At 29.0% G+C, this 288358-nt stretch overlaps 5 protein-coding genes across 8 annotated transcripts; 3 read left to right on the forward strand and 2 right to left on the reverse strand.

Moving 5' to 3' along the window:
• The first annotated feature begins 9647 nt into the window (after nt 1-9647).
• On the forward strand, nt 9648-150691 carry LOC129956468 (poly [ADP-ribose] polymerase tankyrase-like). Of its 4 annotated transcripts, XM_056068371.1 has the most exons (55): nt 9648-9992; nt 61130-61205; nt 77289-77457; nt 80822-81482; nt 88651-88770; nt 89038-89199; nt 90290-90472; nt 90898-90975; nt 91550-91673; nt 91791-91908; nt 93196-93350; nt 95176-95260; nt 97823-97963; nt 98583-98705; nt 98799-98879; nt 99596-99759; nt 99842-99954; nt 101883-102007; nt 102879-103035; nt 103138-103346; nt 106395-106500; nt 106589-106713; nt 111057-111107; nt 112322-112429; nt 116844-116963; nt 117821-117970; nt 118097-118210; nt 120402-120443; nt 120551-120611; nt 123263-123423; nt 123619-123692; nt 123799-123917; nt 124251-124473; nt 124619-124778; nt 126068-126144; nt 126291-126441; nt 126547-126645; nt 127846-127995; nt 128833-128950; nt 131538-131649; nt 132046-132313; nt 134442-134514; nt 134605-134876; nt 137214-137392; nt 137472-137577; nt 138701-138870; nt 139810-139951; nt 141795-141922; nt 142025-142100; nt 144521-144698; nt 145744-145851; nt 145971-146164; nt 147499-147588; nt 147871-147994; nt 149304-150691. In XM_056068371.1, the coding sequence occupies exons 3-55, from the start codon at nt 77377-77379 to the stop codon at nt 149465-149467; spliced, it is 7473 nt and encodes a 2490-aa protein (XP_055924346.1). In that variant the 5' UTR covers nt 9648-9992; nt 61130-61205; nt 77289-77376; the 3' UTR covers nt 149468-150691. The 4 variants fall into 4 exon arrangements, with proteins under 4 accessions (XP_055924346.1, XP_055924345.1, XP_055924343.1 ...); XM_056068370.1 differs by lacking the exon at nt 61130-61205; XM_056068368.1 differs by lacking the exons at nt 9648-9992; nt 61130-61205 and adding an exon at nt 74921-75331.
• A 9193-nt stretch (nt 150692-159884) lies between these two features.
• LOC129956490 (carboxypeptidase N subunit 2-like) lies at nt 159885-181281 on the reverse strand. The gene is made up of 6 exons (XM_056068410.1): nt 181075-181281; nt 175886-176052; nt 170040-170200; nt 165955-166069; nt 161441-161586; nt 159885-160024 (listed from the first exon to the last, which is right to left on the reverse strand). The coding sequence occupies exons 1-6, from the start codon at nt 181279-181281 to the stop codon at nt 159885-159887; spliced, it is 936 nt and encodes a 311-aa protein (XP_055924385.1).
• Nucleotides 181282-193390: 12109 nt separating this feature from the next.
• LOC129956427 (chondroadherin-like) lies at nt 193391-206945 on the forward strand. The gene is made up of 6 exons (XM_056068309.1): nt 193391-193603; nt 194621-194790; nt 198567-198727; nt 202723-202837; nt 205027-205175; nt 206777-206945. Exons 1-6 carry the CDS (start codon nt 193397-193399, stop codon nt 206926-206928), a joined length of 954 nt encoding a protein of 317 aa, XP_055924284.1. The 5' UTR covers nt 193391-193396; the 3' UTR covers nt 206929-206945.
• Nucleotides 206946-224545: 17600 nt separating this feature from the next.
• LOC129957272 (uncharacterized) lies at nt 224546-230426 on the reverse strand. Its single transcript, XM_056069528.1, has 2 exons — nt 230292-230426; nt 224546-225310 (listed from the first exon to the last, which is right to left on the reverse strand). Exon 2 carries the CDS (start codon nt 225047-225049, stop codon nt 224546-224548), a length of 504 nt encoding a protein of 167 aa, XP_055925503.1. The 5' UTR covers nt 225050-225310; nt 230292-230426.
• A 432-nt stretch (nt 230427-230858) lies between these two features.
• Nucleotides 230859-249099, forward strand: LOC129957500 (osteopetrosis-associated transmembrane protein 1-like). Its single transcript, XM_056069831.1, has 6 exons — nt 230859-231297; nt 234950-235055; nt 237356-237438; nt 238785-238919; nt 242198-242366; nt 246723-249099. The coding sequence occupies exons 1-6, from the start codon at nt 230998-231000 to the stop codon at nt 246770-246772; spliced, it is 843 nt and encodes a 280-aa protein (XP_055925806.1). The 5' UTR covers nt 230859-230997; the 3' UTR covers nt 246773-249099.
• The last annotated feature ends 39259 nt before the right edge of the window (nt 249100-288358 follow it).

Raw genomic sequence — 288358 nt, forward strand, 5'->3', positions numbered from 1 at the left:
AATTTTGCGATAGCTTTTATTTGTATGTGTGCAAGAAATGGGGTGATTAAAAAAAAGTAGATTAGGAGCAAATAAAATTGTTAATAATAGACACTTATTTTACAAAAAACTGATAATTTTATTGCAAATCAAGTATTCTTAAATTTTGCATGACACATATATAATTTTGTTACTGTTAATTACAATTTTACACATATAATCTTTTTTATTCTTAACAAACTTTACATTTTTTTCCCTTGAAAATAAAATTTATCTTCTATTTATGCTTTTCTTTTTTTAGTTAAAAAGAATTTGTGTTTTTGACAAAAGCAAAAATCGAACTTAGGTTTATTCCAGGAGCTCTAAGTATTTTTCAATCTAACTTTCAAAAAAAAAAAAAAATTGTTAAATATTTGATCGTAATGATAACTTTTTGTAGATTTTAAATTTCAAAAAAAAAAAAATCGCCATACACGGTATTAATTATACCTAACTATTAAAATAAATACCCAATCCATTTGAGAATTACCAATTAAAAGTGTATTTATAGAAAATGACTATATTTTTCAGAAATAATTTTGTCAAAAAAAATTTCATGAAAAATTGATAATTTTTTTATACAATAAAAGAAACTCTCACTCTCACTTGGTGAATTACAGAATCTTTATCTATCTTGTTTACTGTCTTGACAGCTGTTTAATAATTGTAATCTTGTTTCGACTGTAGTATGATCATCTTTAGATAGCAAAGCTGTCGCCATTTGAAAATTGCCGTTGAGATTGGAGCTGAATTTGGATTAATAAACTTAGTTGTAAAAAAATGTTGCGTTTGTACCCGAAATGTTAATCTATTATTTCTCAAATTAGTTTATTTAACCCTGTCTAGGGCCGTGGAAAGTACGCTTCCCACCAAATTTATCAATCTTTGTATGAAATTATGTAGGTTGGCATAAGTTCTGACAAATTTTTTTTAGAAAGACAGAAACTTAGATGCTTCAGTTCTTTATTTTACACAAAATGATGTGTCTTGATTTGATACTTAATTATTAATAAACCAAATTAATTAATTAATCAAATTAAATTTATCTAATAAGCTAAATGAATCCCTTTTCTTATTCTAATTTCAAGCCTAAAAATATTTTAACATAATATGACTAGAAAAAAATGGTCCTTTAAAAGGTTAACCTCAGGAGATCAAATGGTTCGCTGGAGATATTGGTTATATTTAATTTCAATTATATCTTTTAAATGTAACTTCATATCAATGATTCCGCCATTTTGTAAACATAAAAGTGTTATTTTAATTGTCTTACATATGTTCTGTCCGTTATGTACATGATGAATTATTATGGGACCGGTGACAGTCCCATAATAATCATCGTGCTATTAAAAACGTAAATATGAATTTTCCGAGTGTGATTGTGAGTTTTTCAAAAGACATATTATGGGCTTTCGTCTTACAATGTAGAGCAAAAAGGGAATAGATTTAATCAGCAGAAATGATCTTCTCTAAACGTTCTCCCATTAGAGGAGCTTCTCGTGCATAAAATTGTAAATCTTGAAATATCTAAAACTTCAAGCGCTCATATTTTTAATTTTCAGAGTTCCATACTTGAGTATTTTGTAAATAAATAAAAAAAAAAAGACAAATATAGATTTTTGATTTTTCCGCCATCGATTGTGCCAAATTTTGACACAGAATTCTAATTTTAACATCGCATACCAAATTTCATTCATCTAAATCTTTGCTTATCTCAATTATTGCATTTAAAAGCACACTAAAATACAGATGGACAAATAGTGAATCCTTTCAGAAGTTTTTAAAAATTGATTCAAATGTATTGAATCTAAGTCATCGCCATTGTGAGTCAATGTGTTTATATGCATATGAAAATACATACAAACATGCGATCTATTATTTAATGGATTTGGTTCAAAATTATATACGAATCTGTATTTTAGATGTTAAACTTGTGTACCAAATTTTATCTATTTAACTCTTTACGTTTTGCAAATATACCCAAACAGATTGCTCTTGAGTATATTTCGGGCCGCGGTGGCCTGGTAATAAGGTCTCGGCTTCGGAACCGGAGGGTTTCAGGTTCGTGACCCGATTTCACCGAAGAACCGTCGTGTAAGGGGGTCTGTTGCACGTTAAAACCGTCATGACCAAATGTCCTCCCGTTGGTGTGGTGTGGAGAGGGGGGGTGCCAGCTCAGGTGTCGTCCTCGTCATCTGACCGCGGTTCAAAATGACGAGGTCCGTCCCAAAATAGCCCTAGTGTTGCTTCAAACGGGACGTTAATATAACCAAACCAAATCAACTTGAGTATGTTTCATTCAAAACTTGATAGTTAGATATAAATTTGGTACATAGATTGATATACCAAATTTCGTCTTCCTACACTCAAAGCGTTTTTGTGCTATCCTATTCGTAGAAAGATAGACATGATTCCAATACTGTTTTCCCTGATTGAAAAACAGTATCTGAAATCCAGAGTTGCATCAAAAAATCTCAAATTCAGATTTTTCTTTTCGATGATTACAGTATTTCATCTTTATATCCTTCAAATATCAGAAAGTAAAAATACGATAGGATAAAAAGGTTAAAGAAAAACTCATTATATTATGTTTTAATTGTTATATCAAATATTTCCTTTCTTGGATATGAAGTACACAAAGATGCATAATTGTAATTTTTAAAAAAACATGAATGCGATTTTGACGAATCACCACGTTTATAACTTTCCGGAGCTCGAAAAATACCGTTTTGGCAATTATGTTTATCTGTCGCTCTGTGAATTAAATAATTCGAGATAACGCTTTGAGATAATCGGATGCAATTTGCTAAATGACCTTTACACCAAATTTGTAGATTTCTGTCAAATTTGAAAAGAAATCTGTCTGCCTACCTGTCAGATTACTAATGAATACGTAGTATATATATGTAACATTATTTGTTGTGAAGCATGATGCAGTTTGAAGACACTGAAGAGACTTTTTATCTTTTTAAATTCTTTTTAATCCATCAGGAAAGCAATATTTACAAGCAAAGACACGGACATTGTGCGTCCGCCACAGCGCAGTACAAAAGCCAGAAGTGGGGAAAAAGGGCCGAAATAAACTATCCCTCGCCTTATATAACCTTAGATTTTGATAGGGAAAATATTTCTTCATTGTGCTAATATATTAATAAGATTCTGATAGGGATTTCTGACGCATGTCAATCACATGTAAAAGAAACACAGGGATCTTTTAAGAAAGAATGTGCTTACTGGACATTTTTTACCCTTCACGCCGAGCGTGTGAAAGTATTGGCGTTTAGCCGATTCAGCAATTTTATAAAGCCTATCTTGAATTAATTAAGTAGAGAAAGTGGAATTGGATCACGAAATAAGAGAATATTTTTAGAATGAAGTTACTATGGGTTAAATTAAGATAAAATCTTGGAAATTAATTAAATTGAAATTAAAAGTTTAAAATATCATTACATATATATGTGTGTGTGTGTGTGTATTTAATTTTGAGATTTCAGTTGTAGCTTTGTGCCAAATTTTGCTTTCGATTCGATGGGACACTTTAGCGGTATGGGATGTGCCAAAGATAGAACCTGGGACCTTCTGGTTAGCAGTCCAGTAACTAAACAGTTATACCAAAACGATCGTTCAGATAGAAGAGTGGTTAACTGGCTTATATGCTATTCACCACAGTGCACTGTGGTGAATAGCATATAAGCCAGTTAACAACTCTTCTACCCGAACGATCGCACAGTGCACTGTGGTGAATAGCATATAAGCCAGTTAACAACTCTTCTACCCGAACGATCGCACAGTGTACTGTGGTGAATAGCATATAAGCCAGTTAACAACTCTTCTACCCGAACGATCGCACAGTGTACTGTGGTGAATAGCATATAAGCCAGTTAACAACTCTTCTACCTGAACGATCGTTTTGGTAAAATGGTATAGTTACTGGACTGCTAACCACAAGGTCCCAGGTTCTATCCTTCCGCTCCTCGCGTACCGCTTCAACATCAAAATACGCATTCGATTTTCTGGCACTTGTGTATTGACCTTATAACAGAGATTAATTGCCAAAAATCAAGTGCTAATGGTTTACTTCATAACTATTGCTCGCCAAGTGACATGCGCTTCATAATATACAAGTATGGGTTTTCTTTACTGTGTTAGAAACACACAGCTATTATGGATGAAAACAAAAATCTAAACACTCATGTCGTTCATGAGCTTGCAAAGTGTCTAAATTTTATACTTCTGTGTGGGGAGGGATAAACCTTTATTTGAGAGAATGCGGGAAAATTTCGGGAAGACCAGCCCCATTACTTTTCACTGAAATGTGATAAATATTTTATAAAGTAAAACATTTGTTAATTCACAATAAGTAAACGTTTTTAAAAATAAGAAATTATGTTTTCTTCGGCATCGTTCCGAAGCACAAATAATTTGACATGTTTCCTTTTGATAACATTTTCTCTTGACTTTCTTCAGCGTTATCTTGCCTTTTATGATTATATTTTTTTAGATAGTTAGTTTAGATTATTTGCTTTTACCCGATAGATTTCCAACAATTTCTTTATATGGTGCTTGACTCTCGTGAATTTTTCTCAGCTTCCTCGTGCGCGAGTTTAATATAGAAACCAGCAGGAATGGTTTCCCCGAAACTTTCTCGCATATCTCGAATAAATGTTTTTCGTACATGTAGTATAAGGAAAGTATAAACGTAGTACGTAGTAAATAATAGTATATATAAAAAAAGAATAGTAAAAAAATTCGAACTCGAGATTTTGACGAATCTCCATGTTTCAGATCTCTCTGAGTTCGAAAAACACATTTTTGAAAAATGTCTGTCTGTCTGTGGCAAAGAAAACTCAAAAATGCTTTGAGCAAGATGGTTGAAATTTGGTAAACGGTACGAAAACACATTAAAATTTTGTTTTTATTTTTTTAAATAAGCTCCTAATTAAAATTTTGGGAAGGTCCAAATGAGTTTTTAATATCAAAGAAGTTTTCGATTTGATTAAAGTCTGGACTTTCACAACTTTTTCACTAAAACTTTTTAACATACGAATACGTTAACCATTCCAGAAAAAAAATGTATTTAGAGTCAGTCGCATACGTTCCACAAGTTAGACTTGTTTGTACTAAATTATATATTGTTCCTTCAACATATCGGTTTTCAAAGGTTTATTTAAGTTATGCAACTATTTGAAAATTCCGATTCCCAATCGCATTGGCGGAAATAATATTTAATTTTCGTTTTCTAGATCATACTTTTCGCTTTTCAAAAATGCTGCTAATTTTTTTTGAGTGCTTTAGAAAAAGGTCATAACAATTATAATATATTTTTGTCAGAATGGGGTCAATTCATGTGACGTAAAAGTCACATGTCATGAGCTATTCGCGCATGGCATTTAAGTTTCATCCGCATCGCTTTCGTCGATTAGTCTGCCATTAACGTTCTCCGCCGAGTATGAAGCGGATTTTTTTGTTTACATTTGAAGTTATAATTTTTGAGTCATTTTCTTTCCTCTTATTATGTGTTAACAGAAGAAATACTGGTGTGCAGATGGATGCATGCTTCAATGCGAAACACAAGAGTGACTGTCATGATAAAATGTTTCCTTATTTTCCTTTAAACAATCCTGACTTGGGTTGATAGCTTTGGTATAGATTTTTTTAAGCCTTCGAAGTCGGTGATATGCTACGATCATTTTGAAGAATTCATTCAGTGTGTGTCCATTTATTAAATATAGCTGTTCCGGTAATTTGGTAGAAAAACTATTCGAAGAAAAAGAAATCGGTAAGCGATTTGCCATCAAAAACAATCAAACAAAAATATGAGTGCATTTCTAATTTACTTTATTCACATTTGATGAAATTTCTGATAATTTTGAATATGCTTAGAAGGTTTTAAAATGTTTACATGAATATTACATTGCATTTTTCTACAAAATTTTATCTAAATTTAATTAATGTAAGTAAACAAATTCCTGTTGCAAAAATAACAACTGCTATAATGCTAAACTTAGGTGGAAGTGAATAAATTTCTTAAAGATTTATTTAGTAAGTGAATCCTTTACTAACTACTAAAAATCCAATTTTCTTATTGACTGTTATAATATATATATATAATTGATGTATTTTATTAAAAGTGCTCTTAATTTGATAAATTGAATGCTATATATAAGAAATATATATATATATATTTAAGTTTTGTAAACAGATGTCATTTAGTTAAGTATATAAATGCAAGAGAATTGATTACTAAGCAAAATTATATGAATTCTGATTTCAGTGGAATGTACTCTGCTTCTTCCCAGACTATTACTTTTTCTGAAATAATCGACAGGATCAGCAATTTGCAAAATGAGCTACAAGAACTTCAGGATTCTGTAAGAAAGAAAGAAATTCATTCCAAAAAATATTGGACTCTTTTTTTTTTTTTTTTCTATTTCTTTAACATATCAATCTTGAATTATAAAATTCTGTAAAAGCATGAAAGTGTTTCTTTCAACTACTCTTTATATCCTATTTTAATTCTCTCTCTATATATATATATGTATTTATCATGACCTTATTCTTGTTTATTAAATTTACTGTATTATATGTTTTTGTTTTATTTTATGATATTCATTCAATGTAATTTTTATCAATGTAACTTTAGCATTAAAAAAATTCATAAATGTTCTGCTTTAAAAGTATATTGTTCAACATTATGTTTTTATTGGTGATAAAAAAAAAATGTTGTTTAGAATCTAGGATGTTTCTGTTGAATAAAACTGATTTCATCATTTACATTGACATTCTTGTAATACTGTGTTTATATTATTTCTAAGTGTCTAGAAAAATAGATGTTGATAAATAGTAAATAGTTTTTTTTGAATTAGTGAGTGCATTAAAACATCCATTTGATCCTATTTTTCCAAATAATTATCATATATATTTTATCTATATATTTTTTTTGTAATGTGTAAATAAAAATTATGAAAATTTGATTTAGTTTGTTTTCCCTTAATGATTTCTACAAATTAAAATGAAATAACTAATTCATTAAGTTGCATAGATTTAAAAAAAGGTATCTATGCCTTTTATATTTTATAATTTGAAATTGTAAACATAATTTATTCACTACATACTAATTTGAGTTTCAAGTTCTTTCCTCCGAGCAAACATAAAACATCAAAGTCTCAATATTAATAAAAATAATTACATAAAAAAAAATGTAATAATTTTATTAGTAAGCTTTAAAATATTAACTTATCTAAGAGTAATAATTATTTTTTAAAAGAACTATATTCATAAGATTCAACATTCAATAGTATTTAAATAATATATAAAAAAGAACATATGTAATTTTTCAAAAACACTGCCATAGTCGTTTGTCAAAATGTATCCTTTGGATAAAAAAGGAAAGGATATGGGAAAGAAAGGAAAGAATAAAGTGGCACCAAACGAATTAAAAAGCGATGGTAATTAATTATACAAAAACAATAATTCCATTGAAAATACTAATTAAAATTTTAATATAAAAATAAAATTATATAACTACGAAAATTTGGATTAAATAATTCAAAATAATATCTTTTTTAAAAAAATCAGAAGTTTTTCATAATTGATCGGCTAGCGTAATATTTACAAAACGATGGTTTCATCAACGTTATCGACAGACATCACGATATGCGCAGAACGATTGAAAATTGAACAGAAGCGGTTTGTTTGGTACATGACACGTGACCGTGAATTGACCCCATTAAAATCAAACCAGAAGCACCATTTCAAAACTGAAAGTTTTCTTAAAGTTGCAATATTCTGCTGCTTTTCTGCGTTTTTTATTTAATACATTAAAGGATTTTTATCTTGTAAATTTTGTTAAAAAAAAAATAGAATTTAGAAAGGAAATTGTTGAAAAGAAATTTAGAAAATTTTGTAAAGAAATCTTAGAAAAGAGAGAAAAAACAAACAAACATATACAAAAAGAGTAAGTGGAAAAAGGAAACTGACCTATCGCTGCATCGATAAATTTCAAGGCTACTACAGAATTACAATTATTAGCAACAATGTATGCAAAATGACATTTTTGTAATGCATTTTCAATGTTACCCTGTCAATGCCCGAAAGGTGCTGATGATAGTTGTTGCAAGTATCAGCGGGAAAATTTTAAACTTTCGTGACATGTTTGTCAATAAAAGAAAACTTTCAAGTGCAATTTTTACAAAACTTTGTTTTTCATGAAAATTCTTCATTGTTAATATGCTATCCCAAAACATAACAGAGATAAATACCAGAAAGTATAGGTTTCAAATAATATGGACACCTTTGCTGTTAGTGAAATATTTTTTTTATTTTTAATCGTCTATAAAAAATTCAATTGCAAGCTAATGTAATTAATTGATGCCTATTTATACACCTTTTCTTTCTTAATTTACTTGCATTACAAAATTTTTCTCAGATTTTAAATTATTTCGTTGATTATTACTCTATATAATTGAGTGCAAATGATTTTATAAGAGATTACAATTTGGAGTGTTATCCGTTTTTGACATATATCATTAGAATTTGCTACAAATTTCCTTGCTTCTCAAAAATATAATATTTATAAAAAAAAAACACCTTTTCGCCATTTTTGGATTTATGATTGGCAACGGATCTAAATGTAATAACATTTTTTTAAAGATCTTTATTCCGAACGTAGTCAAGTTCTTAAATATCACTGAAATAAAATTCATTCTTATTTCAACGGTATATATACTCATAATATTTTCATATTTTTGTTCAATACTTTTTAACAAAACTGTCTTTGTTCAGTTATTTAAAGAATGCGGCATGATAATACTCGCAGGGGGCGGAGAGTATAGATATTCTGGGCGCCAAATTTCGGGAACATCAAAAGAAAAAAAAGTCAATTTTGCTTCTATTTTCAGTTTTTAAAAATAATTTCATAAGTGACAGCTACATGGAAAGGGGTTGAAATTTAAATACTATACTCCGGCATCTTTTTATCCTTCTAATGCCACCAGTCAATAAAGAATGATGAGACTCTAGTTAGTCATAATTGCAACGCTTTACTGAAGAAGTTGCAACTGAAAAAAAAGCTGCTAATCTCTTGTAGATTAATATGCTTTTTGTAAATCTAAAGAAGTGATTTAATATGTTGAATTTCATTTTGAAAATATGAACTTTTGTTTTTTTTACCATAATTTATTTTCTTTTTCTAAAAGTGTAACTCTATAAAAAAATTTATACGCAAGAACTCAGTTTGTAATCGAGTTTCTATTTATTACCAAAGATGCAATTTTTTTCTGAGGTTTTTAGATCTAATTAAATTTATCGATGCTAGAAAGTTCGGCAGCATATCTTTCTTAAAATGTATAGCTTTATTTAAATATTTTAAATTTAAAATATAATTAACGATTTTGACATTCTTACTTTAAAATTAATGACATTGAATGTAATTAAAATGTATTAGGAGAGTAGAGTTACTAAGTAGTGTGGAATTTATTTGAATTTTACAGTTTATGATACTTTTTTTAAAAAATACCTTTCTCTTTTTATTTTGTTTCAAATTTGCAAGTACAAATAATGATCAACAGATGGCAGCCTTATTTAACGAGACAAAAGAAGTAATTTGACACTTTTGACAGCCAATCATATTCGTAGATTTAAAACGCGTTAGTGGGAGCGGCGTCATAGAAAATGGTGATGAATGTCATTCTCTAATTTATAGTGTCCATCCCCCGTTACGAATTCAAATTTTACAATTTCTTGACAAGTGTTATCTTTTTAATTGTTTTCAAGTGCAAGATGTTTATTTTTCGTCGGAAACAAATCGAGCCTCTCTGATACATCCAACGATCTCAACATGGCGTATTTGCCGCTTGTGGCGCGATCTTTCTGTGACAGGGGCATGTGTATATACAAATTGTTTACTTACATTTGAAATATTTTGTTATCGTTTGCAAACATTGTTGTCCACGGTCGTTGAATCTTGCATAAAGGTAAGTGTGAGTGATATTATTCATTAATAAAGAAAAACATTAATTATCATTGCCGGTGTTTCTACCCAACCGGTTAGCTTATTTATTTTCATAAAAAAAAAAAAGATAACAGTTGCGATGTACGGGATGTTGTTAATGATTTTAAAAAATTTTTTAGTGTAATATACTAATTCAATTAATTACAAGAATTGATGTTTAGTGTTTGTATTTGTTTATTCGCATTAATTTATGTAATATTTTCCTTGATTTATGTTTGCTATTTGAACTTAAGAATTCGATAAATTTATACTTGATAAATTTTAAATTTTTATAACAAATATGAAATTTTTATATTTTTATAATCACTTTTAATATTGTTACTATATATTTGTAGCTTCCTTTATATTTCTAAACATTCCGAATTATTATTAATTATTTATTTCAAATTATAAAATATTAAAAAAAATTATAGTATTCCTTTTCACTAAAAAGTTGTATAAGATTATTCCGTTAAATTGAATATCCATTGATGTTTAATTTTCGTTTGTGTGCAATTTAATATCTTCTAAGTTCTTTAATGATTAACAATGCTGAGTAGATTAAATATTTATGATTAGCCATTTTGTTAAATGTTTACTCAGTTAATTTTTATTTCTTTATAAATCCATTAATTGGGGGGAGATATTTTATTTAAAATTATTAATTGCAAAATTTTTGCAGTATTGATTTGTTTGATGCTGTTTATTAAATAACCAAAAAGAATGTAATGCTTATGTTTGACTTAATTGGTGTTGCATTATATGCTAATGATTCATTTCTTTAATCTTTATTAATGATTTTTCAGAAATTTCAAAGATTTTCTTTACTGATATAACAAATAATACTTTAATTTCAAGATTAAAAAGTTTGCAAAACTAAAGAATATGGTACAATTGCCAGATTGTAACTTTGTAAGATAAAACTAAAGAACATAGTATGTAATTTTTGTCAGATTGATGCAAATGGTAGAAAATTTTTCATATATTGATTACAGTCAGGTAAATGTCTGAAGATATTGATAAATAGGTGTTATTAATTCTGTGTGCTTTTTCAATTGGTTATGGATTTGTATAATAAACAATATAAATTATATTAATATTGAGGTGTAAGAAGATTCATTTCGCCTTGATTGTGTTACGGGTAAAAAGTAATTTATCTCTAATGAGGAGCTTTAAATATTAATTGAAAAAACAAATAGAGGTAAAAATTGTGAGAAGAAAGCCGTAGTTGTTTAATTATGTATTTTAATTGTAGAATCTAAATTCACAAGAAATTAATATTTCTGAAATAAGTTCATATTTTCTCTCCTTCTAATTTTCCTGCAGGAATTTTTATTTCAATTTTGGAATATGCTAAGAATTAAAAATTTGATATTGAAGATAAACTTTTTGATATTTAGAAAAATAGATCTTAAAGAATAATTCTGAGCTAACATTATTTATAAGAATTATTAAAATATAAAAGAAAGTTTTTGATGGTATTAAAAAAATTGCTTGGTACATACTCTCTTCAATTTTTTGAGAAATAATGGAAATAAACAATTTCTTCATATAAATGATATTTTTATTATAACTGAAAATGAAGTTGAAAACAATAAAATGCCTTAATGTATTAAAAGGTTTTGTATGATTTATGTATAGTAAATTTTTTTTCGAGAAGTGTATTGTCTTTAACTAATTTATCATTTTATTGAATGCATATTTTCATTTTCTTACCTATGGTTTATAAAGAATAGTCATCAACAATTAATTTCATATTTAATAGCTGGAACCTTGGTGGTTTTACAAGTAAGTTTTAGGGGGAGTTGTCACAATTATTATTAATAAAAGATATTACGTTCTTCTTTAACAACATTGAATATAAATTTATCTTTTATTGCTCAAATTTGTGTTCTTATGAAATAGAAGAAGTAATTTAAGAATTATAAGTTTTATTTTTTAATTTCATGGTTTTTATCAATTAAATTAAATAAAAGACTTATGAAATTCTGTTCACCAATAAATAATTTTTTACGTGCATTACACAATAATGATAAAGATTAAATTAATAAGTTATATGAGTTAATCCAAATTTCTAGTGAATATTTGTATTTTAATATGAACATGTTTAAGAAAGAGTAATATTTGAAATATAGAATCCAAAGATTGCCTAGATGGATGTGATATCCTTCTTAATATATTTGAAAATAGTTTATTATATGCAATAGAAATAATAAAATAGTTTTCTCTGTTTTAATATATTCATTATTTACAAAAATAATTTTCTGTTTGTAGGACTTCTTTTTAGAGCTGATTTTTTTAAAAAAATAATTTTAAAAAATTTACTTGGAGAAAACTTAATTTTTTTTCTTATGGATGAAACAGATAATCTATAGATATTTAATGCATGTTATGGGCTGTTACAGATACATTTATGATTTCATTCCTCTTGATATTTTACTGTTGAATCTGTAATCACTAATATATTGTACTGCCTCTTGCCCTTGAAAGGCTGAGTATTAATTGGGAAATAGAAGGATAAGTAATATCACTTTATCAAAAAACAAACAATGTTTTGTAATTTGGAAATGGTGAAGGCACTTTCTTTTTTCTTTATTAAAGTCCACTTTGAAAAGAGAAGTTTAATTGCTTAGATGTAATCTAAAAGTTATGACTATTAGATAAGGTCTGCTTCATTACCTGCTCCAAGATGGAGGGGGAGTTCAATAAATAGATTTTTAAAATTTTGGGGAACTGAAGCTCAATTATATACTAAGATTTCGTTTACCTCTTGCTATACTGTTAATTGCATGATAATAATGTTGCGTATAAATTAAAATTCTCTTAATTTTGAATTTATTTGACTTATTTACAATCTTTGCATTTAAATAAGAATTTAAAAGTTACATCTGGAAGGCTAATTAGTCTTCTTTCTTAAATTATAATAAATTACTTAAAATATATTTTGAGATGGTTGTTTTTACAAATTAGTATAAAAAAATGAATTCTCTCTTTTTTTAAAACTTATCATTATATAGTGTATTAATAGGCTAATGTGTAAAGGAATAGAATTAGTTCAAATTTACTTGATAATTTAATTCAAATAATACCTGCTTGCATATTGAATTCATAATACATCAAATGGCAGCTGATTTTTTTAATATATAAGTAAGCCCCGTTATGTTTGAATACTTAAAGAAATTCAGTTCAATATTTTTAAATATCAAGGAAAATAGCAAATATATTTGATAGTTAATTTAATGTAGATTTTAAAGATATGGTTGATTGGAAAAAAAAATCTTATCAGCTGTTGTTGGATGTTGATAAAAATAGTAATTTCTGGAAATAAAGTTTTCATTTGATATCGAGTCTTTTTAATTAAATCTGAAAGTATTATTAAGTCTCAGGCTATTAATTTAATAAATTCTGTTCATTTATTTTAATTGTGAAAAATTGAATTGGGATTTTAGAATTATTAAAGTATGCTTCTTCGATTTTTGAATAACTTTTTGGAGTAGATCTGTTTTTAGTAAATGTCAGTTATCTTATAAATTTCAAATATTCTATTTTATTAACTTCAGTTGTCTCAAATATGAATGATCTGTTAATGAAAATGAATCATGGACTTGTATGATTTAATAAAGTTTATTTTTTAATTGTTTTTTCATATACATTTATCTTTGAATAATTGCACATCTTAATACAGTAACAAAAGAAAGCACGTGAATGAATTAGAAAGAAAGAACCATATAAAAAAAAGTTTGTGAAAGCACTTATCAATAATGAAAAGAAAAATGAGATGCAAATAGTCTTTCATGTAAGAAAATTATAGTTTGAAACGATACCAAGGGAAGTATGATAAGGCTTTTTGTTGTGCTTTAGCTGTTAGCTTTTATACTTTTTATGTACCTAGATATGAATATTTCATGCTTGACTTGATGCACTCTAAAATTCTTCTTTACTAGTTTCTTTCTTTTGCTTAAAACATGGATTGGGGTTTGAAACTGATAAGAACTTCAGGGGAAGGGATGTTTTTAAATAATTTTCATGCTGTAATTGTATTTGAATTTGATATGTAGTATGACTATAAAATATATGTATTTAGTGATAGGTATTAAATTGATGGAAATAACTGTATATAGATAGTGTGTATAATAAAAATCCAAATTTTTTATAAAAGCAGATTTTTGATTTTCTCTATTATATGAATTAAATAAAATTATATAATTTTTTCATTATAATGACTCTTTTTATTATGTTTCAGTTATCAGTTGATTGCTCTCTGTCTGTTGTGTCAATACATCAACAATCAACTTCATTAGTTTTCAATTTAAAAACTAAAAAGTTAGAATTTTTCATAAGGACATATTCTTCAGAGTAAAATTATTTGTGTTCTTTCCTATGTAAATCTAAGAATTATGCTTAAATTCAAACTAATTTTGACATGGAGAAATAAAATTCTCAGTTGTATCAATGGATCTTAAATTTTTTTTTTTCTGTTGTCAAAGTATTTATTCAGTTTTACTTGCTTTTTATTGTAATTTTTGTATTCTTTTCATTATTTATTTGTTTATTCTTATGCAGGTGAAATGTTTAATAAATTGTTTCACAAGAACCATGATTTATAAAGAATGAAAAAAGATCTAAAACATTCAGGCCCTATTGAATAATAGATTAGAATGCTTATTTTGTCCATATCTTTTATCTTTGTGATTTGAATTGATTTGCAGATCTTAATTTATTGATTTTAAGAAACAGTAAGAATAATCCACTTTTTGTAAAATAATGAGTATACATTAAAATATTTAGTTAGTAATTAGATTTTAAGGTTGACTTTGTATATTTACCATACTTAGGTTTAGATTAAGAATTTTTAAACTATGTTGTCATAAAATAAAATGTTAGAAGTTTCTTGATTTCAGCCAGCTTCATTGTTTAGATGTTCAACATTTGTTATCTGAAATAGTGAGGAAAATCTTGTTAGGTTAGAATGTTTCATTGGAAATATAAAATTGCAATTTTTAATTGTCTTTTAGGTACTTTTTATCATAACCCTTAACTTTTCCTTGTGACATACAAGGTGGGGGGGGAATCTAGCAATTTTGAATGAAGGAATAACTAAAAAGTTTAAAACATAAGTTTAAGTAAAATAAATTAAAAAAAAACATTGCACTATTTTCCCCCCCTCCCATTTGCATCTAAAGAAAGTTTATTATATAAAATTTCAGAATTTTTAAGAATTTTTCTTGAATTTTTTTTATGGTATCTGATATTTGTAATTTCACCTTCCTCTTTATATTAATGGAAATTCTTATGCAATTAGGATAATGTATAAGATTACAAATAAAAAAAACTAATCTAAATTGTTTAATTGTTTTCATCTTTTGAAACCTCTTTTTAAAAAATAAGTTTCTATTTATTTTATGAAATTATTTTTTAGTACATCCTATTTGTTCATGAATATTTTATATTCATGAAAGAAAGTCATGAATATTTCATATTTATGAAAGAATAGTTAGTATAAAAAAGCAAAGAAACTCAATTGGTTAAGGGAAGTTCTTATTACTTATATTCAGGAGAGGAAAAAAAAAAAAAAAAAAAAAAAAAAAAAAAATGTGTGTCTGGGCTTTTAAATCACAATTCCATGCGACATCATATGAAACAATCCAGAATTCTAAAGTATTGTGGGCTCTTTTAAAATTTACAACTAAAATTAAAAAATATATTTTCCATAAAATTTGTTATATGAATACTGTAAATTAAATTAAATTTGATTCATTTCTTAATTTTTTTATTTTAAAGTTTATCTTTTAATATTTAGATTGTAATGGAATTATTTCTTATCCAGAAAATTATTAGAAATAGAAAAAGCTTAACCATTTGAATATTGAAGTTGTTTCTGTGTATCAAAAATACAGGATAGATTGTATATGTAAGGGAAGAAATTAATAAGAGTAGTAGTAAGTAAATAATGCTTAAAGTTAATAAGTAAAAAAATGTTTGAGTGCTCAGCACAATATTTCTTCTTAGTGCTCAAACATTTAAGAAGCCATAATGAAGTAAAAAAAAAAGTTTTAATCGAGCATAATTCACTACCTGCAGTGCTTTTTTAGGATAAAGATTTTCAGTGTATTTGCAGGAGGAAATTTTAAAGTAACTATAAAACTGGTAAAGAGAAAAAGCAAAATCAAAGTGATTATTTAACTATTTTAATATGTTTCAATTGAAAGTTTTTTACATTTCACAGTGGAGGAAATTTACTCTAAAAACTTTATTTTAAAAATAAGAAAAATATTCTGAATAATTATTTCTTTGAAATATTCTGTAACATATTTATTAGATGATATAAAATCACTATAATAACCAAAACTTTATTTCAGTTAGGTTAATGTTTATAATTAACTTAATATTTAAAGAATAATTTTTTTTTTAGATAAATTGTTAACTTGAAATGAAATGATCATAAAATTTTTGTTACAGAATTATTATGTTGTATTTGAAATAGAAAAATATACTACAGTTAACTTTCAGATAAAGGGTTTTGGAAAACTGAATATTCTCTAAATGTTAATATTGGAATAAAGCAAATTGCCTTTCTTTCTTTTCAAGTTGTTAGAAGATGAAGTCTTATATCGCAAACAGAAAGCAATAAAAAAATATGATAAATAAAATAGAAAGGAAACCATTATAGTTTTATTAATGAATATGTGAAATAAGTAGAATCTTCTCCTTAGTTTTCAGTATTGAAACAAAAATCCCAGATATAGTGCAGGAATATTTGAATTCATTAAATAATAATAACATTTTATAAAATATCTTAAAAATTTATTAAAGTTGGTGATAACTTTCTGTGGCAAATAAATTGGTAACATTGGGAAGGTAATTTTCTTGAATTTTATGATGGTGTAAAAATAATTTTTGTGCTATAATGTATTTAGGAATTATCCTATCAAGGCATCAAAATTTTGCTTAATTTTTTAATTAGAAGTTTAAAAATATCACTCTAAAGTGAACATTTCCACCCTTAAAATATTATAGTTTTCCAAAATTTGGTCAATCTAGATGCCATATTTTGTCTTGTAGATTTGCCTACAAGTGCTCACATACTCAGTTTTAATTATTAATTATAGATGTTTTTGAATATATTTATGCATTTTTTTTTTATACTTTTGTTAAAGAATGGAATATCCTTGCCATTAATATTCAATTGATCAAAAAAAAAAAAAAACTTATATACTTTCAAAGAAAATGTATCATTTAATATAGTTTTTTTTATGTCATATGAAATCTTCCAAATGAATACATTTTTACGTTTGAAAGTATGGCACTCTTGTGTATGTGTTAAAATATTGTTGATGAAAAACTTATGCATTTAGTTCTTTTTGTTAAAAATAATTAGAAGTTTTATTTAGCATTAAAGAATTACATAAATGTTTCTTAAGCATAAATAGAAAAAAATGTTCACTGATAGTTAGTGGAGGAATAAATTATTTTCAGAATTTTTATCTAAATATTTTCATAGAAATGTATAATTATGCACATTAATTTTTTATGTTAAAAGTATAATTTTTTAAAAAAAACTTTTAATACAATTTAAGATGAAAATGCCAATCTTTCTTATATTAAAACTGAAGATATTTTATAATTATCAATTGCATGTAGACAAAATACAGTGGATCTTTAGTTTCAACCTTTAGTTATATAAAAATGTCTAGTTGTATATTGGATACATTTGCATTAATTGTTTTTGCAATTATAAACTGTATAATGAAACTTTCTTATGATTAAGGAGAGAGAGAGAGAGAGAAAAAAAACTTTTTTTAAATTCATGTTTTATTAATAAACAAATGTCTCAAAAGTTTTTGATTGAGCATGACACTTTGAGAAGAATAATTATGAATAATTTTTAAAAAAACATTATTACATTTTTTTTAATTATAGGAACAAAGTTTACATCTAAAATCAGTGAATTACTTTTTCTAAAACTCCATTATTAAATCTAATTAGTTATACAGAACAAAAATTATACACTATATTATTACTATTTTTACATAAAATGTCATGTTTTAGTATTTGCATTTTGTAAAGAATTGATTTTAATCCTGTTAAAAGGGATTAAAAAATTTGTTTGTAGGTATTAATACTCTTTTTGTTGATAAACATTAAAATATTATCTACAAGAATTGAAATATGTTGAATAAACATGCTACTTTTTTTTGGATTTAGAAAAATTTAACTTCAAGTATTTTTTTAGACTAAAAATTTGTTTGAAATAGAATACTAAAAAAAAGGAGCCAATTCAAGAATGCTCTTAACAAAATATGTTTTATGTTAATATCTTAGGAAATATGCTTAAAGCAATGGAAACAAATGTCAAGAAAATTACATTATGCACCTTCACAAACAAATATGTGACATTTTAAACTGAAATATCATTCCAGTCTTACTTATTTGAGACATCATTCAAAAAATTTTACTTATTTATTTCTGAGTTTTGACAATGTTATTCTGTGCTATTCAGTATTTGAAGATACTCTTTCCATTCCATTTTCTTTGTATTTAAAATTTCTGCTTATTATTCTGAATAATGGGAGCAAAATTTATATGTGAATTATTTACCATTAGATAACTTGGACATAAGTTTTCTCGTATTTGTATGATTAATAATTACGAATTAAATCAAATAAGCAGTGAATAAGTTCAAGAAAGTAGTCATTTATCTACCAGAGAATAACCTACCAGTTTTATTATAACTGTCAAAACACGAAATTTCAGTTATTCTTCATTAAATTGAGCTACTTAAAAAAAAAAATTCAGCTAAAATTCTTTAAAATTTTTCTAATAAAATAAAAACTTTTATGAAATATCTAAAACAATAGCATAAAATAAGTTAAATGAATAAGAATAATTTTATTCATTTTTTAAAAATCTTTTGTAATCTTACCACTGATTGACATAACTTTCTGATTGCAATTTGATAATTTTACCTATGAGAAAGTTGTGCTAAATTTTTATGTCTTGAGCGATTTTCACTAAAATGTTATGCAGATATAAAATAACTGCTTTGTGAGCTTACATTTTAAACATTATGGATAAGTTTATATTGAGTTATTTCAATGTTTTAAGACTGGCTCCCTAAATGTAAAAGTTTATCTGAGTGTAGTTCATTTAATTAATTCAAAATAGAAATGGAAGTCAACTATTTTATATTTATGTGCATAATATTTCAGTGAAACGTCGTAAACAGAAAACTTGGCTATATTTTCTGGTGAATTGCCATCTTGATATATGAGCTTTTAACAGTTTTTTTTCACTTAACCAAGTTAATATTTGACTTTATTTTTTGCTGTCTGTAAAATTTATAAAATCGCCATTTTTAATTACATTAAACTTTAACTTACAACTTGAAGCAAACTATTCATATATGTATTGCAATAAACTATGTATTGGATAATACGATAACACAAGAGCTGGATTTCCTGAAACAGGATAAATATTTTAACATACATTAATTGAATCTGTTTACATTAATATACTGTTTTATGCAATATAGACGTGTTGTTGATCTGAATGGCAGACTCTCGCCCCTTTGCTCTGGCCTTGGCTTTTAGCTTTTCAGCATCAGAAGTTCAATCCTTAGAAGGGCAGCGTCATAATATGGTACGACGATCCTTATGAAACTGTTTTTTGTTGTCTTTGATTCTACAGTTGAAATAATGCAATTTTCATGAAATCCCCCCCCCCCCCCCCTTAATATTAAACATTTAACATGTTTGTTGACTAGCACTCATTCTGAAAATCGTGACGTACTTATTGAAAACAATCTTTCAAAACATTGCAAAATAAATAATTTAGAGTGATTTACTTTGCATTGCTTTATTGTTTTGAACGATCATTTTCAACATGTACCTCGCGGTTTATATCTAATATGGTTATAAAATTTGACACGTAGTTACATCTTAAATAAAAGCTTTTCAAAATTGTAATAATTAAAAAAAATTAAAGTAATTAAAATATTGCCATTTTTACTCAATATGTGCAGAATGTTATAGTTGCACAAAGAATAATTTTGCATCATTTAAAAGTAATAATAAAAACGCTTTTCGGCCATATCAGTTTATCGAGAAAATATTTTTATCAATAAAAAAAATGCTGCTAAGTTTTATGTTACTTTTTTTTTTGTATTAAACACTGACTTTATTCTGTGCAGTACAACGATATTATATTTCCTTCTTTGTTTGCAGGTTATCATAGGTATTAAGCAAGATAAATTTTAAAAACAAAGATAGATTAATCAGTTTTAAAACATCATTTTACGATGTTTCGTTTGTTGAGTCTTTAATCTCTTTATTATTATTTTTTGTTATTTTTTCACAAATGAATTGCTTCTTTTATTGAAAAACTTAAATTTTAACTTAATATTTTATTTGAAAAAATTCAGCTTCAACATATTTTTAAATGTTTCCATGTCTTTACAAGTGGAGTTGCTATCTACTGAGCACAAGGGTTATGGAATTACGGTTACGTTGTACGGAATAGTACGATTAAAATTTTTCAGTTTATTGATATTTTTATGATAGTTTCTGGATATTTAAACTGTTTGCTTGATGAACTTTAAATATTTAAATGCCATTCTTGTTAAAATATATTTGTAAAAATTGGATGTTTCTGTTGAGTAAAAAGTAATCCTAATAAATTTCAACCATCAGCCTTAATTGTTTTCAAGAAACATATTTCTTGATCGATCAGTATGTCTTAGTCACTGCAAGTAAAAATATTTAAGATACTTTCCTTTCATGTTCCTTGATATTGATCTTGAAGGGTTTTTATTGCTTTCCACCTGTTTCTACGTTTAAAAGAAAAATAATTGTAAATAAATAATAAAATAAAAAGCAGTCTAGAAAACCTGCTTGAGTTTTTCTCCAGTCAAAGGAGAGCACCTATCGTGATCTGAAGAGCGTAAAGCAATTTAATGGCAGAATGCCAAAAAGTGATTTTTGAGTTAATCGTCGCAGAACGATTGAATGACTTACAAGTTTTAGATGCAACATATATATATTTTAATGATATTTTTAAAAAATAAATTAATTTAGACTTGCATAAAGTTAGAACTTTTAACTGTTTATATAAAATTGCTTAAATGTTTTCAAAACATATTTTTATAAGTAAATTGCAAGAATAAAATGTTTGTTGATCTTCTGTGTTATTTGTATTATTATTGGATTCTTTATTCTGTAGTTCTTTTTATATATTCTTACAAATATAATTTATCATCTTTTCCATTTAGTCTAGGCAAAATCACATTGACTGATTTGAAAAATCCAAATAGGTTTGGTATGTAATTGCTCGTTTGATTTGTTATATTTTCGATTTTTGCTCTGTTTTATATATCTCCGTGCATTTTGGAATGAGTGGATTGGATAATTTTGTAATTAAATTCATTGTTTTAATTATTGCATTCTTTATTCTATATTTTTTTACTTATTACAAATATAATTTATCTTTTTCATTTGGTTTGGACGCGACCTTTGACATTTTTAGGCATTTAATGTAGGCAAAATCACATTGGCTGATTTGAAAAATCCAAATAGATTTGGTATGTAATTGTTGTCTTATTTGTTATGTCTTCGATTTTTGCTCTATTTTAATTGTTTCCATGCATTTTGGAATGAGTGGATCGAATAATTTTGTAATTGAATTCGTTCAGTGTCTTATTATCACATTCATTCTGCAGTTATTTCTCATATTTAATTTTATTTTTGTACAGGTTTTCGTAAAAAAGACCATTTTGTGTGATATAATGTTGAAATTTAAATTTCGTAATCCTTCAAAATTGAATTGAAGCAAATTTGTTAAAATAAAATATTGCAGATAAAAATAGAAAAAATGAACTTTTATTGATATTACTTATATGATTTTTCGATCATTTCAATGGTTAAGTAAATATTATTAAATTTTTTTTTTCACTTAGAAGACTGTCTTTTGCCGAGATTTCTTCTCTGTTAAGAGTGTATATACTTAAAAGATCTGGGAAACAAAATAAGATAATTTCATATCTATTTGATGCATTGATATTTTTAAAATGACCAATTAATATATCTTCTATCCCAAACTATTGGTTCAATTTCCCTTATTTTTTTTTTATAAGAAAGCTCACGATTCTTAAATATGTCAATGGCCGCCTGACCTCCATCCTCCTCCAGTTTTGAGAAAATTTCAAGTTTTATTTCAATCTACATTCGCTATGAGAGGGGGGGGGGACTTTTAGAATTCCTCACTCCAACCACTGTATTGATTTTGAAATTTTTATTTTATATTTAATTTTTTAGATTTTCATACGTGGTTGGTTACCTGCTCCCATCCTAAAGTTTTGATTGCAAAATATTGCAAAATTTGGCAAAGTCCCCAATTTTAATAATTGGATCAATGTCCCACTTTTTAGACATAGCTTATCAATCAAAATATTCTATGTTTAATGTGCAAATTGAATTTAAAATAATGCTTTCTCTTATTTAGAGAAGATGTAATTCATCAAAGTATTTGATAGAACTAAATTAAATCTGATAATTTGACTGGCGAACTGTTCTATGAAACTGTTCTAAGTCGATTAGTTTCTATGAAATCAGATGTTTTTTACTGATTTATCTTACTTGTTCTGAAGAATTTAGCAGAAGTATGTGCTGCTAGAATTTTCAAGTTTTTAGAATTCTCTAGCTCATAATAATTTTTATTCTTGAAGTTAATAGAATATATTTGTCTGCAGTTTTTAATTCTTATGAGAAGTTTTGCTGTTAATATATCTGATAATGCGAGGAAAAAATGATATTATGAAGTATTTGGTTGACGGCTTATTTTCGTGACAATGTTATCTTTATTGCCTTTACCGAAAATAGCCGATAATTAATAAGCCAATAATTAATAAAATTGACTATGTGAGTTGATTGTTTAATGCAACTTTCTAGACTAATCATAATAATAAAAAAAGTCCCTACCGATGAAGGACCAGGAAGTATATAAAATATGCACGTTTTTCATTATAATCACGTACTCGGGCATCTTTTTTCTGTTATTACTACAGTGTAGAAGTAACGATAATGAAAAGTTCATTCAATGAATCAGGTAGTGTACTTCGATGACGATTAAAGTATTTTTACTGATTTGAGAAATAAAACGTTTGCAACGATGATAAAATTGCAAACTGGTTTTATTAATTAGATGCAGTGATGGGAAAGAATGTAGGCTATTAGGGAAAGTATTCATGTATCTTCAGTTGAAATACCTTTAGCGATTGCTGTGCAGTGAAGCATTATCTTTTATACTACCTGAATTGCTAGTTCATAATTCTATTGCAATAATAAATATGCCAAATGAATTTTAAAATTTCATAGTTTATTGAAAAAATAAATCGATTTTCGAAAAACGTCGGAAGTTAATGTTTTGGCAATAAATTTAAATGAAAGATAAAGAAAGTTTAAAAAATTTTTAGTGCAACAAATGGCAAATATGCAATAAATGATTTAATATGACAATTCTATATCATTCTCATTCAAGAAGAATGCAATTCTTTAAGGGAAAGAAATGTTTTTTTTTTTCCCTTCTGGATCTGAAAATGTATTTTTTATTTAATAAAACATAATTTTAATTAATTGTGATAAATTTTTTGTGTGAACAAAATGTGAAGGAAATTTAATAGGTTGGATTTTTGTAGCTGGCAAACTACAATTCAAAATTTCTAATAGATTCAACTCTAATAATTCAAAATTTCTGATAGAAAAGGGAACTTGAAAATTTTCAGTCGAATATGATTAAATGCTTTAAGAAGCCTTGACATGTTTAATTTTTTATCTTACTTATAATAAAGATAAATGTGTGTGCATTGGTGTATTGATTGTTTGACTTAAAGCTATGAGACTTAGTCGATACATATTTTGAAGGACAGGAAACATCCGAGCGATTTATTTTGTAATGTTAATCAGAATATTAATTAAAAATCTAGAGAAATTAAATTTTTTTTTCAATAACTGATGAAAATATTACAGCACAACATTAATTTTTACATTTTCTACATTTTACAACGATGCCAATTTTTGCTGTATAATTTGTTTCTATTTTTAATTAATTAAAAAATATTTTTTAAGTATATAAAAATATTTATAATAATATATTTCATTGTCGAAATGAAACGTTGTTTTTATTGTTCTAATAATCTACTAATATTTCATTCGGGCTTTTTTTTTCTTTGTTAATGATCAAGATATAAATATTCAGCTTATTTTTACTTGTTGAATAGGTTTAAATATAAAACATGGTTTTAATAAAAGTTTTGAAATTTTATTGTACTTAAAATTAAGATTTAACTTCAGATTAAAGCATGAAATGAATTTCCCAATAATGTTTTGTCGAATTCTAATGATAATTTCGACAATCGTAGGGCTTTGAAAAATGATACTCCCGATGATAAATTAATGTTATGAATTACAACATCTTGGAAACCCGTATATATATTTCAGAAAAAATTTTCCTCTTACTAATCAAAAAAATTATTTCCTAAAATCACGAAAAAATTCACAAATAACATTTTTTTTTATTAATTAATATTTTCTTACGCATGAATATGAAAAAGAATGAATTGTAACAGAGTAAAATTTTTGGATGAGATCAAAGCTGATATTCTGAGATATTAGAATTCAACAATTTTGTACAAATCTCGCATTGTTTCTGCAACATTTTACAAAAATTGCAAAATTCCCCCAGTTGATGGATAACACTTACTTTTCAATCATTATATATTATAATAGTCAAATTATATGTATATTTATTTTTATGTATATTTTTACACTTTATTGGATATGAGCTTTAATGGCAATTATAATATTGCAATTGGTTAAATATAATATTTGTTTTCAGATCGAGCGATTTTAACTAATAAATTTTGCTCTCCCCCCCCCCTCAAAAAAAAAACACAAAAAAACAAGACCAACTTTACTCAGACGATATAAAGTTTGACTGTGGAACATATTGATTGTAAGAATGTTTAATCAATTTTTGCCCTTTACTAGCAGTTATCGTTTGCAAATAAATGAGATAGAAATCTAAAGAAATCCGAATAATTTCTTACGGTTCCGTAAGTTTACACTAAAATGAGATAATTAACACCCATTATTTAGATATTCAATGACTTAATGATGAGCATTCATTCATCAATTTCTTTGATTAGATGACAGATATTTTCAGAATAACCTTAAGCTTATTCAGAGTAATAAAGTACTTGCCTCGTTATATTTGCATTTGTGTATAAACGGGATTTTGAATCTGTAGTTCCAATGATCGTAGCATGATAATGTGCTAGACTGAATTCATTAGTGTTTGTTCATCTTGATTGCATCAACCATTGCGTAACAGAAAGAATGTCCATCACTTAGTCATTCTTTCAGCAGCTCTTTATAGATTGTTTTTTTTTGTTCTCCTTTTATAGATTTTATTTTTATTCTTTTGTTTCAATGAGTAGTTTTCGCATGACTCATCACACAATTTACAACCTGCATGCCAGCCTACGAAAATGAAAAAGTATTAAAAAAAAAAAGTCCTGAGGCATCCAACTAAGTTCAGAAAGCATTTTCCAAATATATATGATGTTTTTAAAAAAATTAATATAAGATTAAAATGATGAATAAATGTGAAAATATTTATATAAATATGTAGCTTTTCAAGTAAAAGCAGATTTTTATGTAAATTTTAGCATTTATTTACATATTCTAGGAATGTTCTAGAAAAAAAAAGTTTAACATTTTTGATGTTTCTTTGTAACATTACATGTGTAACATACCTTAGAGTGTAAATATTATCTAAGATTTATATTCAAAAATGAAATTTGTGTTTGTGTAATATTAAATTACCTATGAAATTTTGGATTTTTTCAACAATATTTACATTAAACGACCACAAATTTAATTCTAGAACATTCAACACCAAATCTAAAGTTCATTACATTCTGCGTAACATAATGAGCAGTAATTTATAAACGATAACTGCTAGTAAAGGGCAAAAATCGATTAAACATTCCTACAATCAATATGTTCCGCAGTCAAACTTTATATCGTCTGAGTAAAGTTGTTTTCGTTTTTTTTTAAGAAAGCAAAATTTATTAGTTAAAATCGTTTGATCTGAAAATAAATATATTTAACCAATTGCAACATTATAATTGCCATTAAATTAATTTAAATTTTTATTAAGATATTTTCATTATTTTTTTGAGATATGACGATAGCTGTACTGTAGAATTATGAAAAAACTCGTTTTTCTGGAAATGCATTTGAAGATTTTAAATGTCTGTAAATAAGCATTACTTTCATGTCAATAGTTTGCTATAATTTGTCTTCTAATTGACATAGAGACAAAATAAATTTATCGCAAAAAATAAATAAATAAATAAAACTTTAAAATGCGAATTTTTATCCAAATTCATGTTTTCAACTTAGTCGGATACCATAAAAGAATTATGTAGTCTATTACGAATTTTATTTTTCAGCCAACTATTTAATTCTAAACTCCACAATTTTCTGTAGGCTTGCTAAAGGTTTTTTTTAGAGAAAACAATCCAGTATTTCTTTTAAGCGTATTGATCAAATCCAGAATTCGTAGAGAACAATTTAGGTGCCGAAATTGCAAATTGAACTTTATGTTTCTAGAGTGATACATTTATACTAATCTAATGATTAATCCTTACAAAAGTGTCTTCATTTAAGTTATTTTTAATCATTTTAAGGATTTAGATAGACAAATAGAATTTTTTTGACTGATTTTGTCAAAAATTTGCTTCAAATTAATGATTTAGCTTTAAGGATCTCTCTACGAATTTCTTTAACTCATTCTTTAACTCATTCTAACTCATTCCATTTTTTTTTTGGAGCTAACTTACTCACAGACAGATTGGTGTAATTTCAAATATCCTTTTTTCTTGCTCAGCGTTTTCTTGAAATATGAAGATTATTTAAATTCTACTGGTAAATTTATTTGAAAATTACAGTTCTTAGCATGTTTTATTTGTGTACAAACAGATAAAGAATTTTTTCCAAATATTATAACACGATGAAAATTATTTTCATGTTACTCTTTAGCCAGGTAAGTTGAAATTAATACCGATAACTAACAATTACTTTCATAATGTTTTCTAATTTAAAATTTCATTCTTTACTGTAATTAGAAAAATCTTTAAAAATTAATTTTGGCTAAAACATGAAATATTTAATATATTGCTGAACTCTCTGTAAAAATAATATGTGTAATATTTTTATTATAATAAAATAATCCTACGAAACTTAATACATCTCCTATCCGAATAACAATCATTTCCACTTCAAATTAAATTTCCTAAAAATAAAACATCGATTATTTCATTGATTTAAATTGTTTTTACTATATTCTAATCTCACCAATAAAAAAAAATGTTAATCAATGAATTTCATTCGCCTAAAAAATTAAGTCGAATGTTAATTTCTAAGGGCAGAATCATATAGAGGTTAAATGATGAATTAATTTGAAAAATAATATAAATGTCTCAGTATTAAAAAAACACAATTTTAATTTGAAAAATCCCTCTCATATTAAGGATAAATTTGAATCACGTTGATCCGAAATCTCTACGAATAAAAACGAGCATCCATACCGGTCTTTTTGGTTTAGTCTGTCTAGAACAAGGTCTCGTTTTGCTACTAACAAGAGATTTATATATTACACAATTCCTAGTCGATTGGATTTCTTTGGACGGTATTTTCACCAGACAGAATTAATTATACTTCAAATATTATTAATTTTGGGAATTTTGGAACGAAATTTGAAACACATATATAAAAAGAAATGCTGTATCGAATTATTGAAAAATCTCAGTTTCTATGAAAGGTAGTAGTAATTAAGGTGGAAAAGGTAGTAGTAATTAATTTCGAGGTAGTAATAATTAAATATGTTAATTAATTTTATTAATCAGTTTGTCGATTAGATTAAACCTGTTCTCGTGTCATTCCCAACGCCATCAACTTACCAAGATGCGATAATAAATAGAGAAATGATCTATTATTGCATCCTCTAAAGAATGCGATAAATAGAGAGATATTCTTTCTTTTTTTAATTGTTGGCCGCTGTGCAAAAGTACAAACAGAAAAATCACGGAAATGTAAAGCGCAGTCAACATAATTGTACAAAGATTCTAAAATAGTGTAAGCTGTATGTCCATCAAAATTTAATGTTTAAGACTCTGTTTCTGAGTAGCCATTAAGATTAAATTACAAAAAAATATTTGATTGAAATTTTTAATAATTTAATTCAATGAATCATTTGGTTCCCAAACTCGATTAATAATAAAGAACAAAAAGGAAAAAAAAAATAATAACAATTTAAAACTCCCTATTTTAATCCGTGGACTAGCAATTTTACATTTATTTTCATTACTTTATAACATCTGAAATTTTGCATATCTAATCTATTTGTGAATCGATTGGTAGACCAGCATTTGTTTTCTTTCTCCCCCCCCCCGCACAGAAATACAGTAACTCTAATTCTTTATTTCAGTTTTTTTTTAAAGGAAAAAATTATGTATCGGAAAATTGAAAATAAATTGTAATGATTTATAAAAATGTAACCTATCTGTTTATGGTATATTTTGGTATAAACAATTATCACAAGATTATAATGAATTCCTGTCACATACGTGATATTGGTAGTGAAAGGCTTAAATTATGTTTTGCATCTTTTCTAAGGCTCTATCTTTACATTCAGATTCTTTATATGCAAAAGCATGTTGCAGAAAGGTTTAAACATGCTTCAGCGTTTTACTTGGAGAAAGTACTGTAGGCTACAGAAGTTTTCAAATTGATCTCCAGACGTTGCCTTGCTGTTAATATCCAAAATGTTACGTTTTAAAATTTTTTTCCCTTTTCTGCTACTAGATCAATTTGAAAGACAACTTACCCGTTTCCTTAAAATTGATTAAATTTTAAAGAAGCACAGAGGATTTTTATCACCTACTCTTACCATTCAAAAAAGTGAACGTAAAAACACTAAGCAATTCAACAATGGCGTTCCTAGGATCAGTTAGAGGACAGTTTGAAATTTGGTGTACTGATTTTGTCTTTTATAAATGACTTAACTAAAAAAAATTTTATTTGAAATTCGCACCACCAGGAAACAGAATATTTGATTTGTTGGTGTGTTTCATGTGAGGGGGGGAGGAAGAAAAAAAAAAAGGAAAAGATTCGTGTTATTTCAGTAATGATTTTTGTTCACCGTAAATAAGCATTCACCTGCGCAAAGAATGAACCAAATTAGAATATCTGTTCGTGGTACACAAATACAGGTACTGAATTTCTCGGAATGACTTAATTTTCTTTTTCCATTTTCGCATGCTGAAAAAGTGTATATCGCTGTACAGATGCGAATAAGTGGATTAAAAATGAAAGCCTTTGCAATTTATTATTTATTTTCAAAAATATTTTATTATAATTACTTGAAATAAAGCTAAGTGATGTGAATTCATATGACGTAATTGTCTCATAATAAATATAGCTGCGCATATCCTTAACAAATGCATTTACATCGTTTAGTCTGGACGTGTCTATCCTTAACAATTCAAATTTTCCTTACATTTTGAATGATCTTTATGAGCAGAAAAAATGTGTTATCTTTTCATATTTAAACTGGAATGATATGAAACAGAAAAACAATGTACAGAGACTTATAAAACAATGTACAGAGACTTATAAAACAATGTACAGAGACTTATAAAACAATGTATAGAATAGAAAGTTAGTTATAGACAATAGAAAGTTATGCACTTATAAATAAACACTTAAAATAAAATTAGGGCTTTTATGTTTTCGTGAAAATATTTTTGGTTTGATATAAAATTTGTGACCTGCATTCATACCTTTACCATTATAGGAATCTTGATATTTGAAGTATTTTTGATATTTAATGAGATATTCAAAATGTAGCATTTGAATTTTGAGCCTTCATCATCCATGTAACAGTAAAAGTTAACATAGAATAAAGGAAGGGTAGTTTGAAAATGCAAAGCTTAAAAGGAATGTCAGTTGACTTATTTTTAAATGTATGTTTTGTGAAAGCCTGTGCGATAAATATATAAACGGTACAATTGACTCATTTATGAGGAGGGGAAAAATCATATACGACGAGCTCTTACTTCCAAAGAAATGTTGAATGTTTTTCAGTATCTTTAAATAAAAACATTAAATAAAAAGCTTAAAATATAATTCAAATTCATTTTGTTTTCAACTTTCAAGTAAAACGATTAATAATCTTATAAATAGCAAAACAAAATTTAATCATTTTTTTTTCACAAACATGTTGCATACAAAATGAAATAAATATGAAATGAAATGATTTTTACATGGAGCTAAATATTATACATAGTATTGAAAACTCAAGTTAAAGAATTTGCATTAAAAGACATGATATGTCACAATGCGCGCATTAAAAAAAATTTAAATGTCCTTAAAATATGTGTTTAAGCCAAATGGCAAAAGAAATGGTTGTAATTTTAAAAGTAAATTATTGTGGGCATATGTTAAAATGTATTTATACAACGAAATATAATCGCAGAGAAAAAAAAAAAAGTGCGCGAACGACAACAAATCGGCTTAAACTTTGGCAAAGTGTTAGATACGATTGAATAGTGAAATAGGCATCGTTATTGGATAGGTATCACATTAAAGGAATTGTTACAGATTGCATTCAAATTAACGTTAAAAAATTGGTTTTAAATTAGAGAAATTATTGTACTGAAATGGTATTTGTGTTAGTAAAAAATTAATTTTTTTTTGAATTTTAAGATGATGCCAAAATAATTTTTGTGCAACTGTACTTTAAAACGTTGAAAATTATGTAACCTGAAGCGTTACATAATTGTTGTATACTGTATAGCATTCATTTATAGAAATTTCTTAATAGTATAACTGATTCTAAGAAACATGTTTGCCAAATTTCATTTGGATTCGTCAAAGGATGTTGAACTGTATAAGATACACATATCAAATTGAATATCTGTTTGTTTGTATCTAGATTATTTAATTAAATAAATGGTTAATCACAAATAAAGCAACTGAATAGATGATGCATTTTCATTTAAATCATAAAAATGAAAGACCAAACGATTAAATTTAATGAAAACTTATTGGCAATGTCGTTTGAAATTACTTAGACAACTAGGATTTGTGATCCCTTCTTCGCGAGAACAACGTTATTCTCCGGCTCGCAGGAGAAGGCGGTTGAGAACTAAGCATTATGAAATATTGGGCGAGTCTATTTCGATTAGATGGGAGACGTCGACGCAGTTGCTTATTACAACAATGTTCTTTCTCCACGATTTGCTCTCCCGTGTTGTATCTCTCCCCCCTTGCCTTTTAACATATGCACTCGTTTGTCAAGTCAAAGGTCAGCCGTTTCTTCAGAATGCAGGGAAATATTCGTAATCGATAAAAATTAAAGTCTGTAATTAAGTTGTAATTTTTCCAATAACGAAATTTTAATGTTATATATAGTTTAACAAGAAAACCCTCACTTTATTTCCCACCCCCTGGCCCGTTTGGCCCTTTTTTTTTTGTTTTGTCCTCAGAAAAAACACCTGTTCATTCGACATCTAAAGAGGTTGCACTCAGCAAAGAAAGTTTGTAAAATAAGATTTTGTTTATCAAAATAAATAGTTCACACTGCATTTGTTCATTAAAAATAAATAGGATGCAATAAGTTAAAAAAAAATTTCTTGACACCATTATAATCGACTCGTATACTTTATTTCCCCCAGAAACTGAAATAAATCCAAGCATTATAGAAATTAGTACTGCAAATGTAAATGAGGCGGACATAAAAAATGAAATGTATCAAAGTTAACGGATTTGTCCATTCATATCTTTGTGAGCACGTTGTGGCATAATTCACTGTCAGTTTTTGATGGGCATAAATATCGTCTTTTTTTCTTTTTTTTTGAATGAATGAATACCGTGTCAAAAAGTCGTTCATCTACATTTTGTTGCATCACATATCCGAATTTTTTTTTTCAACATTGATGTTTACATTGACTGCATCCTGTATATTTTTATTTCATGTTACGTGTATACATATTCTTACAGTCTAACATTTTGTTTTAGTTTTCAAACTCTTCATTAACATTATGATTTTTGAAGTGATTTCAATAATTAAATTCCTTTTATATCAAAAGTATGCATTAAATGTATAGGTTTTCGTTATATATATTTTAATCGCATTGATTGATTATTTCTTTCAATATAATTTCTTACGTTTCTTATTTGGCTTAGTTACACAAATTTAAATTTGGGTTGATCCTAGCATCTTGGATCCTCTTGGCGTCTTTTTGAATTCTCGCCAAACGAGTGGCGATAACGTCGCCAATGTGGCAACACAGATTTTTTTTATTTATTTTTATTTTACTTATTTTATTTTATTATTTATTTATTTATTTTATTATATTTATTATTATTTCTGGCCTTCAAGTATCGTTTTTTAATTGAAAAATAGTAATAATAACTAATATTCAATTAGTAGTCAACTTGGCGAGATTTCAAATAAGTCGCCAAGAGGTGGGCCCATCTACGATTTTACCTTAAATTTACTCCAAAAATGCACATTCAAATATAGATAATCATTTCTCTAAATATTTCTAATTGTGAATTTTCTTAATATAATTAATTGTATGAAAAAAAAAGGTTTGTTGTGCAGTAGAATATAATTCATATAATTTTATATAACAAACTATAACCATTTAGATACAGTGTGCTTTTGTAGATCCAAAAATCTCTAAAATGGTCGGCGGTTCCTGATTATATAACTACATAGAATTATATTTCCTAAATTATAAATGCAATCTTGTAAAATGTTAATGTATAAAAGTAACAAAGCGAAAAGTTTCGCTCAAAAACTGTTTTTGTTTTAAAAACATTCTGCATTTCCGTATTTGAAGAAATGTTTTGAGGTGGTAGCAGAATAAATGGTTTTAATGAGATTAATTAGAATATTTTTCTTTTCCAAACACTTAAAATCAGCAGGAATCGTCTTCTTGAAACTTTCTCGCATACTATCTGATAAAGAAGTGATTCTTTCATCTTCTTTCCTCGTAAAATTATGGACTTTTTCAGGATTGTACTTGCCACGAATGCTCAGATTATTTATTTATTTTATTTTCAAGAGTTTCTCTCAGGAGAATTTTGAGCTTCTTATTGTATCGTAATAAAGTAAACCGAAAAAATGTATTTTAGATTCCTTTTTTTTTTTTTTATCAACTAATTGAAACCAAGTTTAAAACAGAACTATTATATTAGTAACAAGATTTCACATCACATTTCATTTATCGAAGTCGTTGCTTTTTTTGAGTTGCCACTTTTACATGTATCGAAAATACGTACCCACAAGCCCTTTGACCGTGACCTCCAGAGGGGCGCGCTTTTATCGATTTGGTCCAGAATTTGATAAGTAATAATTCTTCAATTCAGTTGTAATAATTCAATTAAATATTAATTCAATTCATAATAATAATTCAATTAAATGCTAAATAATAATTAAATGCTAAATCAATGTTCCAGATTTATATCTGTATGTTACCGTTAAAGTATGAAATCCGTTATTTTATAGAATACCTAGTTATTCCGTGAAATAACTGATCGTGTCCGTTAAAGAGTAAAACTCTCTTGTATTTCATGGTTTATCTAGTTATTTCATAGAATAACAATCTGCAGCGCGTTACAGTGTAAAATAATCTATATCATATATCTCGCACGACAAATACATTTACCTTCCGCCCCTACTGCATTTATGTTTTTGTTTGTTTGTTTTAGAAATAAAAAATGTTTTTGTTTTAGAAATAATGTTCTTCATAAGTCCAAGTGTCATTTTAGTCATCCTTGTTGTAACAAATGATTTTATGGTACGTTTCCATAAATACCATTTGTACGCTGCATAAATGAGATAAATGGCTTCTTTTTCATTTTAATTGTCTATCATTAGTTTCATTTCATTTTAGATAAATGGTTTATTTTACACTTTAACTGTCTCTCATGAGTCAATTTATAGAATACCTAGTTATTTCATAGAATAACTAGTTAAAGTGTCAAATGAATAACATATTACGCACTTTAACGGACACGATCAGTTATTTCATGGAATAACTAGGTATTCTATGAAATAACTGCATTATATACTTTAACGGTAACATATATATTTTTTAAAGTTTTGTAGTTATTGTTGTACCTATATTGAAACAGTCTTTCTGTGAATGGATTTCCTTGAAAATGTGGGCGAAATCTACAGATTTAATGTAAAGATCACTTTCAAAATTTTATCTGTCTAGCTCAAAGTGTGTTTGAGTTATTTCATTCACAAAAATGTGCTTCTCGGACTCGGAGAATCTGTTACCTGGAGATTCTTCAAAAACTTGATTTCGAATTTTTGACGATACTTATATGAGAAAGGTTAGGGAAGTTCCAGGTAGCATAAGTGAATCTCATAATTCAATAGGACTGTAGGATTTTGATAAAATATTTTCAGCTAGTTTACACTATTTTCTTGCACGACTAGGAGATATATAAATTTCTAATATTATTTGATTTTGTTTTTAACAATTATGCCCGTCAAGTTATATAAAGAAAGTAAAAATTTCCTGTGTAGTCAAACACGGTTTTGATATTGCATTAAATATTGACTCAACATAGTAACTTGTATATTGATATTATGTGGACAATTGAAATATTTGCATATAATTTGGTTGTTAAAGTAATTTAAATTTTGTTTGATGAACTTAAATGTAATATATAAAATACCAAGTTGACAAATGTAACATGCTAAATTTATTGATCGTCATACTCAATCTATCTGTAATATCAAACATCTCTTAAGGTGTATGTACACACTTGGAACTTCGAAAATCGTTCAAAATATCGAATATTTTTTTATTGTTTAATAATGTTCTCTGATCCTTTAGCTTTCAAACGACACCAAGATGTTGGCAATATTCGAAATATTTCTCGAGTTATAATTATTTTTCTTGAGGTGCTTTCATTAAAAACTCTCGTTACGGTGTTTTTTAAACTCATTTTATGAAGAATGATATTTTTCCACTATGTTGCTTTATTCGAACAATCATAACTCAACAATAAATGAACCAAATACAGGTATTTATATATCAAAATAATCTGTATGAAATAGCGGATGTTTTGTGCCTCAATCAAAGTTATATTTATAGAAATAAATTTTTAATAGCTGTTTAAAAGTTAAAATGACAGAAAAAATCTCGCTTTTTCTATTCATCGTTGATGAAAAAATTGTTTAAAAAAACTATACATTTTTATAACTTGTTTGAGGCAGACAACATGAAGACTAATATTAGGCATCATTTCCAACTAGAATTGGGTGTCTGTAGAATTTAAGATATCATGTTTCAAAAAATAGGCTAATTAGCTCATTAAATATAATTTAATTAATTAATAATGAGTGTAATATGGTTTTATCTCACTGAAATGAGTTTAAACATATATTAATAACCTACTGTGAAAAAATTGGATTTTTAAAGTTAAAATTAAAAAAAAAAATCAAGTGTGTACGTACACCTTAAAAATTACAGAGCATAACATCACTTCCAGAGAATTTCTTAGATTACTTGCATGTAAATTAGAGGAATAATCCTTCGGAAAGAATCAAACAATTTTTTTTTAGATTGTTCAAGTATTATTGCTTATGTATGGAATTTTACTGTACAGGACTTACCATTCAGCGCTTATTGCCTTATTAAACCCAGTACTGTTGGATTTTGAGGGTTGGGCTCGAACATAGAGTGAGTGACCTGAAAAATGAAATCCTTAGTTTTTAATATGAGAAGTCATACACCATATCTTATCTAAATCGTAATGCTAAACTTAATTTTATCTTTCTTTTATATTTACATTAAATGATAGAAGGATCCCAAGTGGAATTAAATCACCATAGCAACTTTGTCATATCTAACCTCTGCAAGTTATGGTAGATAGATGAAAAAGGAGCCAAATCCGAAAAAAAAAAAAAAAAAAAAGTAATTTTTGAGAAAATTCCCGAATAAAACCACTTATTTAGAACGAACATAAAAATTTACAAAGTGACCCTACTTCCAGCAGGATATCTGAATTTAACAGTGAATTAGATGCACTGAAACTTTGGCGAAATGTTAAATCGTATTGTCGCCAAAATTTTTAATCATCCTAAACATTCTTGCAAATATAACCAATCAAATATATCAAAAACTTATCCATTCCATTAGCTTTTTAACGAGCTTGCTATGCGATGCTCTGGTTATGGAGAACTTTTAGCCTTTTGTTTGCAATGAATCACCAAAATAGACTTTTATTGGAAAAGAGGACACCTGGGCTATCATAGTCGACTCTAATTACAATTTCCTCTTTGTCTTCTGGCTGTAGTTCTGTCAGGAAACAAGAGCGAAAGTTTTAAACAAGAAAAGAGGTATTTCACAGAAGAATTTGGAAAATTCCACGTGACGCGTTCCTCGTGAACTCTTGTGCATTCTCTAGCACGTTTGGAACATGTGCTGTTATAATTGGTTGCTTACATATGCTCTTACAAACTTGTGAATTGAAATTCACTGTTTAACTGGTAGTTTATAGGCTAGTTGAGAATCCATAAACCTTCTATACAATGATTTTCATGAAAATGCGGGAATTTGAGTTTTCTTTTTTTCAAAGTGATTAGAAAATAAGTTCTGCCATTTCATTTGACTTCTTATATATTCATTTTTCTTTTGTTAATAATCATATACATGTTCACACGTCAAATGATTGATTTATAATACGGGTAGAGATAGATTAATTCAGCCAGGTGCAGGGGGTGGGGTGCAGTCTTAATTCATTTCAGGTACATCTTTTGCATCAGCCACGAACAAATTCAAGAAATGTTTCTGATAGAGCAGAGGTTCCCAAACTTTTTTTTCTCGTGGACCACTTTCAAAGTTTTACTATTTTCGGTAGGCTCCCTGCTGCTACATTTCTACTGTATTCCCAAAACTCCTAAAAAATATCACCCTAAATTGGGCTGTTAAGAAGAAAAAAAAAGTAGCACATTTTCTTGTGTCCTATTTATTAAAATAATACTTGTGGTTATGCAAAATTATAAACATTTATCATTACAAACAATCAACAATTGACAAAAAAAAAATCAACAATGAACTCTGAAATGTAAATCAACAATAAAAAATAGTCCTACTTTTAATGAGACAGATGTACTTGATGAATTGACAGCAAATTATCAATATTTGGCTTCAGTTTTGTAAGAAATAATCTCAAATCTCCCCGTTCTGTGATGTTCAATCTGCTCCTTTTTTTTTGTTAACAGGTTGGTAACGGCACTAAAACTTCTTTTGACAAGTTATGACGAGGGAAACGCTATCAAAAATTTTCTCGCAATTTCCCACTATTCCCCACTTGTACTATTATCTATTGTTCTATTCAATTCTGTGTTTCAACTGAGTCTCGAATATTTTTGAGTACCTACCTAGTGAATGATGCTACCTGCCTACGTCCAAATCCAAGCCAAATTTTTTGTTCTTTATTATGAAAACCAGAAAATTTTTCGTGGACCCTCACTTAAACGTGTGAACCCCTGTTTTCTTTTCACGTCTACGTGGACCCCCGTGTGGTCTCCTATGGACCCCTGGGGGTCCACCTGGACCACTTTGGGAACCTATGTGATGTAGAGCATCTGTACTATCCATAAGAAGGGGGGGGGGAGAGGGTAACTATAGTTTTATCAAGTTGCTTAAATCCTGCAAACTGGAAACTTTCGTACTTTAGATATCTAGTTTTAGACAATCAAAATACAGTAATTGCATCTATTAATCCTGCAAGTGATGTTACAGAAGCATCAAATAATTTCTTATTGTTTTAGAATGCATGTTCTTCTATACAGCTATAACTCTTCAAACTAAACGATTTTACTGAGGATATTAGGGAATTTGCGTATGTATTGTTTAAGTCTATCCCTTCATTTGTCGAATGTTAGACGAATATTTGCTTCGACAAACTTCGATTAAATGATGTGTTGCAAAGTAAGACACAGCTTTCTTCTCCATTTTGGTAAATTTGATGTAATCATTTGCAAAAAGCTTTGTGATGTTACTGTTTCAAGAATTTGGTGACTATTCGATTTTGCATTTTATTACTTAGAAATTCGCTATTAAATCCAGGTATCCTGATGGAGGTGGTGTCTTTCTTTTTCTTGTAGAAATTTTCCTGCGTTTTCCATATATGTTTTTTCCTCCATAAGTGTCTACAACTTTACATGTTTAAATTCCCCATTCCCCGAAATTATCTTTTTTTCTTTTTCTTTTTATTTATCTCTAAAATAAAAATTTAAAAAAAAACTACCGACAATAAAGTGTAGCAATGTTGTTTTTTGTTCCACTTGGGCTGCTCTAGCAATCTCTTTTGCTTAAATCAAAATCCCCCTGTGTTAATGGGGGCCGCGGTGGCCTGGTGGTAAGGTCTCGGCTCGTGAACCATAGGGTTTCAGGTTCAAGACCCGATTCCACCGAAGAACCGTCGTGTAAGGGGGTCTGTTGCACGATAAATCCGTCAAGGCCAAACGTCCTCCCACTGGTGTGGCGAGATGTGGAGAGGGGGGTGCCAGCTCAGGTGTCGTCCTCGTCATCTGACCGCGGTTCAAAATGACGAGGTCCGTCCCAAAATAGTCCTAGCGTTGCTTTAAAACGGGACGTTAATATAACTAACTAACTAACCCCCTGTATTAATTTCAGCAATTTAAAAAAAAAAAGATTTGGTGAATATTATTTCTTAATGAAGGAAAGGCAGGTTATCAGTGAATGAATCAATTCCTGATGGAGAAAATTAGTACAAATACTAAGCAAACAAAATCTCTTGTAAATTTGCTTTGTCCAACAAATAATCTTATCTTATTTTCGTATCTCGATAAAAAGCTGAAATTGTATTCCTTGCCTTTTACTGTTAAAATATTCCAATTCACAGTTTTCCATATGTAAATCTTTCGTTATATTAACTTACCTTTTTTACTTGCTCGTACTTGAAGTATAGAGAAAGTATTATAATCGACAAAAATAATATATATCTATACTTATATATAAAGCTCAATGCGTGTGTGTGTGTGTGTGTGTGTGTGTTGGCGCTCTACAGGCCAGACCATTTGACCTACAGCTACCAAATTGGGTACATGTATACCTTGGAGCTCGGGAATGTGCACCTGGGGTCCCTTTTTTTTAATGTTTAATTAGAATTTTAATTATTAATTAAAAACTAACTTTCTCGCCAAAAAAATCTTTTCATTTTCCCCACCGCCAAATGAGTAAGTGTTCAGTTTCTTTTCCCAACAGTAATGAGGCTAGGCTTAAGATTTTTCGGCTGATTATGGTTACATTATAAACAATATCCCAGAGGCACAAATTACATTATAACAATTCTGCAATTAAAATACAAGTCCCTTTTTACTAATATATTTTTTTTATGAAGGAAAAAAAAAATTCTGATTGTTATTTTTAATGGTAGGACTATTCATACAACTGCCATCCTGATATTTTTCTAAGTTTCTAGTTTAAATCTAATTCGACCTTGGCCGATTCTGTTTATTTTCTTAATGTTTGATGCATTTAAAATTAAACATTGTTAATTAATCGATCTTTCAGATTCATTCTGAAGTACTTTTGGCGTTGAAAATTCATATTACAAAAAAATACTTTGTTTCAGTAAAAAATATTATTATATTAATTGCAGATTAATCCTTTGCACTTTAATTTAAAGTATAAATTCTACGGGAGCTAACAGAAAATGAGAGAGATACATATTACGTTATGACTAAAGGCCTTTATAATATTCTGAGTGAATTGAAATTTGAAGTTTTAAAATATTTTGATGAAGAAGCTATTAAAGTAGGAATTGCGTAAAATAGATAATTATTAAAATTTTAACGAACATTAAGATTGCGAACCGGATGGTCGCCAAAGGCGGCTAGTATATAATATAACAAACTCGAGATTTTGACTATCTTCCCTTTTTAGGCATTCCTGAGTTCGAAAAACACATTTTTAGAAAATGTCTGTCTATGACAAAGATAACTTAAAAGCACTTCGAGCTAGACGGATGAGATTTGGTATACAGTCGTTACTCGAAATTTCTGAATTTCTGTCAAAATTTTGAGCAAAATTCATTCAGTCTTATCCGACTATTCGAATATAATTTAACACGATAACCACAAAACAAAAAGCGGTAGATGGATAATATTAGGATCACAAATTTGTCATTTGTTTATAGACCCTTATCAAGTTTTGAGTCAGATTTAACAAGGTGTAGACCGTCTGTCGGTCTGTTCTTTCAGAAGTATGTAAAAGCGATAATTCAAAAATGCAGTGACTTATATATATCAAATATTGACATGTGATGTTGTGATTACTATAGACGTTTTGTATAAAATTTTGTTTTCAGTTGGTTGGAAAAACTTGTCTAAAACACAAATTCAATTTTGGAATTATTTACCTTCCTAGGTGTGTTGACAAATCGATCATTTTAAATTCAAAATCTCGTTCTATCGAAGTTTTGTTGAACATTTTGTATGGTACATCCCTTGTAAATCTGATTCAGCATATAGTTAATCAATTAACAGTTTCTCCATCGGTATTTTTCTTTCTTTTTAAAACCGCTTTTTCCAGAGGTTGGGTTGAAAATAAATTGCCATGTTTAATTTCATATACTAAAAATTTATTATGTTTTTGCCAATTTTATATTACTTCATAGTAATCCTGGGGAATATGCAAGGAACCTGTTTCTGGATTGAATAGTTACTGGATAGTTCCACTCCAAAATCACGATCGTTCGGTAGAAATGAATGCCCTGACAATAAAAATTTGTGATTTTTGATATTTATTTCGTTGTCACTGGATTGAATAATCGGTGATGGAAGTAAACATTATTATCGACACACAAAATTAAGATATACTTTTTATTATTTATAAAATACTGTACAACCACCAATTTTCATTATCAAAAATAGATAAATAGAAACACCCTAGATTTCAGACATGATGCCAAACGGCCACATTTCCTTCACCACACAGCAACCGGAGCTAAATTTTGCAGTAATATATTCGATCAAATATAATTTCAATCCGAGATGTACTTGCACCACTTTCAAAATAAATAGATTTTCAATATTGTTAAGAGCTAAAACTACTAATTCTAAAATACTAGAATCTAAATATTTTTTTACTATAAATTTTTTTCTCATTAAAAGATCATAAGTTTTATCTATAACTGCCATTATCTCCATTTTTTTCAAAAATGGACTTGCTCCACTTTCGAAATAAACGGCTCATATATTCAGGCAAAACATTAAATTCTCTCTAAAGTTCACATTTCATATTTTCCGTACCTTGATAGACGTTCTCTGCCTCCCTAATGCCAGCACCTTTATTAGAGAGTATGCAAGTAAGTTTTGGGAGACTATTCCACCTGGTATCTTAGTTCAAGCAACAATAATTAATCATTTTTTATAATAATTTTTTGTGGGAGGATTTGGCTACATAAGCGAGACATGTGGCGAAATTTCATAACCTTTCAACAGTTTCTGTCGAAGCAAATATAAGATCGATCTTGTGTGCAAGTGGCCGCCGTTGCCTCGGGCAAACGCCGGGGTGATCGACCGGGATGCTACTGCTTAAGCAGCTTTAAAGAATTTTCTCTTTTTCTGTTGCAATTCTGACCATTTGGGCTTTGGATGATAACATAATGAATTCTATTTAAAAATTTATTTTATTATAATTGATTGGACTTTGCTTCAACAGTAAGTGATGTATTTTTTATAGCAATGTTAATCTCTTAATAAACAATATTTTCTTCCAATTTCCTATCTAACAAGTAATATATATATATATATAAAATTAAATCAATTCCTACTTAGGTCAACAACAATATATTAGTTACTTTTTATAAAATAATTGCAATATTAAGTGGCAAAAATTTATTTGAATTCCTACTTATTTTCTTATATTATTTATATATATGTTATATAATTTATGATCGGGTGTCGTGTCATAAATTATATAAGATAATTTAAACTTAGAGCTTGGCGACGGATTTGGCGACCAAATAGAAATTACTGGACAAATTAATTAATTAATTAATTAATTAATTAATATTTGAAAAAAACTATTAACATCAAGTGTCATCCACTACAAGTTTAAAAAAAATGTATTTGAACTTGAGTGGATGAATAAAAAGTATTTTATGAACGATTGAAAATTGAACAAGATATATAAATAAATATAAGAAGAGTGAGAACTAATAGTAGGATTTGTATACTGAATTTTGGGATCAAGACTTGGCAAAGAGAAAATATTCTTAATAATTACATTTTCGAATTGGAATGCTTAAGTTTGGTTTTGAATCTTGCCCCGGGTAATTTCGGACCAATTTTGAATTCTTTTTAACTTATTGATTTTTTTTTGTCTGATTGTAATCTCTGGTCGATTTTTTAAAAATTTCACTTGTTCGGAATTATATAGAAAATTGAATAATTCTTGTGAAATGGAAGATATTACAATACAGCTGTGAATATAACAAAATTGAGTCTATCATATCATATTTATAAATAATAGCAGCGTTTTAAGATTACCTTAAATTAGAAAATTATGGATATTAATAATTGTTGACAGATTGTGTAGTAATTTTCGAGTGTGAACTTTTGTAAAAGACCTGTTAAAATTGTCTTGTGTCCATACAATACCGCTTTTGTAGTCTTTTTCATAAATAGGAAACTAAGTGCCTTTTGTTGTCATTTCCTAATTGGAGTAATATACCGATTATACCATCAGCACATGCATTGGTGTGTACTTCGATTTTCATTTCAGGATTGTAGAGATCTGAAATTGATTAATTTGTTAATTAACCTTTTAAGGTTACGAAAGACTTGAAAACTTTCCCCATTAAAAAAATCCTTTTTCGTAAGTTGAATAAAAAAGAATGGAACCGAAATCGAAAATATCTTGCTTTAAATGCATAATTTGGAATAAACCTTTTAAAGCGTCAGATTAGATAAGCTTTCACTTTTTTTGGGGGGGGGGATCCCGGTTTTAATCTCTATTTGTTGACAATGAATCCTAAATATTCCACTTCCAATTTTCTTAATTTCTTTTGTACTTAATAATTACTATTGAATTCAATTATTTATAAAGCATTTCATTTGTTAATTAGGACGAAACAAAGTATTTAATAGATAATAAATACGCATTCGTAGCTTAATGTAACATGATTTCTGCGGTATTATGATTTTTGTTTCAAAAACTTTCATTCTCTCCCTAATAATAAATATAAAACAATTCCGTATTTGTCAGTTATCAATAAAATATGATTACGGATTTACAATAATTCGATAAATTTTTGTTTCCATGAAGCTTTTTTAAAATTTTGAAAATAACGTCACATATTTATATACTTCCATTTATATTAAATAAACTTACTGGTGCTTAAAAAAGACAATAGAAAATTCTATGTAGTAATTAGAATTCATTTTGGATAGATTTTAGTGATATTGTGTTCATGAAACTTTGTATCGGGTATATAAAACTTTTAAAAAGCATCTGATACTATGTATCATTTCTCAGACTCGATTGATACTGGCAGGTATCCTCAATTGACCTCGTTCGTTTTCGGTCGGCTAATGCCGTTTCTACCCGACGCAAGTATCGGATCGATATAGTATCATCCAACCCTAGTTTGCCGTTCTGTCTGGCGGCGTTATTAGAATGCTTTATGTATATATTTTTAATTATCTATCTAATTATGTTTTTATTATTACCTGCGATAAAAGTCTTTCCTTTCCTTAGTTGCTCGTTGCAATGTTTATTAAATTATAAGATAGATAAGTGTTTCTATAAATGTATTTAGCTTTAAAATTAAAAAAAAAAATTCAAATAAATATGTTGCATATAGTAGAATTATTATTAGTACAATCAATTGAACACAAATGTAAAACATAATTGAACTTCCAAAATCTAAAGATTTAAAAACTGCAATCTAATGTGTGTGCATTAAATACTAACTAAACTATGTTCTAAAAATTTTCTAATACCAATTTTCACTGTAACTTTAATTTATAAGTTGAGTGGTTTATTTGTTTTCCAACAGAATCAAAATGCTCGAGAGATTCCTTTCTAAAACTATACAAGTTCAGAATATTTTATCGCAGACCTTGCTTTCTGCTTCCTTATTCGGTTCGCTACATTTCTCCTGCCATGACTTTCGCAATGATATTATAATACAAACTGAAAATTAGATTATTTCTTTGAGGAAACGAAGATTATAATATTAAAATCTAAATATTTATATTGGATGAAACACTTTAAAATAAAGTAACTCTTGGGAACAGTCTTTTAAATTTATGAAGTCTGTATTTCTTTCATACCTTAACATTTAGAATACAAAAGTAAAATCAGTAATAAAAGTTATGGGTAAGGGATCGATTATCGGTTGTTCAAGTACAAAAATATCAGGCAAAAAGTATCAACTACAAGCAAATTTCAGTATCAATTTGTAACTGAAATGAAACTGGTTATCAATCCAACCCTAAATCTGTAGGGAGATAGTATATATTAAAATTCTGTTTTTAAAATTTAGTATGATAAACTGTTTTTAAAATTTTAAACCCTTTAGTGCATCTTGTAGTCATTTGGCTATGTTTTTATTTCCATTTATAAATTTCACATGACGTTCCAAATTATAACAATGAACATTTGGAAATATTTTTTGATGAAAATTTATTGAAAAGCCGATAGATTGTGATAGTGGTACTAGAATTAGATTTAAACTGGAAACTTAGAAAAAATACCAGGATGGCTGTTGTATGAATAGTTCTACTTAGTTCGACTAAAAATAAGTCGAGAATAGTTCGACTTAAAAAATAACAATCAGGATTTTTTTTTTGCTTCATAAAAAATATATTAGTGAAAAGGGACTTATATTCTTATTGCAGAATTGTTATAATGAAATTTGTACCTCTAGGATATTGTTTATAATGTAACCATTTGGCACATTTTAATTATAAAAAAATACTTAAAGGGATTTCAGGGGATTAAACTTTAAAAAATACAAAATTTAATTTTTTATTCGGACGTCTTACAAAAAAATTCCCAGTGAGTAAAATGTGCCCCATCCTCTAATAAGGTCATGTATAAAATTTCAGCAATTTATCCTAAAAAGTCTGAAAGATATGAAACTACATAAATGCTGATTAAAACCACTTTTCGATGCCTGGATATGAGTTCGCAAAGAGGAAAAATCATGTTGGATGTTCGTGTTTTAGGGGTCGTGCACAAATTAATAAAGAAAGTAATGATTGAATAAATAAATAATAATTTTGCTATTTAGTGGTTCAAAAAGTATTAAAAATTTGTAGAAATAATAACTTAAAGGGAAGATTACATAAGTTTTTTTACAAGTTCATTGACTGTGCTATTTTTAAGCTATATTCTGTAATTCATGATATAAAATTTTAAAATATTTTTCAGGAAGCATAGATTTTAAAATTTGTATTTAAATCTAAAGATATGAAGCATATTTTATTTTCTTATGGTGCATTCCTGCGTCGCGTCATCTGCACTGAAGCTGTAAACATTTGCATTTTAATTTGCGATTGACCCTTCACCAACTTTGTTTTAACATATCTTTGAGAATTTTCATGATAAAATTTTGTACATGACCTTATTAGAGGATGGGGCACATTTTACTCACTGGGAATTTTTTTGTACGGGGTCCGTATAAAAATTTAAATTTTGTAATTTTAAAAGTTTAATCCCTTGAAAATTTTAATCGATTTCATAACCTGTTGCACCTTTTTTTACGTAACTTTGTAATTTGCAGTATATGTCTGTGATCAATATTTAAGGAATAAAAGCCGCGGTCAAGGTTTTTGAAACATCCTGTATAATTTATGAAGTCTTTTCAAAAACTGTTTTTCCCAGATATGAAAATTATTTGTCTAAATTCTTGTTACTGTGATATTAAGAATTAAATAGACCTACTGCATGTAAAAAAAAAATTAACAGATTTGACAAAATGAATTGACAAAAATTCAAATCATAAAAATGTGATTAAATATGTAAATACATAAATTATCTTTTAGGAATCGATTCTATTTTCTATTACATTTGAGTTTCGGATTTCAAATTTTCCACGAAGGAAAATCGTTACAATTTATAAAACGTTTAGTTTTTTTTTTTCTTTTTTTCTTGCACGTACTTTTTCTTCATCCCGATTGAATTTCCTTAACAGAAAAGATTTCTCTTGATTCGTTTTATTTCCCTCTTTCAATTTAGTTCACATTCCAAAGCAAAATCTATATTATCGATTGAGAGATTAAAATAGATTCTGCTTTTTGACATTCGTGGAATTTTTACTTAGAAATTTTGTTCGTTTTCGAGAAGTTCCGTTTTCTTAACAGGAAAAGGTTCGTTTATTTTTCGTTATGTTATTATTACTAATATTGATATTTAATGTAAAAATTTCAGTTATTTTCAAGTATTTGGGTATTTTAAAAAAATTCTTAACCCAGTATCCTTTACAGTTCATTTAAAAGATTTTTTTTATGAATAAATTTGTTTCTCTTCGTTTTATATTATTTTTGGATATAGAATTGACAGAATAACTGCAATATCATTTGCAATATTATTTCAATAATCTGGGTTATTCAAAATTTTAATAAAATTTTTTGAAGATACATATTTATTTGATTAATTAAAATAAAATATGATTCTATTGTGCTTTTCAGTTATTTCAAATTTATAAACTATGCAAACTATTAACTATTCAAAACATGCATTTAATGAAATTTTTTTTTTTTTCACAGAATATTAACTGTTTTTGTATATCTATGTTGATTTTGTTCCATAGCTTAAATTGGGGAAGATTTTTAAGAATCGGAATGAAATGAATCCGATCCTGTGATATATGTTTTTAATTTTTTTTGTTTGGATTTTACACATTTGAAGTTGTACATTTTTCACATTTTGGAATTTTACATGGCTTGTATACTGCAGAAATCGAAAGATTTGATAACTTACAGATTTCAGTCACAAATACTATGAATTTTAAAGTAGGTATTAAAAAGATTCATGACAATTCGTTGAATAGTTAATTTTTTATTAATTAAATATGTTTCTATGTAAAGTGAATTTTTTTTTGGTGTTGCCATTCATTTTGAATGAAAATATTGTAAATACTTTATTATAAAATATATTTATTTACAAGTTGTGGCATGCATTGTTTGATTAATTGTTGCATTATTTTTTAACAGTTAATTTATATAAAAAATTTGTTTTTGATGTTTTAAAAAAAATTATTTATCTATCTAGTTTTGTTTAATGCAGATGGTAAGAGGATTTTTATTTATTTTAATAATTTTTTAAAGCTGTTTTTTTACATCAAAAACATTTCATTCCGATGAATGCCAGGTATGTCATCAACTAATAATTAATAATTGAAATCTTTAAAAAAAATTGTATACTTTCAAAAATATTTTTTTTATCAATATTGTTTACAAAAAAAAAAAAAAAAAAAAATGGAGGTAATTAATTTGAAGTAAGGAGCTTTCCAGTATCAAATTCCTATAAAGAAAGACGCCATATAAGATTTAAAAAATATATATATATTCCAGTCTTTTTTTTTTTTTCTCTTGTGCCTCCATCTTCAATAACTTTTATATGGATTTCTTTAAATCCAAAACTATTTTTCTTTTAAGCATTTATACTATTTTTATATTTGTTTTCATAAATGTTTTTCGAAATTATGATACGACGTTGCTTATGAAAATATAAAAAGCTTAATTATTTTTAATATTTAAAAGAAGCAGGGCTATTAAATTTCCATTTTTTAAACTTATTATGTAACTAAAGTTTAATTAAAAAAATCCATTAAGTTGAAGTTTAAATCAGCTTATATTAAATATTAATCTTTTTTTGTTACATACTTATATTTAATAATTTTTTCCGTTTGGGTAAAGATTTAGTGATGGATTTCTTTATGTACCAAAAATTTGTTATACTAATGCGATTTTTTGGTACAAATATCCATAATCATAACAGTTGATCCACCCGATAGCTAATTTCAGAAAATACTTCAAGACTGTATAGTATTTTTAAAAATGAATTATAGATTGAAGACTAAAAGGTAGAAAATAATTGCAATTTCTATTTTTAGCACAGTAATGAAAGTATATTTTTAGAAATTCTTCTTTATATTGTTATTCATAAGACATTTTAGTCAAATACATGGTATTAAAAATAGGAAATAAATCTATAATAAGCAGAAATAGCCCGATTTCTTAACCAGAAATGAATTCTTTTTGTGTATAAAATGAAAGTATTTTGTTATAAATGAAAGTAATTGCTGTGACTTGCATACGGGATTAGATCAAATATTTTAAAACAATTATCTTACAAAATAGTCTTTGTATTACTTTAAGATTTTAGGAGGGAACCCCCCCCCCCTTTTATTGATATCAGATTAATTTCTATACTTACCCACCCCTCACGATTTTAATATTTTTATTTCAATTTGATACACTATTTATAACAGTTTTTTTAAATGGAACTCAAACTCACCCATCAAAACACTCAAGCGCGTGTTTTTGCCAATCATTTCCACAGTTAAATTTTCACTTCCGTTTTTATTTCGTAATATATACATTTTTTTAATTTGCTGTGAACTGATTCAATTGAATTGATATTTCTCAGTTCCTATCAAATAACATGGTAATTTTTTTAAATGCATTCTATACTCATTGTTTAACTGCTTGAAAAGTCAATCTAGGTAAGCAAGCTGGTTGCCAAAGGCGGCTGGTTGGTTGATATTTCATTCAAACTTCATTAACAGCTTTTGCTGTTTCATTATATGAAACTAAAATGTTCTTTCTGTTTTATAGTAAACTTTTCCATTTTAGCAAACGTCATTTACTGTAAATAGCTATTCTATTTAAGATGTCTTCTTATCTTGAGTCCTAGGAACTATTAAACATTTATTAAGTAAATGGTATTATTATACAGTGCATTTCGATATTCGTTTTTTTAAAAATTACTTTTATTTCTTCTTTATTCGTTCTGCTTTAAATTACTCTAAAGCTTGCTTTTATTTAAAGAAAGGCACAGAAGTGTTATGAAAAGATGTACCGATTTTTTTTTTTTCAAATCACGTTAGAAAAAAATTAAGGCCTAATGAGAGGAAATTTCTTTGAAAGCTTGAAATGAGGGGGGGGGGAGAGAGAGATTTTTTTTATACAAACAAAAAAACTTTTCAGAAAGTTATGTAGTTTTTGTTCTGTTTCAGAATTCCCTGTTTATTTAAGAATTCTGATGACTAAAATATGTGGGATTTTAAGAGTTTAGATAAGTGGAATTTGTTTTAGAAACAAGAAGCATCACAATAAATTTTTATTAATGAAAATTGAATAAAATATGAAAGGCAGTGTTAAATCTTCCTAATTGATTGAAATGTTACTCTTTAACAAAAAGTGTGAAAGTGAAGTGTCTGTTACTATAAATATTTAAACAATACGAAATAACACATTTCAAATTATTTTTTTTACTGCATATATTAAAAGTAAAATAGAAAGTTGAAGAACTTGAAGGCTACAGGAACGTTTCATAATGAGCAGTATTTATATAGAAATCATTAATCCAAGTTGTGAATGTCTTATAAACCGTTCAATTAGCAATGATTTTAAATGCATATTCTTTTATGTTTGTATTTGTTTGTCTCGTTTATATCAAGTGGAAGCCAGGTACCTTCCCAACCTTTTGGATTTAAGAATTTATTGAACATTATAAACAAACTACGTAATTATAATAGTCCATGCCAGTTGATGAAACATTAAATCTTTCGAAGTTTTCCTCCAAGAGCGGAGGCAGTCTCTAACCGAAGCGGTACTCCATTAACTTGTTAACAGAACTGCGTAATTGAAATCTTACGCAAGGATGAAGTTTATTTTTAAATACTTATTCATATCATTTAAAAAAAACTCTTAACGCCTGATATCGTATTAAAACATTATTATCTATACTTATAAATAAAGCTTTCTCTTTCTCTCTCTCTGTGTGGCATTCTACAGGCCAGACAGACTGTGTGACCTACAGCTACCAGATTTAGCACATATATACTTTGGAAATTAGAAATGTGCACCTCGGAGCGATTTTTTGAAATTTTTAATTAGAGTTTTAATTACAAATTAAGCGAAATTTCAGCTTTTTTGCGCAATAATTTTCGAAAATATTATCGCACAAAAATTATATTTACAGAAAGTTAAAGTTAAAAAAATTATCTTTCTAATGATACCAAAGTTTTAACCCATAAATTAGGATCCTTTTTTAATGAATTAAAAAATACATTTTAAACATATATTTCACACAAAATAAAAATAAAATTTAATCTACACGAGCACGTTACGCGTTTATGGGAAAAATTAGCTTTAGTCAACGAGTTGCCATCACATTGACAAAAGCTCAAATTAAAAAAATAAATATTATTGTAAACCTAGGAAAGTGTGCTTTTCAGCACGTGTCTGTAATGAAATGAAATAAATAAGAAATGTGATATTTTCTAAAAAATAAATGTAAGACAAATTTTCTAGGATGTTTTACAATACCTACATTATCAATTCAATCAATCGGCGTTATTTAAGGCAAGCATGGTTTAATATATATTCTTTCAATTCAGGGCCCAGTGGCTAATTTTTAAGACTTTAATAATAGAAATGCAAACGCTAAAATGAAGTAAATAATTTTATTTTATGTAACTTGAGAATAAATGCTCTAATAAATTACGAATCTTTAGCTTTTATCTAGATTCTCTGTTCTACGAATTAAATTTTTAACCAAATATTCTTAAGACACTAATATTTAAATAAAGAGTTGCGTTCCAATCAACTAAATTAGTCATAAAAATTGACTGATTTATGAAAATTTGAATATCATCATTTAATAAAAACGTTGCAAAATATCTAACATTACTAGCCGCCTTTGGCGACCAGCCGGTTCGCCAATCTTAATGTTCGTTTAAATTTTAATAATTAAATAGGTTTAACCGGAGTTTAACCCCCTTCTTCGCCAAGTTGCGATAACGCACCAAAGCTGGCAATCTTTATTATGCACTATAATTGAACATCTGCTTCTTTGCTTTTGAACATTTCGCAAGGCCGTTGTTTGCGATTTTTAAAAATTTCGCCAAGCAGGGGATAAAACTTCGGTCGTACCATTAAACATTTTACGCAATTCCAACTTTAATAGATTCTTCAGCAAAATATTTTAAAACTTCAAATTTTGATAGTCATATAATTCACTCATAATATTATAAAGGCCTTCAGTTATTGCGTGATATATATCTCTCTAATTTTCTGTTACCCTTCGTAGAAATTATGCTTTAAATTACAGTGTAAATGATTAATCTGCAATTAATATAATATTTTTTACTGAAACAAAGCATTTTTTTTAATAATATGTTTACTGATAATAGAGTCACTGCGCGTTTAAACTTTATGGTCACTAAAGAATATCTTTCTTAATTTATGTAATATCTCAAGAATTTGTCAACAAAAATTTCTCAGATTCATCATGAACAGATCGATTCATTAACAATGTTTAATTTTAAATGCATCAAACACTAAGAAAATAAAATGAATCGTTTAAAATAATCGGTCGAAAACAGGTTTAAAAAAATCTACTTAAAAAACGATGTACTTAAAACTATAAGCATATACAAAAAATATATAACTAACATAAATACATTTTACTTACAAAAGCATGCAACTAACCTAAAAATAATTTAAATCGTCCGTTGGTTGTCATGCCAACAATCAGAACAATGCGCATGCGTGGATTTTCTTCGCCAGTTACGTCAACGCAAATGCGTAAATTTTTCTACGCCAGTTGGGGTAACGCTATGCAGATTAGACATTTTTAATTTCCTTTATTCTGTGTTATTTTAATTCAAAAGTACTTCAGAATGAATGTGAAACATGGATTAATTAACAATGTTTAATTTTAAATGCATAAAACATTAAGAAAATAAACAGAATCGTTTGAAATAATCCGTCGAAAAATGTTAACCCTAGCCTAATTACTGTTGGGAGAAAAAAACAACTGATGCCTTACTTATTTGGCGATGGGGAAAATGGAAGATTTTTTTGGCGGAAAAGTTGGCGTTGGGAAAAATGAAAGATTTTTTTGGCGGGAAAGTTAGTTTTTAATTAATAATGGACTACCCCTAACATTTAGGGGGATGAAAAATAGATGTTGGCCGATTCTCATAGATACCGGATAAGCACAAAAAATTTCATCAAAATCGGTCAAGCCGTTACGGAGGAGTATGGCAACGAAAACTGTGACACGAGAATTTTATATATTAGATATCAAATGAAAGTGCTTGAAGCTTTGAAAAACTAAACGAAACAATATGAAAAAGGAGCCAAGTTTTCAAAAGAGTGTCAAACAAAATGTCGTTTAAAGTATAATAAACTGGCAATCATTAAATTAATTATTAAGCTAGTGATCTTGATGCAACAATTTATTTATTTATTTTCTGTATATTCTTGATGACATTTATTTTTTCAATCTCTTCATAGAATAAGCGCATTAACTGACTAAAATCTTTGTAGAAATGCCGCAAATGGCGAATTTTCTTCAGCTACAAAAATTATTTCAAAATTCAAGGTTGGGGCGAATTTTTTTCTCCTTCCCTGTCTAAATCCAACTATTGTTCTTTTAAAAATTGCGGACAAATGCATTCATTTTTGTTGCTAAAGCTATATTTTAACATGCAAAGTCCTATTCCTGGAATTAAATATTTGGTTCTTTATCGAAATCTGGCTTTAAATAAAAATCTTGTTTTTCTTCAATTGTTTTTCTATTATTCGTAACTGAATAAATGTATGTATGAATTTGAATTTCTTAATCTTTAACGTATCTTTTTTTGCAGAACAGCAAATTAATAGTTTGTGAAGGGATATGTTACATTTAGGAATTTTTAGGCAAATGTTTTGGAAGTACAAAATCTTGAATTGGCAATAATTTTTTCGAGTTCATAAACTGATTTTACAGTTAGTGTATTCTCATTTTAGTAATATTTTTTATTACTTTTAAACTAGAGGTCCAGGAGTTTCCTATATTACGTAAAATTATATTAAAAATTATAGTATATATAATTTTATAGAAAATAATTATAAACATGACAATTTTACCGACAATGTGATTTAAAATTTTATTTATTGAAAATTTAGCAAATTTTTCTTTCTTTTTTTGTTGGTAATTCCGGAAATGTTACCGCACAAAAATAGTTTTTACATTTATTATTTATTTTCAAAATTAAAATAAATAAACATTAATATCAATTTATTATTATCAATTAATTATAATCATTTAATATTATCAATTAATATCAATCGCCCAATGTTTTCTGTGACATTAACAAATTCTTCAAAATATCTTTATACATATTTTACAATTCATTGTTGTAATGATTTTCAAATCGTTTTCATTGTTACTTCAGATATTCTATCTGGAATTTTTTTTCTATTTTTGGAAAGCGAGGAATTCAGAGTAAAAAAAATGATTGTAAGTTTTTTTTTCTCCTTTTTTAAATAGTGTTTGTTAAAATAAAAATGAATTTTCCTTTCTTTTGCTATTTCATTTTTGTTGCCATATCAAATAAGTAAATAAAGTTGTCTAACATATTAAGCACGTTAGGAAATACATCCGATCTGATAAAAGGATTAATTTTTTTTCAGCTTGTGTAAACAGCTAAGAAGTTATGTGACATAAAATGTGTCGCATCATTTTAATGTTGGGATTAATAGCATGTTCCTTATGAGAAATAAGAACGTGATGTTGACGACGACAGCAGATTTTTAGATTAGAAAAAATGCAGTCAGTTTCGTCGCTGACTTGACTCTTTTAACTTCGTTCAAATACTCTATGAAATGTGTAAACGCAAGACGACTGAAATAACACGGCTTAAATGTTTAAGTTTTAAAAAATACTTTGTTTATTGAATTATAAATATCAAATTTTACATTCCATTAAAATTAAATATAATCAATATTCCTGGCGAATAAGTTAGTTGCCAAAAGCTTTGTTATATAAATTTCATATAGATATGCATGAAATCCGAAGTTTTATTATTTGTTTTATCGTTATGGGGAAAAAAGAAATCACGGTAATTGGTACTGAAAGCAGTTTCAAAGACAATGAATTAAGAAAAAAAGACACAGAATTTTTTTTTATAACTTATAAAAACAACCTTTATCTAGAAATCCGGATTTTATCAGAAAAAATTGACCGAGAACTGCACCATTAGTAATCAAATACCTCTTCCTAATGTGATAGCAAAATGATAGTATATTTGATGTGGATTGATTCGTAAATCTAAGATAAATAAGATTTTATGCGATGATAAACTATCCTTTAAACTATATTATGTCTTTGATAATTATTTTATTTTCCGGTATTGAATTGCTATATTGATTATTTTAGTTAATATTAAGTCTGACATTTGAATAAGTTCACTAATACACTTGAATGCATACTGCCACTCAATAATCATTGTTGTTTTCGTTTAATCGAATACTGTTGTGAAAGATACTTTACAATTTTTTTTCTCTCGAAATTGTAAGATTTCATTCTGATATTTAACCGCTTAATTTACATTTCTTCACTTGCTTAATTTATAGAGTAGTACGCTGATAACAGAAGTTACTTTAGGTTCCTTTGATTGCTTTTTATCAGTCAAAATTTGTTCTGGGTTAAAATTTTTTAACAAAACATTGAATGCACCATTACTACTGTTAACCACTGTGTTGCATTAATTATGTTTTACATAGTTTATGATTTGGATATTCGGCTAAATGAATCCTGATAATGATTTATTTCGTGTTGTATTTCATATTTTTTATTATGTTTCAGTTTTTTCTTAACTGTGCAATTTTATTAGCATTCAATACAATAACTTATAAATTTAATTCCATTTATTAAATTTCAATTTATTAATTTTGGAAAAAAAAAGAAGAAAACATGGCAATATATTTAATATTAAAGCTTTATGTAGTTTTATTACAAATTTACATTTTTTTTTTTTTTTAAGCCTGCAGAATTGTTTTTTGAATTTTCAAAATTCCATGAATCATTAAAAATTAGAGAACCTGTTTATGTGCATTAACATAGAATCAACATAGGCATAGAATTTTAGAATGTAATTGACTATACTTTTCGAAAAAGAACTATAACTTATTCGTTTTTAAAGCTTTTTTTTTTTTTTTCTCCATTAAATGATTTTGAAAAATGTATTATGATATTCTGCGATTTTATTTTATTTAAATTAAAGCGAACAAAAAATGAAATCGATTAAAATGTTCCGAAGCAATTAAAGACCTAATTATTATCGAGTGATTTACATTTTTTTAGAATTTTTATAAATGAATTGGAGTTTTAATTTATGTCTTGTGTACTCCTAAATGTCAAAGTTCATTCTTTGTAGATAAATGTACTAATTAACATTTTACAGTTTTAAATTTAATGCTGTTTTTTTAAAGAGAAAAGAATAATTTAAATATGAAATCATTATTAGGCATTTTTTAAGAGCTGTGAAGTAAAAGCTAGTAAGACACTTTGAAGGTAAGTTCCCTAAAAAATTGACTTTGTAAAAATTGAAGCTATTGTGAAAAGTTGTACATTTAAATTTGTCTGGTTTGATCTCAATTTTTCTTAATGACTGCAAATAGAAATGCGGTTGAGATTATTATTAATTTTTTTTTCAGTATTTATCCTGAAAATTACTTGGCTGATTAAGATGATAATAGTACCTTTAAATGTTGAATTATACTATCGGGTATAAATAAAAAATAATTTTCTACAATTAATTTATCCGCGATCCCAATTTAGCAGTGTTGAACTAAGCGAATATGAAATTTCACAGTCTCTTAAATGAAATTCTTAATTTTTCGAAATTTACTTTTCAACAACGGAATTGTTATATTATTAATAATTAGTATTTGTCTTTTGTGTAGGTATTTAAAAAAATATGAATATTTTGAAACTTTTGAAAATCTACCATCAGCGAATGGTAGATTTCAAAACAAATTAGAATTAACATAATATTCAATTGCTGATAACATAATACCTTTGATTTATCATCAGAAGTTAGTGTCTAGAAAATCATCTGGCGCGGAAGATTTTTCTAGTTTGTAATAGTTTGATTTATTGATCAAAATTTGTTTGCATTATGTTAAGATTGATATATAACTTTCAGAAACTAGCTTTCAAATTTCCTCCTTTGTTAAATTACTGTCGCGAGCTGTTTTATGCTGGACAAAATCGTTCAGAAGCCAAATCATAAAAATATGTTTATTTGTTTCCATGTGTGTGGAATTATAAAGATGAATTTGTATAAAGTTTGATTTAATATCCATTAAACTCAACTTTGAACGGAGTCGATTCATGTCACGCCATGCTCAGATAGCAAGTGTAATTTCGCGTATATTTTAAAGTTGTATGGTGTTTGTTATGTTACAGTACCAAAACCAATTTGCTGTCTTCCATAAGAAGAAAAAATATTGTAATCTTTAAAAAAATGTGACACCGAGTTGATGGGTATCCACATTTCACTTTCTTTGAGTGTGTGAAACACATTTGCAGGATTATGCTTGTTGTTGTATTTGCTGTACCACCTCCATGAGTCCAAAAAAATAGCGGATCCCTTAAAATCTCAAAAATCGTAAAATTTCAACACTGAAGAATATGATTGGGAGAGGCTTGATCTGCCGGATTATGCTTGTAAGTGAACACAATAATTCAGAAATAAATTGCGCTAAACATATTTGATTATGAGGCATACCGAATTGAGCTGTGATTGTGATCTTTAATTTAAACTTGATTTTCGTCAAATAGTAGACAAAATCCATTTGCAAGTTGTCTGCTTGTTCGATGCACGTGAATTCTAAAGTACTTAGAGAGCTAGATAGATGAAATATACGGTACTTTTCAGTTAGCTGCGCGCAAGCGAAAAATCGCCAAATACTGTAGAATTCGGAAAAATTTCTTACGCCAAATTCGCGTTTGGTTCACAATTGGCGACATTTGCGCCCGGCTAACGGAAAAGTATCAAGTATACTAAACATTTCCAAGAACATAATTGTAGAAGAGTTTCAAATCTTTTAGCATGGTCCTTCAAAGGGTTGATCGTCTGTTACTATGTATATTCATATGTATGTAAAACGATAACTGCAAAAATGCAATATCCTAGATAAATGAAATTTGGCATCTGATCTGGTTAACTAAAACTGTATATTTGTATCAAATTCTGGTTGTCAACCATTGGAGAAAAGGCGCTCAAAAGGCATATATGTCCCTCCCCTACCAATTATACTATGAAGTTCCAAAATTTTATTTTATGTTACTACATGTAAAGTTCAAAGGGAAAAAAAAAAAAAAAGGACACTGACGCTTTACCGTTTTGCCCCATTATCTGATTCTGGGAATTGTGAAAGTTTGTATATTCATATAGTTTATCGGCCTATTCCAGGGTCATAATTTGTGATTGATCTAATAACACTTTTATTAAAGTATCCGACAAGATTCAGAGACAGCAAAATTTTCAATATTAAGAAATATAATAAAAAGAATAACTTAAGTTAAAAAAATAATCGAAATATTTAATTTTTATTTCACATATATAATTATCAATTTATCTAGGACGTAACAGATCTCGGGGTAAAAATTATTTTTATAAATAAATATTTTATGAACATTTAAAGTTGCCACGAACGATTTTTTAGTCAAAATTTTTCCGTTTGCTTTGAATGGAAATTGACCTTAATTAAAAACATGATACTAAATGATATTGTATTAAAATCTGCAATCTGTTACACACTCAAAATGTTTTTAAGTTATGCGTAGCAATTTGTATTGAATTTTGTGGAATTGTTTTTGAGACATGTTTTTCGTTAAGCAATCGTAGTGAAATATTCATTCTTCGGAAAGTGCATTACGGATATACATTTGCACGTTAGTTCATATAAATACGCTTGGAACAAATACTGTTTTCTTGCGTTTTTAACAAAATTGCTTGAAATATGCTGTATCATTCATTTCATATCATACATATCATTTGAAATATCATTATATCCTGTTCTATTTTTAGATCATAAAATAAAATTTGAATTTTTTAAAAGAAAGCTTCTTTGCAATCTTGTTGGATACTTTAAAAACACGAGATAGGTGAGACCCATTCTTGCTGCACAATGCTAATTATGTCTTGGGTCTTTAAATTTCACGAATTGTAAGTAGCAAATTATGATTTAAAAGACGGTTTTACAAAAGAATCGTAGGAGAGTTTAAGATTCTTTCAGATTGAAATCATTTTATGATTCTGTCTGTACAGTTGATATAATTATCATCTGCTGATGCAATTTTCGCAACTTCAACTGCGGATATAATTATCATATAATATGAAGCTTGATGATCAATATGATCAATAGACGGTCAAGATGTGAAATTGTGGGAAAAATATTCTATTTCACAATAAAATGCATTAGCAATTTTTATTTACTGTACGGGCCTAAACATAAAAATATGATGAATAAATGAACAGTTTCTGTTTTTAGAATTTGTTGATTCACTCTGTTACAAAATAATAACTTTCATATTAAAACACATTTTTTTTATTTGTTATTGAATTTTTTGATAATATTCTGGAATTAACAACGATGATAGATAATCTCGGTCACATTTAATGATATTATATAAAACATTCTTCGAGCTGCTTCTGAAAGCTTTTTTCGCATCTTTAACTAATCATACAAGCAATCAATGCGCAGTTTTGAATTAAAATAAAACAGTACGGTCATAAATGATGCGACACTCGCATAAATAAATGAAAAAAGTATCTAATGGGGCATAAATCAAGGTCAAAGAATGACGAAGAATCCCTGAATGAATCCCTGAAATCTTATTCCATCTCCATCTTATTCTTAAACTAGGTAAAATCGTCGAAAAATGGTAGTCGTGGGATATTGAAACGGAAAGTACTTTCTGTACTTAGTAAAAATTATTTCCTTCTAGAGAGATTTCCTAGATTTCTTTTCCTAAACTAATTGGCAATTGAAAAATCAAATTTGTGTTACAATTTAATGTAAGGGATCGGATGTGGCCAAGACTTATATTGAAGAGTAAGCGGGAAAATTTCGGGGAGACCACAATGACTGGTTTACTTTAACCCCCTCCCCAGACTATATTTTCAAAGTGCAGGATTTTTTTTAAATATTGCATCAAGTCACTATGAAATTTTCCAAGTTTGGTTATATACACACAATAAAAAAATCATGCAAAATCAAAAGATTATTTTGTATGGTATGTCTTCATTTTAGTTTGTGCTCTTGCCTATAAGTTTAAGAAAAAAGTATAATCATATCTTAACGACTTAAGAAAGTTATCTGGGTTTTTATCAGATTGTATTGAAGAAAGTTATCTGGATTTTTATCAGATTGTATTGAAGAAAGTTATCTGGATTTTTATCAGATTGTATTGAAGAAAGTTATCTGGATTTTTATCAGATTGTATTGAAGAAAGTTATCTGGATTTTTATCAGATTGTATTGTATTGAAACTGTGTTATCTGGGAGTAAATTTTTATAAAATTTATGCGTATAAAATATTTACTTTAAAATCTTACTCACAGGCGAAATCAATGTTCTACAACTTATACAGAATTGGTTTGCTTTATACAAATTGCAATATTAAAAATTATTGCTTCGATTTTAAACTTAATATTTTTAAATTATATTTCCAGAGCGCACGATTTTCAAAAAATGGTTCATCTAGTTATTATGAAATTTTCCAAGTATGGTTATACACATGCGATGTAAAAAATCATGCAAAATCAAAATTATGTTATACTAGCCGCCTTTGGCAACTAGCCGGTTCGCCAATCTTAATGATCGTTAAAATTTTCAATTAAATATTTTGTAACTTGTCTTTTAAGAGCAAAATATTTTAAAGCTTCAAATTTTGATAATCATATAATTTATTCATACTTTTATCAAGTCCTTAGACCATAATGTACTGTGTGTCTCTCTCTAATTTTCTTTCACCTCCCGTAAAATTTCAACTTTAAATTAAAGTGGAAATGATTAACATGCAATTAATATAAAAAAATATTTTCTGAAACCAAATATTTTTTTAAAAAATATGTGTACTGAAAACTGAGTCTTTTAGAATTGAGAATGTTTGCAGAATAATTTTCATGAATTACGTAAAATCACAAAAATTATTCTACAAAAGTTTCTCAGATTCATCATAAATTTCAGTTTTTAATTTTACTTTCAAAAGGATTTAAATAAGGTGAATAACAGTATTTTATTTTGTTTAGATCTTTTGCTATCAAATCTTAAAGATTTATGAATTTTGAATAAAATAATTTAGAACAACCAACATTTTCATAATCCTAGGCCAGTCAGTCTTGAGTAATCCGTGACGCTGATTGGGGTATCATCTCTGAGATGGTCGATGAAGTCATGCAAAATCAGCCGTTTTTATTGATAGTGATAGTCAGATTTTCATAAATCAGTCAGTTTTAGAGACTGATTTAGTTGATTGAAGTGCAACTTTTTTTTTTTATATAAAATATTAGTGTCTCAAGAATATTTTGTTAAATATGATCCACAGAGCAGATGATCTAGATAAAAGCTAAACATTCGTAATTTATTAGGGCTTTTATTGACTTAATTTACATAAAATATGAATATTTACTTCATTTAGACCATTTTAATACATGTATTTTTTTTTTATTAAAGGTTTAAAAATTAGCCTTTGACCTGAATTGAAAGAAATATATTAAGCTATGTTAGCCTTAAATAAAGCTGATTTATTGAATTAATAATGTAGATATTATAAAAGATAATAGAAAGCTTTGTCTTACATTTACTGCTTTGGAAAAAAAAAAAAAAAAATTCATATTTATGTAATTTCAGAAAGACACGTGCAAAAAACATTTTTATTTGTTTAATTTGCAATAACAGTTGATTATTTTTTTAGTTTGAGCCTTTTGTCAGTATGATGGCAACAAGTGTATAAAAGCAAATTTGTTCCTTTTGAAGCGTAACGTGCTCGTGTAAGTTAAATTTTATTTTCATTTTGTACGAAATAAGTTGCTGAAAATAATTATTATTATAATAATAAGTTGCTATAACTAAATTATTTTTTTAATTCATTAAAAATAGAGACGAAATTCGTTGATTAAAGCATTAATATCATTAAAAAGATATTTTTTTTTTTATTTTCAATATGACGTAAAAATCAATTTTGTACTCTAATATTTTTGGAAGTTATACTGGAAAAACGTCAAAATTTTGCTTGATTTTTAATTAATTAAAATTCTAATTAAAAATTTTAAATATCTCCGATGTGCACATTCCCGACCTCCAAGCTATACATATGCCAAATTTAGTAGCTGTAGATTAAATTGTCTGGCCTGTAGAGCGCCAACATACGCACACATTGAGCTTTATTATAAGTATAGATTATCTGTGTTCATTTCATTGTTTGCTGCCTTGCTTATAAGTTATTTTTTTAAAGCATTATCATATTTTCACGTCTTAAAGTTATCTAGATTTTTATCAGATTGTATTGTATTCAAACTGTGCTATCTGGGAGTAAATTTTTATAAAATTTATGCGCATTAAATATTTACTTTAAAATCTTATTTGCGAAATCCATGTTCCACAACTTATACAGAATTAGTCTACTTTATACATATTGCAATTCTGAAAATTATTGCATTGATTTTAAACTTACTATCTTTGATATGTTATGTTTCATATGGGGGGAAAAAATCTACTAAATTCCATAAATATTCATTGCATTAGAAAAAGTGGCACTTGGGAAAATCAAATCCTGGTTAGAGGTCATATAGTCCTTTAAATGAAATTAATAACTAGATTAAACATGCTTCACAGCAAACTCTACTGTTTTAATAGAAGATTGAAAACTCTGTCTCCTTGAAACATCGTCGTGATCGATTGTGTACTTCGATTTATTACCAAATCTTGGTTGGATCCATTGGATCGTTCATTTTCGAGTATCTCTTTGCTTCATGTGCGTCAAAAGCAGAAGTATTGATTTTTTGAAGTAATTAAATTTCGAACAGCCGAAATTTTCTGTTATTTTAGTCGTGTCTTTATTCGATGTTACAGTTGCAGTTTGTTTAAGGGAAAGAGATATTGATTTTGCTTTGCAGTATGCTTTCGTCTAAAATTCAAGTTGTGAAAATGAATCATTTCCATGATTTTTTCTTATATATAAAATCGAAATTTCTCTCTCTCTCTCATTATATATATATATATATATATATATAAATATAATTTAAAATTTTATTTTTAGGTGATAATAGTTTTTCTGTTGATACTTAATGTATAAATAACAAAAACCATCAATTTTAAGCTTTTTGCATCTTGGGATATATAAATGGCAATCGATTATTTTATATTATTTGGCGGCTTTTGCCAAATTTACCTAAATTACTATCTGTCTCGTTCGCAAAGGCATGTGAATTTAAATTTAAAAGATAAAAAAAATGGCCAATGATTTTGTATTGGAAAAAAAAAGTATAAAATCTATTTACTATTAAACTGTTTTACTATTAAAAATTATCATAAAGTTTCTCAAGGAGATACATTTCCTTATAGTTTGTCTGGTTTTATATAAATTCTAGTTGCCGTACCTGCAAATTGCCTGCATTTGTCTGTTCTGTGTGTTGTCAAAAGCAGAATGCATATACTTTTATATTCCACTTCCATATTCATCATTTAGAGCCTTCTGTTCGGATTTTCTGTAATGTTTAATCAAATATTCAAGATCCAGTACTTAGATTTTGGCCTTGATTATACGACAGCAATGGTTAACAAGGGGAAAAAAAAATTTATTTCTAGATAAGCTCAAAATTTGCAGTAAGAAAATAAAATCTTGAAACTTAATTTTCGTTGATACATTTGAAAAGGTATTAATTTAAATCTAGTGTACAAAATTTACAAACTTAGGAAATGAAATAAAATTTTATTCAATGATCTGAAACTTAAATAAGGGGACAAAATAAAAATAAAAAGACATTATACGCATTGTCGATTCTACACGTGCATATTAAAATTTTTCTTTTATTTTAAATAATAAAAATGAAAATGTCTGAAGAAAGTAACTTTGACATTTGTAAAAGCGCGCGAGTGATCGATGGCTATAAACAGAGGCCATTTGAAATTAGCTTTGAAAATTTATTAATAATCAAAGAAAAATGTATGTATTGGAATTAACATTACTGAAAAACCTAATTTTTTAAATGTTAAGATGGTATAAAAATCTTTTTTTTCTGGTGATAGATTTTGAAATTGTTGGGAAAACAAAATCTTTTTACCCTCTTTTCATACTCTTTAAAAAGGCATATAGTTGTTATATATATAATATAAGGAATATGTGTAACAAATTTCGTTTGGATCTGTCAAGTGGTGTGGAATGTATAAAATACAAACAAGTATTCATTTTTTAAATTTAAGAATTAACGAATCTTTGATTTATATTTATTTATTTTAGCCATTTTTCCCAGTCAACTAGCTGGTCGGTATTAGTGGCTGCTGAAATTTTCATTTTTTTTAATGCAATTTGCAGTTAATACTTTCATGTTTTGCTGTAAATTACATGTCTATTATTAAATATTGATATGTATTTCGTTTTCCATTTTAAATCTTTGCACAGTTCTATTTCTTGAGCGTTGCATGTTCCTTATTTTCTGTCATCTCACCTAAAATGTAAGCCTGATTAAATCAAGTAAATTAAAATCTGATTTAGTGATTAAATTTAAAAGAATGCAACAACTTCTTGCTGAGTTTTAAACATATTCATAACAAATGTGAAGATAAAACGTAGAGAATCGTTTGGCATTGCAGTTTTGTGTGTCTTGCAGGATATGTTTCTCAGTTTGCATTTTATCTCAGATTATTGTTCAATAAAATTTTCTCGGTTTAAAACAAATTCAATTTCTCTTTCAATATCCAATTAAAAAAAAAAACAAATTCGGTATGTTACAATATGGAATTAACCTTCAAGTTTTAAGAACGATTATTTAATTTTATAAATCCATTTTTATTACTGGAGAGATTAGTAGTATTTAAAAATGAATACATTTCAAATTTTTTCATTTTTGCTTAGTTCCGAGGTTAAACCTGAATTGTAGGTAAAGTTGATTTCCAGACATTTTATTAAAAACATACTTCTGACAGAAACCTACTCAATGTGGAAAAATAAATCATATCCTTGTCCTACTGTCGGAGAATACTGAAAGGAAAGTCCGCGGAGGAAATATTTATTAATAGAACAAAATAGTACTGAATTTCATTAGATCAATGAAATATAATAATGTAAAATAAACTTAAAAATACTTTTAAAAATTGATTTAAAAAAATATCGTACGGCCTTAAAACTTGCATCACTGGAAAGATATTGTTCCGATTTTTAAGATGGTGTAAAAAATCGTTTTGGGGTATAATATCTTTTACTATTATGATAGAAAGGACATTAAAATTTCATTTAATTTTTAATTAATTAAAATTTTTTAAAAATTACTTATTATCACCCTCCAAAGATATTTGTGGCAAATGTAATGGCTCTAAGTTGAACGGCCCGTCTTATAAAACGTCGACACACCTCACACGGAGAAACTCATTCATTTTTATGATTAACTAGTTAATATACCTGACAATGTACGGGATTAAGATCTTTGTACTATATTTTTAATAATATATTATAAATAACTATTATAGTATAAAAAATCGTTTTATCTAAAGCAATTTTTAATTAAAATGAGAATATCGATTGAATTGGAAAATTTTTAAAAACGAACAATAGCTGATTTTCTCCGTAAGTTAATAGTTTACAAAATTATTTCCGCAAATGCTAAAGTATAAGAATGGTATTTCAAAGTGTAAAAAAGGTCAGAATTTTTAATTTCTAATTAACTGTTTTTGCTTTTTGAAAAGTTGGCAATATTCCTTCTCATGACTTGGGTAATAAGTGTACAAAGTTTGGTCGAATTCAACCTAATCGTTTAAGGTGTATGTACACACTTAAAACTTCGAAAATCGTTCAAAATATCGAATTTTTTTTTTATTGCTTAATAATGTTCTCTGATCCCTTAGCTTTCAAACGATACCAAGATGTTATCAATATTCGAAATATTTCTCGAGTTATTATTATTTTTCTTGAGGTGTTTTCATTAGAAACTCTATTTGCTTATTTTTCAAAACTAATTTTATGAATAATGATATTTTTCCACTATGTTGCTTCATTCAAACAATCATAACTCAACAAGAAATGAACCAAATACAATTGTTTATATATCAAAATAATCTGTATGAAATGGCGGATGTTCTGTGCCTCAATCAAAGTTATATTTATAGAAATAAATTTTTAATAGCTATTTAAAAGTTAAAATTACGGAAAAAAGCTCGCATTTTCTATTCATCGTTGATGAAAAAATTGTTAAAAAAAACTATATATTTTTATAACTTGATTGAGGCAGACAACATGAAGACTAATAGTAGGCATCATTTCCAACTAGAATTGTGTTTCTGTACAAATTAGAATTTAAGATATCATGTTTCAAAAATATGCTAATTAGCTCATTAAATATTATTTAATTAATTAATAATGAGTGTAATATGGTTTTCTCTCACTGAAATGAGTTTAAACATATATTAATAATCTACTGTGAAAAAATTGGATTTTTAAACTTAAAAAAAAATCTTCTAGTGTGTACATACACCTTAAGAGGAGATGTAGAACATATGCATACATAACCAGAATGATTTTTTGTTCATATTAAAATAGAAACTGCGCAATTTCAAGGCTTTTCGAAGTTATGAAGAATTCCATTGAAGAAATACGCCTTTGTAAAAAACGGACTGTTAATTTTGAACAGTATTCTTGATTCAGAAATGGAAATGTTCTGTCCTTGATTTTCTCGCTTACTGAGTCAATACACTACGTTTTTTTTATGCAGCTTCGTATTAAAAAAAAATCGGCTATATATATTTTGATTCTCTTTAATGAATATAGAATTTCATGTTGATCTATCCCATGGCCCCATAACAAATGTCTTATGTTTCTGAATTATCATTTTTTTAGACACGCCGACATATTGGCAAACTGTTTATCCGTTGACAAATTCATCCGACTAAAATACTAAAATTTGTTCATCTGAATTTCGCGTTTTTTAGTAATCACAGACACATTTATGTAGAAACTCGGATTTTAGCATTTTCGATATCAAATTTTATCGATAGATCCATTAATTTTCTTTTAAGTTATAGTTTTTAAATATTTTTAATATGTGAAATATTTATTTGTATGAATTTATTAATTTTATTGTTCAGTTAGCGGCCTTTAGTTGGTTATCTTTAATTCCAATTCAGTTTTAGATCTGTGTCATATCTGCGAACATACAAGATTCGGCAAACGGTTGAGGTAGTTTTACTTATTTATTTTGATGGTCACGGTACTTACCCTTTTTAACTTGAATGCCCGAATGTAAAAGTGTTTGCAAAAGTATAGCTGCACCTTCATAGTAGTTTCTCGAGTGATATTGTTATGTGAAGATTTTTCATCTGAAGGTAGCCAAAGAGAGTGAATCTGTAGGGTGTCCACTTTAATCGTGGTTTAGTAAGAGTTTCTTAAACGTTGGAAATAAAATATTTTTTTCCATTTAGAAAATATGTAATTGACATAAAAAATTATGTTTTGTATTGTTTGAGCTACATGCACTGATGGGGGCAAAAATTATGATATTTAAAAATATATATATTCTTGACATGGATATTTAAAAAAAAAAAATCCATTTATCTATTACTAAAATCCACCGAGTTATGAAATTATGAATATGAGTATTTCAGATCGTTTAGTGACTGCTTTAAAGATTATAATTTTATCAACAAGCTTTTTAAAGGCGTTCCTTGAAATGGCTTGAAATAATAAAGTTCAAGGCTTCTCAATTCGATTAGCTTTAATCTCTGGAAAATGGAGCTTTTTTTTTTGTTTGCTTTCTAAGAATGAATGATTAAATGTGACTTATAAGACTTGGGACCACATGTGATAAGAATTCTTAAATTGTTCAGCATTCCATTTTTTAATCGGAATAATACAAAATATAAATATTTACATCATTTAAAACATTTTTCTAACTAGGCCTATATACCTGTTTTCAGCGGTTCCGAAATTAGCTATCGGGCCAGAATTAGAGTGGATATTCTTTATATAAGACGGATTTGACTTGGTTATTATTATTTTGAGATAGGAAAGTTCGATTTTAAGAGTAATTTCAGATGAAATATTTATTTTGATTATTTGGTCTTTTACACAATACTAGTCGCCTTTGACGACCACCTGGTTCGCCAGTATTGTTTGTGTATGCAATTGTCAATTAAATATTTTATTTAATTTGGTATTAATGGCTTCCTCCGTTAAATATTTTTAAACTTCAAATTTTTATTGTTATATAACTCATACTATTATAGAAGTCTGTATTACGCCATTCTGTTCATTGTAATATGTTTTTCTCTAATTTTTTATAACCTTTCTTAAAATTTGAACTTTAATTTTAAATGGAAATGATTAAACTTTCAATTGATACAGAAACTTTTTTTGCTAAAACCAAACATTAAAAAAAGAAAAGTATAGAGAATAGAATCGTTCTTCATTGAAACCTTATGTACACTAAAGAATATCTTATAATTTATGCAACGCCTCAGAGAATATATTTAACAAAATTTCGCTGATTTAACATAACATTCAGTTTGCTGCATAAGAATGAAATGTTCAGATAATAAGATCGATAATATTTGTTTATATATCCAGATTGTTCAAGAGTATTTACACATTTTTAAAATGATTTCTGGGCATTTTAATTAATGTTTAAGATGTAAAGACTATTTTTTTTAAAATTCGATCTAATAGACCTTTTCTAGACTTTTATGTCTGCATCGTGATTTCCATAATAAAAGGACATTTCCTGAGAAGGAAAATCAGGAGTATTAATTTCTTCTCTTTTAAATTCTGCAGAGTCCATCAATTATGATAAGTTTGCGCTTAGAAAAAGCTCTTTTCGAGAAACTTTAAACATACTTTCTAGAGATGTTTTATCTATAGGTAAAACATCAGGAGACTTTACAGAAATATTTGATGTATACAATGCCTGTTAATCAGTCCATTTTTTTCAAGGTTCTTATCGAAACATGACTTCTAATTTTGTCTTGATCAAGTTTCACTATTTGATAGTCAATGGAATAAAGAAACGATATTTTTATCGTAATTTTACTGGATATAAAACTTCCTTGACGTTCACTAAGTTTATTTTAAGACCCCCCCCCCTACCCCTTCTTATTTTTAATTTCCTAATGTAAAAAGGACCCAGTAAAAATCGTGAACCTTCCATTGAAACATTCTTTGCATTGATGGAATGAATTTTCTACATTTTCCCCTATTCATTTTCGATGGTAAATAGGCTTATTTTTGTTGCATCCATTTAGGTAAACTTACACTTCACTTTTATTTATTGTTCTTGCAAATTTATTTAACATATTTGCTTTTATTATCAGCGCTTTCACTATAGAAATATTTGGAACAGTGCATACCTTTCCTTGGAGTCTTCTTCCCATTTAGCAGAAATGATTGATTATTTTTCCTTTTCCGATTAAATAACGCTATTTATTTTGCAGGTAGAAATTTTAATAGCATCATTTCACAACGTATTCGAACTGTGGAGTCTTGAGTATTTTTTTTTTCGGTTGACTCCAAAGCATATCCTTTAATCCACAGCTTATTTGCATTCCGTATTTTAAAAATAAAAATAATTATAGAAGTATCAGACGATATTTCTCTTTCCAAACAACGAGCTATTTGTTGAAATTTTTATTCCAAAACATTTGCGCTTTTTAAAAACTTTATTATTAAGTTCATTCAAAAATATGTAAATGTATATTATAGAAAAAAGAAACAAACTTCGAAAATGAGCGCACTTAAATTTTTTTGTATTAAGAATGAATATCTTGTATATATAATCCATATTTGCCTTAAATGAAACATAATTACTTAATCAGTAACATAGATATTTAAAAAGGTCATAGAAAACTTTTTCTTGCATTTATTTTTTTAAAAAACACACAATCTTTCATGTTTATTTGATACAGGACATGGTAGTGAGAGTTTTATCTTTTAATTGGAGCTTTTGCCAACGTAATGGCAACACATGAAAGCTAATTTTTTTTTCTCCATGTGTGAATAGCGTGCTTATTGAAGCTAAATTTTATTTAATAGGAAATATATTATTAAAAAATATGCGTAAAGTATTTTGTTAAAAATTGAAAAGTAAATTATGGCAAATATGCGAAATAAAAAAATATGCATCCCTATTTTCCAAAATATTTCTGTCCCAATTTTTTGCTCTATGTCGGATGGTTTGATTTGTAGAGCACCAGCACTAACACACATATACAAAGAAAGACATACTCATACTCATTTCTATTAGTAATAGAGATTGATTGAAATAGAAGGTATAAGCAGATATTGTCTGAAAGTCTTTAGATTGTTCTACGTTTTTTTTTTTTTTTTTTTTTTTTTTGTGTGTGTGTGTGTGTGTGTGTGTGTGTGTTATATTAAAATGTTCTTAATACTTTTGATATATGCCAATTATTTATTTCTGAATTGTTGCTGTCTTTTTTTTTCCCGGAACATAAAATATTGGAAATAAAACTGAATGAATAAATAATTTAGTCTGAAGTTGAGATAGATTATCCGTTTAATAATTTCCCCACGTCATTTTTAAATATAATCATTGGAAGAGTTCTTATTTATTTCATTTTTCTGCCATTCCGATATTCATTATATTATACTTCGTAACCATTCGGTGTTTTGCTATTTTGTAATGGTCTTTTTTTATCCGGAAAGCAGACGATTTTTTATTCTGGGAATTTAAGAGAAATGAAAGGAAATGATTAAAAAAGAAAGAAAAAAAAATCCGTGCCGAATTTGATTAGCTGTATCTGAACATGAAAATCTTTTCACCGGTTGTATTAACTTGATGCGTAAATGGCGTTTTCTCACACAATAGTTTAAAAACTTGACTTGCATCCCGGCTTCTTTTTACCTTGCTGCTTACAAATTAATCAGCGAAAAATTGGTATTATGCCAACTAGTGTCAAGCGGAAAAGTTTGGAGACGAATACTGGTTTTTGTACACCAGACTGAAGGTTTTGTTTCAGCTTTTTGAACTTTTAAAGCAAAGCAAACAAAACAGTGTGAGAGGTAGTGGTGTTTCACACGCTATCATATTTAGCGTTACTAGGTATTAAGAAAATAATAATTATTGAAAAATTAAATAAGATACAAGAATAATTAAATATGATCCTTATATTATACAATATTAGTTTTAATGTGAGGGAGGCACATAATTTAAAATATTGTAGTTAATAAATTCCGAAATGCAATAGACGGCTTTTTCTCAAAGGTCAAATGGTGATAGTCTTGGTTATGCGTTCAACAGTGGATGCATATTTATTAGTTCTATTTATATCTGCAAAAATCAAACAGTATTTTTTTTTCTGTTGTAGTATTTATTGTGTGATGATTATTTTTTAAGCATTTCACAAATATTTAAGGAAATAGATTCATTTGCTTTCGGTTAAAATAGTACTTTTGATTTTTTTTTTTTTTTTTTTTTTTTTTTTTAGAAACTGGATTTTTTGATTGGGTGTTTGTATACAAATCAAAAATAATACTTTCACCTCTTCCTCCCTCGCTCTTTAGCAGACGATTTTTGATCTTCCAGAATATTTACAGTTTTAATCCTATAACTTTCTGGTTTTATACCAGGTTTACATTATATATTCTTTAAGTTGTAGATTGTGATTTGATACTGTTAGTAATTCTTTTCTTTTCAATATGAAACAGGAAATATCTACTACTTCGAACGGGAAAGGAAACAAGCTATTGCACATAAAGGTAGTTCAGGTGTTAGCCAGAATGGGGAAGGGATAGAATTTTGGGGGTCGAAGTGGGGGTGGTCTCATTCCGTGCCAGGTGCGGTTCGAAACTTTCCCCACTTCTATTCATTATGACAGAGGATCGTCATTCTATTTCAGGTACAAGTACGGTGCACGTGATCACGTATGGTAACTCAAACGGTCGCTTAGAGGGCGGGATATGGAACTCTCGCACCTTCAATGTGCTATACTTCGTCAGAAATGCCAGTTTCTTACAATTCAAGTACTTTCCTACATAAATTAGTGTTGAAGCTTTTCGAGACGATTCTACTCGGTACCACGTGGGAATAGATTCAGAATGACGCCATTTTAACTTTTCTATTTACTTGAAAGAATACCTTAGAATACTTGGAAGAATTTATGTTTCATGTTTTTTCATGCATAAAAAGCTATTTGGCAATTTTTTGTCTGAAAAGAATTGTGAAGAATTTTGGCTGTAAGTACTGTTATTTGATTTATAATTTTTGTTTGCTGAACAGAATAACACTTTCGTCTGCTCCTATCAAAGAAAAATACTCGACTTATGTATTATTAGAATGGTTATTATAATTGAAATTCTGCTCTTTTTTATTGATGTGAAACTCGGTTTGTTTATTAAATGAACTATTGCAAAATTCTCTATTTCGGATGTTATTCAAATAAGATATTTCTTGTCTGTTTATTTTGGTTTAGCAATATTAGTACCTCTAATAATTATCTGTTATAATTAGCATTCAGCGCATGTTCATGTAATAAATACCTGGCACCTTGATTTTGTTCCACTACACACCTGACCATCAGCAAAAGGGCATGCGCTCTTATGTTTGTCATGTGTCAGTGATGCCACTTGAATTGAATCCATCGCCTGTGTTGCCTTTGAAACTTTTTATTTTATTTCACTAGTCATACTTTGGCGACGAGCAGGTTCGCCCGGTATAATTGGATGTATTTAATTTCAGTTAAATTCTGTTGATATAACTTCATATCCAGGATCCCGCCAAATTTTAAGAATAGAAGCCATTTTATTTAATTGCCTTGTATATGTTCTATTAATTACATGATCTTTTTAATGGAGACCAGGCCCCATGGCGCTGTTAAAAATGTAACTCTCTCTCTCACTCTTTCTCTATTGTAAGCTACACAGATATCGAATAGAATCTTTTAGCTTTTAACAATGGAAGAAAATCATGCGATTAAATATTTGACGAAATAATGAAAACGATTTGCATTTCAAAGTAACAATATAACTTTGTTGGTGAAAAGTAGGCTTTTTTTTTTTTTTTTTTTTTTTTTTAGTAACCCAAATTTAGGTAAATTTTTCACGTCTATTATGTTGGTATTAAAGAGCCATTTTTAAAATTTTGAAATGCTGTAAAATTGAATTCTATAATTGGTAATATTTTCAGGATTTATCGTTAAAAGACGCCAATTCAACTTAATTTTTAAATAAAATTTTAAGAAAATCGCTCTGGGATGTACATTTCCTCTTTTCACTTTGTGTATGTGCCAAACTTGGTTCTGTAAATGTTGGTTTGGTTGCTATGGAACACACATATTTATTTTTTGTAGATATTAAGTTTTATATTTCAGATGTGGCATCATCAATGATATTAGAAATTGCAAAATCAGATTTTCGAGATTTATTTATTTTTGCGTGCATCATCATGCTTAGTAATATATAATGTTTATGTCGTCACTCCTTTTGTTATCTTTTGGATTTTCCCCTTAATATTAACTTATGGTTGGAATTTGAAAATCAGTAATAATAATAAAACTGAACGATATTTTACTCTGCAATTAACGTTCTGTTTGCTTGAGAGAAAATTAAATAATCGCAAAACTATTATAAAATATATTTAAAAGTATCATATCTTATTAATAAATGATTTTAATTATTATTCTACTCCAGAGAACGTAGTTAATAAATCAGTGTTGTTAACACTAATGATATGTAATAGAATTTATGTAAATTTTATCATTATTTCTGTGAAAACGGCATTTAAAATAAGAGATAGAAAATTGCATAATCAGTGTTGCACGTGTTTCAGTATTACGATATTCTGGTAAGAAGTGTCTGCATTAAAGTATTCTCTGAGATGCCATTAAAACTTTCGAGCAGGAATTTCGCTCCGATTCTTTGACCTTGAACCTTTACAGTGATTGCATAATCGCCGATCTTTTTCAAGTGGGAATTCAGATTTTTTTTAAAAAAATTACTTGCTTATATAGTGCTGTTTTGTTGTTTATTTTCATTTCTTTTTGTTGGTAGATAGCAGAAATATTATTCATAAAGATTCTCTTCCTGTCTCTTTTTAACAGTATTTTACTGTCTATTTAAATAATGATTCGTACTATAAATACATTAAAAAAAAAATTAGATCTCTATTTTCATATTATCGATAAATAATTTTAAAGTTGTTTGACAAAAGATCTTTAACAATGAACTACAACTGTATAGATTTATCAACTGATTTATAAATTTAATTTTTTTTAAATATCGTTTGCTGAATCTTTTAATTTTGGTATGCTTCTCTAGTACAGATTTTCCTGTAATTCTCATTTAATTGTTGTTTAATTCCATAATACGAATCAAACACCTAATTTCTTTTAATTACACACATTTCTATGAATTTTTAACGATTAAAATTGAAATTCCGATGGGGTATTTTTATATATTTAACAATTTTTTAAAGATGACGTTTTATTTTTATGCTAACAAGATACATTTTTAAAAATTTATCTCTGATGTGATAATTAACAGGACATTTTGAAAATAACGCTATTATGTAACAGAATAAAAAATTGTGAAAAATATATTCTTCTTTAATTAATTTCTGCTTTTAAGTTTCCATTTTTATTTTATTATAAAACGTTATGATTTGATTATTATTAATAATTAACTGAACCAATTTCCTTCGAAAATTTATCTTCAAATAAACAATAAGTCAGATATGTCAACATTTTAACTAGTATACTTACTCCTTGTGCTTCCTTATTTTTTCATCAAATTACAATTATTTTAAATGAAAGAAAAAAGTTAAAATCTCTTCGATAAAGAAAAATCATAGCTCGCTTGTTTTCTTTATTTGCTGCATATATAAACTAAAAGACAATTTTTTAAAAAAACCCCACTTTTTTCTCAATTGCAAAATATGCTTCGAGTACCACAAGTTTAATATACCATGTTATTATTATTTTAATATTTGCTGTAGCCTGAGTAATTATTGAGAAATTATGTTCGATCTTAATTTCTTTTAGTTTCTGATTATTTCAATTTATTTAATAGGAAACGTTTTTATCGTTTATAAATTTAAAACTTTAGTAAATAAAGCCAATTGGAGTTTTGCTGAAAAATAAGATGGGAGCTTTAAAACATAACTAACTCTTCTAATAAAGCATTGCTTTCATTTCGTTCGAAAAAAGGAAAATAGTAAACAATTCCGTTTTCTCCCGGTGAGTTCAACAGACTTGGCCTTTAATTCGGCGTGAAAAAACAATACTGCTCGTTATTGCTCTTGAGAGATGTCAACAAACCCGGCGTTCTACGCCGAGGCAAACCGGGCCCGCTGTTTTGGTGCTATTGGCAGGGGGTATTCCGAGCTTCTACCGAAGAATCCCCCTCCATGTGAACCTGCAAAGCGGGTAGCCGTGGAAACAGCACGTGCAGCCATACCCCGCTTTTCCCAATCAATGAGAAGAATCAGGAGAGCCACCAGCCAATAGAATCAGCCGTTGCTTCCTCTCCGTAATCCTCGGACGCCATGTTATCCACCCACCCGGAGCCGCCGTTACGTTACATTCGGAAGAAATTGGGGAAAAAAAATAAACGAACGGAGCCGATGTTTTTTTTCTTTCCACCGATTTTATTTTCGTTTTTAATTTCCACTGGACAAGTTAGCGAAGCGTAAAGATCTACTGTCAACTCTTTTCTGTCTGTTTCGGTAAACGCTGTTGTGAACGATTCCCGTTAAGTTGTGGATGTGTGTCTGCTGAGAAGTGGAATATTTCCCGTCTGAAATCGTGCTCGCGATTTTTGCCGGCTGTTCTGTGATAAATAGCGACGATCTTCCATATTGCGGTGGGGGATGTGATTATAACGCTGCTGCACACATTAAACAATCGTTGTGGTACAGAGTATTGTTTCAAAAGTATGAGAAATGCCATCTACTCGGAGAGTTGTTGTGTGAGTGGAATTTTGTATTGTGAATTCTGTATGTTCGGTTTTATTTTGATTTAGGGAGTTGTTGATTTATGTCGATAACGTTTAAAGAATTGTCTTTTCATCATGTGGCTTGTTATCCATTTCACGATAATGTAAATTTGTAATGGCGTCCGCTTTTTTCACCTGGTTTTATGGAAGAAATCGATCTTAATTTCTGTAGTTTTAGAATTTGTGTTCTTTTTATATAAAAAGACATTCCTTCCCTCTTCGTTTTCTTAAGATTGATTTACATTATTGATTGATTTTGAACTTTTCAACAACCAATTTAGATTCTCTGTTATTTTTCATTTTTTATATCGATCAATAACTAATTGATTCATGTAGAGTAATATCTCAAAGTTGTTTAGTATAGAGAAAATCGAAATTAGATAAATATTTTATATTAAAAAATCGATTAAATTTTGATAAATAATTTATTTTTGAAATTAAATATTTTATCTGATAATATTTTAAATTTTCATTTTTTAAAACGTTAAATATTTAATTAAAACGGTTTAGTATAAAATAATTTACTGAAAGCTCATTTTTAAATTGTAATTAGTTTTATAAAAAAAATGTATGATTTGATAAAAATGAACATTGTTTGATTTATTTTAATAATTGAAATATGCACTGAAAAAAAATCTTTCTGTTTCAGAGTGGAATTTTGGGCTTTTGTTTTGACATGCATTAAATAACTTATTAATAGTAATTAAAAATATTAAAAACTATGTAGAAATCTTTGAGATATAAAATAAAATTTCCATTTATATTATGTGAAATTTTAAGAAATTGAATCTTGTAAACAAATTTTACTAATATAATGTAAATATTCTACTAATTTTATATATATTAACTATTTTTAACTTAAATCCCTGACAAATTGAAAATTCTTTTAATAATTCATTATTTTGCTTACTAATTGATTAAAAACAACAGCCACAACATAAAGCTGCATTTTTTAGTACTTAAATATATTTTGTAGTTAAATAAAATTTGATTTTTTTTTGTGATTTATGATTCTAAATAGATAAGAGAAGGCCTTAAAATTAATTATTAATTTATTATTAACATATTGTAAACTTTTCTAAAAGGGAAATTTTACTTTTCTTTCAAATTTTTATTTTTTAAAAGTTGACTTATCTTTTTAATTTTCATACATCAAGTATTGTATTGGGAACATTAGTTACAATTGCAATATAAATAAAGGATTAAAACGCTTCATTTTTTTTTCACTTTTTTTTCTCTGGTTTTTATACATTTTCTGCTATTATTCTACATTTTTAATGCAGTTTTTTTGAGCAGAAAGAAAACTGTTTCATTTTTTAAACACAATTCTTCTCTCTTTTTATTGTTTTATGGCTTTATATTAAAAAAAATACATAACCCCCCCCTTCTCAGTTTTCCTTGTTTCAGATGAGTTGTATCACTTTGTGAAGAATGAAAAATAAGTGTATATTTCTTTAAGAGTCAAATAATTTCAGTGAAAAATTTGCTGTTGTGCTTATTATTATTATAACACAATTCTTAAAGCAAGTTTTCATCATTATTAATAATGAAATTTAATTTGTCTCTTTATTGTAGACTTTTTTAATAACTTTTGATTCAAACCATAATTTGGTTTTAACCATGTTTTTGTTTATGAAATTAAATTAAATCAAATAAAAGCAATAAAAGGTTAAAATTTTAATGAAATATATATGAAAATCAATATTTCTTGTTCAGTAATTATACTAGATTAATTATTGAATTATTTTAATTAAAATTAAAATATTCATTTATTTTGCTGCCAGGTTTTGAGAATTTGGGTGGATTTTCATTAACAATGCTTCTAAAAGATTTGAAATTTAATTAAAAATAATTAGAACTACCTTTTATATTACAATTACTCTTACAATACTAGATATAAGTACTAACTTCAACTTTTTCCTTTTAATAGCCGAGAAAATTGGAGAAAACGAGTGAGGCCCTCTCCTGTCCTGGAGCCAGAGCCTCAAGATTTAAGAGTAGTTACTGGACGTGTAGTCATGGATCAAAATGTTGAAACAAATGGATGTGATGATGGACCTATTTCCTTAGCTGTTTCTAATCACAATGATGTAGCTCCAGTAAGTTTTATTTTGAAATTTGACTTTCTTGGAAGTATGTTTTATTTATAGGCTATGATAAATTGTGGATATTAGAAATGTGAAATTATGTAGACAGACTCGTAAAAATAATTTGAAATTGCAAAAAATGTCAATGTTAATAACTTGAAATTAACTGATGGGTAACTCTAAAACAAATTGAAATTTATATCTAATCTGTCAGTCCTAAAATCTTTAGACTTAAATTTTTTTCTTATTGGCACTTGACAGATATTAAATGGATATATTTAGTTATTAAGGAGGATAGTCTTGTCTGTAGTGCATGCAATTATAATTTTTGTTTATATTGTCTTACTATTTGAAAGTTATCCTTTCATGTATTTAATTGTAACAGATTCAGTTATTTCCATATTCACTGTTAAATCATGGCACTGAATTAAATTGTTGAGCAAAGGCGTAGATTTAGATTTTTTTGGGGGGGGGATTTGAATTGAGTTATTGCAATTGCTTTAGTAAGCTCTTATTGATTCAGGACTTCAATTTTATCCACTCAAAGCTCCTTTTGGGAAAATTTCATTTCATAGTCTTATTTTTGTTGGAGCTTCAGATTGGAAAATGGAACTTTAAGTTTATAACTGAAAGATAAGAAAATTTTAATGAAATGCTCTTAAATTCATTTCTTTAGGTTTAGAAATGCTAGAATTTTAGAGAAAAATGCATTCTTAGAAATTTTGAATTCTTCTGTTGTGTGATTTATATGCAGAACTTGCTTAAGACACTTTTTATTGGGAAATAAATAAAAAGAATTGTTGGAAATGACGTAAAACAGTGACAACAGACTTGATCAAAACAGTTAACATGGTGTTTTATATTTTAATAAGACTTAAATAAAATAAATATTAAGAACAAGAATATATGAATGTATTAAAAGAAAATTAAGATAATCTACAGTGGAATTCCACTCTATTTGTTCTTATTTTTAAGTAGCTGCTCCCCCCCCCCCAATTACTTGATTTCCTGGAAATATTTGGCATGTATAACTTCATACTTTATTTAGTGCATAACTTATGTATAACTTTTAATGCATCAGTTTAATTATATACATAACTTTAACTTATAACTATAACTTTTGTATAGCTTTAATTTTGTTCACAATTCCAACTAGAGAGTATCTATACACGTCAGGTTATAATGGACATTAGACTATGTTATTTTAATGACATTGCACCTATATTATTGACTGTGTAAATTAAACTTTAATCGAGTATAAAATAATTTTGATTTATAATGCTTATTAAAAATGTAACTGTCTAATTTAATTTCTGTACATTCGGTCACTGTACTTTCTCTTTCTTATTCCTACTGATATTAAACACAATCTTTTTTCCTTTGCTTTTAACAATAGGAAAATGTACAATTAAAATATTTAACAAAACAGCGAAAATGATTTGAATTTCTTTGTAGAAGTGATATTCATTGTTAAAAAATTATGTAAAATTAAAAAAAAAATAGCCTTGCCAGTTTCTCTCCCTCCCCCACAAAAAAAAAAAAAAAAAAAATGCTTGACAAATAAGTTGGTGTCATTAAAAAGATAATTTTTTTAAATTGTGTAGTTTTTTTTTTTTTTTTTTTTTTTTTTTGCTATAGTATTTTTGAAAGTTGGATAAATGTCAAAATCTTGTTTAATTTTTATATAACAAAAAATTTTATGCAAATTATTCCAGGGTGCATATTTTTTTTCTTTTAAGTATATTTGTACCAAATTTAATAGATTGAGATAAAACAGTGTAACCTTTAATGCCAATATCCTAACACATGCACACATTCTTTTTTATTAATAATAAAGATATGAATAATTCCCAACTCTTTAGACAATAAGCTAGAAATGGAGGCAGCAATTTACTAAAATTTTTGTTAAAATGAAAAAAAAAAAAAAAAATGTTAATTTGCTTACTCTTTATATTAAAATAGGTGTTTTAAAATGAGATAATATTTATAATAAATATTTCATTTGGCAATTTTTTTAATGGGCATTATTTACTTTTTCTATCTTAAATTCTTTAAAATTATAAAGAAATATATACAACATTTAAAATGATGAAAGAAATATCTTCACATTTGTTTGATCTCAATTTAGAAGTGTTGTAACTGTATTATTTGTTCATTTACATTCATGTTAATAAATCACAAGTTTATTATCTGCCCCCCCCCCCCCCATTGTGTGTGAGGTAGTTAAACAGTATTTTGTTACTTATTGGTTCATTAGAGACTTCTCATCTTTTTTTTTTTCTCCCTTCTTTTCATTCATCACCTCCTTTATATAATGATTCATTCTTATATGACATTTATACATGACTAAAATCAAAATGCAATGAAGTTTTCTAGATTGAAGGGAAAGGAAGTTATTAAAGGGAGAAGGATTACTTTCGGTTTTCTTTTTCTTTACCTTTGAATGTGAAAAACTTGATTATTTGCAAGATTTTAATTTATTATTTTATATCATTTTTTTAAATTAACCGCTTTATTCAAAGATCATTAAAAAGCATTATTTTTATGTATTAAAGACTTGCTATTTATCTACTTCTTGCAACTGGATATTTAATAAGTGTGTTTGAAATTTAGAGTGACAAACTTCATGTTTTCATTTCTTATAATGATTATTGAGTAAAGGATGGTTTAAATAGATATTTAAGTTTTCATCAACAAATGAGATATTCTTCATTTTGAAAAACTTCTTATTTTAAAGTGGTTATATTTTTGTACAAAATGATAGCTAAATTTAATTTATTGAAGCAGATATTTCAATTTTAAATGTATTAATTTCATTTAAATCCTGGTTTATTCCAAACTGCCATCATTGGGTATTAAAAAATTTTCTGTGCCATCCAGTTTTTTTTTTTTTTTTTAAATAATTGATTAGAAAATTTCTCTTCTGGGATTTTGCTGTTTGCTTTAATGTGGATTAAATTCTGAAAGAGGAATGATTACTGTGTTGATATGTAAAGTTCCCTTAAAATGTAGAGTTCACATCTGAATATTATTATCAAAAATATGCTACATTTTCCTAGTAACGTTTTATTTTGATTTATGCTTTATAGAAAGAAGATAGTTTCCAGTCTCATTCTGATGTATTTATATGAGCATTAAGTATATAAGAGAATAGCTAATAAAATATTCCTTCCTTGAAAAACCATGTATATTTGTAAATTTGACGACTATTAATTATATATAATATACTTAGTATTTAATTTATGTTGATTGTGATTGAATTGAATAATAAACATTAATTTCATGTAGAATAATTTTTTCAACAATGTTTTGTCTTGCTTTTTTGCTGTAATAATTAGCAATGTATATTTTCATTAAAGAAAAATATTTTTTACAGTGTGCAACTAAAACAGACAAACAGATGGCCAAATCATTAACTCAAGAAGCAAAGAAATCTCGACAGTCTACCAGCAATGCTAAAGGAAACCGTGCTCGCAGAAATCCTCCTTCCAATCCCCCCAACTCCACCCCTGCAACCTCTCCGCCATCTGAGAGGCGGGCTACTCGCAATCTGCCTCCGCCCTCTCCCGCTAAACAGGTGACTAGGACTCCTACTGCGGCTGAGCGCAAAGCCATTAAGAACACTACTCCCATTCCTGCCGTAAACACACAGCCTAGTGGCAAGAAAGTTGCTGCAAATCCTCCCACTCTCAGTCCACAGGTGGCAGGAACTGCCCCTGTTTTATCTCAAGAAGTAGCAAGCACACCTCCTTCAAATTCAAGACATACGAAGAGCACTCATCAGTCTCAGTCACATTCATCACCCCCGTTATTGAAGTCTCAAAAGAGAAATCTTAAGAGACAGTCTGATGCCTCCGATCTCGATGGATCATCAGGCAGGGCAAGTAAGCGAGTGCGTCTTCAGCATCAGCCATTTCAATCGCCACCTCCTCCAAGCATCATCCCTGCCATTCTAAGGCAGCAAGTAGTCAAGACACCGGAGGACAAAATTGTTGTGTTCCATAAAGGAGAGTTTCTGGCTGTTCGAAATGAGAATGGTATGCAAGCTTCCTTTTAGTAGTCAAATTTTGTGAAATTAAAAAATATTTTAATGAACAAAATATCAGTGAAATGAATGAATGAATGAATGAATGAATGAAATAAAAATGATAATGTAAATAAAATGAATGAATGAATGATTGAATGAAATAAAAATGATAATGTAAATAAAAATGATAATGTAAATAAAATGAATGAATGATTGAATGAAATAAAAATGATAATGTAAATAAAATGAATGAATGATTGAATGAAATAAAAATGATAATGTAAATAAAATGAATGAATGATTGAATGAAATAAAAATGATAATGTAAATAAAATGAATGAATGATTGAATGAAATAAAAATGATAATGTAAATAAAATGAATGAATGATTGAATGAAATAAAAATGATAATGTAAATAAAATGAATGAATGATTGAATGAAATAAAAATGATAATAATGTAAATAAAATGAATGAATGATTGAATGAAATAAAAATGATAATAATGTAAATAAAATGAATGATTGAATGAAATAAAAATGATTTTATAAATAAAATTAAAGCAGTATTATGTACGAGACCAAAGGATGATATAAAATTTTACTTTTTAGTGATAATTGTAATTAAGAATCAGCTTCTGGAATAATATCTCAGAATGTTTTTTTGAGCCTTTAATTACAATTCATCCATATGCAACTTGTATAAATTATATATCTATCTACATGAATAGATTGGAAAAGAACGAGTATTTTCACTTACGATGAATACTATAATTTAAAGTATTAGCATTAAGGCAAGTTTTTGAGTGGGTTGAGCCAGTTTATGTGAAAAATTCTGCCTTCAGTAAGAATGATGGAAAAATAGCATAAAAAATAATTAATTATAGATATTTAAAAAATAGCATAAAAACTAATTATAGATATTTGATTTATCTAATTACAATGTTATTAAGGAAATTTTGTTTGTTTCATTTCCACTTTTCCAGCTTATCCATATCTATTTTTAAAATTCAGCTATTGCCATTAGAGATAAAAAGTGTGTGTGTATGTGTGTTTAAATTAAGCTCAGAGCAAAAGTTAAGCAACAACTTCAATTCATGAGAAAACTTTTAAGAGTGATTGTATTTAAAAAATTTTCGTTTGCAAAAATTAATAGAAATTCTAAAATTTTCTTAAATTTCAACTGTTTATGATTACTTTATGGTTGTTCAAATTAGAATTTTTGAGGCTACATGTGACAGTTGAGAAAATTTTTTCTAAAAGAATGAATGTTGAATTCTTTTCAAATGAATCCCCCCCCCCCAATTCAGAATGGCAGCCATTAGCAAATGATTCACAAGCTTGGAAATGAGAATATACTATAATCAAAAGTGTAATTGGAACAAATGTATGTGGAACATAGAACCTAATTTCAATGTTCTAAAGTTTATTTCTCTGTTAGTTTAATTTTGAGTTATGAAGAGTTGTCTAAAATCATTAAGAATTTTGAAAGGGAAAGTAAGTATTAAATTAATTCTCTAAGGAGATACAATGAGTGGACTGATTACTTGTAGAAGAGTTACTTTTAAAATTTAACTTATTAATAAAAAAATTAATAGAACAGATGTTTTGTCAGACATAATTTCAAATGATAAGTTTTTTAGTACAAGAAAGTAAAAGCTATAAAGTATAAATTTTCTTGTGTAGAAACTGAAAACACTGGCAATGATATTATTTACTTTTATATTGAAGAACTCAGGCTAAAAGCAGATGTCAAAATGAAATACAGAGAGTAAAGCGTCATGAAGAATGCTATACTCTTGTGTTTAGGCATCTATTATGTGGAGTGCTTAACCAGTTAAATGCAGAATTTATTTTTTAAAGGTCCTCAAATTTCTCTTTTTTTTAAAGTCAAGCTATAGTTTATATACACATCAAACACAGTACAAATGGTTGCATAGCAAATTTTGCAAAAAATTGTAATGAAGTTAATAAGATTTCATTTTTAGTAAATAAAAATTCACTGCGATTGCTCTAAAATGATTTGGTTTGATGTGCATATATGTCGAACACACTTAACTGATTAAATTTGAAAGCCATTTTAAGTACCTTAAAAGTGCTTAAATGGGGAATTGCTTAATTTTCTATTCAAATGCAAATAGAACATTTTTTTTAATTATTATTATCTTCTGGATATTGAATATGATAAATCAAAAGTATAGTCATAAAGCTTAGTTTAATGGATTACTAGAAAAAAAATCAACAAAAAGAAAGGTTCTAGAGTGATATTCAGAGAAAGGTTCTAGAGTGATAGTTCCAGGAATGTTGCATGTTAAGATAATGTTTCATGAGAACTCTCTCCTCCTTTCTTCAACAATTGGTACCACCATACATTGAAATACTGGAATAATTGTCCTGAAAGGCAAATATGATATACAAACTTTGCCAATTTGTTAAAGCGTTCGAGCTTCTATAATTTTTAATGTTCTAGCTAGTGAAGATTTTTTTTTATTGAGTATATATTTAGCCCTTTATATATTGTTGATGGTGTGGGATTAAGTTTCTCCTTACAGACAGACATGGTCTCACCCAGGGAAAGGGGACATGATCCACACAATGGGGAGATATAATGATGATCCTGTGAAGTTTTCACCTGACTTTTATTGATTTAACTTTTAGTCCTTTAACCCATTTTGTGGGTGGGGTATAAAAATATTATCAAAATCCATGGAAATTTTTTTTATATATAGCCTGTTATTTTGATTGTACTGATTTCGAAGGAAGTAATTACCTTTATCATTGTAAAAGTTAGTGACAAATCAAATAATTTTGTTTCCTTAATTTGGACCATTTTATACTTAACTGAACTCAAACAAGACACAAAAATATTACCCAGCAGTTTAATAATAAATATTAATCAATTGCAATAATAGGTGTTGTTTTTCTTAGCAACTTCTTTTAAGCAACATCTTAACATTTTTTTTAATACATTCATCTGTAAAGTTTTACATTTAAAAATATTAGAACATATGCTATATATTAAAACATAAAAAAAAAAGAAAAAAAAAGTTGATTGATTGGGGGGGAAAAATTGATATATAAAACAGATTCTAAACTAGTTTAGTAATAAAAATCTGTCATCATTATCTAGCATCAATAAAATTATATTTTTTGAATTAATACAGAATCGGTAATTGAATGATTGGTGTTTTTCGTATAATTTATATAGATATTTATGTCAGGGAACCATTCTCACTCTCTTGATCAATTAGTTTTTTACCTGATTTTATGAAAAATAGTTCAGTTTACTAATAATAAATCTTCAAAGTTTGCAATATTATATGTGGTTTCTGATTATTGTTTCATAAACCAAATTTTCAGAATTTTCAATTCTTGCACCACTTATTATCTCTAAGTAAAGTTATGACTGTTTTGAAATTGTACTATATTTTATTGGAATATTTCATGAAAATCTGAAGTATTTTTCCCTCCTCTCCCTATAAAAGATTTTTTTTTTCAATAATTGTTTCAAAAATTTTTTTGATTTAAATACATTAATATCCATATGCTATATTTATTTTTAAGATATTAATATTTTTATAATGGGAAAGCACAAATTATTTTAAAAACATAAAGTATTTTAAAGCATTTTTAACACAAAATAAAGCAGTAATTATTTAAGTATATCCTCTAATTTTAGATTCTGTTTTTTTGATATAAACATAATGAAACTTTTTTTTATTGCTGGATTATGTTTAATCCAGCTGATATATTATGTTTAATAAATTAATGTATGTTTAAATAGTGTATTCATCAAAATAAAATGATCATTTGTTGATTTGAGGAAATGTTGAAAAAGATCACAATTTTTTTTATTGTTAATCTTGAAAAAGTTGACTTAATTTTTTTTGGTAATGACAGTTTGCTTTATCTAAAACAATATGTTCTTTTTGGTGAAATTAATTAAAATGCTAAGTTATGTTTGGCCATCACACCAACAACATTCAAAATATGTTGGATTTTTGCTACATGTTATTTTCAAAATTAAGTCCCAGTTACCTTTGAATGTATATATCATTGTATATAATTTGCTAACTAAGCCCATTCTTGAAATTACACTTATAATAATTGTTTACCAAAACTCCCTCAGTTAACCAAGCTGTAAAAAAATTGAAATCTTATTGATATTATTTCAAATATTAAACAGTTGTATCCTCAAAAATATTGATCTCATAATGTATATTATATGTAAAATGCAGTCATTTTTAAATTCGAGATAAAATATTTATTGACCTTTTATAATTCAATTGCATAATTTTTAGAATTGAGGACTTTTGGGAAAAATATGAATAATCTGGATTGGAATATTCTAATTATGAAAATATTTGCAGCATTTTAAAATAAAATAAGATTTGAAGCAATATGTTTTATGTTCAAACTCTGTATATGTGAATCTGAAAAATCATTTAAAAGGATGTAAAAGAAATAAAGAAAATTTGTTTATTGATAATCATACTTTTTAATTTAAATATTTTAAAAAGATTATCAATGTAATCAGAGAAATAATCTCTCCCTTCCTCCCATTCTTTATTATTGAAAATATAAACTTCTTTAAAGATATTGGGAAAGAGATAAAATCAGATAAAGCATTCTTAATTAATGTGTTAGAGTTTGAACTGAGCTCATATGAAAAAAAAATGAATTCCAGTTATATGATTTTCAAGTATAATTTCTTTTTGTGGTTGAATTAAATAGAAGTACTGCATATTAAAATTTGCTTACTAAAACAGCTAAAATAAAAGTCTATATTCTGAGAGAAAAAGTGTCATGAATGTAATGTAATTTCTATTTAAAAAAAAATTTATCTGAGCATAAGAATTCTCCTCACAATTATGTTTATGAAACAGAAGATTAAATCAGTATTGTTCATTAATCAGAAAATTTATTGTTCTATGAATAGATTCATTACTGGAATATATAATTTCTTTAGCCAACAATTTTAAGTCTTGTCAATTTTTCTTCATGTTCGAGAAAAGTGGTGGTGGTGGATTTTAGCTTTATGGAAATAGTAATTTATACCATAAAATTTTTAGAATTACAGTCATGAATACTGTTTCATTATTGTAAAATCTTTTTAAAGAAATCTTTGAAATTGTAATGCTTATGACACACTGCATTGATGTTGGCTTAATAAAACAAAGTAAGGAAATAAGCATAGCTGAATTCTAAAAAGGATTTGCCAATAAAAATATTCAGTGATCGTAAATCAGAGATCTGAAAAATAAATATCCGTTTTTTTAAAAGTAAGTTGTGAGGAAGAAGGAATCTGTGCATTTCATAATTTTATTGTATATTTTACTCATAGTTGCTCATACAAGATTAGTTATTCTTCAAATTCCTGCTCATATAAAATTGTTTTTAATTTAATTTTAGAAAGCATAGAAGTAAATGATACATGACTCAGTTTAATATTTTATGTACTTTACTCATGTTAAAGTGTGTTAAAGTGCAAATTGAAAAAAAATTGCCCTCTTCTCAGTTATCTTTTATTATTTTGTATTCAAATAATTCGACTCTCCTTTTAGTTTCCATAATTGATTATTTGTGTATTTTTGAATTTTCATGACACCTTTTAGCCTTGTACTGTGTACTGATTTGTGTCATTACATTTTTGCAGTTAAATTTGAATGATTTATAAATTTACTAACTACATTTTTGACTTGAAAAAAGGAAGAATTTTTGAATTATGTACAAATTATGATATGAAAAAATATAATGGATTTTTTATGATTTAGTTTAATATGTTAGGTTGAATTTTTAGCTGGAATTCTATTCAGATTTAAAATAAAATCTAATTTCAGATTAATTAAAATAAATTATTATTTTATAAGTGAACAAATTTATCTTTATTAATTGATATGAAATATTTAGACTATCTATAGTGCTTCATTTTAATTTATTTGTATAATTTTAGTCATATAAAATATGTCTGTTTAAATAGTAATGTGTATTATTTTCTATTAAAAATCATCCCGATTCATATAACCCTCATGTACAATTTTAGTTTATTTCTGAAAGAAAATTACATGTGACATTGAACTCATAATGTCATTACCCACCATTTTAATTAAAATTCGACATTGTAATGCTTTTTGTGTGTGTGTGTGTTTTGAAAGTGTTTTAACATTGGGAAACAGATGTGTTTTTTTATTTTAAAGTTATTTTTCATTTTTTTTTTATTTTGAACAAATCTATCTTAAATGCTTTGTTTTAGTAATAAGAAGAATTTGCTTTTGTTAAATTTATTACTACTTTTTTTCTGCAATTTTTTAATTATCTTAATTCCAGCATTTTTTTCTTAATCCTTATAAAGGATTTGATAAGTTTAATTATAAAATGCATTTAGTATGAACTAATTATCTGCCAAGTGATTCAGCTTAGGAGTTTTCTTATTTGTGAAATCCCATAAGGGAAACTTTTAAAAGTGAATTTCAAGCACCATTTGTGAAAAACATCTTTTTCTTCAAAATGGCCAAATAAAACCTTGGAACTGTTAACTATTACAATTTTATCCTAAGAGAAGAGATTTGGAAGTGTGTGTGATGGAAATTTGCAAGGTTGGCAAAACTGTCAACCTCAGTTATTTTTTTAATTCATTTTATATGATTGCTTATGAAATTTTAAATTTTAAATATTAGCTGGATATAAATACAAAAGTGTATCTGCTCTAAAAATTATAGGTATTGAGTTTTCAGTACCATATACATTGTCTGCATTAAAGATAATTTATAGCTATTATAGCTCGAATTTGAGTAACTACTGTAAATATATAAATGTAAAAAAAAAAAAAAAAAAAAAAAAAGAATAATTATATATGATAATGTCACGGAAAATATACTAAAATATTTTTTTAATGAGAAATGGATTTATGTTGTAAATAAGCAAATAATGAATCTGCTTTTAAAAGACATTTACATGTATATTATTAATGGGTTTTAAAGAGCTATATAAAAAATGAACTAAAATGTATCTACACAATCTAAATCTATAAAGTTAAGTGTATCTAAAAAAATTATTAGTTATTTTTATCTGAAATCTTTGAAAATTACAATATTAAACCTGAAGATTTTATTGTTTCAGATTAATTTGTTTAAATATGTAACATTAAAAAATATTACTGATATTTATTTTGTATTTTCAGGGAGTTTTTTTGTTTGTAGAACAGCCCAAAATGTGTACAAAAGTAGTAAAAGATTTAAAATACAGTGGATGAGTGATAAAGAAGCTGACATATATATTCCCGATTTCTATGACCAAACAGGTAGGTATATATATATATATTTGTTAATTGCTATTCTTATTTTCCCTGTTATTATTTTTCTGTCCGCAACACTCAAAATCTTGCACTTTTAATTTCCGTTTTTCTAATTCATTCATATTGAATAATGTTTAGTGCCTTATATAGAATTTTTTAAATAATTTTTTCTCAAATTTTAAATCGGTTGATTATTGCTCTTGTCTTGCTGTTTAATCTAAGTACGTTTACCAAACTATTTATTTTTAAATTCATTACATTTTGTTTTTATAGACTTTGAATGTGTTCTGACAAATCTAAGGCTAAAACGTGTTGATAAAAATAAATATCAGCTACCACAGGAAGAGCGACAGAGAACTCTAAACATTCTTCAAAGAGCATTAAATGTTGAAAATGGAATGGACATATCTCCATTGCAAGTTACCACAGATGGAGGTGAGTTGCAGTTTTGTACTGCCCTTTTTATAATTAAAATTTTTCAGGCAATTCTGATTTCAAACTATATTTGAGTTTTTCTTGTATTTTGTATAACCAAGGAAATTCTAAAAAGATAAGACTTTCTGCTATTAGACCTTTCAGCTTATATATTTGAAGCACTTGCGACAGTAGATCAAATTTAATATGTTTAAGTTGAAAATTGTATGTTTACTGAAAATGAATATTTTTTTTGTGGGAAGATTGTGATTTTTCACAATTGAATTAACATCTTATTTTCTAAAACTGCATTCGAGTTAAAGCAACATTTCTTGATATTTTTTTCATGTGGAACATGGAGTTGAAAAATATTTCAAACTTATTTTCAACAATAATAATTTTAAAAAATCATCCTGAATTTGATAACTAAGAAAATAAGCAATTATTAATTTTCTTTGGTTATTATTAATTAAAAGTATTTTTTAAATTTCAATGTCCCTTGAGTTAAGATTTGTTTTTATTTTACTTTTTTTGGCAATGTTTTCAAGGGTTTATAAGGGCAAAAAAACTTATGAAATTTTATGACCTTCGTTTGTTTCTGTGTATGTCCTTTTTTTTAAGAAGCCTTAATGATATAGAAGAGAAAAATAGTAATCTTAGATTATAATAAGGATATCATGTCATCATGCAAAGCTGTTATTTCTTAGATTTTATAGAATTTTTGTGTTAATTGTTAGATTGAAGGAAGGCAGGTTTTCGTGATATCAACGAGGATATCAAGAATATCTTTTAAAGCCTCATATCACCATCATTATTATTTGAAATTTGAATGTTATTTGCTAAGTTAAATGTTATTTGATAAAAGTTGTTTTGTATTCAAATTTGAAAACATTTTTAAAGAATAAAATTAAATAAAATAATGAATGAGAATTGAAATTTTTACAAATTAATTTATGGGACCCTGTAATGAATAACATCTTCAAATGCTGATTCTTTTATTTATAAGCCAGGAATTTCATACTATATTTTATAACCCCCCCCTCTTTAATGATTTTGTCTGACATTTAATTTAGTTCTTAAAGAATTAATAAATTAAATTGTCCTACTTTAGTCGACGTTTCCATTGTTGGAAAAGAAGATGAAGAAATTTTACGGCTTCAACAAGAAAATTTGAAAAATGAACAGAAAACTAAAATTTCTCAATTGCGAAATCGGGCTGCGAATAGAGCTGTCAACAGGGGTCGACCAAAAAGGCCAGAACCAGCAGCAAAGGTTACTCGGGCCTCAACAACAGGTATTTCTTCCTTAAATAACTATTGTGAATCCTTATTTATCTATTTTTTTAATCTGGAAGTATAATTGTATACCTTACAAGTTGTAATAGTGGTTTATAGTCATTTATTATGTATTACAAAACAATAGAGTTTATGCAATTTTTATTATTATTATTTAAATTTTATTTTTTGTTGCTGTGGATTGTAATTTTAGTTATAGTAAGCTATTACTTTTCATTTGAATTTTAAATATTAACTGTTTCTTTTTTTGGTGAAAATAAAAGTACCTTCATGCATTATGTGTTGATAAGAAACAATGAAAATGGTTGTTTAAACACTAGAATTTACTGTTTCCTTTTTCTTTGCGCTCTTCTCTTTTTATTTTTGATGTAAATTGATAACTGGTTCAAGGTTATTTCTTCTTATTTTTTTAATAAAATTTCAGCTGCTGAAAGCAAAACACTAGCTGCAAAAGTGAAACTTCGGGCTCGGGAAACCGTTAAGGTGAAGCTGCGAAAAGAAGGTCAGAAATTTTTACAATAATTTGCAAAATTTCATTAATTTTTAAAAAAATAATTGTTTATAATTTGTGTATTTTAAAGCACCAGTTTTAAACATTAATTTTCTTTATATTTATTAATTTGATTTTATTAAAAAAATTTTGGGATTCCCCCCCCCCATACAAACAGCATAATTGAATCCAATGTTCATTGTTTGTTACTTCTTAACTATTTATTATGTTTTGCATATGAAAACTCAGAAGTGTTTTCTGCTGAAATTATTAATTTTCATGATTCGTATTTGTACCCTTGATATATTTGCATATTGTGGAACGTTAATAGCAAAGGATATTCTTACATCAAGTAGAATTTATGTAGGTTATGCTACTAAAACAGTTAAAATTACCTAAGTAGAATACATATTAAAAGTTAGTAAAATTATGTTTTCAAAGCTTGCAGAATTTTTTTTTTAATGTTTTGTAGCATATTGTAAACATTAAAGAAAAACTTTGAAACTTTATTTGAAATCAGTAATAGTAATATTTAGGAAATTGATGTAAGTGGCAAAGTATAGTCATTTGATTTTTATTATTTCAGGTGGTCGCATAATTGTACAAAATAAAGCTGGGAAACCAGTCACAAAGCTAAAGAAAATTGCTGAGAGGTTGCATCCAAACCCTAAGGTTACAGTGTTTGAAAAAGACCCCACTTTTGAAACTAAGTAAGAATGGATTTTAAAGTGCATTTTTCATCGGAATATTTTTTTTTGTTTTGTTTATATGTATTATTGCTCATTAAATATTTTTATCCTTTAATGGAATCCATTTTGCTTTTACAGCATTCAAATTCCATATGTATCATCTTCAGCTCATAGTAAGTTACTCATTCGTGCAATACTTTTGAAGGACATTAATATGTTACAGTCTTTAATAAAGGACACTACCCAGATATGCTCTGTAAGTATTTCAGTTCTGATTTCTGAGATTCTCTGCTGCTTTGTCTTGTATGATGCATGGAATAAAGAGGATGTCTACCTGTCTTAAAGTTTTTTCAATCTTAAAAAAATTCTCAAAGGTTCTATTAAATTCAATCCTTTTTTTCTGCTTCTCAGACAAAAATAATAATTTTCCATCCTTTTTGCTCTATTTTCCTTTCCTTAGATAAAATAACCATTCTTTAAAATAGATATGTATATTATGATAATGTATAATTTAATATATACTTGATACTTAGCTTTAATTTCTGAAATTAATTTTATGTTTTTAATTTGTAAGTTAATTGAGAATCTAAGTTGTAAAATATTTTTATAACTTGTAATACTTTGTTGTAAACTTTCTTTGATTTTGATAATTGATTTTTTTTATTAGTATTATTTTTAAAAGCAAAAACATCTTTGTCATTAAATCTTAAATACATTTCTTTTATGCAGGATGTTTTTTTTAAATTGATTTAATATGGCAATTGTAGGAAATGTTTATATTAAATTACTTTTTTAAAAAAATAATTGATTATGATTTTTATTATTTTTTATTTATTTTTATTATTTATGTTTAATTATTTTTGTTTCTTAATTATTTATTTTTATTAATTTTTTTATTTATGTTTATTTATTTTTTTATTTTTATTATTATTTTTGTTAGGAAAATATGGAAAGATGTGTTGTACCCTTAGCTTTTAGAAATTCTGTTGAAAAGTTCTGGAGAAACGGAATTAGGATGGTATTTGCTAGCAGCATATTTTTGTCAATTTTTTAAATATGAAATCTAGATATTTTAAATAAATATTAATGAATGATTGAAAATTTTTTTAAATTTTTTCACTAATAATTTCTAGGTTATTTAGTTTTGCAGCTCAAAAAGGGTGGAAAATATTGTTATAAAATTTTGTTGATGATGAATTGTATGATTGTGATGCGGTTTACCATTTTTATATTTTGGACTTGGTAGATACCCTGATTAATTGTATTTCTTCAATGCAGTATTTATTATTTTTTTGCTTTAAAATTTTTCTATTATTTCATTTGCTAATGCTAATAGTTTTCAACTTTTTTTAATGATTATTTTTCACATAGATGTTGTAAATGGTGTAATATTTGATAATTTTTGCTTACCTTTTGAACCAGAGCTAAAGCAGATTTTTTTTTTGTCATATTTAATGTGCTATTGTTTGACACCTAAGAGTTCTCAGTAATGTCAGTTTATTATTTTATCTGTTTTAAAATATAATTTTTTCCCTTATTTTAGCTTAATACTTATAGAAGTGTGGATGTTCAGCTTACACCCTTAATGTATGCTGTTTTAAAAGAAAATCACAGAGCCATTAAAGCTCTACTTACTGTAAATAAGAAAAAATATTGTAATCCTCCTGAGACACTTTTAGAATACCAAAGAAGTGGAAGGTAAACATTTTCCCCAGATTAATTACTTTTGATTAGTAAAGATATATAAATTAATTATTATATAGGGTTTTGTTTAGCATTATATATATATATTTGTAATGTACTTTTTGTTATGTGTTTGTTTTTGTTTGGGTTTCTTTTGCTTCTGTATAATTTTCCAAGATTTTTCAGTGTTAACATACTATTGTAAGACAAATGCATCAATACAGAATTTTGTATTATATAAATCAAGACAGAAAGCAATAAAAATATGAAAAATAAATTATGTTCTAAATTAGGTACGTGTGTCACTTTGTACTTTGAAAATATTGTATGTTTGGAAAACATCGTGGCATTCAAGAAAAAATGATAGTAGTATTTTGCATTCAAATTTAATGCCTGTCTTCTTTTACAATTTAATAAATATAAAAAAAGTAGTCATTTTAATTTTCATTTTGATCATATGTTCTTCAGATATTATTTCTGTGAGTTGTTTTTTTTTTTTTTTTTTTTTTTTTTTGACACAATCATATGCTTGAAATTGTTTGATTTTAGAAATCTTATTTTGTTTAGGATTAAAAAAAATATATAAATGGATAAAGATCTTAAAGTAGTATTGGTTAGGGTAAATGTGTTGATTATTAGTTTGGAATATGTTACTAAGACGAGTGAAGATAACATTTTATTTGCTCTAATAAATTTAAGAGGCATCCCTTATGCTCTTATCATTTAGGAATTTTTTATAGGTGTGAGTATTGAACTACGATACTTTTCCAATCCTATTGTTTTGATATCTGAATGTGGTGTCAAAGTAATTTCTAAGTAATCCATTTGACTGTTTTGTTGATCATTCAATGGATATAATTTTTTAAAAGCTGAATACCACTTATGTCATTGATTTAAACGTATATATAATTTTTTAAAGTTTGACCCAAATAAAAGTAGGACAGCAGATTTGGTTACAGAATTTCAAAAGGTCATTCTTAAAGCTTTTTTTTTTTTTTTTTTTTTTTTTTTTTTTTTGGTAAGTGGCTTTGGATATCTGGAGATACTATAAAAGGGTTTGCAATAATATTGTTTAATGCAATGGTAACAACAGAACAAATAATACTACACCATGTAATCCTTCATTAAAACAGTATGTACAGTAATGCATAGTTTTTTGATATCAGAAGATGTTAGTAGAATTTACAGTTGTTTTCAAATGAAAATATGTATGGAATTGAGTGTATTTTGCTGTAGAACTTCTGTGATATGCTATAGAAAGGAATATTGAAGAAAGCCTAGGACACTAGGGCATAGCTGATGAATCGCAAATCGGTCAATATTATTAATCCTGCACGATGAATTACAGTAAATGTCATTTCTACTTGCATTTTCTGTTGAAAAAAATCAGATTGTGCAAGTTGAACATGCTTTGGATAAATATGTGGCATGGTGTTTCTTATTTTGTTCTTGCTGTTTCATTCAATGGCACATAATTGCCAACCATTTCATTTTAGATTTCTAATAATATAACAATAATTTACCTGAGAAAGATCTATATAGAAAATGCCTAAAACCTGAGGCAGATTCCATTGGTTTTTCCATATTCTTTAATTAACTTTAATTTTTGTATTATTATTATTGTCTAATTAAATCTCAATATTAAGATCTTTTATTATTAATATGTCACATTACAGTTTACATCTTTTTTTTTATGTGTAGGAAAAAGTGAAAGCTTTTATTTCTAGATTTTGTCAAAGCTTCTTTAGTTTGATTTATTGAGCTTTTTGCTCTTAGAGATTTTATTTCTTGAAAACATTAGACATTTCTCGTGAAGCATTTTAATATCTTCTTTTATTAGATATAATATGGTAATGCTTGGCCATGCTACAAAAGCAATAAATCCTTGTCGTGGAGGCAGAGAAGGAAATAATGCATTTCTGAAGGTAAGTCTTTTATTTTTGCTATCGCATTTGATTATGTCATGTATTTTGAATTATAAATAATACAAATGTTCACTGTTTGTCCACATATAAGTTTTTAAAAATGGAGTAAACATTTTTTTTTAAATATAGTAAGTAGACACATGCTTCCAATTACAAAATTTCATTAATTTTATTAAATAATGTAGCGATTGTATGCAAAATACTTTGACTTTTAAAGAGTTGCAGAAATTAAACTTTTGTGAAATACCATTGTAAAAAATATCAGTTGGTAAAATGTAGCTCTTGCATTCATCTATCAGGCCACAACATTTAATGCTTTGATTCATAAAATTTGCAAAGGTATTAAGAAAAAATTTATTGACTTAAACCACTTTCTCATACTTTAACTAATGTTTGGATGAGATTTTATTACTTGTGAGTGATAATATGCATATCACAATAAGTTAACGAAAGGGCTGTATAAAAAATAATACTCCTTGGATTATTAAAAAATTGTCACTGAGGACGAATCTCTTATACTTAGAATAGACTCCAAAATGATTGTTTTGATAATTGATGTTTTCATCTAATTTAAAGTGACATGTCTGTCTAAACTGCATTTCTTGGGAAAGAAGAATTTGATTCTGTATGAAATCAGGCAATGCAAACTCATTGTCATGGTCTGATTATAGTTGTCCATGAATACTATATGGGTGCCAGTTATTACATTGAAGTCATTCTCTGCTCTGTCATTTTGTAATATTGGATACTGAAACAACTCTTTAATTTGATTTAAGTCTAAATTGACTTATTGGTCTAATTGACAGATCAGATGGCCTGAAGATAACTTTGGAAATAAGCCAAAGTGTCTATTTCTATAACACTTGTATGATATCCATTCTTCTTGGGAAGTAAAGATCGTGTAGCCTTGCATTATATATATTTCAGATTTCATGCCTTGTTTTTGAAATATATGTAATTCTTTTAAAAAAACTAATATTATACATATAGCTGTGAACAAAATTTTTTAGTTATTTGATATTCTACTAATTTTCTGTGATCTTCAATGTTTATTTTCTCAAATTTCAATTTCTTTTTTAAAAAGTTGCAATTGGTGACTTATAAAAATAAGTAATAGTATGCCTGATCAGCAAATTCCTTTCTTTTCATGATTATGGTAGGATGTATTGCTAGTAAAATATTGTATTGCTAGTAGTCTAAGAGTTCTTATAGTATATAAATTTGCTTTTCTGAAATAAAATGTTTTTAAATTTGTGATAAGTCCTATTAAATTTAAAAATAAAGACAATTCTGAAAATTTAACAGATAGAAGCAGGAAACTTCATATTGATATAGATGAATATCATAGGAATGTTATAGTGAAAATTTTGCACTTTAGAAGCCTGTTAATATTTAATTTTTTATACTGTAGCTTAAGCTATGTGTTTTCTGTACTGTAGCTTAAGCCATGTATACTGTTGTGTAAGCCGTGTGTGTGCAATGTAAAGCTTATGTGTTTTCTTAAAAGTTGCCCACCTTATTTATTGAACATTTTATTATTAGAACTGTTTGTCCAGTTGAAATCTTGAGGTGGCTATTATTTATAATAAATATTTGTTCTACTTTTTTGGGAGATGTTTGGGATACACTCCTATGTATATGTATGAAACAACTTCAAGTTATTTAAATTAAAAAAAATATATAGATTCTAATGTGAATTCAGGTTTCATGTTAATTTCTGAATTGCTCATATTTTTGCTTCCTCGTGGTCTTGTTCTTTTCTTTACATGCACATAAAATAATTATTAGTTCAGTTAAATGTAAGAAAATCTCCTTTTGAAGTTATATAAATAGCGAATGCATTTTCATGTCCTATTTTTTTTATTTCTTGTCGAAGCTTATCACTCTCTTATCATGGCTTTAGTGAAGAAACCTTAATTTCTTTTTGAAATTGAACTCGTTTCTTAATAGTCATGAAGAAGAACAGAAAATTTTGTTTAATAAGCTCATTATCACCTTTCTTTATTAAAAAAGATATATATGCCTGCACTAGACTACATTGTGAGCAGATTGTCATGTTATGGATTATCAATAAAAGTTAATCCCAAAATGTTGTATAAAAAACTTCAACCACACAACACACTAAAAAAAAAAAAAGTTTTTTTTTTTTTTTTTTTTAACATTAAGCACTTCTAACTTGAGAATAATTTTAAATACATATTGATAGAAAAAGGATTTCTGTAATTTATGATATTATTTGATAAATTTCTGCGCATTTTAACTATTTTAAAGTCGGAATTGATGGGGAACTCTTTCCCAACGCGGAGCGTCACATTTTCTACCTTTTACAATACTGCCAAGTTAGGGTGAAACAGAGTATAATTGTTTTAATCAGTTTATTTCTTTTAATATTTCTGTTTTCTATATAGTTTTTTAAGATTTACTATTGATAATCACGTATTGTGTTTTTCTTCAACAAACCTGAATTAATGTTTAAGTTTATATATTTGTGTATTAAATTTTAAAAAATTTGTCTTAATTAGATCAGTATTATTTACTAAACTAAAATTGTATTTTGAACAGGACGTAAATTTCTGCGATTCTACCTATCCTACTGTTGACCAAACTGTTATAAAAGAAGCTCTTAGAGCAGGTGTTTCTATGGAAACGATCAGTCTTTTACTTACTGAAAATCAAGAAGATAATTATGTACACTCTTGGAAGGTAACTTATTTCGAATTTATTTATAATTTATTTCATATTTTTGAAAAATTGGTGATTATCCTAGTTTCATTTCCTTTCTATTGCTGTAAGTTCTAAGTATATACAGTATATAGGAAGTGCAATTATATCTGGAGTAAGAAATGGGAAGGTAACTGATACTTACTTGTAAAAGAGGGGGGGGGGTAATTTATTTTTTATTTGTTTTTTAAATGCACCTCAGCATTTTATATTTTGTTTTAAATTTCTTCAATGTATTTGCTGTAAAATGTCTCGCTATCTATACTTTTAGTATGATGAACAAATATCAAATTTCATTCTTTTGCCTTGTATTACATTTTTTAAAAATTTTGATTATTACATTTAAAAAAAATTTTGATTCACATATAGTAGGGACCAGCAACCACCTGATTTACTCGAGAAAAATTTCTACATTTTGTTCCAATGCAAAACGTGTTCCTTCTAATTATACTTTTTTTTTTTAATAACATATATTCTCATTCAGGAAATTAGATTCTTTGCACATATTTCTTAACTGCATTTAAAGTATGTTTTGACTTAGGTGTAAAATAATATATTCGTAAGAAGAATTAATTTTTTTTTTTTTTTTTTCCCCTTGCAGAAAGACTTGGTTTTGAGGCAGATATATATTGCTATTAGAAATGGTCATCATAAACTTGCTGGCCATTTAGTTTGTCAAGCCATGGACAAGGGTGGATATGGATTTGGAAATCTTCATAGAGATGTTAGTTAGCAAATAATAAGTTTTGAATATATTTTTCTTAGGTTATCCTTTAATGTTTAATATGTTAAAAATAAAATTTTGGTTTGATTTCAGGTATTAGTTTATGATAGGCAACCCTTATCACCTCATTACAAAGCTGCATCAGTCACTAAAAAGACGCAGGGCAATGCAAGGGTATTTATACAGTCATAGTTTTTTGTTATTTAGTTAATTATATATTTTATATTGTCTTATAATCTGTTTAATATTTTATGATTAAGACCAATAGGATTTTTGCTATTGTTAACTCTGATAATAACGTTTAATTTTTATTCATTAGTTGAATATAATGGATATGAAATATTTTTTTTAAAAAAACAAATCAATTAATAATATATTTTATAAAAGTGCAAATTTTGAATTTTTGCTTCATTCAATGAGTAGTATTTTTAAATTGAAAAGTAAAATTCTTGGGCAGTGGTCTAAATTTATTTTATTTTCGGCCTCTGCAAAATTTTTGAATAACAAGAATTTGAACATTTTGATTTTTTTTCATTGTTATTAATGAATGATTATCTTTTCATAGATATTTCAAATATACTTAAATTGAATAGTTTACATTGTTAATAAAAATATAAATTTTTCTATATATTAATGATATTATGCTTTTAACTGTTGTGAATACTTTATTTCCTATAATTTCTCTGGAAATTTTAGAAAGCTTTGTGTTTTACATTAGCATTCTTTCTTTCTTTCTTTTTTTTTACATAATGTGTTATTAAGAATTTTTTTTATTTTCTCATGTAATTTTCTTAACGCTTCTTTTTTTATTATGTATATTGTTGATATTGTATCATTACTAATATTTTTACAGGATTTTATGCTGTTTTTAAAATATTTTATTTCTCTAGATCACACCTTTGCATTGTGCAGCTATCAATCCAAATCCTCAATATTTGACAGCTTTGTTAACATTAGCTCCAGAGTATAACATATCTGATGATAATGGTTGGAGGCCTATACATTATGCATCAGTTTGTAAAAGCACTGGTCCTTTAGAATTGTTAATTTCCAGGTTTGTTTTATGTCTGATCTCACCAAATTATCATGTGTAAACCTTTATTTTATGGTCTAATTTTTTGTGTTTTAATTTTTAGGAGTATTAATCTAGAAGAGCCAGAATCGGATGGCAATACTGCTTTACAAGTTGCTGCCCTTGCTGGTCGTGCTCATAATGTTGATTTAATCTTGAAACATTTAATAGCCTCAGGTTTGTTAAGATGTTTTCTTTGCAAAATATTTGTTTTTTAAAGCAGAAAAATTGCATAGTGCTTTATCTTTATTTTTTTTTACTTTGTCTTTAAAACTTTTATGCTGTTAGCAGTAGTATTATATGCTTTATTTTTTTATATGATGTTTTGTTCAAAAGTTTTTAAAGAACATGATTATGAGTTTAATCCTTCAGGTAACAGACACCTAAATTTTTGTTGCTTTTAAAAGTACAGTGGTGAATGTTTTTATTGAAATGATTTTTTTTTTCATTCTGCAGCTATTATAATAAAGCTTATATACCTAATCATAATTTAAATTAAAAATATGTATAAATGATACTGTTAAAAAATTACAAAGATTTTGTGTTTTGAGGCTGATTTGAAAACGGATACTACTTTTGTAGAATTATCTGGTTTTTGAAAGAAAGAAAAGGGGGGGGGGGCATAGTTTCAACATATTAATGAAGTGAATACTTTCAGTGATAAAAATAAATATGTTGTGAGCTCTCTAGTAATATATTCTTTAAAGGAGAGTTCTGTAATTTTGCAGTGAATGTGGTCTATCATTGCAAAACTAAAATTTTTTCAGCATCTAGATTAAGGAGAATGAGTGCAAGTGTTCTAAAAACAAAACATTAAAGCAACAACTTATAGAACAGTGAGAACATATTTCCATACTTGAATCTAGATACATTTCATATTTTAATACTGTTCTTGAGTTTCTTTATATAAGGGAACAGAATATTAATCAGAAGATAAGAGTGCTTTTTTGTCGGGATTTTTTGACCAAAAATTCAAAATGTCTATGATTTTACTAAACACTGCTTAATGGTGTGTTTGCAATAAAGATATTAATGGTCTAATTTGTCAATCTAAAGGTAGGATGCAGAGTGCCCTTGTTTCATTTGTTTGTAATAAAAGTGGTGCACACTAAAACGATTTGTAAGAAAAACAACAACACTTATTATAGAAAATATTGGCCCTTTTTTGTATATAAAACCAAAACAATTTTCTAGGGTACTCCGTAAAAATGGTGATTGTTTTCATTACATTTACAATTTGTTTCTTGTATTGAGCAATTTAAAACTATAAGCAGGGTTTTAAGATATTTCTCTTTATTCACTAATTAGTTTTCTGTTTAAAATTTTTAGCTTCTGTTGTTGAGATTGAGTTTTCTGCTTGATTATGCTTCCTCTTTAGCTGTTAACCCTTTGAAATATACTGTTCTTTGAAATCTAGGTCTCTGTGAACCTAAAACAACCGAAAATGTTGAGGAAAGAAGATAAACCTTTTTTCTTCCCACTTGTAAATAAAATGTTCATTTGTGTCTTGCATTGTCATGTTTGTAATATCCAGACTCTTGATGATTATATAATTGTCATTTGCAAACTATGATATTTTAAAATTACTTAAATGACTATGATTACTTAAAATTACTTAAAATCTTAAAATCTCATTCTTTACCTTTGTATGTCATAATACCTTATTGTTTAGTAAATGAACGTTTGACGAAAAATATAACTAAACATGACAAAAAACTTCTACATGGGTTATTCCTTAGGATTAAGTTGATTTATTGCATTGATTTAATTTTATTAGTATTTTATGTTTAAGATACTTTCAGTGCAATTATGCATGCTGCCTACATAATTAATGGAAAGTAAATTTTCACTTATCTTTAGAAGGAATCTTTGATTTAACCTAACGAGAAAAAAAGAAATGTCATGTTTGGATTCAATACCCAAAACTATCTGGAATATTACATAGTTATGCATTTTTGTAATAGTTTTTTTAGAACTTGATCATTTTAAATATTTATGTTTAACTAATTATGCCATTTATTGATCTTAAAATTTTAATATGTAGTATTTGAAAGCTTGTAACATATAGATTTTTATTTTTAATATTAATAAAATTTTTATTTTAGAACATACAAGAAAGGAAACGGCCATTACAGTTTCACTTCAAGATAAACAGTGTGTCAATGCAATTGACAAAGGAAACAAAAAATCTTTTACTGCTCTACATATAGCCTGTCAGCAAGGTCACACTGTAAGTCATCTTTTCTTTTCGAAATGTACATTAATTGTGTTTAGAGGATTTAAGTATTATATACTATATTTAATAGTAGCTTTATTTCTTTAATATAAAAAATAATCAGAATCCTGGGATTGTAGCCTTATTTGTGAATCTGTTGTATTTTGGTCTACCATTACCATCTGATATTGATGGAAGTTTAAAATATCTATTGCTTGTATCCTCTATCATTAATTTTAAGTATAAGGCCATTCCGAAAAAATAGCCATTTTGTAATTTCTAAAACTGGATGCTAAGCAATCAAATTTTACAGTTTTTATAATTTAGTTCCAAATTTGTTCAACTAGATTTTTTTAAATGACCAGATTATTTAAATAACTATTATTAAATTAATTAATATTTGTTTACTGAAGAAAAACTGTTAATTAAAAGTTAATGCTGATTCAAAGCATATAATCTAAACAAATGATCATAACATGAGAGCATGAATTTTATAGATACCTTCCAAGCATGTGTATTACTTTTTCAGTTCTTAATATTAAGAGCCAAATTGCATAATTAAAATTTATATGCATATTTTATTAAAAATTTGTATTTATATAAGTTCCAAAGATTCTTTTAAACGTAAAAAGACTCTCCATTTCTCTATATCTAAAATAATTTATTTTATTCATTGCAAGTAAACAATTTAAACAAATGAAGTATATCCCCCTTCACAGATTCACTGTAATTTTATAAATATTTTTTTCTGTTTAATTATAGGAGGTAATGTTTAGAAATTAGTCAATTGAAGTGTGGCTTCTTAAGTAAATTTGTTAGAATTAAACTGTTTGTTTGAGATATTGTTTGATTTTCAAAGTAATTAATTCTTTCCCCTTGATTTCAGGATGTTGTGAAAGTGCTGATTAAACATAAAGCTAATGTCGATAAAATGACTAATGCACAGCATGATAAGCTGACTCCACTTATGTTTGCTTCTCAGAAAGGTCATTTAGATGTTGTGAAACTTTTAATTGAACATGGTGCTCAAGTTGAGATGAAAGGTTCGTTAAGATTTCAGAAATTAATTCATATATAATAATGATATCATTTCAATTTTTAAAAAGAAATTAAGTTATTATTATTTCTTCTTTTTTAACTTACAGATAAGAAACAGAGGACAGCTCTAACTCATGCTGTTATAAATGGTCATGCCCACGTGACATCTTATCTTTTGCGACTTGGGGCAAATCCGAACTCCACTGACTCCTCGGGCAATACTTTAGTACATTACGCAGCTGCATATGGTTGGTACTTTTGTTTGAAACTACTTATTGAAGCTGGAGCAAGCTTAAATCTTCCCAATGATTGGAAGGTAAATAATTATTAGCCCTGCATTTTAGTTTAATATATCTTGTCATATAAAATGAATTATTTTTCGTTAAAAAGAAATATTGTCTGTGTTTGATTTAGCTAAGAAATAATGATCAAAGGTCAAATAAAAAAAAAATCCCAGATTAATCGACTATATGTCATATTTTAGAATTACATGATAATTAGTTTTGGAAATTGGCTACTTATATTTTTTCTCTTAATTAGTGCGTTCCCTGGATCAGTTACAGAATTTCCGTAGAAATTATGAATTATGGAACTGTAATCAAAAATTACATAAAGCTACACATACACACATTATGTATGTATGTATGTATGTATATATATATATATATATATATATATATATATATATATATATATATATATATATATATACATACAATATACACTACTAGCCAAAAGTATTGCAAGTTTGAGAAATTTCACAGTTTTTCATTAATAAGCCCCAAAAGTAATTTCCTCCCCCCCTCCATTTTAAAGGCTATTTTCTACTATAAAATGTGTTGAAGTTTCAAGATATTGTGTCATCCATTGTGAAGGAATCATCTGCTACGATTGTGTTATTCTGGTAGTTTATTATAAAATCATTCCGACTGTGATGGATTTCATTTCGTTTGTTGCATTGTTGAAGTGCGTTCTATGCGTATTGCTTTTCTATTTAAACTAATAATTTCCTTTTAAAATATGTTAATTAACTCGTGAAGCTTTTATTCTAATGCATCAAGAAAACATTTCAAATGTTAGGATTGCTCATCGGTATGACTGCAGTGAGTAGACTGTTTCATGCCTCATAAAGAGATTTGAAACCGCAGGAACCGTAGATAAAAAGCTTAGAAGTAGTCGTTTGTGATTATCTTCTAAATGTGCTGATGCTACATTGACACAATTATGCCTTAAAAATAGATTTGCAAGTTTTGCTACACTTTCAAGAGACTGGAATGAGTCTCTGATTGCTAGTCCCAGAACAATTCTCAGGAGGCTCTTTAAAGCTGGTTACAAGGCACAAGTACTTAGAAAAAAAACCCAGTACTGATAAAAGCAATGTGGGAAAAAACAATTGGAATGGGCCAAGGTGCACAAAAATTGGAGTATTTCGGAATGGAGACTAGTTATATTCAGCAATGAAAGTCACTTTTCTTTGATACCTGATAAGCCTGGTCATGTTTGCCATAAAGCAAAGGAGATCATGAGACCAGAAGGCCTGGTTCATACATCAAAACACCCAGAAGGCATAATGGTGGGAAGGGGGGACATGTCATATCAGTCAACTGGACTACTTCATTTAGTACAGGAAATTATGAATGATGACAAGTATGTTGATATGCTGAAGGATCAATTGTTTCGTAGTGTAGGTAACATATTCCAAGGCAAAAGTGGATATTTCAGCAAGATCTAGCACCCAGCCATACTTTGAAAAAAGTAAGAAACTTTACAATTAATTTTAAATTTCATTTCAGTTCAGCTGTTTTTCTATATCGAAACATTCATTATTTTATGATAGTCTGCATTTGCAAAACATGGTATTAATGTTCTTGCATAGCCAGGAAACTCGCCAGATTTAAACTCCAATGAGAACTTATGAAGTATAATGAGAAAGAAAATATCTGAGAATCATCCCAGAAGAAAACAAGAACTCCAGGAAACAATAATTAAAGTTTGGCACCATGAAATACCAAAAGAAGTGTTGCAAAACTTTGTGGATATCATGCCTAAGAGATTGGCTGGTGTGATCGAAACCAGAGGTGGCCCGACTAAATATTAAATGCTTCTCAGTTAACTTGGACTCTTTTATTATCTTTTCTGATCAAAAGAACTTGAAATTTTTTCTGTATTTCATTTTATTCTGGGGAACCAAAATAGATTCCAATACTGATAAATTGGTTTCTTTTATTTTTGAAATTAATTTTTTTGTTCAATAACTTAATTATATCTTACTTTTAGACTAATTTAACATATTGACATAAAAAAAAATGTTGCTTTAAATGAAATATATATATATAATATACACACTAGTCAAAAGTATTGAAAGTTTCAGAAATTTCACATTTTTTAAAAGAATATCCCCCCCCCCAAGTAACACACACACACACACGTGTGTGTGTGTGGAAATATGCTGAAAATACCCTTTTACTGAATTGAATCTTCACTCACAGCAATGCAGATAATAAAAATATTTTTAGCATAATTAGAAGGGGAGGGGACAGAATCCTGCAGGAATACAAAACACTGCAATCTTTCTAAATAAAAATGAATACGGGAGTTTGTTATGATGTTAAACTGAACAATGATGACTTAAGAAAAGCAAAAGTGCTTTTCTATTTAATGAAACAAAATTGTAAATGCTAATTGATATTAATTTATTTGATCAAAAATATCATGTATAATTTTAAAAAAAAGTTCCACTTATTCATTTTTAATCAATGATAAATGTTGGTTAAATAATTTTGAATAATGCTTGAAAATATTTGTTTTAACTAGTTAAAATGTTTTGGATGTATCTGTTCCTTGATAATTTGTTGATAACATGTTATGTGTAATATATCAGTAAGAAGTGTTACTGATAGCTAGGTAATCATTGTTGAAGGGTTTGTTACTGTTTTCGTTAAGCCTGATACTTGTAATATGTCAGATTAAAAGAAGCTATTAATTTAATTTAATTAGTGAAAAGTAAAAGTGTGCCAATTTATTATCACTCTACTTTTCTCTGTTTTCATATTATTTATTATTTTTTTATATGATGCATTTTATTTTCCATTTCAAGTGGAGAAACAAAATATAATTATTAATATTTTTTAAATATTTTTTTAATTTTGCCTTTTAAAATGCTTTCATATGTCTTAAAATATAATGTATAAAATATCCCCTATTCCATCATTGTTTCTATGTTTGTGTAAAAATTAAGCTTAGAAACACACTCTTTCAAATATTTTATTAAGTTTTTTAAATTAAAGATGTTGCCATATGTTGTTATTTTTGTTCATTATTGATCATTATGGTATTAATACTGTGTTTTAATTTAATTATTTAGATTACACCTCTAAGTTTGGCTTTCATGAAGGGCCACATGGGGCTTGTTGATTTCCTTGTAGAGCAACCTGGAATTGATATAAATGTGGATGTAAATAACGACAGTGGTAAGAAAATTTAATTTTCAAACTGTTTTATGTACTAAGCAGTGATATTTTAATGGTTTTTGATGATTTTTAAAATTCTTGTTTATAGGAATGACATTAGTCATGCAAGCGCTGAGATCAAAAATTAATAGCTCTATGTTAGAGAGGATTCACTTTTTGGTGGTCAAACAAAAATCTGATTGCTCTAAAGTTGATTTAATGGGAAACAATGCTGTAAGTATAATTTAGGATCATAAGTAAATGTTAAATTTTATGGTCATGTTTGCTTAAAAATAATATAATGGAATGGCAAACTTTCTGAGATTAGCATATTTGGTTCTAAATATTTCTTGATATGTTAGACATGTGACTATTTATAAAATTACACATACAGTAGACTCCCGATTATCCGCGCCGGCTGCACAAAGGTTTTTTGTACAAGCGTAAAGCAAAGAAAATAAAAATGTTCACAAAACTGAGCGAAATGTTAAATTTGCTAACATCGTGCTTATTTACGTGCAAAAATATCCCAGGCCTTCTCGGAATCTATTTGGAAGAACAAGACGACGCGGAGTTGGCCGAGAAACTTATGCTACGAAAAATGCAATCTCGGATCAAGAGAAAATGCTTCGAAAACAAGAAGCAAACACAAATGACTGATTTCTTCAAAAAGGTGCAGTTTTACAGTTATGCTTTTGTCATTACATAATACATTACAGTATTAAAACAGTACATATGTATTCATTTTTCTGTGTATCCTTGACGCCTCTCGTAAGTACAAAGCACTTTTCTGTTTTCATTCACAAAAGGCATTTTAGGTTCGTTTTGAGTGATATACTAAAATATTAAGCGTTAGTTAAACATTTCCTGCTGTTTATTTTACGTTTCATTGTACATAAAACGATTTTTCAAAGTTAGAATGACTGTTTTCTCTTTTGCTATACAAGTTTTTAGCTTTTTTCGGATTATCCGCGAATTTTGTTATCCGCGGCAGCCGCGCCACCCAATTCCGCGGATAATCGGGAGTGTACTGTATTTTGAATAATTTGAAATACCTACAGAAAAATATTAAGAATACCACAGTGTATAGCATCATAAAAAATATCTAAATTTGAAAACCATTTTAAATGCCTTAAAAGTTAAACTTTGAAAAAAAAAAAAAAAAAAAGAGAGAGAGAGAGAGGGAGGGGGCTTAACTAGTTCTTAATTGTTGGAATAAGTGCAAAGAAATCATTCTTCCTTTTTATGGTTCTCATATTGAGTATGATAAACACTCAATGTAAAATATTGTCAAAAGAAGCATAATTGAAGAAGCAAAAATATTAGACACAAAGTTTTGTTAGAGCTTGATTATTCTAAAATATTAAGGCTCAGAGAAAAATAAATACGTATATTGGGATAAAGGACTATAAGTTTCTTGATTACTAGTGGAGCTACTGAAACTGGAGGGGGAGAGGCATTTTAGGCAGAGTGTTTTATACCAGTGGTTCTTAACCTATGGGTCGCGAAGCATATTTCTTGGGTCACGCTGAGTCGAACCAAAAAATTTAGTAATACACCAAATAATAAGTAATACCAACACCTCAGTTTTACTGCTCTTCGCGAATGGCTTCCGGAGCAAAGCTTGCTAGGGCGTACAAGACAAGCGTGGCAAATATTTGACCTTGGAGACCGGATGGATGGGGAACTCTTTCCCAGTGCGGAGCGTCATATTTTCTGCCTTTTACAATACTGCCAAGTTGGGATGAAACAGAGTTAATCCTGAAATTAGTGAAATCCTGAAATAGATATAAGGTGCTCCTTGACAAGCATTTAACTTTCAATATGTATTCAAGCACAAGGTTCTCATTAAAACTGTATGACTTGCATTTAAAATTTAAAAGACTTAACATATGTATTGATATTTCTTTTTTTTTTTTAGGAATAAGTTAAAATGTCAATTATTTTCAAAAAGTTATAAATATATTTTAATTTGGTCAATAAAAATTATTAAAAACACTTGATTATTAATTAAATTTTCCTTGGATCGAAAAGTACTTTTGTTTATCTTTATTATTAAAAAAATAAATAAAAAATTTGTAAGTTAAAAAAAAATCATCATCGTAGGATTAAAGATTTTTTAAAAATACGATCTAAAATAAAGCAATGAAAAAATTTTGACTTTTTTTTTTGGGTTGCGACATGAACATATTTCTCAAATTTGGGTCGCGGCTTTAAAAGGTTAAGAACCACTGTTTTATACTTGTGAAAAATATTATAAAAGTGTTTGAATGCATATCCATATTTAATGAAGAACCTTACTTTTTCACCTCATTAAAATTATGGAGTGTTATTCCATCATAACTAGCACATGAATGCTGTTTGCACATTTCCTCTTTTATTGCATGTATGTGCAAGGAAAACACAAGGATTTTTTTTTCTCTCCAGATTTGAATGCCAACACTTTTACTCTTGTCACAAGTTTTTAATCACTGCAATTTCTTTTGTGGTGCATTTTTCCCGTTTTGAAAATTATTATTACAAGATTGCCAGATTGTAATTTCTGTTAAGAAAAAATATGCTAATTCTGGCTCTTAAAATTTAAAAGAAATAGAGGGAAAAGTTTTTTGAAACTCTTTTCTTTAAGTCTTGGATTCTATTGTTTATAACAGTGTTTCTCTCTCTCTTTAAAAGCATACACAATTTCTTTATAACGTTCACAATTTCTTGGTAACATGTCACTCTCTCTCTCTCATGTGTGTCTAATATATAATATAAAATATTTGTTTTGACAATTAATGCAGTGCTTTGCCTAAACTACGGAACCAGCACTAAAAAAAATTTTGTGAAATTTTTATTAGAAGTTTTATATATTCCAAATATTATATATTCTATGTAATAATTCTATATATTCTATGTAAATAATATATATATTTATATTTTATTAGGAGTTTTATATAAATATATAACTTAACATAAATGCAATTTTATTACAAAAGCATACAACTAGCCTAAAAATAATTTTAATCAAATCCGCATCCATTAATATTTGTCAACAATCAGAACACAATGTGCATGCATGAACTTTCAACGCAAATTATGGTAATGCAAATGCGTGAATTTTTCTATGGCAATTGGGGTAACACTATGCAGATTTATTCTGTTTTTTTTTTCCCCCAATTCAAAAGCACTTGAGAATGAATCTAAAAGATAGATTAATTAACAATGTTTAATTTTAAAGCATCAAACATTAAGAAAATAAACAGAATCGTTTGAAATAAGCGGTCAAAAATTGTTAAGCCTATCCTCATTAGCATGGAAGAAAAAACTGAAGTCTTATTCATTTGGTGGTGGAGGCAATGAAAATTTTTTTGCAGGAAAGTTAGTTTTTAATTAATAATTAAAAATCCAAAATAAAAGACTCCAGGTGCACATTCCCGACCTCCAAGGTATATATATGTACCAAATTTGGTAGCTGTAGGTCAAACAGTCTGGCCTGTAGAGGGCCAACACACACACACATTATTTTAAGTATAGATTTTATAAAAATTAATTTAAGTTTTAGTAGTGACATTTTATTGTATCAAATCTAAGAGACAATCATGTTAATAAAAAACATTGTGGAAATCCAGAAATTTTAAAAATTCTATGTTTATATATTATGTTCAATGTTTGTAATAATTTCTTGCTACCCTCCATAGATGGATACAAATCATATTTGCTGTTAATTGTTACATTGATTCATAAGTTATAATTTTGTTATTTATACTTATAACCAGTAAAACAGTTTTAGGATATTCCCAATAATATTTTGAAACACTTTTTTGGTGTAGCTGTTTTGATTTCCACTGACCGTTTTATATTGGAATTTAAAAAGATTGTGTTTATTTTCTGATAATCTGATTTAATAATTTAAAACTAAAAAATTTCAATAGTGTCTCTAGAAAAAGAGAAAAAACAAAATAGGATGCTTTTACAAGTAACAAGAAAACCATGATTTCTGAAAGAAATAGATCAGGATATTTGTGTATTTATTATTTGTTTTAATGAAAACTTTTAAAACATTGAAATTCCTGAATAGCATATTTTAATTTTGGCATTGTTTTGAAAAGCAGTTGGAATTAAAATTTAAATTGTTACTTAACCCTCTTGCTGCATAGGTTTTTTTTTACATTATTATTATTATTATCAAAATGGATTCAAAAATTGCAAAATGTTTCCATCCAGACATTTTTAATCTTTGAAAAAAGCGCCCCCCCCCCAAAAAAAAAAGCCTTGTATAATACACAGAACCATGGACAACTAACGCTCTCTGTTAACCCAGATCTGAATGAAATCAGAAAAGATGAAATGAGACTATGAACAGGGAAAGAGGGAGTTGCACAGCTAAATAAGCAGAAAAAATGCATCCACAGAAATCGGGTTGCAAAAATTTTCGTACCTCTTCGTTGCCCATAGAAATCGCGGGATGTGCAGTTGGAGGGTTAAAATTAAGGTTTTGAATCAGATTTTAAATTTATTTATTTACTTTTGTGCATTTTTTTAAACAAAATATTCTTACCATGGATTTTTTTTTTTTTTTTTTTTTTTAAATTTAGTTCCATCATTTGGTTATGTCTGAAGTTTCTGAAGTTGAATTAGAGACCAAGGTGGGTAAATACTTGCTAAATTAAAAAAAAAAAAAAAAAAAAAAAATTGCTTTGCTGTGGCTGTTTGTGCCTCTCTTACTTTCATGTCATCCTTTGTAGTTTTTAAAAAGTTTTGAAAGGTTCAGTAATTTTTATTTTACCTTTAAAGGTAAAATATCTTAAACTATAAAAACTTTTTAAAATGGAAAACAAGATGTAAAATTTTTTTAACTTTACTTAATTTTATATATTGTTAATGTTTTTGGAAGAAAAAATTTTAGATGCTTTACCTGTACCGTCTCCTTCTAGCAATCTACCCTTTTCCTTACTTTATTTATCTGCAAGTTGCATGACAGATGATTTTTGTTTATTTAAAAAATTTTATTAAATTTGTTGGTAAATTGTTCTTTCTTCAAAGTTGTAATCAATTTGACTTCTTTATATTTAATTTTAAATGTATATATTAAATTTTATTTAGTTTTTTCTTATTATCTTTATTTAAATTCTTGGATATTTTAATTTTTAAGAATATTATACAATTAATAACATACTTAAAGTATGCATTTCCCCCCCCTTTCAATCTACTACGGTCAGTTTTGTAATAGCAAATGTCTGCAGCTTGTAATTACTTAGCTTCTCTGTTAATTTATTAATCACATTTATGAATTATATATTTTTTTCTGTGCAATTCAATTGTGTTTATATTTGATTTTTGGAAGAATTTTTCACATCTATTTAAAGTGAATGAAAGAGTAGCATTTTTATTGTAATCAGATTTTTGTATTCGTAAATTTTATTTTTAAATGGAGTTTTTCTAATTTGTATTCATTTCTTCTATTTAAATGTCTTTTTTTATAAGCATATTAAAATTTTCACTTTTTATGTTATTATATTTGTATTAGAATATGTTGTATAAATATTAGATTTTTATGTAATTTTGGGAGAAAGCCACAGCAATTTGTTAAAAGTATTGTTAATTTTAATTATTTTCTATTCTATGTTCAGTAAAACATCTAAATGTTTTTATGAAATGTTAACCCTGTGTATCACTAATTGTTATTGTGATGTTTATCTGTGGAAACCTCTGTTTTACTGAACCTCTCAAAAGTATATATCATTAAAATCATGAATCATCGCACACTCATATTCATTGAAACATTTTCCCCCCACCCTCCTTCTCACTGCACTGCCTCTTCATCCATTTCCCTTTGCATCTCTCTTTGAATCCTACAAAGATGGAATCTTGTGAAGAAAGAAGTGAAAGTGACTCTGACAGTGATGATCCAGAAGCTCTCTCCAGATTTAAAGCAAAGTCTGAGGAAAAACAGTTATTTAAGGAAGAAGTAGGTGTTTCATTTCTCAAATGATATGTGTAATCCTCCTTCATTCATTATCATTTCATAGTTTTTTTTTTGTTTGTTTGTTTGATTTTCAGTTTGGTTTAAAACCCCTTGTGTGGTGCTGTGATGTGTGGTTGTTTGTATGTTGCTTTTGCCTTGCTTGTTTTGTATTAATTTTATAAATACTGAAAACCTTGTTACATTTCTATGCATGTTTTTATGACACTTTTGCATGTAAAGAGTGTATTTGAATTGTACAACCGATTGTTATACCTTTAATAGAATCGATATTTAGTCTTGAATTGTCTTTTATATGATATAGACCAGGCTTCAGTTAAAATTACACATACATTGTTTTGTAATTGACAACTTTTAACAGAGATTGATCTGTCGGAAAATATTTTATCGTTGATACGCTTTGATAGTATTTTAATTCATTTCCTAAAAATACTGCAAACTGCTTTTAATTTTATTAAATCAAAATTCTTATTTCTAAAATATTTTTTCAAATTAATTATTTGCAAGAATAGCATTTGCTTGAAGTTTTCATTTAACATGTTTCTATTCTATAATAAATTCAGTTATATAATGTCTGAAAAGTTGGTATTTTAGTTTTTTGGAAAGAAAGTGTGTTAATCAGATATATTGTAAATTAAGATTAATTCAGCCAGGAAAATTTTTTATCCACTTATTTGCAATGTGTTGCTTTAGTTTTGTGAAATTAGCAAATTTTGCTTTAAAAAACAATTTATCATTTCAGTAAATTGATGCTTTTGGAAATTATAGCAAATCTTCCCTTCGCTGGTTTTACAAAAAAGACTGATTTTACCTTTCATATATTTCCATAAAATATATATTTCATGTATGAACATGTATCTGTTATGTTTGCTTACAAAGTTTGAAGAGATATATTAAAGCATTTGGTTACTGTCCAGTTTTTTTAGATGTGTAAATTTTTAATCAAAGCTTGGATAATTCAATTAATAACCACCTTGCAATATTCCCAAATTATGATTTTATAAATTAGTTCAGTCCTGCATTCTTGTTGAAAAAATATATCTTTTGGACTTTTTAATTTTGCTTGATATATTATTCTTTTTACTGCCTTATTCATGTTAGTGAAACTGTGTGAAGTATTCAAATAAATTTTCTTTTTTATGTGTATTTGGGATGCTAGATGTAAATGTGTATTTTATTTGCATGCAGTATTGAATCAGATATATATGACTACTTCTCAGATCAGGAGAAAATTTGCACTTCACTTATGCATGCATTTTTTAATAATTATTTTGCCTTAACATATATGTGTTATGCACTGAGTAAAGCATTATTCTGTTCAGCACTGATTTTTTTTTTCTCTTCCTTTTATTTTATAGTGTTTAAAAAAAAAAAAAAAATTCTGGTTATGAATTTAACATTATTTTGCAAGATAGATTTGAATTCCTGAAGTTCAGAGAAAATTTAATTTTAATAGTAATTTGGCAATACTCATTGCTCTGAAACCATCTAAAATGATAATTAATAATTAATTAATGCCAAAAATCATCTTTTAAACCCAAAAAATAATCGTTGTAAAAATCGGAAGAGAAATCTGTGCAGAAATCACCAAAAATATGTCAAAAGTAAGTTAAAGAAAAAAATTCAAGGCAATTATAATGTATATAATGCTGAATTAAGCCCAATAAATTGGAAATTGAATAAAAAATTTCATTCATAAAAAAACACGTACGATTTCTAAACAAAAATTGTATGTGTTTTTCTATGGAAACTGGATTTTTCCCTAGCAAACTAAATTCTTAGAAAACTGGCGACAATTTTTGCCATTTATATGCAATGAAAGCCTCGTGTTGAAATAACCTGTTATCATAAGTGTGTTTTACCTGCTTTGATATCTTTGTTTCATTTTGTTTATATCTTGATGCAATTTTTTTCCTTGTTAAAATGATCTAGTTTGCCTGGAAATTTATGTAAAAGACAAGTTGGAAATGTGCCTTTTTGCTCATATTAGCATGCAATTTTTCAAATGAATCATTATTATTATTAATTGTTTTGTGATTACCCAAAAATTTCTTTAACAACTAAAATGAAACATGAAGAAGCAGAATATTTTGAATTTTTATAGACTTAACAAATTTTTGAGCAAAGAGAATTATGAAAAGGCCTTGCCTTCTGTTTTTTGTTGCTCATACATCATACAAATGTTTTGAAAACAATCGCAATCTTTATTGAATATCCTAAAGAATTGCTCCATTTGGTGAATTTTGTACACAAAATGATATAATAATCTTACTTCTATGAACTAATGGCTTTTTTTTTCTTTTAATATTTTTTCTATCTCCTGTCAGCATTTCTCTTGAAGGCAATTTAACATTTTACTAGTTATCTCTATCTGCCTTATTATCCCACTAGCATATAAAATGGGCATATTTTTTATATCTTTTTTCTTGTTCTTGTAAAAAATTGGCCTTCTTTAGATGAAAATAGGTAGACCATTAATATTTCTGATAACAGCTTTCGAACGACCATTTTGATATTCCTCCTTGAGTTTTATTGAATGAATAATTGGTAGGATGAAATAGTGATTGCCATTTTGCAATAGCATGAATTTCAAATTTTTGGTCAAACTCTTTATAAAAAGTTGAAGAATTTTATTGCAAAAGGAAGCTTTTTTATTTTGGTCTAAGCTTGGAAAAATATTCTAATCTATGTTTCCATAAACCATTAACATCATGTTTTTGGCAGTTTTCCCCCCCCCCCCCCTTTTAATCAAGATATTAAATGTTCTTATTTCTGCTTTGACAGTCCTTCTTACTTCAAACAATTGAATTTTGTTTTAGAGATATATGAAATTTACTTCATATTCAGTTCAACTATTAAATTCAAACTTCTGTGTATTATTGTCAAACTGGTATGAAAATATTCTCCATGTGTCATACAAGGCAAGCCTCTAATCTAAATTCATAGTATTTCCATTTAATTTCCTTTCAGCTATTAAAGCCATTCATCTTTTCATAAATGAGTATCATTGTAGTAAATGAGTATCATTGTAGTGATTGAGATGTATTATTGGCTTGCCCAAATCTTTCTCCTTGCCCTTTTATCCAATTACCGTAAATTATTTATTTGGTGACTCTACTGAAATGCTGCGGCTGCAGATTATTTCAAACAATAATACCAACTCAGGGCAAGAAACATCAGTTTTGAAAGTGGCAGTTTCAGTATTTCTTAAAATTGTTTAGAAATCTCTTTTTGACAATCGTTTTTTTAAACTTTATTATTAGAAATATATCATGGTGAGGTTGAAAAAGAATTTATTGTTAATAAATTTTGCTGCCTTTTTCTGGTGCTAAAATTTTATTTATAATATACATAACTGTTTTCACTGTTTGAGGAAATTATAAAATTTTAGAATTATTAAGGTTAAAATTATTTTTGCTTATGTTTCAAATTAGTTTATATAATGTATGCCAGATTTGAGTTACAAATATTAATAATAATTAAAATGATAAATGATATATAAATATTAACTATTATAATCTCACCAATTAACTTATATTTTTGAAAGTTATGGTTTATTTGTTTATAACAATCGAAACTGTTATGATAGTTTATATCTGTAGTGAAATATAAAAGAAAATTTTGCATACAAATAAAATTTTTGAGAAATATTATATTCTTGGAAAACAATTTTAAAACTTTCAAGAATTTGTATAATTGCTTAATGGAATGAAAAATGATATATAAATTCACATTTTAGAAGCATTAAAAATCATTAATTCTGATATGTATGTAAATTTTTAATAATTTTTCACTATATTGAATTTTTTTATTTTTTTATTATGCTTATAAATGATGCTCGAGTTTGGCACAGCTTGGCCAGTATTGGCCCTTGCGCCATAAAAAAACAATCAAATCAAATCAAATATAAATGATGCTGCTATTTAAAACATTTCTTATTTTCTTAAATATTTACTTATGGTTTAATTTTTTCTGATTGTAGAACAGTATCTAGAAAGAGCATAATTTTAAAATTCAAAGAGAAAAGATTTAATTTTGTTTGAAAACAGCTATTGTCTAGTCTGATATGAAATTTAATGTAAAACGTTCTTCTGATAAGAAATCATAACCATGAAGTTTTAATAACCATTCTAATTGAAATTTGAATCTTAACAAATTCTATACATATTCACTTAGACTTTTAGTTAATTTGCAATTTATTGGCAAAAAATAATGCCCATTTTATTGGCAAAATAAAAAATCCTAATAAATTGCATACTTGGAATTTATTGGGTGATTTATCACATGTGTAAAGTCCAACTTTATTAAACGCCCAACTTTATTAATGAGAAGGCCCAATTTTATTAATAATGATTGTATGAATCAAATGAATAGAAAAGAATCTTTCTTTTGCGTTTAGGCTCAGCAGGAACACGATGCTCTAATCCAGGAAATCACCAAGCTACTTTTAGACCATGGTTGTGACCCTATGGTGCGAAACAAGGAAGGAGAATCACCATTCAACCTTGCAGTAAAGGAGGTGAGAAACACGTGAAAGTGTATTATGCAATTTCTTTCTTTCTTTTACTTGAAAGCTCCCCCCCCCCCTCTTCTTCAACATTTTTGAATTTTGTCTTTTTCTGTCAAGGTATTTATTTCTTGCCTCAATTTGAAAGTGTTTCATCTAATGTATAATGAATATATTTGGTTATTATCCATGAAATTATCTACTACATTTTAATTCACAGTGCTCATTTTGAATAAAGAAATTAATTGGTATGAGAATTCATGATAATAAACTCATTATTCAAAAAGTATTTTACTTTTGATTTAAGCAATAAATGTGTGTATGTATATATATATCCGTCTCGGGAAAGCAATTTATTTACAAGCAGACGCATCGCGGCACAAAGGCAGAAGTAAGAAAGAAGCGGGAAACAAATGGTCACTAGTCTTATATAACATAGGATTTCCGGCCACACGCCAATTCAATACATGTGGTGACCTTTGACACCTTTTCAAGGGCACCAAAGGGATCACTTTCATTTGAGATGTAGTACTAATGCCGCATTAGTTTTACAGATGAATTAAGTAAACTGAAAGTGGAATTGGATGATGAAATAAGAGAATATTTTAGAATGAAGTTACTATGGACTAAATTAAGATAAAATCATGGAAATTAATTAAACTGAAATTAGAATTAAAATTTCATTACATATATATTGCTACTTAATAATGTACATGAATGATATGAATGTTTTTTCTACTTCTGGATATACTTCCAGAAATTAAGGTTTTTATCAAAAATATTTAAAACTATGTGATTAAATTTCATGCATTATTGTATATAGAAGCAAGTATTCTTTTAAATTCCTAAATTTTTACTGATTTTTATAGGGCTGTTTATTGTTGGTGAAAATGTTCCTTGATGCAGGCTGCGAGTTAAATTTAGATGTGAGCCATTCCGGTGACAATATTTTACATTATTTAGTTGCTCATGCTCGTAACAGAAAAGTGGAACCAATGCTTCAAGCAATATTGAATGCAGTAAGTAAATGCAAATTAGTTTTTATTTCATATGTAATTGTTTCATGTGTTTGTGTCCTGCTATATAAAATTTTCCAGTTTTATTTAAAATTTAAATTATTATTAATTTTTTAAATTTGAATCCAGAAATGTAGCAACCCTGAATCCACTCCTCATCAGTTACTTTGTCAGATGGCTAAAATGTATAACAAAAATGGGCACACACCTCTACTTCAAGCTTTGTCTGCTCTTAGTTCCTGTGTAAGTAAAATTCTATAATTTTTATTCTCCGAATGCCCATTTATTTTGATTTGATATTTCTGAACTTAAGTGAATAGGCATGTTTTTGATAAGTAATTAAAATTTACTTATCTAAAAAAAACTTTTTCCTCAAAATTAAAAAAAAAATTATAATATTATAATAAAGTTATTATATTTCAAATTCTGTAAATAATCTTAAGAAAAGGCCTCTAAGCTTTTAATGTACTTTTCTTTTAAACAAATGTTGTTGAAGGATAGTAATGATGTGAAAATGGATTTTTTGTTAGTAAGGCATCTGTCTCTGTAAAACAACCTTTTATAAATAAATGAAATAAAAGCCTGAACATTTGAGATAAACAGAAATGATTTTGCATCATAAAATTTAAAATTTTCGAAGACTAAGTAATGTCAAATGGAACACATACATACAGGGCGTCCCACAAGGTATGCAGCGTCTAATTTTTACAGATTCGGATAGAATTCGTCAAGTTGAGTATTTTGATGTATAATGTGGAGTCTCCGAATATAGCATCATAGTCTAATTAAGGTGTGGACCTTGTGTCCTGAAAACTTCAAGGAATGAGAACAAAACCAAGTGAAAATAATTGTTTAATTGGAACTTTCAATGCGATAGATTTCCGACATGTCGGTCATTCAAACAAATAAAACGGCAAAATTTGGAATTGAAGCTCTCAATGTTTTTCTACTAAACATCTGTTCTAATTTCCTTGACCTCAGTTTAAATTGCTGCTATCAAGTCATCCGGTGTTGAGGGCCATATGAGACTATGTCTTTCAAACGTGCGCATCAAAAAAATAAATGGCATGGATTAAGACCTTGGGAGAAAGGTGGCTATTCTCTATCATTATTTGTTTTTTAATGGAACCCAACTCAATCAGTCTGAAAATGTTCAGATAAGAGATTGAAGTTTCCAGTGTGCGGTGAGGTCTAGTACTATCTTGCATAATCCAGTAATCGCTTATCTTTTCTATGCTAAGCAAAAATAAGATGTCATTGTCATTCAAAAACTTTCACTTTCTGAACATTAGATTCTGTTCTTGCACTCATCTCTTTTTTCCCTTCACATTTTCGCTAGCTTATTGTCCAATACAGTGCCGGCTTCCTTTCACACATTCTTTTGATCGCCGTTTATGTTGCTATGAATATCGAATTTTTTCGCCGTGCTGTTATATGATTACAATTCATGATAAGCCAGCACCATGAAAACACATTCAATTTGGTAATTTCAGGACCGTAACAAATATGCACATTACAAAGAAATTTTTTAGTCTCATTCTCGTCAAACCTGTTTTCTAGCCTTATATGCCTCTGCAGGAATTTACATATTCACTTGCAGACATGCTTTTCCTCTCATTGTTTACCACAAATTTGCATAATCACCTTGAAAAGTTTTGATGCTGGGCAATCGTCGTATGTATCATAATTTGGAATACAAACTGTCGTATTCATAATTAACGTTTTTCGTGTAATTAGACTATGACGCTACATGTTTTATATCAAAATACTTTAGTCTTAACGTGCTCCATCCGAATCTGTAAAAATTAGACACTGCACACATTGTGGAACACCCTGTAGATTCGCATTTAAAGAATATGAATATTTCTTTGAATACTAATCTACTCCATTTAGCTTTGATATTATTTATGTTTTTGCAATCTCTGTGACATTGAACTACAAAACAAAATTTTATTGTAATAACCATATTTTTCATCTACTCAAAGTGTTTTTTTTATAATGTAATCTTTTTTTGAAATTAATAAATCAATAAAACTAATTTCTGGCAGTTTTAACATATTTATGGAAATCTGTTTGATTAACCTATTAAGGATTTTAATAATAACACCATTATAATTTTTTCTTTGAAATATTGATAGATAACTACTACTTTATAAAATATCATTATGGAAACAAAAAAAAGGGAGGGGGTGGGTGAGATTAGAAAACTATAATGCAATCGAATCAGGTAAATCAAAATTTTTGTGATGTGAATGAATAGATTCATTGCATTGAATTGTGTCAGTTTTTATCTATCTTTTATGTTCTTTGGTCTGCAGATTTTGTTAAATAAAGTTTCTTGTTTTTGTTTGTTGTTGTGCTTTTTCTTTTATTTTTTATTTTTTTATTATTATTTATTTTTTTTGTGATAAAATTCTGTTTAAATTTCTTCCAGCACGATGAAGAAAGTCAAAATCGTTTGCTGACATTTATCAAGGTAAATATGTTATGTTTTTTCTTCTGAGAAAAAAAAAATTCTTATTTTTTTTGTCGTGGCAATAATTTATTGTGGTTTTATTATTATTATTATTTTTTTTTTTACAGTTCTTATTAGATGAACTGGGTGCTGATGTCTCTGCTCCATGCAAAGATAAAGATGGGAAAGGTATGTAATAAAATCTTAGTGTTACCATTTAATTCTCAAATTGATTATGTTTCTGATTATTGTTGGTGATCAGCTTAATCTCTGGAAGTATTGATTGTGATTAATTTTAATCTAACCTGTAATGCATGACTTAATATACACAATCTTTCAATAACGTATTTTTAAGCTCCAAATAACAATAAACATTAAAGCCTTATTATTATTATTTTATACCTGAACTTTTTATCATGTACATGAACTATTCTAATAGAATCAAATATCATGACATTAAAATACTATTAAAAATGTGTCTGGGTAATGTATATTCAAATAGTGTAGGTTTATCTTCACTTTCTTGTTCATCTCTAGCCACTTTTGGAAACCAACTGGTTCAATTTAAATATGGGTGTGTTTAATTTCAATTAAATCTAATTCATAAGTTTAGCTACTAGAACTAATTAGTATTTAATAGCAACTGCATTTAATTACGGGTAATTTGATGTTCATGATTACCTCAAAAAATTAATGAAATTGTGATACACAATAGAGCTATGTTATTTTATTAATCTGACATTTATTTCATTTATTAGGTAAATAAAGCTGTCTGATGTTCAAGACCCTTCCCACCATAATACCATTAAAATTATTACTGTCTTTATTATAAATCTTCTAATTTATATTTTGTTTCAAATTTTTTAACCTGACTTTGACTTTATTTTTTTATTATTCATACAAAATGTACAGATAATAAACATAATCATGATTGCAACTGCTTTTTGAAAAACTGGGGAAATACATACAGCTAAAAAATCATCCACAAAACTGGAATTTTAAAGTTTTCCTCACAAACCAGAAAATTGGGAATTTTAAATTTTTTAGTTTTTTTTCATCTAAAAATACTGATCCATTTAAACATTGCAAGAATGAAAAATAATAGCCATTGCTTTAAAAACAAAAATACATCACTTACTATTGCTAAAGAGGGGAAGTTCTTCATTTTTCTACTTATCCCCCCCCCTTCCTGTATAGATCTTTTCAAAACTGTAGGGTGGGGAAACAAAATTAGAATAGTTACCACAAGCTGCTTAGTAGAACTACTATTACTAGTGGAGCTACTGAAACTGAAAAATTGCACATTTTAGCAGAGTGTTTTTTATTTAAAAAGACTATGAAAAAATATTTGAATGCCCTCAATATTTTGGAATGTAATCAAAATGTACATGACATCAAAAATTTTAATATTTTATAAGTTGCATCTTGTTTGAATCTGCATTTTTTGAAAAAGCAATGCAGTGTTTTATGAAAAGCGAATGGTTGATTTGCTACAACATCTTTATTCCAAACTGCAAATTTCCACTGCATGTTCAGAACATGCATTGATGTCATTTAAAATTTTCTTGGGAAAAAATGGATACAATGGACAACTTGATTAATTTAATAAGGAAATTCATTTAGATGATTTCTATTTTAATATTTTGAGATTGAAAGAATTTTCTGATTTTTATGAAGTTGTAAAAATAATTCTTGTATGTCACATAACAATGTAACTGTGGATAGATAATTTAGTATCAACTAGGATATACTTATTGAAAATCTGAAAGAAGATTCTTTTCTTAAACATTTATGAAAGTCTCTTAAGACATCTCAAAAGATTTGCTTCAATATGTAAAATTTGAATGTGTGAAGTATTATAAAAACTTTAGAAGACAAGCGGGGGGGGGGATTCTAACATTGCAAAGAAACTTTACAAATTCAATTGTTGTAAAACAGGGGGTGGGGGAAACTAATGATGGAATATTCTGCAGAGGTTGCAGAAATCGTTTCTTAAATATAGGAATTGATTTCTAAAAAATTAATAATAATTAAATAGTTTGTATCATGATAGGAAGAATTGTATTTACCCGATGACAAGGTGCAGTTTTACTGCACCCTAATCCTGAATTTTGCGTGACTTTAAACTAGAGAGCATGTGTTTAGTAATAATCCCCCTCCTCCTTAACATATGAATTTTGTCTTGCTAAAATCTAAGCAATTTTTTTCGGCATAAAAACTCATTTGATATACAAGGCAATGTTGAATTCTTGTGCACCTTGCCCTTGTTTTTCCCACTGATAAAAACTAGGGGTTATTGTTATTCTATTATAAGTAACACATGAGTGCTGCCTGCAAATTTTTTAAATTGCATATACATATAGGGAATTATTTTTCTGGATTTGACTGGCAGATTTAATGGAACAATGGAAATTATGAGAATTTCACTGCAACAAAGAAATATATTAATTATGCAAAAAAGTATTTTTTTAAAATTAATTACAATTCAGAGAAAAAATTGTAAGACCAGTAAATTAGTACCATTAAAAGAATAGTTTTTCAAAATTTGAAACAGTTTACAAATCTAAGAACTTTCAAACTCTTTTTACTCTAAGAACTTCCAAATTTTTGGAAATTCTTGAGCAAAATGCATAAGTCTCAGTTTTTAATTAATTAAAAAAAATTTTTTAATTGCCTGAGTTACTTATTGTTATCTTCCAATGTATATTTATACCAAATTTTGTTACACTTGGTTAAATGGTTTCCATTTTCCTGTATTATCAGTAAATACAGATTTTTTCTTTATTATCAGTAAAGGTAACTTTTTTTTTCGTAATAGCAATTTTTATTTCTATTTTCAGACACATCATATGCCTTGCATCTTGGTACCAAATGCAAAAGTGGCAGAGTTATTGAAGTACTTTTAGCACATAAACCACCACTTAATGTTTTTGATGAGGAAGGCCAATCACCATTGATACTTGCAATTAAAGGAGAAAATACAGAGGCTGTAGAAGCATTGGTAAGTGTTTTTTGATAGATGGGACAAGAAAGACCTTATTTGCTCTAAGAAGTATTAATATATATATATATATTAGTAAGAAATGGCATTTAAGATAGTAGTAAAATTGCTCCATTTTCTGTAATTAAATTTTTATTTAAAAAAAAAGACTTCATATTTATAGTTCCATTAATTTAGAGCTTTGTTTGATAACAGGTCAAGGCTGGTGCAAATGTGAATTTGAAATCCAATGATAAGAATAAAATATCACCACTTCTTTTAGCCGCTCAGTAAGTAAAGAATATTTTTTTCTCGAAATTATCAGTATTTTCTTCGTAAATCAGTATTACCCTTTGTACTAAACAGATTATAATAAGGTGTCTCTTTTCATACTAGAAATCCCAATCTTGGAAAAATAGTACAGCTTCTTGTTCACAATAAAGCAGATGTCAATGACATAGATAAAAAGAACAAAAATACAGCTCTACATTATGTTGTGAGTGTAAGAGCCCCAAGTAAGTTAAGTTTAAAATGTTATCAATGCTTCTCTGTTGCTATTCCATGAAATTATAACTTTTATTTTGCCATTATTATGATACTAATAATTATTTTTATGTTCAATGGTGGATTCATTTTGGAATATTTTCGGATTAAATCAGTGTTAGAAAGATTATATGAGAACAATCTATTCTTTTATAAAATTTGTAAATCTGTTAAAAATTAAAATTTTATTAGCTTTAATTCATATTTTTTCAAAGTTGGTTAATAATAATTGTTCATTTATAAGTTTATATATTTATATATAATCTCCTTATTCTTGTTAAGTATTTTTTTTTTTTTTCCTTCAGATGTTTTAGAAACTGGCAAAGTTCTGTTAACAGCTGGTGCTGATGTGAATGCAGTAAATGACAAACTAAGAACCCCACTTCATTTATCTGTTAATTCTTCAAAGAGTGATAGCGATTCCACATATGCCATCGAAGAATGCTTATTAGGATTTGGTGCAAGACTTGATGCTCTTGATTGTCGTCATAGAATCCCATTGCATTATGCTTTTGTAAAAATAGGAAGGTATGCTAATGGCTCAGCATTTGTTGCTAACATTAAAAGCTAATTTGCTCATATATATCTTCACATTTCATTTTTTAAATGCTATGGAATTCATATTTTTTTTTGTATGTGCTTTTTTAATAAAACATTTTTTATTTCTTTGTAGACCATTTGATACAGATCAAATAGATCCAATGGAACTTGTTGTTTTGTTAACTGGCTCAATGGCGAAAGAGACCATTGAGATTCCCGATGATTTTGGAAGAACTGTTTTGCACTATGCAGCTTACAGAGGAGCAACAATATGTGTCATGCACTTATCTAAGGTAAGAGGTGTCTCATTTTGCATAAAATTAAAAATAAATTGTTGTATCTTATCCATGTTCCTAAAATATTATTTCACAATAATATGCTGGCCCTTTTCAGATGTATCTGACCCCGACTCCAAATGGAATAACATGCTCTTTTAATCCTTTTTGCCTGGTGCTTTAAATAATTAATATTATGGGTGGCATTTAATATTTTAAATTGAAGCATGAAATGATTTCAAATTAAAATTATTGAACCAAAAAAGCATTACAGGAGGGAGGGAAATTTTAAAGATTTTTAGAAATAAAATCTCTATATTAAATTAAAATGTTTAAGAAGGAAAGCAGTGTGAAATTTTAAATGATTAAAAATAAATACAATTAATGTTATTTCTATAAAAATTAAACATTATTTCTATGAAATTTGTGAGGTCAAAATTGAATGGAAGAAGTGAAACTTGCAAGTTTAAGTTGTAAAGCCACATAATGGGAATAGCTATTTGACATAATGGAGCCCCTTCTCAGTTTTATTTGTAGATTTTTAATGTAACTGTACAGAAGGTTAAAATAAAAAAAAAATTTAACTGGTTGTATTGTTAAGTATCTAATTAGCCTTTAGAGAATTTTTTGTTCCAATCTGAAGAACATGAATGCGTTCTATAACTACAGATATACATATATACTGCCATTATACTTGGGGAAGAGCCTGCTGACACGTTAAATTTCACCTCTCCCCCCCCCCCAGAATTAAAAATATATATATATGATTGACTCTATATACCTCCTTTGAACCACATGCCTGTGCACCTTTGCTAACAAGGGAAAATAAAATATAATGATCTTGTGAGGGAGATGTATATTCATATTCTCATTAACTTCACCTTGTTATGAGTAGTGAATGATTAATTTTTTTCTCTAAAACTTACTCTATTTGTATACTCTACAAAAAATTTTTATAGTCAGTTTATTTATTTATTTATTTATTTTTCATTTTGAAATAGTGTGAAGATTTTTTATTAAACAATAATAATTTGAAAGTTATGAACAAAAAAAAAAAAAAAAAAAAAAAAAGCATGAAAACTTTTCTGAATTTCTAATTCAATATTCTTTTCCTTTGTGTTTAGATTAGATGATATAATCAATATATTATGAAAGAGTGAATAAATCATTTTAAAAACATATTGAGGATACATACTGTTCTTTTATAGAAATTTGAACAGAAGATGCAGATGTTTTGCTCATATAATGCACCTATGACATCACAATTCTTAACTTAAATAATTCACCATTATAATTTTTTTTTCCAGAGCTTCAGTAACTTAGATGCTAAAGATAAAGATGGGAATACAGCCTTTGGTCTTGCTGTGAAAAATGGTCATTTCAGGTAATTTTAAAGTCAGTTTCCTAAAATTTTCAATCATAATTTACCAAAAACTGCAATTGGGGTTTTAATCTGGTTTAAAAAATAAATTAAATTCTTGATTTATTATTTATTCTTCAAATAAAGTATTTCATTTTTTCTTATTACAGCTCGGCATTAATGCTACTTCAAACTGGAGCTAACTGTGTTGCAGATGTCATTACACCTTGTCAAACCATTAATAAAAAAGACTCAAAATCTTGGACATGGGCCCATGTAAAGAAACCACCAGAGCCCCCTGAAAAGCATACCATATTACAGGTATATGTGCCATTGTGAAAAATGTGTTGTTTGAATTTTAAAATTTTTTTTAATAAATGGATTTTATAGAAAGTTGTCTGATATATTTTTGACTTGTTTTTGCAGGAAACATTATTGAAGGACTGGCAGGGAATTTTGTATATGATGCTAGATCAACTTGATACAATGAAAAAAGAGCTGAAAGGAATAACTATTGCTGTTGAAGTAAATAATAACTTCTGTGGATTTTTCTTATTCTTTGTTATAGTAAAGTTATATATTACAATGCCATTGACATCTTTGGAAACCAGAGATCTTTAATTATGAGATTTCAGAGAGTAGAGTTCGTTATGAAAAAATGAACTTTTAAGTCTCAATAAAAAGCTCATAATTTTAACTCCTGCAAAACAGTTAAGAGATGATAGATACACTGCTGCTTAAATTATATTGAAATGTTTAGGTTATTCTTAATGTTTTCCAATCTCCAGTTTTTTTTTTTTTTTTTTTCTGCCATATACCCTTTTTAAAAAAATCTTAAATGTAAAAATATGCATTGATTGAACATGGTTAATAAGATTAAAGGATAACCTTCATGTCAGATCTTCTCATGTGTACTTTTTTACAATTGCCTTCTGAGATAGTTATCTTTTTGCTTCAGTAACAGATTTATAAGTCCATGCTTCATCATCTGCTGTAATATATTGTAGGAAGCTTTAATCTAGTATGAACTGTTTTACAGCTCCTGATTAATTACTATATGCCCCCCCCCCCACACACAAACCAGTTGAGAAATTGCTGCAAATTGTATTTATCTGCAAGCTACAAGTCAATATTGTGAGATGTTACCTTTTGCTAATACTTAGATCTTTAGCAGTTTTATAAAGAAGTTATTTAGAATTTGTTAATGGAAGTGCTGTCTTCCTTCTTACGAAAACTGTGTCACAACAAAAACCTGTTGTTGTCGGGTGGGAACCTACCTGAATTTTAAATACTTTATGGTGCTTGATTCCGAGTATCAACATTGTTTCTAGCTTGAGAACTGGCTAAATAGTACTGTGCAAAAGCGTATTGCAATATTCGGAGTATCTCGGATTTTATTTAAGCAAACTGAATGCAAAAAAAAAAAAAAAAAAATTGGTGCTCTCTTCAACATTAAATAGTATCATAATAATATAATTTTCTGTAGGAATGAGGGGAGGGGACACATGAACTGAAAGCCATGCAAGTTCATTACTGTTTGTTAGGTTGATGAACAACTTGCATTTAGTTCAAAGATCCATTTCTTTTGTGTATGACATCTTTTAAATGAAATTTATTTGTAATATTTTTTTTCTCTAGTATTTTAATGTTGCTGTTTTTCTTACTCTTTGTAATTAAGATATATAATATGATGATTATTATAAATGGCAATTATTCATATTGCAGGCATCCTTGCGAACATTCAAGTATAATGTTGCTCTGAAACTGATTGGCAGAATTAAGCACAGCTGGATGTTGTATACTGACAAACTGAGCATGTTGCATGTATTAGCCCGAGAAGCTCCTCCAGATTACTTGCCTGAACTTCAAGTCAAAGTATGTAGCATCATTTGCTTTACTTTTTTTTTTTTTTTTTTTTTTTAATTTGGCAAATATTCCTGCTGAGTTCTTATCCTATATAAATTGTATTATTTGTTTGTATAAGCAATACTTGTATTGTATAAAGCAAGGCAGTGCCTCGTTGCTTCTGAGTGAGGAGAGAAAGTATCAATCTATTATTATAATTTTTTTTCCTTCTGCGTTGAAGATTTTTTTTTTTTTATTTGCATAATCAGTGCAAGAATTTTTAGCATGATTAGAAAGGAAGAAAAAAATCTTATTCAAGCATGAATACAAAAATGCTGGAGTCACTCCTCATTACAAAAATATATATGCGAGTTTGTTAACTGTTAAACTGAACAATGATGATAAAAGAAAAAATGGGGGAGTCAAAATAACTTGTTATTTAATGGGGGGGATTGTAAATGGCTAACAAGTATTTTGTTTGATTAAAAAAATTGTGATATGTGATTTAAAAAAAAAAAATATTTCATTTATATATGTAGTCAATAAGAACAGTTAAATAATCAATAATAATGTTAGAAAATATTTATTTTTGCCAATTAAAATTCCTTGGAAATATTTATATTTTAGTAATTTATTAATACTATGTTAAATGTAATATATTTGTAAGAAGTGCTACTGGTGACTGGGTGTACAATGTTGGAGGGTGTGTAAAAGGCCGCTGGGTGAAGTTATGGATTACCAGAAAGCATAATGGGGAGGGCCAGTACTGAATAGAAGGGTTCTGGTTGAAACCAAGTTTAAAAATAAAGTATATTAAATATATATTTTAAGATTGATTAATCAGTGTTGACTTCTTTTTTTTTTTAGGTTGCCCAATTTTTGATTGAAAAAGGTGTCCCTCCCATGTCACAAGATGAACATGGAAGTTCTGTGCTAACATATGCAGCTATAAACAGAAACTATACTTTGTGTTCATTTTTTTCATGTAAGTACCTGTATTCTAGTAATTTAAAATAAAAATGTGGAATTTGAATTTTTATTCCGGATATCAAATATATATATATATATATATATATATATCTTTAGTCTTTTTTTTCTTTTTGTAACTATTTTTTAAATGTTATATTTATTACAGTAAAGTATTAATTATATACATTTAATGAAAAAATTCATTTTGCATGTAGAAAATACAAACTGTCTCACAAAGAAACTGTTCAGAGTATATTTAATTTTGTTTTAAATCTATTTAAGATGATTTTGAGCAATTAAGGCATGCATCTAAACATATATTATTTTTATTATTTGGAATTAGGTAGTATTTTAGATTAATTGTAAAATGTTTCTAAAATTTTAATTTAAAAAAATGTTTTGACTTTGTAAAAATCTTAAGGTGTATGTACACACTTGAAACTTCGAAAATCGTTCAAAATATCGAATATCTTTTTTTATTGCTTAATAATGTTCTCTCATCCTTTAGCTTTCAAACGATACCAAGATGTTATCAATATTCAAAATATTTCTCTCAAGTTATAATTATTTTGCTTGAGGGGCTTTCATTAAAAACTCTAGTCATGGCGTTTTTAAAACTCATTTTATGAAGAATGATATTTTTCCACTATATTGCTTCATTCAAACAATCATAACTCAACAAATTAACCAAATACAGTTATTTATATATCAAAATAATCTGTATGAAATAGTGGATGTTTTGTGCCTCAATCAAAGTTATATTTATAGAAATAAATTTTTAATAGCTATTTAAATGTAAAATTACAGAAAAAATCTCCTTTTTTCTATTCATTGTTGATGAAAAAATTGTTAAAAAAAAACTATATACTTTTATAACTTGATTGAGGCAGACAACATGAAGACTAATATAAATTAGAATTTAAGATATCATGTTTCAAAAAATAGGCTAATTAGCTCATTAAATATTATTTAATTAATTAATAATTAGTGTAATAGGGTTTTTTCTCACTGAAATGAATTTAAACATATATTAATGACCTACTGTGAAAAAACTGGATTTTTAAGGTTAAAATTTTTTTAAAAAAAATCTGGTGTGTACATACACCTTAAAAGTTTATATTAGGAATTTTTTAAAAATAATATACGTCTTAGAACTAATTTCATACATATTTGTACAAAACATGTATTTTAGAAAATTCATAAAAAATTTCCCATATTCATAAAAATTTCAATTGAAAAAAAAAACAACAACTTAGGTTTCAAAAAATAATATATAAACAAGAATGCAATATGGAGAAATTTTAATTCAAAGTTTTCATCCTTCTAATAGCATTTTATAAAAATTCTGGAATAACCTATAAATCTTACCAACTGTTGATACACCTATGTAACCACTACCATAAAAAATAGACATAAATTGTGAAATAAGCTATTATATATGCATAATGAATGTTAATAAAGAGAAGATTGAAATTTGCAAAATATTAAGCTTAATAATTTAATAAAAATGTATGTATATAAACCTCAAAGCTTATTTCATGCACATTTCTACTGCTATCTCAGCATACAACATGTTCAAAACTATTAATGCTTTTATTTCCATTATTTTAAAAGTCTTAGATTGAGCATGGTGAAATGTAAATAAAACAGTAATTTAAAACCCTTTCTTATAAAGAAGAATATTTCATACCTAAAACTAACAAAATTGAAGAATCCCCATCCCTTAAATTGGTTAAAATGGGAGACAAAAACCACAATTATCAATTTTTTTTAAATATATTTATTAGGTTCTTTTTTAAAAATGGATGTGGCAACATTCTGTACACTCCTATCGTGCATAAAAATTATGAAATACTAATTTAAAAAATACAGTTATAGCTATCGAATTAGAATGTGTGTTTAGAATCATTATAGCAAGTATTGCTACAGATTAACATTTGTATATTTGATATTAATCTAGTTTTATAGAATACTGAGCATTTATGATTAAAAACAAATTATGTTCCTTTATAATGCATTTAAATACAACTGGATTATATTTTGAATTATTATGCTAGATATTATAGCCATGTACCTTTCTTTTTACTATCAACTAAAATTATCATTAGTAACAATGATGAGTTTAAAATTCATTTTTATGTTTTCTGCTAAGTTTCGAGTAGAATCCTGTAAACATTTCTAATTATAGTTTCTGTCAGGTTTTTGTTTTCAGTGTTGATAAGCAAAAGTAATTAAAAGTGTCATTTAAATACAATGTGTATTTCATTAAACTGAAGTTATTTTTAATTTATCCCCTCCTTCCACCTAATTAATGCTTTGTTGTTGCATTTTATTTTCATTCTGATCTTATTTGGAAATCATCAAATTATTTTGACTACAAAAGCTTGATAGGTTTGTGACTAGATTGATCATTCTTAATGTATATTGTTTTTTTATCAAATCTATCTTGTTATGCTTCTTAAACTCCTAATAATGCAATTTCCAACTTTATTTATTGTAAAATGGAAAGTTTTTTTATATCTGTTTTCTTTTTAATGAATAAGTTTGCATTAATAATTTTGTGGTTTGTAAATTTATTCATTTTTTAAATGTTGTCTTTACAGCTAAAATTGGCCTCCCTGTTGCTGCTAAAGTTGACCCAGATAAATCTCTTCGAACTGCATTTTCTGCTCTGTTTTGGAAGCTTACAGCAGAAGATCTGTCAGAAGACATAAAGTATGTTAATTGTTGATGATTCATTGCTAATTCATTTGAAAATGAACAGTTTACCACTGTTCAGTTTCAAATTAAATGGCATGGATTCTTCTCCCCTCCCCCTCCCAATTAACATTTTATTGGTGTAAATTATATGCTATTTGCTTTTTGATTATTTTTTTTAAATTAATCTTGAGTACATTCTTCATTTTCTTAAAAAAAATCAACTCTTTCTCTGATTATAATTTCCATTAATTGAGCTTTTGATTGTTTTATTATATGCATTGATGATTTTTTTTTTTTTTTGTATGCATCATCAAAACATCTTATTTTATTGATTAAAAGTCTATTCTGTGATTGTTACATGTCCCTTAATCTTTTTTTTCCCCCTCTAAAAACAATTTATTTTATTTCCAGGAATTGGTGTTGTAGTTTAATCAAAGCTGGTGCCAATCCTAATATGTTGACCAAGTATCCTATTGTTATGAGTTCATTTCCAGGAGTTAGATGTGAAGTCTTAAATAAACTTCATATAGAAGATCCGAATGCCCCACAGTACACCCCACTTATGATGGCCATTTACAAAGGAAATTATGCAGTAGCAAAAATGCTGCTGAGTAAAGGAGCAGGTGTTAATTTTCCTGATGATAAGCAAAGGACACCATTGATGCATGCTGTTCGCTTGGTGAGAATTTTCTTTGATAGTTGATGATTAAGGTTTTTTTTTTTTTTAGATAGAATTATTTTGCAGAATTGTAATACAGTACATTCCCAATTATCTGCGGAATTGGGTGATGCGGCCGCCGCGGATAACAAAAATTGTGGATAATCCGAAAAAAGCTAAAAACGGGTATAGCAAAGGAGAAAACAGTCATTCCAACTTTGAAAAATTGTTTTATGTACAATGAAACGTAAAATAAACAGCAGGAAATGTTTCACTAACTCTTACTATTTTAGTATATCACTCAAAACGAACCTAAAGTGCATTTTGTTAATGAAAACAGAAAAGTGCTTTGTACTTGTGAGAGGCATCAAGGATACACAGAAAAATGAATACATATGTATTGTTTTAATACTGTAATGTATTATGTAATTACAAAAGCATAACTGTAAAACTACACCTTTTTGAAAAAATCAGTCATTTGTGTTTGCTTCTTGCTTTGAAAGCATTATCTCTTTGCTTGGAAGCAAAAAAAAACTTAGTGCTGCAGGCGCGGATAATCGGGAGTCTAATGTACTGAAATTTAGAAATGGTGTGTGTGTTTTGGTGGGATGGGATAACTAACTTAATCTTGAATTAATTATGAAAATGTGATCAATGAAACAAGCAGGTCTAATCTGGAATTCTCCATATGAAATAATTAGTTTTTAAATTGAATAGTTATATTCTTTTAATTCAAATTTAAAACAGTTAATTTAATAAAAAGAGGGAGGAGTATCTGAACTTTGTTCTTCTAATTCAATTATATTGATGATATTACTTTGGATTTTTACTAAGAAAATACGTTGGAGTAAGTATGATGCTTCTTTAAAAAAAAAATGTAATGTATATTGGATACTGTTGTATGATTTTTATTTTGTGAAGTCCCCCCCCCCCCCCAAGAATTAACAATTATATCCAGGAGGCATTTGACTGTGTTAATAGGAGGGATTTTGTGTTAGGTTTTTTAAATTTCTGAAATCTAGATTTTTATTTCGGGAATTTACTAAATTTCTCAATTTTTGCCTCTTTTATTGAAAATTATACCTTACCAATGTGTATAAGATTTTCTTCAATAACTTTTGTTAGCTAATCTGAAAATCAGATCTAGGATATTGTTATAAGGACAACTTATCTAGATGTGCATAGTTTCTGATAGACAAGAAGATAAATATATTCTCAAAGAGACATATATATATATATATATATATATATATATATATATATATATATATATATATATATATATATATATATATATATATATATATATATATAATGGGTTGATTATATGATGAAAATATTATTTCGAAAAGATGTCTTCCTCTAATTTGATGATTTTTATCCTACGCTACATACTGAAATACTTTTCATGTTTTAGATAAGATTAGGAGAATATTTACCAGGTATAATTCTAAATGATGGAAAGTTTATTAAATGCAGGCTTTTAAATAATTATGCATATGTCTTATACTGAATGTTGTCATTTGTCTGAGAGTTCTGGGTTGCATATTTTGGGGCTGAAATATTGATGCTAAAAGAAAATGAAATATATTGATTTATAAGCAACTGTTATTGTAGATTATGCGGTTGATAATTGATTTTCTCCTTTTACTATTACTTTTCCCATCAACAAATTTAGAGATTTATAATTTCTTAGAATTGAATAGGTAAATGTGGGAGAATTTTATTTTATTGTTAACGATATTTAAAGTAGAAATAGTTTTTTAATGCCATGATAAAACTTGCATCATCTTAAAAAAATCATACTTTGCCCATTCTTAGTTGTATATAAATTTATATTGTTTGTAGTTTAATCAAAATTTACCTTAATGTTTTGAACCTGAATAGTTTAAATTGTTTTAAATCTTATTATGTATGTAAATTATATTTCAAAAAGTTTTAATTTGTAAAGGTTTTGGTTATATTTTTTCGCCTGTCTGTAATCTACTTAAATATGAATTATGATAAAGTTGTTCAAGTAAAAAGAGTATTTCAAATTGTTATTTCTTAATAAACTTGAATATTCTACAAATGAAATAAGTAAAATTCATTTAAAAAAATTATCATTTCCTTTCATGGTGATTAAACTAAAGTTTCTTTATTTTTCTAGAATGATATAAAAATGGTTAAATTACTTCTGAATTTTAATTATGATCCATCCAAAGACAAAAACCCATATAATGGTAAGTAAAATATATGTTTCACAAATTCTTAACTATTGTAATTCCTTTTATACACAATAAAATATTTTAAATGGATTTTCTTTTTCTTAGATGTAGAACCAGGCAGCTTTCAGAAAACGAGTGCAGTTAATCTGGCTGCACAAGATGCTAATGGATGGACTGTTATTCATTATTTAGTGGATCCAATGCCTGACTATTGCTATGCCAATACTGCATTGTTAAACTTTTTAGCAGAATTAGGAGCACCATTAGAAACTGCAAATGCTGCTGGAGAAACTGCATTGCAGATGGCTGTTCGACTTCAACGAGAAATTCTGATAACAGCATTGCAGAAGTTACTTAACACACCTGAGGACCAAAAGGTTAGTTTATTTGAAAATTCTAATTAATTTTCATATAAAAGTCCATTCTAAAGTAGCACCAGCTATTTCTATTATTTTTACAGCTTCTTTTCAGATTGATCTTCTTAATTTTGAAAGTAAAGAATAGAACAAAAGAAATGTGTGTTAAATTCTCTGTTAAATGTGAATTGTGAAAATTAAGTGCAAAACTAGCATGAGTGTGGTGAACAATTGTGTTAGAAATTTAAAATCAGATACTTTTTCTAGAATTTTAACATTTTGAGAATTGAATTTTATCATTCTGGACATCAATGCAAATCTGCATTTAAACTTTTGCTAATATGTTAGGAGAGATGTACGTATAAACAGAAACTCTGCACTGTCTATAGATTATACATAAAGCTCTAATCTGAAAAGATTTATAATTTCTAGGTTGTTGCTTAATTAGCTGAAAGCTGTTCTGAGTCAAATACAGATAGGGGAGAGGTCAAAGTTCAGCATTGGGAGGAATGTGTGATAGTTCTGTTCTTTTATATCTTTCTTTGCCTTTTCTTCCTCCCAGTTAGGAAATATATGGGATGAAATGAAGCAGTTACTTACAGTTTTGGGTTTAATAATAAAAAAGATAATTATTTTTCCATTAGGGTAGCCATTTTATTTTTGCAATCTCTTTAATATTTTTTTTTTTTTTTTCGTTATTCCTAATTATTTCAGTTTCATTCATCCGGATTTCAAGTATTGTTTCTAATAATTCAAAATTGCTGGCATTAATAAGAAAATTGGATTGGAGAGAGGAACATAGCCTCATTAAAGAAAGAAAGTAATAAAAAAAAATTAAAGGTGAATAGCAGATTGAAGCATAAAAGAAAGTTTAAATTGTTAGCTCAATAATAGCAATAATGTGTAAATAAATAAAGTTTTTACATGACTATATTTAATTATTTATAATACATGTTTTGTTTAGTTTATCAATTTTTACCATACTTTTTATTTAAACAAAACTTTTTCAGTAATTCAATTTTCATTCACTAATTTCCTCTTAAGAGCTGCTGAATCTACAATATTTTCAGCAGCTCAAGTGCATTTTGTATTTTATTATTCAATTAATCAAACTTAATTTATTTCTCAGTGTTGATGTTTGGCATGATTCTAAATTTATGTAGTTTAGCCTTTTTTGTTTCAAATGTATGTAATGTCTATAAAATTAAATGTTTACCCGCAAGAACTTTACTCTTATAAAAATATGATTAATTTTAATTGCTATTCATTCTTACATGACTTTAAATATTAATAAAAAAATCAATAACTGTAAAATGAAATTATGCAAAATGACAAATACTAAATAATGATAGAGATTAACTTCTAGCAAAAGAAAAAAAAAATCTATATTTAAATTTTAATGAAATCGAAATTAAAACCCTTGAATGTATGTATGGGAGAGAAAGAAAGTGAGAGAACATAAAATATTTTATTAAATGTGTAGTTTCTTACTCTTTTTAATGTAAAATAAGTAACATTTCTTTTTCTGATTGTAGTTTAAGTAATTCGGATAATCTGAGGTATTTTTATGGCAAATATAAATGTTTAAAACTTTTAGGTGTACATACACACTAGAAGATTTTTTTTTTAATTTTAACTTTAAAAATCCAGTTTTTTCACAGTAGGTCATCAATATATGTATAAACTCATTTCAGTGAGAAAAAACCATATTACACTAATTATTAATTAAATAATATTTAATGAGATAATTAGCATATTTTTTTAAACATGATATCTTAAATTCTAATTTATACAGACATAATTCTAGTTGGAAATGATGCCTAATATTAGTCTTCATGTTGTCTGCCTCAATCAAGTTATAAAAATATATAGTTTTTTTTTGCCAATTTTTCATTAACGATGAATAGAAAAAGCGAGATTTTTTCTGTAATTTTAACTTTTAAATAGCTGTTAAAAAATTATTTCTATAAATATAACTTTAATTCAGGCACAAAGCATCCACTGTTTCATACAGATTATTTTGATATATAAATAATTGTATTTGGTTCATTTCTTGTTGAGTTATGATTGTTTGAATGAAGCAACATAGTGGGAAAATATCATTCTTCATAAAATGAGTTTTAAAAAAAACCGAAACTAGAGTTTTTAGTGAAAGTACCTCAAGAAAAATAATTATTACTCGAGAAATATTCCAAATATTGACAACATCTTGCTGTCTTTTGAAAAATAAAGGATTGGAGAACATTTTGAAGCAATAAAAAAATATTCAATATTTTGAACAATTTTTGAAGTTTCAAGTGTGTACCTACACCTTAATGAAATGAACACAACATACATTATTATTTCTATTCTTTTCAGACAAAAATAGAGCTTAGCCTACCAGTACCTCCATCTGATGATGTTCAGTGGGACCAACCTATTTCGTCATATATAGAAGATAGTAAGCAATATTTGGAGAAAATAGAAAAGGAAAGTATGGATGTAGATGATCAGTCTTCTTTAGAGCCTGATCCATTGTCTGGTTTTGAGAGTACTGGGTGAGTGGAATATTTATTACTTCATTTTTCTTTCTTTCTTAAAGCTTAAATTATGGTTAATTGTTGTTGTTTATTTTAGAGAAATTGTTATGGACACAGAGAAAAGTATACCATATGATATTGTTATGACTGTAGTTGATTTGAATTATGGAGCCTATGGTATTTACAACTTCTATAAAATGCAGGTATGAATGGATAAAAATTTTGTTAGTATATTTTTTCTAATTTCTTTTCTGATATTCTTCATCACTTTAAAATTGCCAAAACATTTCCTGCCATCCTCTGGGCAGTTTTGGAAATAGTACAGAGTGTATTAATTAAAGAGCTAAAATGGATTTGTATTATTAATTACTCTATGTTACGTAAACTGAAACTTAAAAAAAAAGCTCATTTTGCTCATTTATGTTTTTAGATATTGCAAAAATTTAATTCTAGCTAATGATATTCAAGAGAATTATTTTTGACATATGGATAGTATTTTATTTAAATACTTTTAAACTATTTTAATGAATTTGAATGGTTTGGAATGAAATTTGATATATGTCTTATTTGGAACTTTTATTTTATTAAATGATAACTCTCATTTCATCTGTTAACACAATTGCCTATCTCAGAATTATTTTTTAGATTTCTCTTCAAAACATTCTCATCAAAAACAAAAGGTCCATAAAAAGTCTTTTATAAATTATATGTCCCAATTTTTTTAAATAAAATTTGAATTATGGAAAAAGAAAAGTTATGTCGCTTAATATCACGTTTGTGGTTTTATCTGGGGAATAAAAATAAAATATCAGAAAAAAATCTGTAAAAATAATTTTTTATATTAAAAGAAATAAGGATTTGAAATTGTTTGTTATAGTTGGGTGAGCTAAATAATTATTGCCATAGAATGAGTTTGAAATAATAATAAAATAAATAACTGTTGAATTAAGAAAGATTTTTTTTTGAAAAGTAATAAACATTGATTGTTTTCATGATTTTTAAGAATTTTTATTTATTATAACATTAGCTATTAAAAATGTAGATTCTAAAGAGCAATAATTTCATTTTATCAAAAATCGATATGTAACTTCTGATTACATATTCTGTTAAAAGGAAATAAAGGACTAGACACAACTAGAAATTATTGATTGATTTTTTAAAAAAATATATTTTATTCTTAATAAATTAAACTCTTAAAAACTATTGGATCGCTCATTCCCCAACTCATCATATGTAATGTACATAAATTTTTTAACTAATGTTATATAATACAGGAACTTTGATATCTGTTATCTTTTCTCTTTTTTTTTTTTTTTTTTCTTGCAGATTATTAAACATAAAGGCAAAGATCTTTTCGTCTTATTTACATGCTGGGGTCGAGTTGGAGACACAGGGCAACATCAGAAAACACCTTTCAGTACACTAGCTGATGCTGTTAAGGAATTCAGTAGAATATTTCGTGCCAAATCTGGAAATAACTGGGATGATGTTAAAAAGTATGTTATGTTTATTTTCCCAAATTGTGTACCTGCTTTAAATTCAAACTAATCTCGGTAATCACAGTACTCTGAAAGGAAAGGGGTTAATTAATTGAAATGCTAAATTGCACTACATAATACATATGGAATAAATTTTTAGTGTTCGTCAAATGAAAAATCTCAGTTGTTTGATATCTGAAATTAAGATAATTGTTCAGTCTTTTAATTTGTAAATCTGCTTTAAATTTTTTAAAAAAAAAATTGGAACTCTAAAAAATTATTTTTATTGTTTTAATTTTTTAAAAGTTTGTACTCATTTTTTATAGAGTTGGGAAGTATATATTTATTACTTTAGTGTAAATTTACTCTTAACTTGTAAAGCAATATTAAAGGGAAGTGCTGTATCCCCCTCCCCCCTCCGTCTTTTGTATATCTTTAAATAAATGTGTTCACTAATAAGTCCGTGACTCATTACAGCTTGATAAATTTTTTAGACATCATATTTAATTTATGGCTGTGTTTTTTTTTTTTATAGAAAGAATTAATATTTTTTAATAGCTGTGCAATTGAAGGGGGGGGGCACTCAGATGTCATCCTCATCATCTGACTGCGATTCAAAATTACAAGATCCATCCAGAAATAGCCCTAGTGTTGCTTTAAAACGAGACATTAATATATAACTAAACTGAAACGAACAGTACTTCTTCTTATCTTGCAATCTGTCACTAGAGTGCAGGTCATGTGAAAGTGTGTATTTAATAAAACATAATTGTATATTTAGTTAATTGGTACATTAAGAGTTATTACTTTTTTTCCCAAAAAATTAAATGTTCTAACAACAATTATAAAATATCCTTCTCTTTCATTATGAAATTAATGATTGTAAAACTTTTTTTTTTTTTTTTTGAAAAATTGTGCATCTATAAGTATTCTCATTGTGACCATTTTTAATTTCAGCTTTCAACCTCAACCCAAAAAGTATCGCTTGGTCCAGTTGGAAAAGAAGAAATTTGGTCGTCGTCGAAATGTTAAATTGAACCTGAAATCTGACATTCCATCAAAACTCAGCACTGACAAGCAAAAGCTAATGGAAAGCTTAGTAAGTATTGAAATTAATTTTGTATTTGCTGTTATTGACATTTTAAATTATTTTTCCATTAGTCACTGAACATTAAATATATTAATGTTTAACAGATATGTATGTTTCCTTTACATATTCTCAATGATTATTAATACTGAAATCACAAAACTTAACAAACCATTTATATACAATGTCATCCCTCCAAGAAAATGCTTAAAATGTGTATGGTGTATTTATATTTACATGTTTCTTTTAAATAACTTTTTAAGTTGGGGAGGACCTCTCATTGTTAACTTTTACAACCCTTCATAATCTGGAACTTTGTTTGAGACATCCCCCTCCCCCACCTAAAACACATTGACTTAAAAAAAAAAGATGAGAGAGGAAAGAAGCAATTTGATTTTATAATAGCAACTCATTTAAAAGCGACCTTGATATCAACTTTTTAATCTGCTTCAGTTTGCTTTAAGAAAGGTTTTACTCAGGACCAAATGGTGTATCCTTGCATTGCAATAAAGTTTGATGAGTAAAGCTATTGATACACAAGTGCACCAGATTTTTGGACCAAAATGTTTTCTCTCAAATGATGTTATTAATCCATGGTTCTTCCAAAAGATTGGTTTCATACATTAGAATTTTTTCCCGCAAGGTCAGATTGGAATATTTCAAGCATTTGTAAATCATTGGAGTTTTATAAATATTAACAGAAACATGTTGTAATGAGTGTAAAGGAAAACATACACTTGTTTTGAAGTCGTTATTTGTAATTTCTCCTCTCATTTGGGATGGAAGATGCTCTTGCAAGAATTTACATCAATATTCTATAGTTAATTTAGGTTCTTTCAATGATAGTAAAATACACTAGATTTTTTTATATTTTTTAATGTTGTATAGTGAGAATATTAATTATTTTTAATTATAATTGAAAAAGATACTATTTAAATAATTCATTCATTTTTACTTAAAGGTTATTTTCAAAATTACTTTTAAAAGGCAAGGGTTTAAAGGTTACTTTTTATGCATTATTTTGTACATTGTAATGAAATCGAATGTTTTTTAGAATTAGCTGACTGTTTTTTTTTTTTTTTTTTTTAACTGTCCTTCTTTCCTAGCTTGTTTGTCCTAAGGGCATTAATTGACTTCAGTTTAAGCTGCCTAACTGTTCCGATAAGATCTTGTCAATTTAATTTTACTTGCAGTGTGAGCTTAGAAAAAAAAATGAATGAATGAAATCTTATATGTTAATATTCTGATATAAAAATATCTTCAGATTTTGTTTAGATGAATGATTAGTCTTTAATTGGAATATATGCAGCTAAGAATTTCAAAATTTTTGAACTGTATTGCTTTTAGAATTCAGTTATATGATTCTCTCATATGTTCATTATTACATTGTTTCATTACTTTTTAGAGTGAGTGATTTGATCTGAAAATTTTAAATCTTCAAAATTAGTTTTATATTTAAGTTGAAAAAACTATAAAAATTATTTGGTATTGAAACTTCTATAATAACAAAGTTAATTGTAAATATATTCATTGTAAATATTTTGGTTCCTTCAATTTTTTAAGTAGTTCATGTTTGCCAAAGTCACTATGTTGATATGAAGTTCACGATATTGTTATGTATATATGAGTTAAGTGGTGAAAATAAAAAATTTTTAAATAGGATCTCTCCAAAGCTTATGTATTAATTGAGTCATAGAAGCCAAGACAACATAATTTTACTCATTTTATAGAATTAAGGAAAATAAAAGTGATTTCATTAATTTCCAAACACCATTTTTAGCATGGCTGACTTTCACTTCTGTGAGTTCTAGAGAAATCTTTTCTCTATAGCTTATTGATAAATATTTAATTTCAGATGGATGTCCTTACAATCGAAGATACACTGCAAGATTTGGGAGTAGATTCTACATATGAAGTGTTACCTTTTGGAACTCTCTCTGTAGAAACACTCGCTGCTGCTGAAAAAGTTTTGAAAGATATAGGGTAAAAATTTCTCTATATAAGTGAAAAGTTGTTTACTTCATTTGCATATAGTTTGAATTTAATTTAGAAGACATTAAAATTTATTTGAATAATCTTTTTTAGGGATGTAATAGCAGAGAAAGATAATCTACGTCAAAATGCTAAATTCCAAGATAAGTGTGCTGAGTTGATGCATAAGGTAAGCCATGGCTTAAGTACTAAATGAAAATAGAGTTGAAATGTGGTCTTTAAGTATTATTTATTTATTATTATTATTATTGAGAATACAGTAATGATCAGAATTGTGGAAATTCGTATTTGATGACTCATGACAGCAATTATATTAGGATAAATCATAAAATTACTTTCATTTCTAAGATAATTTAATCAAGAATTTGTTAATGGATATTTGTATTAAAATGGCAATTTTGAAGAAAGAAAAGAAAACATCACTTACATAAAATTCTCACTTTTGGTAGTTAATACTTAGTTGGGTAACCTGAAGCACTAATCAAGGCCTTGCCTTCTCATGGAGTTCACTAATGATTTTAATTCTTCGATTGTTATTTTCTAATACTATGATTGAATTATTGCTTTAGTTAATTGGATTTTATTTCTGGGTTGCTTCTGTGTAACAGGTTTCTTAAGCTACTCCATAGCTTTTCGACAGAACTGAATTCTGACATTTTCAGTAGTGAAATAAAATCGTCTTGAAACCAGTTTTTACAGGCAGTGGCATTATGACATGGATGTATGGATCCTCTTGAAATATAAATTTTTCATTATGTGGGAAAAGATCACATGCATAAGGCAACTGTTAGGGAATGAGTATTTCATTTATCTGTTTTGGGGTATTTATATTCCTGTTGGTCACATAAATTCTGCCTTGTTGTGGCACATCCCAGATCATAACTCAACTGAATGAGTAAAGCAGTCTGGGTGGAAATCTACTATTCTTGTCCTTACATATTTTGTCATCTCTACTAAATAGTGAAATTTTTCTCATCATTCCATATCACGCTGTCCCATTGCTCTTTTTTTGCTGTAAATTTCAGTTTTTGCACAATTTAATCTTTTCAACTGTTGTTTTGAATTTTAAGATGCCCCCCCACACACACACCCTGGAATTCTAGCAGATTAAAGGCATCAAAAAAGAATCAAATTGTCTTTTCTCCCAATTTCACATTGCATTGTGCCATTTCTCTTTGTATATTCCTGGATGATTTTTTTTTCTGTCACATAGCCACAATTTTGTCTTACTTGGTATTGTGAAGCCTTTTCTTGCTTTTACCGGTTTTGTTTTCTATTGACTGAATTTTCTTACACTTTCTATTTACAAGAATTTAGAAATACTGCCTTTATTTAGATTTTCACCAATTTCCTTTCAAATTTAATTTTAACTAAAGCCTTTTTATGTAAAAGTAAAACTTTAAATCATTTGTATGTTGATAAGTCAGATCATTGTAGAATTTCATTTTTTTTTTTTTTTTTTTTTTTTTTTTTTTTTAATATTTTCTCAATTCTCAAAAAGGAATCCCCCCCCCACACACACACAAAAAAAAGAGAATAATTTGATTATAATCACAAAATGCATGGATGTGGGAACTCCTCTTAAATGAAGAAACGCTTTTATCAACTTAAAAAGAAATGCGCTTCTTTATTCTGGTCTGTTTAGTTATAATTTAAAAGAAAATGTTAAAATGATTCATTACAGTGCAGTCAAATCAACTTGAAAATTATATATAGCTTATGATAGATAGTTCATGGCATGTGTAAACTATCAAATATCCAAAATTCATTTTTTTTTTTTTTTCAAAGTGTTTCCCAATTTTGGCCATTACTGTAAAAGTTCCCATCCATTTAATTTTCAATTTTATGTTTGTTATATTTTCCTAAGAAATTTAAATTTAAACTACATTAAGTTAAGTATCTCTGTGACAAAGTAGAAAACATTTAAAAAAAAAAAAAAGATTTAAGAAATTCTCTTTAACATATCATAACTGCTAGTAATGAATTTCTTCATATGATATTCAAAAATAATTTTGTGTACATATGATGAATTTTTCCTATTTTAAAAATTCTTATTTTAAATTAAAGCATTTCTAAATTGCTTATATGCCCCTGAGCTTTTTAGGATTTAATTACTGTAACTGTTATTTGCCATATCACCTTTAAAATTATTTTTGAAGGTCTGAGCCAACTCTTTTTAAAAAGAAAATCCCATTTCAAATACATAAAATATCAGTGGTCTGGTCCCCCCCCCCTTCTTTCCTTTGTTTTGTATTATGTGGTGCATTCTTCACGAGCCAGAATTACTCAATATTTCTTCTAAAATATTGTCAAGATGAGAACCTCTGCTTTATCATTTGCAACTATTATTATATATGACAAATATTATTATTATATTTCTGTTTGTAATGTAACACTTTGAAGACATAAGGAATTTTTAAAAAAAAAGAAAGAAAGAAAGAAAACCTTAATGTGTTTTGAATTTAAAATAGTTCACAACTGTTGATTAAAGTTTAAAAATGAGAAAGATTGGAATGAATTTTCTTTTCTCATTTATGTATACTAAGCAATTTATAAAGTGACTCATATGTGAATTATTATCTATTTTAGATTGTTAACTTAAGTGAAGAATTTTATCAAATCCTTCCTGTATATGGTTACCAATATGAAAAGCTATGTCCTTTATTCAGCGAGCCAGATGTACACTCAAAGCTTAAACTCATTGACAATTTGTTGCACATTGGATTATCTTCTCAGTTATTTTTAGGAGCTAGTTTGAAAGCTGCTGGTAAGTTAAAAGTACTGATTAATTGCTAAAAACCTATTTATTATAATTTCAAACTATTCTCTGTGTTGCAAGATTGTTTAGGATGTTATGCAGATGAATTGGGTATTGTTTCTATTATAATTTAGAGAAGTAAAATTATTATTATTAGTTTTTTACTATACTCATATTTTATTATACCCTTTTTATAATACTACACTTGTTTTTCGCTAATATGATTTTCTTTTAAATTATTTAATTTCTAAGGAGTATTTTGTGGATAAAATGAATTTAACACTTTATTGGTGTTTAAAAGATTAGTGTTTCACAAATACATTTCTGTGTAAATACGAACTCAATATATTAATTTTGATTTTAATGAATACTAGAACTAATATCTTTTTTGCCATGAATGAAGTGGCAGAAAAGTTGGGAGAGGAAGGCTATTCACTTATTTGACCACTGTTTAAGAAATTTTATTACAGACTGAAACACAAAAAACATTAGTGGATGAAATGCTTTAATAAAAGTTAACAAACTTTTCAAATAAAAATGAAGGAAAACAAATTATCACTGAGTTTGTTGATCAAATATATCAATTATGTAGTTGACTTTAAAGAAATATGTATTTATTAAAAGACAGTGATTAATTTTAGAACTTTGAAATTGTTCTTAACAAAAAAAGGGGGGATACTTATTCTTATTGTCATAATGGCATTAGATATTCTTATTGTGCATATAATATAGTGCATCTAAAAAACCATCTTTTGAGCTTGCCATAGTGAAATTTATGTTAATTTTATATATGGAAATATGCATCAATTTTTAAGTTTCTTATATGCAATTTTTCAATTCAGAGTATATAAAATCAAATTTATTCTTTCTAATTGGTTTGAGAAATATACATTCCCAGTGAATTGCTGATTTGATTAAAATTTCTTTTCAAAGAAGAGTATTTATATCTCATTACATTTTAGTATATTTCATGGATACTAAGCCTTTGCTTTAAACTTTCTCATTAGTGTTCTTCAAAAAATGCAACATTTATATGTTCTGTCTTTTATTTCAGAAATCAACCCTAAGGATTATGTATATAGGTCGTTGAACTGTAATTTAACTCCTCTGAATCAAGAATCGCAAGAAGCTCAAATGATTTTACAGTACATTCACAATACTAGTAAGTATAGTGAATTATATCTTCATCATCTAATAAATTTGCTTATTTAAAATGATTTTTTTTCATAGTTTTTTCTTTGGAATTGCATGTGAATTAATTCTTTTTTTTATTCCATCAAGGCAAAAATGTGGAGGTTCAGTCTATTTATGCTGTCCATATACCAGAGCAGGTAGAGCAATTTAAAACTACAAAACTTTCCAATCACATGCTTTTGTGGCATGGAACACGCCTTTCAAACATGCTTTCCATTCTTGCCCGTGGATTGCAAGTTGCTCCTCTTGGGATACAAATGAACGGCCACCTTTTCGGAAAGGTTTGTTTGGTGTTTATGATAATATTTTAAGAAAATTTATATTCTTAATCATTTGCTTGGCATCATGGTCGTATTAAATCTAATACTGATTTCGTAATTTTAAAGTATTTCTGAGGAAATGTTTCTTCAATAATAACTCATTAATGAATAATTGTAGTAAATGAAATGAAATAAAAAATGAACACACATTATTCAGCCAGTTCAGTGTGTTTGATGTGGGTACAGGTTAGTCAAAATCTTCATTTAGGTGCGATATGGTGACAGTTAGGTGGTGTATAATTTTTAATCTAATAAAAGAGAAATCTTATTTGAGTTGTATGTTTTTTTTTTTGAAGAATTTACTATGCAGTCATTAGTATTGCATTCAGCTTGTACATGTGCCTTCACTCGACTTTAAAAGAGTGGGGGATTGGAGGGGCTTTAAAAAATATCTAGAATCAACTGGTTAAAAAGAATTCATCTGAACCAATCAAGGAAAAACGAGTATATTAATGCAAATTAAAACTTTCTGTATTATACAAATTTTTAGTTGCTACTGCTTTTGTGAAACATCATAGGAAAAATTAACATTTTATTTTTCCAAATTTGACTTGAAATTTATTAATTTTTGCACAACAAACTTGTGAAAAGTTTCGAAATTGTTATCCTCATCTTTTAAAATGGAGATTTATTCCTGATTGTATAATTTAATTTAATTAAGCATTATTTACATGCTTTTTTTAATACTATATTGTTAATTTTTACTCAATTTAGAATATCAAAATTCATCATAAAACTCAATAATATAATTTATTTACAATTACTCTATTATACAAATGTATTTTAAAGTTGAAAATCATTTTTGTTTAAAGAAATATTTGAAATGAATTTTCTATCTAATTTGATAAAAGTTTTAGTTAATGGTTTTACAAGATGTTTATTGAAATTTTGTGTTTATATTTAAAGATGGAAGGGGGAAAGTGATCTTTGATTCCAGGATTTAACTTCATTCAAATTAAAAAATTCAATTAAAAAGGTATTAATTTAAAAGTTAATCATTATTAACTACAGCCTAATTTTAAGAAAGTGTTGCGCATTTCATTATTAAGAGGTACCAGAACTGGGAAAAAAATGGAATTGATTAATTATAAATAATTTTTACAAGTGAAATTTTGAAAGCATTTTCTTTTAATTGCTTAACAGTCTTTACTTCATTTACTTTTTTTTTTATCTAATTAAAATGGTATGAGCATTACAATTATAATGAAAGTAGTTTTTACTTTTCCTTTTTAAAATTTTGCATTTATGATTTTATGCTTTACAGTGCTGCTTTTCATTCTTTTTCCTTGTTTCAGGGAATTTATTTTGCTGATATGTTCAAAAAGAGTCAAAAATATTGCTACCAACATGATTCTACAAAAGTGAAAACTATACTCCTTTGTGAGGTGAGTAATTTTTTTAAACACTTATTCTTGTTTTATTAGAACACTAGATGGATTCAATAAATATTTAAAAAATACTTCTGTAAATATGGGCTATTATCTAGATTTAATTAGTCACTGAGCAATAAATTATTCTCAGTTTCTTTTTGCAGAAACAAAAAGTTAATAACTTTTGTATATATTGAATATATGATTCTCTGTGCCATCTTTAGTAACCATTCATTTTTAAATTGAAATTTCTTATCATATGCATTCAATTGTTTTTTCCCACTTCTCTTCACTAAGGTTGCATTGGGTGATATTAAGGAAGTTGATTACAATGCAGTTTTTGATCCCAATGAAAAGTTTGACAGCATCAAAGCTGTTGGACATAAGCATCCTGATCCATCTATGAGTGCATTCTGGAAAGGTAAGAGATGTTTATTTCTTTTTTTAAGGAATAATAATTATGAATTTTATTGGTTACCTATTTAATATTATATTATTAATATTATATATAATTAATATTATATTAAAAATTATGTTTTGTTGATATAATTTTTTTTATTAAAAAAATGTTTGTCTTTTTTTTACAATGCTGAATCTTTTCCATGAATTTCCAGAATAATTCATGAAAGTAATATCCATATGCATAATAAATGCTGTTGAATATAATCAATTCATTCTACTGATTGCAATGAAACCCAAAACTTTGGACAAAAAGAGGCGATAACAATTGATATGGTGATAAGCTTTCTAACATTTGAAATTGCTGAACATTCAATACCAGATCTGAAACAGTATATAATGAATCTAAATTCCATTAATTTATTTATTGTATAACTCTATTTCTGATATTCTCCTAGGATATAATTCTTTGCACAAAAACAACCTTTCCAAACAACCAAATTGAGGTGCAAGCCAAATGGCATTTGCTAACATTTCTTGTATTATTAGCTTACTTTGTTAATTTTATGGATATTGTAACATAGATGATGAAAAAAAAAAATATTCAAAATGTGCCTAAAAAGACCTAGAATTGTCAAATATGGCAAGGGTTTTTCAAACTTTAAAGTTTTTTCATAATAACTTTTTTTTGCATTTATTGCATGGGAATAATTTTTGCATCACTTTTAATCCATTGCTGATGACTGTTCATCACCCAAATCATCATAAAACAACGATACTTGTAGAAGGAACGTCTTTCTATGTTCCACGAGGTTGAAGAATTAAAATTTAAAACTTAAACATTTCAATAATATCAATTTTTTTTCCATACTATTTTAGTCTCTAATTTTAATAAAATGTTAAAATATTGTTTGATTATTTTATTATTTTTTATTGGATTTATCCCCCATGTGCATTTTGTAACAATATTAAATAGATGTATGTGTGCTTGCATGCATGAATATTATTGTGGCTATATAATTAAGAGAAAATTTCAACATAGACTGAGGATCCAAGCTAAAAAAAAACGCTGATATTTAAGATTAAAGCAGAAAAAAAAAATTGAATGCTTGTGTTTAATTGGTTTTTTTTTTTTTTATGTTATCTGTAAGCTCCATCTGTTTGTATAATGCAAGCACTTTCTTCTTGCATTTGTTTTTTTCCCTGAATACATGGTAAATGAGTGCTTATATGTTTTTATAAATTTGCATTATTTAATGTATTGCTGTAAGTATGTGTATATATATATATGTCATTTTTGTGTTTAAAGCCAGCATTATTTTATATCTTAGGTATAACTGTTCCTCTTGGGACACCGGTCAATGCCCTGGAACAATGCACGTCCTCCTCGCACCACTATCTGAATTTCAACGAATATGTGGTTTATAATGCGTCTCAAGTGTGCGTTCGCTACTTGATACGGTTCACTGACTCCAGAAATGATATTTTTTTCTAAACTTTATTTTCGTCTCACATTCACAATTAAAAAGTGCATGGACACCTCCTGACTGTGCTTCACGCTCGAAAGACATTGAGCCAGCAGGCTGAATAAGACTTTTCACTTCTCTGGGCTTTTCTATCGCCTAAATGAAGTTATGTTACAGAAGTTATTACAGAAGCAAACTTTTTCCTTTTCTTTTTTAACATACCAAATGATTTGTCAGCAAAAAAAGTGATTTTTTTTTTGTTTTATTTTTTTTCCAGTGAACAAACAGTTTTTCTTTATTTTTAGGTATACATATAACTGAAGGATTAAAAAAAAAATAAGACTTGGCACCAAACTAGGCTTTTTATCTCTTTTAAAATTCCAGCACAATTCCTCTATTAAAAGAAGAATGGATTTAAAAATTTGAAATTTGATAGTATGTTATGAAATCTAATATCTAATATATATGTATATGCAAATATATATATATAATATATGAAATGAACTTTAAAATATTTTGCTTTTTTGATATTATTTTTATTTGTGTCACAATTTGTGTTGGGATTTAAAAGAAAAGAAAAATAATATTGAAAAAATAAATCACTTTATAGCCTCCTATGGAACGAAAGTCATTAAGAGGTCATTTTTACAATACCTGATTTTAGAAGCCCTTGTGACCTATTTTGGTAACAAGCGCAGTGTAGATATAACTCCATACAGTTGATTGACTGTATGCCTTTTAATTGCAGAAAGTGTTTTAAATGAAGTTATGAAATATTTAATTTTAAGATATCTTCATGTATCCCTAATTTTAAAGTCAATATTTGCTGTTTTGGTCATTCTATGGAAACTTTGACATGCCTGCATTTTCACTCATTGCAATGTTGTTAACCAGGTCAGTTAATTTACAGTATTTATGACCACCTCCTGGACTGATGGGAAAATTTTTGCACCAAATTTTTACCATTCATGAACCAATATTTTTTAGCATTCATCTTCTGATCGAGTATGGCATACTTAAATAAATCGAAATGTTACGAATCATGGAAGTCAATTATTTGTTTTTGTATTGAATTGGGTAATTGTATTGATGAATGAGAAATTGATTTTTCTGTTACTTTTTTTTAAATACAAATTTGTTGTATAAATCTATCATGAGTAGTGTTAAGTTGTGTGGCTGAAAACACTCATCTGCAATAAATGCAGCCGCCATCTGTAACAACTTGTTACCTGAAATAAAAATATTGCAATTCATGTGTTGTCTGTTTGTGTAATATAGAAAAGACTAGTGGTTTTATTCCTAAAGTCTTGCATTTCATATATTAAGGATTGCAGTGAAATGTGCATCTTTATTATTAATATATTGAGAGAAGTTTTGAAAATTTTCACTTCCTTTCATTGTGAACAAAAAAAAAAAAAAAAAAAAAAAAAATCTATAAGCCAAGCATGCCATACTCAAACTTTTACATGAGCCAAATAAGCAAAGCATAAGTTTGGGAAGGGGGGGGGGGCTTTAATTTCTATGAAACTTAAACTTATTTGGAAAATACAGGTTCAAAAAAATCATTTACAATACTTTACATCTCTTTTTCAGTGAAATCTTAATTGCAGTTGTTGTTATCAAAACTATATGCCAGTAATTCTGGATTTTTACAAGATTGTTTTTTAATTTGCATTGATTAACAGCAACTAAATATTTATAAACTGGGAAGAAATTTTCCATTATAATTTCTTAATATTTTCATATTTGGCTGGTAAATATATGAAACATCAATAAAAGTTATGCTTGATTGAATTTTGCAGTGCTAATCAAAATCTCGAATGAGTACTTATTCTTTAACTATTGCAGAATTGAATTCCAAAGATTTATAATACCCAAATTTTAAATTAAATCTCAGTTTTAAGGTGTAATATTTCCCTCCCCACATATTTTTGATTTGTTGTATCATCTAAATATAATTGAATTATATGTTGTTTGGAATTAAGAAAAATCAGTTTCAGATATGATATTTTTAAAACTTTTGGCTAAGCTGAAAAAATAATTTTTGTGGGTGGAGTATCATAAATGAACTTCTTATTTCTTTCTTTTGGACAAACTTTTTATAGATTTGTTCATGAAGTAAATTTATTTTATATTTGTGAATTTATTCATTTTCTTTAAATTTGAAAAAAGTGTAAATTTTTGTTGTAAAAATTAAAAATGTGTTTTCATATCTTAAATTTTAAGTTTATATATTCATTTAGAAAAGTATAAAGTTTATTTGAGGTTATAGATATATTGAAAGAGAGATAACTATATATATATATATATATATAATATATATAAAAAAATGTCTTCATGATGTTTAGTGGTATGGTTATTTTAATGTAATTTACTACTAATTACAGACAGTATCACTTATCAAAAATTGCAGTCTAGAATTGGAGTTTTAAATTTATAAATGATGTAAAAATGTATTTTGCTCAGTTTATTAAAAAATATATCCACCAATAAAAAACACACTATTGGTAAATATATTGTTTCCTCCTATCAGTGATCAGATTTTGTATCTCAATACTTAATTCAAAGTGGGCTTAAATTAAAGTTAAGATAAAAAAAAAACTTCATAGAATTTTTTTTTTCTTTCTTTTATGAAAATTTGCAGAGCTTTGTGGTTCATAGAGATATTCTCGCTTGTAGATTTGAAGAATCATTTGTCCTAGAACCAGTTCCACCAAACATATGTTGTGTTTATAGCTCCATAAACATTGTATCAATTATTGATCAAAAAAATTTTTACAATGATATATTTTGAATATTTAAAGAGTGGCATCTTATCATTGTCATCTAAAACATAATGCATGATTTTATAAATATGAAAGGATTAAAATTTAAAAAAAAATACTTGGATTTGAACAGCTGTGATTGCATTATTCTGCTGATATTTCAAATAAGTCATTCCTAAAATATTCATTTGTGTACCATTTTATTTTTTCGTATTCTAAAGAGATAATTGGAAAGTATTGTGATCATCATAAAATTTAACTTGAAATTATGATGAATCTCTTATCATTTTAATTTCCATGAACATTAAAAAAAAATAAATTTGGAATTATATTTGTCTGTGAGCATGATAACTAAAAAATGCAATGAGCTTTGGCAATCTTTACACAAAATTGTAAATTTTTGGTAACGTTTGTCTATACATTTATGTGAATAGGATACAGCAACAAACTAAATGAAGGAAATCTTGCCAGCAATTATTATTAAAATTACTGGATATTTCATTACTGTATGCCATATTTTGGACGAATTCTTACCTAACTGATTGACTTTCTGTCTGATTTATCTGTATGTTAATTTAATATCTCAAAAACATAAGTTAGATGCATAAATTTTAATGCATAATCTTTAAAACTAAAAGTGTCAAAGTGTTTGTAATTTTGGCTAAATTTCTTAACAGTTTGATTATTTAATTATCTTTGTTTATATGAATATGAACATGAAAATAGAGCAGGCAAGACGAATCAAATTGACCTTAATTTCAAAATTGTAGATTTATACCAATTGTTAGACAAAGGACAATTAACAAGGAAAGTTCAATTGCCTTCACTATATTGTAAAGCTAAACATATTATGGGACTATATATATAAAAAAAAAAGAAGTTGAAATTAGAACACTCTTGCTGTGTTTTTTTTTTTTTTTAAATTCATTTTGAGTTTAAAAAAAGATAAGTGCTGTTTGAAAAATTATTCCGGCAACTTATTCAAGTTTTTTTTTTTTTTTTTAGATGTTTTTGAAGCTCTTAATATATGGAAGGCTCAAAATATAAATATTCATTTTTACATTTTCAACAAAACATTAAGAAATTTACAGTTCACTTCTATAACTTTTTTTTTTAATACTGAATGAATTTCTATGTAGAATGTAAAGTAAAAGAATATATATTTATTGAATATAAAATATTATTGAAGAAACCATGTTAAATTTTTTAGCCTTTGTGTGTCATTTTCTGCAAATAATGGATTATACAAAAAATTTTAGTTAATATATGTTTTTCCTGTTTAGTGATGCATCAGGAGTCTTTTCATGAACTACATGAGAAATTGTGGTATCTCTATATGTGATGAAATGGAACTTAATTGAAATTATGATGGCTTATGGTGACTTCGGATAATTATATGATGATTTATAAAAAAAGAAATTATGATATTTCGATATGTAGTGAATTGGAACTTACTATGACTAGGATGGCTTATAGAAAGATAAATTATGGTATCTAATATGTAAAGAAATGGAACTTATTGTGACTGTGATGGCTTATGATGATTACGTATAATTATATGATGACTTATAAAAAGAGAGATTATAGTATCTTGATATGTAATGAAATTTAGGGTGAACATTTTGGTCTCGTGCTTTTATAAACAGTGAAATTTCAAAATATACAGCAGTGAATTTTAGCCTGCTATATTTGCTTGGATATTGTAACATTATAAATACATCTCTTAACCACTGCATGCAATAACCATTTGTTTCTTTTATGGTGCAAGAGCCAAGCTGTGCCAATGCAATAACCATACACTAGCTATGAAAAACAATGGTAATTTAATAATTATCTACTTTTTTCACTTTGGGAAACAGGAAATGGAGTATACATCTGAGTTTGATTAGTGGTTAGGGATCAAAATATTAATTTATATATAAAAATCAGTTGTAAATTTTTGATTAGGTGTTAATTTATAATAATTTAATGCCTAATAAATTTATAATTTTTTTAATTTATAAATTAAAGTATGATTAATTAGATATTTATTTATAATGTATTGAGATATTAATTATTCATTTAACTCATTATGTTATATTTGACTTGTCAGTCCTTATAAAAGAATTTTTAATGTTATTTTAATCATTTCTTAAAAATCTATCAGAATAATTAAATGCTTTTAATTGTGCATATGTAAATCATTAGCTAATAATTATGTCTCATTTTTTCAAGAATTTTATTACTTTTGCCAATATATATGCATTAAAAATAAATAGATAAAATATGTTTTCTAGTTAATGGAATAATGGACCTAGAATTACAAAACTTGGTAATTATATATATTTTAAAAGAAAGAAAATGTGCCTTTCAAAGCAATTTTTTTAAAAATTTTAATTAAAAAAAAATAAAATATTGCAATACAAAAATTATTTGTATATCATAGTAAAATTTAAAAAAAAAAATTTCAATACCAGTCTTTTGCTTTATAAATTTTTTTTCTGCATTTAATAAATTTTAAAGCATATTTTCCAAAAAGAGGAATAAGAATTTTGAACATATCATCTGCATACCTCAATACATCTGTATGCAAAATTTGAATAAAATAAGGCCTGTCATTTTTAGTCTTTAGAGGGCACACACAAACGACCATTGCCTTTTGTATACCATATTGATTAATGCCGGGTTTATACTCGACCAATTATAAGACGGCAAGTAGGCAGCGCATGCGTAGAAAGGGACAGATTTATGTTTGCCACAATTTCATAAGATAGATTCAAGCATTTCTTGCTTGGCTATAAATTGCTGCTTTGGCGTCCCTGAACTTTTCTTTTACATTGTTTATCGTATTAAAATGATGGATATGTACTCAAAGAAACATGGTAAAATAAAATAAAGGTCAACATACCTAAATTTGGAAAACTAGAAAAGAAATGGTGAAAAAAAAAAAAAAAAGAGAAATTAATCTATGATAACTGGTTAATTTTTTCACGCCAAAAAAAATACAAAAACTGCGATATTCTACAAATGCCTGAGCAGTAAGAAAAAAATACAATACAGTGGCATGTTGTCCCGTCAGAACAATTACTTGCCATTGATTGGACAGCAATTGCAGCCTCTTTTACGCATGCGCTGCCTACTGGCCGAGTGACATGATCAAAAGTTAGGCAAATGCAATAAATTGAATGGTGTAAGAATTCTGATATACTATGAGTTCTTATATACTATTTATCAAAATTTGAGTCTGAAAAATATTTTGCTGAAGAAGTCATTAAGATCAAGTTACAAAAACTATTTCATTTAACATTTTAGCGATTATTATTACCGACGAACTAGATGGTCGCCAAAGACGAACAGTGGAAGAATAGGTCGAGCTAAGATCGCTTTTCTCTTTACAAAGCGAGCTAAATTAAAAGCATTGAAAAGAAAAGTAGAATTGGGTTTCGAAGAAGAAAATAATAATAAATAATAAAAAAAAGATGTAAGCTTACTAAAATGATAATACATTAGAATCATAAAATTTAGCTGTGATATTTTCCAGAAATTTATTTGTTTGTATTCTAAGCTCTCTTTGCTCAGACTGCAATGAATATGAAACCGACTTCTTGTTTATGATATAGAAATTTCAGTTGCTTTTTATTTCCATATTGCTTCTGCAACTAAAAAAAAAATGTAAAAATTACATTTGGAATATTTTCAATTTCATTTATTATAAATTCAGATCAATTGACCAATTGTTTTATAATTACTTTATTTCCATTCCCTTCAAAGTAAAATTTGTTTAAAATAATTTACTTATTAACCTTTACTCATCATTTACAACCTGAGTAGCCGTCTTTGGCGACTAGTTTGTTCGCCCAGTTTATCAACTTTTTAAGTTGTTAAATGATTAATTTGTTCTGTGATATGACTGAAAAACATGAGTCCAATCAGTATACTGCAAATTAAAAAAATTATATATATTACGAAATGAAAGCGGGAGAAAAAATCCTACTACTGAGTTAATGACTAGTAAAAACAAGTGATTGAATGTTTTCATGTGCAATTTGAATTCCTTCATAGCATTTAAAAGCATTTTTTTTTTCTGATAATATATCAAAACGAATGAAAAGTATTATTTCTTTTAAAGAAGAAATTATGCAGAAATTAAATTATATTATTAAAAAGATAAGTTTTTGAGTCTTAAGGTCAAAAATCAATCTTATTTTTTTTTTTTTTTTTTTTTTTGTAAAATGATTGTTTAAAAAAATATGAATGTCAGTTTCCATATGGAAGTCTTAACCTCTTCAAACCTGACTTTTTTTTAAAAACTGATTAAAAAATTTGATTTCAAGATCCTTTACCTTTTTAATACATCTCAGTAGTTTATGGAGAAAACAAATATTTGTTGATCAAACAATTTTAAGGTACACATATGTGTACCTCAGGTCTTAAGCTAGTTAAAAATATCCTCGACAAAAAAAAAAAAAAAAAACATAATTTAATTTTCCTGATTACTTAATAGCTATACTTTTCCTATTTTAAGGCCTTGTAAATGAAAAAATACAAAATTTATTATAATAATAATCTATTAGATCTTATTATGAATAATGAAATTTCAATTTTTTTTTTAAAAAATATTACATAAGTAGAATGTAATATTAATATTGTATTTTGAGCACTTGACTTTTCTCCTAGATTTACATTCTGGATACCTGCATTTTGATGTATATTTATCGTCCATGTAGTGTTGCAGATGTGCTTGACATATCAAATCTATTTCTTTTAATGGGATAAGGACAATTTTTCTTGCTCTTTTAGGGATATTTTCACCAGAGGGTGGTGATGAAATCTCCAATGGTCTTTTAGTTGCATTTCCATCATTTGATGACCATTCTTCTATTAATTTGTTTTTACCCAAAGAAGAGTTTTTGCTTGTTCTTGGTTTCCTTTCTTGCTGATGTAGAGAATTCCCTCATATTTCAGCAGGGACCGAATTATATGCATTCGAAATTGCAATAAGGTCATAACATTTTCGGCTTCATTCCTACAGATCTTGTTGCTTTGCCACCACTTTTTAGTATATCCAGCTACTGACAACTACTGAATCTGCAAAATGCGTGAATACTCGTGTTGGCCATTTTTTATTCTTACTACACACCGGTAATATGCGAAATAATGGTCGATGCCTCCCATATGCATATTATATGTTTTTACGATAGCAGATTATTTTACATCAGCTTTTTGTTCAGTTATTTTGACCGTCTTCTGCCTGTTCCAGTTGTCTCATTACCTATACATGTAGATAATAGAGACCCGGATTTATTATCTTTCTACTTGACAAGGCACACTTTTCTATCGTCTGCGACCAATTCATTTTATTCTCCTCTTTCAATGCATTTCTCAGGTTTCATTATTTTCAATACATGAGAAATTCTATTGCTTCCTCTAAAATCACTTTGTTCAGAAAGTTCAATAATCTACTTTTGAGTTACAACCGCTTGAAGAGAGAAAAAAAAAATTATTATTAGCTAATAAAATTCCGTATGTTCTATGTATGATATCGGATTAAAATATCAATTACAGCACTACAAGACAATTATAAAATGAATTTTCTTACTAAAGTTAAAAAAATTAAATATTTTTAAATTTATATTTTATTACATTACAGACCATAAGAATTATTGGCCTAAGTGAAGATTAGTGTGCACCAGCTGTTTGTCGCCAATATTACAACCCATCGGATCCCTCTTATAGCAACCGTACTGCTGTTTTGTTTACTACTTTTTGCAATTGTTGAGTTGTATATAAACTGCAATTACATTATGAAAAATGTTAAATTAAAAATATTAAAAAAATATCGATTAAAAGATTTTAATTTTGTTCTTAATTATAATTAAAATTTATTAAATAAAGAAAGTTGAGCTTATAATTAAAAGTTATTTTCTTCTTTTTCTTTTTTAATGTGAATACGAACAGAAAATATTTATTCTTTTGCAATTTTTAATAGTCAGTATTCGTTTAAAAAAAATCGTCTGCATTCTCACTTTAAAAGACAGCTGCAATGGAATTCTTCGCAGTTCTCGTAATTCTTTTGGTGTTATAACGGTTGGTTCCCTTCATAATTTGTTATGTCGACAGTATTTCGAACCTGTAGAATGGATGAAGGGTGAGTTAAATATGCATATATATATATATATATATATATATATTACGAGTTGATGAAGTTAGGAAAGGATGCTTGTTTGAAATTTTGTATGGAGAATGTTCCGATTGTTTATTTCTCCGTTTTTTTTTTTTTTTTTTCTTTTGGTTATGTACTGTTTCTGTTATCCACACAGTCTTTATGTTCAGTGTGCTAGCGAATCTACTAGGTTCCCGCTCCCGCTGCTAGCGAAGCCATAGGATGTCTTTTTCAAGTTAAAAAATTCTGCCCGGTGCCTTCGGCATCTGTGGAAGACACAGGGCAGAATTCCCTCTGAAATCCGTTCGTACAACAACATCCTTCATTCTTTCTTTTCAATTGATTATGTACAGTTCATGTTATCCATTATCTTATGCATACTCATTAAATTATCTTATTATACTCGTTAAATTATATTATGCATATTCATTTTTTTTTTAAAAAAAGGAGAAATAATATATATAAATTCTTTAGAATATTCTTAAATTCGAATCTTATAGCTACTTTTAAATGAGGCATTTTTTAGATATTTCGTAATATTATTGCTAAAATAAAATTTTAAAAATCGGATTTGAATTTTAAGAAATACTATAAAGATAAAAATGCTTTATATGTAATTGAACCAATATTTTATAACAGCCAAACGATGTGTTTGCTATAGAGAAAGCATGGAGCTATAATACATCGCTTTCCCTGTCCGGCTGTTGAGATCGGCAGATTTCTTTGGATGACTCATTTCAGCCGTCTGGAGGCTTTGTACTTTAGGAGGTGTTGGATGGAGCGATTTCCTTTTTTCTGAGAAAGCAAACATGCATTTTATGTACGAGGCTGCGAATTGTAAAGGAAGAGAGGCTTGAAGGTTGTACCATAATGCATCTCAATAGGAGAAAACCAGATTACAATTTCTTTTTTTTATGTTTACACCCCCAGCTTTGCGAGAGTGGCTCATTTCATATCAAGAAGCCGGATGCGGGTAGGTCGGTCTTCTGTCGACACTTTTCATTTCTGATCCCATATTGCTATACAAAAAAATACTTCTTTATATGTATTTTACCTAGCCTTAAAGTTTGGCCCATGAATTCAGGGACACCATGTATAAATAATTAAATTCATGCGTTGATTTGTTGATGAATTTGAAAGGTTAAGTGCAAAATAGAATAAATTAATCATTAAAAAAAAAGTTTGGGATTACAGCAAATCGGCAGAACTTATGTACTAGTCGTTTATACAATGGCCATGGATGGTGTTAGACATGTACGGTATTACATAAAACCTTTACATAGACAATTTGATATCCCTATCCATTTTTTATTTATTTATTTTTTTCAAAATGAAAATTGGAGAAGAAAGTAAAGAAAACTTTTTTATTTCGTTTAATTTTCTCAAAATAATAATACCGAATTTATTTCAATTCTTTAAAATTTGTGGCTGATAAATACTAATGAAATTAAACACTTGACGATTTCAAATAACTAGATACAAAATTGAAGAAAATGAATATTTATTACACGTTAGAATTATTTTTGAAATAAGATAGGATTAGCACTCAAGGTCATCTTTATTGAGATGTTGCAGTTCTCTTCCTCTCAGGTTTTTCGGGGTTGCGCATTTCCCTTTGATGTTGAGAGGCTTCTTAACAGCGATCCACTTAAAGGCGCAGTCGCATTTCAGCGGGTTTTCTGTAACAGATAAATAAAAATAAACTTTTCGTTTCTAATTTCCTTATTAAAAATACAGAATAATTTCCTGTGCGTATAAAATATCGCGTGGCCATGCCCTTCTGATATCTGAAAAAAATCCGAGAGATACCTATCAGAAAGATGAGCAATATCTGTCACAGTATAAAGGATAGCAACTGATTTAAGGCATGTAAAATGTAACTCGGACTTATCGTTTCGAAATTAAAAATCATGTAGATTAACTCTTACTATAATTTGCACTTTTTCAAACATGACAAAATTCTTTTTCACTTTCTACTATTAGCTAAAACTCTCTCTATATATATCTTGTTCTAATTTTCAGTCGTTAATAAAATACTTTTTATTCATCCACTCAAGTTCAAATACATTTTTTTAAACTTGTAGTGGATGACACTTGATGTTAATACAGTTTTTTTTTTCAAATATTAATTTATTAATTAAATTTGTCCAGTAATTTCTATTTGGTCGCCAAAGTCGCCAAGCTCTATTTTGCAAATTAATATTATAATTCTGTCATATGCATATACATATTTATATTAATTGTAATTATTTAATAAAAAGTAACTAAAATAACTTTTTTTTGTTGACCTAAGTAGGAATTGAACTAAAAATTATATATATATATATATAACTTGTTTATACTGTAGAGGCCGATGATGGCTCTACAGTATAAACAATACTGTATAACAAATGATAATAAGAAAGGAGCTAATAATTGCGGTATAGCTATAAAATGCGGTTTAATCGACTATGAGAAAGAGCATGGACCAATGGTATAGCATCACGTTCAGAGTTCAAATCTAGTTCTGGCGAGCAGGGCCCGACTTAGCCTAATTGGGGCCTGGAGCAAAAACTTCTTTGGGGGGGGGGCTCTATCTTTTTTGTCTTTGAAAAGCAATTTTAACAAAAAAGTTCATTAAAGAAGGGGATTTATAATAAACTTTCTATTCGATTTGGGTTCCCCCTCTGATGTGGGGGCCCGGGGCAACTGCGCCGTATGCCCCAGCCTTAGTCAGGTTCTGCTGGAGGGTCATGATCCGCGCAGTTCCAAAAAAGAGAAACGCTAGAATGGGAGCTCCCCAATTTGGCGCGTTGGTAGCAAAGTACTTAACAGGTAGGAATCTATTTTGCTTATTTTAATTTGTTAATTGGGGCAGCAGCTTATTTGAATCCCAACTCGAAGAAAGCAAATACATAATTTAAACACCTGATTGTGACAAAATTCCTTTTCATTGGGACAGTAGTTGATGCATTTCCAAATAATATGTAACGTATTCTGAAGACTTACGTAACTAAGCCTTTACCCAAAATTTTCTTTGTCATCCGACAAATTTATGGCAAGTTTTTAAACACCTTTTAAAAATATTTAAGGCTTTAAGTGAGTGATATGCTTACCATAAAAGTCGATATGACTAATATTACTGGTGGTTTCAAAGGCTGGCTCGTTGAGGCTGGAAATGAGATTTTCATTCAGAAAAACGGTCTTCAACTTCGGCATATCTGTTAATAAGTCAACTGGTATCGAAGTCAGTTTATTGTACCTGAAAGAGAATTGTTTGTTGCGTATTTCATTTGTTAGAAGATAATTTCAATAATTGAGATGATCTTTATCATTTTCCAGTAGTCATTGTCGGCAGCCTACTTTTCATAGAGGCTAGACTAAGTGCTGTGTGATGAATTGTAGAGGTGTTTAACGGCTCTAAAGTAGGATTCACATGAGGCCAACTACTGCGCGCAATGGCAGGCCACTCCTACTTCAGGGAAATCACGTGACCCCAACCAGACAATGGCAAATGGTTGTCTCATCGGGACAACTATTTGCCATTATCCCATTACGATCACGTGATCTTCCTGAAGTAGGCGTCACCTTCTATGGCGCGCAGTAGTTGGCTTCATGTGAACTCTGCTTAAGAACTGCCAAAGGCTTGTGTTCAAGTACTCCGCGATCAATCTCTCAAATCGGGGGATAGGCTGATTTATTATTTATTGGCGCAAGAATAAAAATAGCCTAAGCTGCATCTTCATGGATTTCTCTTTTTTCTTTATTATTTACTTACATTATAAAAGAATATATACTAAACTTAAAGTATAATTAAGAAGTAATATTATATACCAAACCAGTAAGATTTTGTTAGTTTGCCGAGCCTGTAGACTATGATTCTGAGCGACGTGTGCGAAAATAATACGATACAAAAGTAATAAATATTCATTTATTATTGTTTTTGTGCTTAAAGCACTAAATAAAATAAATATTTTCCTTTGAAATAATAGGCGAAACATTCTTTTAAGCCTTGTCTCATTAACGTGGAAAGAAAGAAAAAACAAAAACAGCGCAGTTTTTAAAATTTTATGGGCGGGAAAAATAGTTTAACACATTGCGCATGCGCGAATATTTGACGCGATTTGGCTCATTGGCGTGAGAAAAGAATCGGCAGCTTTTCTCCATCGGCTTAGGAAAAGATATATAAAAATTCAAGACAAAGACATGAATTGTAAAAACGCGAAAAATAGTTTTTAATTAATTACAAAATAATCACCCTGTTAATTATCACGAAACGTTCTACGATACATCTGCATGCAAAATTCCAATAAAATTTGACCAGAAATTTTTTAGTCTATGGAGGATATACACAAAAGAACACTGCCTTTTATATACGTAGATTTCGGATTGCAGAGAAACAGTTTTAAAACAAGATGGTCTTTTCTTTCTTCCCAATCCGTGAATTTTGTCTGTTGAGACATATACGTTTTTTTTTTTTTCTGACAAATCTGATTTTCTTTTGACAAACAGAATTTTTCAAAAAGAAAAAAAAAAAAATGTTGGCATTGATTTGAAACTTTTATTCTTCTAAATTATAAAATTTCACAAATTTTTTTAAAAAATGAAAATATTTTTTTAAAATTAAGACTTTAAAAAAATTACTCCCGATTTAATTAAGTTATCATGACGTTCGATAACGCTTTTATAGGTAACTTTTAATTCTACTTTAAGTTTTATAGATTTTTATTTGAATAGGGAAAATCGATGTCTGAACTCTACCGCTATCACCTCAGAAAAAGAAATCCTGGTACAAACTTAGAGGCTTGTTTTGAACACCCAATTCAACAACGTAAATTAATAAAATTGCTAATATATATTATTTCACATTTTGATACCTTTAATGTTAATTTGACTACAGTAATCAAATTGATATATATACAGTAGGCAAAATGATTATTTGTACACCACTTTTTTTTAAAGTTTTAGAAACATATAAGCAGCTATTTTATTCATTGCGACGTGTGAGCGTGAGTTTGTTGTTTATTTCTAAGTAAACGAAAAAAATATTTTGAAATAATTGAAAATAAAATCTAAATCTTACAAACTTGAAAAATTTCTTGCAAAAAGTATATTTGTACACCTATATCTCTGGTAAGTATTACTATCATTTCATGTCATTTTTCACATTATAGTTAATTTTTTGGATAGTTTGTATTTTTTTAAATCCGAACATTGTATTTGTATTTTTTTAAATCCGATAGTTTGTATTTTTTTATCCGAAAAATCTGGCGAAAAAATAAAACAACCCTTGATAGTAAAAATGTACTTCAGATCCTGAAACATGGTGGTGGAAATGTGATGGTTTGGGGCTGTATAGCTCATTGCGGTGTCGGAAAATTACACTTTATTGACACAAAAATGACAGCTTTAGGTTACATTGATGTGTTGCGGCATAACTTATTAGACAGTGCTAGAAAATTGGGTATCGGTGACACTTTCTTATTCCAACAAGATAAAGATCCAAAACTCACTGCGATAGTTACTAAAACATGATTGCTTTATAATGCGCTAAGACGCCTTGAAACTCCACCACAATCCCGGGTTATAAATCTAATTGAAAATTTGTGGATGCTATTGGATGCTCAAGTCCGAAAAAAAAATATTACAAGTAAAAATAGTTTGAAAGAAGCACTCATGGAAGCTTGGGAAGAAATCGATCAAGAAACCACCAAAAAATTAATAGAATCAATGCCAAGACGTCTTGAAGCAATTGTAAAAGCCAATGGAATGCATAGAAAGTATTAAATTTCTATAAAATAATTATAATTATGCTTAAAATTTGTCACTAAGTAAGTGTACAAATACTCTTTTTGTATAGTTTTTATAAAGTTTTATTCATTAATCAACTAAAGTTTATGCGATTGTTTTTTTGTTGATATTTTATTATTATTTTACCTCACTAGAATATATTTCTGCAATTTTAACTTAGTTACCTTATTTTATTTTGCTATAATATTCCAAAATTGAAGTGTACAAATAAACATTTTGTCAACTGTAAGTATAAAATTATAGGGTTTTGATTTCTATTAAAATTTTAGGCTCAAAATGATTATTAACATCAATGATAAAAGATGGTCGGGATAGCCTGGTTGGTAGAGTGTCGGATTCGCGTCCCTTAGGTTGCGAGTTCGAACCCCGCCGGCCGAAGATTCCCCGCGTGCTGACGCGCGTTAAATCTGTCGTGGTCACAAAGTCCTCCATGTCGAGAGTAATACCACTGGGGGTACTGGATCAGGGGTGATCGTTCTCTTATTCAGGTCTAAATTACGATCTGTGTTTGAGTGAATGAAATTCGTCCCGTAAAAAGGTTTGTGACGTGTATGTAGCTAAGTCGTTCTCTTGGCCCTAGATGGCGCTACTATAGAAACAAGAGGTGCTCCCCCCCAGGCCTAAATCCGCTGTCTTCGAACAGTGGGCTTGCCTATGGCAAGTGCCATAAGAAACAACAACATGATAAAAGATTCAATTGAAACTAAACACAACTACTAGTCCCGGTGAACCAGCTGATAAAGGGTGTCCCAAAATGAATGCAAGATTTTAATTTGCCACTAATCGTGCACTAAAGTGTTGGCAACACTATTAAAAAAACTTTTGACAGCTGATAGTTAAAATGGAGAGTTACATGATAGATCAACATGTTAACGCAAGATTTGAATTAAATAAAAACACAGTTTTCCCCCCTTTAAATTTTTATATTTTTATGAATCCTGAAATATACAGGATATGGTTATGTATGGAATAAAACATAGGGCAAATGGTGTCTCACGGCTTTGCTGGCCCTTACACACTCTTCTATCGAAATTTTCCATGATAATTTTGCCTAAATGTGACCGAATTTCATTGGTGCAGCGTTAAATTACCTCCTTTAATGCACGCGTGCTTGTGAGCTTGTTTGCATAAACCTTTGACTTCAAATAACCCCATAAAAAGAAATCCAATGGTGTTAAATCAGACGATCTAGGGGGCCAATTTTCAAACTGATGCCTCCAGACTTTTAATATTTTTTTTAAATATTGCTCAACAAGGAAAACACGTTGTTCGATCGTGCAAAGCTCCTCTTTTACTAACCTTAAACTATCAGCAGTCTAATGGTGTTTTTAATAGGGTTGCAACACTTTACTGCGTGAATAGTGGAAAATTCAAATCTTGGGCTAATTTTGGGACATCCTTTAGTTAAAGACGGCTGCATGTTAACAAATATTTCATTGATTGAAAATTTTTCTTCCCTTTAACCCCGTTAAAGAATAAAGGATATCAGATCTTGTATATCAGACACAAATGAATTTGACGATTTCTTTATTCGGAGAGATACACTTCGAAAATAATAGCAAAAGCAATTGTGAATGACTGCAAAAGAAGTATAATATATCGAGTATAAAATATTTCAATCAATAGAATTTCAATATTACGAAATTATTTAAGGGTTTCATATGGTTGATGCATGTGATATAATAGTTATCTACTACTAATATAATTTTTTATTATAAATTAAAGACTTTTTTGAATTTTTATACAAACAGATATTTCTTCTTTACAATGCACTTCATAACAAAGAATTCTCTACTTAAAAAATGTTAATTTAACTTACGAAAGAAATAGGAGCTCAACTTGAAATGGCTTTGGAAAAGAATCTCGTACAATACGTTCCAGTTTATTATGAGTTATAGATAATGTTTGAAGTAGCCGGAATCCTTCGAAAGCACCTAAATAAGCATCATGAACAATGAGAAATATTGAAAAAAAAAGATATTTATTTATTTACAATTTATAGCAACAGTGATATTGTGACAATCAATGTTTCAATAAAATTAAGTAAAAATCAACAAAACGATTTTTTTAAATGCACAGGTCCACCTAAAGAATTTAAGAATTATGTTGCAGAAATTCCTCCACTAAGTCCGTACTGTTTGATTGTATGGGTGTCTGGTGTAACACAGTCAGCAGACCTCGATAGCAAATAACGACGATTATGAACAGGAAGACACGAATACACAAACGGCAAAACACAGCCGAGATGTACATACACAAACAGCACTTACAACAAATATATACCAACCCACAAATAGTAATCGGTAGTAAACAATCACAACAGCATACTAAGCGACCAGACAGAACTCAACAGGAAGAGAGAATCCAAATAGCTATTCGCTGAAGTCTCTCCAAACGTCTGCTTTTCTATACTATCTCTTCGCTTTAGCTGTATATAACAGCCGACTTACTACTATGCAACTAGCTACTTAACCCATGACTCTACTCTGTTTCAATACTTATCTCCAAGACTCGGTGAACGACTCAATTCTCAATCTACATATCGCTTGAGCTCCATTCAACGCTTGCGCTTTGCTGGCCACTACTAATTCGTCGCTAATTAATCATACGGACTCTCTTCGGCTTGGACTGCTGGCCTTTTATAGCCACCGAAGTTGGGCAGAGAAGGTTTACGAACAATCAAACATAACTCATCTGCTATTGGCCCTATCGCATAAATTTTTGAAGGTTCTAGTATCATTTGTTTTGTCACCAAACGGTCGCCAAGCCCGGGGGTCATTGATCCGGCATCCGATCAGAGCTGACTATGAAACTCTTTCATACGATGGAACTAACTGTGCTGGGAAGCAACATTACAGATTTGTAACAATAATACCAGTTTCCTAAAGTCCAATTTTTAAATCGATTTCTTGCCAAATGTAGTAACCCGGACTACTCTTGATGCTATGCTTTTGTTCATTTCAGGAACCCGAGAATAGCTCTTTTCGACAAGTATATTTCAGTAATAGATGGTTCGCTGAAAGTTGAGCTGTTATTTCGCCACCAAATTCCGCAATAAGCTGTGTTCGTCCTATTCACATCCTGTTTGCATCTTTCCTCTCATTCCTTTTTTGACGAAATAAATGCCTCCTGACGCATGAGCAAAAGCTCAGAAGGTTTTCGAATCCGAGAATGATCAGTAAAAACAGTTTATTATCATTTATTCTAAGCATCTAAGATCGTGAACTTCAGGAATTTTTGGTTGGTTGGCACAATTCTGTCGTGCTTGGCGGGGAAAGTCATAGTCTTACCCAGCTTTCTAAGATTGTTTGTCATAACAAAATATTTTATTTTTATTCATTTATAAATATTTTTGCCAAGGGCATATTTTAATGAATTTCTATTCTAATTAAATAAATACGTTATCCTTCCTTTAAATTTTATTTCTTAAGAACATTTTATTGAAAGTCAAAAATATCTGGGTTGCAATCTATTTTGATGTGTTTTTTGTATTTGTAGTAATTCAAAGAAGCAAACAATGTAATTTTTCTAGCATTCTTTTTGCTGCTTCGTCTATTAAACTAACTTTTCCTTTTTGAGTTATACACAGATTATACAAAATGTTGTGATGGTTGAAAATCAAAAGTAATTAGCATATAAATGTTGATGAAAGAATTAAATAAAATTGTACATTCAATTTCTTATAATTAAAGATATTTTGAATGTTAATAAAATATTTTAATGAACTACGGAAATATATTGTTCTTTCACAATTCTTAATGAATTAATTCATTTCAATTAAAATCCCTGTACCAAAAATAGGAAATAATTAGTAACTATTGAATTAAAAAAAATTGTTTAAAACATGTATCTAGTTTTTTGTAACTAAAAGTATTTTGATTAAAAATAATAATTAACATTTTAATGTTATTTTTAATGGAAATTCAAAAAGGTATTTTTTCTTATAATTCTTAATAAATTATTATTGACTAAAATTATCTGCAAAAATCAAGTATATATATATATATATATATATATATATATATATATATATATATATTTAATGAAATTTATTATCACGTCGTAGTAAGTATTTATTTTGCACTTGACGGTGCAATGATGACAATAAAGGAAAAGTAAAGATTTAAATAACACCAAATGAACGGGAAATGAGTTTAAAATAGTATTATTTGTTAATTCTACTTTTAAACACACTCTGTGGCAACACTAATGAATAGTTTTCAGATTTCTTTGCCTATTTCGTGTAAAGGAAATTTTTTATCTCTCGGCTGGCAATTATCTGAATGCCAAAGCGATACACCTATTAACCCTGCACTTTTTTAAAATAGTAATGGATCGTCCAGCAATATCAAATGAAGAAAAAATGCGAAGAAACGCTGAGCGTTAATTGCCAATTTGAAAGGAAAAGCTGAGCGCGAAGCTGCTACGTTGGCGACAAAACGTAGCAAAAAAAAAAAAAAAAAAAAAATCAAACATATCTAATAGGGAGAGAATCAAGGTCAAAGAATGTCGAAGAATTCCGGAAATGCGCTCATCCTTCCGAGTCTCGTTCTTTAGTGACATAGAATCGTCGAAAAGTGCTAGTCTCAGGATACTGAAACGAACAGCACAGTATCGGGCAACATCGGGGTTCGCGATGTTGCCCGATTTCAATGTTATTTATTACAAAATTTCAATGTTTATTTATAAATAAAAAAGGTTACACGCCAAACTTTAAAGATAAAGTCTCCAGCGTCTCTTGAAAATATTCATTATATTGAGAAATAAAATTCTGAAGATTATAGCGTTCGCGAGGCTTGGCGAGAAAAATTTGGCGGAAAATTGCCGAATGGTACCCGTCTCTAGAACTGTACCATGTCTTTTTTTTCAATTCCTACTATTAGCTCTCACTTTCTCTATATGTATATCTTGTTCAAATTTTCAATTGTTAACAAAATACTTTTTATTCATCCACTCAAATTCAAATACATTTTTTTAAACTTGTAGTGGATGACACTTGATGTTAATACAGTTTTTTTTTCAAATATTAATTAATGAAATTTGTCCAGTAATTTCTATTTGGTCGCCAAAGTCGCCAAATCCGTCGCAATGTCACCAAGTTTGTCGCCAAGCTGTATTTGCCACCTAATATTATAATTCTGTCATATGTATATACATATTTATATTAATTGTAATTATTTAATAAAAAGTAACTAAAATAAATTTTTTTTGTTGACCTAAATAGGAATTGACTTTAAATTTTTTTTATATATTACAGTACACTCCCGATTATCCGCGGAATTGGGTGGCGCGGCCGCCGCGTATAACAAAAATCGCGGATAATCCGAAAAAGGCTAAAAACGGGTATAGCAAAAGAGAAAACAGTTATTCCAACTTTGAAAAATCGTTTTATGTACAATGAAACGTAAAATAAACAGCAGGAAATGTTTCACTAACGCTTAATATTTTAGTATATCACTCAAAACGAACCTAAAATGCCTTTTGTGAATGAAAACAGAAAAGTGCTTTGTACTTACCTGAGGCGTCAAGGATACACAGAAAAATGAATACATATGTACTGTTTTAATACTGTAATGTATTATGTAATGACAAAAGCATAACTGTAAAACTACACCTTTTTGAAGAAATCAGTCATTTGTGTTTGCTTCTTGCTTTGGAAGCATTTTCTCTTTGCTTAGAAGCAAAAAAAAAGTGCGGCAGGCGCGGATAATCAGGAGTCTACTGTACTTGTTTTCCCTTTGTTGACGACTATAAGGCTTCAGATTTTATTAAAAAAATAATCCTTGTATAAAAAGACAGAAGTGATTACATTAATTAATGGCCGAATAACTAAAAACATATACCAATAAATAATGAAATCCTTTACAGATGCGTTGTAAGAATTAAAAAGAAAAATAGATTTACCTGTCGAGATTTCCTTTGTGTCAGTGTATCGCAAGTGCAGCGCTTCCAGATCGTGTGTTAAGTACGTAGTCATTTCTCTGGTGATGGCAGGAATTGGCACTTGATCAATAGTAAGAGATTTGAGACCTTTTGTATTATTGAAAACTTTCCAAGATAAATCCCTGTAGAACAAAAATAAGAGTTACTGATCTCAAAAGAGGTGATCTAGACGAATATCTCATTTACGTCACTCGTTCTGAAGTTAGGTAGATAGTATTGTTACGAAATTTCCGGGGTTCGTTTGGATAGTGGGAGTTATATGGTGTGGAGTACCGTTCAATCAGCAGGCGGAAGTAGAAAATAAAACAACGACGTTTATTTACACAAAGACACACAGGACAGCACAAAGACGACAACTATATACAGCACAAAAGACGATTATCTTCAGCCGAGACGTGCAGCAACAACAGCATCCACAGCAGCATACAACAGCAGCTCGAAGACGTCCCTGGAAGACGAGTTCTTCACCGTCGATTCCGACTACTCTTCAACTCCACTGGTCCACGACCCAATTCACCGTCCGGTTCACAACTCTGGATTCACGACGACGACTACTCTTTCGCTACCGACTATTCTCGCACTCCACTGGCTTGCGACTCAATTCACCACTGCTTCACAACTACGACTCCGATCTGGTTCACCACGACGACTACTCTTTCGCTTCCGACTACTCTCCGACTCCACTGGTTCGCAACCCAATTCACAACCAACCGGCAGCGGCAGGGTTGCTTCCTTTTATAGGCATCAGGAGGCGGGGCTAGAAGCCTCTCAACCAATCAGGAACGTTCGAGGCGTAACTCGGTTCCTACTGGACGGATCGGGAAAATTCTCGATGTTCCGGGTATAATCTATTTTGGCGCCAAAGTCGCCAAATGGTCGCCAAGTTTGAAGCCAAGCTCTGGGATCTCCCATGGAACCAACTATGCTGGAAAGCCGCATCGCAGATTCGTAACAGTATTATTTTCAAAAAATTAAGAATTTAAAAAAAATCGATTCAGATACTTTATGCATGTCAGTAGACCGGGATGGCCTGATTGGTAGGGCGTTGAATTCGCATCCCTTGGGTTGTGAGTTCGAACCCCGCCGGCCGAAGACTCTGCTTATGTATGGTGGCTGGTGCACGTATAAATCTGTCGTAGCCACAAAGTCATCCAAGACGAAACAGTACCAATGGAGATACTGAATCAGATGTGATTGGAGATGCATAATCCACGATTTTTTGAATAACAAATAATATTGCTATTGTTATTTTTAAATATGCGTTCCAAATATCTGTTATTTCAATCATATTATTAATTAAAAATTATTACTTAATATTAAATATAAAATTTATTAATTGTAATTAATACTTAATTTACTAATTTAAGTAACGTGTGATTGAATTCATTTATCTGTTTCAGTTTACTTCTTAAATTTTATTTTTTTCTCAAAACTATTTATTTAATTTATTTATTAGAGTGAACCATTTTCTGGAAAAGATGAGTTAAAAATATATGTCATTTCTTTAAAATGTTTACTTTAGTCCTATATTCTACCAATAGATGGCGCCAGCAGTAAACAGAGTACATGTAATCAAAGTCAATCATGTCACGAGCAATTAAAAATGATCTGTATGGAATAGTGCATCATCAAATACGAATATCGGTCACTCCCGTAAAGTGGAGCGGTGAATTCGCACTTTCCAGTGAAGCCTCGCACTTTCCGGTGAAATCACCGCTCTGATACATTTCAGTGATATACAATTCAATGTTACGATACGATAATTCCAATAACCGGCCCGTTCACTTTTCAATGCAATCACAGATTTCTTTCGAGAGCTTCCTTTGGACAGATCGTATCGATTGTTACATTCCAGTGAAGTCACCGCTCCGGCAAATTTCAGTGATATCGATTGTTACTTCCTATCGTGATCCAAAACCTGTAATCGAAATATCATCAGTAAGATCGTATCAAGGATTTGAATCGCACCCCTCTTTGAAAAGTATTGATCACTGGTATTTGACTTTTTGATATTGGTTACGTAATAACTGCTTTGAAAATATTCGTCATCCCTAGATGTGATCCTTCTCTGATTCAAGTCTAAACTACGATCTCTGGAGGGGGGGGGGGGTAATGAAGTCCATCCCATCAAAAGGGCAGTGGCGCATGAGTAGCTAAGACATACTCTTGGCCCTAGATGGTGCTACTAAAACAAGAGACGCTAAAATTCGGCTTAATAACATTGATATTTAATCAGCGGGCTTGTCTATGACAAGTGCCATAAGCAACAACGCAACAAAATGCATGCCAGTTTCTTTCATATACAGAATGTATAGCCTCATGCATAGTGGTGTGATGCCACTTAAATTACAAACTTTTAAATTAATGTTATTTCGGACAGAAACAAGTATTGTTTGCAAACGGATTCTAAGACCTTTTGCGCATGCGTTAGGACGAGTTTAATTGGGAAAAATAGAGGTGAGAGGAAAGATGGAGGGAGGAGATGTTTATATTTAACAATAAAATAAACTCGGATTATTCGTGGACTTATGAGGCGTAAGCATAGCAGATAATGTGCAATATTGTCGGTAAAGGATAACTAATTCACAATAAACTATTTGAAAGCAATATTTATTTATTGTAAAAGGCATAAGCATTAAATTATGATGAGTAAAGGAAATATTTCTGTTCTTAAGATTTGGTTACTTATTTTTTTTTTACAAAATAATAATAACTTTTTTATATTAAAATACTTCTTTTTTTTTTCATTTAAAAAGTTGCTGCAATTACGAAACGTCTTAAAAATATTTTAAATATTATTTTAAAAATGTATGATATTTTTAAATATTTAATTTAATATTTTAAAAAATATTATTAATAATTATTTTTTAATTAAAAATGCTATTATTTCAAATATATTACATGAAATAATTAGCAAAATTTGAGCAGTTCTTGGATTAGCCATCTAAATAATCAATACAGAAGTTTGAATTAATACAAAATAATGTGGTTAGAAGCGACATGCGAAAAAAAAATTGAATGAAAAAGTATCTAATAGGGCGAAAATTAAAGTCAAAGAGTGGCGAAGAATTCCAGAAATGTGCTCCGCATCTTACCCCTTAGTGACATAAAATCGTCGAAAAGTGGTAATCTCATAATAATGAAATACTATTATTAATTTACAATATCATATTTTTCGAATATTTGACAGAATGTGATATATCAAAGTAGAAAGAATAATCCGTAGTTGAAAAAGTACTGACGGACAGCCGATAAATTGATTTAGTTGCTATCAATATTTCACCAGTTGCTAGAGTCGCCTTGCCACAACCAATTTATGTACATATGATAAACTTAAAATGAGAAGACCATTTAAGGGGACAGTAAAATAAGCCAAAATGGAGAAAAGTTTGCGATTTTATTTTTATCGTTTCATTACCAAAATATATGTTTATATTCAACTAAAATAGTGTTATAAAATGTATTGTTTAATAAAATAAATATTTGAAGGGTTCAGAAAAAAAATCACATCTTATTGACTTTTCCCAAAATAATATTGTAATATGTTCCAGGTGTCTTAATTTTTGAAGAAATTAAATGAAATTGATAACAAAAATTTAGGTCAAACATTAAAAGAAAGTAGGGTATGAATTTTATGTTTTATAGGTATTAGTCAAGTAATAATTTAAAAGAAATTTTAATTAACTAATTTTATAAAATTTACATTTTTTTTAAATAAACATGGGTTTCTCACATGCAAGCAAGGGAACCGCACACAGAATGAAGAAAAATTCCGGAAAATACTCTGTTTCCGGTGTCAGGGTTGCCAGAATGTTCGCTTAAGGCAGAGATCTGTCATCCCATCCGGTGATGCATTACAGTTCTGGTGCTACAGTTTTGAAATTTTTTTTGGTAGTTGAAAGTCAATTTTAATTCATAAAAACATAATATTCCTATGAAAATTCAGCAAGTGAACATAAAAATGTTTCTAAAACATTATCATTCCATTGGAATTACAAAATCATATGTAGTTTAGTTCCAAATAAATTTATATTGGATAGTAAGAAAAAAACTAAAAATTAAGTCACCTGCAATATTTTGAAATTTTTAAAAATTATATATTTTTTAAATTATTTTAAAATAATATATTTCGTTTTAACATATTTTTTTAGAAATTTGACGTATTTATATTTTAATACGTATGCATAAAAAATTTCATAATCCTAAGTGAATAATTCGCAAAAGTGTCTAATAGAGTCTGCCCCCTTAAAAATTTGAATCTTCTAGTCATCGTTCATTTACTGCTCGTAATGGTCAAAACAATTCTTTTTGATATCTAAAATAAATATTCATAATTTCTTAAGGGGATCTGGGATACAAAAATCAAATTTTTTAAAATGTTTTTTTTTATTATTATTTAAAAAAAAAATTCTATTTCTTTCTGCTTAAAATGAGGTTTGAATTATGTTTCTATCATAATTAGAGCGAGAGATATAATTATTTTTGTGGAGTGTTGTTTTGAAAATCTAGCAATCAAATAATTTATGTCATGCTCCATGTATACTTCTTGTATACAGCCAACCACCCCGCCACCCCTGAACGAGGCAGTATCGTCAGGATTTACTCCACGTACGCTAGTGGACGATGAAAAGAAAAGGAGTGCAACTAATAATGGAAAGAAGTGCGAAATAGGGATGACGAATATTTTCAGAGCGGTTATTACGTAACCAATATCAAAAAGTCACAAATACAAGTGATCAATAATTTTCAAAGAGGGGTGTGATTCAAATCCTTGATACGATCTTACTGATGATATTTCGATTACAGGTTTTGGATCACGATAGAAAGTAACCATCAATACGATATCACTGAAATTTGCCGGAGTGGTGACTTCACTGGAAAGTAACAATCGATACGATCTGTCCAATGGAAGCTCTCGAAAGAAATCTGTGATTGGATTGAAAAGTGAGCGGACCGGTTATTGGAATTATCGTATCGTATCATTAAATTGCATATCACTGAAATGTATCGGAGCGGTGATTTCACCGGAAAGTGCGAAGTCACCGATCCACTTTACGGGAGTGACCGATATTCGTATTTGATTATGCACTATTCCATACAGATCATTTTTAATGGCACGTGACATCATTGACTTTGATTACATGTACTCTCTTTACTGCTGGCGCCATCTATTGGTAGAATATAGGACTAAAGTAAACATTTTAAAGAAATGACATATATTTTTAACTCATCTTTTCCAGAAAATGGTTCACTCTAATAAATAAATTAAATAGATAGTTTTGAGAAAAAAATAAAATTTAAGAAGTAAACTGAAACAGATAAATGAATTCAATCACACGTTACTTAAATTAGTAAATTAAGTATTAATTACAATTAATAAATTTTATATTTAATATTAAGTAATAATTTTTAATTAATAATATGATTGAAATAACAGATATTTGGAACGCATATTTAAAAATAACAATAGCAATATTATTTGTTATTCAAAAAATTGTGGATTATGCATCTATAGTGCGAAAGCATGAGTGATAAAACTATAAAAAAATTACTAGATATTACTGCAACTTCATACTTAGAAACAAAAAGAATGGTACAATATTCCTGTAAACACTATCCAACCCTTGCATGAATCTATTCCTTGGCGAATCCAAGCTGTATTACATGCCAAAAGCGGTCCTACACCATACTAATAAAAGATTTTTTATAAATCTAAGGTGTTTCCATTATTTTGATCACCACCTGTTGATATATCGTTAACTTAGCTTTTAAATCTTAGTTTGAAAGCGAGAAAAAAAATTACTTACTTCGAATCAATATTTTGCAACACCAAGTATTGCAATCTGTCAAGTGTCTTTGGAATGTCATCAATAAGCTTGTCTAGTGTCAGATTTCTTAAAGCCAGATATTTAGTTTGTATTTTTTCCAGCACAGCCTTAGGTATGTAAGGAAGGGTGGATTCTTCTATAATCACCTGGAATATAACTTAAATATAGAATAATTTTACATTGATCACCTTTATCAATTCATTCATTAAGTTAAGAAATTTTTAAAAGGTTTGACTTTTTGTGATAACAAAAGTAGTGTGTGCCATGTAATTGCAAAAATTCATCTCCGTAAGCTGGAAGGCAACGATAGATTCCTTTTCATCTAAGTTAATATTTCATGAATCTAATTTCAGCCGAAATTATGGTTTGAAATTCGAAGTTGTGTAGAAATTTTGATGTATTAGAAAAAATGTATTACCAATTGCGCGTTTTCTTAATCTTTTCATGGCCGGAATGAGTTCTTGCAATAATGGGGAAGAGTGCAATAATATTCTTGGGGGTTCGTTGCAATTATTTTCATTGTAAAGACCCTTCCAAAGTGTTCACATATAATGTACAGGGTGTTCATTAATTATTGTTGGGGTTTCCGTACCTCATAACTTTCGAATAAAAAATATTACGCAAAAACCGATTACGTATTCGTAAGTTACAACTCAAAGAATTTTATTAATGATATTAAAGTGTAAAGCTTGCACAATTTGCACTTTGTAGGCATTCAGTTGAAGGCGATTACGTATTCGTAAATTACAACTGAAGGAATTTTATTAATGATATTAAAGTGTAAAGTTTGCACTTTGTAGGCATTCAATTGAAGACGATTATGTATTCGTAAATTAAAACTCAAAGAATTATGAATACGTAAATTACAAATCAAAGAATTATATATTCGTAAATTAAAACTCAAAGAATTATGAATACGTAAATTACAACTCAAAGAATTATGTATTCGTAAATTACAACTCAAAGAATTATGTATTCGTAAAGTACAACTCAAAGAATCGCATTCAGCCGAATACCTACAAAGTGCAAATTGCGCAAGCTTTACACTTTAATATCATAAATAAAATTCTTTGAGTTGTAATTTACGAATACGTAATCGGTTTTTGCGTAATATTTTTTATTCGGAAGTTATGAGGTATGGAAACCCCGACAATAATTAATGAACACCCTGTATATTTCGATTTGTTCGTCATTATATTGTAAAATAGTATTTAAAATGCTTTTCAGCTAGATTTTCTCTTTATAACAACTATTAATATTGAACAAAGTTTAATTGGGGGCGAAAATAGACTTAATCATTTCAGATAGTTAATCGCTCTATGACTTACCAATGGAATTTGATGACCATATCTTAACAAAACTATTAATTAAAAAAATGGTCTGTATGCATTTTAAAACACAAATAAATTATCTTTTTAATGATATCAATTTTATTTCTATACAATGTTTCCTTTGTTTTTAATATTTTTTTTAATGTAATATACAGTTAGTAACAATTTTAATGAAACTCGAGTTCATCCATCAAAGTATTCAATCGCGTACTTTTAACAATATCAAGATTGGGGGGGGGTCGAAATAATTTGCTTTCATCCGTTGTAATCAATTCTCCAATATTTTAACATTTCACAATATAGTCACATTCAACACTTTAATAAATTATGTCTAATTTACTTATAATTATATCTCTACCGAAGCAACACTAAGGCTGTTTTGAACGGACACAGTAATTTTGAACCGTGGTGAGTTTCGCTTTGGCTTGGCTCTGTGGGGTTTGTGTGTTTGAAACATGTTTGCCAATAATGCGCAAAACAAAATAACCATGGTGAGATGACGGCGAAACCTCCTGAGCAGGTATTCCAACTCCAAAGCTCTGCGTCTCATTAGTTGAAGGACATTTAAACCCCAGGATTTTGCCTCATCGAACCTACTTACATGGGAGTTTTTCATTAGAATCTCATTTCGTACATGGTTTCTTCGGTTCCAAAACCAGCCCTGTATGGCCTTTAATAAGAAAATTTGATCTTAGAAATTAGCCAGTTGTTGGGCATATTAAATGTTCAATCTAAATTCAGTTTTTGGATTCATGAGTTTCTTATAAAAAAAACAAACCAAAGGGAACAAGACCACAGCTTTCTCGCATACTCTTTAACAAAGATATTATCCCAATGGTTGTAGCCCTGGTGCCAACTTTGTAGGGCATTGGCGCAAAACAGCAACGAAATATTAACCTTTGGGGGGGGATATTTAGCATTTTGATTCAATCTATAATGGCATTCTTGGCGAGTATTTTGGCGATTGAAGCCTGGTATACGGTCAAAAGTATTCGTAAATCGAATTTGTATTTCAGAAGCGTCCTTCCCAATCGAGTGAGGCAAAAATTTGACATAAATCTTCACTTTTAATCCCAAAATCATGTACTGAATTTCATGTATTTAAATCATTATGTTTTTCAGTTATCGCGTTTACATGTTTCTAAAAATGCAAACCGACAGACGGGCAACCCCATGTTGAATTTCGTTCAAATTTTGATAGGTGTCTGTAATATAGATATTAAATTTACGTACCGAATTTTATCCATCTAGCTCTCTCAGTTTTGCAGTTATTGTGTTAGCTTATATTCGAATAGCCGGATAGACAGACTTCTTCTGAATGGAGTTTGTTCAAAATTTGACAGAAATCTACAAATTTGGTTTGAGGCCAAATTTCATCCGTTTTGCTCAAAACGTTTTTGAGTCATCTTTGTCACAGACAGACAGACGTACATTTTCCAAAAATATGTTGTTGTTTTTTTAAATTCAAATTGTTCTAAAACGGGGAGATTCCTCAAGATCTCGAGTTCGAATTTTTTGACGATTATTATACTTTTTCTATAATTCATTTATGGAAAGATAATAAATTAACTCATATCATAACACAAACAACGTACCGTTCTACACTGCATTATATATGTAATGTCTTTTGATAGTCAACTACGGCATTATCTCAGTTAGCTCCATAGATAGTTTCGAATTGCTTAGTTCTATTGTTCTAGTGAAATATTCATTCTATTAATACTGAATTTTACATTTTAAATATAATGTTCACTCGGAAAGAAAAGCCCTTTTAAAGTAGCAAATTTAAATTAAACTTATTTATAACTGAAATTTAATGAAATTGTTAAAGAAAAGCAGTTGGCTCATTTGTAATAACACAGCGTGATTTCTAAAAGTCCGTTTTTTGTTTAGCTTCTATTCTATCTTTTATAGAGGGTGGTTATAATTAAAGCTCCACTTTGAAATGGTCATAAAAGGAAAACTACTGGACCAAATGTTATCGAACTTGTTAATACTTTAAGGTGTACGTACACACTAGAAAATTTTTAAAAAATTTTAACTTTAAAAATCCAGTTTTTTCACAATAGGTCATTAATATATGTTTAAACTCATTTCAGTGAGAAAAAACCCATATTACACTAATTGTTAATTAATTAAATAAAATTTAATGAGCTAATTAGCATATTTTTTGAAACATGATATCTGAAATTCTAATTTATACAGACACACAATTCTAGTTGGAAATGATGCCTAATATTAGTCTTCATGTTGTCTGCCTGAATCAAGTTATAAAAATATATAGTTTTTTTTAACAATTTTTTCATCAACGATGAATAGAAAAAGCGAGATTTTTTCTGTCATTTTAACTTTTAAATATCTGTTAAAAATTTATTTCTATAAATATAACTTTGATGGAGGCACAAAACATCCGCTATTTCATACAGATTATCTTGATATATAAATAGCTGGATTTGGTTCATTTCTTGTTGAGTTATGATTGTTTGAATGAAGCAACATAGTGGGAAAATATCATTCTTCATAAAATGAGTTTTAAAAAAAAACGAAACTAGAGTTTTTAGTGAAAGTACCTCAAAAAAAATAATTATAACTCGAGAAATATTCCAAATATTGACAACATCTTGCTGTCGTTTGAAAAATAAAGGATTGGAGAACATTTTGAAGCAATAAAAAAATATTCGATATTTTGAACAATTTTCGAAGTTTCAAGTGTGTACCTACACCTTAATGAAATGAACACAACATACATTATTATTTCTATTCTTTTCAGACAAAAATAGAGCTTAGCCTACCAGTACCTCCATCTGATGATGTTCAGTGGGACCAACCTATTTCGTCATATATAGAAGATAGTAAGCAATATTTGGAGAAAATAGAAAAGGAAAGTATGGATGTAGATGATCAGTCTTCTTTAGAGCCTGATCCATTGTCTGGTTTTGAGAGTACTGGGTGAGTGGAATATTTATTACTTCATTTTTCTTTCTTTCTTAAAGCATAAATTATGGCTAATTATTGTTGTTTATTTTAGAGAAATTGTTATGGACACAGAGAAAAGTATACCATATGATATAGTTATGACTGTAGTTGATTTGAATTATGGAGCCTATGGTATTTACAACTTCTATAAAATGCAGGTATGAATAGATAAAAATTTTGTTAGTATATTTTTTCTAATTTCTTTTCTGATATTCTTCATCACTTTAAAATTGCACAAAACATTTGAATATTGACAACATCTTGGTATCGTTTGAAAGCTAAAGAATCAAAGATCATTATTAAGCAATAAAAAAATATTCGATATTTTGAACGATTTTCGAAGTTTCAAGTGTGTACATATACCTTAAAGAAGGACATGAAAATTTCTTTTTCGCCCAAAAAAAGTTTAAAAACTCAACACCACGGGGGAAATGGTGCTCTATGCAATATTGTCAAACAAAGACAAAAATATATCAGTTTAAAATGTGTTAAATCGTTTTCTGAAACATTCTACAAAGCATGTTCAATGTGGCTTCTACCATTTTCCGAAAGCAAGTTACATCGCATTAAGGCATTCTCAACAGTAGCTCTTAGCATATCAGGGATGAATGTTATGCACATGTCGGTGTATCATGTCTTATTTTGTTTAACAATATTGCATACAGCGCCATCCCCCCCCCAATAATGAGTTTTTGATTTTATTTGGCGGAATTGAAATTCTCATGCCCTCCTTTAAACTATTACCAATTTTGATAACATTTGGTCCAATAGTTTACCTTTTATGACCATTCCAGAATGGAACTTTAATTATAACCACCCTGTCAAGGCATTTCAGATGTATATTCAAAGGTATCCACTCACCTTGTCATACCTGTAATGTTCTGAGTTCGTAGCCACTTTCACCAACACATCGGGTTTAGGTATGTCTGAGCAGATGAGAATGGCTTGTCCATTGTCTTTATGGCAATAGCAAGGCTGAATCTGTCCCGCATCCGGACATGCGGCTACTACAAAGCTCCCCACTACAGAAGCGAAAAGCAGTATAACCAAAAGTAGTTTTTCTTCCATCATTCCTAAACGTAGTGAATTGTTTTTTTAAAAAAACTAGATATAATTTCTATTTCGGTTTTCGTAATCTCTAAAATCTAGCTCATCATATTTTTTTTTTAATATTTTGAATCAAAGCATGTAATCTTAAGTGGTTATGAAAGCAGACGCAAAATCATCTAAATTTTCACTTCGCATAAAAAAATCTGATAAGAAAGGAAACTGAAGGATCATCAAATTTGACTTCCTTAAATATCAAATTTCTTAATCAACGTTTGCTATGAACAGAATGGAATCAATTCTCATTTCATTCCAATATCTTCTATAGTTAAACTAGCGCGAGTAGTCTCCTTAAAACATTCTTGTATATTCTCTCATAAAGGTGTTATAACAGAGAAGGTTTTTTCATGGCACTGGTGTACAATAGTTACGAAATATTTAACTTTGGCGTGAATTTAGCATTTTCACTGAATCTACTGTGTGATCCTTTTCGAGTTTTCTGGCGATTAATCCCTGGTAGGCTGGCCATAGCCTGGCGATTAATCCCTGGTCACATTACTGAGATTATATTGTATTAAAAAATACAGTAATAATAAAAGACAAACATTATGGCTTTAACTCTTGCATGGGTTCTTTTATCACCCTCATAATAGCGATTAATTGCCAAAAAAGATAGCCAAAGATATGTTTGATATGTTGACCATGTTCGCCAATACTATGCGGTTAAGCCTAAAGTTTGCAATTTCTTTCAGTTAATACACAAATGCTGAAGAATATATTTTTTTATTGTTTTCTCATTAAATTTCCTTTTGCTCCAATTAATAATTATAATTGAAATATTTAAATTCGCATAAGATGAGATTTAATATTAATTAGGGAAAGCAGACGATTTTTTCCTCTACTATGAATAAAAAATTAAATGATAATTCGTACTTTCTATAATTATTGTTTGTATTTAATTAAAAGAAGAACATCTGCAAACGATATTTAATTTCCTCAAATATAAAAATATGTTATATGTTAAATATGTATAAAAAATATGTTAAAAACTGCAAAAAATTTCAGTAATATAAACTTTGTAATATGCCTAGATTTGAATATTATTTTTATAATATTTGTACCTCGATATTATTTATTTTGCAATAAATGCGGAATTGTTCGACAGGAATAAAAGCATTACTTAACAATCCTTCAATATGTGATACACCATTTTTATTTTATCGTATATGAAGCATAGAGTAGGTATTGTAATTGTAAATAAATTCAGACTCGAGATTTTGATGCAACTCGTCGTTTAGGATGTCTCCAAATGTAAAAAAAAACAAAACCATATTTTTGGCATTATGGCTGCCTGTCAATCAGTCTGTCTGTGACAAATATAGCTAAAAAAATCTTTAAAATAGAAAATGAAATTTCACGCACGGTCTTTTCACTAAATTTGTAGATTTCTGTCAAATGAGGAGCAAAATCCGTCCAGAGGAAGTCTGTCTGTCCGGCTATTTGAGTACAAATAGACTCAATAATTAAAAAATACAAAGAGCCATATTAATAAGATTTGGTACACACGTTTATCCTCTAAAACAGAGATTTGTATCAAATTTTGAACCAGATCTGTCAAGCGGTCCGTACATTTTCAAGCATATAAATGCAATAATTCATAAACCCAATGACTGAAATCAATGAAATTCGTTATGTTATCTTGTGATTATATTTGTAGTTCCGTGCCAAATTTTGATGTAAATCGATCTGGGAAAATGCATCCAAAACACAAGCGGCTATATCTTTCGATTCCATATTTGCCATCTTGAACATGATTGGATGTTCTGGTCATGTGATTCACTGACGTTAAGCCATTGCAACGGAAAGATTATTTTGAATATATTTTCGATTAATTTTAAATATGATTGCTGTTTGGATTGAAAAAACTTTGATACGACCGGAGTTTAACCCCCTGCTTGCCGCAATTTTCAAAAATCGCCAACTCGCCAACAACGGTCTTGCGCCGTGTTTTGCGAAATGTTCAAAATCGAAGGAATAGATGCCCAATCATAGCGCATAATAAAGGCGAAAGATAATAGGTTTGCCAGTCTGGAAGTTACCAGCATTGGCGCGTTATCACAACTTGGCGAAGAAGGGGGATTAAACTCCGGTTTACCCAATAATTTGAATGTGCTTTCGATTATTTGTAAGCATGACGGAAATGTGAATGTACATGAATAATTTAAAAGCAAAAACGACCTGGTAGCATCGTTATTTGCGATTAATCTTAAATATGATTGTAATTTCTTTTTTTTGAAATATTTTGAATGGACTTTCGATTATTTTTAAGCATAACAGAAATGTGAAAGTATTTGATTAATTTAAAATGTGTGATTATTGTGTGTTCATATTCATATTTTATTAATGTATTAAATCCAGTAACAAAAGCCTTAATAATGTAATATTTTCAGTTATTTACAAATGCAATTATAGTGGGTCTGGAATCGAAGGATATAGCAGCCTGTTTTTTGGATTATCTTGGCGACCTGTCAACACTTGCGAAAAGGCGCCAAACATTTGGCGCCATCATAATGAAAAGTAATTTGCGGTTACTGGCGCAAATTCATACTGGACCATTACTGGCGATAATATCGGATTGGCGAAAATGGTCAACAGGATAATCCCAAAGTACCCAGTTCTGTATAGTAAATACTAAAGTAATAAAATTAGTTTAGTCATGTCAATCAATTTCTGCTTGGTTAAAAATGCTTCAAATTGGAGAAATAAATTTTTGGCGACGAAAATTGGCGGAATTGGTTCAATTGTTGAAGTTAAGGGCATTTCAAACAATTCTGTTTATTTTCTTAATGTTTGACGCATTTAAAATTAAACATTGTTAATGAATCGATCTTTCAGATTCATTCTTAAGTACTTTTGAATTAAAATAAAACAGAATAAAGGAAATTAAAAATTTCTAATCTGCATAGCGTTACCCCAACTGGCGTATAAAAATTCATGCATTTGCGTTACCGTAACTGGCGTTGAAAATTCACGCATGCGCATTGTGTTCTGATTGTTGACATGACAACCATTATCAACGGATGATTTAAATTATTTTTAGGTTAGTTGTATGCTTTTATAATTAAATTGTATTTATGTTAGTAATATATTTTTTGTATACGCTTATAGTTTTAAGTACATCGTTTTTTTAGTTTTTTTTAACCTGTTTTCAACCGATTATTTTAAACGATTCGTTTTATTTTCTTAGTGTTTGATGCATTTAAAATTAAACATTGTTAATTAATCGTTCTGGTCATAATGAATCTGAGAATATTTTGTTGACAAATTCTTGAAATATTACATAAATTAGGAAAGATATTCTTTAGTGCCCATAAAGTTTAAACGCTCAGTGACTGTTTTCAGTAATCATATTACAAAAAGGTACTTTGTTTCAGTAAAAAATATTATTATATTAATTGCAGATTAATCCTTTCCACTTTAATTTATAGTATAAATCCTACGGGAACTAACAGAAAATGAGAGAGATACATATTACATTATGACTGAAGGCGTTTATAATATTATGAGAGAATTATATGACTATCAAAATTTGAAGTTTTAAAATATTTTGATGAAGAAGCTATTAAAGTAGGAATTGCATAAAATATTTTATTAAAATTTTAACGAACATTAAGATTGGTGAACCGGCTGGTCGCCAAATTCGGCTAGTATACTATAAAGTAAAATACAGAGTGGTTCATTTCAAAATTTAAAATATATTTATTGAAAGCTTTGTAGCTTTTAAGCAAATGCCAAAAGGTTGTATCACGCGATAAGAATTAAAAATTTATCGTCTGCATTTTAACTATACTTGGAGAATTAATAATTATCGTTTGCAATTATTATTCTTTGAGAATTAGATGCAGAGAATAACGTTTTATGATAAAATCAAGGATTTATGATTTTATTTTTTAATTATTTTTATTTTTATTTATTTGCTTTTTTTGTTCATTAATATTGGAATAATAACTGGAATTTGATCTGTTGCGCTTCAGAATATTTCAATCATAACTATTAGTTTGAATGAGATGGACTGTTTCACAGATACTTTAACACGTTTTAACACTATAACGATTGTATTTTTAATACGTTTACTCTCACTAATTCGGCGAGCATCAGATTATTAACAAAAGTTTCGAATCAGCGACGGTCATTAAAAAAATAAATAAAATTCATATTTATTGCATAAAATATACAAAATCATTCAGAAACTTTTTCTACAAGGGATAAATATTACAAAATATAATTCAGAGTCTAAGAAGCAGCCTATTTTATGTCTTAGTATAGTAATAGTTATCCTAGGAGGGAGCTGCTTGCTCGCCAAGATTATTGACTTTTTAAGTTATTAGCGATTAATATGGAACGCATTTTTAAAAATTTCAGTTTTATTTCATACGACTTAAAAGTATAAATTTAGCCATCTATTTTTGGCAGCCATCTATTTCCAATACGTAAGTCATAGCGAGTATCCATAGTGACGATTAAGCCTATTTTTACTCTTGCTTATTAAACTTTCTGATTAAAGTTTATTTCTTAATTTATTTTACATCTTCTGACTGAATGAAGTGTTTGAGACTGTGATCAGTATTTATAATATAATAATTTTATTTAATTAGCCAGGTGTTGAATTAAGTGAAGTTGTAAAAACGCTGAATGAAACAGTCTGCTGAAACTTTCGTACATGGATATGTTCACATTTCATTTCTACCATTCCATAATAAGGAATATGTGTGATTTCTGTGCCACGTAGTTAGCTTTCTGTATATAGTGATTAGTATCAAAATTTTTTATACATATTAAAAATAATCGAAATTAGTGGATGAAATCACTTTTAAGCCTTTAATCGCAGCTATCGAAAAATGTTTAGTACAAAAGTTGTCCATTTTAATAAAATGATAATTCTCACTTTTTGATTTATTTTTCCGTCTTCAATGGTAAAGAAGTTATGTAGAAATGAAAAGTTCTATCCCCTTTGAACAACCACCAACAAACACATACAAGTTTTTACATTTCTTAAAAACATGCCAAGCCAGTTAAAGTTCAATCAAAATTTTTCTAGTTACCGTGTTAATAAGAGAAGAAATGTTAGAAAAATACGAAACAAAAATAAATAAACACACACACACACACACACATACACACACACACACACACACACACACACACACACACACGCACACAAGAAATGCTAGGGACCAAGGTGCCCGCATTCGATTACTTGACAGAAAATAAACCGTTCTCGGAAAGCTGGTAGTGTACGGAACGTCGTGATGTTTCGGAGTTCCGCGATGTGACAAAGTGATCACGAGCACCTCCACATCATTTGGAATAACAATTATAATTTGTATTGTTACGAAATTTCCGGGGTTCGTTTGGATAATGGAAGTTATAGGGTGTGGAGAACGCTCAATCAGCAGGCGGCAGTAGAAATTAAAACAGCGACGTTTATTTACACGAAGACACACAGGACAGCACAAAGACGACAACTATAAACAGCACACAAGGCGATTATCTTCAGCCGAGACGTGCAGCATACAACAGATTCTTCTGCAGACAGTAGCGCACAGCTTAGTTCAGCACTAGCTTGACTCCGTCGCTGCTCTGCTCCGTCGCTGGCTGCCTCCTTTTATAGGTCTCAGGAGGCGGGTCTAGAAGCCTCTCAACCAATCAGGAACGTTCGAGGCGTATCTCTGTTCCTAATGGACGGATCAGGAAAATTCTCGATGTTTCGGGTATAATCTATTTTGGCGCCAAAGTCTCCAAATGGTCGCCAAGTTTGTCGCCAAGCTCATGGACCTCCGACGCGACACACGGACTCCGTCCAATACAGATGACTGTAAAATGGTCTTTTTGATGATGAAACCAACTATGCTGGGAAGCAGCATTACAGATTCGTAACAGTATGTTTAAGGGAAAGATTAAAATTAATTCAACTAACTTACTAACTAACTTCAATTAATTCAACTAACTTAGACGAGCGCGTATAGCTCTAACGTCATGAAATTTGCATAATTAGTTTTATATGTTATGATCAAATTATTAATAAAGAAATAATACTTTCATTATTTATGGGGGAAAGAACTTTCATGGATTTATATTACACGTGTTTATATTACCATTTATTTACTATTTTAGTTAATTTTCGAAAGAAAAAGAAAAAAATCCAGAAAAATTCCACTTGTCTCGAACTCGTCACACGTTGAGTCTAAGACCGAGACAGAAAATATTTTGAAAAACATTAATCCTCCAGATTGGCAACGAAGTTAGAAATTCTAGGTCTCTTTATATACGCGAAATTTATATAAACGTAGTCAATTAGACTTTTTCCTAGAACTGAGCACATCAGGATCATATGCTGGCAGTAACTCGTAGCTAATCTTGTAGTAACTCGTTGCTAATCTGGGGTAGTTTTTCGCAGAACTTAATTGACGTTCTTTTGATAAATTCTGAAACAGGTTCAATTTGGAGGCCATCATGAAGTATTTTCCTTCTGATGTAGCAGCGCGCATCAGCAGTCCTTACCAGATGTTGATTTTGGAAAACTTACAACTTCTTAATGTTTTGGTCAGAAGGGGCTCCCCGAATTTGATAGCCATACATCAACACTAATCTTAAAATAGCTTCGTACAGCAGAAACTTGAGGCTAATCGAGAGCTTACTCAATGGAGCAATTAAGTTTTTTTTAACACTTGTTATACTGACGCAGCATGTGACAGAGAAGGATCAGAGATCTTTTTTGCTTTTCCAGACAAAACAACTTCCAAACATAAAATCAAAGCGAGCAAGATTGCCTTTAACTTCACAAGTGAAATCATCGCTGTCAAAGAATCTTTGACCATATACTTTGCGCAGACAACGCAGATAGATCCCTTCAGATGGGATCGTGATCTGCTGAGATTGCAAATCCGCTTTAGAGACTATTCAGGATGGAAAGACAGGAATTTCCCAGAATATTATTCTGTTGTGCTATGAAGAAGTCATGCACTTTTCAATGGATCCAAGCCCACGTGGACATTGAGGGAAACGAGTAGGCCGACACTCTTGCCAAGGAGGCCAGAGCAGTGGATGCCACCCCTCTATCTAGTACTGCTCCCGGACGCTAATGCCGTGGCAAGACAGAGGCTCTGTACCAATCGAAATAAATTCTCCCTGACAAATCTAAATTATAAAAGAGACATCACAGCCACAATTGCAAGACTCAGAACAGGACACCTGAGGGGCATGAGGATCATGCCCAATGGCTCCAGACTCTATGGAGAATGCAGACACTATCCAGACGTGCAGCTGGATCCAGAGCCTATTTTTAGCTGCCGTTCTATTAATTCAGCCCTCTTCAAAATAGACATTGACATATTCTTTATTCCGATAAAGCTGAAGATGTGGCCAGGGTTGTTCTGCATGCTTTCGGCCCAATCCCCCTCTCTCCCCTTCACCCCTTATATTTTACTGCACTTGTCACACGACGACAACAACAACAACAACACTTGTTATAGTAGTTTTGGTAAGAGCCGCTTTAATATGACTATTAAAGGATAATTTTGAGTCTAAAACTAACCCTAGGTATTTCTACTCTTTTAGATCGGACTTTTTCAGTTTTCTAGAGAAAAGGAGGCACGGGCATTTATTTGGGTTGACTTTTATTTTCCAGCTGATGAGCCAGCACTGTCAAAGAGTTATATAATGTTATAATGCTGGCAGAAAATTGCGTGATCCGGTTTTGCTCTATTGGAGAATCATTCATGGTACAACCTTAAGACATCTTTTCTGTTACAATTCACAACCTCATACATAGGATGCATATATGCTTTTTCAGAGAGGGTAAATTATTTCCATCACGCAAAAAATATTCTCTAATTGCAAAGAATCGTTTGAAGCTCGTATAATGCCATTCAAACTAAATCAAATTATTTTGCAGACGATTCGATAATGCAAACTAAATAAGCTGCATAACTATTCCATATTTTTTCTCCAAAAATTCTTCTATATTTCAGCTACATCACTAAACTGTTCTAAAATTATTACGCTAATGACGAGCTTTCATTTTTTCATTTCCTCGGTTTTTCTTGTTTTTTCTGCCTATACTTTTCATCTCCGACCCCGTATTCCTTTACAAAAAATACGCTTCTTTACATGAATTTTACATACCCTTAAAGTTTGGTTCATGATTTCAAGAATACCCTATATGTATATATATTGTTACGAAATTTTCCAGGGGTTCGTTTGGATAGTGGGAGTTATATGGTGTGGAGAACGCTCAATCACCAGGCGGCAGTAGAAAATAAACAACGACGTTTATTTACACGAAGACACACAGGACAGCACAAAGACGATTATCTTCAGCCGAGGCGTGCAGCATACACTGCAGCTCTACTCCGTCGCTGCTCCGCTAGTCCCTAGAAGACGAGTTCTTCACCGACTGCTCTTCGACTCCACTGGTCCACGACTCAATTCACCACTACGACGACTCCACTGGTCCACGACCACTCTTCTCTGCTCTGCCGCTTCCGACTTCTTCTCAATTCACCGTCCCGGTTCACGACTGCCCGGCAGATGCGGCTGCTTCCTTTTATAGGTCTCAGGAGGCGGGGCTAGACGCCTCTCAACCAATCAGGAACGTTAGAGGCGTATCTCCGTTCCTAATCGACGGATCGGGAAAATTCTTGATGTTTCGGGTATAATCTATTTTGGCGCCAAAGTCGCCAAATTCGTCGCCAAGTCGCCAAATGGTCGCCAAGTTTGTCGCCAAGCTCTGGCACCTCCTATAGAACCAGCTATGCTGGGAAGCCGCATCGCAGATTCGTAACAATATTCACACATGCGCACGCGCGCGGGCGCATAATGTTTTATTATAGCATTTGCTGTAAAAACAGTGTCTTTTACATTCTGTACACGTAGTATAGAGAAAGTATAATAATCGTCAAAATATTCAAGCGCGAGATTTTTGAAGAATCTCCATGTTTTAGACCTTCATCAGTTCAAAAAACACATTTTTGGTAAATGTCTGTTTGTGACAAAGAAAACTAAAAATTTCCTTGATCTAGACGGGTGAAAATTTGGTATACAGTCTTTATACCAAATTTGTAGATTTCTGTCAAATTTTGAGCAAAATTTGTTCTTAGAAAGTCTGTCTGTCCTGCTGTTGGAATATGAGTAACATGATAACTACAAAACGAAGAGAGCTGGAAAGATAAAATTCGGTACACACATTTAACATTTATAGACGTCTACACAGATTAAATTTTATTCCAAACACATTTAGGGTTGGCCGTTTGCAGGTCTGTACTTTCTGTAGGGTCTGTTTGCAGGTCTGTACATGTAAACGCTAATTCAAAAACTCAAAGAGTTAAATATATTAAATTTGGTTTTAATATTTAAATTTTGGATTTTGTAACTACAACTGTAGCTATTTAACAAAATTTAGCTTCACTCAATTGGGAAAAATGCATTTGAAATAAATATTTGATTTTAGGTTTAGTTTAGTTTAGTTATATTAACGTCCCGTTGTAAAGCAACACTAGAGCTATTTTGGGACGGATCTCGTCATTTTGAACCGTGGTCAGATGACGAGGACGACTCCTGAGGACGTTTGGCTTGATGGATTTGACGTGCGACAGACCCTCTTACACGGCGGTTCTTCGGTTGAATCGGGTCTCGAACTAGAAACCCTACGGCTCACAAGCCGAGACCTTACCACCAGGTCACCATGGCCCATTCGATTTTCAGATGTTATTAACTGCAAGCCTGGGCTTAATCGCCAAAAATTTCGCCAAGGATTCCCGCCGTATTTGTAACTATTGTACGCCATTGCCATTCAAGGCGTTCTCTGGTATAACACCTTAATTAGAGAGTATACGAAAAAGTTTGGGGATGATCCCTCCCGCTGATTTACTTTTTTTTAATTACAATTTACGTAGATTTTCAGCCCTGATGAGTAATTAATGAGCATTGATCTCCTTATGAACATTTTATTTCGCCCTTTATTATTGATACAATACGCACACACGTACGCATACATTACAAATTTTATCTTGCTAGCGTATTTTTCATTTCTTTGCCATATATTCCTATTCTTATATAATAAGAAAGAAATGTTTCCATTTTACTGCCTTTCATCCATTTTTTGTTTTTGTTTGTTTGTTTAAAAAGAGATCCGAGTCCTTATTGAGGAAGCAACCGGAAATTTTTGATGAGTTTCAATTAAAAAAATTAATTAAATACGGAATTACCCAGATCAAAAATCAAACGGCAATTCGCTTATTGAAAGCAATTCATCAAGTGCAATCAATATATTGGGTTGGCAACTAAGTAATTGCGGATTTTTCTTAGAAAATCAAAGACAATTTTTTCATGGAACTAAATAACTTTATTCTGTAATGTATTGCCCATTTTGATCAATGACCTTTTGCCATCTTTCAGGCAGCATCATAATCCCACGTTCATAAAACTTCTGGTTTTTATTAGCAAAAAACCGAATCAGGTACGATTTGGCATCATCATCATTATTGAAATTTTTACCATTCAAGGAGTTTTGTAAAGATCGAAACAAAAAGTAATCAGATGGTGCAAGGTTAGGACTATATGGTGGATGTGGCAAAACATCCCAACCAAGCTCCAATAATTTTTGCCGAGTGACCAAAGATGTGTGTGGCCTTGCATTGTCATGATGGAATACAACACCTTTTCGATTTGTCAATTCGGCCGCTTTTCTTCAACTGCATTGTTTAATTTCGTTAGTTGTTCAATGTAGACATCAGAATGGATCTTTTGGTTGGGTGGTAAGAGTTCAAAGTAGACAATTCCTTTGTAATTCCACCAAACTGATGACAAAACCTTCTTTTGATGTTGTTTGAGTTGGTTCACCTGGCCTGCTCGACGATCTTTTCCGCTGATATTGTTGTAAACAACCCATTTTTCATCGCCAGTTATCAGTCGTTTTAAAAATGAATCATTTTCATTACGTTTCTTTAGCAAATCGCAGCTGTTAATGCGTTGCGTTAAATGCGTTTCTTTCAGTTCGTGAGGAACCCATGTATCGAGTTTTTGAACATAGCCAAGTTGTTTTAAGTGATTTTCAATGCATGTATGTGATACATGAAGCTTCTCTGCAATCTCACGTGTTGTACTGTGACAATCCGAATCGATTATTGCTTTGATTAGGTCGTCATCAACTTCAAATGGACGACCAGAGCGTTTTTCATCTTTGAGTGAAAAATCACCAGAACGAAATTTGGCAAACCAATTTTGACACTGCCGTTCTTTTAAGGCTTCGTCACCCTAAACAGCACATAACTTTTTATGAGCTTGCGATGCGTTTATCCCTTTGCGGAAATAAAAAAGCAAAATATGACGAAAATGTTCCTTTTGATTTTCCATTTTTCAACGAACGCCAAACGAAAACTACGCAACCGATCAAAAAACTTTTTTTACTGATTGACAGCTGAATTGCCAACTATCCAATAACAAAATGTGTTTTACATTTTTACTACGTCTGCAAACCTAAAAATTCAACTGAAGCCATCTATGAGTGAAATCCGCAATTACGTAGTTGCCAACCCAATAGAAGAAAACTCTTAATGAATTTAAAAATCTCTAAGAATAACCCCTCAGAGTGCATGCCTCACATTAATAAACATTTATTTTACCAATTAAACATTTACTTGCATATGAGTAATAAAAATCAGCCCAACTATTTCGGCATTATAGTTTTGTTTGCGGGAACATTTAAGAAAATATTCTACCATTGCATACAGTTTTAAAAAGAAACGATAATATTACGCTAACTTTCTTTTTTTCAAAATTAATAGCATAAGCAAAAACTCATTTCTTTTCATTATAATTTTACAATTATGTTTGACATAAACAATTTTAATCGTAAGATAAGTGAAACTTAATGCCATTTCGCCGATCAAAATTATTTTTTTTTTAAATTATTTATCAGATCTTGATGCCAAACGAAATCAGCAAAAAATTCGTCGTTTCATCGTCTGTCTCTGATAATCTTGAGAAAGATTCTGCTGAACAAACTCATACATTCGGAGTTTAAAAGGATTGGAAAAGAAATTTTCCTTACAATTGTCGAACGAATCTTCGTATCGCAATGGCGGGTAAAATGCTTCTTGCGGTTCTTCTGCTGTCTGTATCGGCTGTTTTCATTGTTGAAGGCTCATGTCCAAATGCAGATCTAATTGCCCCTTGTTATTGCAATGTAGAAAGTGGATCAGCAATTGTCACATGCTCAAGCATTCAGCATACTAGAGATCTGGAAAACTTAAGTAGTCACTCTGAGGGATATCCTTATAAGGAGGTGAGTTTCTCCTTGAATTTTTTTATGCACTGCTAGCCGTCTTAGACGACCAGTTTGTTCGCCTAGATTATTGACTTTTTAGACTTTTAAATTATTAATATATAACGTATTTCTTGAAAAAAAAAGCATTTCACATTATAATTTTATAAGACTAAAACACATGAATTCAATTTAAAAAATGATTGCAGTTTACAAAGTGTGTATATTACAAAATAAAAGCGGAAATAAAATTCCTCTGTGGATTTAAAGATTATTAAAAGCAGGTGTTTAAATGTTTTGATGGAGGGTTTGAATTCCGCGAGTTCGCAAATTGTACAGACTAACTCTATGGCAAAGGATACCGACGTGCTGTGATTGGTTTAAGCCTTGGCATCTTTTTGGCAATGTTTTGCACTCATAATAGTGTAGTTATCGCTTTTTTTGGCTCAAAGTTTGCAAAACTGTGCCAAACTGTTTCCGATCTTTGTTGATATTCTTGAATCCATTCCTAAAATATGTGTTACAGAAATGTAAATAAACTTCGTGTAAATAAACGTCGTTGTTTCATTTTCTACTGCCGCCTGGTGATTGAGTGTTCTCCACACCATATAACTCCCACTATCCAAACGAACCCTCAAATTTAGTAACAATAAAATGAATGCTGTAATAAAGCAGATCGTTTCGAATAACATGTCAAACTATGTACATTCGTTATTTTTTTTTTTTATTTAAATGAGCAGTTCATATGTAGGTAAGATTGGGTAATATTCATATGTATTGAGTACGTGATTCGTATCTAAATATTTTTTCCGAAAAAACACGATTTTACAAAACAACAACCCCCCCCCCCGAAAAAAAATCTGCCGAACTAAGCTGGATCTGCCTGGTGTTACGTACAAAATTGTGTTAAAAAATACAATCGTGTTACGTTTTGTTAATACATACAAAAGTCACAAGAAGTATGACACTTTTTAAATAAATGATGAACGTAATTTTATTCGAAAATTGATTTTCAATTTAAGTTGAATTTCTTTCCAGGTGAGAATAGTAAGTTCTACTCTTCAGTCAATACCTGTTGTTATTCTAGAGAAGGTTAAAATGCAAAGCCTTGTTTTGAGTGAATTGAATCTGAAAGAACTGTTTAATGGTGTCCCAAGAACAATGTCTAATCTGAAGACACTGACTATACAGTCCGTTACACTTGAAGAGTAAGAAGTTTCTTCTTCTTTTTTTTTAAATCTTTATTACTGGTATTACAGATTTTTCCCAGAAATGCATAATTACTTAATATCCAAAATTTTATCGGCAATATAATATAAATCTTTTCTTAGCAAAGAAATAAGTATCAAAAATCTTTTCGAAGCTTTCACTTATTTCTCGTACGATGTTATGTCACATAAAATCTGAACTTGTAAACGCATTTATTCGTAAATTCTAAAGAGTGTCCCAAAATAAACGTAAAATTTTAATTAACGTAAAAATGCTAAATTCACGCCAAAAGTTAATATTTCATAACGGTTGTACGCCAATGTCGTGTAAGGCGATCTATGGCACTGCAAATTTATTAAAGAACACGCAAGAAGTTTTTGAAAAGATCACTCAGGCTGGTTTTTTCCGTTGATGGTGAGGATCGAATTCACAACGTTGTGGTTTGTAGCCGAATAATAAGACCACTAGACAAAAGTGATCACTTGTGTCCCGATGTTGTTATATTGGCTTATGAGCTTCACCACATAGAGAAAAAAGATTAATAATGCTATAAATTCAATGCCATATTTAATGATCGCGCATGCGGGGTTAATGTTGTTAAAATTTTTATGTCCCGATTCCATCAAAGCGAAGTTACTGTATTTCCTTAAAGTAGATACCTCGATATGAACTACTTTTAAAAGAACTTCAATGAATTGCAAATTTATCTGCCAGCATTCAAGTAACCATCCATTGGGCTCTGCAATGACAATGGATTGATTCTCTGATCTTTTGATGGTGGACTCATTTATTTAAAAAAAAATTTCACATTTACATATAGAAAATATTATTCTTACACCATAAGATGTTACGGTGAGTTTCGTTTCTGACAAAAGCGCAACATGTTATTTTATTGATAAGTAAATCATTTATAAGGTTTTCTATATTTATCGTTACATTCATATTCTGCAATAACTGGCTTCCGTAATTATCTAAAGTCAAAATTTTTATCCAAAACTACAATCACAACTTGGTAATGAAATGAATAGAGATATTTTACTACCGTGTAGATCGTTTCTCTCATTTAAACTCAAATGCCTATTTTCGGTAACAACGATAAAACAACAAGGCCTGAGCCTTCACTGTTGAAAATCTTCGATTTTGTGTCAGCACAAGACAATGACACAATATCTTCTTAACACATTCAACTTGGTCATTTTGTAGAGAGAAAGAAGCAATCCACATTTTTTTTTTTTTTTTTTAGATTCCTTAGAACTATAATGTGAAGCAGCGTTCACCCGAGGCCAATTATTGCGCACAATAGAAGTCACGCCCACCTCAGAAACATCACGTGACATCAATGGGACAATGTTTAATGGTTATCTCATCTGGAAAACTATTTGCCATTGTCCCATTGTCACCATGTGATCATCCTGAAGTAGGCGTGCCTTTCTATTACACACAATAGTTGGCCTCATGTGAGCGCTGCTTAATGCATACGTAGATTTACACTCATGTCCAAAATTAAGGTCACAAAAATGTTTTTCAAAGTAATTCTAAATGGCTACCAGTAAATTTTAAACAAATTATATTTTATATATTGTGAAGGACCGGCAACACGATATTAACCTTTGTTGTGGGAAAAAATGTTGTTTAACATTAGTTTTTGAGGAACTACTGAAATTAGACCATTTAGGCATCTGGAAATTTGGACTGCAATTTTGTGAATGTTGCATTAAAACAAAAAATTTAACCCGTTTCCAGTGAGAATGAGTTTTCATAATCGTTTAGACGACTCCTTGAGATGAAGAGCCGTTGGCAGGCTTGAAGCTGGGCAGTCTCAAGTGGAGGTGGCTCGATGGTTATAAGTGGTACCGAAAGTGGTATCCAGGTTGGGGAATCAATTCCAAACAAATGGTGCTGTAACCAGGAAGGCTGGCCAAGGCCGTCACAGAGCAACGACGCTTGCACAGGATCGCTATGTGGCATTAAGCGCACGACGGCATAGGCTGATAATGGCTCCTCAACTTGCTCGTGACCTTGCTGCTACATCTGGAATAAGAATTTCCAGACGAACAGTATACATGTATACGTCTAGCAGAGAGGGCCCTTTATGCCCGGCGACCAGTTGAGTGTGCCCCTTTGACTGCATTCAACAGGAAAGTCCGGTTGTTGTGGTGCCGAACACTTCAGTCTTGGGCACAGCAAGAATGGGGGCGTTTTCTTTTCAGTGATGAGTCGAGATTTACCACACAGAGTAACACTCGTCAAATCTTCATCTGAAGAGAGCGAGGAGCTCACTATCATCCCTCCTACGTAAAAGAAATTGACAGATTTGGTGGCATAGGAATTCTTGTCTGAGGTGGCATGATGTTGGGCAGTCGCACACCACTGCACGTCTTCGATGGGGGTACTGTCAATGCACATCGCTATAGGGATGAGATCTTTGAAGTCTATGTGAGATTGTTGCGGGGTGCTTTTGGCCCAGACTTCATGTTTATGGACGATAACGCGAAGAGCCCAGATCATTGATGATTTTCTTGAGGAAGAGGTTATTCGACGTATGGACAGACCCTCGAGGTCTCCGGATCTCTATCCTATTGAACATGTTTGGGATGGTCTCGGAAGAGCCATTGCATAGCGTAACCCCCCTCCTAATACTCCCAAAGTGATAAAAGCCGCGCCTTTGGAAGAATGGGCTTTGCTGCCCCAAGCATTTATTGACACCTTCATAAACAGTATGAAAGCTCGTTATGAAGCCTGCATAGCAGTGCACGGTGGTGACACTCCATATTAGACAAGTTTTCCCCCAGATAAATGCTTTATCTCTGATTCATAATGTGAGACTTTTTGATATACCCTGTTTCTTAGTTCCCAATTAAAATCTTTTCCATGTTTTTATGAGTCTATGTTCTTTCTTCCATTGTAGTGTACCTCTGTGCCAAATTTCGTAGCAACACAATGAATAGTTTTCCATTGTTCGCAGATTTTATGTTTGTGACCTTAATTTTGGACATGAGTGTATAAGACGGATAAAACAGCAGTATGCGTTCCGTTTATTAAAACTGCTTGGTTATTATCTCGATTAACTTTTCTAGCTTTTAATCGAGACATTTACTTATATTATTAAACATTAAAAAATAAATATTTATCACCATTTTATTTTTTTTAAAAAAAAAAAACGTCATTTTTCTCTGGCTAATTTTGAAATGGTTTTTTTCTTAATTTCAATTTTGGGCAAATTGTATTCGAATGTGTTAACTTACAACTAACCAAATTCCAAGGTGCATGATATATGGTGTCTGTATTTTATATTATAGAGAAACCAAAGATGGGGGGGGGGATGTTGGATTATATATAAGTCAGCAAATGAAATACTTCAATTATTATTGCTGAAATATAAGTATATTAGTAAGAAAAGTAAGAAAAAAAGTAAGTTTATCAAAATTATTTTCAAATTATTAAAAATTTGATAATAAGTACTATTACTTCGTTCATTAGGATTTTTATACCGTTTATTTGGAGACATATGCATTATTTATTGATTACTTCAGGGTTGTCCTAAAATTGTCTCCAGTCTGGCATCAAAAACTCTTTAGACTATTTTACGACAGAGGAATATAGATGCCGCCTTTGTAATTTTCTAGTACTAATCTTCGCGATTAAATTTTTAAAGAAAATAATTTATTCGATGCCCAGAGTTATTTATTTCTACAAAACATTTTGCTAAACCAGATTTCGTATCTATTTGCTCTTTGACATATTCGCTATATTATTATTATTATTCATGTTACAGGGAATTCCAATGGAAATATTTTCAATACACAAAGGCCCTAGAAACTCTCCTGATTGATCATGTAGATATTCCAAAAATCAAACCTGAATTCAATCAGTTTGTGACTCACGACCTCCTAAAAGTGTCCTTCGCTTTTACTAAAACAGATGAGATCCAGACAGGTAAGCACCTTTTTTTTTCTTTTAAAAACTTATTACTCGGATTAATAATGATGCGATGCTGGCGTCCTGACTTAAGGGTAGCGCGTCTTCCCCATGATCTGGGTGTCCCGAGTTCGAATCCCGGTTCGGGCATGGTTGTTCTTCACCTGTGAATGTGAGGTGTGTGAATGTGCCCCTCTGCAAAAAGGGGTTGTGCAAGCGAATGTGTGTGTGTCATCTTCATATGAGCAAGAAGTCAGACTTCTACCCTCGGGTGCTCAGGGGCCTTTATCCTCAGAAGCTACTGCACCCCCTTTCCGTGGTAACGCGGACACGTCATCATCATCATCAATAATTGTACGATGACCAAAAAGGTTTTTTTTCGCGCAAACGATCGATGGCGTAAAAAATCCTCATTTCACTTTAAAATACATCGTAATTGGCACCCAATGAACACACAATGAGAATAATGGCATTTTTAAAGATGATGTAGGTGTACATCCAAAATCTAGGCCTATCGATATGTCATTGATTAGATAAGGGGAGGTATAGGTTCTTTTCTCGTTGCTCTTTCTGAGCGATGCATCAAAATTAACGCAAAACTTAAATTTGCCACCAATCATGCAGTAAAGTGGTGGCAACCCTATTAAAAAACCATTTGGCAGCTGGTAGTTTACGGTTAGAAAAAATAGAGCGTTACACGATAGAAAAACGTAAGAAAAACGCAGAATTTGAATTAAATAAAAAAAATAAATAAAAAAAACCCCATTTTTTTTTCTTTAAATTGTTATATCTTTATTGTATCTTAAAATGCACAGAATAGAGTAACATATGGAACAACACATAAGAGAAATGGCCTTCACGGCTTTGCTGGCACATATTCACATTTTTGTCGAAATTTACATAAATGTGGTTGACTGTCGTTGATGCAGAGTTAAATTACCTCTTTCAATGCACGCGCGCTTGTGGGCTTGTTTGTATAGGCCTTTGACTTCAAATTACCCCATAAAAAGAAATTAAAGGGTTTTAAATCACACGATCTAAGGGGCCAATTCTCAAATTTTCGAACTGTCTTCGCTAGACTTTCATTATTTTTTAAATATTGTTCAGCAATGAAATCGTGTAACACTCCATTTTTACTAACCCTAAATATCAGCTGTCAAATATTTTTTATATGGTTGCCAACTCTTTACTTCACGAATGATGGCAAATTCAAATCTTGCGTTAATTTGGGGACACATTTTAGAGCATAGCGAGATAATCAAAAGAGTGCGGGAAAAAGTGATGATAATAAGTCACAGGATGAAGATGAAACTCAGAATTAGTACGAAGCATAAAAAGGGAGAGCTCCACCTCTTGGTATACTTTTCGTAATTTCTTCTTCAGGTCTCTTTACTTTTCAAGGTTTGGTGAGAAGAAAACAATATGGCTGCCGATGTTGTTTCACCTTTTGCGTTGAAAGTAAAAGGACGGCTAATTTGCGAAAGAAATAGTCGATAAAAAGATTTCCAGTCATTTTAAAAGTATTGATTTCTTTTAAGTGGGAAATAATTACTTGATGAAAAATCATCTAATTTGGAAAATATTTAAAGAAGTAATCAAACATACAGACAACAAATCGGATATAATTATTGTAACAGTGAGCAACAAAGTCTTTCTCTAATTTTAAAACATTAGCACGATACAATCATGGGGGGAAAAAAAACTTCGGTTTTTAATACTGAATTGCACTGCTTTGAAAATGATTTTTTCATCGAACGGTAGTATTCCATAAGCCCGAGCAATGTGTCTTAATTCCATTGAAGAGGTATGAGACGCGTTAAGGATAGAACCTGGGACCTTGTGGTTAGCAGTCCAGTAACGATCCGATTTTACCAAAACAGCTGTTGTTACTGTCTTTCATGCAATTCACCACAGTACTCTCCCTCCAGTGAGTCGAAAGGGAGACGAACGATACGGATGTTGAGTGGTGATGTATTGAGTTATTATTATTAGTAGTAGCTGTTGTCTTAATGGGCCTGTACCCAGTTTGAATAGCGCCAAGCGTTATGGCGAGCGTGTGTGGGTGCTGATGCGCCAAGTGTGTCTGGCGACTTTGGGGTTTCTGCGTCACGTGAGTCTGACGACTTTAGTTTGCTGCGTCAATTGAGTCTGACGACTTTGATTACGTGTAGATGGCGCCACAACAGCTGTACGAAGGTTGAAGGTTCAGCGTCCGAGGTCACCAATGAAGAGGTATGAGATCTCTTCATTGGTGACCTCGCCGTCACAAGGTATGAGACGCGTTAAGGATAGAACCTGGGACCTTTTGGTTAGCAGTCCAGTAACGATCCGATTTTACCGAAACAACTGTTCGGGTAGAAGCGTTGTTACTGGCTTATATGCAATTCACCACACCATTTTTCAAGAAAGGATGTCGAAATCAAAGAAAACGCTCGGTTGTGATTTGTTATTCCATGTAATAAAATCCGTTATTTCTGTTCAAACAAGAGGTTAGACTTAATTACAGATGTTTATGATATTGAAATCTTTAAGCCCGGGAGGTCAGTAGCTATAGCCAATATCACAAGAAAACTCTTGGGCAATAAATCACAAAAACTGAAACACCGCCTTGATTTTCTTCGAGCTACAAACAAAAACAAAAATCCTAAAATAATTAATTTTATTAAGAATTCGATTAATTTTTATGGCATTTTACAAAAATAAAAACATGTCGAAGAACAAAACTATTTGCACTGTGAATTTTCATATTGAGTAAAAGATCTCGTGTTCTCTCTGAACCTTTATATACATGTATTGATATTTTAAACTCTTTATTTAAACCAAATTAATTCCAAAGCTTTGTCGTAACTTAACCCATAGTAAGTTCATTCTCTTATTTCGTGATTCAATTCCACTTTTGGTTTAATTAATTCAACTGAAGATGTCTAAAAGTACTGCGCTATCAATCTACATATCAAGTGAAAGTGATCCCTTCGGTGCCCTTGCCAAGGTGTCAAAGGTCAACACGAGTATTGAATTGGCGCGTGGCTGGAAATCCCATGTTATATAAGACTAGAGATTATTTGTTTCGCCCTTTTGCCTTCTTTCTTACTTCTGCTTCTGTGCCGCGCTGCGCCTTCTTATAAATAAATCATGCTCGCCATTCGAGAGAGAATAAAACGAAATTAAAAATACAACGTCTCGTCTATGTCTTCAAACCTGCCTTCTACTCCACCAAAATAAGCATTACACATATATATATATATATATATATATATATATATATATATATATATATATATATATATATATATATATATATATATATATATATATATATATATATATATAAAGTTTCTATACTCTGTCCAGGGGACAATTTAAACTCCAGCAGTGAGACGTATGAATTCTTGCAACGTTGATCGCGGAGTTATCTCAGTAAGTGCATTCTAAGCATTTAGCACAATCGTTGAATAACAATTTGCTTTTTTTGTAAGCGTTGTTTGTTATGTAAATGTTGTTTTTGTTTACATTTCGGTTTCATTTATTCGTTTTTTCATTAAAGCTTTGTTATCCTTTATCCAGAAAATAACATTGCTTTAATCCAGAGGAATCACTTTTTCCGTACACCTATTGGGCATATATTTTTATCGAAGCTGATTATGAAAGCATAATTTAAATTCAATATCCGAAATGAACTGTCAAAATAGTTCTGAGTCTAAGTGAATTTTTATTTCACCGATCAGAAAAAACTACTTTGTGGTGGTATGTAGATTATTATGATCCATGCAGGAAGCAACAGGACGAATGTTTTTAGGAACATTTCTTTTAATAATCACATTCACACACTAAACAAGCACAAACACAAAGATAAGACATTCAAGCACGCGGCTTCACAGTTCAGCATCACATCTCATTCTAATTACAATCGCAATGCACTATGGGATGGCCTAATCAGGTATCGCCATCTAGTATCTAGAAGAGAAGATAAGACAACTTTAAATTGATTCTAACTCACCATTTTAACGATTTAGGTGCCATGAAAGACTTCAGGAATCTCCGGAGTATTACTGTTGCTCACAACAATCTGCAAACTCTTTATAGAGGCAGCCTGCCCCGGCCATATAACGGAATACATCTGGACTTCCAGTAAGTTGATTCTAAGTATTTTGGACAATAAATTTTAAATTAACCCTATTAATATCTATATGTGAGGCCGGTATAGCCTGGCTGGTAGGGTGTTGGATTCGTGTTATGTTGGATTGTGAGTTCGAACCCCACCGGCCGGGAAAAATTAACTTTAATTATTTATTTAACCAATTGCCCTGGCAGATTTTTCCCAATTCTTGTTGCACCTCCTATCGCATCCTGACAGCCAATAGAAACTTGAGCTTCATCAAGCACCTCCCACCTCATCTCCTTCTAATATTACTTAAACGACTTCCTTGGACTTTTTCGAAGAAGATCACGGCAAATACTAAACGCAAGGTTTCTGACAAGTCCTTTCATCTACCGGAGATTAAGCCCCAATCCTAGGTGCTAGGCTCTTCGTTAAACCTATCATTAAGTTCTTCAAGGCGAGACAATACCACTCAGTGATCAGAGGTGATCGTTCTCTGATTCAGGTCTAAATTACGATCTGAGGATGAGTGAATGCAAATATATCAATGAAATCCTCCCCGTGAAAAGAGTTGCGACGCATGAGTAGCTAAGACGTACTCTTGGCCCTTGATGTAGGGATGACGAAAAGTCACAAATACCAGTGATCAATAATTTTCAAAGAGGGGTGTGATTCAAGTCCTTGATACGATCTTACTGGTGATTACAGGTTTTGGATCACGATAGAAAGTAACAATCGATACTATATCACTGAAATTTACCGGAGCGGTGACTTCACTGGAAAGTAACAATCGATACGATATCACTGAAAATTACCGGAGCGGTGACTTCACTGGAAAGTAACAATAGCTACGATCTGTCCAATGGAAGCTCTCGAACAAAACAGAAAAGGAGAAATCTGTCAATGGATTGAAAAGTGAACAAACCAGTTATTGGAATTATCGCATCATTGAATTACATATCACTGAAATTTATCGGAACAGTGACTTCACTGGAAAGTGTGAAGTCGCCGCTCCACTTCATGAGAGTAACCTTGACTTTCCAATATTCACATTTGATGATGCACTATTCCACACAAATCCTTTTTAATTGCTTGTGACTTGACTTTGCATATATTCCGTTTACTGCTGGCGCCATCTATTGGTAGAATATAGAACTAAAGTAAACAATTTAAAGAAATCACATATATATTTAATTCAAATTTTTCAGAAAATGGTTTATTCCAATAAAGAAATTAAATAAATAGTTTTGAGAAGAAAAAAAATTTAAGAAGTAATCTGAAACAGATACATTAATTCAATCACACGTTACTTAAATTAGTAAATTAAGTATTAATTACAATTAATAAATTTTATATTTAATATTAAGTAATAATTTTAATTAATAATATGATTAAAATAACAGATATTTGGAACGCATATTTAAAAATAACAATAACAATATTATTTGTTATTCAAAAAATCGTGGATTATGCATCTCTATGCATGTATCCAATAATTTAAGGGTGTGATAGACCGCGGATTTTAAGATAGCTTCATTTAAACATGTTTTAGAGACACTTTAATTTCAAAACATAGACAAATTTTGACAACAAAATCATTAACGACAACTTTAAATGCTCATAAAATTTTTATTTATTAACATAATTTTTATTTTGTGGGCTGTTACATTTTATGTAGTTTGAGCTACACATAGATGAAATAAAAATGAAATATTACCATTATTTTTTAACTTGCTCTCTTGTCCATAATATTGAAAATTTTGCTAAATTTTCATCATATAAGCAGTTTTTTTTCCCCCACAAACTAAAGACAATGAGTGTATTTTTTTTATTCTGATAGTGATCTTTCAAGTTTGTTTCAGTTATTTGGTACAATAAAAAATGATTATGTAGAATTTTTTTTGAAAAATTCGTCTGGGATACTGCTAGATTCCAACTAGGAGGAAAAAAGAAAACGGAAAAGTCTTTATTAGCAGGGTCTTATTTCGTAATTTACTACTTAGGGATTTCTTTTGCCCATTTATATGTAATATGTAAAGAATTAAACCGCGTTTCAATCTTTTTGAAACACGGTTTAAATGTACAGACAAAATGTTATCAAGGGAGCCATTGTAAAGGATAGCCTCCTTGTGTTCTTAAAACTCACGAAGTTAATGCTGATAGATTGTACGGCAATAAAAGTAATTCCATGTATAAAGAAAAAAAATTTCTTTTACAGGTACAATAAGCTGAGTGAAATTAAAGAGAACGTATTCTCGGACATGAAAAAATTGAAGTCTGTATATTTCAATAATAATGACATTTCCTTACTGTCTCGACCCTCTGAATCTGGAGTATATGACAACATTGACAGGATAGACTTATCAAGTAAGTTTTTAAAAAATATTTTTAAAAAAATGTAACATTTTATGAATTTTTGTAAATACAATTAGGTATGTTATAAATCACTAACATTCAGTAATACTATTGTTACGAAATTTCCGGGGTTCGTTTGGATAGTGGTAGTTATATGGTGTGGAGAACACTCAATCACCGGGCGGCAGTAGAAAATGAAACAACGACGTTTATTTACACGAAGACACACAGGACAGCACAAAGACGACAGCTATATACAGCACAGAAGACGATTATCTTCAGCCGAGACGGGCAGCATACAACAGTATACACAGCAGCTCTACTCCGTCGCTGCTCCGCTAGTCCCTGGAAGACGAGTTCTTCACCGTCGCTTCCGACTACTCTTCGACTCCACTGGTCCAGGACTCAATTCACCACGACGACTCTGTTTCACTCTACTCTGCTCTGTCGCTTCCGACTTCTCCTCAATTCACCGCTGCCGGCAGCTGCGAGTGCTTCCTTTTATAGGTCTCAGGAGACGGGGCTAGAAGCCTCTCAACCAATCAGGAATGTTCGAGGCGTATCTCCGTTCCTACTGGACGGATCGGGAAAATTCTCGATGTTTCGGGTGTAAGCTATTTTGCCGCCAAAGTCGTCGCCAAGTCGCCAAATGGTTGCCAAGTTTGTCGCCAAGCTCTGGGACCTCCTATGGAATTAACTATGCTGGAAAGCCGCATCACAGATTCGTAACACTATATTTGTTGGGGGGGGGGATTCTTCAATCTAAAATAGTTGGGATTTGAAATTTGAATAATTAAGTAAAATAAATGAAAAGAAAACTACATTTTAAAAGTAGTTCTTATGAAAATTATTTACAAAAGATGAGAAAAAAATAAAATCGAAAATTAGTTAGAGAATGAAAAATTAGTTACAAAAATTATTTAGAGTATGATAAAAAGATATGTGACTACATTCGGGTATTACTATTTTACAAATTAAATGGGATAAGTATTTTAAAAATTGGAGGAAAAAAATATTTTTTTGGGGGGGGCTAAAAAGAATTATAAAGCAAAACGTTTCTAGTTTTAAGGTTTATCAAATAATTTAAAACTTTCTAGATAGTTTAAGAAATACATTATCTAGCTCCTGAACTAAAATACAAGCTGCCATTCTTTTATCAGGAACATTCCATTATATATTATTAATATTCGTGCATTCCATTACTTTCTTTAATTCGTGCTTTATATATATATATAATTTTCAATCTTTCCAGCTGCCAAAGAAAATTTTGGATCTCGAACCATTATAGATGGGGGGGGGATAATAATAATAAATTTAAAAAACATAACTTTATAAAAGTTGACGATTGCGCAATACGACGTGGTCATTCCAAACCAGTTTAAGCCGGATTTTTGCATTAAAAAAAAAATCTGGCTTTGAGATAAAGTTTTGTAGCTAGAACGATTTTGAGATGATAAAAAGGCCATCATTTTTAAATATCGACGCATGCGCAATGATTTAAAAAATAATAACGTTCTCATATGATAGCACGAAATTTGCGATAGCAAATTTCAATTTTCATTACTATTGGTTTTTGATTGAATGGTTGTTTTTTTTTTATTTGTGTGTTACAGACAACCCAATCGACTGCTCCTGCAAGGTACAGTGGATACCTGAAGTGAAACCGAAAGGCCTTGTAGGCAGATGCGCCACTCCACAAAAATTCCGCGGAAAGGAACTCGTCCGTCTCACTGCAGATGATTTCAGCGAGTGCTACACTCACTAACCTTAGCTGAATAGCGAATGAACGATTCAGTGAATAGTTATTTTGTGTAATTCTCTTATGACTTATATGAATGGAAAATGTATTTCTTTGATATTACAATAAAATGGCTCAAATTGTATTTTGACTACTTTTAAACGTAGTTTAATTTATGCACAATTGTAGAAGGTATTGTTACGAAATTTATCGGGGTTCATTTGGATAGTGTTAGTTATATGGTGTGAAGAACGTTCAATCACCAGGCGGCAGTAGAAAATAAAACAACGACGTTTATTTACACGAAGACACACAGGACAGCACAAAGACGACAACTATATACAGCACAGAAGACGATTATCTTCAGCATACAACAGTATACACAGCAACATACAACAGTATACACAGCAGCTCTACTCCGTCGCTGCTCCGCTAGTCCTTGGAAGACGAGTTCTTCACCGTCGCTTCCGACTACTCTTCGACTCCACTGGTCCACGACTCAATTCACCGTCTGGTTCACCACTACTCTCCTCTGTCGCTTCCGACTTCTCCTCAATTCACCGCTGCCCGGCAGCTGCGGGTGCTTCCTTTTATAGCTCCCAGGAGGCGGGGCTAGAAGCCTCTCAGCCAATCAGGAACGTTCGAGGCGTAACTCCGTTCCTACTGGACGGATCGGGAAAATTCTCGATGTTTCGGGTATAATCTATTTTGGAGCCAAAGTCGCCAAACGGTCGCCAAGCTCTGGGATCTCCTATGAAACCGACTATGCTGGCAAGCCGTCTCACAGATTCGTAACAGTATAATGTGTTTTTTGAACACTTTAAGATATTTAATTATATTTGAGATGATTTTTTTGAAAAACGTTAAAAAATATTCATTTTAAATATTTGCATTAAAAAAGATTGAAAAAAAAATATGAAACCAAAATATACCGGTTAAGTGTCAAATGTGCTTTTTTAAATTGGAAAAAAAGGACTGTCTTTGCTAAAAAGAGCTACAAAGCAAAAAATTTCTAATTTAGAGTTTTATCAAGTGATTTACTTAACATTTTGAAGATAGCTTAAGAAATATATTTTCTAATTCCTGAACTAAAAAAATAAGCTGTATTTTTTATCCATTCTTTAAATATTAGCTTTCGCCCGATAAATAACAAGAAAATTGTAAATTTTTTTCATATTGTGTAACACTAAAACAACTATAAAATATTTCTAATAAATAGATTATTTATTCTTTAATTCAGGAACTGTAGAATATATCGAAAAATTATTATACCAAATTTGAACAAAAATATGCATTATATTTTGATTTATTTAGTTTTTCGAAGAAAATTCTGTCATATTTTATATTTGAGAAAATAGCTTCTAAACTCTTGAAATAGCATTAAAACGTTTGTAAAAGCACATACAAAAATTAGTGTAACTTTCCAAAAGCATAAACTTAGAAACAAAATTCAAACGGAAATCTGTTCAAAGTTGAAGTAAATTAAAAAAATTGACTTTTCAACATAGTTACGTACCTTTAAAAAAAAGCTTATAAGCAAATTTATTCTCATTTCTCATTGTACAAGAGCTTTGAAAGTCTGCGTACTTTCGTGCTTTCGCTTACAAAACAATTTTCAGAAGATAATTTTCAATAAATCGATTAGTTTAATTAAATATTCTTATAGGAAGACTCCCTATTGCAATGGTCTCATGACATGATTTGAGGAAAATTTCTGCTACCCAAAACCTTCGCACAAAAGTTTATAAATATACAGTGTCTCATAAAAGTGATAGGACACTTGTGCTTTACAAAAGGAAACTGTAATAAAATAAATAAATAAACATGTACAAATTTTTTTTGGGTGTCTTTCATATTTAAAGTTAGTAACGATTATCACATAACATACATTTTGTCAAAATATTAAAATATTAATTTAATAAAAATACAATTGTTTAGAACGGAGCAAAAAATGGCTCACATAAGTGATGGGACACTTACTTTTCCATCAAATATTTATCCAAAAATTTTACTTTTTAAAAGGTTTTAATATTTTGTTGGATTTTCTTTTACTTTTAAAACATGATTTAATCTTCTTGGAATGGATTCGACTCATTTTTTTGTGATTTCTGGAGTGATTTTACTTCTTGAAGCACCTATTTTAATTGTTGTTTTGAAGAAATGGTGTGTTTGCGAATCCTTGGTTCCAATTCTTGCCAAATATGGGATTTAAGTCTGGAGATTGTGGTGGTGTTTTTATTATTTCAGGACAGTTATACAGCAGCCAGAGTGTAACGTTCAAAGCAGTGTGCTTGGGGTCATTGTCCTGGTAGAATTTAAAATCGTTATGAAGGTTCAATTTTCGTGCTGAAGATTTTAAATTTCAATATACTTGTACTGATCCAATATACTGTCAATAAAAACAAGATTACCAACTCCAGCGGACGACATACACCCCCATACCATAACTCCTCCTCCACCATGTTTTACTGTTGGCACCAAGTTCTGTTTGCGAAATTCTTCCCTGGGTTTTCTCCACACCAAGATTCCACCGTCAGAACCAATATATTGAATTTACTCTCATCAGCAAATATAACTTTATTCTAGTAATCAGAATTCTTATTTATATTGGATTTTGCGAAAGCTAGTCTGAGTTTTCTATTCTTTTCACTTACGAAGAAATTTTTCCTGGCTACTCTACCGTGATATCCAGCAGATCGAATTACCCTTCTAATAGTCTCAGGATTAACAATTATTCCATATAATGCTTGTAAATCAGCAGCAACTTTAGATGCTGCCTTTCTTGGATTTTTTTTTAATATTTCGAACGATAATTCGCTTTATTCCATTGGATAGCTTTGATGGTTGGCCAGGTCTTCTTTTATCCTGAATAATATGATTCTTTTTATATCGTTTAATGATATTGAAAACTGTTGAATGACTCAAGTTAACTATTTCAGCAATTTTTCTAATAGATTTTCCACGTTCAATATGCAAATTAATAACTAATGTTCGAATTTCAGGCGAAGTTTCTTTTCGTTTAGCATTCATGGCTGCACAGAGCTAAAAAACACAAAAATTCCAAAACAAACTGGAGAGAAATACTGCAGAAGATTTTATAAATTATCGCCAATTGCTTTTCAGTAAAAATAAAACCACCAAAAATATTTTTATTGCTTATTTTAGACGATTTTTGTTGCATATCTAATGGTGTCCCATCACTTATGTGAGCTATTTTTTGCTCCGTTCTAAACAATTGTATTTTTATTAAATTAATATTTTGACAAAATGTATGTTATGTAATAATTGTTACTAAATTTAAGTGTAAAACACACCCACAAAAAATTTGTACATGTTTTTTTAATTTATTTTATTACAGTTTCCTTTTGTAAAGCACAAGTGTCCCATCATTTTTGTGAGACAATGTATGTATGTATGTATGTGTGCGTGTGTGTCTATAACACTTTGCCCATGTTATCTTGTTAACAAGGTGAATTGAGTAGTTTTGTTTGTATTTTAATCGACTTAGAACATTTGTAAGAAATATAGCAACGAAGCTTCTTGTGCGGAAATTGCAAAAATTCATCCAATAAGTAACAGTTTGAAACATTCAAATAATTTACGTTACTATCATGCCTCATTCTTTTTAACCTCAAATTCGTTACATATAAAATTACGCTTAAATCCAAATGACTTCCATCAAATCATGTACCTTTTTTTACAGACCTTTTAATGTTGCAAGATTCTCTTCTTTCTCTCTGTAACACTATACCTTTCTATCAATTCTGTCTTCTGAATCAATTAATTTCACATTCTTTCACACACTAGGCATACGCATTTGGAAACAAACTATTATCCATATAAAATTTCAAACCAGCATCCTTTGCAAGTTTATAATATTTTCTGACATTCCATTTCACCAGATATTCCTTCTCGAACAAACAGTGACATAACGAATTATCAAGGGAACCGTTAATTCAGGAAAAGAATTTTAAAAAGTGCTAAGAATTCCGTTGCAATCCAAGAATTAAAAAATGTGCAAAACAATTCCGTTAGAGAATTACAAGATTGTAAAGACTTTATATTAATAATGCAAACGATTTCTAAAAACTCGTGCAGACGTTTTTAATTAAAGTAAAATAAAAAAAAATCATTTATTAGGAATTTTCAAAGAAAAAACGTTATCTGGTTCCCTTGAAGAATATCATTACAATGTTTTTCTTTGTTTCTTTCTTAAAATAATTTTAAGTATGCGAAATTAGATATAGATTTTAATTAAATTCTTTAAATCAGTAATTAAGTAATTATTTTTTACTTCAAGTTTTGATCAAATTCCTAAAAAGATATTTTTATTTAAAATAAATTAATTCTGTAGGAACTGCAAAGGACTAAATATTATCTAGTATTCCAAATTCAAATTAAAAATAATTCTAGAATGTTCTATTAGCAATAAAAAATATTTAATTATATTATACAACAAAATTAAATTCTTTAATGAATATTTATTTGCAGATTATTTTTTATTTAATATTTCTCATAAAACAGTTTTAATTCTTGTACAACTCAGCAAGCATAAAAAAAAATCAACATTACGATTGATAGAAGATTGTTTGTTTGGTTACACTATTGGCGACAAACTCGAAGGAACACTAAACTAGGATTCAAACAATACAACTACTTTGAGAATTCTTCTTTCTATGCACACTTGTATATTAACTTATTATCATTACAAAATAAATTCACTCTATATATTTTAAAATCTTATAAATTTAAATTATGAATATATATTCTGTAATTATGAATATTCTGTTTTTTTTTCTTTTCTTTTCTTTCTATATAAAAATTATACAAATGCATTTCGAACATTTTACAATATATGAACACTCATTTATATTTTTGTTCTGTAAAAACATATTCTACTTTACCAAATGTTCTCATAAAATATTCAAGTTCATATTCATAAATGTCCAATTCTTATTAATGTTCTTTATTTTAAATTATCGTCTGCCATTTAATATTTATTATTTTATTTATTTTACATTTATATATAATTACTATTAATATAGTTTATATATAATTATTGTTACTACTATTTACTATTTTGCTTCTGCTGGAAGTTACTGAATACTAGTGTTCTTTCAAAATTTATAAATGAATTATCGAATTCAATATATATATTATTTGATTTGATTTAAATATTATAAAACGATTTTTTTTCTTATTCTAATGATTGTTTTTATTCGGTACGAATAAAGTGATCTCACATTTTAGATAAATTGAAATACAGTACACTCCCGAGTATCCTGCTTAATGTGGCGGAAGGGCAGGCCAGATTACAAAAAATCAGGATAGGCCGGAGCTCTATAAGCCCATTTCTTTGCCCACCAATACCAGAAGACAAATATTTTATACCAAAACTCAGTGTTATAATACGTATTTTTCACTTCTTATTGAGTGCTAAGCCCTCTAATTAACTCAATGTGAACGCAGCTTCTGCCCGGTGAATCATAGAAGCAGTTGCCGGTAACGTGTCAAAATAGAAGGCTTTGGCAGTTTATAATGTATATACTGCACTGCAAGTTTCAAGAATTTATTAGAGAAAAAATAATTTAAAGGATATAAACTGTTCACATTTTAACATAAATTCGGTAATGAACAACTTAAATTGAGGAAACATAAACAAAACATTAACGTAAAACATAGGCCTAATTCTTGAGAAAATTGGTTCCAACTGATTTTATTTTTCACTGATAAATGATTACACAATATGAAAAGGTAACCCTAAGATAAGAATCAAAATTTACAGTTTTTAGGTTTTGAAAAAGTCCTTAATAGATGACTTAATAGACGCCTTACCTTCCTCATTTTATTACAACAAAAGAAAACTGGGCCGGATTGTCGCGAACCGGATACTCGGGAGTGTACTGTATATCTTTTTTTAGATGTTTTTTAGATGTATATTAAATTGGTCTTCGAAATTTCATTAAATAGTTCCTTTCAACTTTTCATGTGATTTGATCACTCCAGTACAACCAACCTAGATACATGTATCTGGAAATAAATAAATAGAAATAAAGCATACTTGTATCCTGATGTTGACACACAAAGATTTGGCTCATGTATGGTTTCGCTGAATCTGACAAAGAGCAATACGCATGCTAATCATGCGAGAGAAAAAATCCTATGAAATATAATCTTGACCGTCGATGGAACATTCATCTGGAGATTTAAAGACAAATACTTGAATAGACGAAGGCTAATTTAATTTGAATTTTTGGAAACTCTAATAGAATATTAAGAATAAAATTTGAAATATAAAAAATTTTGGAAACAAAAAAGAATAGCAAGAAGGAAAATTCATGGAAGATCATGAAGGTTTTGCTTGGCATTGACGAACAGTAGCTACGAAATGTTGATTCTTGGAATAATTCGATCATTTTTACTGAATCTATCGTGCGATCTTAGGCGATTGATCCCTAGCATGTGATTAATACAAAGTATCTGAAAATAGAATTTATATTTTATGTGTCATTTTTTTAAACTGATTTAAATGAAAATTTAACATAGAACTACAATTGTAGTAGCAAGACCATATACCAAATTTCATTTATTTAAGTCTTAGAGTTTTTAAGTATTGCGTTTATATGCATTCAAAGGAACCGACTGACATACGGATAACCCTTTAACAGATTTTGTTCAAAATTTGGTAAAAATCTATATTTCAGATACTTAATCTACGAACCACATTCTAACTGTCTAGTTCTTTACGTTTTGTTGTTACAGAGTTCACTTGTATTTCAACAGTCCGATAGGCAGTCTTCCTCTGAATGTATTTTGCACAAAATTTGATAGAAACCTACAAATTGGGTTTAAAGTCCATATACCAAATTTCATTCGATTACATCACAGCATTTTTGAATTATCTTGTTCAATAGACATACTGCCAAAATGTGTTTTTCGGTATCAGAGATATCTGAAACTTGGAGATTAACCAAAATCTTGATTTTGTTGATTACAATATTTTCTCTATATTTCGTATGGGAGAATTATACGTTTTAGAGTATTCGTCACACTTGATAATACAATTGTGCCAGATGGATATTAATTACCGATTCAAATCTAAAAATGTATTGACTTCTTCATAATCTATACTTATATAAAGCTCAATGTGTGTCTGTGTGTTGGCGCTCTACAGGCCAGACCGTTCGACTTACAGTTACCAAATTTGACACATGCATATCTTGGCGGTGGGAAATGTGCACCTGGGGTCCCTTTTTTGAATTTTTAATTAGAATTTTAATTATTAATTAAAAACTAACTTTCCCGCCCAAAAAATCTTTTCATTTCCCCACCGCCAAATGGGTAAGGCTTCAGTTTTTTCCCCCACGCTAAAGAGAATAGGCTTAAGAAATTTTCGGCAGATTATTTCAAAGGATTCTGTTTATTTTCTTAAGGTTTGATGCATTTAAAGTTAAACATTGTTAATCGATCTTTCAGATTCATTTTGAATTACTTTTGAATTAAAATAAAACAGAATAAAGGAAATTAAAAATTTCTAATCTGCATAGCGTTACCCCAACTGGAGTAGAAAATTCACGCATTTGCGTTACCATAATTGGCGTTGAAAATTCACGCATGCGCATTGTGTTCGGATTGTTGACAACGGATACGGAGTTGGTTTTGAAGGCTTAATATGTTTTCGACAGATTATTTCAAACGATTCTGTTTATTTTTTTAGTGTTTGATGCATTTAAAACTAAACATTGTTAATGAATCGATCTGTTTATGATGAATCTGAGAAAATTTTGTTGAAAACTTCTTGAGATATTATATAAATTAAGAAAAACATTCTTTAGTGTCCATAAGGTTTAAATACTCAACGATTCTGTTTTCAGTATTCATATTAAAAAAAAATTGCTTCGTTTCAGTAAAAAAAATATTATTATATTAATTGCAGTTTAATCATTTCCACTTTAATTTAAAGCATAAATTCTACGGAAACTAACAGAAAATGAGAGAGATACATATTACGTTACGGCTGAAGGCTTTTATAATATTATGAGTAAATTATAGGACTATCAAAACTTGAAGTTTTAAAATATTTTGATGAAGAATCTATTAAAGTTGGAATTGCGTAAAATATTCAATTATTAAAATTTTAACGTGCATTAAGATTGGCGAACCGGCTGGCCGCCAAACGGATACGGACTTGATTTAAATTATTTTTAGGTTAGTTTTATGCTTTTGTAATTAAATTGTATTTATGTTAGTTTAAGTACATCGTTTTTTTAAGTAGTTTTTTAACCTGTTTTCGACCGATTATTTTAAACGATTCTATTTATTTTCTTAGTGTTTGATGCATTTAAAATCAATAAATTGTTAATTAATAGTAATGATCTGAGAAACTTTTTTTGAGAAATTCTTGAGATATTACATAAATTAAGAAATATTTTCTTTAGTACCCATAAGGTTTAAATGCTCAGTGACTCTGTTTTCAGTAATCATATTATTAAAAAAAATGCTTTGTTTCAGTAAAAAATATTATTATATTAATTGCAGATTCATCCTTTCCACTTTAATTTCAAGCATAAATTCTACGGGAGTTAACAGAAAATGAGAGAGATACATATTACGTTATCACTGAGGGCCTTTATAATATTATGAGTGAATTATATGACTATCAAAATTTGAAGTTTTGAAATATTTTAATGAAGAGGCTATTAAAGTAGGAATGAGATAAAATATTTAGTTATTAAAATTTTAACGAGCATTAAGATTGGCGAACCAGCTGGTCGCCAAAGGCGGCTAAGTACTAATATAAAGTTGAACTTTTTAAAGTTTAAAAGTTGTGTTTTAATTATTGCAAGCGAAGCAACAGTATGAAATTCTAATATATAAAGGTGCTATGATTTCTGAGTACATTTAGTAAGAAGAGAATTAGCTAGTGATTTAGCTATAAGATGGTTCATAAAATTCGCGAGGATGAAGTGAGGAAAAGAAAAAAGCAAGACAAGTCTCTAAGAATAACTATTTGCTCGTCTGGCGCCACAATTTCGCGCCGATAATTATCGATTTTCTATACTACTTCCTACTGTCTTTTGAAAAATCAGCCTTCGCCTCTCGCTGAGAACGTCGTCGCAGTTTTTAAACGCCTCGGAATGGATATGTTCTTTATTCTTTTTTTACTTTCTCCTGTTGAAAGTACATAACCAGCCGGAGTGTTTCCCAAAAAAGTTTCTCGCAGACTTTCTAATAATGGCGAATTTGTGTTTCACACGCGTTTTTTCCACAACCGATTGAAATGACAATTTCACACAGAACTATATTTTCAGTCACTAAATCACTTATAAAATTTGATATATTTAAGTCATTGCTTCTTTTAGCTATCCATTTCACATGTTTTTGAAAGACATGAAGACTGACAGACATGAATCCTCTTTATTGAATTTGGCTCAAAATTTGATAAGTGTCTACAATATACATGTAAAATATGTGTACTGAATTTCATCTATCTAGCTTCGTTTTGTAGTTATCGTATCAAGTTATATTCTAACTGTCTAACATACTTCCTCTAAATAGTTTGCACACAATTTGATAGAAATGAACAAATTTGGTGTAAAGGCCATATACCAAATTTCATACATCTAGCTCAAAGTGTTTTTGAATTATCGTTCTCAGAGACAGACAGATATTCATTAAAAAAAATGTATTTTTCGAATTCAGAGAGATTTAAAACGTAAAAATTCGAGAAAATCCCGAGTTCGAATTTTCGACTATAGCATCACTTTCTCTATGCTTGGTATTCGAGAAATTGAAAACAGGGATAATATGGATTTTCTTGATTTAATAACATGTTCCGTTTCAACTAATAGATTTTAATCGATTTTATATTTTTAACACCATTTTCATACAAACGGATTATAAAAATTCAACAGAGAAATTTAAACTATATAATATAATTATTGGAAGTATATAATATGGACATATGTAACTGGAAGACATATAATATTGTTACGAAGATTTTTCTACTACAAATACCGCCAATAAATCGTAATGACTCAGCGCATTTAATTGCTAGTGCAGCAGCTTCTTGCTGTCTAATTCTCCAGCTTTTCTATGTGTCAGCGACTCCGACCACTCTCACACACCATCGCCTCTGACTATACACACACTTCTGACGATACACACGACTTCTTCGTAGCTTCTGAGTGCCCGTCTTTTATATTTCCGGGAGGCGGGGCTAGAATCTTCTGACCAATCAGGGCGTATCTGAGTGTATCTCTGTTATTACTGGATGGATCATGAAATTTCTCGAACTTTCTGGTATTATCCATTTAGTCGCCAAACTCGCCAAATTCAACGCCAAGGCGCCAAATGGTCGCCAATCTCAGCACGCCGTGCCGGATAGCAAAATTACAGATTTGTAACAATATATACACTATTGTACATACTATAAGCATAAGTATAACCTGAAATTACGGTATCTAGCTAGTTGTAAAATTGCTCTTTTCTCTGATAAATTCGGAAATTTTTTTATGTTTTAAAAATAAAGACTACATTTTGTAGATTCCAAAACAATCTTGAATCCTTTATTTATCGAATTATTTTACCATCCATTTTTCAAATTTATTTTTGATCTATTAGATAAGTTTTGATACTGAATAAACCTGGGGAAAAAAGCTTTTTTAATTAATTAAAATAGTTTAATAAATTAGATGAATAATAAAAGATATTTAATGTTGTTTTCAGTTGATATCTTCTGCTTTCTATTGGAAATATGTTCTTCGTGTTCTTTCAAATACTGTCAGAAAAAATAGTCATATTGTGAAGATATCAGCCGGATTTAAACGGTACTCTAAATTACCGTTGGAAATAAAGGGTTAATACATGTAAGATGAAACTATAGATACAGCTGTTTCAATTATACGCAGAAAAGAAAAAATGAAACTGAAAAGAATAATATTTTCAAATTGAAGTCAATGATTTGTTTTAATTTTAAATGAAAATTTATCGAAAAATAATATTCAAAATGGTTATAAGAATTTGCGCCTACCCAACCACAAAATGCTTATTTCAGACAATTCTGTTAAAAAAAGCTGAAGAACGGAATATGTCTCTAATTTATTTGGATGAACTAATTTGAAAGTACATTTTTTCAAACGCATTTTCTGAAAAATGAATAATTCATTATGTTAATTCACGGGAAACATTATAGCAATTAAGAAAGAAATTCAATAAAATTTCATGAAATTTGGTATGGATGTGTGTTAAGCATCGTCGAGAAAGTAATAACAGCAGATTTTAAAATGACTTTGTTTACGCATGTTTCATAAAAGTTCTCATTTCAAAACACAGAGAAATTCCGGAAAAAAACATCATTGGCAATTTCAGATGTTTACCAAATATTTATTTATTAAAATAATTTTTATCATACGCTCTATTACATTCTGGATTGTTTGAGAAGTATTTATATGAAATAAAAGTTGAATGCTTACCCTTTTTTTTTCCCCTTAACACTGAAAATTTTGTTACAATTTCATTAACTAAACAGTTTTTCTCCCCAGAAATTAATGGTCATTCTGATTGTAATCTTTTAAAACGCATAATAACATATTTATTTATTAAAATAATTTTTATCATGCGTTCTATTACATTCCAGATTTTGTTTGAGATGTATTTATATGAAATAATAGTTAAATGCTTACTCTATTTTTTCTTAATACTGAAAGTTTTGTTATAATTTCATTAAACCATTGCGTTTTTGGATTCTCACGTTTACATGTTTCAAAAAATGCAGACCGACAGACAATCAACCTGTTGTTACATTTGGCTCAAAATTTGACAGATGTGTACACTATAGAATGTTAAATCTGTGTACCGAATTTTATTATTCTAGCTATCTTTGTTTTGCAATTATGATGTTAAATATCAAATTTGGTATGGGATTTTGTGACCACAAGTGCAATTTTGTTTCAAATCTTTGTTTCAATCGGTGGAGAAAAACGTGTCTAAAACACAAATTCAATTTTTGGATGCTATTAACGCCAGCCAGGGATGACAGGATAGATTCAGTTAAAATTCTAAATTCACGTCAGAAGTTAATATTTCGTAGTTATTGTGCACCACTGCCATGTAAGGCGTTCTCTGGAATGACAAGTTTAAAGAGTATATGAAAAATTTTTGGGAAACCTCTTCCTCTGTTTTAAAATTGAAAATAGCAAATTCGGTCACCATATTTGATTACTTCTTCTATTTTTTTAACTAGCTTTTATTCAATTTCCTGGAACAAGTATCACAGGTTTTTCATGTTGCTTTTGTAACCCAAATTTAAAATATTAATTTCTAGGTATCCAGAAGCGATTTTATGAATTAAAATAAAAATAGAAACTTTAAAAAAAAACCCAGATATTTTATTTCAACGAAATAAAATATACGATAATAAAATATAATAAATAATACGATATTTCAAAATAATAATAAATACGTAATAAAAAATACGATATTTCAGTGAACGAAAAAATGGGAAATTGGATTAACTAATTTGAATCTAGGAATCGAGTTTCAAATGAAAATTACTAAACGATTTCTATAAAGCAATCGTGAAGACTCTTATATGAAACCTAATCTTTAGTGATCTCTTTAACATCAGAACTAGGTCGCGGTGGCCTGGTGGTAAGCTCTCAGCTTGTGAACCGTAGGGTTTCAGGTTCGAGACCCGATTCCACCGAAGAACCGTCGTATAAGGGGGTCTGTTGCACGTTAAATACGTCATGCCAAACGTCCTCCCGCTGGTATGGTGTGGTGTGGAGAGGGGGGTGCCAGCTCAGGTGTCGTCCTCGTCATCTGACCACGGTTCAGAATTACGAGATCCGTCCCAAAATAGCCCAAGTGTTGCTTTACAACGGGACGTTAATATAACTAAACTGCACTAATTAACACTAGAACTACCAAGACCATCATTTTAACGGTTCTTAAATTTCATGCTTAAAAATTTTTGATACAATTTAGAACTTTATGACAACTTTTAATAAAATATAAGAACAATGACATATTCCTATTAAATTTCTTCTTTACTTCCATAATCAGTATGATCTATACCTATTTATGCCAAGACCCATCAAAATGATGGCTTTAGCAATTTCAAAGTTTAATATATTTTATGGATCATCTATGCAATGAGGGACATTCATTTATACATCGCTTTCAGGTATTTCCTGGAAAAACTTGAATTACATTTTCCATATGAAATTATATTAATTGATACAAAATGTTCGGCAGTCGTTATAATGGGATCTATTTTATTCCTATTACGATTCAGTTTAGAACGAAACGCTCTAACTGGTCCTATAAATGCAATTACAAACTGTTTTTCTTGTTTTTTTATTAATAACTAGCCGACCAGCCGGTTCGCCAATCTTAATGCTCGTTAAAATTTTAATAATTAAATATTTTATGCAATTCCTACTTTAATATCTCTCTAATTTTCTGTTAGCTCCCGTAGTATTTATGCTTTAAATTAAAGTTGAAAGGATTAATCTGCAATTAATATAATAATATTTTTTACTGAAACAAAACATTTTTTTTAATAATATGATTACTGAAAACAGAGTCACTGAGCTTTTAAACTTTATGGGCACTAAAGAATATCTTTCTTAATTTATGTCATATCTCAAGAATTTGTCAACAAATTTTTCTCAGATTCATCATGAGCAGATCGATTAATAAACAATGTTTAATTTTAAATGCATCAAACACTAAGAAAATAAAACGAATCGTTTAAAATAATCGGTTGAAAAGGTTTAAAAAACTACTTAAAACTATAAGCATATACAAAAAATATATCACTAACATAAATACCTTTTAATTACAAAAGCATACAACTAACCTAAAAATAATTTAAATCATTGAAAACAGGTTTAAATAACTACTTAAAAAACGATGTACTTAAAACTATAAGCATATACAAAAAATATATCACTAACATAAATACATTTTAATTACAAAAGCATGCAACTAACCTAAAAATAATTTAAATCATTGAAAACAGGTTTAAATAACTACTTAAAAAACGATGTACTTAAAACTATAAGCATATACAAAAAATATATCACTAACATAAATACATTTTAATTACAAAAGCATGCAACTAACCTAAAAATAATTTAAATCATTGAAAACAGGTTTAAATAACTACTTAAAAAACGATGTACTTAAAACTATAAGCATATACAAAAAATATATCACTAACATAAATACATTTTAATTACAAAAGCATACAACTAACCTAAAAATAATTTAAATCATTGAAAACAGGTTTAAATAACTACTTAAAAAACGATGTACTTAAAACTATAAGCATATACAAAAAATATATCACTAACATAAATACATTTTAATTACAAAAGCATGCAACTAACCTAAAAATAATTTAAATCATTGAAAACAGGTTTAAATAACTACTTAAAAAACGATGTACTTAAAACTATAAGCATATACAAAAAATATATCACTAACATAAATACATTTTAATTACAAAAGCATACAACTAACCTAAAAATAATTTAAATCATTGAAAACAGGTTTAAATAACTACTTAAAAAACGATGTACTTAAAACTATAAGCATATACAAAAAATATATCACTAACATAAATACATTTTAATTACAAAAGCATACAACTAACCTAAAAATAATTTAAATCATTGAAAACAGGTTTAAATAAGTACTTAAAAAACGATGTACTTAAAACTATAAGCATATACAAAAAATATATCACTAACATAAATACATTTTAATTACAAAAGCATGCAACTAACCTAAAAATAATTTAAATCATTGAAAACAGGTTTAAATAACTACTTAAAAAACGATGTACTTAAAACTATAAGCATATACAAAAAATATATCACTAACATAAATACATTTTAATTACAAAAGCATGCAACTAACCTAAAAATAATTTAAATCATTGAAAACAGGTTTAAATAACTACTTAAAAAACGATGTACTTAAAACTATAAGCATATACAAAAAAATATATCACTAACATAAATACATTTTAATTACAAAAGCATACAACTAACCTAAAAATAATTTAAATCATTGAAAACAGGTTTAAATAACTACTTAAAAAACGATGTACTTAAAACTATAAGCATATACAAAAAATATATCACTAACATAAATACATTTTAATTACAAAAGCATACAACTAACCTAAAAATAATTTAAATCATTGAAAACAGGTTTAAATAACTACTTAAAAAACGATGTACTTAAAACTATAAGCATATACAAAAAATATATCACTAACATAAATACATTTTAATTACAAAAGCATGCAACTAACCTAAAAATAATTTAAATCATTGAAAACAGGTTTAAATAACTACTTAAAAAACGATGTACTTAAAACTATAAGCATATACAAAAAATATATCACTAACATAAATACATTTTAATTACAAAAGCATGCAACTAACCTAAAAATAATTTAAATCATTGAAAACAGGTTTAAATAACTACTTAAAAAACGATGTACTTAAAACTATAAGCATATACAAAAAATATATCACTAACATAAATACATTTTAATTACAAAAGCATGCAACTAACCTAAAAATAATTTAAATCATTGAAAACAGGTTTAAATAACTACTTAAAAAACGATGTACTTAAAACTATAAGCATATACAAAAAATATATCACTAACATAAATACATTTTAATTACAAAAGCATACAACTAACCTAAAAATAATTTAAATCATTGAAAACAGGTTTAAATAACTACTTAAAAAACGATGTACTTAAAACTATAAGCATATACAAAAAATATATCACTAACATAAATACATTTTAATTACAAAAGCATACAACTAACCTAAAAATAATTTAAATCATTGAAAACAGGTTTAAATAACTACTTAAAAAACGATGTACTTAAAACTATAAGCATATACAAAAAATATATCACTAACATAAATACATTTTAATTACAAAAGCATGCAACTAACCTAAAAATAATTTAAATCATTGAAAACAGGTTTAAATAACTACTTAAAAAACGATGTACTTAAAACTATAAGCATATACAAAAAATATATCACTAACATAAATACATTTTAATTACAAAAGCATGCAACTAACCTAAAAATAATTTAAATCATTGAAAACAGGTTTAAATAACTACTTAAAAAACGATGTACTTAAAACTATAAGCATATACAAAAAATATATCACTAACATAAATACATTTTAATTACAAAAGCATACAACTAACCTAAAAATAATTTAAATCAATTTCCAATCCGTTGATAATAGTTGTCAGCAATCAGAACACAATGCGCATGCGTGCATTTTCAACGCCAGTTACGGTAACGCAAATACGCGAATTTTTCTACGCCAGTTGGGGTAATGCTATGCGGATTAGAAATTTTCAATTTCCTTTATTCTGTTTTATTTTAATTCAAAAGTACTTCAGAATGAATCGGAAAAATCGATTCATTAACAATGTTTCATTTTAAATGCATGAAACATTAAGAAAATAAACAGAATCGTTTGAAATAATTGGCCTAAAAATGTTAACCCTAGCCTCATTAGAGTGGGGGAAAAAACCTGAAGCCTTATTCATTTAGCCGTGGGGAAAATGGAAGATTTTTTGGCGGGAAAGTTAGTTTTTAATTAATAATTAAAATTCTAATTAAAAATTCGAAAAAAGGGACCTCCCGACCTCTAAGGTATACATGTACCAAATTTGATAGCTGTAGGTCAAATGGTCTTTTCTGTAGAGCACCAACACACACACACATTGAGCTTTATATAAGTATAGATTAATAAATTATTATATTAAATGTTGTTTTATTTTAAACTATAATCTTTATTAATAAAAACTAAGCTAAAAGTTACAATGAAAGCCGTGATGAGCAAAAACCCATCAATCTGACAGATGTGGTAAAACTAGATATATATTTAACATCATTGTTATTTTTCAAGTCCCGCGGTTTATGAAGTTCGATTCTAAACCACTACAGAATGAAAGGCCCGTATTATAACCGCTATTCAATATAAATAATCTTATCATTCAAATGACAGTTACATTTAAAGTTTGACAAAAGATCTAATGAAAATGGCAACGGGCCTTTATGATCAAGAACAGTTCTTAAAGATTCATATATACGTGCCTCTTTGACAGAATCTCTAAGACGAGAAGGACTCTGACACCAGAAAGTTTGAAGAATATAAAAGTAATCGAAATCTTCCCAGCCTTTCATGATAATTTGGCACAAAATGACGTGTAACAAATCACCGAAATCTACTTTGGTCAGAAAGTCCCACATGTTATCCGCCAAATCCAAGAATGCACTTTGCACTGGCCAGTGCAAAAAGGACTTCAGCACCCAAAAGGTGTGAGCTCTATACACTTCAGTTTGCAGATTGGTGTCCAGTTGGGAGAGACAGTATCGTAAATCATCGGGGTGGATCTCTCTGTGTCGGATGGAACACATCAAACATCGCAATCTGTCTTCCTTGGACAAATCTGGAAATAAAACGCGCAGTCCTGCAGATATACTGCATTCGGAATACATGGGCCGGACTCTAAGAAAGGCTTCAACAAGCTCCCTGGTTTCTGGAACATTACCTTCCTGCAAGCAATGAACCCATCGATCAACTATTGGTGAATGGACCGTGCCAGTTAACTCGTCCCTTGTCGTCTTCAGGCATGTTGTTCCACATTTCCTGTATGCTCTCCTTCAGTTTGTAATTGCATGCCAAGAAGAAGCGATCCATCATTCTTATGTTTCTTTCAGCGACAATCAGTTTGACAGTTTGTTCTCTGTCAATGATGCCTTGGGAATTCCATCGGAAACAATGCCACATGTCCATGCAGGAGAAAAATCCATTATTCACCTCGCGATGATCGTAACCCCACATCACTACTTCCAAGCTAATGGGCATTAATAACCCAATGACTGCTTTTCTTAATGTTTTTGATGGAAAAATCTTGGACAGTCTTTGATTGACAATCGGTTGCCAGTCTTTAGGGGACAAGAAGCACAGAGGCTGCTTTAATCTTTTCTCCAGTTCCCTGATTTCGGGATCGTAGTAAAAAGAATGAACGATTTCCGACAGCACCATTGTTTTTAGGGTTGGTATGATGGAGATATACATGGTAAAAATCCTTCGTAGATCCTTTACAAACCGAGAAAACTCGTTTCTGTTTATTTCCAGAAGTAAAGGATTCCTTGGATGAAATATTTACGTTTCTTAAAACTTCATGCTTGGTGCTTTCACCTCTCTGTTAGGAAATGCTATTTCTGTATTATTTGGGTCAAATGAGTTACTTGCAAGGCAGAAGCATATCCGATGGCAAAACGAATGATTTAAAATGAAATTCCACTTCTAATTGCAGAATACATCTCGGGAGGAAAACTGTAAAAAGAAGAAATACAAAATGATCAGTAAAAGTTAAATATTAATAGCAATGCCATTACTAACACATCATACAGATTAAAAGTAACACATTTTCTATGTAAAAAACAAGTGGGAGTGGTGTCGGTAAAGCTTTTTTGCATACACTCTAATAAAAATAGTATCCCAGAAAACGTCTTGCAAGGCATTAGCATACAATAGGTACGAAATATGAACCTTTGGCGTGAATTTAGCCTTTTTACAGAATCTATCGTGTCATTCTTGGCGAGATATTTCGCAATTAATCTCTGGCATGTGGTTTAACTTCAGAATTAATTAAAAATGAAAAATTTTAAATAAAGTCCATTTTTAAATATTGCTGCTCTTTCTTGAGATATAAATGGGTCTATAAAGATATAGATAAAAAAAAATAGATAAATACATGAACACAATGAATAGACCGGTGTTAAACTTTTAAAATAACAGGAGTTATATGCCTATTTACATTTCGAAGTTTAAAAATATCTTGCTGAAGAAAAATTAAGGCAAAATTACACTAAATATTTAATTGAAATTTTTAGTCACAATTAGACAAGAAGAATGAAGAGGTCGCCATAGGCGACTATAATACAAAAGAATAAATTACATAACATAATAATTACAAAATAAATTATTTTTAACTTAAAGAAATAATTAAACCTTTTTTCAGATGTCTCTAGTATGAAACTTCATCTTAAAATGAATGATATTTTTAATATTTTTTTTATCAAATATTAGAAGCAGGATTTCTTGTTGGCAATTTCGGATTCAGGATATTAGTGCCGCTGGTTCGAAACTCGATTGCGGCAATGTTCCGCCATGTTAGTGAGTCTAATATTAGTTGGAAACTGCCACGATTGTAAATCCTTCCTTTGATGTAAAATGGAAGTTTGGAGAAAGGAGTGTTGTTCACCTCGTCAGAGGTCAAAACTTTTCACATAGCTGCAACGGAGTTTAATAGTAATAGAGTAAACCATCCCCTTAGATTTTTGATTCTATTAGGTACTTTTACGAATTATTCACTTATGGTTATGAAATGTTTTATGCATATATATTAAAATATAAATACCTCAAATTTCTTTTGAAAAACTTTTAAAAAAGAAATATATTATTATTTTTTTAAATTATATATATATATATATATATATATATATATATATATATATATATATATATATATATTGTTACGAAATTTCCGGGGTTCGTTTGGATAGTGGGGGTTATATGGTGTGAAAAACGCTTAATCACCAGTCGGCAGTAGAAAATAAAACAACGACGTTTATTTACACGAAGACACACAGGACAACACAAAGACGACAACTATATACAGCACAGAAGACGATTATCTTCAGCCGAGACGTGCAGCAACAACAGCATACACAGCAGCATATAACAAGACAGACAGACAGTAGTGCACAGCTTAATTTAGCACTAGCTTCACTCCGTCGTTGCTCCGCTTATCTCTGGAAAGCCAGTTCTTTATCGTCGTTTCCGACTACTCTGCCCTAGCAGCTGCGGCCGCATCCTTATAGGTCTCAGGAGGCGGGGCTAGACGCCTCTCAATCAATCAGGAACGTTCGAGGCGTATCTCCGTTCCTACTGGACGGATCGGGAAAATTCTCGATGTTTCGGGTATAATCTATTTCGGCGCCAAAGTCGCCAAATTCGTCGCCAAGTTTTTCGCCAAGCCCCGTGACCCTGCGACGCGACACCGGACTGCGTGCAATACCGATGACTGTAAAACATTCTTTCCGATGGTGGAACCAACTATGCTGGGAAGCAGCATTACAGATTCGTAACAATATATATATATATATATATAATTTTTTAAAATTTCAAAATATTCCAGGTAACTTAACTTTTATTTTTTTCTATTATTTTCCCATATTACCCAATATAAATGTATTTTGAACAAAACTGGGTATGAGTTTGTAATTCCAATTAAATGCTAATTTTTTTAGAAATATTTTTTATGCACACTTACTCAATTTTCATAGGAATTTTATGTTTTCCTGAAATAAAATTGATTTTTAACTATCTAAAAAAGCCCCGAAATATAAAATACATACCCTGTATTTTTTTTCATGTTTAACTGAAATTTTTACTATTAATTTTATTTAATTTCTTCAAAAATTAAAAAAAACCTGAAATATTTCAAAGATATTTAAATCTAATTACAATATCATTTTGGTTTAGTTTAGTTATGTTAACATTCCCGTTTTAAAGCAACACTAGGGCTATTTTGGGACGGACCTCATAATTTTGAACAGCGGTCAGATGACGAGGACGACACCTGGGCTGGCACCTCCCGCTCCAATCTTTCACAAAACATCAGCGGAAGGACATTTGGGCCCGACGGATTTAGTGTGCACCAGACCACTTACACTACAGCTCTTCAATGGAAGCGGATCTAAAACTTGAAACCTTCCGGTTCCTAAGCAGAGACCTTATCTCCGAGACCAAAGCGGCCCTAAAATATCATTTTGAGAAAAGTAATTCAGATGTACTTTTTTCCCCTCTAGATTCTTCAAATATTTACTTTATTGAACAATACACTTTATAACACTATTTTAGATGAATAGAAACATACATTTTGGTAATGAACCGATAAAAATAAAATTCCTGTTTTCATTCTTTTTGCTTACTTCAAAGCCCCCTGTCCCCTTACAGAAAGCTTTCTTGATCTGATCACAATCTAAAAATTGAGCGGCCATTTCAAAATGAAATTTCCTCTAATGTATTCAAAATGAAATGTTACAAAGGACTCAATTTAAAAAGATTTTTTTCCAGATAAAAAATGCAATATATTTTTGTTGAGTTGCATATAGGTTGAGGTTATGGTTCAGACGTACTGGCAGTTATTTAGAAACAAATAAAATATAATAGAGAGAGGAAACATTATCTTTTCATCTTTTTTAAAGAGAATCTTATAACTTTACATGAACAATTCTTGTATATATATATATATATATATATATATAAAAGTATTAAAATCAAGTTAAAAATTGAACCTAAAAAATATAAAAAAATATAAAAAAGAATCCGGCCTGAAGACTTTTTCAAGGGTCACCCTCAGGCAGGGATTCAAAGAAAGGGATTTTTTCTGTGACGAAATGCAGACATTAGTCTAATAATGATTCCACGTGACCCGAAAATCCCCTGAAATTAAGCCCAAGAGATATATCATTTTAATAGGAAGGAAAATACAAAACAACAAATTAGAAAGAAAATAACCACTACAAAGTAAAAATACAATAACAAAAATAACAATAAAAACAAAATAGCACTAACGGAAAAAAACGAAAAGGCCAGCCAATACCATCAGCAGTCAAGGAATTTTTAAGCTATCGATTGTGATTCCCGCTTTTTAAAAACACCAACGGTAAAAATGCTAACGCTAAATTAGGTAAAAAATTGTAGGCTCCCAGCGCCATCTATTGAGTGATTATTTATATATATATATATATATATATCGTGTATCCTGAAAAAAAAATGTGATTTTACACACACATATACACACATTTTTTATAACCAAGTATTAAAATAAGCATATTCAACTTTTGCTTCGAAGTGTGGACAATGTAGTATGGCGGTCGAAAAAACATGAATGACGTGTATGTTGCGGGTCCTCGGTTCGAGTCGAGCTTTTCGCTTTATTTTTTTACTTATGAGTTTATATTTATAACGGTAATTTACACGCACGCACACACAAACACAGACAAAAACCACCATTTTTTTTTATAACTGACTCTTGGAATTTTTTTTCTATCTGCTCTCATGCTGACAATGTCATACAGCGCCATCTCGGACCGGATTGCACCGTGATAAAACTGAGTGTAAAATATAAGTAATAACAGATAAACTGTAAAATGAATACTATAATATTGCAGATTGTTTCGAATAACATGTTAAACTAAGTGCATTCATGATTTTTTTTTAAAATTTAAATGGCCAAATAATATGTAGGTAGGATTGAAAAATATTCATATGTAATCAGTATGGGATTCGCATCTAAATATTAAAAAAAAAGAAATTACAATTACAATTAAAAAAAAAACAATCTGCTGAGCAAAGTTTGGTTTTCCAGACATTATACCATATATGGAAAAAAAAGAGACTCCATATGCCAACACTCCCTATGCCCATGTTTAATAGATATATATATTTTAAAATAAATTTTTATTTTAAAAAATATATTTTAAGCAATTTTAAAACAATATATTTTATTATTTTAAATATATTTTGTATAATACAATATATATATTTTATTGTTTTAAAACTCAACGAAATTTAAATTAATTTCATTGTTACTCCAAATATTTCATCGATTTAAATTAATTAAAATACGACTTAATTTCCTAAATTAGGTAGGCTTTTGTTAAAGAATTCTTTTAATAAGATTTTTGAAATTCTGTTATATTTGCAAATAAAGTTTTAAGAAGCTAAACCTCAGTTTTAAATCAAAGTTATATGCCGATCAAAATTTGAAATTTAAACGGTACTTTTCTCAGATAGCCAATAAGACTAAGTTACATAAAATATTTGATTGAAAGTTTTGTCAGGAATTAATCTTGATAAACTGGTTCAAATTTTAATTTGTGTGTTCCTCAGGAGAAAAAAAAAAAAATCCAATTTGAATTATAAAAGAAGTATTAACTAAGTTCGTTAAAATGTAAGCATGTGAAACTCTTGTCTATGAAAATATCCATTTTTATAAAATTATGTATAATTTTACAATCAAAAATTTCTGTTTACACTTTTATTTTAGTTTAGCTGGAAAGAAAAATAATTATTTCTCTAATTTCAAAAGCTTTATTAGTAGAAAATTGTATTTAAAAATTATCATTATTTGTTTATAATTCAGGAAAATTGCGAAAAATTATAAAATAAAAAAAATCACTTAAAATCATAATAAAATGACTTTTTTTAAAAAAAACATATTGACAATTATAAGAAATTTTACCTGAATAATGGATGATTGAGGAAACGAAATTTAGAACAAGAATAACAAATCACAAAACATGTGTTTACAGGTTAAATTATTAAAAAGCAAGAATAGAGTGACATTTTAGGAAGCATTCAATGTCAAGAGTGAGAGAGAGAAACCGAAACACTGAACTATTTTTCTATCGGCGAGGCAGAACAGAAGAGTTGAGATGAATATTGCCTTCTTCCCAATATTCTCGATATAATACTGATAATTTTTTCCATAAACAATGCATACAAAATGCGCAGTTCCAGAATAATGCAAAAATTTCTTGAAGCAATTTTATAAACAAATTATAAAAGAAAAAAATCAAAAATATATTTTCTTTGTCAAGAAATCCTACACTAGCTCTTACTGTGCCTAATAAAATGTGCTTATTCTAATATAATAGAAACCATTTATTTGAAAAAAAAAAAAAATCCATGTACAAAATGCCTATTCATTTCCTAATAATATTATTCAGAAGATAAGGATTTTAAAAATGAAATAAAGCGCACTCTGTAATTAGAAGCTATGAAGTAACATGTTACGTTAATTACGTAATGTTGTCATTTGACTTGTGCGTGTGATGTAACGATGAAATGAATGCGAAAGTGAAATTTCCGAGTGGTTGAGAAGTTTTAGTTTTGTTGTTGAGTTCTGATTATTTGAGCTTTGTGAAAATAAAATAGTTCGAAAGGAGATGGCTTTCAACACAATATATTTTTGGCTTTTACCTTGTTTATTTATATCCTGCGTACGATTGCAACTTGCCGAAAGTACATTAAATGTACCACTTGACAATCTCTTTATTTATTCTCAAAATATTTCGGGAGAGACTATAGTAGCGTCCAAAAATTGTACCCTCGCCTTCGAAAAATTCTCAAAAGCTGTGCTTAATTTCACGGACTGCTATATTAAATACGCTCGACCAATTCATGTGTGCATGAACTGTGGAAAGTCTCATACAGCCTTGAATGCAGCTTATCAACATCTTAAAAATGTAATTTTTTTTTTTACATATTTGAAAGTTTTTTAAATTATTGATTTGATTTAATTGAAATGAAGATTTATTGATTCATGTTGTTAATTATAAATGTGATTAAAAATCTTACTTTTATTCTTGAATAAAAAGAACAGCTTATATTATGCAATAAACATGGAGAATATTTTACTTTATCATTTAATAACTATACATAATTTTTTTATCAGTAGTGTTATAAAGAGGGTATTAGTTATGGTTTTTAATAATCGTTATGTTTAGTTTTATTTAAGTCCCTTATTCGCAACTTGGTATTTATTCACTTTGTCAACCATACATTTTGAAATTTCAAATTTTAGTAGACATTATGCACTCTGAATGTTTAATAAGTCAAAATAAAAGGTTTCCGATGCAAAGAAATAAATTAATGAATATTAATAATAATATTGTTTTAAATTAGCAATTACCATCAGCTTAAATATATATTTTGCATAACATTTGCTTAAGATGTAAGTGGAGTTGAGCATAAATTCACATAAAATGCTATTTTGAACTTGCAAAATAATTATGGAGCATTCTAATTAATTTCAGCTGTTGAGGTTGGAAAACTCTGTCAAAGTTTTATTTCACCAAATTTCTCATAAATTCAAGAAGGGAGATTCATGTAACCCTTGATGCATTTAAAGGCCTCAAGTTTCAGTTTGAAAAAAATTAATGAAATTGATCCTATGATTAGAACCAGAGGGCTGTCTCTGTGGCTACTCTAATTATTTTAAGTATATTAGGAAATACACCTTGAATATTAGATTGTATAGTTGAAATGGCAGTATTTCATCTGTTACATCATTTGACTATCCTGCCTTTATTGTCATGATTATTAGAAAATGATAAATGCTCTAGAAACTCTAGTTGTATGCTAAAGCTAATGCTTTAGAAACTCTAGTTGTATATTCACTTAAAAATTATGCACTATTAATATTTGCTGATATATGCTTTTCATGTTCAGAATAACTTACTGCTTTATTTGCTGTCAATTTATTTCTAGATAAATAGTTTTGAACTGATTTTTTCACTTATTTATACTTTGTGTTGAATTAGAACTTTTTTAAAGTGTTAATTTTGAATGCTAACACTTTTGCTTTATGGGTGCTTTTTAATTTGACAATATGTAATAATTAAATATAGACATTTACTCAGTAAAAGATAGTATTTTTCAACAGTGTATAATGTAGATGCTGTATTTAAGATACATATGTTTTATTTTCAGCTATTATGCTATAAAAACACAATTTTGCATTTTCTTCTTGTCATTTTTAAAATATCTTATTCTTTGAATGATTTTTTTAAACCTCCAATTCTTTTTTCAATATTGACATTGGCTTTATACCGAAATTTGATCTGAAAAGGAAGAAAAATATTAATTATTATTAAAAATTAAGCTTGAAAATGATACAGGAAAAAATTATTCAAACTTAAGGAATAGAATGTGACAATACTATTCAATACTAAGTATTTAAAATATAGTAAAAAAAATTGATATCATTGAAAAAATAATAAAATATATTTGATTATATAATTATTACTTTAGGAGTAATTTATTTTTATAAAAAGTATTTTTAATTGTTTAAGTATTTGATTTATTAATTAGAATATTATTTAGCTTTTGTTATTCAATTTTATGAAGATTCTTTTTTAATAATATCATTGCTAAATGGAACTTTATACAAAAGTGGGGACATTACAGCGAGGGCAAAAAATTAAGAACGATTTCCTACAGTGAATGCATAAGAACCACTTCACATTTTACAAATCAACAGATCATAATATTTGCAGAGAAGAAACGAGTTGGTTATCAACATTGTTGACCCATTGCTCGCTTTGTTTAGCACTTGGCAACCTTCCACAGAATTGAAAGTATCCCCTTTCCCTTAATTTTGATAATATTATACCATAGAAAATGTATAAATAAAAACTTTAATTCTTGAAATTCAAAACTTTTATGGAATGAAAAAATTTTTTCAGTGCACATTTTTATGGTTATGTGAGAGAAGAATTTCTCAAATACTTAAAAATTAATCTAATAAATTTGTGTATTTACTATTATCCATAAGGATGTAATTCTTCTGCGATTTTGTGCTTTTTTTTATTTTTCTTTTCTTTCTTTCTTTCTTTTTTTTTTTTTTTTTCTCACTTTCTCAACAATTTTTTTCCCCTGTAATTTATCATATGGCAGACATTTTCTACCTCAGAATGAAAAAAGTTCTTCCCTTCTTGCTGCACATCTTTACTTATTTTATCTGGCAAAACTGACAAATTCCAGAGAAATAATCACAAGAAAAAGTGTGGTCTTATGTCTCAAAAATTTCTTTCACATCTAAATCTTACAAAACAAAGCTGCTTGTTGTATTAATATAACTGATGCTCGAAAGTAAACTATGAGATGCTAATTTAGTCATGCCATTATGAAAAAAAAAAAAAAAAAAAAAGTCAGTAATGTTTCTGATATATGCCGCTTAAAGAAATGTTTTCTAAAATATGCTGGTGAAATATGTATACAATAAAGCACAGACTCTCCCTTCATATTTGCTTTCCTATATACATGCATTTAAATTTGTCTTTACAGTATATTTTTAAAAATATCTTTGGGTAAATGCGATATTGATTTCTAACTTTTATGAATATTTTGAAATGAATTTGAAAGCCAATTGGACTGTAGTTTTGTTAATTTTTTCTATACATTAACTATTCATTTCATAATTTTTATATATATTTTTTCTTTATGTGTTGCTTCATATTGCATTTTTAGATTTCTTCTTTTTTGACTTTTGATTAATTATGTCTATACCTAACATAATATGTTTTCTTTACTATCTCTTCTTCTGTTGTAAATATTTGAATGAGAATTTTTATTTGATAATTTTCGTCTTTGAAAACCTTCCATTCAAGGGTTTTCTTAAATACTTTTTAAAAAACTTTATTTGAAAATTGATAATTTATAAAAATGCTACATTTTGTTATTTCTTTTGTTTTTTATTATTTGTTTAAAAAAAAGATTTTTATTTAAATATAGTTCTTATATTGGTCTATATTTATATTAAACTGCAATTAATGTGCTATTATTCGAAATCCTTTTATCATGATCTATAATGCTCAATTTCAAATGTAATTTTTAATAATTGCTGATTATACTGATAATATTTTCATATCTTTCTGATATGTTTTTCAAGATTTTTTTTTTTTAATAAATGTAAAAGAGCTGTGTATTTACAAATAAATTTTTATGTAAGTTAAATGCTGTTTTAATTTCAATAGAAAGTTGCTTATAGAAACAGAATGACACTCTTGATTAAATATTTCTAAAATGCAATTTTATTCATAAAAAGAATTCAAGCTTGAATTCTCTTAAAACTTGCGATCCCAGTTTGGATGTAAACTCTACTTCTGTGAGTGTTTTAACTTTGAGTTAATAAATATGCATTAGTAAGTATATGCTGATATATATTTAAAATAGTAAGAAATGGGTGACAGTTATGTGTGAGGAGTTAAATATCAAACATAAATTTGACAATTTTATAAACAGAAAAATAATTTTTATATAAATAATGCATAAATTTTAGTAATTAATATAATACTTTTGAAAATATTTTTTTGTACTCTTTTTTTTTTCTTACAGCAAACCCAGAAATGCCAATCATACTTCTTCGGCAGTGATCAGCTGAGTATTGTGGATATAGTATATAAAAATGGCATTGATTTATGGCAAAAAGGCTACTGTCAAAGTAAGTCTTTAATATCAATTAGCAAAACGCTTAATATCCGATTCAATATGATTATTAATCTTCATGAATGCAGATTTTAGCTCTGACTACTTTATCTTTTATCTTTATAAATTTAAAAAAAAATATAATATAGCCGTTACTATAAAAATGTTTTGCTTTGCTGTCTGATTCAATATAATTATTTTCAAGAGCAATTTTGGATATTATATTCTCTATTTAAAAAGAAAAAGAAAGAAAAAAAACTTCTTTTAAAATATTCATGTTTATTTTTGGTGAATTTTGTCACTTTATAGTACAGCATAGTTTACATGGTCTTTTTCATTGCAAAATCTGTACTGCTGTAACTCTGAACTTGTATTAATAAGAGTTGAATATTCATATTTTTCTGATGATTATTTTTGATAATACTTTTTTTTTGGGGGGGGGGCAATGTATAGTTAAAAAAATTATAAATGATACGTTTCCTATATTATATTTTAAATTTTATTTAAATTCTGTAATGTAATATTTGAATAATTTGTATTTTAAATTCCAGATTCTTTTTTTATGCTAAAAGCTTTTTGAGTAAATATCTTATTACATTTAATAAAAAAAAATCTGACTATTGTGGATAATGACTGGGAATCGGGCATCTGCAAGTAAACAAGTGGGGTCTTGTATTATTATGATATGAGAAGAAAAATTTCATAAATTATAAAATTCAGATAATAAAAAGGTAAAGAATTTTGCCAAATAAAATTGTGTTTAGACTTGTATACTGAACATTGGATATTTAATATTACATTGGCAATAGCAAATCTCAAAATATGCATTTAGTTCAGCTCAATTTGTGGAGCTGAAAATTTTTTCTCCTATTATCTACAGTATCCTATCTAAAAAATTCTGAACCTGTTAATAGTTTTTGGTTCTTCTTTTAATGTGAAGCTACAGGAACTGGTTTATTAAAAATCAGTAATTTCGCAAAAAATGCAGATATATTTTCGTTGCTTCGCCAAACATTAATTTTAAATAAAATGAGCTGTTTTTCTTATGAAAATGATATTTTATAATTTTTTATATTATTTATTATTGCTAATTTGTTGCAATAAATGGAGGATTTAGAGAGAAATCTCCAGAATCTGTGCTATCATTAAAATTTCCCACTAATACAAGAAAATGCGGCTTGAATTTTTTTTTATTTATCTTCCCCCTCATTTTTCAAACAAACAAATAAAATGATACAGAAAACTACACTAGCACCTGTGCAACGAATTGAATACAGACAGAAAATGAATTATATATACTAATTTCAGATAAAATTACCAGAATTAAAATTTTCGTTTTTAGTCTTAGCATTTTACTTTATATGAAATTGATTGGAAAACCCATTTTGTCTGCTTGGTAATATTTTTGTTTTTCATGTAATAAACTTGAAAGCATGTATTTCCCCCATGACTAATGTGTTGAATTTTGAATAAATTTTTAAAAAAGAAAAATAATGCATACTTGGCACATATATGGATCATCTTATACAGTAGACTCCCGATTATCCGCGGGCGGGTTATCCGCGCCTGCCGCACAAAAGTTTTTTTTTTTTTTTTTTCTTCTAAGCAAAGAGAAAATGCTTCCAAAGCAAGTAGCGAACACAAATGACTGGTTTCTTCAAAAAGGTGTAGTTTTACAGTTATGCTTTTGTAATTACATAATACATTACAGTATTAAAACAGTACATATGTATTAATTTTTCTGTGCATCCTTGACTCCTCTCTAAGTACAAAGCACTTTTCTGTTTTCATTAACAAAATGCATTTTAGGTTAGTTTTGAGTGATATACTAAAATATTAAGCGTTAGTTAAACATTTCCTGCTGCTTATTTTACATTTTATTGCGCATAAAACGATTTTTCAAAGTTGGAGTGACTGTTTTCTCTTTTGCTATACCCGTTTTTAGCCTTTTTCGGATTATCCGCGATTTTTGTTATCCGCGGCGGCCGCGCCATCCAATTCCGCGGATAATCGGGAGTGTACTGTATTAGGAAATATGTAAAATCATTTTTTTCTTTATTCCTATTTTTGATATTTAATTCCTAGAAAGTCAATATTTGGAGTAAACAAGATGACTAGTTGTATAATATTGTAGACTGAATCTACCAGCCAATGGAAATCGAGAGAGTTAGAGACAAACTTTAAATGCATTTCCAGAGTGAATCACTAGATCATATTTAACCATATTCATTGTAGGTTTTATTTTTGCTATCCATCGGAATAATTAGGCTTTTGAAAACTTTTCCTGTATAATATATATGTTTTCTTTTTTTATAGATTGTTATGATCATTATAATGAGACCGAAAGATTTTTTCAAGCATCAAATGAACTTATATTATGTATGGAAACAACAAATAGTGTAAATATATCATTTTATATTCTCTACAGTTGTGACATGATCATTATTTTTGAATCATTTAATCAGTTTCAATGACTACTTAAACTTCTAAGCTTTTGTTCCACTTAAATGAATTATCATTGAATGGCAAACATTAAAATATTCTTTTATTGTAATGTTTATTGTATTATTACAAGCTTTTATAAATCATTGTCACATTTTATTATAGCATTATTAGAACCTATCAGCATTGAGTTATTACTCATCTAAGTTAATACTGTACTACAATGTATGAGAATCACACACATTAAAATAATGATGAATTTTCAAATACATCATTTTTTTTTGTTCACCATTTTTAATTTGTAAGTTGAACAAATTTGTTTTTTTAGAAAAAACTCTTAGTAAAATCACTTCCTTATCAAAATCTCTTAATAAAATCATCGAAAGAAAAACTCTGTTTACTTTATTATTGTATCGTAATGTAAACATATGCATCTATTTTTTTTTATTTTCACTTCTTCCCTGTATAAAATATGCTTCCCAGGGTGAAATAAAATGAATTTTATTACAAAAGTTTCTTTTTTTCAACTACACATGTACAAAATTATGTTTATGTTATATATGTATGTGTGTGAGAGTATTTATTGGAGTTACGATCTGTTAAAATGTGTTTGTTGAAGTGGATGTCAGTACTTTTCTTCTTCTTCTTTTTTTTTTTTTTTTTTGCTCTAACCATGCTCTTACCAAGATTTCATTTATTATTCATTAATAATTTGATTAATTCATAATTCAAATATAATTATATATTGTTATGGTAATTAATGCATTAATTAATTTTAATTGTGAAATTTCAGTACTTGTTATTATTGTTCTTACAATTGCTGATTAGAGTGAATATGAATTTTTTTTTTCTTTTTATCTGATCAAAGCTTCATTTACTTTTTTTATATAAATGAACTATATATATTTAAAGCCAAACAAGTTTTGACAGTAAATAAGGGTTAAGACTTTTCTGCTCTATGCAGATCAATATTTTTAAACTTGGAGGTTGTTATAAAAATATTCCACTTTAACTACATTAAGCAACTTTTGATATTTTAATGAATCTCAACAGGAAATAACTTAATTCTGTAAATAATTTATGTATCTTGTAATTAGTGTATAACAGTGAATATATGGAAATCAAAATTTAAAAATTGATGTTTCCGGGAGAATAGTATTTTCTCTATTAAAAAGAAATATTAATATTTTGATCATTTCTTTTTATTTTAAAGCACCTGATATGAATATTGTGAATATTATCATTATAGCTGTTATTCTAAGAATTGAATCAATAGCTTTTTTGTGTGTGATTTCTTTTTCAGACTAGCAATGTTGCTGAAAATAGTACTTGTATTAAATGCCATGATGCCTATGCCAATGTGAGTGTAAGCTATAAAAAATTTGTACAATGGAAAAAGGATTTTGTTGGTGGTATTTGTATGGATATAGTTGACGCAGTGAGTATTATTTTAAAATTGCTTCTTTTCTAATAAAGTTTGTAGTTAGTGCTATCTGAAATTATCTATATATAATGGAAACCATGCAAAATCATTACACCATTTACCACTATTAAATAATTTGCAAAACAATCAACAGAGTTTTCAGAGTCCTTCAAAATTCCTTGAATTTTAATTTATCATATTCATGGTCCTGTAAATTACTTGACTTTTGTTGATTTCTTCAAAAAAAGTAAAATGATCATCCATTTGCAGATGGGAGAGAAGGTGGGTGAAAAACTAATTTTTGATTTTGTTTTCCCTTGAGAATTTTACCACTGGGAAAAAGCATTAGTAGGAGAGTACTGCCGGTTGTTAGAGAGAATACATTATTCATTGTTCCTTCATGGTGCTTAAATGCAGTACTGAGATGGTTTTTTGAAGAATTATTATCTGGATATCTGTTGCATGGAAATTTCAGACTTGTTCCAAGAAATGTATGTAGACTGCAAGTTTGTTATATACATTAGAAGTGTTTTTAATATCTAGCTGCTCTTAATATGCATTGTCTAATGTTTGCAAAGCACTCAATAAATCATTATAAATAGATTTATAAATGAGTGTTGAAATAGAAAGGCAAAAAAGAGTTAAAATCAAATCTGTTACTTCAACTTTCATGAGCCATTCCACAGTCAAAAATATTTATGAAATCTGTTTGCATATTAATAACAATTCATTTAGATATGTTGTGACAATTAGATATTGACTCTTAATCTTGCTCTCTAATGTTATGTACTCAGAGTATATAACCTCTTGTGAACCAAAGAAGTTATATACTCTGTATCAGAGTCAGTATCTCAGAAATTTAAGTATTTTTTTTAATGCCGTGGCTTGAAATTCAGTAGAATTTGTAGTGTAAAGTACCCCAAAATTTAATTGATGATTTTTTTAAAATATTTAAGTATTCTATCAGAAATTATTAGTGGTAATTAAGATCCTAACGATGTTATCCATGACAAGGCTATGATTGGAAAGGAGTTTTTCTTAAATATAGAGATGTGAAAGTTGAAAACACCAAAGAAACATTTTTGACAAAATATTTGATTTTAGATGAACTTTTAAAAAATGGAATAAAAAAAGCTCGAAATTTTAAAAGAATTCAAATTAAATGTACAAAATACTCATTCTCAGTATGGTTTATTTTAACCCTCAGTTTCTTGAAATTTTTGGTTCACAAGAGGTCAATATTTTAGATGAAATTCGGTTTTCTCGTTGAACAAATTCCTGGCCATCTGATCGAATGGTCATAATTGAATTAATTTTTTTTAGCTGTTAATACATCATCATATTTAGATGTATGGCCCAAACTTATAAAAGATGCTTTTACTGTTTTGATAATGTCAGATTTGCCATTTTTTAAAATAAATTTTTTGATTATATTCAATTCTGTACATGTTATTTTGTCTTATTGATGAAAAGATTTTCTTTGATTTTTTTTTTTTTAAATTAACAGCATGTTCTCTTTTGCTTTGTTAAGTATCCAGTTTCATTTTTGTAGAGGGCATAAAGTCTTAACAAAGTCTTGATTAATTTTTTCGTGCTTTGTTCAAGAAAGCAATGCAGATTCCGAAATCCTTAAACAATTTTCTGCTGACAGAAATAAACCTATTTTTCAGATTTTGAAATTAACTTTCATCAGGTTGAACTGTTTTTTTTTGTTGATGTTGTTTTTCTTTGTATAATATAATCTTTAAATCTTTGATCAAATACAAAAAAAAAAAAAAAAAAAAAAAAAAGTTTATGTATTCAAAAGTTAATTTTTCAGATCTTAAAACTATTTGATTAAATTATATGACTTTTAAAGGACTAAAATACTTGACATGAATCTAGTTAAAACTTTAGTGACAACCTGACTTCGAAAATTGGAGGTATTTCATAACTGTCATCTTTGTTCAATATTTGAGGAATTGAAATATTTATTAATATTTGATGAATATAATTCTTCTGCTCACCCAACCCTTTCATTATATCCTTTTTCAATCATTGTTCCATCAAATGGCTATTTTTTAATATAATTAAGAAAGAGCAACAGTTAATTTTATAATTTAATTATTATGATGCAAAAATGGCAGAATAATGGAGTAGAATAGTCCATTGATGTTTCTTGAAAATTGTATAAATTTTGTATTTTTAAAATTAGCAGTTATGTCTTATTATTATCTCCTTGAATTTAAATTTGAATCACTATTTGGATCGCTATTTGTTTATAACATGGTGGGTGAATTTCAAAAAGCATCTTAGATCATTTTCAAGTTGTTTGTTTCAATTCAAAGCAAGCATTTGAAATATTAACTATGAACTTTTATCAGTTCTTTGTAGTCTCTTGTTCTTTTGAAACTGCACGTATTTTACATTTATTGTGTGGTAAAGCAAACTAATATTGAATTTTAAACCACTGATGTAGTAATTTTTCAAGCTTGAAAAACAAACTTGGCCAGTTTAGATTAAAATTTCTTTTTTCAGAAATTTGAAGAAGAAGTATCTTAAGAAGTTTATAATAAATTTGAAATTTTTTTACTCTAGTGCCTTGCATTTCTATTAAGATTAATGGAGGAATATTATTTTTGATTTGAATTCATTTTGGATTAATCAATGGGCAAATCTAAAAATTATGCTTAAAAAATTATTTCAAAATTGTTTTTGTTAGTTAAATATATGTCTAGTTTGTGTTGCAGTGTCCATAAAGGAATACATTTCTAAAACCCTTAATTCATTTAAGGTCTTTACAGCAATTAAATGTGCTTTATGAAAAAAAAGCTATAAAAATTACTATTTAAAAACATTGAAATATATTATTGTTTATTTAGAATTTTTTAATCTACAAATGTTGTATTCATAATGCAGGATATTGTTTACTGAAATTATTTACTTATTTATTGAAATTATTTTTTCCTGAAACTGTTTTTAATTAATTTATTATATTGCTAATTATTGAACATAATTGTGTTTTTATTGCTTAAAAATTATTATTTTTACTTACTTTACCTTCTTTTAGATCTAGTTTTTCTTAGTTTGAATTTTTATGGTTTAATTTTGATTACTTTATCAAATTTTTAATCATCTTCTCAGTTTCAAATTAACCAAGTTCCACAATAATTATTTCCATTTAAACTTTAGCATTTCTTGTATAATTTCTTACAAATTTTCCTTTTGAATAAATAATTTTAATTCTTGGTGTTTAAAACTATAAATTGAAATAATTATGTGACTTGTAATGAACACTGGTGAACATTTTTCAGATGAACATGTCTCGTAGAGAATGGAGTGAATATAATTGTGCTGTAGGTTTTGATTTAACAATGGGCTTTCCTAACATTCTGACTGCACTCACTGTTGGATCAACTCCTTTGATGTTTTACTTGCTGGCAAAGAATATCTCGCGTCTTGAAGATGTGAAACTAGTCAGACGTAAGTTTCAATTGCAATTTATTTCTGATAGGTTTATGATGTAGTCATTTCTGTTTTATTGATTGATGACCAGGTTATTTGGTAGGATTATTGATTGTGTATTCTTTAATTACATTTTTATGCATAACTTAATATTTGTGATCTATGAAAATAATTTTGAAGATTAAATTGCTACAGAAAGTAAAGCTGTGCTTATAGCTTTACATCTGTTTTGTTCATTATGTGTATAAACCATTCTAACAGAATTGAGTCCTGTGACATCATAATACCTAAAAATATTAACTTTCATGGACTGTAATTTCTCATTCTTTTTCATCATGTGAACTAAATTGTTCCTAGAAACTAGTTCCTTCTGTTGTTTTGCTAGAAATATTGGTTTTATCTATTTTCAGATAAATTGTTTCAATATAATTTCATTCTTGAGATTCCATAAATTTTCCCAACATAAATGTTATTTTAATTGTCTTAAGTTCTATTTATTATGTACATGAAAATTTCTAATGGAGACAGTCTCATAATATCAGAATATTATTAAAAATTTAAATATCTGACTCATCTATCTCCTAAATTTCACTATATTTTAACTTCACTTTTTTTTTTTTATCAGTCTCTTAAACTACATGGATATTAAACAGAATCTTTCTGTCTTAGCTTTCAACAAGAAAGAAAGGCATGTGTTTAAGTATTTTGTGAAAAAAAAAATGCAAAGAATTTGATTTTTAGTATAGCAATATATTCTGTTGTTGAAAACAATCAAACAAATAAAATGAAATTTATGACTGTTAAATTGAAATAAGTCGAAGATAATATTTGGAGCTTTAAGATGATATCAAAATTACTTTTATGCTGTAGTATTTAGGGAGTTATTGCAAAAGAAATAACAAAATGTAACTTAATTTTAAATAATTAAAATTTTAAAAAAATTGCTAGAAGGCAGTCAATTATATCTTTCAAAGTATATCTTTGCCATATGTGGAACTTCTGATTGGAAGATCCTCTGCAGTGCCAAAATATGCACACGGAAATTCACCTTTATTATTAGTACAAACAAAATGCTATATTTTTATATGTAATTTTTTGATTACCTTTGATTTTTCTGAATCTAAGATGAATTATTTATCTTATATTTGATTACATATTTAAGTCCAATTTAATTGCTAATATATACAATACTGCAACTTTTATTTTATAATGATATTTGTAACAGTCTGTTGTATTGATTGAAAATAATGAAAATTTTAGAATAGAGTGTTGTTAGAATTTATCTTATTGTTTTTAAAGTTCTAGTTTATACTTATTAATTTTAGAATTTTATGAATTGATTAATCAGATTGTATTTTTTTATTATCTTGTAATTAATATATTCATGTATGAGTAAACAAACCAGTTCAGTTTAAAAATTGAAAAATCATATTAAACTGACATTGTTATATCTATATTTTTACAAACTGTTTTCATCTGTTTGTGATGAAATATTTATTTTTTGGTGGAATTTACGAGGGATTGGTTGTAAAACTGATCACCCAAAATGGGCATATAAGTCCCAAATGCCATGTTGCTTTTATTGTTTATCATATTTTATAATTTATATTTCATAAATTTATATTTAGATTTTGTTTCCTAAATTTCTATTCAAATTTCTATTTCATAATTTCTATTTAAATTTTATATTTCATATATTTTATATTATTTAATTTATAGACTGCCCCATTTAACCATTGTCTCATTCATTTCTTTTAATCATCATTTATCTCTTTATCTTTCATCTTCATTGTTAATATTGTGTAGTTGCTTAAAAAATATCCTTGAGAAAATAATTTTATTTGTCTAACAACCATTTGGCTTTTACAATTTTATTCAGATTTCATTGCTTTTGAAACTTTTTGATTTTTTCTTTATGCTATTGCTTTTGATGAATTTTTAAAATTATTTTAAATAATTTTTGATAAAACAAAATATTTTTTGCAGTCTATTTTTTAATGTAATTATAACTCTTAATCTAATTTAAATCGTTATTAATTTCCTAATTTTCATTAAAAATTAGCCTGCTTAAACTTATTTCTGAAATGTTCTCTTATTTCCTGATCCAATTCCTATTTTTTATTTAATTAATTCTACATGTGCTCTATAAAACCGCTAGTCTCAGTATTTTCTCATGTTCCGAGTGAAGGGATAAATGTCCATAATGTTTACAACATTCTTTCAAAGATGTCTAAGATTCCTTTTCCTAAGTCAACATGTGACCAAAAAAGAAAAAGTCCTGGTCAAAATATCCTATTAAAATCGCTGAAGGGAAAAATTGTGGCCTCTTGTGCTCTTGTGTCACGATGTAGACTGATGTATTTCTTCCCACTCATTCTTTGCATACAAATTATACCTTCTGAATGAAATAAACTGAAATTAAAATCTCTATGGTTTCTTCATCTATTTGGCCGTTCAACTGCCGAAAAATGTTTACACACGCACACACAAAGAATGTCAAATCTTCGTGGAATGCAATTCAAAACATATGGAAACAAATTATGTAAAAAGGTTTTTAAAAAAAGATGAAAATAAACCCTAACCTTGGTTTAATTCAGATGTTTTTGTTTAATATTCAATTAATAATCACATTATGTATTAATTACAAATTATAAATGATCTGGTAGCTCAATAGATGCTAACAATTATTTTAAAAAATAAAATGGATATGTATTTAAGGTAAATAAATTGAAGGAAAGTAAAAAAATAATAATTTCTAGCAAGTATTTATTTTTCATACTTGATTTTTTAAGCTTTCTTATATGTTCTTAAATATATATATTTGTGCAATTTAGAATTATTGTAGCAGCATTCTAAACAGGAGCAGTTTAATCCAAATTTTCTTGTGCTTTTATTTTCTGGCAAAATTCTAGTTTAAATTAGAAAGATACTTTAGAGAGAAAGGAAAATGTATTTCTTTAATGTTGTTGGAAATCTATTGGAGTAGTACTCAAATAATGCTAAATGAAGTCTGACTCAATAAAGCTATTTGTGAGCAAATGATTTTTTTTTTTTTTTTTTTTTTTTTTTTTTCAAAATAGCATGAAATTCATCAGAAAGAAGACAACTTCAAATGACTTGATTTATTTTCATTCAAGCCTATTAACTGATTGTTGCTTATCTGAATAATTTTTGATATGTTCAGATGGGGGGATGCTTCTTTTCTTTTTATATCCTTGTATTTGTGTATATATTCTCTCTTGTGTAGGTACTCTTATCATTGCAAAACTTTTTATTTACTAATAATAAAGAATACATTTATCACTTCTAGTCCATTATATGTCTTTTTTAACAGAAGCTACTAAATTTGGTACGAATATATTTTCAAGGATTGTACACTTTGTCATTGGTTTTCTTATAGCTCTTTATAAGATCTTTTAAAAATTTTAATAAGTTAAATTTTAAGCATTTTTTTTTTTTTTTTTTTTTTTTTTGTCTTCATGCTTTTGAAACTTGAAAGAATATAGAAACTGGAAAGAATATAGGAACATACAAAAAGAAGTTTAATTTTCAACAGTATTAATATTTATTTAAATGTTTTTCTTCCATTGTTAAAAGTCAATAAACACAAATTTTGTTTATATTTTTATATTCTCTGGTAATGTTATAATGAATACTTGTAAACTAATTTTATTTCGTTCAGTTTTTTTTTTTTTTTTTTCTGCAGAATCTATAAACATACCCCATTAAGATATTAACCCTTCAACTAGCTGGAACATAGAAAATTATTTTTTCTATGTTTTGGGAAGATTCACATTCTTGATAACTGTCAATCAGCGGGTTAAGTATATCAAGAAATAAACATGGTGTGTAGTGTGATTGTTTTTGTTGTTCTTTCTTTCTTTTTAATCAGTACACTTCCTTACAGCTAAGATATTGTCGAATACTGTCAATTACCAGTTTAATAAGAGAAATAACAGGGATTGAGAAATCAAAGTGAAGTTATTGTTATGCTTTTAATCCCTAATTAATTTTGTAAAAAAAAATAATTTGCTGAAAGAACCATAATTATCAAGTTGTGCATACAGAATTAATTAAATACAAACACAATCAATATTCCTGCTGAACCAATTGGTCTCTAAGGTGATTAGGTTCCTTTGCCTATCTAATGACAGATTATTTTTTGTTGTTGTTGTTGTTTGTCTTTTTAGTTTTTGATATCTAGAGATGAAAAAGAAAATACTATTTTCCGTGTATTCCTATATATGTGTATTTTCCTCATTTGTATATTGTCTTTGCAGATATTTGATTATTAATGTAAATATAATTTTTTTTCAGTTTTTTACAAATTATTTTTTGTTATGATTTTTAATATTTTTCTACATTATTTTTCAGCTAAAAGAAAAATTACTGTTGTCACTGTACCACCTCCAGTAGAAGAGTGAAATCTTGCTTAGAACTTTTCTAATTTTGTGATATTACACATCAAAATAGATACTGTATAAATCATATTCCTTATATGATGGATCATATATTTTGAGTTACTTAGTTGTTACTTGTGATATTAATAAATAAACAGCCTTATTGTCAATACTGAACTTTGTTAAGAAATTTAATTATTGTGGATGCACTTATTATTGGAGAGTTGGACTTGGACGTACATTTGATGTGTTATATTGTTATTGTTAAATATGATATGTAGTTATTACTGCTGTAGGATTATAAATTTGCTGATTTTAATCCATATTTTCTTGGTTTAAATATTACATGCTTGTTAAAAACTCATTTGTTAAATTCTACTTTTTATTTGGCATGCAGAGTTTGACATCTCTTGTATTATTTAATGCATTATTAGAAAGCTTATAAAAAAAGGTCTATAATTTTCACATTGTACTTTTTAAAATAATTTGAAAATTGTATTATTGTAGTTAGACCAATTTTTAAATAATGGGTCACATTAGGGTAGTTAACTTACTTTTATGATTTTTAAATTATTTTAATTTCTTTTCTATTGGATGAACAAATTATGCTTTGTAATTCTTTTCATCTGGTTTTAATTATATAATTAAAATACAGACTTGTGAAAATAAATATAATTAATATCAAAACATGAAATTATTCAATATTATTTTATTAATTAAAAAAATGTCATTAACGAAATTTTTAGTATACAAAAGCATTACATTCATTCAGTGCATTTCAAACTAAAAGCCGATTTAAAAAAAAAAAAGTGCTCTTTTATTTACATTGTGTTTGATCCTTAGTTGGGCCTTAGTTGACTTTGAATATTTTTACCAATGGCTTGTCTTTAATGCCATGCTTATGATTCATTTTTATTTGGGAAAAATACACAATAATTTATATATTATCATATATCAAAAAAGGTTTAATGTATTTATTTTTTCATTATTTGATTTTAAAATTATATGTTATTATGATGTGAATTATCTGTAAATTATAGTTAAAGTGGAGGATTTGCTTGAAAACAAAACAAAAAAATTGCTATTTTACGCACTTGATTACCTTAGAATTAATGAAAAGCATTAAAAAATTGCAGTAATTGATTGTATCTAATAATTCTATTTATTTTAATAATTGTATGTTATTTTCATTTGTTTTTTTTTTAATTTTTAAATTCTAAAGTTGTATTTGCTTTTTATTTCTTTCAAAAAATTTTATTTTTATCACCATATATTATATATTTGTTATTTTGTTTCATTCTTGGTAGCTGTAAATTAAGTAAATCTATATGCCATCACATTGACACGACAAATTTATGCATGCCAGACTTCTAATATATAACTGCAGTTCTTTTGTTTTGTTTTGTGTGTGTGTTGGTTCCTCTTACTTACAAAATTTGCAGTGATTATTCTGGAATTAATTATTACACTGTTTCTCCATTGTTACAAATTATTTTTTTTACAGATATAATTTACAGTTGTTAATTGTACATCTATTTATTTTTTTACTTGGATGCTTTGAGTATATATATATGTATGAAATCATCCATTTATTTAGTTGTATTGATGAAGAATTTCTAGTCTTATTATTAATCCCATTGATGTTCACATTCAGTCTTTTTTCAAAAATATTTTATTGGCTTTGACATTTATATTTTTTATCTGTATGATTATATATTGATGTTCGATATTGATATATTGCTTTCTTGAAATATAAAGTATACTTTTTTTTTTTACATTCCTTTTTGAGATTCTCTTGATGTTTGATTTATTCTGTTTAATTGTTCTATCCGAATTTTGTTCTATGTTTAATTTTTTAATCAGACATATGATTTTTTTTTCTGATTATTATATATGTCTGATTTTAGATTCTGGTACATCAAAGTTGCTATCATGTAAAAAAATTTCTTTTAAGATTCTTTTATTTTAATTTCGTTGTGAAATTGATGCTTATTATTGAATTTTTAAATAAATTAAGAAGTTTTTTAAAAAAAGAAGAAAATTAACATGATTAAAGCTTTGTCATATAAATATTGAATTGATATCTAGCATTTATTATGGCAAAAAACTATATTTGTTGTGTCTTTAAATGAAAAGCATATGAGTATGGTTTTTTTTTTCTGCAAAAAATTACAAAATTTTTTCAAAAATGAGCATTACATGCCTTTTATATGTATAGAGATATTGTTTACTGTTAGTTTATCAAAATGTATTTTTTCATAAAGGAGAATTGAATACTATATTTCAATAAGTACTTTTTTAAAATCTTACTTTAAGCTTTTAGAAATTATTGTATGTAAAAATGTGTAAAAAAGATTAAATGATTGTGAAATGAAAGTGTATTTTAAATTTAAAAGAAAAATCATTACATTTTTTATTTGTATTGTATATGAAGGTGTTTTTACATGACATGTAAATAAAATATTCTCATTGAAATTTGATTCTTTTTGCGTCTGTGTATTCAAAATAAAGATGTCATCATTTATTTTTAATTTTGATATTTCATTAAAATTGTTCTTTTTTTAACATTTCAGTTCAATATGAAGCTACCCTTTAATTACTTTTGTAGTAAATCATAATTTCTAAAAAAATTAAATTTTTTTATTATTTATTATTTGATAGTTTGCAAGATTATATTTGTAAAAATTCTATCCATTGTTTCCGTTTTCCATAAACAACATGCATTATTTATTATGAGCTTTGATTAATTGTATTAGTTAGAAATGGCGTGCTGTTTTGAATGAAGCATAATTTAATCATTTTTATACTGGCACATCTATTTTTTCCTGCTTTTCTAAAAAAAAATTTATTACATTTTAAGCAAAAATTTATTCATCTAATTATTATAGAAGACTTATTGATCATCAGCTGTTCTTTACAAAAAAAATGCTTTATTTTATATTCAAGAGTAATTATTTTTGGATATGGTTTTATTAAATGAAGATATAATAGTGTAAAGTTAACTGAGTTCAGAATTGATAAAGGCAAAAAATACTAAGAATTGATAAAACTAAAATAATACTCTCAAAACATATCTATATTTTTGAAAATATAATCAACTTTTTATCTCCATAAAAGTCTGATAGATGGCGCCAGAGGCTCCATTTCTAAACTTTCCGAGCATTTATTCGCAAATTATAGTAAAATGGTTGATGCAAGCGGCACTGTCTCCTTATTAATCGTCCATAGATGTAAACACCGCTTTTTCAAATTGTCATTTTGTTGAAGATTATTGACCTAATTGTAGTAATTTTACATCACCATCTTTATTTTCTCTTCTATTCTTATAAGATACTGAAATTTCATTCGATGCATACCGCAAAAAACATAGTTTTAACTTTTTTTAAATTGCAAAGCACCTTTTTGCTGGAATAATTGGTTCAGTTTTTTATAAACTATTTTATAATCGAATTACATTCTAAATATTTGTACTTGTGAATATATTTCTTCCTCCTGTAAAATTTTTCTATTTCGTTTTTAATAAATAATGTTGTTTGATTATAATTTTCCTTGTTTAATTCCATCGTTTGATAACATTTGAAACCTCTAGACACTTTCGCAGTTTAAGTTAAACTGAAATTAAAGCAATGAAATTTGTTTTATTATCTGGACACATCCTACATGCATATATTTTTTCTTTGTTTTGGTGTCATTATAAAAATAGAAAAAGAAATACTTATTTTCTGCATTTAAATCTTTACTGTAAAGATTTAAATGTTACTTGTTTGTTAATTGTTACTTGATTTTACTGTCGAGGTTGCTTTTTAAGCCCCAAAATGATCTGTTCTGTTTACGATGCCAATGCTACAAATGAACCAATGGGACTGGTTTCCCCCAAAATTTCTCGCATACTCTCTAATAAAGGTGTTTTCCCAGACTCCCCGCAAAATGTTGTGCATCTTGAATAAGGCTGAAAACGCCTGTCGTAACGCTACAGTCACGAAATATTAACATTTAGTGTGAATCTAATATTTTTACTCAATCTATTAAAGTGTATGTACACACTTAAAATTTCGAAAATCGTTCAAAATATCGAATATTTTTTTTTATTGCTTAATAACGTTGTCTGATCCTTTAGCTTTCAAACGATACCAAGATGTTGTCAATATTCGAAATATTTCTCGAGTTATAATTATTTTTCTTGAGGAGCTTTCATTAAAAACTCTAGTTACGGTGTTTTTAAAACTCATTTTATGAAGAATGGTATTTTACCACTATGTTGCTTCATTCAAACAATCATAACTCAACAAGAAATGAACCAAATGCAGTTATTTATATATCAAAATAATCTGTATAAAATTGCGGATGTTTTGTGCCTCAATCAAAGTTATATTTATAGAAATAAATTTTTTATAGCTATTTAAAAGTTAAAATGACAGAAAAAATCTCGCTTTTTCTATTCATTGTTGATGAAAAAAATTGTTTAAAAAAACGATATATTTTTATAACTTGATTGAGGCAGACAACATGAAGACTAATATTAGGCATCATTTCCAACTAGAATTATGTGTCTGTGCAAATTAGAATTTAAGATATCATGTTTCAAAAAATAGGCTCATTAGCTCATTAAATATTATTTAATTAATTAATAATTTGTGTAATATGGTTTTTTCTCACTGAAATGAGTTTAAACATATATTAATGACCTACTGTGCAAAAACTGGACTTTTAAAGTAAAAATTAAAAAAACAAAAATCTTCAAGTGTGTACGTCTACTTTAAGTGCTCTGTGGCGAGTTTTTAGCGTTTAATGTCCTGGCATACGGTTAATAGTATCCGGGAATTTGAAACTGTTTTAGATAAATTTCTCCCAAACGATTGAAATTGAAAAATTAATTAGATATTAATTAATTAAATATTTTAATTCACTACACTGAAAATCGAGACGAAAGTTTTGCTTTTCATGCTTTGCATTGACTTTCACACGCTTTCTTAGTGAATACATTAACTTTCCTGAAAATCCAGAAGTTGTTTCCAGAATGCAATTTGTGAAAACAAACTGATTCGGGAAGCCTATTGTATTCTTGATTATCTGGGTTTTATCGAAGACGATATTTTATGGAACCTGATTTTATTCATTCGAAGTCGGTTTAGCAGGTAAAGCACACCACTGTGAAGCAGGGATTAGTAACAACAATAAAAATAGCGCTTTTATGTGCTCCTAATAGAGATGAACAAGATAGTTCATATGATTCAGCTAAATGTCATTATTAGATTATATTTCTCTTGCTTACCTAGCGCCATCTGTTATGCAAACGTAGTATTAAATGTCTATTCACCAAAAGTTCTTTTATGTTTTACTTTCCAATAAGTGAAACACTATAAATGAAATCTTGTCGAAATGCGGAATAAGTAAACATTAAAGAAAGCTTTTTGCTTCATCTGAATTAAGAAAAATTATTAGAATTAATCGGATTTCCTTAGACGATATCTTTCCTTCAAATCATTGTTTATATGTATACGCCATTTATATATATTTTTAATACCAGTATAAATTTGCAATATTATATCTTTAATCTAAAAATTTGATTTTTTACACTCTTTTTCTTTATTTTTCTTATACTTGTTGAATACAAAAATTCAGATTTACATTTTCAAATTAGAATTCGCGTAGAACATGTAAGCATCGGGGCGCCATCTGTCAATAATATTCACAAATAGGAATTGGTTATGAGATCTAACCAACTTAAGATGGCCATGGATTTTCAACATAAATGTTCAAATTTTCCAGCTATCATTTTGAAATTTCTTATAAATTAAGAGGAACACTATAAAATACAAAGTATAAAAGTTCATTGCAACATAATTTATTTTTGACGATTTATATTCTTTATGATAAATGCTCTATATGCTCTAAAATTGTTCGCAAGATATTTTTTCTATTAGTCATCTTGGCAATTTTCAAAAAAATGTTATCACTAAATATCGGTTTGAGATTAGAACTTCAAAATGAATGCGTATAATAATGCGAAACTATTGACATCGTTAAGATAGTATGTCCATTATTTGAAATGAAAGGAAATATGCACCTTAATATCAAAAAATAATTTCTATATGTATGCCAAAATCTCATCTATGTAATTTTTTCACACATTTACATAAAACATCAGAGAGTCAAACAAACAAAGAAAAAGTTCTAGAATATTCTGAAGTTTGAAAAATCTTCGTTTTTCATGTTTTAAGAGAGTAGTTCTCTTAATAAATAAATACTTATGTATTTGAATTCAGCAATGAAATGCTTTTTTCATGTTTTTTATTATTTTGTATATATATATTTAAAGCATAAAATTTATATTTGTGCGGTATAAACCGATGAATATATAATTTTAAATATTGTAAAAAATTTGAAACTTAACCCTCCATTAAGCTGTAAACCCCAAAAATTAGCGTATATAATTATTAAAAAAATGTGATTATTTCACAATTATTTTAAATTTAATTACCATCATATTATATTATTAAAATATTTTTTAGATTTTAAGTCATCAAAAAACTATTTTTAGTAATCAATTATTAATTATTTAATATGCATTTATCAATTTAGTAATCAATCATTATTCATTATTTTTTAGTAATGAGAAACCCACATGTGCTGACCTTGAAAATTCGCTTACAGTGCCTCCTATTCATTTGAGGCCCTTCTTTCCTATGTGATTCTGACTCCTATTGGTGTTTTCTGCTTCACTCCAAATTTGTATGTGGAGTTTAGAAACACCCTGTATACGCAATGAATAGAGCTACGGTATGTCTGTCTTCTAAAATAACGCGATTCGAATATTTATCACGATTTCAAATTTAGTTGACGCGTGAACCACCTGTGATTCTCATCTTTCTAATTTGGTGACAGTTTATTTATTACAGTTAAAGCATAATAAAAAGAGGATTATCTAATTAGATAGATTTTCCTTATTATAGGCAGCAACCGTGTTTTGAATATTAAATTAACCTTAAGCAGTATACTCAAAATGAAATTCAGAAATTATTATCGGCGAAGAGGTTTGCTTACAAAGATGGTTAGTAAACAATATTAGAAAATTATAAATGTTCATGATAAATTTGCGTTTCAGACGAAAATTAAGAAAAGGTTATGAAAGAAATCAAATTTATACGACTCTGTTTACGTTGTGGTGAAAGCTTATAAGCCAGCTAACAGCTACGCTACACGAGCAATTGCTTTTGTATTGTGATCATGTTACTGGGCTGCGAACCACAAGGTCCCAGGTTCTATCCTCGCTCCTACCAATCCGCCACATTGGTGACCTCAGACGATGAACCTTCAACCTTCGTACAGCTGTTGTGGTGTCATCTATCCACAGCAAACCAAAGTCATCAGACTCACTTGACGCAGCAACCCTGTCATCAGACTCACTTGACCCGACAACAGCATCAGCAACCACTCACCCACACGCGCTCGCCATAACGCTTGGTGCTACTCAAATGAGTACAGGAGCATTAGAGTCAACAGTTAATACATCACCACTCAATAGCTATATCGTTCGTCTCACCTCCGACTCACTGGAGGGAGAGTCTGGGGTGAATAGCTTATAAGCCAGTTAACAGCTACGCTGCACTAGTAATTGCTTTTGTATTGTGGTCATATTACTGGGCTGCGAACCACAAGAACCACGAGGTTCTATCCTCGCTCCTAACAAACCGCTACAACGTTAAAAGAAACAAAAATAGATATTTAAGGTCAGAAGGAAAAAGTTAAAATTATTCTCCTAGCTCAGTTTATTAAAAGAAACAAAAATAGATATTTAAGGTCCCGTTTGAAGCAACACTAAGGCTATTTTGGGACGGACCTCGTAATTTCGAACCGCGGTCAGATGACGAGGACGACACCTGAGCTGGCACCCCCTTCTCCACACCACACCAGCGGGAGGATGTTTGGTTAGGATGGATTTAACGTGCAACAGACCCCCTTACAAGACGGTTCTTCGGTGGAATCGGGTCTCGAACTTGAAACCATACGGCTCACAAGCTGAGACCTTACCACCAGGCCACCGCAGCCCCTCCTAGGTCAGCGATAAAGAGGAATAACTGTCTCAGGCGGCAATGAACGAAGATATAATTGTATACAAACTCCATTTCTTGTTTGATGTTTATATTCTTTGAATACTTTGAAATCAAACTTATAGCACTTTTACAATGAAATCATAGAAATTATAGTCGTGTGGAAAATATAACTTCGCATGTCATCTAACAAGTGACAGAACGTTGTTGTTTTTTGTTGTAGTGTTTGTTCTCAACTGTAAATTAAGCTTTGGATTCCAAAATAAAATTGACACAGAGAATTTGTAGAGAATCAATTCTCTATGTATCCATCCTCTTCAAGTTCAAAGCTTGAAAATTAAGAGATTTGTCTAATCATATTATTAGGATTAAAAAATGATTAATATTCAATTTTTAATTCTTATTAATATTCAATAATTAATATTCACCTTTCGTGACCAGCTGGTTCGTTGGAAATATTGCTTGTTATTGATTTCAGTTAAATGCTTTAGATATAACTTCATGTCCGTGATTTCGTGAAATCAAACATTAAAGCCGTATTATTTTAATTGGACTATACATAGTCTGTTCATTAAGTTCAAGAATCTTTCTAATGGAGATCAGTCCTATACATTATTCTATTAAAATTAATATCTAGTACATCCATATTCCAAGTTTTGTGATAATTGTAACTTCTTCCGCCTCCCAGTCTTGTAAACTGCACAGGTAATCAACAGAATCCAACAGAAGGGAGATAAAATACATATTGTTGCGAAATTTCCCGGGTTCGTTTGGATAGTGGGAGTTATATGGTGTGAAGAACGCTCAATCACCAGGCGGCAGTAGAAAATAAAACAACGACGTTTATTTACACGAAGACACACAGGACAGCACAAAGACGACAACTATATACAGCACAGAACACGATAATCTTCAGCTGAGCCGTGCAGCACACAACCAGACTCTACTGCAGACAGTAACGCACAGCTTAGTTCAGCACTAGCTTCACTCCGTCGCTGCTCCGCTTTATTCTGGAAGGCCAGTTCTTTACCGTCGATTCCGATTACGACGACTCTTCGACTCCACTGGTCCACGACGACCCGGCAGCTGCAGGCTGCTCCTTTTATAGGTCTCAGGAGGCGGGGCTAGAAGCCTCTTGACCAATCAGGAACGTTCGAGGCGTATCTCGGTTTCTAATGGACGGATCGGGAAAATTCTCGATGTTTCGGGTATAATCTATTTTGGCGCCAAAGTCGCCAAATTCGTCACCAAATCGCCAAATGGTCGCCAAGTTTTTCGCCAAGCTCTGGGACCTCCTATGGAACCAACTATGCTGGGAAGCCGCACCACAGATTCGTAACAATATAAAAAAAAGTATTTTTGTTTAATTGTAATATGAGGTTCGAAATGAAAAATGCAAGCATAATAAGTAAATATAAGGAAGAACAAGCAAAATGGAACAATGTATTGTTTATAAGACTCCAATTGACTCTCATGAGGAGCTCATTGGAAAACTTGTAGTTGTTGCTACAAATGTTTATGAAACACCAGGTGTCTTCGAAAGAGTACACCAGTTATTTGCTAGAGGCTATCGGGCCTGTATCAAATATGTGTGTAGGTAAAGAGCTCTCTTTTCATTTTCTTAACAATTTTGTTTTTTTCACCAAAACTTTACCAACACCACATATCTATGCAAAAAAAAAAAAAAAAAAAAAAAGGCTTTTTATATGTATTTTACATACGTTTAAAGTTTAGTTCGTGAACTCAAGAACACTTTATTTTATTTAAGGATTATATATTTATTTTATCAAGGATTATATATTTAAGGATATTATATTTCACATATTTTAAACTAGTATCCCTGAAATCTTTTTTTTTTTTAATATTGAAATGATGTGCTATTCCTTTTAGTGCGATAATATTATTGAAAATTATTCGGGGAAAAGCTAAAATTTCATTTCATTTTAATTAATTGAAATTCCAATTAAAATTTCAGAAAGATTCACTTTAAAGTGCATGTTTCCATCGTTCAATTTGTATAAGTTTCGAATTTGGCAACTGTAGGTTAAACGATCTGACTCGTAGAGCGCCATCTCTCACACACACATTTGTCTTTATTATTAGCAGAGATTATTTGCACTTGAAATACTTCTTTCATTCATTCCATATTGTATTTGTTTTGAAATAATACAAAACCTTAAATAGAAAAATGTACTTTTTGGTTTATCACTATTTGTAAATGGGGGTTTGTTTCAGACACATATATGCCATCCAAGTTATAATTAAGCATTGCTTTAGACTCCAAACTAATTAGACCGTTGTGTTAGTGAATATCAAAGACAACCAAAAGAAAAAGTAAGCGTCTTATTGTAATATCCTTTTAAAGAAAAGAAATATGAATATTGTTACAAATTTTTTCTACTACAAATACCGTCAATTAATCGTAATAATTGCTAGTTCAGCAGCTTGCTTGCTGTCCAATCCTCTCAAATCTTTTAGTTGTCGGCGACTCCTACTCTCTCACATACGACTTCTGACGATACACACAACTTCCCTGAATTGTTGAGAGGGATTACGGCTCATTGGGGCCGCAGACCCCACCATCCGTAAATCTAAAAATGGTTAACTTTGGAGTGATATGAAACTGACCTTAGTAATTACAGTGCATCATACATGGTTTATTTTAGTTTGGAAGTATTCTTTTCTTGTGTGTGGGGAAATAAAAAAAAGGGTTATGAATTATTTGTCTTCAATTTAAATTGCAAGGGCACAGCGAGGTCTGCGTTTGTTGCAGGTATCGTTTATATCATATGTCGGTAGGTTACTTAGGGTGGAAACACAACTTTCCTGCAGCTTCAGAATGCCCGTCTTTTATAGTTCCGGAAGGCGGGGCTAGACTCTTCAGACCAATCAGGACGTATCTGAGTGTATCTTGGTTCCTACTGGATGGATCGTGAAACTTCTCGAACTTTCCAGTATGATCCATTTACTCCCCAAACTCGCCAAATTCATCGCCAAGTCGCCAAATGTTTGCCAAGCTCAGCACGCACAGGACAGATCTTATAAAGGTTTTAACGGTTTTTCCAGGATGACACTATTTGTGCCGGGTAGCAAAATTACAGATTTGTAACAATATTATAAAATACCGTCTGAAATTTTCTATAGCAACTTGAAGATTACAAATACTTTGTTATGGGAACTATGAAAATCACCATATTATGCATGAGATTTATATGAAATGAAATTCAATCACTGTTTCCGGTTGGTCGCCAAACCTGGTTAGTACACTTTATTAACCATAACTGACAGAATGATTGACTGATGATATGATAATGCGGATTTATACTTTAGATGCTATAACTGTGGATCAAATTTTAGCTGTCTAATTTTTGAGAGTTTATAGAGTTATGCTCACTTGCTCTTAGATAAACTTACCATATAGAAATTTCGTCCAAAATTTGACAGAAATCTACAAATTTGGTGTAGAAGCCACATACTAAAATTTTTCCCCATCCAGCTTAAAGCGTACTTTGAGCTATCGTGCAGACATTATTTCGGAATTGTGTTTTTCGAAATTTTTAGGAAAGTTAAGAAGGCTAGGTTTTAAAAAAATTCGTCAAAATCTCGAAGTGGATTTTTTTTTTTTTTTTGACGATTACAATTCTTTCTCTTTGTTATGCTTCCTATATGAGAAAGTAAAAATGTGGAAAAATCCGAAGAATTGAAACAAAACTATAAGCATTTCTTAACTATCCAGTCTATTCAAATGTTACAACTGCACTGTTCAAAGCATAAAAAGAACCAAGAGGTAACATATTTAAATGTAACTTTGATTAACTCTGCTTCGTCACAACTTCCGCCATGTTCTTTTCAAGTTCCTCGAATACTTCTCTCAGAATTTTTTTGTTTCATCTTATCTTTGCTTGACTAATTGGCTACCTGGTGTGCTAACATGAAAGAACAAACTCATTAGAGGAATGTAATGACTGTAATTACACGGGATGTAACAAGGTGTGATGATTGTTTTTAAATTCAGAATAAATAATTAATGGCAATTTTTTAGGGTTAAAGTTAACATGTTTTCTAGCCTATGGCTGTATCTCCAAAATTTAATGAAAATACACAGGAAGTCAACATATTTTTTAATGCATTAACATATATGATATTTGGTAAAGTCCTTTTAAGCACTGTGAATTCAAAACGGTATCTCGTATCACCAGGGAAGTAACGTGTACCTCTAGTAAAGTGATTATGCTGAATTGAGAGAGATAAATTACAGCGTCCTTAGCAGCGAAATAAGGAAAAAAAAAAAAAAAGCAAAAGAGATTGATCAAAATGTACAATCAGAAAAATGTACGCTAAACCATAATAAAGGTTTTCTGGTATTAGCTATAATATTCATCATTGGTAGAGATATTTGCAATTAAAATTATGAACTTTTCGAGACATGAAAGAATTAAAATATTTTCGTGACATTCGCAATTTTGTGATTACATTTAATGTTGTGAGCCAAATTTTGATTTTAAATGGTTATGATAAAGGGCATCCAAAATACTTATTTGATTTTCTAATATTTGTATATTGCATATCAGCGATCAATCACCAGAAAAAATCGTCAAAGATCACAAGTCAGGTTTAGAAGAAAAGCTAAATTTTTGCAAAAGATGATGTTTCGAATTAGTTGTTCATCCAAATAATACACAAGTATCAGTTTTCTTTACTATACTTCGAAACACTTTGGGGGGGGGGGCGGAGACATTGAAAAAAAATCAACTTGTACACTGCTGTTATTTATGGTCTTGCCCAAGGTCCAGAATTTCAGGGGAGAGAAAAACATCTTCAATAGAGAATGTGAGAGAAAGTTTTGGAAAGAATAACCCTGCTTAGTTAAAAGAAAAAAGACAATTAAATCATGCAAAGATTCTTTTAAATGGTCATATATGAAAATATTTGCAAGTATACGAAAGTGAAATATATTATTACAAGATTTGGTATAGTTATTCATTATAAGATATTAAAAAGATTTGATCGCAACATTGATAATTTCAAACTTTTCAGGTTGTTCAGCACCTACAGAGGGTATCAACACATTTTTACAACGATTTCGATAAATAATTTAGAAAAAAGGAAATGTTTTAAAATAAAAATTCCTGGCAACAGATTATTATTTGAAATGAGAAATATCGTCTGGTACTTTTAAATTCATTCTTTTTTCTAAATGTCATATATAAATAAGCTGTGGATTGAAATATATGTTTTTGCTCTTTCGAAAAGAAATATTCCTGTTTAATTCAAAAACATTGTGAAATGCTTTGTATTGAAAATTCTGAACAACATTGTTATTCGGAAAGATAAAAACCGACAATCATTAATTCTACATGGAAAGAAATCCTCAAATGAACACCTGGAAAAAGGTAAGTCCGGTTTAAAATATTTCTAAAGTGAAATCATTGATAATAATAGAAAATTTAACGTAAAAATCAGTTTCAAAGCCTTAAAATACATCTGTAGAAACAATAAATAAAATAATAAATTAAGATTTACAACTTTATACTGAGAAACATTTTTTTATAATATTTTGCACAACTCAAAGAAATTTATAAAATCTTATATGAAAACTGTTTAACAAGCGAGCAATGGAGATGCATTATAACCTTTCGTTGAAGAATTTATTTACTTAGATGAATACAAGAAAAATAAATCTATTTGCTATCGAAATAAAACACTTAAAAGCATTCTTGGTGTTCGGTAAATATCATAATCTAAATCTGTTAATAGATATTTAGCAGACGATTCCTTTTCAGACATTTTATAACTGCTATTATTTTTATTTTGTTAAAATATTATTAAAGAGTAAAAGCAAACGATTTTTTCTTCGATAAACTTATTTTGTTAATATTATTCCGTTTATTTTTTGTAATAGCTGATGATCCATTGTAAACCTGCTGGAATCTGGCAATGTTTGTAAGATACGCTGTTATGTTGAAAGAATAAACAAGCCGGTGTAATTCTAAAGTGCTTGGAGTATTATTTTAGTTTTAAGAATTTAAGATGCTCTGCAAGCTATAGTTTGAAGCTTAAGAAAACGGGTAGTTTTCTAGAAAGCATGCAAAATTTGGTTACACTTTCGGCAGCAATTGCAACGAACACGCTGCTCTCAAAAGAAACATTTTTTGAAGACACTTTGATAGTTAATGCTAGAAAAATAGAGCATTCAAATGGAGAAATGTTTATCAATACAGGCACTCGAATTCCCTTACGAAATTTATCTTCGAATCCCGAGCAACTGCGAAGCCCAAAGTCGTTTCATAGTTGCAAGCTATTGAAAAATTATTCAATAACTAAATTTTGAACAAAAGATTTAAAAATCGAGAGGGGGGGGGAGCACCCGAAAATGTTCGCTCGTGTCATGCAACAGATGCCATAAAAATTTGAAACTCTCTTGGATCTTTTGTTTTCAGTAGGTTTGTTATTGCTTATCAGAATGTCTTTACGTTTATCTAATAGAACTCTATTTGTTAAAATGTTTTACAAAAACGATAATTCTGCAGTAGTTGCTACACAGAAAAATTGAATTTGGAAGGTGATGCAAAAAGGCCCATTCATTTTTAAAATTCTGCAGCCATATTTATAATAGTTGCCAAATTTGAAGAAATATATCAGTTCTGGAAGAGGGAGGAAATCTGTTTTCGCAGAAGCAATAAAGGACAGGTTTCTTCAGGCGAAAGAGGACAAAGCTTTCAATGTACAGGTTAGCACCAGTGTCCGTCGTGTGGCAGAAGAGTTGGATATGTCCTTTTCAAAGGTCCAATAGATAATCCAGAATGCTCACCGGTATTATTCTTATAAGCTTCAATTTTCGCAAAGGATGCTTCCAATGATTATTTTGAGACTTAATATCGGTTCTCATCTCAGTTTCTTGTTTGTTTTGAGGTTGATTCAGAATAGGGTTTGACGGTTTTCAAACCCGGTTTTAAAAAACCGGTTTTTTAAAGTAAATTTATCCCATTCGAAAACCGGTTTTTAAATTAAGAAAACGGGTTTAAAGAGTTCATATTATTATGTAAAATTTAATTTTGAACTTATTTGATTTCCTATTCATTCTATGCAACGGGCAGCAAACACATTTTTTCAACGTTGCAAGTTGAGTTGGCCAGTGCTTGTGCACTGCACCTCGAATTCGTCAATTTATGTTTTTCATGAACATCCCTTTTCACTTTTTTTTTCTAGGTGAAACAAAAGTTTGATAAAGTTCATCTCTTGCTTATCGTCGGATGTTTTGTCTATCGGTATGAAGTCGGTGCTAATAGAAACGTCAGCGATTTGACTGGCCCGTTTCGAAGAACGTGTGAAAGGAATAAATAATTCTTCGTTTTCTGCTTCCTGATCACAGTATTTAATAATATCATATAAAATTTTCTTCGTACCTCTCCTGAAAGCCGTTTTACACCACTTGAACTACCCATATCAATACGAAATATTCGATTAAAATAAAATTGGAATTTTAAATAAAACACAGGGTGTTAAAATATTCCGTATTTTCTTTCGCAACGTTTTAGCATAAATTATGTCTTTAGATTAGAATCATCGGAATTAGATTAAGAAGTGTTTATTTTTTTAAAAAATTCCTAGTAAATGTATAGATTAGATTATTTTAAATTGCATTAATATTAATAGTTAATAATAAAATTGTAAAATAAACATCGAAAATATTTATTCAATAACTTTAATTTCATTTTTAGATAAAGTTTGGGATAATTTAAAAAAGTACGGCATAGACAAGGGAATCTGAAATCATTGTAATAAAATGTTGAGCTGCAAAGGATCATCTACGAGCAATCTACATAATCATTTGAAAGCAGTTCATAAAATAATTGTCGGATATAATATAATTGTTTAATTTCTTGAAGACTCTGAAGAAAAACTTGCAAATCCAAAGACACTGAAAGCTGAATTTTCATTATTTGAACAAACGAATAAAAAAACAAAAAACTTAGATTTGTAATTTGATGCCAAATTCAGTAACTAGTGAACGAGTATTTTCAATTTCAGGCAATATTGTGCCAAAATAAGAATGAGACTTAGCCACCTTTCAGTGGATATTTTATGTTTTTTAAAATCCTATTTTCTTAGGAGAAATTAAAATTAGTGAAAATAATATAAATGTTATTTGAAATTTTTGTTTGAGTTTTCGTTATTTTGTGTAAGTAATATGTATATGTAATCTTTAATTTTGCTTTTTATATTTTGACTTTTATATTGATTTCGTTTTTTGTTATTTTATAGAAATTAAAATAAAATAAAAAATAGAATAGGGAAAAATAAAATATTTTTCCCTATACAATTTTTTTTTGGACAAAAATTCGAAAACAGGCTAAAACCGGTTCTTTTAGAAATATCGAATTCGAAAACCGGTTTTTCAAAAAGCCTGTTTTTGTATAAACCCTAATTCAGAATGGCCTTGCAATATTTTCTGGCAGATGAAGCGTGTTTTCATTTGAAGATTTCGGTGAATACTCACAACTGTCTAATATGGGAACCAGGAAACCAATGTTTTATTTTATAAGTTCCGTTGCAATCTCCAAAAGTAACAGTTGATATGGGTTTACTGCATCTGGGCCCTGCATTTCTTTGAGAAATTAAATGCCAGGGGCTCAATAACATGTTCATCACCAACTAGTGGTATGCATTATTATTACAGAATAAAATTGTTCTGGATCTGAGTAGGAATCAGAAGAGAAACCATTATTAGTTCACCAAATTTTGAAAGATCTCACTGCTTTAAGAGGATTTGTTGAATATCTTGGCGAAATTTTTACTGAACTTATACGTACGAAAGGTTTATCCGACGAATGCTTGTTAATTCAATAGTCTCAATAACCATTTTTAAGAAAGTTAAAAAAAATGAAATATATATGGATATTTTTCATTCCTGTTCCCTATACTGATTTTTTTTTTTGTCTAATTAAAAGGAATGACACGAAAGATGTGTAGTCTATTTTTCTGCTGTTCTTGGATACTTGCAGAATTTTATCATTTTTAAAGCATTTTAAATGCATTGATTACACGAATGAAGAGATCATTTCATTTAGGACCAAAAGTGATTAAAACAAGTGATGTCCACAATACTTCTAGTTTTCCCTCCTCCTTTGCATTAAAAATTCTTTCATGTTTGCTTACTTTTCAATTATTTTTAATTGCATTTTTATTCACTTTGTCATTTTTAATTTTATTACCTTCTTCGCATTAAAACTTTGCCATTTGTCAGAATTTTCATTCATTATTTAACTATTACTTTAAACTCTTTCTGCAGTAAAAAAGAAGATAACAAAGACACAGAAATGTGTCTCAGTACCCGTTCTTTCTATTCGTTACTCAGTTCCTTGCAGGAGGTTAAATGGAATTTGGAGATCTTCCCAAACCGATTCCATAAGAATCGGAGGATTATCTCGCCAAAAATGGCACAATCGACACGGGGGGTGTCTTCTTCGGATACTTTCTTTTCGAAACCCCTTCCCTCTCCCCCTCTTTCTTTTGCTTTCTACCAGGACAGCCTCCCTTCTCTGCCTCCCTCCCCTTACTTACGGGTGATCCGGGCGCACGCTGATTGCCGGAATCGGGCAAACATGCCAAATGAAGTCACCGAATCCGGGCGCACGCTGGCGAGTGTCAATTCTTCGCTACTCCCGGATTCGAAAATCGCATAATTCACTTAAACCCTGGCAACAGAAATCACAGATCGCGGCCTCCGCGTCGAATCCAAGTGCTCAAATGGCTGAATGAGAACGAAAAAAAGAAAAAAAAGGAAAGGAAAGAAAGTATTCCAGAAGAATTCTTGAGGAACGAAGCGGTGGATGGGGACAGACCGGAGAAAAAAGAACAAAAAACAAAATCGAACGTGTCGCTTTGGAAAAGAGAGAGAAAAAGGCTTTTCGCCGACTTATTGATGAAGGCAGAGAAGACCCGTTCGAATTTACATGATGCGGGGGCTCCGTAGAAAAAAAAAGAATAAAGATAAAAAGAGTATAAGCGGCTACGACCCATAGGGGTGGGTTCGTGAAGAAGAATCAGAGAAAGTAAAATAAAATAAATTCTTCCTTCCCCCCACGAATACCAAGTGAGATAGGAGTGGAGGGACAGCAAGGGGTGGACTGGAAGGCGGGAAAAATAGGTCTTGTGGAAAGCGAAGCCAGGTCTTTTAAAGGAAATAACGCCGTTGCAATGGAAGGAGAATATTCCCTTTTACCTTAAATCACATTTTCCATTTTCTCGGTTGACGCATTTTTCCTCGGTTCTTTTTCAAATTCTTCTGCTGCCATCCCCCCTTCCAATCGCTAGGTGGTTTATCAAGGCTCTGACTCTTAAGATATCGGGTTTTAGAGCAGGCCTCCCTTTCTGGTAAATGCCGCTCGCAATCACGGAGGGCGCAGGGTTTTTTGCCTCCTCTTTTATGAGGTTTGGTAAGTGCTCACGAAGGCGACCTGGTCGCTGTAATTTCAGTCGTTCTTTTCACGTCTGGATTTGAATTATGTAGCAGTCGGGTGGGAATGCCACCAATTTGGGCTGTCAGTACCTAACGCTCAATTGTAAACTACACGGAGGAAAAAAAAAAACTTAAAAAGTTTTGTGTCGAAACTTGATGATAGGATAAAGATCCGATAGTAGTTGATCAATGGTTTTACTTTCTCGAATACGAAATATAGTACTAAGAGGAAGTATTGTTATTATGAAATAATTTGACTCCAAAATGATAATTAATTTCATGTTTTAAACTTTTTTTTTTTTTACTTTCCCGTAAATGAAGTCTGGAGTGAAAAACATGGTGTGCCTAAATCTAAGCCGCAAACAAACATCTTTTGGCCTTGCGACTTATTGATTGTCATTGCAAATGCCAATCTAATAGGAAATTGAACGCGTTTGAATTCAGTTGGAACGTCTGTGAGAATTATTGGAATCCGCGGCAGCAAAACATTTTCGGCTCGAAATTTGCCATTCAAAATGATGGCTTCGATAACGTTTTTCATCAATTTTTTAATGACCAATCGCGTGCCATTGCACAGCCGTGGTGGGTTCAAATTCCGAAGTAAAATAACCGGATTTCCAATTTTCAGTCGTAGAAGGTGTGGTGACATGCCTGGCAAATTCAGTGAGTTCAGAAACTCTGTTGGATAATTTACAGCTACGTTAGCATCGCAAATTTATGATATCAAGTCACCTGGCAACGACTGTTGTATCTTGAAGTTTAAATCGTTGACGTCCACATTATTTTGCTGCCAAAATGGCTCTTTCTGCCAGCCACGCATGATTCATGCATTGTGGGCGTGCATCGAGTAATATGCGGTCAATGAGAGCATTTTGAGAATCAACGACAGTGCAGAAATTAGTGGGCAATTGTATGCATCCAGTATTTTCATAGACAACAACTTTGCCATCGCCGATATCTAACAATTAGTCCGAGAATGTATCAGCAGATGGATCTTGTAGCGTTTGGATGCGCATGTTCATTTTTACTAGACGTTTTCCAGCATCACGTCACAGTGGCGATGATTTCAAGCAAGCGTTGATCTCATCAACGTACGCTGAACGTGGAATGACGGGATAGGGACATCTTAATTACCTAGCGTTCTGAAATATACTTTACGACCTATTCTCATACCTACCAAATACACATAAAAAAATTCATGAAAATCGGTCGAGCAGTTTTGGCGGAGTTCGAACACAAACACCGTAACATGAGATTTATATATATATATATATATATATATATATATATATATATATATATATATATATATATATATATATATATATATATATATATATATATATATATATATATATATATATATATATATAACTTCGGATATTATTTTGTATTTAGCTTAACAGAAGTAAAACATAAAGTTTAATAATACATATTACTAAGAAATTAATTGGTAAATGTTTATTTACCGTTAATTAAATTGTAAATGAATTAAATTGTATGAAGCTACTTTATGGTAAGACAAGACTGAAAAAAAAAGTTAACTAATTTTGGGGGAAAAAATAAAAAAAATGGGCATAACTTTTTTTTTTCTTTTTGCTTTGTAGCCCCTAAATTATCATTATAAGCCTGGGCTGTAAAGAGTCCTCAACAATGTTGAAGGCTAGAAGTTTCTAGATAATTGAAGTGTGCTTCTAAATAGTTCATATCGGAAACCAAACACAGCAAGTATTCCAAATTTTATTGCCACAACTAAAACCAATTGCGATATTTTTGAAATATTTCCGCAACCACGTCACATTAAAAAAATATAGAATGGATGTTACTTACTCACTCAAGTGTTTTATATTTAAAAAATGTTTAACGTACTCAATTTTCTATTTATATAATATTATTTCACAATCTCCTTCAATCAGGGCATTTTTATTCTTTCACATCTATATGTATTTTGAGGATAACTGTTTGAATGTTTCTATCATTTTTTTATATCTATTCAAAACGCTTTTTCAGCGCCACTTTTGCCTTATGTTATCATGTTAAATCCTGCTATCCTATTGTTTATAGGACATGCTATGTGTAAATTCCGGTATGCATATTGAATAATTAATTCAAAATAAGTCACAGATGCTTGACAAGCTATCAATATCATACTATCAACCTATATATATGTAATGATATTTTAAAACTTAATTTAATCCTAATTAATTTCCTAAATTTTTACCCTAATTTAGCCCACAGTAATTTCATTCTCTTATTCCCTGATCCAATTCCACTTTCTGTTTAATTAATTCAACTGAAGCTTTTTAAAAATGATGCGCCATCAGTTCCACGTGTCGAGTGAAAATGATCCCTCCGTTGCCCTTGTCAAAGGTCAACACGAGTATTGAATCGACACGTGGCGGAAATCTCAATGTTATATAAGACGAGGGATAATCTATTTCTTTCTGTTCCTTACTTCTGCTTTTATGTCGCTCTGTGGCGGTCGTGCCTTTGCCGTGTCTTTGCTTGTAAATATATATATTATGCCTTCCCGGGATGGATTAAAAAATGTAAAAAGTCTCTTCAATGTCTTCAAATCTGCCTTCTGCTTTTAAGAATTATATGCTTACATATGTATATATATGCGTGCATAACAGCACTGAATATAGAGCTGCCAAATTTGTTATGTAGTTATTTCAATTATTAATAAATGTTCACTGAAATTAATTTTTAATTAAAATTTAATCAAGATTTTTAGAGTTTTTCTCAATATTTTCTGAGCTTATTGTCTCAGAGGAACCATACTATTCCAAATTTCAAAAAATAAACTATTTATTGATATTAACTTTACACCTACACAGTTTTTCTCTAATTTCAATAGATTAAAAATATTTTTTAAACCAAGTTCTACTTTATTTTCATTGTTTCAATTATTGGGCTTATACATACCTGCGTTGAGTTGAAATTAAATGTTTTTGTTGTTCAATTAAGAGCAAATTTAAGAAATAATATAAAGATACTCGAATCAAGCTAAATACATTATAATGCTACGATGTTATAGAATAGTTATCTAATGTCTTTTAATGTCTTTCTTAATGTCTTTATATAGTTATCATAATATCTATGTCTTTTATCTAATGTTTTTTTATGTCTAAAAAAAACAAAGAGCATATTCGATTTAAATTTACTTACTCTAACGATAATTTTACAAAAAAGTATCATTTTTATATGAACAAAAAATGATTTTAAATGGTAGAAAGAAAAAGAAAAAAAATTCAAATTTCGATTTAGAATAATATTAGAGAGAAAAAAAAAAACATTTTTTATTTTTGTTTTGTTTGTTACACCATTTATTAAAAGAATTAATTAACCTATTCAATAATTCCAGCTTTTAAAATTTGTAGTAGAAGAAAAGTGAATACAGTGTAACTATACTTCTTAGCTCCTTTATTTTGCCGATATTGGGTTATATTCTCAATTAATTAATTATCGTTTGTTATTGTTTAAAAGGTTTTGCTGGAAAGAAACTTATTTGTTATTGTTTGGTTTAGTATTTTCTAACTGAACTTTTTACAATCAGACTTCCATTATGATAGTCCTTTATAATGCTGACATAACTGAATTCTCTATATAAAATCTATAATTTTTTTTCACACTGTTCCATGTATCAAAAGATTAAGTCAATTCCATATGCATTCTTTCTAATAAATCCTTACAAAGTACATAATAAGTCTGCATTGCTTTATCTTAACTTTATAACCATTCATATTCCTTATCAGGATTAAAATAATTCTAATTTAAATTGCATTGATTTTTTTTTCTATTTTCACTTTTATTTAATTTGACTTATCGCATGTTTATAATTTTATAATCTAGTCTCATGTACTTACTAATATGTCGGAAGTTTGAAAATTGTTGTGCATTTTAGATAACAAAGCACTATTTTAATATTGCCAGATTTTAACCACTAAAACTTTAAATAAATTAAATCTTGATCCAATATCAGTGGCGCCATCTAATAATAGTTTTAAGAAATAGTCGTTCTCATAATGAAAAAGTAACTAAATAAAATATTTCTGCTGTTTAGTGCAATAATAAAAGCATCATTTTAAAACCTCATTTAAAAATATTTTTGTCTTTTATAGAATTGTTGCTTAATTGGTTTCTGTACATCTTTTATTAGATTATCTTTTATTTTTTTATTAGATTATCTACCATTTTTATGATATAGTAGTTTTGGAAGATATGATCCCCGATTTTCATAGGTTCATAGCAATTACTCATCTGTCACTGGTTAAGTTTATTTTCTTGCTCAAGTAAACTTTGACACCATTTTTTAAATTTTCTTCTTCTTTTTTACATCTTCTATCTTGTGGGTGAAAGTTTCTAGTGAGCCACATCAAGAGCATTTTTAATAACATTCTGCAGTTTCATTAATTAGCGAAGCGTTGAATGAAGAGCTGCTGGAAAAGCATTCAATGAACCAGTCTGAAATGTTCGCGTAATACTTTGTTTACATTTGATTGCTGCCATTCGACAATATGTAATAAGAGAGATTTCTGTGCGACCTACGTTAGCGTTTTACGCATATAGATTTTCTAATCAATAATTCACAGAAACACCTCATTTACCAAAATTTTAACTTTCTTGCCTCATTGTTAACATAACTGTAGTAGATATCGAATTTTAAACATCAAATCTAAAAGAATTCAATGTAAAAATGTTAATTTTGATACATAATAACAACGAATTTCTTGTTGAGAAACTGGAACATCGTTATATAAAAGTCAGTGCCAGTAAAAATGAATTATTTGCAGAAAACCATCCATTAAAGTTACTTTTCTACTCCGCACGAATTTCATAAAACCAGTCAAAGTAATTTAGTATTTTCATAAAAATCTATTATTCCATCTGATATCATTTTTTACACCTGCAGATTTTCAATTCAAATTATAAGAATGGTTAAAAAAGTATAATTCTTATGAAATATCAAAAATTGGTTTAATAAGTGGATCGTTTCTAAGTAATCAAACGAACTCCTTTAAAAGATTAATTTTGTTTTTTAACAAATCGGTAAATGTTGTTGTAGCTTCTAATGAAAAATAATATGCAGAAATGTTTTTTTCATTTTGTAAACACGGAAACATCTTTTATTTACTCAAAAAAGTTAGAATCACATTTCTCAATAGAAATTTTTTAAAAATGTGTTAATGGGAATTAGTTTTTATTTTCAAATTTACAAAAACAAAATTCGAATAAAATAATACTGTTCGTATTAAATTAGTTTAAATTTTCCACTTTTTGATACATTTAACCATATCTAAATAAAATTATAATTAATTCTTAGTATAGTTAATAAATATATAAATTCCATTAAATAAGACAAATATTTAAAAAATGCATACGAAAATCTTATTTTATTTTATTAATTATATAAATGAACAAAAACGTTTTTAAAAGAATACGATGTAAAAACATATTTAAATTCGACCAAACGATAAAACATAATTTATATCGATTTTCTTTTCTTCTTTTTTGTAATCATTATTCATTGACTTCTACTTCCATAATTGCCCTCATAATTAGCCAAACACATTTCTCGAATAATAAGATTGCAAGCATTCGTATGATTTGATTTGCATTAAGAATTAATTGCCGCTTCACATTTTTATTTAAAGAAGAACGTGAAAAAAAAATTCTGTTTTAACCCAAAGGCAAACATTTTCCCGCCTTTGCAAAAGCTTATCACACTTATTGATTTATATTCCAAGAGTAAAAGATCAAACGAAGCATTTAAATTTCATTTCTAGAACCCTGGAAATCACGCTGTTTTCATTCGCCATTTTTTTTAGTTCATTATTTTGCCCTGGGGTAAAAACCGTGAAAAGAACAGAGCTCGCTTCTCATTGGCTGGAGTTACAGTGACTTTTGCCGGAAATCAATGAAATAAATGTCTGATTAAATCAACTTTAACAAATCGAGTGTTTTCGAGTCGACTTATATTTGTTTTTCCTTTATTCCACTGTACATCCAATGCGTGTGAACTTTAATTTGAAATGTCGAAGCTCCATTTTATTTACTGTGGATACTTTGAGTTCTCTTGGAATTAACTTTTTTTTTTGTTTTTTTTTTTTTAGCTTTTCGCCTTTTGTTCGAGGAGATCGTTGTCGAAAATTTTCGGGCCTTTTTATTTAATTATCGCTTTAGATTCGAAGCCTGTAATTCCATGAAAGAAAGTTAACCTAATCAAATCGAGGGATGAAAATTATTTTCTCTAATATTGTAATTCTAAAATGTTGAAGAATACTCTAATTCGGCTTGTTAAATAAATGAATTACTTTAACGTTGCTTTATTCTGTTTTTAAATGCAGTTGATTTGGATTTCGATTTAGGGAAAAAACTGAAGTGAAGAGGGGAGCAAATGATAAAATTTTGGATGAATTGCATATTATTTTCTCTTAACAGTGACGAATTTTTGTCTTTGTAAAGAGTTTAAATAACAATTCTTATTTCAATGTATGTCAAATTTAATAAAGAATAATTGATTTTCAAGTTTGTTGAAAGTTTAAATAATTCATTAAATAGGATAAAAAGGAATTTTTATTCTATCAAGTAAAAAATTTGTTTCTGCAAATTGACACAATAAAAAATAGTTTTAAGAGCAATTTTTGTGTATTAGAATTAAAAGAGGCCATTTGATTTAACTTGTATATTACTCCTCCTTTTCTTTTTCAATATTTAAAAAATTAAGTACAAACTCATTATTTTATTGAACGAATAGGTTTTTGTATATAATGTTTGAAACTTAATTAAATGAGGAACGTAATGTCAGTAACAAATAGTATCAAGCTAATATTTGTTTCAGAAAAAAAAAATTTTTGCTTGAAAGTTTCCTCTCATGTGCATGTGCTTTTGAGAGAGGGGGCTGAAAAGAGGGAATTTTGTTCACCCTGCATTGTTTTTTTAAATAGTAACGGGGCTTCCAGAGATGTCAAATGAAAAAAAAAAAAAAAAAAAAAAAAAAAAAAATGCGAGGAAAGACCGAGGAAAAATCTGCCGATTAAAAAAAAGAAAAAAAAAGAAAGAAATGCTGATAGTGAAGCTGTAAAGAAGGTGGCAAAATGTAAGAAATGGGATCAATATTTAGATATTGGATATGAACGAAGAATGTTCTCATTGTGGAGTTTGTGAGCCGGAAGATGGCCGATCGGAAAATGTATGTTCTCATCATGGAAAGATGAAGCTTCCAGCATTGAACGAATGGCGAGTTCAGTTAAAAAATATTTTAATGTCTTGATCTAGCCTGATCAAATAACGAAGCCGAATTTCCAGACAATTCTTTATTTTACAGCCCTATATATACAAAAGAGCAACTTGTTCTAATCTTGGTTAAATAAATAGTTATTTACACCTGTAGTAGGAGATACAACAGTCAAAGTCGAAGACTTTCTTGAAACTCAGTTGGTTCTCGGACTCCGAACTCGTGGGCGTAGTCCAACAGTCCGCCTGCAATTCGTTTCTTCTCTCCTCATAAAAAAAAATCTCAGCACTTTATTTCGGCGACAATCTCCGCATCTTAATTTATATTGGTCATTTGAGCTCTCTTTCGGCCAATCAGGGGGTTAGCAATAGGCTCCCTCAGCGGCGCCAGTCGGTCGTGGGAAGGTCCTTTTAGTGATGCACCTTTCACAACTGACTATTCTGGAACACGGAGTTATCATAGTCCTTTCACAATGAGAAACACTTCGCATCCAGATGTTTGGACATCCCTTTCTCTTTAAAAGTACGATCAATACCTCTTGGACGAGGAATTCCACATGCAGTTTTTCACTGTAGTCGCTAATGAACAGATGCGAGATCACCCAGGTGAAAAGATCCACCATCTGGCTATCTCGAGGAGTTTAGTCATTAACAGCGACGACACAGCTGGCTGTAAATGTCTTATCAGTACTGGGAAACGGTGCACGTTACAATATGCTAACTGGAACTGACGAACATCGTATCGGACAACATCGGGGCTGGCGAGCGAAAGCGAAAAGAAGGCAAAGTCCCTTAGACTTAAAATAAATTAAAGTCATTGGGGTTATATATGTTTGCATGTCCCACATGCAAATGATCTTTCACGTTTAATTAATTTTTCACATTTGTTTCCATTTATTATTATTAAATCTGCACTAGTGATCTACTTGATAATTTCTCGTATATCTATACTTATAATAAAGCTCAATGTGTGTGTGTGTGCTGGCGCTCTACAGGCCAGGTCATTTGACATACAGCTATCAAATTTGGTACATGTATACCTTAGAGGTCGGGAATGTGAACCTGTGGTCCCTTTTTTTTGAAATTTTAATTAGAATTTTAATTATTAATTAAAAACTAACTTTCCCGCCAAAAAATCTTCCATTTTCCCCACCGCCAACTTTTCCGCCAAAAAAATCTTCCATTTTTCCCACCGCCAAATGAGTAAGGCTACAGGGTAGCCTACTCATTTTTTTTTCTCCCAACAGTAATGAGGCTAGGGTTAACATTTTTCGGCGGATTATTTCAAACGATTCTCTTTATTTTCTTAATGTTTTATGCATTTAAAATTAAACATTGTTAATTAATCCATGTTTCCGATTCATTCTGAAGTACTTTTGAATTAAAATAACACCGAATAAAGGAAATTAAAAATGTCTAATCTGCATAGCGTTACCCCAACTGGGGTAGAAAAATTGACGCATTTGCGTTAACGTAACTGGCGAAGAAAATTCACGCATGCGCATTGTTTTCTGATTGTTGACATAACAACCAACGGATGATTTAAATTATTTTTTGGTTAGTTGCATGCTTTTTTAAGTAAATTGTATTTATGTTAGTTATATATTTTTTGTATATGCTTATAGTTTTAAGTACATCGTTTTTTAAGTAGTTTTTTTTAACCTGTTTTCGACCGATTATTTTAAACGATTCGTTTTATTTTCTTAGTGTTTGATGCATTTAAAATTAAACATTGTTTATTAATCGATCTGTTTATGATGAATCTGAGAAAATTTTGTTGACAAATTCTTGAGATATTACATAAATTAAGAAAGATATTCTTTAGTGCCCATAAAGTTTAAACGCTCAGTGACTCTATTATCAGTAATCATATTATTAAAAAAAATGCTTTGTTTCAGTAGAAAATATTATTATATTAATTGCAGATTAATCATTTACACTTTAATTTAAAGCAGCTATTCTCAACCTGTGGGGCGCGCCCCCCTAGGGGGCGCGAGAATATCCAAGAGAAAATATTATGACTGAAAGGAAAGCACACATACACATAGAAAACAAAATACATTTCGACATATTTAATAACTTATTGAAGTAAAACAACTTACTTAATCAAAACATACTAAATAAAAAACAAATTTAATAATTATTAGTGACTTCCTTGGGCCTGTCTTGCAGAGCAAAGTTTTTCGAAGGAAGGCTTAATATTAGAAATAGCCAGTCTCGGTTCTCGAATATGTCGACCAAGTGCCTCAATTCCATCACAAATAAACTATCGCGAAAATTCTCGGCCTCCTGTCTGTCTTCTTCTTCTAGGAAATGGCGATTTCTTCTCTTAATTCATAAACACGTTGCAAAAATTTCCCACGTGATGACCATCTTGCCTCGCAATAAAATAGTAACGCTGAATGTACTGAACCCCATGTCTTCACAAAGTGCGGAAAAGATTCTCGATTTCAGGGGTCTCATTTTTATATAATTTACTACGGTTACAACTATAGTTAATACGATATTCAAACCAGGACTCATTTCTTTCGAAGCCAAAGTTTCTCTGTGGATCATGCAATGTGTGCACTGAAGCGATTTTTGTTTTAAAAGTTCTTGTTTAGTAATAAAAGTGTTATACCTTCTTCCCCTGAGTAAAAATTGAGGATCATGAGCACGGCTGGGAATATCACGAGTGTTCAGATCTTTATTTTCAGAGTTTCGCAAGAAGCGTTTTGTGCTTCGTACTAGAGTAATTTTTGTAATTTTTTGTAAAATTTGAGAAAAACGGGTATAAATTTCGAATATCTCTTATCTGTTTTATTTTAGACCAACTTTTTGACACAAAATTGCAATTTTAATATTGAGATCACTTGCCAAATTTCATTTATCTAATTCATTGTGTTTTCGAGCTACGCGTTTATATTATTACGGATTTTACTATTTCTTCAGTTGGGGTTCTTTTAAAGATTTGATAGTCGATGCTGAAATAAACAGTCCTTAAGTAGAAAACAACGACGACGTTTATTAAACACGAAGACACTAATACAGAGACGACGAATACACAGATGATAAATATATACAGCTGAGACGAACACAGCACAACACAGAGAGGGAATCTTCGTAGATTCACTCTACGCTCACGTAGGTCTCTCCAAAAGGCTGAAATTCTCCACTGTCTCCTCGCTTTAGCTGTATCCAGCTACCGACACACTCCTACACGACTGGCTACTCCTCATATTACACCACGCTGCTTCCACAATAAACACAAGAATTCGGCACACAGCTAAGTTCAGCACTCGCTTGAGCTCCACACAACGCTGGCACTTCGCCGGACTATACCGCCATTGCTTCGCTGTCCTCTCGACAACTCGTTACTTGTTTACGACCCTGATTCCGGTTTCAATTCCAATTCCTTCCGGCTTGAGAGTGCCGGCCTTTTATAGTTCCCGGCGGCGGGCCGAGAAGATTTTCGGACCAATCAATTCCTATTGGATGGATCGATAAAATTCTCGAAGTTTCCAGCAATATCCATTTTGGCGCCAAAGTCGTAAAATTCGTAGCCAAATGATTACCAAGTTTGTCGCCATGGTCGCCAAGCTCTGAAATCACTGATGCGGCACCCGATCAACACCCACAAAGCTGATCGTAAAACGGTAAGAAGAAATGGCTAACGATGACACTATTCGTGCTGGGAAGCAAAAATTACAGATTTGTAACAATATGTATGTATATGTACAGACTTAGAGACTAACAACCTGTTCACAAATTTAATTCAATATTTGATACGCATTTACATTTTAGAAATTAAAACTAATTACAAAATTTCATTTATCTAAACTATATATTAAATTTTATTTTCTGGTTATAGTGTCACCAAGGCCTCAAAGAGATATACAATCAATTTTTCTCTGAATAAATTTAATTCATAACTTGGCAAGAATCTGTGCATTTGGTTCAAAGACCCCTCCTACCAATTTTCAGCTATCTAAGAATTTTTGAGTTACTGTTTTCCCAAACAGAGCTACAGACATAATTCCAAAAATGTTCTTCTCGAACAGAAAGAGGTAAGAAACGTGGAGATTCCTCAAAATTTCGAGATTTGATGATTACAGAACTTTCTTGTTTATTTCGTATTCAAAAATGTAAAAAAAAAAAAAAAAAAAAAAATCAATAGATTACTGTGTGCAACATCATTGTATTGCTCACTAAGACCGAGTTGGTTGCAGTTAGAATTTGTCTTGATTTCTTTTTCACGTGAAACCTAAATATGCACCAGTTTCCGCTGAAAGTACGTTAGGTTGGTATCCTTATTCCTATATATATGAGAGTTAAGTCAATTTTCTCCTTCAGGTTATTTCTAGGCGCCAGAAGAGCAATTTGACTAACAAATATCTTCTATTCAGCTTAGCTTCTTGATTGATGAATTTTGACTAAATATGCCATATTGACTTCATTCTTATACATAGGAATTAATTTTCACCTTCAAGTTATTTCTAGACATTAGAAGATCAATTTGACTAGCAAATACATACTCTTCAACTTAGTTCTTTGATTGATGGATTTGACTAAATATGCCATGGTGACTTAACTCCTATATATAGGAATTAAATCAATTTTCTTCTTCAGGTTATTTCTAGGCGCCAGAAGATCAATTTGACTAACAAATATCTCCTATTCAGCTTAGTTTCTTGATTGATGAATTTTGACTAAATATGCCATATTGACTTCATTCTTATACATAGGAATTAATTTTCACCTTCAAGTTATTTCTAGACATTAGAAGATCAATTTGACTAGCAAATACATACTCTTTAACTTAGTTCTTTGATTGATGGATTTGACTAAATATGCCATGGTGACTTCATTCTTATACATAGGAATTGATTTTCACCTTCAAGTTATTTCTAGACATTAGAACATCAATTTGACTAACAAATACATACTCTTCAACTTAGTTCTTTGATTGATGGATTTGACTAAATATGCCATATTGACTTAACTCCTATATATAGGAATTAAGTCAGTTTTCTCCTTCAGGATATTTCTAGGCACTAGAAAATCCATTTGCCATCAATGCTTACTCTTCAACTTAGTTTCTTATTGATTTATTTGACTAAATATGCCATATTGACTTAACTCCTATATGCAGACTTTAAGTCAATTTCCTCTTTCAGGATTATTTCTAGGCACTGGCAAATCAATTTGACCAACAAATGCCTTCTATTCAACTTAGCTCCTTGATTGATGGATTTGACTAATTATACCATAATGACTGAACTCCTTTGTATAGGAATTAAGTCAGTTTTCTCCTTCAGGATATTTCTAGGTACTAGAAAATTAATTTGACCCACAAACGTTTATCTTCAGCTCAGTTCCTTGATTAACGGATTTGACTAGATATGCTACATCAAAATGCAATTTCCCGATAATTATTTTCTTTCTATTTTAATTTTCTCTCAAATGCCCTTCTTTGACCTTCAGATTTTCCTTGAAGAGGCCTTTGAAATAGTTTAAAGTCGAGATTTTCGAAGCTTTATAACTCGGGCAGTTTTCTCCCAAAAGTATGGACTTCTTTTCAAATTTTAGAATTACAAAAATATTATATTATGAATAATAGAACTCTGGAACTGTAAAAATGTTTTGAAATCTTATACTTTTAGAAGTGCATTGATGGACTCAAATAACATAAAATATAATTTCTTAATGCATTTAATGTATTTTTTTCATTTTTATATCTGTCTCTAATAGTTTAAGAATTCATTAAATTATAATTATCTCTAATAGTTTAAGAATTCACTAAATAAATTAATTTTTTTAAAACTATTAGACATTAAGATTAAAACTTTGATATTATTTATAACATAAAAATTGTATTCAACTTTTGGTCGCGTTTTTCTTAATTTGAATTTTGGGACCAATCAAATCTTTATTATATTCTATCAGCCTGAACTCAGCTACGTTCCACTGTTTATTATATTTCTTTTGTTCAAGAAATGCAAAAAATAAATTTCCATGGAATGTTTTATAGTCATAAATACCATTTATTCTCTTAAATAACACAGCATTATTAGCCATGAAATAAATTGTAAGATTACGGACAAAATAAATTATACGGAAATATAGAGCAAAAATCATGTCTACCAACCCAGATAATCATACCTTATCGAGTCATTTTTCCAGTTTTGCATCCTGAGAGCTTGCTTGGCGACATATTACATCCTCCATCCCAAGCCCACAGATATTTCCATTAGAGATCCCTACAGACGACGCCAATTAGAGGTGATGTGACGCCAACGACGATGGGCGATGAAAAATGATGTTTTTATTAGCCCACGGAGATCGCCACCACTGATGAATTCTAATGCCAATAGCGCTCTTCGTGGAGGATTTTCATTGTCCATGCGGCGATGCATACTTATTGTTCGCTCTGTTTTAATCGTGTGTTCCTTTAGCGAGATGATGCTTTAAAAACTGCATGCTGTTGATGGCGCACACATTGATGTACTGTGCTAGCATAAAAATAAGAACCAAATAAAAATTATCCGACACGATTTCAGGGATATTAATAATATAAGTCGTAATAAGTTCCCATAAAAAATCAGCATCTAATCAGAGGCGGATTAGACCCTCAATGGGTTCTTAGGACATATAAGGCTAAGGGTTCCATTTCCCCATTTCAACCTCCAAAACCAGACGATTTTTTTTTTTTTTTTGTATTAAATTTAATTTCAATCTCTATAGAAGCAGTTTTTAAATAGTACATTTTGACTAGCTGAAAAAAAAATTATTTAATCAGTTATGCTTTCAAGAAAGTTGGTTTTAGTATCTCAGACTATAAAAAATTCAAAATTAAAATCTTAAAGTAATTTTAAACAAAACTGTTAAAAAAAAAAAGATGTTTTAAATACTACTTATTTATTGAATCAGACAGTTTTTTAATTATCAAGTGATTTATTTCGTTAGAATTATGAAACGTCGTAATATAAAACTTGCAAAAGGTAATTATGAAATAATACTTGTTAGAATGATGTTCCAAAATTTAAATGATAATTAATTTCATTTGAATAAATGTGTGCATGATCTTTGTAAATGAAACTTCGCTCAAAAAAAAAAAAAAATATCTGGGGACCTCGGGACTCCACAAAGCTGCAGCTACTACCTACTTTATGTATTTATTAATCCGACCAATAAATAGGCAAAATAACTAACTGAATTAGCCAAGAGATGTAGATTTAACGTCCATTATAACAGATTAATCAGGGGTTTCTATACTTTGAGTCATGACCCCTGGTGGGTCTTGAGTCAATTTTTGGTGGTCTGCGCCAAGATCTTGAATACATATTTATCTTTCCATTACTTTCCAAAAAGGCACGAGACTTTAAATTAATTTGTTTTTAATTATAAATATTTTTTAAAAATTCCTTTTGGGCTTGTAAAACTTCTTTCGGAAAGCACATATTCTGTTCGTTTTTGAAAAATTCAATGAATGAAGTGAGTCGTTATAGATTTGGTTTATAAAAAGTGGTTCGCAAAGTTTAAAAATCTGGAAACCTTCTAAAATAATGAGATGGTAATAATTATAAATATCCAATAAAACTTATGAAATTCGGTTTCCTAAGCAATTCGAATTTGTTTTCTGCTTTCTTGAATTCCTTATTAACATCGAGACTTCCTTTTTAAAATTTGAATTTATTATGCTTAATTCGAAGTCAAAAATTGGAAAAAAGAATTTTTTTAAAAAAATTATTTTTGTTAGCTTGTGACTTTAATGAATATCAGTGAGTCATTTTTTTTTTAAATGTTTGCAATGTCCTTGAGAATTTAGCTGTTATTTTGTAATCATTAAACAAAAACAGATGTAACCAATTTTGTAAAAAAATTCGAACACGTTACGTGGGATTCGTACTATCTTCTTTGAAAAAAAATTTTGTGCAAATGTAACATTCAAAATACAGTAAAATTTTTGGTTCTGAAAATGACAGATCTAATTATTGTATTATTATTTTTAAAATTATTAAAACATCCAACAATAGATAATATTGTGTTTTTGATATACAAATCATTTAGTTTACTACTTCATTATTTATTTATTTTTATTATGAAAGTTAATAATATCATTACAAACGGCTTATCTCAAATATTAGCAATTTATTACAAGGCTATTTTTACGCATTTATTTGTTAGGAGAAATAAATAGGTATAAGTAGAATGCAAACGATTTATTTAGTTAATTTTCCTTTTATATGTATGTTAGCATATGGCATCATTATTAGTTTTATCAGTATTGAGAATTATTGATAACCTCAATAATATTATTAATAAACAAATTTAATGAAAGTTTCTAAAGCACTTTTTTTTATTAATGTAACAAAAAGAACATATTTTATTTTAAACTATTTTTTATTTCTAAAGCATGAATTTATAGTTAACCATTATAAATATCATGACAGTTTGAAATTATTATTGTCTCGAATTATCTACCAGTTGGCGCCATCGGTACATAATCAAAATTTTATTAAAGAAATTTGTAGACTTCCAATTACACTCTTATCAGTTTTATCATTATTGTTAATCTCATTGATATCGCCGATAAATAAATTTAATAAAAAACAGTTTTTAAAACACATTTTAATTATTGTAACAAATAGAACATATTATAATTATTTTCTACATCTTCACCATCCATTTTTGTTTAATCATTATAAAAATCAAGGCAGTTTGAAATTAATGTTTTCTCGATTTATCTACCTGATGGCACCATGAGTGCGTAATCAAAATTTCATTAAAGAAATTGGTAGATTTTTAATTAGACTCTTAAAAATTTGAAAAAAGTATATTTTCACCCAAAACAGATAAGTATACAAAATTTCAAAAATCAGGCATATCAGGAAGTGAAACAAAAATCAGTTATAATATTTCATTTTCACAAATATGACTCGGATCATATGAAAAGAAAGTAAGAAAAATATTTGAAACCAGTTGCTTTAATTATATCATTTTACTGGTAGAAAAGGAACAGGACTTTACAGCATAGAACAAGACAGCGCACCAGCTGATATGTGTAGTTACGTTTGTCATGTGACTGCTATTTCACATGATGTGAGTCATGTGATACATGAAGGTTTAGTGATACTGACGAAAAAACATGCAGGGAAATTTATTAAATTAATTTTAATTAGATTTTATTTTATTTAATTTCCTGCTTTTCTATTCTGACTTTTGAATCCATTCATACAAATAAATAAAATATAAACTATCACAAAATCACATGATCTTAACCCAAATCTTCACAGCCAATCATAATCGCATTTCCGTCCGTAATTAACATCGATCACACAATCAGCAAACCCTTTATAAAATAAAATAAAAAATCAACTACTGACATTCTCCGCTGAAAACAAGCCACCTCCCCCTCCCCCGCAATTTCTTTTCAAAATCGAAACGTAGCTGCTCCTCCCCCCCCCCCCCTCCCGAATAACCTGAAGACTTTGTTAAAGTTATGCTACTCCCAATAAATGAATCTTTCGCTTCCAGTAGAATCGATAAACAAGCTGTGGCGGCGGTGGAACGTTTTCTCGAGAATTGGGGGGCGGGCTCAGGGGGGTCGAAAGAAGAAAATCACCGTTGGCGTCGTTTAAAAGAAAATGTCGCTCGTGATCTTAGCAACCCTGCCGTTGCTCCGTCGACATTGGCGGCGAAGGTTGCAACAGATTAGTCGCTCCATTTCACACGAGCGCCACCGCTCCCCCCTTCGTTCTATTCTTCGCATCGATTGCCAACCCTCCCACCTACCGTTTCTAGGGGGCGACTCCACAGTGCTTCGCTCATAGATGAAACTCTTTATCGGTGTAATTTATTTTATGCTCACCAGAGGGCGCTCTCTGCTACCTTCTGAAACTCGCATCAAATGGATGTTGCTTTAGGTAATTTCAATAAGAAACGATTTCGTTAACTCGTTTTAATTTCTAATTTCGTTTAAAGCATAGACTTAGGTACATTTAAAAAAATTTGCTATACAGTATGATTAAAATAATTTCGAAATAAAATTATATTTTGAATGAAAACAATTATGGATAGTTTCTATTCTTCTTTTCTTTTTCAAGAAAAATTAATGAAAAATGGGGTGGAAATCATTTAAAAGAATTTTATTGTTTATGATTATGATAATGAATTTATGATTTCAGAAATATTAGCAATAAAGATTGCGGTTGTGATTCTTTTATATCTCAGAAATAAATAAAAAATTTTAAAAAATTAAAATGTTAACATTTTAAAATACAATCTGGCTATTAGGAAATATATACCATTAAAAATTACTTAGGAATCGGAGAATACATATTGGAATGTTGTTGCTGTTTCTTATGGCACTTGCCATGGACAAGCCCGCTGTTAAAAAGACAGCGATTTTAAGCCGGTGGGGGAGCGCCACTTGTTTTTATAGTAGCGCCAATTACGACTTTGCTACTCAAGCATCACTCATTCGCTTTCACAACCCCTATTTACAGGAGGACACATTCACACATCTCACAAATCGAACAACGGAAGAACAGCCATGCTCAGACCGGGATTCGAACCCAGGATGCCCAGTTCACGGGGAAGACGCGCTGCCCCTATGCCAGTATGCCGGCTTTGGATTGTTACATAAAGCCTCCCACGTTCCTCAAAAAAAGAAAAAGAATGCTTTTGCTTTAGCGACATAAGTGAAATGTAAAAATAGAACATAGAACACTGGGCTTAAAATAGAACACTGGGCTTTTAAACATTTTTATTTGATTTACTAGTTTTTTGCTTATGAAAATGGAGTTTAATTATGAATTTTCACTCCTTTCCTTCTATGCTAGAGAATTGAAATACTGTATACTTGAGAATCTTCCATGCAATTAAATTATTTTAAAAATTTCAAACTATCAATCAATGAGTTGTTAAATCGAATTGGGAGTCTATATCAATCTACTGTTTCTTAAATTACAGTACTGTGCAAATTAATTAGGACAAACACAAAAATTTTCACAAATGTTGTTTAATTAGTATAGGTTAACTTACATGCGCAGTATAGCAACCTAATACAAAATATGTCCTCCTGAAGCTTGAATGAGATCCTGTACAAGGTTTAGCATAGATTCCACTAAATTAGAACATAAATTTTTGATCTCGTCATCACGAAACCAAACCTTTATAGCATTCTCAATCATTGTTTTCTTTGTTGAGCAGTCCACTTTACTCAAACGTCTCTTTACAATGCTCAACAAATTTTCGATGGGATTTACATCAGGAGAATTACCAGGCCAATCCGAAACCGTTATTTTCTGTTTTTGAAAAAAAATTCGTTGTTAGTTTAGAAGTATGGCATGGAGCAAGATCTTGTTGAAAGCAACCAACACCGCCAGCGAACGTTTGCATCAAAGGCACAATTTTACTTTCTATAATAGAAATGTATTGTTTAGAGTTCATCATCCCTTCAACTGGTACGAAGCTGCCATGTCCTCCAGAAGTAAAATAACCCCAAAACCTCTGTTTTTGAGGGTGCTTAACTGTTTGAATAAGATGTTGTTCCCTGATGGGTTCTCCACTGTTTCGCCTGACAAATCTTGTTCGAAACCCTTGCACAAGAAAATGCGTTTCATCGCTGAATACAATCTTCTTCCAATCTTGTGCAGTCCAGGATTGATATTTCCTGGCCCAATCCAAACGTTTTTTCTTCATTGCAGAAGTTAATAACTGTTTTCGGATTGGTTTTCTTGGAAATCTCCCAGCTTCAATAAGCCTTCGTCGAACTGTCGATGAATCCACGCTCACACCAGTAGCTAATAATTCTTTCTGAAGATCTCTACTTGTTTTGTAAGGATGCATTGTGCTATTTCGTACAAGAAATTTGTCTGTTCGAGGTGTGATCTTGCGTTTGCGTCCACATTTACTTTTTCGTTTTGGAGACACTGTCCCAAAATTCTTTTGCTGATTAATAATCCTAGAAACACAAGATTTTCCAACTCCAACTGCTGCAGCAATATCCCTCACAGTCATAGAAGTATGCTGACTAAGGGTAACAATTCCAGTTCTTTTCCTGGGAGTGATATCCATTTTTTAAATACACATCGGAAGGAGACAATTCACACAAGCGATTACTTCTTACAGCAACTGAAGGGGAAAATTTTCGACATGTCCTGATCACGTGGTCAAACCTGTTTAGACTAATCAAGGGCAGTCGCACATTGTAAGAAAATGCAGTTGAAACTGGTTTGAGGCAGAAAATCTCCGAGAAAGGAACAATTTTCTTAAAAAATATGCTCCCAATTAATTTGCACAGTACTATACATGTTGGCCAATTTGTGATTTAAGAAAAAACACAATTTAAAATTAAAAAGTAGAAAAATTGAGCAGATTCTATTATTATTACATAAATGAAAAGATGTTAAAATTTTTAAAATTAAATTTAAATGAGAGAGTTACACCTCTGTTCGCCCCATTCGTCATCCCCCAAGAATCACAATGAGATTCGTTTGGGATCACAACGTGATCCCAGTTCGCTTCGCTCCATCACGATATAGTTATGCATCTCTGCTAGTAATAATAAATTATAAACACATTCATTGCTAAAAGTAATTTCTAATTATTGTCAAATTTTATAAGCTGCTAACATTAAATTTACAGTAATTATTAAAGACTAAATCATCACATAAAATAAATAATAACTTAAAATAAAACTTTTCTGGTAGCAATGAGTGACATATGTAAATGTTAGAAGCAAAATTATTTAATTCAAAGATTTTTAAAAATCAAATTATGCTTACTTTATTCCCTCACTTTGATAACATGTAAATCAACAAAATTGGTGACATTATCTTAATAGCATTGTAATAATCTCCGAAGACGGAAAGTACTAATAAAATTATATTTTATATCAATCAGTGTTGATTAACATATTATTACAAAAAAGATGTATTATTTTAAATTATAAAATTATTATTATCATACAATTACTTTTTTTATATTATTTTTATCATATTACTTTAAATTATAATTTTGAAATAATGATAGAGCTAACTGATTACTGTACTTCAAAGTGGCGAAATTAATTGGCGAGAACTAGTTCGAAAATTTCTCTCCGTCGCAAAAACTTTTGACACTGTTTAATCACTCCAACTAAATCTTCTTTTGGGTGATTTTTTTAACAATTCATTAGCTCTAATCTCTCGTTTCCGAAGATTTTCATTTATAATTGAAACTACTCGTCTTAAACTCGTTTTCCCCCCGCGTTTTTTCACTAAAAAAAAAAAAAAAAATGCGTTGTTTCAAATTTTCTTGAGGCGAGAAACAATCCGAACATGCGAGCTGTTCTCAAAAGATGATTTACTCTTTGTGGCACAGAACACAAAACGAATTTCAGATGGAATTGAATAAATTAAATCGAATACACAATAAGGAAATGAAATTGACAATGCCGGCGTCCTGGCTTAGGGACATCGCTTCTTCTCCGTTATCTGGACATCCTGGTTTGGGCAAGGTTGTTCTTCCGCCTGTGTTCTATCTGTGAAGTGTATGAAAGAGCCCCCATAAAAAAGAAAAAGGTTGTGCAAGCGAATGTGTGTGTGTCATCTTCATTTAAGCTAGAAGTCAGACTTCTGCCCTCGGGTGCTCAGAAATCTTTACCCTCAGAAGTTACTGCGCCCTCTTTCCGTGTTAACGCGGACACGGCGTCATCAACTGACAATTTATAAATTTTTTGGCGCATTTGCATACAAGTTAGAGAGTGGTATTTTGAAGCCGCTGTGGCAAAGCAATCACGACTGAGAAAAATAAAAGGCTAGATGAATTCAAGCGAAGCCACTAAGTTTGTCTCAAAGGATAAACACATTCGACCTGCTTTTGAACCACATAAACATTTTACTTAACATTGGAACTTATATTTTATTAACTAAAGGAACATTGAGTACTATATATATAGTTAAAATTAAGTCAGCAAATTTAAGGAAGGAAGGGAAATGGGATTTTGTAATGATTTTTCAGTTGTGATAAAAAATAGTAACATTAAAAAAAAGATTTTTAAAAAATTATTATTTTAAAACAGAAAAAAAAAAAAAGATTTAAATTGATATGCTATAAAGAAAATTATTTCTTTTATCACAAATTTGAACGAAATAAATGTATAGTTGAAGTATTAAAAACAACTACATAAAGATATTAAACCACAATAAATTTCATTAAAAAAATCTTAAACTCAGTTAAATTTAATCCTTACTTACGATGTTAAAATTCGAGTTTGCTAGAGTATTTCCATCAATATTATTCGTTTTTTTTTTTTTTTTTGGTGTCTATATTTTTGACTAGCCGCCTCTGGCGACAAATTGATACGCTGGGAATATTGTACCTATTTAATTTCATTTAAATCGTTTAAACGTTATTTTTCAGTCGATGATTCTATAAAATAAGGCTTTGAAACAACGTTATTTTGATATATGTTTGGTTATCATGTATCTGAACTTTCTTAATGGAAACAATTCCCATGACATCATAGAGCCATTAAAAACGTCATTGCCTGACTTATTTTTTTTCTAACTTCTGCGGTATTTCAAATTCATTTTTTATCCGTCTTGTAAACTGCACAGATATTACACAGAACTATTTTTCTTTAGTTTTCAACAATAGAAACACAAATAAATATTGGATGAAACAATGAAAATGATTTGAATAATAGCAATATAATCTCTTTTTGGAAATAAAACAAATAATTAAAAAAAATGATTAATTTTTTAGGACGATGTAAAAACTATGTTTCTACAATAATATTTTCTAAAGTTTACTTGGAAAAACGTCTCAATTTAATTTAATTTTTTATTAGTTAAAATTCTAATTAAAAATCCTAAGAAAATCTCTTCGAAGTGCACATTTCCACTTCCGAGTAATATTCACCCCTTCAAAAGTATATATGTGGTAGCTTTGACGGGATTTTTTTTGGCGCGATAAAATGGATCACTTATCGTAGATTAATTCCGCTATTTTTTGCTCTTTCTGATGCGAGTTTTTTTTTTTTTTCATTTTATTTGCTACTTCTTTTCTATAGTTTTCCAAATTTATTTATGTTGACCTTTTTTATTTTATTATTTTTCTTTGTGTAAATATTCAATATTTTAATACGATACGCAGTGACAAAGAAAAATTCAGGGACGCCAAAACGGCAATTTATAGCCAGGCCTGGAATGCCTGAATCTATCTTATGAAATTGTGGCAAACATAAATCAGTCCCTTTCTACGTATGCTCTGCCTATTTGCCGTCTTATAACTGGCCGAGTGTAAACTCGGCATTTATAATTAGTTATAAAAAAAACAGTTGCCATTGTTTTTCTAAAAACATTTTATTTTCAGCATAGGTTAAAATGTTAAGAAATATTTTTTACAGCAAAGAATAGTTTACTTCGAAAGGGAAAAAAAATGAAGAGGCAATTCTTTTTTGTGTTTTATTGTTTGATATATCTGGCTTTCAAATTTTTCATGTTCTGATATCTTAAATATAGTAATTACTTTCGCGTAAAATATTACAATCCGCATAACTTTTTTATCATCTGACAGACGTTTTTCAATTAAAATGAGAATATTGATTAAATCAGACGATTTCGAAAAGCCGCCAATAGCTAATTTTTTTTCCTATAAGTGAGCCAAATCAATAACTGTACTTGATATAAACTGCTAATCATTTATTTTTAAACGTTTCTTACAGTGTTCTTCCAGAATTCTACTAATGTATTTCGAGAACAGTTTTTCATTTGTGTACTTGTTCTTCAACAACAAAAAATATTTCCACAAATATTGCACTGATTGTGCTTTAAAGCCAATAAGAATAAAAAAAAATAAAAAAAAATGAAACGTTGCTAAAAACAAAAT

This window comes from Argiope bruennichi, chromosome 11, assembly GCF_947563725.1.
Source record: "Argiope bruennichi chromosome 11, qqArgBrue1.1, whole genome shotgun sequence".
Taxonomy (NCBI): domain Eukaryota; kingdom Metazoa; phylum Arthropoda; class Arachnida; order Araneae; family Araneidae; genus Argiope; species Argiope bruennichi.

Excerpts from the sequence above, each read along its gene's own strand:
- LOC129957272 (XM_056069528.1), bottom strand. The coding sequence starts at position 225,049 with ATGTATATCTCCATCATACCAACCCTAAAAACAATGGTGCTGTCGGAA.
- LOC129957500 (XM_056069831.1), top strand. The coding sequence starts at position 230,998 with ATGGCTTTCAACACAATATATTTTTGGCTTTTACCTTGTTTATTTATA. Across the intron at positions 231,298-234,949 it reads CTTATCAACATCTTAAAAAT|CAAACCCAGAAATGCCAATC; the intron begins GTAATTTTTTTT and ends TTTTTCTTACAG. Across the intron at positions 237,439-238,784 it reads GTATGGAAACAACAAATAGT|ACTAGCAATGTTGCTGAAAA; the intron begins GTAAATATATCA and ends TTTCTTTTTCAG.
- LOC129956427 (XM_056068309.1), top strand. The coding sequence starts at position 193,397 with ATGGCGGGTAAAATGCTTCTTGCGGTTCTTCTGCTGTCTGTATCGGCT. Across the intron at positions 198,728-202,722 it reads AACAGATGAGATCCAGACAG|GTGCCATGAAAGACTTCAGG; the intron begins GTAAGCACCTTT and ends TTAACGATTTAG. Across the intron at positions 202,838-205,026 it reads GGAATACATCTGGACTTCCA|GTACAATAAGCTGAGTGAAA; the intron begins GTAAGTTGATTC and ends TTTCTTTTACAG.
- LOC129956468 (XM_056068368.1), top strand. The coding sequence starts at position 75,306 with ATGCCATCTACTCGGAGAGTTGTTGT. Across the intron at positions 90,473-90,897 it reads TACTCGGGCCTCAACAACAG|CTGCTGAAAGCAAAACACTA; the intron begins GTATTTCTTCCT and ends ATAAAATTTCAG. Across the intron at positions 124,474-124,618 it reads GCTTTTGTAAAAATAGGAAG|ACCATTTGATACAGATCAAA; the intron begins GTATGCTAATGG and ends ATTTCTTTGTAG.
- LOC129956490 (XM_056068410.1), bottom strand. The coding sequence starts at position 181,281 with ATGGAAGAAAAACTACTTTTGGTTATACTGCTTTTCGCTTCTGTAGTG. Across the intron at positions 161,587-165,954 it reads GTTGAGCTCCTATTTCTTTC|GTACAATAAACTGACTTCGA; the intron begins GTAAGTTAAATT and ends ATTCTCTTTCAG. Across the intron at positions 160,025-161,440 it reads TAGTCATATCGACTTTTATG|AAAACCCGCTGAAATGCGAC; the intron begins GTAAGCATATCA and ends TATCTGTTACAG.